This window comes from Microcaecilia unicolor, chromosome 5 (genome assembly GCF_901765095.1).
Source record: "Microcaecilia unicolor chromosome 5, aMicUni1.1, whole genome shotgun sequence".
In the NCBI taxonomy this organism is placed as follows: Eukaryota; Metazoa; Chordata; class Amphibia; order Gymnophiona; family Siphonopidae; genus Microcaecilia; species Microcaecilia unicolor.
The window spans coordinates 253,520,176-253,726,805 of record NC_044035.1 but is presented as its reverse complement, the minus strand read 5'-3'; the positions used below and the strand labels follow the sequence as shown (position 1 = coordinate 253,726,805).

General features: G+C 43.5%; 1 protein-coding gene across 1 annotated transcript; it reads left to right on the top strand.

The window, feature by feature from the left end:
- The first annotated feature begins 15,356 nt into the window (after positions 1–15,356).
- On the top strand, positions 15,357–186,741 carry MAATS1 (MYCBP associated and testis expressed 1). The gene is made up of 18 exons (XM_030203997.1): positions 15,357–15,531; positions 26,212–26,288; positions 28,727–28,881; positions 31,970–32,047; positions 47,371–47,427; positions 60,144–60,313; positions 64,234–64,411; positions 74,671–74,828; positions 82,170–82,352; positions 82,446–82,585; positions 86,004–86,120; positions 103,561–103,632; positions 109,620–109,766; positions 125,021–125,242; positions 138,674–138,822; positions 146,938–147,029; positions 157,152–157,321; positions 186,634–186,741. The coding sequence occupies exons 1-17, from the start codon at positions 15,441–15,443 to the stop codon at positions 157,289–157,291; spliced, it is 2,226 nt and encodes a 741-aa protein (XP_030059857.1). The 5' UTR covers positions 15,357–15,440; the 3' UTR covers positions 157,292–157,321; positions 186,634–186,741.
- Positions 186,742–206,630: the final 19,889 nt, after the last annotated feature.

Below are 206,630 nucleotides of genomic sequence, written 5' to 3'. Positions count from 1 at the left end.
CTATACCAGGCGAAAAAAAAATCTCTCAAATATATAACACATGCTAGATTGTAAGCTCTTTGAGCAGGGCCTGTCCTTTTATGTTAAATTGTACAGCGCTGCGTAACCCTAGTAGCGCTTTAGAAATGTTAAGTAGTAGTAGTAGGGTGTTCCTAAAACCAGCTCCTCCAAATGACACACTGATTACGATTTATAACGAATTACTTCTCTACCTATGAAAGTTATTATTATACTAACTCTGTGTACATCCGTATGCTGTACAAGCTGTCATGTTTGAAAATATAAGTGAGATTAAATTACAATGCTACCAATAAAGAACGACAATATGGGTGCAGCAGCTCTTAGGTTTGTTTTGAGTGTATGAGGATGACGGCTACGCGGGGGAGTGGAAAAAGAGACAAACCTAATTGGTTTCAACATGATGTCACTTCATCTCCTGTTGAAACCAATTAGATTAAGTTAATCTATGAGCTGCTGCATCTGTTCTCTATTGTTGGTAGCACTTCCTTCTAACCAGCCACACATAGCTGACCACCCTCTTGGCTGCCCTTTACCAGCTAGATTCTGACCGGCTACCTTCTCACTGGCTATGTGTGCATAATACCATTACTAATAAAGGTACTGGGGAGGCAGTTGGTAGTCAGTGAAGAGGTCTTTCCCTGCTGTGTTCAAAGTGTCCCTATTATCCTTTTTGTTTGGAGTTTTTTTTTTTTTGAATGATGCTCTTTTAAACTGTGCTAAACACCCAGTAGCTGAGTAAAATTTGGATTAGCTATAAACACAGTTAAACTATAGGCAAACAAGTAGAGAAACCTTGCAGAACATGGGTCACAAAATTCTTTCCAACTTCCCTGTGAGTGATTATGTATGTGTGTGTGCATCTGTAAGAAGTACTCACAAGGTAATGTAACGGAAAATGTTTGCTCACATCAACTCAATCCTTTGCTTGCGGAGAAAGATTTTGCTCATGTCAACTCAGTCCTTAGAGGGAACATTGGTACACATGCTGTCATAAGAATTTAACCATTTATACTCACAAACAGCACGAGACCAAGTCAGGCTTTAAGCATTTTATTTCTTGCAAGAGAGACAAATTCAGCATACATTCATGAAGTTGTCTGAATCTACACAAATCCTTCTGTTCTTATATATCTTTCTTACACCATTAGATCAATTCCTAGAAACTAATTCATTATCCTGCTTGTCCAATTATCTGTTCCCTTATATGGTCTTATCTGCTCAGTTTCCCACTTACATTTCTCCATGCCTTACCTCATTCTGCACCTGGGTCATTATTTTTTAAACTCCTTTTGGATGAACTTCATGACCCATACAACTAACACATTCTTGTACTTTATTTACATTTAGCTGTATCTAAGTTCAGATAACGTGTTATAGCTAGCCAAAAGCATGTCTAAGACAAACTACAGTGCTTCTTGTCTAGTAGATGTATATGAAAAATGATTAACTCATTAATTTCCCTAACACATGCCTGTTGTAGGTGTTCTGAGGTATGCATTTGGGTAGAGCTATTGTATTTTATAAAATAGGTATGTGTCCACATTAGAGTTCATGCACATAGTTGCACTTTCCTTGAAATTTGACATCATTATTGTATTGTATGGGATTATTGTAGGAGCCTCTTAAAGGCAGCTAAATGCTTTATAAAATATGTGTGAGTTGATTTTTTTTTTCTTTTTTAAATTAACCCTTTATTGTACAATTACTTCCCACATTTATTAATTTGGCTACACATGTTATGACAGTAAAAGTTATCTGTAAAGGATATTCCTCTCTTTCTTTAATGAGGGATTCTAGCTCCAAATATCTTACACATGGAGCTAGACCCTTGGCCTTGGATCACGCTTTCCATCTGGACAGAGGCAGAAGCTATAACTGGGCAACAGTGGTGATGTGTGTTTCCCAGCCATATTCCAGCTGCATATTTATTTATTTATTTATGTATGTATGTATGTATTTATTGACTGCATTTGCACTCCACATTTTCCTTCCTAGTGGTAGGTTCAATGTGGCTTACAGTTGTTAATGAGAAGAGCAGTTTGCAGGTTCAAAGGCATAGATGGAAGAGGCGTGTTTTCTTTAGGGGGATCAAGAGTTCTGAGTATCTGTTGAAGGAAAGGAAGAGAGAAAAAGCCTTATCAACGTCCTTACTTTTTTCTCAGCTGCTCTGTAAGTCAAAAGAAGCAGCCAGCTTCTTCTGTGTGAGATCTAACATTTAGAGGTTCTGGGACTTCAAATAATTCAATTAGGTCACCTCTCTTTTTGAAATGGACATTAAAAAATAAATAAATTCCTAGAGCAAGAAAGCAAACAAGTTCCTCATAAACCCATTCCTCTCTACCAAAACTAGAAAAAAAAATAAAGCAACAGTTAACCCATCAATATAAAATTAAAATGTTAAAAATAAATCAGGCAGAGCACTTGATGCAAAAAAGCTAGAAACAATGACCTCATTCTGCAGTGTTCTCCTCCTAATTAACTGAAAGGCCTATAAATCAAAGATCAGCCTTGGGGTGGGTGGAAGTTGGGGTAGGAGGGAGGGATTTAAACAAAGGCTTCCTTTAACTGCTAGCTGTGCTTCAAACTGATGTTATGATAAACTCTAAAAAGCAGCCTCCATGCTGAGCTGACACCAGTGCACATCGGTCTGCACACCCCACTCTCTCTCTCTCTTACTTTGAGCAGCTGCACTGGAGAAATTAAATCAGTGAAACATCAGAGAAAGGAGATGGGAGCCAGAAGCAATGAAATGTCTTGGATTTTGAAGGGCAAAAGCATCCTTCAATTAAGGAGCTATATGCCCCGAAGCAAGGGGCTGTTGGAGGTGGGAGCCCAACCGGAAATGTGCCAACAACAGGTAATAGTGCTCAACCCACTCCTCCAAGCAAAGTGGCGGATGACACACAGTGGTGATTGCAGAGCTGCATGCAGCCAAACTTGAAAAAGCAGAGATGGTGGGGAGCAAGTTGGGGATGAGATTGGGAGAATTTACGGAGGGTGTAGACTGTCTGAGGGCAGATTGCACAAGATGGACGTTGCTCAGGAACATGGCAGGGACATGTTGGAATCGCAGGTTAAATCACTGCAGCTGTTATCTGAAAAAGTAGAGGACCTGGAGGACAGGAACTACCAGACCTCAGAATATATGGAATTCTGGAGGGCATGGAGGTTGGACAACCTGTAGTGTTTATACAGAAAGTTCTGGGATCCTGGTTTCCAGGCTCTCATGCCGAATCCCAATTTGAGATAGAAAGAGCACACTGGGAGCTGCGACCCAGGTCCAACCCTAATCTTCCTCCAAGGGCATTTATTGTTATGCTCTTGTGTTACACAGAGGTGACGTACGTGCTAAGTATGGTTCAACAAATGAAAGTGTGTATTTGAGAATTCGGAGCTCAAAGTCTTTCCACCTTAGCGTGGAGACCATGCATAAAAGGAGAGTTGTCGAAGTATAAGCAGGCACTGGTGGCGCGAGGCATCCAAGCTGGAGTGTGGTATTTTGCCAAATTGGTTATTTTTCAAAATGGGAAGAAACACTTTTTTTTACTCTAGTAAAGACATTGACAGTTTTATTAAATCATTGGATTGTTCTCAAAAGCAAAATGCAGTTCCCTGCGAAGGTGCGGAGTAGAGAGCTGCATGGATACAGTGATACTGGGAATCCCGCAGGGAACCTCACCAGGTTCATGCGGATTTCGTGGGGATGGACCTGGGTCCATGGGGATCTTGCGGGGATGGACCCAGGTCCTGCGGAGTTCCTGTGGAACTGTGCTTTGCTTTCCCTCCCCGAGCCGCAGGTTACCCTCAAAGTATATACCTCAAGGTACCCTGGTGGTCTAATTGCTTCTTCAGGGCAGGAAAGATTCCCCCTCTTTCCTGCCCGCTGCCGCTGATCCTTGTCTTCCTGCCGCCATTTGTTTAAAATAGCCGCCAATACTTCAAGCAGTGACCTTGTGAAACTTCCGTAGAAGTCTTGTGAGGCCACCGCTTGAAGTCTCAGTGGCTGTTATAAACAAGCAGCAGCAGCAAGATGAGGATTGCATACATATTTCTTATGCATAAACATAGTGGATATCCTGATAATCTGACTGGCCGGTGCATCCTCAAGGATAGTTTTGTGAACCACTGATTTAACCAAAAGCTGTTGGCATATTCCTCTAGAGAGACTATAGCAAAAAAATGATTTTCCCATCCCAAGAGGTTATGTTACTTCACCCACATTCCATTTGGCTTATGCAGGGCAGCTGCTACATTTCCGTTCATGAAAGAGTTCTGGAACAGTATACCTCATAGAGCACTGCTTACTTAGATGCTATCATAATTCCACAGTAAAGACAAAGTCTCATTTTCTTCGCTTACACCAAGTGATAGCAGCTATTTCTGCCATTGGAAAAGTGTTCTGCTACCCGTAATGAAGTCCAATATTTGGGACATTACCAGATCAAGGAGTTGTAAAACAAGAGAGATCCAAATTCAGGAGTGTACAAAAAGTCACTATATCTAGAACAAAGAAGGTTAGATCTTTCCTTCCATTAGCAGAGTTTATGATTGATAATTATTTTTTTTCAGTGATTGTAACTCCTCTCACAAATTAACAAAAGCTTGTTATACAACCTTAAAAAGGAGAGAGAGAGAATGAATTATCTGTTGCATTGTTTTAAATTATCATTGGGGGTGAATAAGTGGTTAGGGTGGTGGACTTTGGTCCTGGGCAACTGAGGAATTGAGTTCAATTCCCACTTCAGGCACAGGCAGCTCCTTCTGACTCTGGGCAAGTCACTTAACCCTCCATTGCCCCATGTAAGCCACATTGAGCCTGCCATGAGTGGGAAAGCGCGGGGTACAAATGTAACAAAAAAAAATTGGGCTGCTCAGCTACCACTCCATACATAACTAGCACTGAGGGGTGGTCTGGAAGGGAGCATCAGATGCTTACTGGGTAGTGTTTTTAGAAGGGGGGATAGTGCTGAACGTCACATTATCTGGTTAAATTTAGCATGTTTCTCACTCTTCCCAAACTTAAACCTCATAACTTTTGCCTGGAAAAAAGTAGTGCCGCGGCGTGGTAGCCTGAGAAATTCAAACCCAGCGCCTGACTTCTGAAGTTACATGAGTAAATTGTTTTGGATTTAACACTAGAGTATTTAGTTGTTAAATGGGCTTTATAAAATTGAAGATACTATCTGATCTGAAACAAAGTTTCATCCTGGATCATCACCCTTTTTTCTTCTTAGATCAACGAAAGATAGGAATGCCAGAATAACTAGCTGATGGTTGGATAAAATAGTGTGGTTGCTCTGTAAGTCCACTTGAATGTGTAATAAATAAAGAAAAAAAGATTATAAAGTGATACCTTTTCCTTGGATTAAACTTTATACACTTCTGACTAGGAAGCTAAAACCCCTTTCCTTTCCTGTCCTGACCGGATGAAGGTGATTTTAGCTCCTGAAAGCCTATTTAGTCAAATAAAAAAAAGTATCACATTATATTCATTGCATTTATCATTGCTGGCATTTAGCACTTCAGCCACAATTTTCATTACCACATTGGCCAGGAAGTTATCATAAGCATGCAGATCGTTTAGCAAGATTTGGAACAGAAATGCAAGGAAATAAATGTGGAAGGAGAAACAACCACCTTATCTGATGAGAAAGAACATATTATGAAATGGGGCCTACATCCACTTCTAACACTGCTTGGGATTCTTTAATGCATCAGTATTGCATTTTCAAGTGTCAGGAACAGGCAAGTCCCCTGGGAGTGTTGCAGAACCCACCTGTCCCTTGTAATCAGGGTTGCCAGCTGGGAAAAATTTTCCCAGCCCGAAACAGCCGTAAACCCACCCAAAAACCGCCCGTAGCCAATCCCTGTCTTCCGCGTCACTAACCCCGTCCCCATGTCACTAACCCCACCCCACATCACCTAACCCCGCCCCCGCATCACTAACCCCACCTCCCACATCACTAGCCCCGCCCCTAAGTCATCCCTGACGTCGGCCCCACCCCGGAAAAGCTTCTATTGGACCAAATTGGACCAATAGAAGCCCCAGAAAAAACCACCGAATTCGCACAGCGGCGGCGGGAAAACTGCCCAAAAAACTGCATCCCGCGGCCGGCGAAATTTTCCCGCAACCGCTGGCGAAAACCCGCCCAATTGGGCGGTAAAACCGCCCACCTGGCAACCTTGCTTGTAATTGAAAACGCAATATTGATACAATTCCCCCTCCCCCTACTGGCAGCATGCAGACAGAGAACTCCTGCATAGCTTAGTTGGAACACTGGCCCCTACCCATAATATGTTTGTAATCCCCCATTATAATGGGGATTACTAAGTGTCATCGTGATGAGAGAATTCTCCAAAGTCTCATAGGGGAGGGTTCTGAGTGTGGGTGATAAAGGATCCAGCCCAAGGGGGGGGATCCTGAGTAATTTGCAGAGGAAAATGTTTCAGGTTGTTGAGTGACTGTGGGAGAAATTAGGAGTTAATAAATGTTGTTGATGGGGAGTGCAGAGGTATTTGGTTGCCTGCACCCCCACCAGGACACTTGGAAGAGAGGGGGAGTCCTGGATGGGTTAAAAAAACTAAGGCTGACGAAAGAGATGGTTTCTGCTAATTGTAGCATTAGCAGTGAGAAGGAGGAGTGCTCCAGGTGGGAAAAAGGAGATCCCAGCCTGGGAGCAGGAACAGTGAAGAGCTGTTCAGAGCCAAAGGTGATAGCCCGGAGAGGTACTCTTTTGGATGAGAGTAGCAGACAGAGGGGGTCTGATCCACAGGAAGATCTGCTTGATGCACAAGTGCTGCAAGCACAGCCTTAGATTGTTTCACCCAGAAAGGATGGGTATGGACAGGAAGAGCTATAAATATGTACATACTGTAGGACTATAAATTACATTTAAGAAGATATACCATATCTCTAAGTTTGCCCTGGACTTTGTGATAAACACAATGACAGCCCTACCTTGTGGTGGCCGTCAGAGGGCGCTCTCCTACAGGAAATCGGGAAAATGCCATGATACGGTCCCTAGAGGGAGCTCCAATGAGCTGGGTAATGACCTGAAGGTAAAAAACAAAAAGTGAGGAGAATGGATGAGGATACCAAAAAAATGTATTTATTCACATAAAAAATCAAAATTAAAAAATAACAAATTTGTGCATAAAATGGGTCCATTTTATGCACAAATTTGTTATTTTTTAATTTTGATTTTTTATGTGAATAAATACATTTTTTTGGTATCCTCATCCATTCTCCTCACTTTTTGTTTTTTATCTCATTGTTTTTTATCTCACGGTTTCGTGAGGGCATTTACCTCCTCTTTGTTTTTTGCTTAATGACCTGAAGGTGCCAGTAGAGGGAGCTCCAAGGTGATATTAGGGTGATTCCCCAAAGAGACAGCTAGAGGGTGCTCAAGTCATAGGACCATTTTTCCCCAAAGTAGCCACCGGGGAGGGGGGGGGGGGGGAAGATGTCAGAGCGGGGGAGGGAAAGGTAGTGAGAGTTCTAGACCCAGATCTTTCTGGAGCCAGGGGGGTGAGGTCTAAAGAGGTGGGGAGGATTATTGGCTACCCTATAAATACTCTCCATTGAGAAAAGGAAAAGGAGAGGAAATGGGGGACCTGAAGCCAGTTGAAGGAGCCTGAAGCCTAATGGAGGAGATTCCCTGGAGGATGGGGAGAGAAGGAGACTCTAAAAGCCAGGAAGGTACTTACCAGGCTATGTTATTGATGAACTTGTGTATTATTTGAAATGGACTAACAGCCTTGGGGTGGAGGACAGGACTGTGATTACAATTGTGGTGAAAGAAGAAAGTCCTGTCCAGGGGAGGAGGCTGTTGACACTGAGACCCAGGTCTCCTAAAGTAAAGGGGCTCAGTGAATGAACTTGTAAGGGAATAATAAGCTGGAAAGAAGTTGTTCCCCACCAGACTGGAGCTAAGTACTAATAAAGGGTATTTGCATCTGTGGACTGGGTCTAATTTGCATATTGTGCTGTCAAGGAGAATTTGCATCTGTGGACTGTGTCTAATTTGCATATTGGTGAGAGCTGAAGAATCAAGGTTATAGTTCCGGAAAAGGGGCGGAGAGGTATCGCAGGAGAGCCAGAGGAGTGGCCGGGGAACAGAGGATATAACGGGGGAAGGATTTTCAGCAGTCTGGAGGCAGGAGGATATGATCACCCTGAGTGAAGGAGCCCAGAACCTTGAGGTTGGTGTGTGCAGGTTGCTGAGAGAAGACTGGCCGGAGTCCTGCTCAGGAGTTAAGGGGCCAGTGAGGTCTAGAGGAGAGCGGGAGGTGCATTGTCTTTACACCTTATAGTTTGCATCTGATATCAAATCCTATATAATAATTCTCACCTCCAACGTTCAAATCTTGCTGCCTCAGACCGTGGCTCCTTGGTCTGCTACAAGGTTGCCAGGTGGGCGGTTTTACCGCCCAATTGGGTGGGTTTTCGCCAGCGGCGGCGGGAAAATTTCGCCGGCCGCGGGATGCGGTTTTTTGGGCGGTTTTCCCGTTGCCGCTGTGTGAGTTCGGCAGTTTTTTCCGGGGCTTCTACTGGTCCAATTTGGTCCAATAGAAGCTTTTCCAGGGCTTCTATTGGTCCAATTTGGTCCAATAGAAGCTTTTCCGGGGCTTTTATTGGTCCAAATTGGACCAATAGAAGCCTTTCAGGGGCGGGGCTGACATCAGGGATGATGTAGGGGGCGAGGCTAGTGACATGGGAGGCGGGTTAGTGACACAGGGGGCGGGGTTAGGTGATGCGGGGGCGGTGTTAGTGATGCGGGGGCAGGGTTCGGTGACGCGGAAGACGGGGATTGGCTACGGGCGGTTTTTGGGCGGGTTTACGGCTGTTTCGGGCTGGGAAAATTTTTCCCAGCTGGCAACCCTGGTCTGCTAGGCTCTGTAGATCAGGCTGTTCTGTGCATGCGTCGCCCCCCCCCTCCCAAGCGGATGTCGCCAGAGACAGAGGAGGAGGGGGGAAAGGGCACAGGGGCGGAGGCAGAACTTCAAAGACAAACAGAAGCTTGAGGGATGGAGTAGCCCAGCGTGTCGTGACCAATACAGGGGCCTGGGTTCCAGTGCACAGCTTAGCACAGTCGAGTTGCGTTGGGACCTGCACCTGGGAAACTCCGTGGTTGACGGAGACCGGGACCATTTCACTGAAACTGGGAGGGAGCCAATCTGAACGTCGGAGGGAGGGAGGCTGCCTGTGCCTGAACGTGGGAGGGAGGGAGGCTGCCTGTGCTGAACATGGGAGGGAGGGAACGATGGACGCTGCCTGAACGTGGGAGGGAGGGAGCCTGCCTGTGGGAGGGAGGGAGGGAGGGAGGTTGAACGTGGGTGGGAGCCTGAATGTGGGTAGGAGGGAGGGAAGAGGGGGGGCAGGGATCCTGAAAGGCGGAGGAAGGGGGGAATGACGACCCTGAAAGGCGGAGAGAGGGGTTGGACAATGACCCTGAAAGGCAGAGGGAGGGGGGACAATGAACCTCGAACGGGGAGGGGAGGGGAGGGGGGAAAGAGAGGAGGGAGGGAGGGTGGGGGGAAGAAGGGGGAGGAGAGGGGGCCCCTGCCGCACACTCTCATTCTCACACACACACACTCTCTCTCACAGACAGTCTCAATCTATGTCACACACACACACTCGCACATTCACTCTCTCTCTCACACAGTCACTCTCACACACACTCTCTCAAACATACACACACCGAGGAAAACCTTGCTAGCGCCCATTTCATTTGTGTCAGAAACGGGCCTTTTTTACTAGCTGTATTATAAATTGACTGTTGTCTCAAGAAGGATTTAAACTGCCTGTTGCAGTTTTGGTAACGTTTGGTATTGCATAAAACTACAAATCCTTGGTGTGGAGTGTATTTCTTGGAAGTGAGAAACCCTTGCTCCCAGACCGATCCAGAGTACTCAAGCAAGCCTGGATTAACATCCTCCAGCCTATGGGAGTAAGGCCGGCTCCGGCCTGCACCCAAGCTTGTGTCATTCAGAACAGATACTGAGTGAGAGAGTGTTGTGCATTTAGTGTGAGATTAGCCACGTGAGCCTTTACCGCCTACAAAATGGGTGGCAGTAAGGTCTCATGCAGCATTAATTGGGAAAGTGGAAAATTGGCTGTTTTCCAGCTGCAGTAAAAATGGCCTTAGAGTGCGGGAAAGACCTATGTAAGGGCACGTTAAGGCCACGTTTTACCGCAGCTTAGTAAAAGGATCCCTTAGTGTTACTTTGTAGAATTTGCTGCCTTAGAGGGCAATAATAAAAGCCCTTTTCATGGGCAAAATATTTTAACAGCAGACATTGTGGCTTTCATTATTGCACAGTAGCTCCATCTTGTCCACAGATAAAATTATGCCTGTTCAACAATACAGGGATTATTCACCTGCCGGGAGGTGGGACTGAGGCAGAGCAAGGGAGGGGCAAGTGGCAGGGTTTTCTCTTTCAAAACTTTGCAGTCCTAAAGCCCAGTACAGCACAATCTCGCTTATCCGACCTTCACTGATCCAACCATCCAACATATCCGACAGACCCCCGGTGACATAATGCAGCTTCTCTTTCCATTTTCCGAACCCAGGACCTTACTTTTACTGTTGTGAGCCAGGATCCTGTTTTGGCTGCCTTTGTTTCTGCATTGTTTGAGGGGTTACCATTGATTTCCATATTATCCCACCTTTCTTTTATCTGAAAATGGGTCGGTCTCCTTGAGGTCAGATAATCAAGACTACTGTATTTGTTCCCCCTCCCCCATTTCTCTCTCTCTGCCTGCCCTTTCACAACCTAATAAGGCTATCACATCAGTTATTACATACTTTTCAAGTATGTCAGAGTTAATGATGATCAAAACTGCTATTTTTTTCGTCTCTTTGTTCTAATTTTGGCAGGTTCATTTAGGTGTAGTTCCTGGTGTAGGTTATAATTGGCGATTTTAAATTCTAAAGCACAGAGCTATCTCTACCTCCAACTGCTATTCCTGAGATGCCAAGGGTAGCCCATCCTAAAGAGTGAGATTTACCACCGTAATGAGTGAGGTTTTCTAGCAGTGCATTTGGAATATAAATTTGGAATGATCTAAATGTTTTTTGGGTCCCCCACCCCCAACCCAATGCTGCTGAGGCTCTGGCACCTTTCCCTGTCTGTTAAGTGTCAATCTCCATCCCCATAAAACTTGTCTTAACTTCCAGGGGGCGGGGCAGCGAATCAAACCCACTTCCAGCAGCCAACCCGGAGTCTTCTTCCTCTGAGTCCTGCCCAATGATGTAACTTCCTATGTCCCGACTCCCGAGTCTGCACAGGCAGAGTTGCCAAAAGCCAGCTATTTTCCTTCTCAATTGGGCTAGTTTTAAAGTTGGTAGCGGGCAGTTTTCTAGTGGTTGCAGCAGTTTTATCTAACCTCCTTGAGCAGAATGCCTCAGGGAAGGCACTGGGGCTGATCGCTAATTGAGGGTCTGATTCACTGCTGCTGCTGGAGACCTCTAGCTATCAAAACAAGTTGATAGCTATTATGGCAGACCTGGGGAGGAGGGTTGAGAGAGAGAAAGGTGAAAGATGTCATCCGCGAGCGAACAGGAGGTGCTTGGGCTCGAGTGTCTCCCCCTGGCGTCACCTCTGGGCAGTGATGTGCTGGTAAATGTTTAACAGGCACCCCCCCCCCCCCCAAATTGCAGAGCTGGCTATAGCCGGGGAGGGGGGGCAATGCATTACTCCAGGAAAAAGAAAATTAAATGATCCCAGGCATAGGCGGTTGGTGGCCCAACTGTTTGGGGAGGCTAAAGGGGGCGGGGTTTGGGGTGGGGCCAGGGGTGGAGCTTAAATCCATAATTGTCTGATAACACACAGAAAAATAAATAAATAAAATAAAAGTCACAATTAATACCTTTTATTAAATTTAGATATTAGATATGTATCATATGTCAAAGAATAAAGTGGTTGCTCAAAGCATATTCTAACCACAATCGCTCAGCTGCAAAACACTATGCACAACTTTGTCCAAAAACACACTCAGAACCTTGTACCATAAATATTACACTGGGCAGACCTAATACACCAATATACCACCCAAACGGAAAATGCAGACCATCAACAATATGAAACAAGGGATCACATCATCACAATTCTCATGTAGAGCCACAAAACACCCTAATTCATGTTTAATGTGGGATAAAATGCCATAAATAAGTAAATAAATATAAACTTTTAATGTTGAGCACCTGATTCTCAAAGTGGACATATTCCAAGCACTATAATGAAAATAAAATGATCTTTTCTACCTTTGTTGTCTGGTGACTTTTTCTGATCATGTTGGCCCAGTATCCGTTCTGCTGCTATCTGTCCTCAGTGCAGGTCAGGAAGTCATCCTCCTTAAATATCTCCTTGGCAACCCAGGACACCTCCAGCCAACCCCCCTGCTTTCCCAGCAGTAAGGTAAACAAACCATAAACCAATTTCTACAACTGCTAGAGGGCTTTCGCTGCAGCTCCTGCTGTGAGGATGGAGGTAAATCAACAATTTAATCCCCTCAGAGCAGCTGGACTCCACAGCTAATCCATTCTGCTGCAGCAGGGGGGAGGCTTAGCCTCTCCAAGCCTCTTATACCGGGCGCCTATGATCCCAGGTTCCAACCTAATTCATGTTTAATGTGGGATACAATGCCATAAATAAATAAATATAAACTTTTAATGTTGAGCACCTGATTCTCAAAGTAGCCATATTCCAAACACTATAATGAAAATAAAATAAATTTTTCTTCCTTTGTTGTCTGTTGACTTTGTTTTTCTGATCATGCTGGCCCAGTATCTGATTTCTGCTGCTATCTGTCCTCTTAACTCCATTTCCAGGGTTTCCTTTCCATTTATTTCTTTACTTTCCACCTTTCTTCTTCATTTCTTGCCCTACATCCGTAAGTAAAAGCTGGGTCCTCTGCAGACTTGACTGTCCAGTGGATCCAGCTTCTGCCTATTTTCTTCATCCATGTGCATCTCTTCCTTTTCCTTCATCTCATCTCCTTCCTCACTCTTCCCTCCCCTCATCCATGTCCAGCATTTCTTCTCCCTCCCTCTCTGCCACCCATGTCCAGCAACCCTCCTCTCCCCTGCCCTCCCCTCCATACTCCCATGTCCAGCAACCCTCTCCTCCAGCCACCCATACCCAGGGATTCTTCTCGCTCCCCTGCTCCCCCAAGCCACCCATACCCAGCAATTCTCGTCTCTCTCCCCTGCCCCCCCTCCAGCCACCCCTACCCAGCGATTCTCTTCTCTCCCCTGCCCCCTCTCCAGCCGGACGCGGCCGGATGGAGGTAATAAAAAAAGATTTAACCCCCCCCCCAGGGCGGCGCAGGCAAACGAGGCTGAGATTGGAGTCACTTTTCTCGCTCTCAGGAACCTTCCAGGCTGGACACCTCCAGTTGTTTTCTCTGCGGAGGTTTGGCAGAGCAAATGTTGTGATCAGGAGTGGAGTGATAAGTACATAAGTATTGCCATACTGGGAAAGACCAAAGGTCCATCGAGCCCAGCATCCTGTTTCCAACAGTGGTCAATCCAGGTCACAAATACCCGGCAAGGTCCCAAAAATGTACAAAACATTTTATACTGCTTATCCCAGAAATAGTGGATTTTCCCCATTTAATAATGGTCTATGGATTTTTCCTTTAGGAAGCCGTCCAAACCTTTTTTAAACTCCGCTAAGCTAACCACCTTTACCACATTCTCTGGCAACGAATTCCAGAGTTTAATTATACGTTGAGTGAAGAAACATTTTCTCCGATTCGTTTTAAATTTACTACATTGTAGCTTCATCACATGCCCCCTAGTCCTAGTATTTTTGGAAAGCATGAACAGATGCTTCACATCTACCCGTTCAACTCCACTCATCATTTTATAGACCTCTATCATACCTCAGCCGCCTTTTCTCCAAGCTGAAGAGCCCTAGCCGCTTTAGCCTTTCCTCATAGGGAAGTCGTCCCATTCCCTTTATCATTTTCCTCGCCCTTCTCTGTTCTGTGATTTTTGTTTAAAGTGTGACCGACAGCTATAAAATTAGTTTCAAGTACAGAATCCTCCTACTTAAGCCTGCCAAAACTGCAGATGTGCTAATGAACTGTCAATCTGTAGAACACACTTAAAACAAGTCTTTAGCTAATGCAAGTAGATCGCTTTCAGTTCCAGGTGTAAATAATTTTGGTCAGACCATGCACTTTGTGGTAAGTGTTACTAGGCAGTGGTGAAAAAACAAGCGCGTTTTGCTTAAAGAAATAAGCCCAGAACAAGCGATCTCAGTTCAAAAACAAGTCCTCTTTTTTTTTTAACATGATGTGAAGTTTAATCATATGCTTAAATACTGTTTTCAATGTTAAACATGTTGATATGATCATAACTCAAGTACATTAATTGCACATCCTCAGCCGAGGCCAATCTGATGGTGAGGTTACCTATTTTTCATTTTAAATGCCAGCTTTTTTTTATTTGTCTGCTTTCTTGTTGATAATGTCTTCTGTTCATTCAATGTGTGTGTGTGTGTGTGTGTGTGTGTGGGGAGGGGGGGAGGAGGTTAAACTGTACACGGCCTTATTTTTACTGTTAAAGAAGAGGTGGTAGATCAAGCACAATAAACATATCAGAACGAACACACACGACACCTACCAAAAAACGTACCACCAAACCGCAGTTCCAAACAGAACCTGGCTGTCACTAGGACCTCACGGACGCCTTGCTCAAGCCGGCAATTAGAAACAGCTCCCAAAACACAACACAGCCTGACCGAGCTGCCATGGATAAGAGAAGAACACCGCACCGTCTTTGAATTATTATTATTTATTATTGCATTTGTATCCCACATTTTCCCACCTATTTGCAGGCTCAATGTGGCTTACAGAGTTTTGGTAAGACATAGTCATTCCAGGATATCAGATACAATTAGTAATGCTAAGATTAAGTAATGGAAGAGAGAAGGAAGGTGCAGGCTAGTAGAGAAGGTGGACTTTAATAACTGGGTGGGTTGGTGAATGTTCTTGTAAGTGGAGATGTTTAATAAAGATAACAACAACGAAAAATTGGTCCCTTTTTTCAGTGGTGGGAGGTGAGGTAAACGGGGTAAGCATGGCTTGTGGCGCCCTCCTGCCATGTTTACCGGAGCCGGGTCGCCCTGCAGAACAACCAGCTCGTGCGAGCCGTCTCCAGACCAGAACACATGACACCACTGCCTCTGTCTGGGCCCTCCCCTCCCACTCCCACACTCACGTGTACATATTTCTCTGCCTACCCAATACCTGACCAAGCTGCAGAACTCCGTCGCCAAGGTTACTGTAAACATCACAAGGGGGCGGAGCCGTCTGAAAACCGGGGAAGACTGTTAGCATCCTTATAAATTTAATATTAATAAATAGATTTGGTGTGCGAGGGAGCAGTGGCTTCCCAGTTACCCGAATCATGATGAGCCTTGTTCAGTCCGTACAGCGCCAGTGTCTGGAGGAGGTCAAGCAGCCCTACAAACCCGCCCGAACGTTCGACTTCCTCTACGGTGAGCAACCAGAACAGGGTTTTGTTATTTGCTGGCCCCAATGGCTTGGTTCCCTGTGTGAATAGTGACAATGGGCCTGCCGAAGGTTTTAATTTTTTCAGAATTATCTGACCTGTTCTGCTTTATGAAGTCAGCTGTAAAGAGTGCGGCGGGGGCGTTGGGGTGTTAAAATCTGGCGCCGCATAAAATGCTCCTACCTTTCCCAGAAATTGCCCTTGTCTTACCGCCCTTTATAAGAAATACAATTAGAAATACACTCACTATTGAAGAAGAAAGGCATTCCGATTAATCTTTGTTTACAGATTTGTAAAACCAAAGTTGAGTGGATGTGAATAAATCACATTTTTTTCATTGCAATTTCCAGTCTTCTCCATTTTATTCTGGCGTATATGTTCTTTTTAAAAATATTCCAGAGGTAACTAAGTCACATGCATTAGGTTTGTGACCAGTAGTGTGCTGGTCAATTTTTAACGGGTTCTCCGGGCATAGCCAGTCCTGCTGTTTGGAAGAGTGGGGAGCGGCAGCAGTAAAAGGGAGTTCAGGAGGGAGGCCCAAGCCCAAATTTTGGGAGCTAGTTGTTAAAGTAGCCACATGGGGCCTCTTTAATAATGGCTCAAAAAATTCTTAACAACCACTGTATGTGGCACACGCATTTGGCTGCCCTCATATACACTGATTACCCTTGCATGCATTCAAGAACCAGTGTCCCCCCCCCCTCTCCCTGCACTTGCCCTCCCATCTATCCTTCCCATAGTCTAGTGCAGTGATGGCGAACCTATGGCACGTGTGCCAGAGAGGGCACGTGCACCGTCGCCTCAGCCAGTTCCAGCCCCCCCACCCCGCCTTCCGAGTACCAAGGCGGCGGCAGCGGCAGCAGCAGAAGCAGCAGTAGTAGTGAAAAGCGTGCTGACTCGGCGCACCTTCAGCCTTCCCTTTTGTCTCTCAAGCTCTGGTTCCACCCTCATTTCCTGTTTCCGCAAAAGCGGGACCACAGAGCTTGAGAGACAGAAGGGAAGGCTGAAGGTGCGCCGAGTCAGCACGCTTTTCACTGTTTGGGCACTCGGTCTCTGAAAGGTTCGCCATCACTGGTCTAGTGTTTCTCCCTTTTGGCTTTGGATACCCGCCTTGTCATATTATTTTGCCACTCACAGATCGTCAGACATCCCAATGTCTCTTTTCTGGTCCATGCATATCAGCCTTTCACCTATTGTATACTGCTCCTTTGGATTTCTGCATCCCAAATGCATCACCCTACATTTCTTCACATTAAAGCTTAGCTGTTATGCATTAGCCCAAACTTATAATTTTTGTAGGTTACTTCTCATGCATTCCACATATTCCGAAGTATCCACTCTTTTCTTTCTAACTCTTTGGCAATAATGCTCGCAAATATATTGAACAGAATCAGCCCCAGGACAGATCCCTTAGGGCACTCCATTACTCATCTTTGTTCTGAATGAATTACATTTGTCACAACAAGTTGCATTAGAGGGAGGGTTCAGTGGTCAGCCACAGGCATTAGGTATGATTTGCTGCCGCTTAAACACTGTCCTGGTTGCTCACAAGTCACACATCTGGCTGCCCTAACACACTCATATGCTGAGTAACCCTCTTCACACACATTCATGAGTATATGCCCTAAGGTCTGTGCATCTTTCCTTCTACCCCCCCCCCCCCCCCACCTTAAACCTTGTATTAATTTCCAGATGCGCAGACCGTAGGGCATATACTCATGAATGTGTGTGAAGAGGGTTACTCAGCATATGAGTGTGTTAGGAAGCTCAGTCTTGGCAATGTTCTATTTCAGATAGCGGTGAGACATCCAGGCAGCAATGGCAGCAAGCAGGCTGAGACTTGGGCCTAGGTTCTTACTGAAATTTTTGGTGTGGCGAGGTAGATCTGGGAGAAATCAGTATAAAGGTGATACTGAAAACCATGAGAGGAGATCAGAACACGAAGGGAATAATTGAAATAGAGAAAAGAAGAGGTCCCAAGACAAAGCCATGAGGTACACTGACTAATAGTGAGATAGCATTGGAGGAGGATCCATCAGAACATATACTAAAAGTGTGATTGGAGAGATGAGGAAAAAAAAAAGACAAAACAGAGCCCTGAAATCCAAGTGAGGATAGTGTATCAAGGAGTGGGTGGTGATCAACAGTGTCAAAAGCAGCAGATAGATTTAGAAGGATGAGGATAGAATAGAATAGAGGCCCTTAGATCTGGCTAGGAACAGGTCACTGGAGACTTTAGCAAGGGCTGTTTCTGTTGGAATGTAAGGGTGAAAGCTGAATTGTAGTGAATCAAGAATAGCTTGAGTGAAAAAGTCAAAACAATGGCAGTGAATGGCATGTTCACATAGCTTGGATAAGAAAGGGAGATGGGGCGATAGTTGGAAGTGCAGGTAGAATAATGAAGGTTACATAACTACATAAATATTGCCACACTGGGGCAAACCAAAGGTCAAGCCTAGCATCCTGTTTCCAACAGTGGCCAATCAGGTCACAAATACCTGGCAAGATCCCGAAAAAGTTCAATACATTTTATGCTGCTTATCCCAGAAATAGCAGTGGATTTTCCCCAAGTCAATTTAATAATGGTCTATGGACTTTTCCTTTAAGAAGCCGTCCAGACCTTTTTTAAACCCAGCTAAGCTAACTGCCTTTACCACATTCTCTGGCCATGAATTCCAGAGTTTAATTACACGTTGAGTGAAGAAAAGTGTTCTCCAATTCGTATTACATTTACTACTTTGTAGCTTCATTGCATGCCCCCTAGTCCAAGTATTTTTGGAAAGAGTAAACAAACGATTCACATCTACCCGTTCTACTCCACTCATTATTTTATAAACCTCTATCAGTGCTGCATTTGGCTTCACATTCATTATGCTGCCAGTCGGTTCCTTCTTCCATTTTCTGAAGGATTTTCTTTTAACTTAATAGCTTTCTTCACCTCACTTTTTAACCATGCCAGCTGTCGTTTGGTCTTCCTCCCTCCTTTTTTAATACACGGAATATATTTGGCCTGGGCTTCCAGGATGGTATTTTTAAACAGCATCCATGCCTGATATAAATTTTTGACCCTCGCAGCTGCTCCTCTAAGTTTTGTTTTTTCACCGTTCTCATTTTATCATATTCTCCTTTTTGAAAGATAATTGCTAACATATTGTATTTCCTGTTTATATTTACTCCAAAGCTAATATCAAATCTGATCATATTATGATCACTGTTATCGAGCGGCCCCATCATCATTACCTCCTGTACCAGATCATGCGCTCCACTAAGGACTAGGTCTAGAATTTTTCCTTCTCTTGTCGGCTCCTGTACCAGCTGCTCCATAAAGCAGTCCTTGATTTTTGTCAAGGAATTTTACCTCCCTAGCATGCTCTGATATTACATTTACTCAGTCAATATCAGGGTAATTGAAATCACCCATTATTATCATGTTGCCCAGTTTGTTAGCCTCCCTAATTTCCGATAACATTTCTACATCCGTCTGTTCATCCTGGCCAGGCGGACGGTAGTACACTCCTATCACTTTCCTTTTCCCCTTTACACATGGAATCTCAATCCATAGGGATTCCAAGACATATTTTTTTCCTGCAGAATATTCAATATTTGATTCAAAGCCCTCCTTAATATACAATGCTACCCCTCCACCAATTTGATCCACCCTATCACTATGATATAATTTGTACCCCAGTATGACAGTGTCCCACTGGTTATCCTCCTTCCACCAGGTCTGAGATGCCTATTATATCTAATTTTTTATTTAGTGCAATATGTTCTCCCATCTTATTTCTTAGGCTCCTGGCATTCGCATATAGACATTTCAAACTATGTTTGTTGTTCCTATTTACATCATGCTCAGTACTTGACAGTATTAATTTGCAATCTTTTGCATGATATTTATATTTATTTAAGGACATCTGATCTTCTATGGTCTCTTTTGCAACCTCATTATCGGGATACTCTATTTTCCATGTTTTGGTGATATGTTTAAAAGATACCCTATTCCGAACCATGCGCTGTTGAGCAACTGTCGGCCTTCCCCCAGTCTCTAGTTTAAAAGCTGCTCTATCTCCTTTTTAAATGCCGATGCCAGCAGCCTGGTCCCACCCTGGTTAAGGTGGATTCCATGCTTTTGGAATAGGCTTCCCCTTCCCCAGAATGTTGCCTAGTTCCTAACAAATCTAAAACCCTCATTCGTGCACCATCGTCTCATCCACACATTGAAACTCTGGAGCTCTGCCTGTCTCTTGGGCCCTGCGCGTGGAACAGGTAGCACTTCAGAATGTTACCCTAGAGGTTCTGGATTTGAGCTTTCTACCTAAGAGCCTTTGGCTTCCAGAATCTCTCTCCCACATTTTCCTATGTCATTGGTACCCACATGTACCAAGACAGCCGGCTCCTCCCCAGCACTATCTAAAATCCTATCTAGGTGATGCATGAGGTCTGCCACCTTTGCACCAGGCAGGCAAGTGACCAGGCATTCCTCACGTCCACCAGCCACCCAGCTATCTACATGCCTAATAATTGAATAACCAACTACAACAGAGGTCCTAACCCTTCCCACCTGGGCACTAGCCCCTGGAGACACAGCCTCAGTGCGAGAGAATATTGCATTCCCTAGTGTGTTGGTCCTGTTTACAGGATTACTTCTAGCCTCACCAGGGTGATGCTCTCCTTTTAGAAGGCCTCCCTCCTCCAAGGCAGCACAGGGACTGCCAGATTGGAGATGGGACTTCTCTACATCGTTCCTAAAGGCCTCCTCTATGTACCTCTCTGTCTCCCTCAGCTCCTCCAAGTCTGCTACTCTAGCCTCAAGAGAATGAGCTCTTTGCATTGAGCACACACACATATGACACCTCACCAACTGGGAGATAATCATACACGTGACACTCAATGCAAAAGACTGGATAGCACCCCTCTCGCTGCTGGACTACTGACTGCATCTTAGTATTATAGAGTTGTTTAATTAAAACTTCTTAAGGTACTAGGGATATCAAATGAATATAATGATCATTTTGACTGTTGTAATTTATTTAGGGTTTGCTTATTAAATAAAATAAAAAAGGTATCATCTTATTTTCTTTTCCATGTTTTATTTTGTTTGATTTCTATTGATAACCTTATTAGAAACTAATTAAATGTAATTCAAACTGTAATGAAAATTGAAAATTCCCCTCTTGTTGTCTTCATTAGAATAATTGACTATAAATAAAGAGTTGAGCTAGAGATGGGTGGGAATGAGTCTCTAGAAGTCTGCCCGGAACCTCGGAGTCATCTTTGACTCCTCTCTCTCCTTCTCTGCGCATATCCAGCAGATAGCCAAGACCTGTCGCTTCTTCCTCTTTAACATCAGCAAAATTCGCCCTTTCCTCTCTGAACACACCACCCGAACTCTCGTCCACGCTCTCATTACCTCTCGCCTGGACTACTGCAACTTACTCCTCACCGGCCTCCCACTTAGCCATCTATCCCCCCTTCAGTCTGTTCAGAACTCTGCTGCACGTCTCATATTCCGCCAGAACCGATATACTCATATCACCCCTCTCCTCAGGTCACTTCACTGGCTTCCGATCAGATACCGCATTCAATTCAAGCTTCTCCTTCTTACCTACAAATGCACTCAGTCTGCTGCCCCTCACTACCTCTCTACCCTCATCTCCCCTTACGTTCCCGCCCGTAACCTCCGTTCACAGGATAAATCCCTCCTCTCAGTACCCTTCTCCACCACCGCCAACTCCAGGCTCCGCTCATTCTGCCTCGCCTCACCCTATGCTTGGAACAACCTTCCTGAACCCTTACGCCAAGCCCCCTCCCTGCCCGTCTTCAAGTCTTTACTTAAAGCCCACCTCTTCAATGCTGCGTTCGGCACCTAACCCTTACCGTTCAGTGAATCCAGAATGCCCCCAATTTGACTGCCCCTATCGGACCGACCGTTCACTTGTCTATTAGATTGTAAGCTCTTTGAGCAGGGACTGTCTCTCTTTGTTAAATTGTACAGCGCTGCGTAACCCTAGTAGCGCTCTAGAAATGTTAAGTAGTAGTAGTAGTAGTAGAAGGCACAGAAGGGCCCAGTTCAGTCCTGTCTGTTAATGCTATGGCAGAAACTTCAAGTTTTAAAACTATGGGGAAAAGGATATGGAGACTAGCTAATAAAGTTTGTTTGCTTTTTTTATTTTAAAATTATAACTGTGTTTGTCAATATCCTACAATTCCTCTTTTAAACCGTAATCTTTACGCTATGGCAGAAACCAAGTTTTAAAACTATGGGGAAAAGGGTATGGAGACTAGCTAATAAAGTTTGTTTGCTTTTTTTATTTTAAAATTATAACTGTGTTTGTCAATATCCTACAATTCCTCTTTAAAACCCTAATATTTAAGTTACCAAGCTCAGAATAAAATAATGTCACTTACCCACAGAGATGTCCTCTTCTCTCAGAACTTCTCAGAAAGAAAGTTGAGTCAGACCTTTCCTCTCTATATAGGAGAGGGTGGTGCAGTGTGTATTTTCTAGCAAAAAAGGTGCTGGTACTCAAATGATAGGCCACTCTTCAAGAGTGGGGTGATCACTGAGGGACCCACCCCATAATAGCCAGGCCCCCTGCAACCAGTCACAGAATCTATGACGAGGCAAAATTGGTGTGTAGACCAGGGGCGTATCTGCGTGGGGCCACAGGGGCCTGGGCGCCTGCAGATTTCGCCCTGGACCCCCCTACCGCCACCAACCCTCCCCCGCCGTTGCCGTGGGTACCTTTGCTGGCGGGGGACCCCAACCCCTGCTAGCCGAAAGTCTGACGTCCTGCACGTACAACGTGGAGCGACGTCAGACTCCGAAAGTGGATTGAGGTAGCAGCGCCAGCTTCTTTGAACAGCACGGAGTGACGGAGCCTAGGACGAAGAACTTAAAAGCGGCAGGAGGAAGCGGACCTCGGCTGGCGTGGATTGGGGTCCCCTGCCAGCAAAGGTAGGTGACGGCGGCAGGGGGGGTCAGCAATGGTGGCCCGGGGGGGTCGGAAATGGCGGCAGCAGGGGGGGGAGGGGCTATAATGTGCCCCCTCACTCTGGCTCCGGCCCCCGCTACCGCCAACTTTCAGATACGCCCCTGGTGTAGACCCTGAGGTCTATCATTAAAACTTGGGTTGCATGGGTCAGTTTTAGCAGACAGTGGAAAAGGTGCCGGTACTCAGTACCCTCAAGTACCCCCTCAAAAAAAGCCCTGGGGTGGTGTAATCGCAGCATGTTTCAAGACATCAGGAACAGTTGTAGTGGAAAGTGAAAGATTGAGGATATGGCAGCTAGGAGAGAGAGTGCTGAGTAGATGGGTGGAAATAGGATCAGAGGAAGAGGTAGTAAGTTTGGAGGAGGAAAAAAGATGTGCAGATTCCTCTTAAGTGATTTTAGAAAAGGAAGACATTGTGGCAGAGGTTGAAGGAAGTTGAGAGAATGTAGTGGGGGAAGGAGAGTGTGGTGAAGTGGTTGAGAACTCAAGGTTTATCCTGTGACCCTTGTCATGGATGTACTCAGCCATAGTCTTGGGAGAAAGTGAGGGAGGGGTTGGAGGTGGAGGCATTTTGAGGAGAGAGTTCAGTGTGAAAAAGAGATGGCGAGGATTGGAGCCAAGTTTGTCAAATGGATGTAGTAGTTTTGTTTGGTAAGTGAAAGAGCTAACTTGGAAGGAGGTCAGCAAGAATTTGAAATGTATGAGGTCAGCATGGGTTTGGGATTTTAGCCAAAGGCATTTAGCAGATCAGGTACAGAAACATAGGTAGCGGATTCTGTAGGTTAGTGAAGGCTGGGGTCTGGTATACATTACAAAACAACAAATGGAAAGAGTAAGAGGGTCCAGAGCAGAGGACAGAATAGTATTATTGGAAGAGAGAACCTCGTTGACAGACTTGGCTAACATAGTAGATAAGAACAGAAATGAAACAGTGGTGGACAGAGTGTAAGAGTCTAAAGCCTGAAGATTCCTAAATGTATTGGTGGAGATTGGACGAGACTGTGTGTGTGTGTGTGGGGGGGGGGGGGTGATGTGGAGGGGCATTTTCGATATGATATCTAAATTTGAATTTGGACGTTTTACACAAAATGTCCAAATTCTGAACAATAAAGAAGGTCATTTTTGAAAAAGAAAAACATCTATCTTTTTTTTTTTTTTTTCGAAAATACTATGGACGTTTTGTATTTTGGACATTTTGTGATTTTTTTTTTTTGGTCCATTTTGGAAAAAAAAAACTGTCCAAGTGTAAAACATACAAAATCAAGTCTTTGGGATATAGGAGAAGCCAGCATTTTTAGTAGACTGGTCCCCCTGACATCCCAGGACAGCAATAGGGCACCTTAGTGGGCACTGCAGTTGACTTCATAAAGTGTTCCCAGGTACACATCTCACCATTGCTCCCTTACTTGGTCTGCTGAGCCCCCCCCCAAAAAAAACCCACTACCCCTAACTGTACACCATTACCATAGCCCTTATGGATGAAGGGGGCACCTATTTGTGGGTACAGCGGGTTTCTGGTGAGTTTGGGAGGGCTCACATTTTCCTCCACAATTGTAACAGGTAGGGAGAAGTAGGAGGCTGGGTCCACCTGTCTGCAGTGCACTGCACCTACTACTAGACTACTCCAGGGACCTCCATGCTATTCTGATGGACTTGAGTATAACATCTGAGGGTGGCACAGAGACTGGCAATAATGTTTTTCATCACATTTTTGAGGGGTGAGAGGGGGTTAGTGACCATTAGGGGGAATAAGGGGAGGTCATTCCTGATTCCCTCCAGTGGTCATCTAGTCATTTAGGGCACCTTTTTGTGCCTTATTCGTAATAAAAACAGGTCTAGCTCAAAACGTCTTAGTTTTAATCCTGGACGTTTTTGTTTTGTTCCATTATGGCTGAAAAACATCTAAGGCTTAAGGAATGCCCAAGTCCCGCCCTGAACATGCTCCTGAAACGCCCCGTTGAGATCTGGACATACTTTTGTTGGACTTCATAGAAAAATGTCTAAATAGGTTTCGAAAATACTGATTTGGACATTTTTCTGAGAAAAACATCCAAAAGCAGACTTATGTCACTTTTTAGATGTTTTTCTCTTTTGAAAATGAGCTTGTAAGTGAAACAGAGAATTATGTAGGCAGAGAAAGATCATATGGCCTATCCAGTCTGCTCATCCATGCCATGCATTCTCCCCATCACTCCCTTGGGGATCATCTGGCCTATTTTTGAAAGAGAAGGGCGCCCATCTTCCGACACAAATCGGGAGATGGGTGTCCTTCTCTCAGGGTCACCCAAATTGGCATAATCGAAAGCCGATTTTGGGCGCCCTCAACTGCTTTCCAACGCGGGGACGAACAAAGTTCCCGGGAGCGTGTCGGAGGTGTACTGAAGTTGGGACTGGGACGTGTTTATCGGCCAAGGACAGATGGGCGTCCTCGGCCGATAATGGAAAAAAGAAGGCCGTCCCCAACGAGCATTTGGTTGACTTTACTTGGTCCATATTTTTTCACGACTAAACCTCAAAAAGGTGCCCGATCTGACCAGATGACCACCGGAAGGAATCGGGGATGACCTCCCCTTATTCCCGCAGTGGTCACTAATCCCCTCCCACCGTAAAAAAAAATTAAAAAATATTTTTTTGCCAGCCTCAAATGTCATACTCCGGTCCATCGTAGCAGTATGCAGGTCCCTGGAGCAGTTTTAATGGGTGCAGTGGACTTCAGGCAGGCGGACCCAGGCCCATTCCCTCCCTTACCTGTTACACTTGTGGTGGTAAAAGTGAGCCCTTCAAAACCCACCGAAACCCACTGTACCCACATCTAGGTGCCCCCCCCCTCAGCCATTAGGGCTATGGTAGTGGTGTACAGTTGTGGGGGGGGGGGGTTGGGGGGCTCAGCACCCAAGGCAAGGGAGCTATGTACCTGGGAGCAATATGTGAAGTCCACTGCAGTGCCCCCTATGGTGCCCGGTTGGTGTCCTGGCATGTGAGGGGGGACCAGTGCACTACGAATGTTGGCCCCTCCCATGACCAAATGCCTTGGATTTGGTCATTTTTGAGATGGGCATCCTCTGTTTCCATTATCGGCGAAAACCAAGGTCGTCCATCTCTTAGGTCGGCGATCTCATTTAGGTCGACCATCTCTAAGGTCGACCTAAATGTTGAGATTTGGGCGTCCCCGACCGTATTATCGAAACAAAGATGGACGCCCATCTCGTTTTGAAAATACGGGTTGCCCCGCCCCTTCACAGCGCCTTCCTCGGAGATGGGATCCCTTAGAGATGGGCATCCCTGTTCGATTATGCCCCTCCATATGTACTTGTCCCAAGCTCTGGTGAATTCAGATACTGAAGGCAAGCCTGCTCTACTGTGCTTCTTTTCCAGTCAGGACTTCAGTTGGGTGAAATTAGTTTAAAGCGCTGCCTGCGTCAACCTCAGGGGGGGGGTGCGGCGGTGACAACCTTGGGGGGGTGTGGCGTGGAGGTCAACGTTCTGAAGCTGATTTCCCAGGCAACACGGTGACGTCACCGGAAAGCTTCAACTTCCTGGGAGTCAGCTTCAGAACGTTGGAGGTGCAAATTATTATAGTAGATGAAATGTATTACTATTACTATTACTATTTTCTCAATCTGAAATGTGCCCTATTTGTGCAATAGTTTTTCTTTTGTGTTCAAATTGTAGATCCTTTATATACGTTCTCAAGTGAGAGAGACCATGCACAGGCAAACCTAAGAGCCCATCTTTCCTGTGAACAGTTGGTAAGGCATTCTCATCTCATACAACTTCAGAGCAATTTGTGCAAGCATTGCATAAGGTGGTATATAATTTACTGGGGTGGTATTTCATCATGTAGAGCAATGCTTTTCAACCCTCTTCTGAAGACACCCACCCGTTGCCAATTGGAGTTCCAGGATTACCACAATGAATATGAATGATACAGATTTGCATATACTAGTTCTCTGTTATATACAAATTTATCTCATGCCTACTCATTGTGGAAATCCTGAAACCTGACTAGCTAGGTATGCCTTCAGGAGAGGGTTGAGAAGCATTTGAGTTAATTTAGCCACATCTTGAAAAAGCTGCAGCCTGATCACAGATTCATTTTATATTTTAAGGGCTAGTATATGCATATATTATACCGGCAGATCTTATAGTTAATTTTGAAAGGGAAACAGCACAGTAGTTTCTCTTTTGAGTTCAAATCTATTTTTTTTTTAATGATGATAGATAATAAGCATATAAGAAACAACTGCAAACAGAGCTGCAGTGTTCCGATTTGTAAAGCACAGTAAGAACACAGCATAGCACGAGTTTCATACATAGAACTTAAGTATAATTAAAACTGCTACTGAGAAATCATATGCATTCAACATACCAGGGAAGGACCAGATGATAGATGTAAAAGGAGAGACTTGTAGCCAGCAAAACATGATATAACAGAGAGTAGAGACAAAGAAACAAAAAATAAGGAAGAAAGGGACACTATCGCATTGTTTTCAGTGCAAGGCCCGGGGGCCAGTGGCAGCCCCTGGAGACCTCTGGGTCTACCCCCATCTTCATTATGTTTTTTTTCTACTACTGTCTGCCCTCTACCCAAGTTCAGGACAAAAAGAGGGAAGTGAATGGTAAGAAGAGTCGGGGTCCGGCATCTGCAGTGAAGGCGAGCAGGCACAGCACTTCAACGTGCGGGTGCGTTCCCTTCTGTCTCAGCTGTGCCTCTGGTCCCGCCCTTCCGGAAACATGAAATGAGGGCGGGACCAGAGGCACAGCTGAGACAGAAGGGAACGCACCCGCATGTTGAAGCGCCGTGCCTACTCGCCTTCACTGCAGACGCCGGACCCCGATGTAAGACTTTTTAAATTGTGACCGGCACTTAGGAAGGCGAGGGGCAGGCGGAGGACAGGTCATGCTTGCACTTGGAAGGGAGAGAGAGGGGAGTGAGGCGCGGGGGTCTTGGAGGAGGGGGGGCAGGGAACTCGGAGGGAGGGGGTCGAGCGAGCCTGCAACTGGGTGTGGAGTGGAGGAGTGGCCTAGTGGTTAGGGTGGTCAACTTTGGTCCTGGGGAATTGAGGAACTGAGTTCGATTCCCACTTCAGGCACAGGCAGCTCCTTGTGACTCAGGGCAAGTCACTTAACCCTCCATTGCCCCATGTAAGCCGCATTGAGCCTGCCATGAGTGGGAAAGTGCGGGGTACAAATGTAACAAAAAAAAAAAAGGGACGCATTGCCCTTGTTTGCGGGTTGAGTCCTTGGTGCCTCGTGCTTGAGAGCATCGTGGTTTCCCAGGCAACACAGTGACATCACCGGAAGGCTTCAGACACTACGAACCGAGGCTTCAACTTCCTGGGAGCCAGCTTCAGAACGTTGGAGGTGCAAATTATTATAGTAGATATTTCCATTCTTCCAACATACTCTGTCTATGAGTTTCTTCTTCCCAGATCACTTGTACCCTTCTTGTTTACATGCATAATATATTTGTTAAAAAAAAAAGTGGCTGTCATATGACCTGAAGCATTGACAATCCTACAGAGGGTGTGTAAATCAGGCTCATGTACAAGGGTTTGGAATTGCATGGACTGTGATCATATTCAGTGCTGCAACTGTACCCATTTATAGCATTGTGAAAATGACAAAGAATATGCATGTTGTAATTCTGCAAAAGTCACAAGGTGGGAGTCAACCCTGACGTGACCAGAATTATATATATCTTTAGCTGTCCAGGTAGGCCAGAAGAAAGGCTTGCCACTGATCCTAAATGACTTATTGTTCTATATTGGAAACAGGTGTGTGTAACTCCATTTGATTACCAACATGCTATCTAACTGATGGTGAGTGCTTTACAAGAGGCTAGCAAAAGCAAATTTTGCCCCACCTGAGATGGCAAAATAGAGTATATCAGATGAGATGGAGGGGGTCATCCCTACTGAATGGCGTTTGCATTAGCTAAGTTGTAGGCAATTTGCTTTTCTCTTGTGCTTGCGTATGTGAAATTATCTGTATAAAAAACTTTGAAAACTGGCCTCCAAAAGTCTTGGATTTGGATTATAGATTTGATTACTCGGTTTTGAAATCTGAGCTCAGGCCAGATGCATATAGATCTTGTTGATGACCTATATGTTTTAGTTACAATAAAAAAAATGAATGCTTATTTTAAGAGTTAAAACGTTTTTTTTGTCTCCTCAAAAACATCCAGAAAAAGGTCCCACAATTTTTAACTATGTTTAGTAACTTGCCTCATTATCCATCTTTCACCTTGAGCGTGGTTCCGAAAGATCCTGTTCCCTCATTTATTGATCAACGGTGGAGAGGGCGGGAGGTACGTCTAACAGCTCTCCAGCATCTGGCAGGGTAAGTGTCATGTATTTTGCTTTTTTTAAAAGAAAGGGGTTCAGCCTAATTCAGATTTGAATCTCATACCCTAGTGCAATATGGAAATGTGTGTAGCTTCGAAACCATCACAGGGCCAGTGAAACAAGGATGTGTTAAATAGATTATAATAAGTAACTGGAGCCCTTGAGAAGCCATGAATATACAAAAGGATGATCTCACTTTTACACAATGGCCTTAATCAAAAGCATGCCATATAGAAACATAATTATTTGACATTACGTGGTTTTATAATCAGTGTGTGAACAGAAGGTAAGTGATACAGAATAGATAATACCTTGCTGGGAAGTTAAGCAACATAGAAGATTAGACTCCACAGTCATTTAGTGAAGTTAGAGCTTTAACATCTGTCCCAGAGGGTGTATGTTTCTGAAGTAATCATGTACACACTAATAACCTATATTACTGAGGTAACAGAAAATTTCATACCAAAGAATGCCACTCGGTGAAACTATGTAAAAACTTAGACACAACCTACAATAAAAATACTAGTTGAAGCTAAGCTTATATTTAAAGGCAGGTTTTAGAAAGAATGCTCAAATAAAAATTGAGACGTCCAGTTTGAAATACATCAATTTTGGCTCGATTTTAGGAAAGGATATGCCAAAGTAGAGCCTTTTCTAAAATACATTCAAAAATGGACATGTATATGCTGGCTACAAGCAGCGGTAGCACCAATTTGTAATTGTCAATGTCTAAAATATCAAGTGTCTACACAGCAATATATATGTGTGTTTATTGGTACTTCAGTCACCAATACTAAAAAAAAAAATTTCCCCACTTATAAGTAGCTCATCAACAATTAAACACTATAGGGTCCTTGTACCAAGCTATGGTAAAAAGAGTCCTGCGGTAGCGCCGGGGCCCGTTTTTGCTGCACGCAAGGGCCCTTTTTACTGCAGTGGGTAAAAAGTCCCTAAAAAAGACACGGCCATGCAGTAAGATTACTCTTACCATGTGGCCATGCGGGGAGGAGCACTAACCGCCACCCACTGAGGTGTCGGTAAGGGCTTCCCCAGCAACCCGGTAGTAACTGGGCAGCACCGATTACCGCGGGGTTAGCGCTGCGCTGGAAATTATGGAGGTATTTTTTATAGTGCCGGAAATGGCGCGTGCTCAAGGCGGAACTATTGCCGGCAGTTGCGTTGGGCTGGTGGTAGTTCTGGATTGCTGCAAATGAAAATTTATATTTCTAAATCCTAACAATGTGAATTTTTAGATCTGCAAGAGTAGCACTGTTTTGTGAACTGGAATTAATGTATCAAAAAGTGGACTGATGACAAATATAGGCATTGATACCAGAGTGAAAGTTTAACTCAGTATTATCCACCTTCTGAAGGTCCATATAAAAAGATAGTGTTTAATTGTTGATGAGCTACTTGTAACTGGGGAAACTTTTTTTAGTATTGGTGACTGATATCCTTTCCTAGTTAAAAAAAAAAATTGACCATATATTTTTCGCACATTTGTGTTGCTATTTCAGAACATACATGTATATTCAGTGGCATAGCTAGGACGGTATGGACCCCAGGCGGAAAAATTGAGTTGGTATAAATGGTGTTATAGGGGTCCCAAGGTAGTGGGGACCGATTTGGGGGGGGGGGGGGGGGCAAGAGGATGCATATTTCCCAAAGCTGACATATTACAATTAATAAATTCAGAAAAAAAAAATATTTTTCCTACCTTTGTTATCGGAGCACTGCTTTGTTCCTAGTATCTCTCTTCTGCTTTTCTCTGTTTTTTTCTTAATTCTCTCCAGGGTCTTTTTGACATTTCTTCTCTCTTATCCAGCATTCGTCTTTTCTGTATATCCCTATCTGTTCACCATTTCCTCTTTGTGTCCCTGTCTCTATCCTCCCCCCCATGTTCAATATCTCTTCTCTCTGCCCCTATCTTACTCTGTCCAGCATCCTCCTCTGCGTCCTTATCCCTCCCCTTATGTACAGTATTGCCCCTCTGGTCCCTGTCCCTATGTTCCCTCCACCACCAGCATCTGTTCTGTGATCCTGTTGCTCCCCATGTCCAACTTTCTTCCTATCTGTTCCCTTCCTCCTGCATTCCCCACCCTCTGTGATTTGGCATCTCTCTCTCTCTCGCCCTCTGTTGGTCCAGCATCTCTCCCCAGTCCAGTCTCTCTCTGTCTCTTCTCTCTGCTCCCCCCCCCAGTCCAGAATCTGCCCCCTCACTTCCCCCTCCCCTTTACTCCAGGTCTCTCTCTTTTTCCCTCTGCCCTCTCTAAGTCCAACTTCTCTCCCCCCTGCCATTCCACCTACTAGTTTGGCCTCTCTCCCTTCCTGTCTCCTCCTTCCCTCCACCCCTACCTCCCCACGTGGGTCCAGCATTGCTCCAGTTTCCTCCACACGCTGCAGCAGATTGTGGCAGAAAGTGCACTGAAAACTGCCTCTCTGGCTGGCAGAGCCTTTCCTCTGCCACATCTTGCCCATAGGAAGTTGCATCAAAGAGGCTGGAGAGGCAACTTTCAGTGTGCGCACTGCCGCCAACTGCTGCAGCATGTGGAGGACTGGTGGGGGGAAGGGGTGAGTAAGGCAAGGCGCTACATTGGGCGACCCTGGGTATTTTGTCGGGCTTGCTCAATAGTAGCTACATCCCAGTGTGTATTTGCCAGCACATACACTTGTATGTCTGCCATTTTAGAAACATACACATCTGTTTCCCCAGGCTGTCACAGAGCCCAGTATTATTGCCAGTATTGCTTTGGGGGGGGGGGGGGGGGGGGGGGAAGTACTGAGGAATTAAGGAGGCAACCACCCCTAATCCCTCAACAGAGCGCTACGCAAAGTGAACTCCTTAACATAGGTGCAAATCCCAATGTTGATCTCAAGGGACATGTATGTTTTAGCCCTACCCAGATCATGCCTCTTTGGAATATGCACTTATTTGCAATTTGGACATATCCTGTCTTTATAAAGTTGGGATTTAGACATGTGTGCCGTTTTATGCATGTTCAGATCATGAATAGGGCTTCTAAAATGACCACCTGTATGCTTCGGATTAATTTTATTTATTTTTTTCTGGACTCTTTTTTTAGATTTCCACCCTCATCTCAAATCCAGGATTTGCAAAAAGTTGAAATTGAAGGACGGGATCGCTATAAGTTTTTTGATCGGTAGGATAAGAACTTTGCATTCTTGGCAATATTAGCATATCATCTATGTTATTTAAATGTTCTGTTCCTATAAAGGTATTTTATTTGTATTATGGTGACATCGTGCGTATTATACATATCATATGAATGTTCTTCCATGCTGCCTGTTATGGTATCATTCATATTCTGTTTACATTTATCATATTTCTGTTATAAGATAGTACTGTTAAATGTTTGTATTTTCTGATAATGTTTCACATTAGTCATATTACTAGGATTTTCTTTGCCCTATTGTTTGTATTTATGTGTATTTTTGTTTATTTTACTATTGTTTATACTGTTAACAAAATTGTAATAAAGCCCAATAAATGTACATACTTAGCATCTCCACCAGACCAGTTCAGTGGGTTAATGTTTTCAGAGCTCGACGAGAGAGAGGGATAAGATTAAAGCTTGAAAGAGGAAGAAGCATTTCAAGGCTTTGGATACAAGAGGGAGGAGATTGTGATTTGATTTAGATGGCCAGTTTTGGCCAAGGCTGAGTGCCTAAATCTAGATGGCAAAATTTTGACCACCTTCATTAAGTGAATTTCCTTAACTTCATGCTAGACTAGTCCAGACCAGTAGGTTATACTCCCTAACAGCGATGGAGGCAGAGAATGCTTTCAGTGACACCACAGCCACTCTATAAGGATATAAAGTGAGGTGACGAAGCATTTTTCATATATATTGGGTAAAGGAGGAAGGTCAGATGTGGAATTATGAGACTCAAAGGTGCTGATGGCAGATGTCAGGAAAGTGTTGAGGGAAAAGCAGAAATGCTAAAAGAATACTTTTGTTTGGTGTTCACAGCAGAAACCCTGGAGAGGTCTGCAGATGATTGTCAAAGATGTATATGGAGCATAGGCGTAGTTTGACTGTTTCATTTGGGGGGGCAAAGAATGGGCGGAGCATATTAGCATATCATTTGCATATATACATATGCAAATGAATATGCTAATGTGGAGGAAGGAATTGAATTTACAGGCAAAATATCACAGATCACATTTCAAAAAGCTGACACATTTCAATTAATAAATTATGAATAAAATACTTTTATCTACCTTTTGTTGTCTGATCATTTAGTTTTTCTATTCGCTTTGGTCCCAGTGTCTTCTGTTTTATTCAGTGTCTTCTTTCCAGTAGGCTTCCCTCTGCTCCCCACCCCTCGCAGTCCCATCCATCTCTTGCTCCTTCCTTCTGCTCCCCACCCCTCGCAGTCCCATCCATCTCCTGCTCCTTCCCTCTGCTTCCCACCCCTCCCAGTCCCATCCATCTCCTGCTCCTTCCCTCTGCTTCCCACCCCTCCCAGTCCCATCCATCTCTTGCTCCTTCCCTCTGCTTCCCACCCCTCCCAGTCCCATTCATCTCCTGCTCCTTCCCTCTGCTCCCCACCCCTCCCAGTCCCATCCATCTCCTGCTCCTTCCCTCTGCTTCCCACCCCTCCCAGTCCCATCCATCTCTTGCTCCTTCCCTCTGCTTCCCACCCCTCCCAGTCATCTCCTGCTCCTTCCCTCTGCTTCCCACCCCTCCCAGTCCCATCCATCTCTTGCTCCTTCCCTCTGCTTCCCACCCCTCCCAGTCCCATCCATCTCCTGCTCCTTCCCTCTGCTTCCCACCCCTCCCAGTCCCATCCATCTGTTGCTCCTTCCCTCTGCTCCCCACCCCTCCCAGTCCCATCCATCTTCCCTCTGCTCCCCCCCCCCCCGCGAGGTCCAAGATGGTGACTCCGTTTACCCCCTCTCTTCCTCCCTCCCTCCCTCCGGTGCAGGCAACAGTCTTCAGCTTTTTCAGCGTTCCTGGCAGCGGTAGCGATGTACACGCTGCCTTCGGTCTGCCCCGGAAGTCTTCTCTTCAAGTTCCTGTTCCCACCTATGCGGGAACAGGAACTTGAAGAGAAGGCTTCAGGGCAGACCGAAGGCAGCGTGTACATCGCTACCGCTGCCAGGAACGCTGAAAAAGCTGAAGACTGTTGCCTGCGGCGGAGGGAGGGAGGGAGGAAGAGAGAGGGGTAGACGGACACGCTCCTCTCCGTCCGCTACTCCGCTTGGCTTCCCTGCCCTCTCTGTCTGCGTCCCGCCTTCCTCTGACGTCAGAGGAAGGCGGGACGCAGACAGAGAGCAGGGAAGCCAAGCGGACGGAGAGGAGCGCGTGCGTGCATGTGTTTTTTTTTTTTTTTTTTTTTAAACTAATGGCGCGGCGGCGCCTCATCGTCGTTTGGGGGGGCATTGCCCCCCTCGCCCCCCCCAGTCTACGCCTATGATATGGAGATGACGTAGATACAAAATTGTTCAGTGAAGATAGTATTTATGAACAACTTACAAAACTGAGGGAGCTCAGAAAGGTATTGGCAGGTCCTCTAAACGATGTGTGTAATAGATCTTTAGAAACTGGGGATATTCTGTAGGTTTGGAGAAAGGCTGATGTGGTCTGTTTTCACAAAGAGAAGAGATGAGAAACTACAGGCTGGGAAGTTTAACCTCGGTGGTGGGAAAGCTAATGGAGATGCTGCTGAAGGAAAGGATGGCGAACTTTCTATAATCCAGTAGGATGCAGGATCCAAGGCAACATGGCTTCACCAAAGGTAGCTCATGCCAAGAAAATCTGATTGATTCCTTTGACTGGGTGACAGAAGAACTGTATTGAAGACATGCACTGGATCTGTTCTACTTAGATTTCAGAAAAGTCTTTGATACTGTTCTTCATAGGAAGCTCATGGATAAGTACATAAGTAATGCCACACTGGGTAAAGACCAGGGGTCCATCGAGCCCAGCATCCTGTCCACGACAGTGGCCAATCCAGGCCAAGGGCACCTGGCAAGCTTCCCATATGTACAAACATTCTATACATGTTATTCCCGGGATTGTGGATTTTTCCCAAGTCCATCTAGTAGCGGTTTATGGACTTGTCCTTTAGGAAACAGTCTAACCCCTTTTTAAACTCTGCCAAGCTAACCGCCTTTATCACGTTCTCCGGCAACGAATTCCAGAGTTTAATTACGCGTTGGGTGAAGAAACATTTTCTCCGATTTGTTTTAAATTTACTACACTGTAGTTTCATCGCATGCCCCCTAGTCCTAGTATTTTTGGAAAGCGTGAACAGACGCTTCACATCCACCTGTTCCACTCCACTCATTATTTTATATACCTTTATCATGTCTCCCCTCAGCCGTCTCTTCTCCAAGCTGAAAAGCCCTAGTCCCCTTAGTCTTTCTTCATAGGGAAGTCGTCCCATCCCTGTTATCATTTTAGTCGCCCTTCGCTGCACCTTTTCCAATTCCACTATATCTTTCTTGAGATGCAGCGACCAGAATTGAACACAATACTCAAGGTGCGGTCGCACCATGGAGCGATATAACGGCATTATAACATCCTCACACCTGTTTTCCATACCTTTCCTAATAATACCCAACATTCTGTTCGCTTTCCAAGCCGCAGCAGCACACTGAGCAGAAGGTTTCAGTGTATTATCGACGACGACACCCAGATCCCTTTCTTGGTCTGTAACTCCTAACGTGGAACCTTGCATGACGTAGCTATAATTCGGGTTCTTTTTTCCCCATATGCATCACCTTGCACTTGCTCACATTAAACGTCATCTGCCATTTAGCCGCCCAGTCTCCCAGTCTCGTAAGGTCCTTCTGTAATTTTTCACAATCCTGTTGCGAGTTAACGACTTTGAATAACTTTGTGTCATCAGCAAATTTAATTACCTCGCTAGTTACTCCCATCTCTAAATTATTTATAAATATATTAAAAAGCAGCGGTCCTAGCACAGACCCCTGAGGAACCCCACTAACTACCCTTCTCCATTGTGAATACTGCCCATTTAACCCCACTCTCTGTTTCCTATCCTTCAACCAGTTTTTAATCCACAATAGGACGTTTCCTCCTATCCCATGACCCTCCAATTTCCTTTGTAGCCTTTCATGAGGTACCTTGGCAAACGCCTTTTGAAAATCCAGATACACAATATCAACTGGCTCCCCTTTGTCCACATGTTTGTTTACTCCTTCAAAGAATTGAAGTAAATTGGTCAGGCAGGATTGAGGATGGGATCCAAAGTGGTTAACAGGATCAAAACGTGGTTAACTGAAAGGCGACATAGGGTGGTGGTAAATGGAATTCGCTCAGAAGAAAGACATGTGAGCAGTGGAGTGTCTTAAAGATCCACCCTGGGGCTGATTATGTTCAATATTTTTGTGAGTAATATTGGTGAAGGTTTAGAAGGAAATGTATGCCTTTTTGTGGATGACACCTCAAGAGGAGTGGAAAGTATGAAAAGTGATCTTCAGAAATTAGAAATGTGGGTGAATGTTTGGCAGTTACACTTTGATGTGAAGACAGGCAAAGTGATACTGCTGGGGTGCAGAAACCCAAAAGAGCTATATTTAATAGGAGGTGAAAGGCTGATATGCACGGACCAGGAAAAGGACCTTGAGTTGATAAGTTTCTGGGGATCTCAAAGTGGTGAAGTAATGTGATAAGGGAGTGGCCAAGGCCAGAAGGATGCTTGACTGCATAGAGGGGGGCATAAACCTCAAAAAGAAGGAGGTGATAATGCTCCTCACTTGGAGTACTGTGTTCAGCTTTGGAGGCTGTATCTTGCCAAAGACATAAAAAGATTCAAAAGTGGTTCAGAAGAAAGCAGCCAAAATGACATTGGGTCTCTTCCATAAGCTGTATGAGAAGAGACTTGATTATGTATATCCTGAGGACTGGAGGGGAGAGGAGAGCTATGATACAAATTCTTAAATATTTGAAAGATATAAATGAGATATAAAAAAACTTTTCCAAAAACAGAGACTATAGTAGAGTACATGTAATGAAGCTGTGTGGAAGGATACTGAAGAGCAACATCAGGAAATATGTTTTCATGGAAAGGGTGATGGATGCCTCGAATGCTGTTCCATAGGAGGCGGTGGGGATGAAGATGGTGACAAACTTCCAAAAGTCATGGTGTACACACAGAGGATCCCTATATTGGAAGAGGATAGAAAAAAAATATTTCCACTCAAGTAAAGTATAACTGACTCTTAAAGTAATTATAGAGAGCATGGAGGAGGTAACCTGCATGGAGCAGCAAGTATAACCCTAACAACAAGGGAGGGGGAGGGCAACCATAGCCACCTTTCTGGGCAGACTGGATGGACCATACTGGTCTATATCTGCATTTACTGTGTTACTATGTTAAAGCTTGAGAAAGGAAAAAATATTTCAAGTTTCTGGGCACCAGAGCGAGGAGATTGTATCATGGTTGAGTTGGTAAAGTTTAGATGGCTATTTTCAGTCAGGCTGAGTGTCTAATTCTAGGTGGTCAAATTTTGTCCGCATACATTAATCTAAGTGATTTTCCTTATCCTCCTGCTAGACCATTCCAGAGCAGTGGGTTATGATCCAACTAGCAGATGGATCATGGAGGTAGAAAACACTGACTTTCAGCGACATCACAGCCACCCTATAAGAATTACTGCAGACCTGAAAACTCCAGTATTTCTGTGCCTCCAGGAGATGGTACATCTCCTACCTGAGGCTCCCACCTGCGGATACAGGCTTCCTCCTCTGGGTTCTTTTAGGGCCAGTTCAAGAGTTCTCTGCTCTTTCATGGAGCTCAAAAGCCCTGCAAGGGGGTGATACCTCAGCAGGGGATGGAAAGCCTTACCAGTGATGGGCAGTGGGCTCATTCTGAGGGGCTGCAGGTAGGTTGTCAGCTCACTATCTTTGCCTCAGAGTTAGACCACTGAGTTCTGGAGGTTGTACACCAGGAGTACACTCTAGAATTAGCTGAATTCCTGCCCGATGCCTTCTTAAGAACATAAGAATAGCCATACTGGGTCAGACCAATGGTCCATTTAGCCCAGTATCCTGCTTCCAACCGTGGCCAATCCAGGTCACAAGTACCTGGCAGAAACCCAAATAGCAACATTCAATGCCACCAATCCCAGGGCAAGCAGTGGTTTCCTCCATGTCTATCTCAATAACAGACTGTGGACTTTTCCTCCAGGAATTTGTCCAGACCTTTTTTTTTTAATCCAGATATGCTAACTGCTGTTACCACGTCCTCCGGTGATGAGTTCCAGAGCTTAACTATTTTTTGAGTGAAAAAATATTTCCTCTATTTGTTTTAAAAGTATTTCCATATAATTTCATTGAATGTCCCATAATCTTTATACTCTTTGAAAGATGGAAAAATTGATTCACTTTTACCCTTCATGGCCTCTCCTTGCAGCACTCTGGCCAAGAGGCAAGCCATTATTGTCACCTTGACACATCTTATACAACTCGGGGTGATAGTGCCTTTACCACTGGCTAAAGTCGGTACTCCATTTACTTCATAATTCCCAAGAAAGGGGGCATGTTTCACCTTATCCTGAACCTCCGTGGAGTGAATGCAGCCCTTTGAGTGCTGAGATTCTGCATGGAAGCCTTGTAGTTTTCAATCACCGTGGTCCATCAGGGCGAGCTTCTCACATCTCTGGACTTGACGGAAGCATACTTGCATATTCTGATTCATCTACATCATCTTAAGTAGAGAGGTGTGGTAACCGTGTTAGTCCACTCTTAAAGGTTATCAGTAGAAATCAAACAAAATAAAACATGGAAAAGAAAATAAGTTGATACCTTTTTTTATGGAAGCCTTGTAGTTTTCAATCACCGTGGTCCATCAGGGTGAGCTTCTCACATCTCTGGACTTGACGGAAGCATACTTGCATATTCTGATTCATCTACATCATCTTAAGTAGAGAGGTGTGGTAGCCGTGTTAGTCCACTCTTAAAGGTTATCAGTAGAAATCAAACAAAATAAAACATGGAAAAGAAAATAAGTTGATACCTTTTTTATTGGACATAACTTAATACATTTCTTGATTAGCTTTCGAAGGTTGCCCTTCTTCCTCAGATCGGAAATAAGCAAATGAGGTAGCAGATAGTATATATGAGAGAAACATCAAATCATTACTTTGACTGTCTGACAGAGTGGGAGGGTGGGGGTATGCATGGGGACATCAAAGCATTTCATTGATATTCTAACAGAATGGGTGTTGGTAGGTGAGAGGAGGGTAATAAACAGAGAAATAGAGAAATACAGCTTTATGTTTTATAATGAGTTAGAAACCCACCTTCGCACCAGGCAGGCAAGTCACCAGGTGATCCTCACGACCACCAGCCACCCAGCTATCTACATGCCTAATGATTGAGTCGCCAACTACAATAGCAGTCCTAACTTTTCCCCTGTGGGCTGTAATCGGAGACATATCCTCGGTGCGAGAGGATAGTACATCCTCTGGTGGGCAGGTCCTAGGTACAGGAGTACCCGGCTGGAGGTGGGACCTCTCTACCACATCCCTGTAGGTCTCATCTATGTACTGTTCTATCTCCCTCATCTCTACCAAGTCTTGAACTCTAGCCTCGAGAGAATGGACCTTCTCTCTGAGAGCTAGGAGTTCTTTGCACCGGGCACACACATATGACTTCACACCAAGTGGGAGATAATCATACCTCTGACACTCAGTGCAAAAGACTGGGTAGTACCCCTCTTGCTGCTGGATTACTGACTCCATCTCATTAATATATGAATATCTAAATATGTTAAAACAAGCTACAAAATCATCTCATCATCTCTTTCTTCACCATCTCTTTTTTTTCTCCCTCCTTCCTCTCGGCTCTCAACATTCTACATTTCCTTCCTTCCATTCACCCCGCTCCTTTTTTACCTGAGTACATCTCGCCTTCGTCGCTGTCATCATACCTCTCCTACTCTTCTCCGCACTCTCTTGCTCCTTCTCCTGCTCTCCGCTGGGGACATTAATCCCAATCCTGGTCCCCCACATCAGCTCTCATCCTATTTGCGCAGGTCACACCATGATATCTCCAATCGAATTTCTGTTCTTCTCCTCCCCCCTTCTTCTCTACCTTTCTCTTGTGCTCTATGGAACGCCCGCTCTGTCTGTAACAAACTTTCCTACATCCACGACCTCTTTATCTCTTGTACCCTCCATCTGCTCGCCCTAACTAAAACCTGGCCATACCCTGAAGACTCTGCCTCAGTCGCGGCCCTATGCCACGGAGGTTACCTTTTTTCCCCATACTCCACTCCTGGCTGGCCATGGAGTTGGTGTCGGGTTACTACTTTCTCCCTCTTGTAGATTTCAACCCCTTCTTCCACCTCAGTCTCACTGCTTCTCTTCCTTCGAAGTCCACTCCATCCGTCTATTCGCTCCTCTGCCTCTCCGAGTAGCAGTCATTTATCGACCCCCTGATAAATCCCTTTCTTCCTTTCTCACTGACTGGCTTCGATGCCTGGCTTTCCTTCTTTCTTGAACCTTCATCTCCCTCCCTCATTCTTGGGGACTTTAACATTCATGCTAATGATCCCACTGACTCCTATGCTTCTCAGTTTCTCGCCTTAACATCCTCCTTCAATCTTCAACTGTGCTCCACTGCCCCTACTCACCAGAATGGCCATTGTCTTGATCTTATCCTCCTCTCAAACTGTTCACTCTCCAGTTTCTATGCCTCAACTCTTCCCCTCTCTGACCGTCACCTGATAACCTTCACACTTAAACACCCTCCTCCCCAGCCCCGCCCAATCCTAACCAACACATTCAGGAATCTTCAGGCCATTGACCCTTCTGCTCTGTACTCCAGTGTCTCAAATCTCTTCTGTACCGCTATATCATCCAAGTCCGTCAATGAGGCTGTCTCTTCCTATAATACTATTCTCTCATCTGCTCTGGATACTCTTGCTCCTCCCATTCCCCGTTCTGTAAAACGTACCAAACCCCAGCTCTGGCTGACCTCTACAATCTGCTACCTACGCTTCTGTTCTCGCTCTGCTGAACGCCCCTGACTAAAATCTCGTGCCCATGCTGACTTCATACATTTAAAATTCTTGCTGACCTCCTTCCAGTCTGCTCTTCTACTTGCCAAACAGGACTATTACATCCAGTTGACAAATTCTCTTGGCTCAAACCCTCGACGTCTCTCTGCCACACTGAACTCTCTCCTCAAAGTGCCTTCTCCTTCAACTCCCCCTTCACTTTCTCCCCAGACTCTGGCTGAGTACTTTCATGACAAAGTTCATAAGATTAAACTTGAAATCGCATCCAGATCACCTCCACCCCTCCTTCCCCCAGACCACTCTCTCAATCCTTCAACCCCTGCCTCCTTTTCTTCCTTTTCTGAAATCACTGAAGAGGAAACTACACAGCTTCTTTCCTCCTCAAAACTAACTACCTGCTCCACTGACCCTATTCCCACTCATCTGCTCAACACTATCTCTCCCACTGTCCTCCCGTTCATCTGTCATATCCTCAATCTTTCACTCTCCACTGCGACTGTTCCTGATGCCTTCAAACATGCCATAGTCACACCACTCCTAAAAAAAACCTTCATTGGACCCTACCTGTCCCTTCACCTATCACCCCATCTCCCTCCTCCCTTTCCTATCCAAGTTACTTGAATGTGCTGTTCACCGTTGTTGCCTCGACTTTATTTCATCTCAAGCTATTCTTGATCCACTTCAGTCTGGCTTCCGCCCCCTTCATTCAACTGAAACCGCTTACTAAAGTCTCTAATGGACCTGTTCATGGCCAAATCCAAAGTGCTCTACTCTATCCTCATCCTTGTCGATCTATCTGCTGTTTTTGACACTGTCGATCATAACCTACTCCTTGGCACGTTGTCCTCACTTGGATTTCAGGGCTCTGCTCATTCCTGGTTTTCTTCTTATCTCTCACAGCGTACTTTTAGTGTATACTCTGGTGGATCCTCCTCTTCTTCTATCCCACTGTCAGTGGGTATACCTCGGCGATCCGTCCTGAGACCTCTTCTTTTCTCCATCTATACTTCCTCCCTTGGTGCTCTGATCTCATCCCATGTTTTTTAGTATCATCTTTATGCTGACAACTCCCAGCTCTACCTCTCCGCACCAGAAATCTCGGCAGGAATCCAGGCCTGTCTGACATTCCTACCTGGATGTCTCACCGCCACCTGAAACTAAACATGACCAAGACTGAGCTTCTTATCTTTCCACCTAAACCAACCTCTCCCCTTCCCCTATTCTCTATTTCTGTGGATAGCACGCTTATCCTTCCTGTCTCATCTGCTCGTAACCTTGGGGTCATCTTCGACTCCTCTCTCTCCTTCTCTGCTCATATTCAGCAGACTGCTAAAACCTGTTGTTTCTTTCTCTATAATATCACCAAAATTCGCCCCTTCCTTTCTGAACACGCTACCAGAACCCTCATCCACACTCTTATCACCTCTCGCCTGGACTACTGCAACTTGCTTCTCACAGGCCTCCCACTTAGCCATCTCTCTCCTCTTCAATCAGTTCAAAACTCTGCTGCAAGACTAATATTCCGCCAAACCCGCTATGCTCATATTAGCCCTCTCCTCAAATCGCTTCAATGGCTCCCTATCCGTTTCTGCATACAGTTCAAACTCCTCCTATTCACTTATAAATGCATTCACTCTACAGCCCCTCAGTACCTCTCCACTCTCATCTCTCCCTACAGTCCTCCCCGGGAACTGGTAAATCTCTCTTAACTGCTTAACTCCTCCACCGCTAACTCCAGACTCCGTTCCTTTTATCTTGCTGCACCATATGCCTGGAATAGACTTCTTGAGCCGGTGCGTCATGCTCCATCTCTGGCCGCCTTCAAATCCAAGCTAAAAGCCCACCTTTTTGATGCTGCTTTTAACTCCTACCCTTTTCACCTGTCCAAAACCCTTATCTTCTCTTCCCCTCTTTAATAGTCCATTATCCCTTATTTGTCCCGTCTGTCTGTCTGTCCTAATTAGATTGTAATTAGTCCAGGCGTATCATTTTCTGGGCATACCTAGAGTACCTTTTTTGATACAGCACTTGACTGACTCACTGTGAGGTAATCACTGCACAGCAGGAGGCGGGTTGGGCTCTGAATAGGGAGACACACAGACCAGGATCATTTCGGCTGTAGCATTCCATATGCTGGACCTGAACCAAAATACTGCTAAGTGATTTCTGATTATTTTATTCTAATTTCTCAACTTTTTTTGGTTATAGGTTTAGCTACCTGATATTCTCTTTAATTTAATGCTTATTGCTTAATTAATTTGTCCTGTGAATCTGTATTGTGTTGATTTCTCTGTCTTCTAACCCTGCCCCCCTCCCAAAAAGACAAAAATAAAAATAATACCCTCTTTCCTTTCCTGCCTAGCTCTGATAGAGGATAGGCTTTTCTAACTGCTTCTGGTCCTGTAGCATTCTAACTTTGTGAAAAGGTTCTTCCAGTCAGTCCTAGGCAAAGCTGCAAACTTAGTCTCCCAGCTGGTTATAAATTTGCATTTTACATTGATGAAACTGCTATAATTATTGGGAATATTTAGATTTATTTACTAAAGGAAAGTTATATTCTAGTGGAATTTGAAAGTTAAATCAACTGAAAATTATTTGATCAGACTGTATCATTTTTTGGGCATACCTAGAGAACTTTTTTTGATACAGCACTTGGCTGACTCACTGGGAATTATCGTGGCAAACGAATCTCATTGAATTCTTTGACTGGGTGACGGGAGAATTGAATCATGGACGTGCTATAGATGTAATCTACTTAGATTTCAGCAAAGATTTTGACACGGTTCCCCACAGGAGGCTCTTGAATAAACTTGACAGGCTGAAGATAGGACCCGACGTGGTGAACTGAATTAGGAATTGGTTGACGGACAGACGCCAGAGGGTGGTGGTCAATGGAATTCACTCGGATGAGGGAAAGGTGAGTAGTAGAGTGGCTCAGGGATCAGTGCTGGGGCCGATTCTGTTCAATATATTTGTGAGTGACATTGCCGAAGGGTTAGAAGGTAAAGTTTGCCTTTTTGCGGATGATATTAAGATTTGTAACAGAGTGGACACCCATGAGGGAGTGGAAAACATGAAAAAGGATCTGCAGAAGCTAGAAGAATGGTCTAAGGTTTGGCAATTAAAATTCAATGTGAAGAAATGCAAAGTAATGCACTTAAGGAGTAGAAATCCACGGGAGACGTATGTGTTAGGTGGTGAGAGTCTGATATGTACAGACGGGGAGAGGGATCTTGGGGTGATAGTATCTGAGGATCTGAAGGCGATGAAACAGTGTGACAAGGCGGTGGCCGTAGCCAGAAGGTTGCTAGGCTGTATAGAGAAAGGTTTGACCAGCAGAAGAAAGGAGGTGTTGATGCCCCTGTATAAATCGTTGGCGAGGCCCCACCTGGAGTATTGTGTTCAGTTTTGGAGGCTGTATCTTGCTAAGGATGTAAAAAGAATTGAAGCGGTGCAAAGAAAAGCTACAAAAATGGTATGGGGTTTGCGTTACAAGACGTATGAGGAGAGACTTGCTGACCTGAACATGTATACCCTGGAGGAAAGGAGAAACAGGGGTGATATTTATTTATTTAGTGCATTTTTACTCCACCTTTTCCCACAGGATGCGGACTCAAAGTGGCTTACATTAGACTGGAAAGGCGAGTGCCAGACCAGCGGAATACAAATACAATATGTAAACAAATAAGTAAACAAAGTAGGCAGAGAGAAGAAAGCAAAAAGAATAGAAATTAAGGAGTCCAAAATTAGGTCTTGACTCGCTGAGACACATGAAGGTAGATAATCAGATCTCTTCATCTGGCCACACACGTTTAAAACAGCTGATGTAATATAGACGTTCAAATATTTGAAAGGTATTAATCCGCAAACGAACCTTTTCCAGAGATGGGAAGGTGGTAGAACTAGAGGACATGAATTGAGATCGAAGGGGGGCAGACTCAAGAAAAATGTCAGGACGTATTTTTTCACGGAGAGAGTGGTGGATACTTGGAATGCCCTCCCGCGGTAGGTGGTGGAGATGAAAACGGTAACGGAATTCAAAAATGCGTGGGATAAACATAAAGGAATCCTGTTCAGAAGGAATGGATCCTCAGAAGCTTAGAGGAGATTGGGTGGCAGAGCCGGTGGTGGGGGCGGGGCTAGTGCTGGGCAGACTTCTACAGTCTGTGCCCTGAAAATGGCAGATACAAATCAAGGTCAGGTATACACATAAAGTAGCACATATGAGTTTATCTTGTTGGGCAGACTGGATGGACCATACAGGTCTTTCTCTGTCATCATCTACTGTGTTACTATGTAAGCTCTCTTGAGCAGGGACTGTCTCTTCATGTTCAACTGTAAAGTGCTGCGTATGTTTGGTGGCGCTATAGAAATGATAAGTAGTAGTAGGGACAAATGAAAGTTCTTTTTGTAAAAGATGTGTCTGTCTGCCAGTCAAAGCAATTGAGGATAAATGTATAACTCCCTCATCTAAAGAAATTAGTTTTCTGTAATTGCCTCTCCCCTGCCCTCTCCCTCACCCTCTTCCTCTTATTTGAAAGGTGGCGCTCTCTCTTTCACTTTGCTGCCCCCCTTTCAAAAGGTCTTCCATTAAAAAACTTTTGTTTCTCTCTTGAGGCGTAACAAAATCCAAAAGGGGATCAAAAACTTCTTCTGAGTTACTCCTGGCTCTTTTTGTAGTATGATTGATGTTTTCATGATGATGTGACCAAATGACATCTAAATTGTCTATTAGATTTAAATGATACTTAGGGGGTCTTTTACTAAAACTTAGCTCGAGTTATCTGCAGCAGGGCCCATTTTATTCCTATGAGCCTGCCTCATCTCTTTTGACCTTGTATTTGACTGTTTTTAATTCTTTTTAAAACGCTCCAAATTGTTGTCATAATCATTTAAAAGAATGTCAAAACAAAAATCACACCTGTTCAATTCATTTAGTTGGTGGTCTAAGTCTTATCTTGTCTGTTCCACTTTAGTCTTAGATTTATTTATCAATAAAATCATTGAATCAAGAGCACATTGTTTAATATAGCATTTCATTTAACCCTGTTGTATTTCAACAGGGTCTTATAGTGCATTTAGGGGTCCTTTTACTAAGCAGCGGGAAAAAGGACCCTGCTGTAGTGGCAGGGGCCGTTTTTCCCACATGCCAGGACCCTTTTTACCACAACGGGTAAAAAGCCCCTAAATAAAATAGCCATGCAGTAAGATAACTCTTACCATGTGGCCATGCGGTGGGGAGCACATACTGCCACCCATTGAGGTGTTGATAAGAGCTTCCACGGTAACCGGGTGCGATGCGGTGATGCCTGATTACTGCCGGGTTAGCGCTGCACTATAAAAAATATTTTTTCCAGAGCACCAGAAATGATGTGCGCTCGAGCGGGAACTACCGCTGGTGGACGCTTTGGGCGACCGGAGTTCCAGGATAGCATGCAGTAAGCCTGCATTGGGCTTACTGACGCTTTGTAAAAGAGCCCCTATGTTTTTAAATGTACATTGGAATGTATTTATCACCTGTATTACAAAGCTCATGTAAAAGGCATGTTTTATATGTGATTCACATTTTTCATTTTTGCTCACCAATATGGCTTTTTATCCTTGAGTTATTAAGTAATTGTTATGTATGTAATAAGTTTGTTTATTTCATTGTATTTTATTTTTAGAAATTATACCCCTGATGAAAGGCATCTGCCAAAATGTGGCCATGTTGGGTGTGTGAGTTTATGCTTATGGAAGATCTGGAGCCTTTCTGGCTTACAGCTCACCCCTTGAAAGGTACTGGCTAACATGCAAGGGTTACACAATAGTGGTGGTGTTCGCACTCTTGAAGGCATCCAGAGCTCCACTTCCATTTAAAATGTGAGGATTTGGAGAGCTTTTGAGGCTTGGTTTAGTTTGGAGGCTGTGGTCTTGCCAATGAGGACATTTCCTTTACTCCTTTATATTGTTTTGCTTTTTCTGCTAATGAGGACATTTCTGCCTGGTGCATTTCTGCAGGAGGGATTTGCGCATAGTCTGTTGCTCAATTCCTTGAAAATACAGCAGTCCTTCAAGCCCATTCCTGGTTGTGATTGTTCAGTTGCATGTTATTTAATATTCTCAAATATTTGTTTATGGTTTTCCATATCTAATTTGGAGAGGTTATCTGCTGCTTTGGCATTAGCATGTTGGAGTTTTCAGATCTACACCAATCCTTATAGGGTGGCTATAATGTCACTGAAAGTCAATGTTCTCTGCCTCCATCTGCTGGTTAGGAAGCATAACACACTGGTCTGGACTGGTCTAGCAGAATTCAGGGAAAGGAAATTAGCAGGTAAGACCAAATTTCACCTTGCAACCAAAAATCCTAGGCTCAGCACTCAGCTTTGGCTGAAAATTGGCCTGTTTATTTTATACATCAAAATTGTTTTATTAATTGTCTGTGTTATAAGCATTTAACTTTTGTTTTCCTTTTTTCCCCCAGGCCCTTAATCCCTTTTGTACAACAGATTCCACCATATGTTCTTCTTGATATATCCAGGTAAGTAGCAGTTAAGTGCAGGATTTTTTTTTAAATAAATCTTTTTAGTTGGTGCATAAGAGAGGACAAATATAAGTAAGACAAAGGAGCAAATGTTCTTTGTTGAAATTCAAAATATTTTCTTTGTAAGCTCTCTTTACTTCAGTCTGGCATGTGACCCAGGCTACAGAGGTACAAAAAACAGAAGAAACCAGTCTTCGCAAAAAAACACCAAAAAAGCAAAACAGCGAAGATGACTAACAAAAACAAAGATAATCCAGAATTTAAAAAAAGATCAAATTTGTATTTAAAAATACAAATACATAAAAGAATTAAAAAATGAAAAAGACGACACTTGTTTATAAAAAAATTAACACGCTTTATTAATTAAAGGATAGCAGGGAGAAAGGGACTCGACACAGCTGTGTTTCGGCCGTGCAGGCCTGCGTCAGGAGTCTTCTCACCATGTGTTGATTTTTAATTCTATCCAATTATAAAGAAAATATGTGTGTCTCTTTTTAAAGCTGTAGCATTAAATGATCCTTGTAACAAAGTGAGGCAAAGCTTGCAGAAATTTATGGCATAACTTGCCATAAATTTCTGTCTTGGTCCCCATTATACCTATTACTGGCCTTCCTTTATTTAGATATTATCATTGCAAAATAAAAATTACGGAACTGATTCATAAAGAGGTCAATATACAAAAAGCCACTGAGTGGAAACATATAGCAGGCAGCTCTATAACTGGACATTTGATAGGAGCCTGTTCTGTAAAGGAACTAGTGCCTACTTTTCTTTCTCTGAGGACAAGCAGGCTCCATATTCTTAAGTGTGGGTCATCGTCCGCGACGGCCCAGGAGACCGGAAATCCAAAAATTGAAAGAATCCTCTAGAACGCGGTGTCGTGCGGCTCAATCGCACCGCGTATGCGCAAACTGCTTCCTGCCCAAGTCAGTTTTTTTCTTGTCCACACCTTGGCAGTCACGGATTTTCCTGTATGTCGGTTTTTGGTCCAGGAGACTCACTTTTACGCCATTTTCACGTTTTTTTCCTTCCTTATCCTCTTCGATTAAAAAAAAAAATAACCTTTTTCCCAGTTTATTCTTAGTTTTTCTGTCACCTTTCAAGTTTCCTTTATTTTTGTTGCGGCTGCCTTTAGGCCACTCGGCCGGGTTTTTTCTCCCCTTCTTTTTTATTATTGTGTGCCTTTATTTGGCACCATCGAGCCATTTGATTTAGCCGGTACTCTTTTCCCGCCCATATCATTGAAGACTCCCAGTGGCTTCAAGCCTTGCTCTCGCTGCAACCGGACCATCTCGGGTACCAACCCCCACTAGTCATGTCTTCAGTGCCTTGGGCCCGATCACCTTCCAGCTAACAGTAAATTGTGCAAATTGATAAAGAAGCGGACCCAAGTGGCTCGGGAGGCTCAGCGCAAGAAACCTTTTCCTGATCGGTCTGGTCCTTCGACGTCAGCATCAACTTCGGTACCGAGGTCGCCGGCATCGGCGTTAATGTCGAAGCAGCGACACCGAGAATCCAGGTAATGGCTGCCCACGGACTGCACTGAGCTTGGAGTAGTGAGGCATCGAGTGGGTCTCCACCTATCTCGAGGCCTACTATGCAGGCCCCCTGGGACCGACCTGCGTCAGACCCAACCTGCGTCAGACCAAGCCCCGAGGAGACGTGTGGATTCCACGTCCTCTTCAGTACCGAGGAGTCTCGATGATGGGTGTCAGGCGAAGGCCAAGAAGCACCGTCATCAATCTCCTTCCATGCACGGTACCGGGAGCTCCGGGGAGCCAAGGGAGTCGGCACCCAAGAAGCATCGGCGCCGGGAGGACCGCTCACCCTCCATACAAGAGGTACTGACGCGGTGGTCATCTGGCAGCCTGGCACCGACTCCTGCATCGGCTCCACCGCCTTTTCCGACGGAAGCTCTTGACGAGCGCATCAGAGGCCTTCTCCCAGGACTCCTGGAAGACTTGCTTCGCCATTCTGCATCGGCATCGGGGGTGTTTGCGCCTTCTGTACTGACTGTGGAGGCAGCATCTGGGCCATCACCTACGAGGAGCTCCCTATCCAAGCGGTACCAGCGTCGGCTGCTACCCGGGTCGATTCACCCTCGACGTTGGTGGAGGAAGCTTCGCCGGAGTCAAGGCACGGGTCGACGTCGAGGCAGGCTCAGGTTCGGGCTGCTCTTAAAGAGCTTCTGTCCGATACCGAAGATGAGCACTCGTGGGAAGAGGAGGAAGACCCCAGGTACTTTTCGGAGGAAGAGTCTTGTGGGCTTCCCTCTGATCCTACTCCACCGATTGAGGCAAGGCTGTCTCCACTGTCTTTCCTTCTCATCCTTTGTGCGGGAAATGTCTAAGGACATTCCATTTCCTATGGAGGTTGTGGATGAGCCCAGGGCTGAGATGCTCGAGGTCCTGGATTATCCTTCTCCACCTGCTGAGGTTGCAATGTGTCCCCTGCATAACACACTCAAGGAAGTGCTTATGCGGAATTGGTCTTGCCCTCTATCTAATCCAGTGCTCCCCAAGAAGTCCGAGTCCCAGTACAGAGTCCATGGAGAGCCTATAATGGTGAAGGCCCAACTTCCTCACGTTTCCATGGTGGTGGACTCTGCTCTCAGAAGAGCCAAGAGTACTAAAGACTATGCCTCAGCGCCCCAAGGCAGAGAGTCTAGGACCTTGGATTCGTTTGGATGGTGTAGGTATCAGGCCGCTATGCTCGCCGCCAAAATCCAAACTTACCAGCTCTACATGAGCATTCACTTGCGGAACTCGGTGAGGCAACTGTCCAGTTTAGATGAAGCACTTGCTGAACCTTTTCACCAGGTGGTCAGGCAGCAGAAGGCGTGTCACAAATTCCTGGACAGGGGGTCTTACGACACTTTTGATGTAGCATCCAGAGTAGCTGCCCAAGGTATAGTGATGCACAGACTCTCATGGCTGCGTGTCTCTGACCTGGATCAGAAGACCCAGCAGCGAATGGCAGATGTTCCTTGCCGGGGGGATAATCTCTTTGGAGATAAAGTAGAAGACATGGTCGATACGATCAAAAATCATCATGATGCCATGGATTCTCTCTCCCGCCGGGCGTCTTCTGCTACCGCCTCCTCTACCAGGAGGTTTTTTGGAGGGAGGAGGAGTGCTCCCTATTCCTACAATAGGCATAGGTACACTCCTGCCTCTCGACAGCCTGTTCAGGCTCGCTCCCAGCATGGTTGCTCTCGTCAGCAACGTGCGTCTAAGGCCCCTCCAGCTCCCCAGCGAAAGCAAAGGACAGGCTTTTGACTGGCTCCAGAGCAGCATAGCCGCAGTAAAGGTGTCCGTGCCGGACGAGTTGCCTGTCGGGGGGAGTTGATATTTTTTCACCAAAGGTGGCCTCTTATAACCTCCGACAGGTGGGTTCTTCAAATTGTCCGGCTAGGATTCACACTCAATCTGGAATCCAAGCCTCCAAATTGCCCACTGGGAGCTCAGTCCTTCAGCTCCCAGCACAAGCAGGTACTTGCAGAAGAACTCTCCACTCTTCTAAAGGCCAGTGCGGTCGAACCCGTGCCACCAGGGGAAGAAGGGCTGGGATTCTATTCCAGGTACTTCCTTGTGCAAAAGAAAACAGGGGGGATGTGTCCTATCCTAGACCTAAGGGCCCTGAACAAATTCCTAGTCCGAGAAAAGTTCAGGATGGTTTCCCTGGGCACCCTTCTTCCCATGATTCAGGAAAATGATTGGCTATGCTCTCTGGACTTAAAGGACGCCTATACACACATCCCGATACTTCCAGCTCACAGGAAGTATCTTTGATTCCGCCTGGGAACACAGCACTTTCAGTATTGTGTACTGCCCTTTGACTGCTGGAGCTAATAGGGTTTGTAATCAATTATCCCAAGTCCCACCTTGTCCCGGTTCAGAAGTTGGAATTCATTGGAGCTCTGTTGGACACAAGGATGTCTCGAGCTTATCTCCCCCAGGCAAGGGCAGACAATCTTTTGGCCCTAGTGTCCTCAGCTCGAGCGTCTCAACAGATATCAGCCAGACACATGTTGAGACTCTTAGGGCACATGGCCTCCACGGTTCATGTGATTCCAGTGGCATGCCTACATATGAGATCAGCTCAATGGACCCTAGCTTCTCAGTGGTGCCAAGCCACAGGGGATCTAGAGGATGTAATCCATCTGTCCACCAATGTTTGCAGTTCCCTTCAGTGGTGGACCATTCGCTCCAATTTGACCCTGGGATGTCCGTTTCAAATTCCTCAGCCACAAAAAGTGCTGATGACGGATGCATCCCTCCTGGGGTGGGGAGCTCATGTAGATGGGCTTCACACTCAAGGACCTTGGTCCTCCCAGGAAAAACTTCTCCAGATCAACTTCCTGGAATTACGAGCGATCTGGAACGCTCTAAAGGCTTTCAGGGATCAGTTGTCCAATCAAATTGTTTTAATTCAGAAAGACAAATCAGGTTGCAATGTACTACACCAACGAGCAGGGGGGCACCGGATCTCGCACTCTGTGTCAGGAAGCTGTCAGAATGTGGCTTTGGGCTCACCACCACGGCATGTTTCTCCAAGCCACATACCTGGCAGGCGTAAACAACAGTCTGGCCAACAGGTTGAGCAGGATTATGCAACCTCACGAGCGGTCCCTGAACATGGACGTTGTCCGCAAGATCTTCCGAGCGTGGGGCACCCCCTCGGTGGATCTTTTTGGCACTCAAACCAATCACAAGGTCCCTCAGTTCTGTTCCAGACTTTGGACCCATGACAGACTAGCGTCAGATGCTTTTCTCCTCCATTGGGGGACAGGCCTTCTGTTTGCGTATCCTCCCATACCTCTAGTAGGGAAGACTTTGCTAAAACTCAAGCAAGACCGCGGAACCATGATTCTGATTGCATCCTTTTGGCCCCGTCAGATCTGGTTCCCTCTTCTTCTGGAGTTATCCTCCAAAGAACCGTGGAGATTGGAGTGTTTTCCGACTCTCATCACTCAGAGCGAAGGGGCGCTTCTGCATCCCAACCTCCGGTCTCTGGCTCTCACAGCCTGGATGTTGAGAGCTTTGAAGTAGCCTCTTTGGGTCTCTCGGAGGGTGTCTACCGAGTTTTGCTTGCTTCCAGGAAAGATTCCACAAAAATGTGTTATTCTTTTAAATGGAGGAGGTTTGCCGTCTGGTGTGACAGCAAGGACCTAGATCATAAGTACATAAGTACATAAGTAGTGCCATACTGGGAAAGACCAAAGGTCCATCTAGCCCAGCATCCTGTCACCGACAGTGGCCAATCCAGGTCAAGGGCACCTGGCACGCTCCCCAAACGTAAAAACATTCCAGACAAGTTATACCTAAAAATGAGGAATTTTTCCAGTCCATTTAATAGCGGTCTATGGACTTGTCCTTTAGGAATCTATCTAACCCCTTTTTAAACTCCGTCAAGCTAACCGCCCGTACCACGTTCTCCGGCAATGAATTCCAGAGTCTAATTACACGTTGGGTGAAGAAAAATTTTCTCCGATTCGTTTTAAATTTACCACACTGTAGCTTCAACTCATGCCCTCTAGTCCTAGTATTTTTGGATAGCGTGAACAGTCGCTTCACATCCACCCGATCCATTCCACTCATTATTTTATACACTTCTATCATATCTCCCCTCAGCCGTCTCTTCTCCAAGCTGAAAAGCCCTAGCCTTCTCAGCCTCTCTTCATAGGAAAGTTGTCCCATCCCCACTATCATTTTCGTCGCCCTTCGCTGTACCTTTTCCAATTCTACTATATCTTTTTTGAGATACGGAGACCAGTACTGAACACAATACTCCAGGTGCGGTCGCACCATGGAGCGATACAACGGCATTATAACATCCGCACACCTGGACTCCATACCCTTCCTAATAACACCCAACATTCTATTCGCTTTCCTAGCCGCAGCAGCACACTGAGCAGAAGGTTTCAGCGTATCATCGACGACGACACCCAGATCCCTTTCTTGATCCGTAACTCCTAACGCGGAACCTTGCAAGACGTAGCTATAATTCGGGTTCCTCTTACCCACATGCATCACTTTGCACTTGTCAACATTGAACTTCATCTGCCACTTGCACGCCCATTCTCCCAGTCTCGCAAGGTCCTCCTGTAATCGTTCACATTCCTCCTTTTTCTTGACCTACACGGACCCTGCTTGAATACCTTCTACACTTATCAGAGTCTGGTCTCAAGACCAACTCTGTAAGGGCTCACCTTAGTGCAATCAGTGCTTATCATCAACGTGTAGAGGGCCAACCTATCTCTGGACAGCCTTTAGTAGTTCGCTTTATGAGAGGTTTGCTTTTGTCAAAGCCCCCAGTCAAACCTCATCCAGTGTCATGGGATCTGAACGTTGTTCTCATCCAGCTGATGAAAGCTCCTTTTGAGCCACTGAATTCCTGCCATCTGAAGTACTTGACCTGGAAGGTCATTTTCTTTGTGGCTGTTACTTCAGTTTGTAGAGTCAGTGAGCTCCAAGCCCTAGTGGTCCATGCTCCTTATATCAAATTTCATCACAATAGAGTAGTCCTCCGCACTCACTCTAGGTTTCTGCCTAAGGTGGTATTAGAGTTTCATCTGAACCAGTCAATTGTCCTGCCAACATTTTTTCCCTGTCCACAAACCTGCTCTGGTGAGGACAAGTTGCACACCTTGGACTGCAAGAGAGCATTGGCCTTTTACGTGGAGCGGACAAAGCCCTATAGACAGTCCGCCCAGTTGTTTGTTTCTATCGATCCGAACAGGAGGGGAGTCGCCATCGTAAAACGCACAATCTCTAACCGGCTAGCAAATTACATATCCTTCACTTATGCCCAAGCTCGGCTGACTCTGGAGTGCCATGTCACGGCTCATAATGTCAGAGCCATGGCTGCGTCAGTGGCTCATTTGAAGTCAGCTTCTATTGAAGAGATTTGCAAGGCTGCAACGTGGTCATCAGTCCACACATTCACATCTCACTACTGCCTTCAGCAGGATACCTGACGCAACAGTCGGTTTGGGCAGTCGGTGTTGCAGAATCTGTTTGGGGTTTAGAATCCAACTCCACCCTCCTAGGCCCATTTCTTTTTTGTTCCAGGCTGCACTCTCACGTAGTTCATTTTGGTTTCAGGTCAATTTAGGTTATGTCCTTGCCGTTGCAACGCCCAATTGACCATTGTTCATTGTTTTGAGTGAGCCTGGGGGCTAGGGATACCCCACACGTAAGAATATGGAGCCTGCTTGTCCTCGGAGAAGATGGAAGATGCATACCTGTAGCAGGTATTCTCCGAGTACAGCAGGCTCAATATTCTTACAACCCTCCCTCCTCCCCGTTGGAGTTGTTACAGTTCTTACTTTGCTTTTACTCAACTGACTTGGGCACGCTCGCGTCGTGGGTGGGAAGAGGTTCGCGCATGCGCGGTGCGATTGGGCTGCGCGACGCCACGTTCTAGAGGATTCTTTCAATTTTTGGATTTCCGGTCTCCTGGGCCATCGCGGACGCTGACCCAAACGTAAGAATATTGAGCCTGCTGTACTCGGAGAATACCTGCTATAGGCATGTATCTTCATTTTATAGAATACTAGCATAACTGCTTAAATATGCATTTAAAAGTTAGAAGTGATCACTTATGCCAGCCAGAGAGATAGTGTAAGTCTTAATGATTAAATGCCACAGATTCTATAAGATAATGCATGTGTGAGTCCTGTCCAAGCTGCTCCCATGTGTACACCCCCCACACCCTGCAAGTATGTGCTATGAAAAGTGTGAAATTTTAAGGTCATGGATTTTATATATTGGCTTTCTGTGCTACAATCAAAGTGGTTTACATATATTATATTTAAGTATTTTCTCTGTCCCTAGTGGGCTCACAATCTATTTTTTTGTACCTGGGGCAATGGAGGGTTAAGTGACTTGCCCAGAGTCACAAGGAGTTTCAGTGGGAATCAAGCCCAGTTCTCTAGGTTCTCAGCCCACTGCACTAACCATTAGGCTACTCCTCCACTGGCAGTTACATGCATATTTGCACACACGCGCACACACACACCCATGCACGCCATTATTCTAAATATTTATGTGTATAATTGTCATGTAAATGTTAGTTCTTATGTTATAAAATTTACTCTAAATCGACAATTTTATCCGGTTAACTTTCCCTGGATATTTAGCCTGTATTCATGTGAACTGAATTTTCCATATAAAGATGACTGAATAAAGTTGTAAAGGTAACCTCAGGACAGCCATTTATCCACTCTGCCATCTGGCTAACTTGTTCAGTTAACACTTAATGTTGATTCTTAGCAGACAAAGTGAAACTGTATTGAAGAATGTCCCTAGCACCACCTCTTTTTATCCAGATACATTTTGTGTATGTTACAACTAGTCCATATTATGCCAGTCATCAGAGGGAAATTTCAATCATGAATATCTGTTTGACTGACTCCCAATGTTAACGGTAGAAATGTTTTTAATGTTGACCTCTGAGACTTTCCTCCTACTCTGTGTCTGTGGGAAAGAGTTTGAGGAATTAGGCCTTAGACATCTGTTTGGCAATGCAAAGTGACTAGTGAAAAAAATTCACATCTGGAGCCTACATTGTTGTAATAACAACACAGAGCTTAGTTTCCAATACTTTTTATTCTTTCACTCTTTTTTTTTTTTTTTATTCCCACTCTCAGTCCTGCAACCTATCGCATCTATAGTCATGCAGCCTTGCTTATTGCCAGTGCCACGGTGCCAGTTCAGTGCATTGAATTTAACTCTCACCATCTCATTTCTCACAACATTGTGGGGTTAATATTTAAAAGTATTTATCAAGATAACAGCACCTGCTGTCTGGATAAGTGTTACTGACTAGGGTATTCAGAAACTGTATCTGGATAGTGCCTCTAAATATCCTTACAGAAAGCCTCTGCTATTATTTGGATAGTGCCAGGTTGTAGCAGTGATGGCACTCAATATTAGAACTTATCCATATAGTGCCAATATTTAGTCTACTAAATCCAGAAAATTTAGGACAGATAGAAGACTGTCCTAAGTTATCTGGATAGCTGAGTGACTATTTCCACTATCCAGATAAGTTTTGATATTGACTGCCTTTGCTGCTACAGCTAACGATTAAGAAAATAAAATGCTGACTGCAATGACTGAATGGGACCCATGTGAATTCACTCTCAGCTTATATTCCAACTAGTAAACTTTCAACTGTTTAAGCAACAGCTTCATATTGCTGTAGTCCAGCATTTCATTCACCACACGATTGTGCATAGTTCAGCTGAGCTGGCTCAACTATTGGAGACCAGATACAGCTGGACCAATGAAACCTCAAGTGTGCCCAGGCTGTCAACCATGTGTTGACATAGCTATTTGTGCCATACTTTTCATATAGGCTTGAAAAGTGCAATCATACTTGTTTGGCAAGCAAATTGGTCCTTGCTTGCCAGAACAGGACTTGCAAGTTACCAGAAGGACATGATAATTATCAAAACATCCACAAGCAAACCTTTGTAAACACTGATAGGAGTGCAAATGAGGTGGGGATAGTTGATGGTTAGAGAGATACTATCATAGCACGAGTGATAGTCTTGGCTACCTTTTAAAATTCAAGTAGGGAATAAGGAGAAGGGAAACGCACATCCACAGTAAACTTGGACTATTTTGTGATTGGGCTGTGATAGTGTTTACAAGTATATTACAAAATTTGACATATTGACCATGAGGAATTCAGTGTTTGTATCTTGCCTATATATACAGTTTAATTTAGGAGATTCATGAGTATTGCTGTAACTTTATTAGTTACCTTCTTCCTACACCAAAAAGAGGAATTCATTTAAGTTAAGCGTGATAGGTTAATCATGGAGACAGCAATTTTCACAATCCCTTTTACTCAGGGCTTTTGTGTAATTTTATAACATCTAGGTTTAAAGAACAACTTGAGCGCTGTTTTATAAAGGCACATAGAGGGGAATAATTGAACGGCACCAGCCAAATACATGGCCGGCGATGTATTTTGGCGGTGCCGCAAACAGCTGGCCAGACCCGTATTTTTGAAAAAGATGGCCGGCCATCTTTTGTTTCGATAATATGGTTCCGGCCAGCCAAACGCCTTGGATTTGGCCGGGGTTTGAGATGGGCGGCTTCGTTTTTTAGCGATAATGGAAAGTTATGTCGGCCATCTCAAACCCTGGCCAAATCCAAGGCATTTTGCCGTGGGAGGAGCCAGCATTTTTAGTGCACTGGCCCCCCTGACATGGCAGGACACCAACCGGGCTCCCTAGGGGTCACTGCGGTGGATTTCAGAAAAGCTCCCACGTGCATAGCTCCCTTACTTTGGGAGCTGAGCTCCCCAACCCCCCCCAAAAACTCACTACCCACAAATGTACTGCACCCACTAAAACTGCTCCAGGGACCTGCATACAGCCTCTAGGACTTATTGCTGCTGTATAACTTTGGCACACCAGTTGACACCTGAAGATTAATCTCTTTGAAAAAGTCCTTTATTTGAATAAGCACGTTTACTCACAGTTAACTGCAGATCAGAGGTTGTGCCCCACTGGCAAAGAGTCCCCTGGTACTAAGATGAGCAGTAGGTCAGAGCTGGCACAATGGTGTACAATGCCCTCTTTCAGCACCATTCAAGGTAAGAACTACGTTCTCTAACGTGGGTAACACAGGAAAGGGAACTAAAACTGGCTTACAAAAATGGCCACTACCGCATGGACTACAACAGGAAACAAAACAGGGCACACTCTGACCCAGTAAGCAGGGGGAAAGCACCAGGGGAGTAGAGCCTACCAACTACCAATACCTACACCCACCACAATGCATTGCTGATGTGACTCTGCAGTGCAAATAACAGAAAAGGTGTCACACTCACCCCAGAGCCACATCACAAGCAGGAAAAGGCTGTCGGAGGACAGAACACATTCTGCTGTCATGGAGGTGGTTACGGCATTTGAGGCTGACATACAGTCTGGAAAAAAAGTGTTTAAAGTGGGGTTTTTTTGGTGGGAGGGGGTTAGTGACCACTGGGGGAGTATGGGGAGGTCTTCTCCGCTTCCTTCCAGTGGTCATGTGGTCAGTTTGGGCACCTTTTTGAGGCTTGGTCATGAAAATAAAAGGACTAAGTAAACCCAGCGAAATACTGCTTAACGCAGTATTTTTTTTCCATTATCGTCGAAAGCCGGCTATCTGGTAGCTACGCCCATACCTGCCCATGTCCCGCCTTCGCTTCGCCGCCGACACGCCCCTTTGAACTTTTGCCAGCGAGGCGACGGGAAAGCGGCGATTCTGTCAAAAAAAGCAGCTTTCGATTATACCGATTTCGCCGCTTTTCCAAGATTGCTGGCCATCTCCCGATTTGTGTTGGGAAATGGCCGGCGATCACTTTCGATTATGAGCTGGATAGGCGTCTATATGTCCTTATAAAATATTAGCGTAAACAGCAGAAATCAAGTCTGTCTTGCAGGCATGGACAGTTGCATCAGCTCTTGAGCTGGTGTAAATGTCTGCACTTCGAATATTCATATATTCGCGTAGATTAGCATATTTTATAATTTATGTGCGTACTTACGAATTGTGCCCAAACTCTGCCCCTGTACACACCTAATGGCAAAGTACATGCTGTCATATCATCTTTCATGCTTTTATGCCATTCTGTATTTTTTCAAATCCACATGGGCTATTCTGTGTGCTCCTCACAAAATAGCAAGTGCGAACATTTTTAGGATTTATTTAACACTTCTTGATTTCCAAAGAGAAACGGCACAGATAGTTTCTCTTTGAAAATTACATGTATATTTATTTCTTTTTATTTGTAGGCCACAGCTATTCAATGCACGCAATGTGGCCTACATACTATTTGAAAATTGCTCTCTAAGGTGCGCTTTTACTAAAGCTTAGCGCGGACTAACAGACATTAACATGTGCTTAGTGCCATGTGGCCCATAGGTATAAAATAGGATGTGCAGCATTTAGCGTGCGCTAATTCTGTTAGCACGTGCTAAGCATTAGTGAAAGGGCCTGTAAATGAGCACAAGGATGTAAGTAATGAACTTGGGTTGAAATATTATAAGTCTACAGCAAAATGTACCTAAGGTACTTGAAAATAAAGACATGTTTTATTTTAGATGCAGTTAAGGGGGAGATTCTGTATATGGCGCCTAAAAAATTGGTGCTGAAATCAGTGCCGACTAAGCGTATTCTATAATCGGTGCCTAGATTTAGGTGCAGTATATAGAATATACTTAGTTGATATCTTAGTGTCTAAATGTGCATGCATCCATTTACACCAACAAAAATGTGGCATAAATCCCGGCACATAGATTTACACACACTGGGCCATATTCTAAATGTATGTAAATTTCAGAATGCCCATGAAACACCCATTTCCCCGCCTATAACCATGCCCCTTTTTGCATGCACAAATTAGAAGTTTGATGCACTTCGTTACAGAATACGCTTAATGAGTTGTGTGCGTAAATTCTAATTAGTGCCAATTAGTGCTCATTATTTCTTGGAAAGTACTGTTATCAGCGCTCAATAGCTTGTTAAGCTTGTTAAGTTATGCGCATTATTATAGGATCAGCTTGGATTTTGGCGCAGATCTTTAGGCATGCTATATAGAATCTAGGGATGAGTGATTTGCATTTTAACTCATGGAGGAGGTTGATAATGTTTAATAACAATATCAACTATTCAAAAACATGTTTTAATGTACCTATATTGGCTTTCCTTTAGGGCAGAGCTAGCAGAGAATATTAAAAAATCAGCTACTTCTCGTGTGCGTTCTTTGGGTATTCAGACAGATTACCGTGATGGTGAGGTTCAAACGGACCCCTATTCTCCCTATTATGTGCTCCTGCCTGAGTCTATCCCTGAGCTACTTACACTTGCCAACCTTACGTGGGGTGAGTACATGAACAAGAAAATGCTCTAATGATAGGAATTGTAACAATTGCAGGATATTCATATTGATAACATTTTTTCCTCACAGACGAGGCCCCATAATAATCTGCAGTGCTCATTGGATGCATCAACTAATCAGATATCTCTGTTATCATTTATTTGAAATCATCTTCTTTTACTTAGGGCATCACACTTAGGGGGTAATTTTATAATGCTTTTTGGAACATGTCGTTTATAAACTTGCTTGACAATGTACTCATGTAAAAAGTATGCACATGGAAAGCATGCATCTGCTTTTATGAAATTTGCATATAGGTGTTCCCTGCAGCACAGTTTAGGTGGAATAGAGATTGTGATGAATACATTTTTTTAAAATACATATGTATTTGCACAAATTTAGACTTTTTTCAAAAAAGTATAATTTGTGCATTGTTATTTGTGCGCAATGGAAGGTTAAGTGACTTGCCCAGAGTCCCAAGGAGCTGCCTGTGCCTGAAGTGGGAATTGAACTCAGTTCCTCAGTTCCCCAGGACCAAAGTCCACCACCCTAACCACTAGGCCACTCCTCCACTCCACTTGACAAGTCACTTCACTGGCTTCCTATCCGTTTCCGCGTACAGTTCAAACTCCTCTTATTGACCTATAAGTGCATTCACTCTGCAGCTCCTCAGTACCTCTCTACTCTCCCTACATTCCACCCTGGGAACTCCGTTCACTGGGTAAATCTCTCTTATCTGCACCCTTCTCCTCCACTGCTAACTCCAGACTCCGTTCTTTTTATCTTGCTGCACCATATTCCTGGAATAGACTTCCTGAGCCGGTACGTCAAGCTCCATCTCTGGCCGTCTTCAAATCTATGCTAAAAGCCCACCGTTCTGATGCTGCTTTTAACTCCTAACCCTTATTCACTTGTTCAGAACCCTTATTTTATCATCCTCACTTTAATATTCCCTTATCTCTTGTCTGTCCTAATTAGATTGTAAGCTCTGTCGAGCAGGGACTGTCTCTTCATGGTCAAGTGTACAGCACTGCATACATCTAGTAGCTTTTTAGAAATGATAAGTAGTAGTAGTTGACTGGGGAGGGTACATGCAGTGAAAATTATGCTCTTGCCCAAGTTATATTTATTCATTGTGTTGCTCATACCTGGCCAAATTTTTCGCCAATTGAAATGGAAACGTTTTTGCATATATATGTGGAACTGTACGCCACCTAGGATGTGGGCAGATGTATTATTTCAGCCTAAATTGAAAGGAGGTATGGGAGTTCCCAACTTCTTGTTATATTTTAAAGCAGCACAACTTCGGGTGCTTGCGGAGTGGATTGCTGGCATCAAAAATCCCCGACTTCAGATTGAGTGACATTAGCTGGGATCCATGCAGTTGGGCTCTGGCTGCCACAACCGAGGCTCCTAGCGTTCCTCAAGGGAACCCCTTTGGCCGTACACTATCTCCTTCAAACTTGGTATGCCATCCGGGGTAAATGTTTTCCCGATGGACATTGTTTATGCCAAATGGTAATCTGCAATGTCCCAGGCTTTCCTTCTGGAGCAGGAGATTCAATATTTAAATTTTGAGAGCAGCAGGGCCTGACCCAGCTGGGACAAATCTGGGAGGAAGGAGAATTAGTATCGTTTGAAGACCTTCAGGAGGATTGTGACCTGCCGCAACACTACCAGTTCCATTATTGGCAGGTACGGGATTATATTTGTCGCAGGGCTAAGGGGAAACTAGCATTAGAGGAAACAGCTTTAGAATGTGCACTTTGGGGGGGGGGGAGTACCAGGGGCTGCGTCTCCCGTTTATATACTGCCTTATCATTTCAGACTCCTATCTTGCGATATACACAGCACTGGGAACAGGACCTAGGGGTCAGCCATGACCTGAATAGTTGGGAGAAGGCCTTTGGCTATTTACTAAAGGTATCTGTTTCTAGTTCCCTGGTGGAAAATGGGTACAAGTTATTATATCGTTGGTACTATACCCTCCACAGGCTGGCAAAGATATATGGTCAGGGTTTGGGCCAGTGTTGGAGGTGCTGCATGGCTGTGGGGGATATGGTGGTCCTGCCCAAAAATTAAGGGCTTCTGGACAGAATTACTTCGCATCCTTTGCTAATTTATGGAGGTGGACTACCCAGTCACAGCGGAATATTGCCTATTACATTTTCAACTGCTGGGGAGTTAAACCAGAGATCCATAGATTGGCTTCCGGAAAAATTGCACTGGTGGCTGCCTGGAAGAATTCTTTCCCGCCTCTGGTGGTGAAGGTTATTCATAAGATGGACTACCTCTACCAGATGTCTAAATTAACAGCCATGCGAACTGATCAGATTCTCTGTTTCCATAAACATTGGGACCATTATACTACTTGGAGACTTCAGTCCAGGGTCAATCTAGATGCTCCATGGTTGATTGTTTCACCGGCCTAATCTTGTACATTGAAGTGAAGGAGTGTTTAGATTCCTAAGGAAGCCATCACATGGTCCTTGTTCTGTTCTGGGGTGGGAAAGAGGATTGGGGAGGGGATAGATGGGGTCTTGTTTGCATTGTTTTGTTTCTCCATGTAGCTGTAAGTGTATCAATCTTTTTGTTCTAATAAAAAATAAAAAGTAAAAGAAAAATTCAAGGTGCTAAGCTATTGGGGAGGGGGTGTGATAAGGCTGAAGTTTTGTCTAGGGTATTGGATACCCTTGGGCTGGCCATGGGTACTTTGCATTTTTGGTTTGCAGGTCAATGCACAGTCTACAGGTAAAAATTACTGCAGCTGTCCCAATAAAGTTTGAAAGTTACCACAATTAGTGCACTTTTATCCATTAAAGAGATGAATAGTTAAGCTTGTGTTTTGGTTAGGATTTGTAAATAACAAATGTACATTACAATTTTGAATGTATGCGTGCTTTCTTTCAACCAAATTTAGTCCACACAGAAAGCAAGTATAAAAGTCCATAGCCAAGGTGTACACGGCAGTAGAGAATGACATGGGGACAAAGTTTGTCTCCGTCCCCATGTGTTCTGTCCCCATCCCCGCCTCGCCTCCGCAGGTTCTGTCTCCATCCTCCTGCCCCTTCCCCACAGGCCCTGTCTCCATGGGCTCTGTCCTCATCTGCAGAAGCCTCAAACAATTATGATTTTATATTTAAATCTTTGTATTAAAGTATAAAAAGGAACAATATGCTGTGCAACTATTGTGTATAAATTACAAATAGAAAACAATAATAACAGCAAGCAACTATAATGAACCTCCTCACCACCACCCTCTACCCTTCCAACCTCAACAGTAGCTGATTTCTACTACCCTAAGGAATCCTAATACAACCCATTCTGTATGCCCTAGAGGAGAGAAATATGCCCTATGAAGCACTGTTATGATTTTTTAATCTGTGGATGAATAAGGTCATCAATAATCTCAGGATTCAGTCTAATTTTCCTGTCTTCCACAGTTCTTCCTGCAATAGAAGATTTCTTCTTAGAAGATATTCTGGTAGCAGGATTTACAGGATTCCCCCATGCAAATTTTGCTAGTTGTGGCCAGCATGTTTGCTTGTATTTCCAAATAATCAAAACATCGTTGTCTGCATCACTCAAACATAAGTAACAGTCCAGTTCATTAATAGGCTTCAAAGTTGAAAATGGCACAGGGACAAAGTTTGTCCCTATCCTCATGAGCTCTGTCGCTGTCCCCGCCCCGTCCATGCAAGCTCTGTCCCTGTCCCCATCCCCGCGGTTACTGCGGGTCCCCATCCCCGTGTCATTCTCTACATGGCAGGTGTTTAAAATTGCTGCTTAAGTCTCCAGTTCTATTGTTTATTTCTCATAATAGAATTGACAGTGAAACTGACAGTTAATGAAATATTTTGACGTGACGATATGTGTAGATTTTCATGGGCATTTCTCAGAGCGGTTTCTCTGAATTCCCTGAAGGTCGGGGTCTCCCTGCAGGAGTGGCTGAGGTGGAGATGATAGAACGTGCCCGGGAGAAACGAATCTGGGAAGCATCTCTTCCACCTCTTCATGATACCTCACAGCATGAGAAAAGGAAAAAGATGATGCGTGACCAAGAGTTGAAGGAGTGGGCCTTCAGAGAACATGAAATAGAAAAGTGAGTATCTATTTTCAAACTGAAAAATAAAAAACAAGGACCTGCATTTGACTGTAAAGCATGAGTTGGAAATGAATCACATGCATTCTGCAGCCAGTAGTAAAAGCGGCAGTAAGTTACTGAAGCAAGACTCAATTATGGTAACATATTCTGTACACAACCATATTGAAGAAGACGAAGATCACATGGAAGATACTCAAAGTTAGAGTTCTTTATTCACAGGATGTGAATAAAGAACTCTTACTTTGAGTATCATCTGTGTGATCTTTGTCTCCTTCGCTGTGGTTGTGTGTTCTTGCTGTTTGCAAGAGATTTCCTCTGTTTTGGTCATACAACATATTTTCTGTACCATCTATGCCAGACCAGTCTAGACAACTGAATTATGTCCTTCGGTAGATGGAGAGAGAGAAAACAAATCTCAAAACTGATGTCACTCCCTTTGTAGAAGTGCAGTTTTCAGCTCTTCATTATTTCCCTGTCTCCAGCAGGTGGTGCAGAAGATATGTGGACTAGTATAGCTGTTTTGATAACAGAACTTCTGAGGTGTAAAGCCTTGAGTCTGTTCTCCCTTAGTAGTACCAGGACTGAATTTCAGGGGCTTCTTTTCTGAAGCAGCAATCAAACTACAGCTGATTTTTCCTATCACCTGCTGGGATCAGCAACCTGGATCTCTGGATTCCCATGCCAGTGATGAGAGCATATCTGGCAAACACTGCTCCCCCTACTGGGTCAGCCTCCAGATTTACAGCCTTAGCCAGATTAAGTTAAAAAAAGATTTCCAGCAACAGCACTCTCAGGGCTAGATGCTCAAAACTTAAGGAGCCAGCAACGTGGGTTTTAAACTGGTTCTAGTCAGTTTAACCTGCAAGTAGTAAACAGGGACGTGCACAAAAGGGCATTGTCCTGTCACGGTAGCAGCTAACGAAAATGGAATACAGATGAGCAAATTAGTATTATAATGTGTATAAATCGTATTGTAATGAGATGCACTACCATTTTCCGATTGCCTAACTGTGGAAAACCTAACGGGAGGTCTGCATGGGATTTATTCGCCTCTAAAGACTTCTATAAATTTAGCAAAAAAAAAAAAATTGGGGAAAAAAATGTCCAAGTGCTCATCAGAGACGTCCTTTATGGACGTCCTTCACTCAAAACAAAAAAAAAAAAGGTCGTACTTCTTAATTTTTACTCTCGCTCTTCTATCAGTTTTAAATCTTCCTTTAAAAACTCGGGATTCAAAAGCTTCGATAGACACGAGTAACCCTAAAGTGGGGATAAACGGCAGTTTGTACTGTGCAGCCGCAAAGCGTACATTTCAAGGTGCATTGGAAAGCAAGCAGCCGGAAACCTTTGCCTAGCCACGTCCAAGTGCTCTTCAGGGCTGTCCTAAAGTGCCTAACATGGACGTCTTTCACTAAAACAAAAAAAAAAAAAGGACGTCACTCGGACATTTTTTCTCCAGATTTTTTTGTGATGGGTGTCCTCAGTGCCTGTAATGACCACCGCCGGAGAGAATTGGGACGTGCGAGGACGTCCAAATCAAAAAAACTATTTGGACCTCTCTTTCAATTGTGCCCCTCCTCCAGGTCTCTCTCAGCCAATCACAGCGTGTTTAGCTGTCACCAGTGTCAGCTAAACACGCTGTGATTGGCTGAGAGACCTGGAGGAGGGGCATAATTGGAAGAGACGTGCAAATAGTCGATAATGGGGGACTGCGCGAGGCAAGGTAATTGTGTGTCGTGGGGATGGAGGAGGGGCTGAGCAAGGTGATTGTGCAACATGGGGGATGAGAGAGCTGGCAGAGAAAGCCATGGGAATGAAGAGCAGCAAGCTGAGAGTGTGCCACTGGTGTGGGGTTGATCAAGTTTGAGGAGGGAAGGAGAAAGAATGAGAGGTGGGAGTGTGTACTTGGGGGAAGTTATAGTGAGAGGAGGGTCTCACAGGGGAGGGGTTTAAAGGCACCAGCAGTTGAGGAGGGGGGGACAGCAGCACCAGCAGCTCCAAGGTGGGTGGGGGTCAGTGGTACCAGCTCTCAGGTGGGTGAGGGGTCAGCGGCACCAACAACTTTAGGGGAGGGGCAGCAGTAGCAACTCTGAAGGAAGATCAGCAGCTCTACCAGGGTCAGTGACAGGAGATGCTCCTTCTAGTATCCTTAAGAGAGTGTCAAGAGTGTGAGGCTGCAGCTTGCGCTCCGGCCCGCGGTTCTGACAAGTGCTCACCAGGGACGTCCTTTTTGGACGTCTTTGGCTTGCGCAGAGCAGCCAGCATAACGCTTGGCTGCTCTGGGCATGCTCAGCTGGCCAACTGGCTTGGAAGGAAATTGCATGCAAACGAGCTAGCAGCGAGCAGCTCATTTGCATGTGATTTCCTTGATGCATGACTGTTTCTTACCGATTCGCTAAGGAATCGGTAAGGGAAGGGCTTTAACGATTTTTTAGTGCATCTACCCCTCAGTCCTTTACCTATGCAGTGTCCAGTCTCCTTGATCCAAGCTATAGTCAGTGCAGCTTTCCTCTCTGCCTTTATAGCAAAGTCACTAGTAGGAACCTTCGGGCAGCTGCTGTGACATCTGGCTGGAGGTTAAAATTGAAAACTACCAACCAAAATTGAATTCAAAACGGCATCCAAAAGGTGGTATTTCTTGTATTTCTTTACAAAAACATTAAAGAGGTTTCTTTAGAAAAATATAGAAAATCTAATCCTCTTCGAATTCACTGAGGGAGATTAAAAGATTCTCCAGTATGAAACAGTCCTCAAAACATTCCAAGCAGGAATAGAGAAAAGAATAAGTTTCACACAAGTTAAAAGTAGAAAACTCCACAATATTTCCATATTTCAAATTGCCATAACAATCCTGTTTCAACCGGTTTCATCATCCACAAGCTTCTTTGTGGAGCATCATACTAAAACATGACAAATATAGGCAACCATCAATCAACCATTCAAAAAATCTCCAACTATTACATATATATTACATATCAGCCTCTATGACAGCTTCAGAGGCTGGTATTAGAGCAGCCTAGTGCTCAATGCAGTGCACTGTGGAGGAGACCCAGGACGGTATTACATCCTCCCAAAATCTACCAAAAACCTACTATACCCATGTATAGGTGACCTTCAGCCATAAGGGCTATTGTAGTGGTGTAGTAGGTTTTTGATGAGTTTTGGAGGACTCCCCAAACAATACAAGGGTGTAATGGTGAACTGTGTGCCTGGGAGCTTTTATGTGAAGTCCACTGCAGTGCCCTCCCTGCTCTGCTGGGTTGTCTATGTTGTCAGTCTACTAAGAATGCTGGTTCTTCCTACATCCCAATGGCTGACTGTAGTGCCAACGGAGCGACCGCCCCCACCGCCTGCGCCTTGGTACGCCACTGCTTTGCACTTGCTCAAATTAAATGTCAGCTGCCATTTGGATGCCCAGTTTTGTAAGGTCCTCTTGTAATTTTTCACAATCCTCTTGCGATTTAACAACTTTGAATAACTTTATGTCGTCAGCAAATTTATTTACCTCACTAGTTACTCCCATCTCTAGATCATTTATAAATATGTTAAAAAGCAACGGTCCCAGCAGAGACCCCTGGAGAACCCCACTATCTACCCTTCTCCATTGACAATACTGACCATTTAACCCTACTCTCTGTTTTCTGTCTCTTAACCAGTTTTTAATCCACAGAAAATTCTTACAGGTTGAACTTTATAACACAGAACCATCATCTGGGGCCTTGATCCTTAGGACCCCAAACTTCATCCAGACCAGATAATCTTAACCCCCTCCCTCTGATCCTATATGTTCAGCTGTCAACCGGTTCAGGACTACAAGCTTTGGGAGATTTCTTCTGCAAATATGCACTCCAAACAGATAGAAATCTCTTTTGTCTCTTAGGAGATATATGAACCCCCCGGAATTCCCATAATATTAACTCATGGAACTTATTCCTACAATACCATATAGATAGAGGATAATTCAACAACCAGTGATTGATAATGCATTTCTTCCCCAATATACATGACTTTCCCCAAAATAATTTTTCACCTATGATCCTCACATCTTTGCTTATAACTGAACTAAAAAGAGCTCCTTCAAGAGCGATCTTGAGGTGGTGACTTATAATAGACTGTAGGTAAGTAAACAGATTTCCCAGAATGCTTTAATTTGCCTGTATTGCCACAAGCCTTGAAGGAATGAATTCTTCTCCAAGGTATACTTCAGACAGCGGGGGGTGTCCGCACATCTCACAAAAAAACGCTTGCTTTTGAGAAAAATAAGCTCTATGAACAGTTTGAAAATGACATTCTTGCAACTCTGCACTGTATACCAGCCTAGGTATCGCATGAAAGGCATTCAGTGCTCAACTTTTATAACCCACCAAAGCACGCCAAGCAAATGGCATGAAAAACACCAGTACGGTCAATGATAATTTAAGCTGGTGTTTTAAATGCATGAGTTATGAATTATAATCATTCACCCTGTGTGATATGGATGTGATCAAATATGATTGAAGATTGACCAGCTATTTTGAATGGACTTACTCATGGTCAGAGTTTTGCTATGTGTACACAAAAGATTTTTGACTTCTACAGTTCTAACAGATGAGTATTTGTGAAATAGACTAATGAGAGGTTTCCAGCTGTCTTATATGATTCATGGATTTATGATCTATCTTATTGGAAGTTTTTTTGCTTAACCTCCAGGCTTCATGCAAGGACATGATTATATTTAGTTTTAATGCAAAATATTTTCAATAAAGTATGTATGTATATGCGAATTATTATGTTGTAATTTTTGACACTTGATCCATATTTATATTAAAAAAAACCTTTTGGGATTGGGTTTATGTATTTATCTCCCTTGGTATTTTTATCTAGTACAAAAGAAACTTGTCATTTAATTTCTGAATTCAACCCCAGGGAGTCAGGGTTTCCCCTGTATAAATTATTTTTTAAAAAAGTTCCCGCTTCAACAAGCATTTAGCCAAGCCCTCTCCTCTTTAAGGTTGTTCCAAAACACAAAATGCTAAATCTTGTACAGTATGACTCTCTTCCTCCCAATGTAAAGTGAGAGGAGCTGACTCCTTGTGACACTGAATTGCTGAACACTGTTCAATGATACAAGCCTTCACTTTTTTCTCAAAGTTTTCCCAATATATAGAAGAGGGCAAGAGCATTGAATAGTATACACAAAGCCTTCAGATTCATAATCCGTAGGCTTACTCAATTTATAGGATGTTCAAGTTCAGAAACTTCTAAGGCATGTGAACATAGTACACATTTACCACATATCTTATGGCCTCCAATAAATAAAGACTGTTCCCTACTGGGGAGTGTAGTATGTACCAAAAAATCTCTCAAATATTTTCTCCGCTAAAAGGCAAATTTAGGTACATAAGTACATAAGCACTGCCACGCTGGGAAAAGACCAAAGGTCCATCAAGCCCAGCACTCTGTCTCCCTACGTTTTCCAATGTTTACAAATCACCTTTTTTTTTATAAGCAATGCTTATCAGTAACCACTCCTGATCCTCACATTGTGTTCTGTTATAAGCTTTAGAAATAACTAATTGAGGATATCCTTTTTCCAAAAAACAGGCTTTCAACTGATCAGCCTGATCCAAAAACTCTTTTGTTGAGGATCAAATTCGTTTCAATTGCAAAAACTGCCCTACAGGAATATTATTATGTACGGATCTTGGATGAAAACTCTGATAATGCAACAAACTATTTCTATCTGCGTGCTTCTTAAATAATGTACTGTGTAACCTTGTTTTTTGAATACATACAAATCCAAAAATGAAATAATATCTGAAGAAATGTGGCATGACCTGGTAAATGGTTATTCTGATCGTGGAAGGGTACATAATAGTGCAGTGGCCTGAGAACCAGGTGCAGTTTCCACTTCAGCTCCTTGTGACTCTGGGCTAGTCATGTAACCCTCCGTTGCCCCAGGTACAAAATAAGTACCTGTATGTAATATGTAAACCGCTTTGATTGTAACCACAGAAAGCTGGTATATGAAATCCCATCAACTTTTCCTAACAAACATTCCTCAGTATCTTTCCAAATAAATGGAATGCACTCCTCACTAATATATTTAGTATAAAATATTTAGCATTACATTTAGTAAAAAGGTGTTGTGTATGTCTGCACAAACTTCATAAACTTGTAAATAATGTAGGATTGACTGTTTATATAGTATAGATATAGTGCAGCCATAGGGTGGCAGAATTCCAAAACCTTGATGTGTTTATTTTTAACTTCAAAATGGGAAAGCTACCGAAGGAGCAACTGTCACACCCATGGCTGTGCCTTGTATTTGAAAGTAAAAACAATCCATAAATGCAAAATAATTATTTTTGAAAACCAGTATCAATAAATCCCTTCAAAAAGGATATTTTCTGTACACAAAAATCCAAGTTTTTCAAATATTAGTTCAATCACTTTATATTGAGGAATGTCTAAAGATACCAAAAGCCATGAGATAGCGTGTGTAACACTGACATAGAATCCTTCACATAAGATTTAGCTGTACATACTATTGGGCATAAGAACTTATCATCAGCTAAATCGTAGACTTCTGCAGTTTTGTCCCAGTATATGGGATAAACAGTGCTACCTGTTGACATAAGTTTTCATTAGTCTGTCTAAACCTTTCTTATATATGTAATAATTGGAGATTTTTTTGTTGATTGATTGGTTGTCTATATTTGTCATGTTTTAGTATGATGCTCCCTGAAGAAACCTGTGGAGGGTGAAACTGGTTGGAGCAGGATTGTTATGGCAGTTTGAAATATAGAAATATTATGGAGTCTCCACATTTATCTTGTGTGAAACTTATCCTTTTCTCTATTCCTGTTTGGAATGTTTTGAGGAATGTTTCATACTGGAGAGTCCTTTAATCTCACCCCTCATTGAAACTTGTTTGAAAAACACCACCAAATAACGTGGTAAAAAGAATATATAATTTTTTATTTTTTATATATACCTTTATCTCTTGTTTGTGGTGTTTATATAGGTATAATGAGATATGTTAATCTCGTAGAGTGAGTTTACAATAGTGCTTTGAAATTTGGTGGGCTGTTTTTGAGAACAGGTCTTGTTGGTATCCGCAGGAATATTAACCCCCAAATACCTAATAGAATGGGAAAACCATCGGAACTGAAAGGAATTATGCAAGTATCAAGCAGGGCACTCACCTCTAGCATACCAAGGGCGGGGCGGTCCACCCCGGGTGCAGGCAGCAAGGGGGTATACTGAGCAGTCATTTGACTGTCAGCTCTGCCAGTCCCTTGCCCCTCTGACATCAACTTCCTGTTCTGGGCAGGGGACTAGCAGAGCCAACAGCTGTGTGACTGCTCATTGCACCCCCTTGCTTGGAGGAGAGGTGGAGGGTGGGGAAAACATACTAATAACAAGAATACTAATGATACCTACAGGTATGCCATTACAATTCCCTATCCGGCTAGAATTTGCCATGTCTAGTTATAAATTGCAAGGGCAAACATTCAAAGTTGCTAGAGTACATCTCAAGATTGATCGATTACTTCACATACTGTATTTACAAAGTTATGTGGAGGGGCATTTTCAATATGACATCTAAGTCCAACTTTGGACGTTTTACAAAAAACGTACAAAATCTGAATAGGAAAGAAGGTCATTTTCAAAAAAGAAAAACGTCTATCTTTTTTTTTCAAAAATACTGTTTAGAACAATGTTTTGTGATTTGGACATTTTGTTTTTGGTTTATTTAAAAAAAAAAAAGTCTAAGTGCAAAACACACAAAATCAAGCCACTGGGATGTAAGAGGAGCCAGCATTTTTAGTACACTTGTCCCCCAAACATCCAAAGAAAGCAGTAGGGCACCCTAGGGGGGGGGGGGGGGTCACTGCAGTGGACTTCATAAAAAGCTCCCAGATACACATCTCCCCATTGCTCCCTTATCTAGTCTGCTGAGCCCCCCAAAACCAACCTAAAACCCACTACCCCCAACTGTACACCACTACCATAGCCCTTACAGGTGAAAGGGGCACCTATATATTGGTACAGTGGGTTTCTGGTGAGTTTTGGAAGGCTCACAGGTTCCTCCACAAGTGTAACAGGTAGGGGGAGGGATGGGCCTGGGTCCACCTGTCTGCAGCGCACTTCACCCAGCTCTACTCCAGGGACCTGCATGCCGTTCTAATGGACCTGAGTATAACATCTGAGGCTGGTAAGTAATGTTTTAAATCGCATTTTTGGGTCATGGGAGAGGGTTAGTGACCACTGGGGGAGTAAGGAGAGGTCATCCTTGATTCCCTCCAGTGGTCATCTGTTCATTTAGTGCACCTTTTTGTGCCTTATTTGTTATAAAAACAGGTCTAGCTCAATACGGCTTAGTTTTAGTCCTGGACAGTTTTGTTCGATTATGACTGAAAAACGTCCAAGTGTTAGGAACGCCCAGATCCTGGCCTTAACACACCCCTGACATGCCTCCTTGTGATTTGAATGCACTTCTGACGGACTTCATAGAAAAACGTCTAAAAATTGGTTTTGAAAATACCAATTTGGATGTTTTGGGGAGAAAAATGTCCAAATGCAGATTTATGCCCCTTTTTGGACATTTTTCTCTTTTGAAAATGAGCTCCATAGTAACCTATGGAACTTTGTAAGTCTAAGTGCTTTGAAAATGAGACCCTCATCAACTATATGTTGGTCCTTCAGGAACTGGAATGCAAAATATTTTCTATTTTTTTCTTGAGGAATGAAAACAAAAAATATTTAAATTTAAATGTTCTTTCTAAGGACAGTAGAAATTATTTCTAATAAGGGTGTCATTTGCTAATAGCATATGTGAATATCATTAACGTGTGTTGTAAATGGCCCCCAATATATGCAATGTTAATATAATTAACATAGTTCATTCATCACAACTTGTACTATAGCTTCCTCAAGCAATACCAAGTATTTATGGTAGTTATTAATAAATTTGAACCACCTCCTCCCACAAGATCAGTTTTCAGTCACTTTTAAATGTATTTTTGCCATTTATACAGTAACATAGTAACATAGTAGATGACGGCAGAAAAAGACCTGCACGGTCCATCTAGTCTGCCCACGATAAACTCATGTGTATACCTTACCTTGATTTGTACCTGTCTTTTTCAGGGCACAGACCATATAAGTCTGTGCAGCAGTATTTCCCGCCTCCCAACCACCAGTCCCGCCTCCCATCACCGGCTCCGGCACAGACCCCGTATAAGTCTGCCCTCCCCCATCCTAGCCTCTCAACCACCAACCCCTCTTCCCCCCGCCACCCAATTTCAGCTAAGCTTCTGTGGATCCATTCCTTCTGCACAGGATTCCTTTATGCCTGTCCCACGCATGCTTGAATTCCGTTACCGTTTTCATCTCCACCACCTCCCGCGGGAGGGCATTCCAAGCGTTCACCACCCTCTCTGTGAAGAAATACTTCCTGACATCTTTCCTGAGTCTGCCCCCCTTCAATCTCATTTCATGTCCTCTCGTTCTACCGCCTTCCCCTCTCCGGAAAAGATTCGTTTGCGGATTAATACCTTTCAAATATTTGAACGTCTGTATCATATCACCCCTGTTCCTCCTTTCCTCCAGAGTATACATGTTCAGGTCAGCAAGTCTCTCTTCATACGTCTTGGAACGCAACTCCCATACCATCCTCGTAGCTTTTCTTTGTACCGCTTCCATTTTTTTAACATCCTTCGCAAGGTATGGCCTCCAAAACTGAACACAATACTCCAGGTGGGGCCTCACCAACGTCTTATACAGGGGCATTAAAACCTCCTTTTTTCTGCTGGTCACACCTCTCTCTATACAGCCTAGCAACCTTCTCGCTACGGCCACCGCCTTGTCGCACTGTTTCATAGCCTTTAGGTCCTCAGATACTATCACCCCAAGATCCCTCTCCCCGTCCGTGACTATCAGGCTCTCCCCACCTAACACATACGCCTCCCTTGGATTTCTACTCCCTAAGTGCATCACTTTGCATTTCTTCGCATTGAATTTTAATTGCCAAACGTTAGACCATTTTTCCAGCTTCTTCAGATCTTTTTTCATGTTTTCCACTCCCTCCGGGGTGTCCACTCTGTTGGAGTGTCCTTAACTAGGGACACTGACAACATGCAATAACAGGATACAGAAAAGTTACAAAAAAATGGATTATTTTAAATTTTAGAATATTATAAAAGCTAAGAGGAAATGTAAAAGAAAAATATATCTGATTCATTCTCTTTCTGGTCTTTGTTCATGTACAGGCTACAAGAAGCTCGCTTAGAAGTCTTAAAGAAAATGCTTCTGAAGCGTGAGGAGAAACAGAACAAAGCTGACATAGAGCTCCTGGATGCTCGTTGGTCTAGACTTCAGCAGGAGAAAGAGGCGAAAATAAAAAGAATCCGAAAAGAATATATTAAAGGTAACAAATGTACATGGTACTGTTGTGGAGTGAATTTGAAAATGGCAATTCTTGATCCAAGGTTTCAAAAATACAGGGGAAATCAGTTAGACTTGGAGTGTTTGGTGCAGGGAAGGGCACCCCTGCTAACTATGGGGCTCATTTTCAAAGCACTTAGACTTACAAAGTTCCATAGGTTACTATGGGGCTCATTTTCAAAAGAGAAAAATGTCTAAAAAGTGGCATAAATCTGCATTTGGATGTTTTTCTAATCAAAATGTCCAAATCAGTATTTTTGAAACCCATTTTCCAGACAGTTTTCTTTGCAGTTCGTCTGCAGTGCATCCAAATCTCAAGGGGGCATATTGGGGGTGTGTTAAGGGTGGGATTTGGGTGTTCCTAAGACCTGGACGTTCAGCCATAATGGAACAAACTGAAAACATCCAGGACTAAAACTAAGACGTTTTGAGCTAGACCTGTTTTAATAATGATTATGCCACAAAAAAGTGCCCTAAATGTCCAGATGACCACTGGGGGAAGAAATGAATGACTCCCCCCTTACTCCCCCAGTGGTTACTGACCCACTCCCACCCCCTAAAGATATAAAAGAAACAGTACATACCAGCCTCTATAACAGCCTCACATTTATAGCCGGTCCTATTAGAGCAGCAGTCAGGTCCCTGGAGTAGCCTAGTGGTCGGTACAGTGCACTATGGAGAAGGGGACCCAGGCCCATAATCCACTCTATTACACTTGTGGTGGAATGTGTGAGCCCTCCAAAACCCACCAAACTAGCATTTATATTAGCTAGTAATTAGCTCTTAGAAGTGCAATCTATTTAGGTCTAAAAGAAATACTAGCATAGCGTAGATGTAACTATCAATCTTAGGAGACATCAATTTACTTACTCCTACTCCATTTGCAACTTAATTAACAAGTCACCAATGCTAAGATGCAGGCAGCAGTCTAGCAATGAGATGGGAGCTATCCTGTCTTTTGCATTGTCACATGTTTGATTGTCTTCCAGTTGGTGAAAGATCATATATAAGCACATAAGCACCGCCATACTGGGAAAAGACCAAGAGTCCATCAAGCCCAGCATCCTATCTCCGACAGTGGCCAATCCAGGCCCTAAGAACCTGGCAGAACCCAAGAAAACTTAATAATGATCAGGAATCTGTCCAAATCCCCTTTAAACTCGGCGAGGCCAACTGCTGTCACTATATTCTCCAGCAATGAGTTCCAGAGTCCAACTACGCGCTGAGTAAAGAAAAACTTTGTTTTAAATCTACCACATTCTAGCTTCATCTTGTGTCCCCTGCTCCTATTATTATTAGAAAGTGTAAACAAATGATTCACATCTGTCCGCTCCATTCCATTCATTATTTTGTAGACTTCTATCATATCACCCCTCAACCGCCTTGTCTCCAAGCTGAAGAGCCCCAGCCGTCTAAGCCTTTCCTCATAGGGAAGTCGTCCCATCCTTTTTATCATTATCATCGCCCTTCTCTGCACCTTCTCCAATTCCTTTATATCTTTTTTGAGGTGCAGCGACCAGAATTGAACACAATATTTGAGGTGCAGTCGCACTATGGAGCGATACAACAGCATTATAACATCTTCATGTTTGTTTTCCATCCCTTTCCTAATAATACTCAACATTCTGTGCGCTTTCTTAGCCACCGCAGCACACTGAGCAGAAAATTTCAATGTCTTGTCAACGATGACTCCCAGATCCCTTTCTAGGTCCGTGACTTCTAACGCGGAACCCTGCATGACATAGCTGTAATTCGGGTTCCTCTTTCCCACATGCATCACTTTGCACTTGTCAACATTGAACTTCATCTGCCATTTTGATGCCCAATCTCCCAATCTCTTGAGGTCCTGTTGTAATTTTTCACACTCCTCCTGCGACGTGACCACCCTGCGAATTTAATTACCTCACTAGTTACTCCCATCTCCAGGTCATTTATAAATATGTTAAACAGCAGCGGTCCCAGCACAGACCCCTGAGGGACCCCACTAACTACCCTTCTCCATTGAGAATATTGACCATTCAACCTTACTCTCTGCTTCCTATCTTTCTACCAGCTATTAATACATGATAATACACTACCTCCGATCCCCTGACCCTCCAGTTTCCTCTGGAGTCTTTCATGAGGCACTTTGTCAAACGTCTTCTGAAATTCCAGATACACAATATCAACCAGCTCCCCTTTATCCACATGTTTGTTCACCCCCTCAAAAAAGTGCAGTAGATTGGTGAGGCAAGACTTCCCTTCACTAAATCTGTGCTGACTTTGTCTCATTAGCCCATGCTTTTGTATGTGCTCTGTAATTTTATTCTTAATAATAGCCTCTACCATTTTGCTCGGCACCGTCAGACTCACCGGTCTATAATTTCCCGGATCCCCTCTGGAACCTTTTTAAAAAATTGGCATTACATTGTACTCGGTGCAAAGAGCTCCTAGCACTCAGGGAATGGAGCTAATTGTAGAGGATTCTGTAGCCAAGACCTTCCTTCTTTCTAGGGATGCAATATTCTCTCACACCAAGGATGTGTCTCTGGGAACCTCTGCCCAGGAGGGAAGGGTTAGGATGACCATTTTAGTTGGAGATTCAATCATTAGGCAGACGTTTAAATACTTGAAAGGTATTAATGTAAAAAAAAATATTTTCCAGAGAAGGGGAAACAGTAAAACTAGAGGACATGAATGGAGGTTGCAGGGTGGTAGACTTAGGAGTAATGTCAGGAAATTCTTTTTCACAGAGAGTGTGGTCGATGCCTGGAATGCCCTCCCGAGGGAGGTGGTAGAGACAAAAACAGTGATGGAATTCAAAAGGGTGTGGAATGAACACAAAGGATCTCTATATAGAAAATGGATGATATTTAAAAAAAAAAAACTCTTAAATGGCTGCATGTGTGTGGATGTGTGAATGACACTTGGATGGTGACTCCAGCAGTGAAGAAAAAAGGGTGGTGCTGGGCAGACTGTAGGTCTGTGTTCTGTACATGGCAATCCAGTTTAGGATGGGCTGGAAAGGGCTTCAATGGCAACTTCAGTAGCTGGAACCAAGGACAGTGCGGGGCAGACTTTTACGATCTAAGTCCTGCAAATGACAAGACGAATTTGGAGAGGCTGGAGTGGGCTTTGGTGGCAACTCCAGTAGTTGGAACATAAGGACAGAACCAGGTGGACTTCTACGGTCTATGTCCCAGAAAGACCAAAGAAAGACCATGATCAAAACAAAACCTACATTTACCACGAGCATCAAGTTTCACTTCCAGCTGCTGGCTTCCCCAAGGCCTCTTCCTAGGCCTTGTTCTCTGCCGCAGAGACGTCACAAGAAGAGGGCCCTGATTGGTCTGTTGTGTTGGCTACATTTCCCGCCACTTCCCCAGTTAGATAGTGTGTGACAAGGGCGGGCCATTTTGTGGGGTTCAGTGTATGGCAGCAAGTGGCGGGCAATTGGCATGTTAGTGAGTGACTATTAGAGCTAAAAGATCATCATTCTAAAAATGGAAGAAGGATCTGACTGAAGATAATTGAAAACAGCATAAGGAATGGCAAATCAAATGCAAAGTGCTGATAAGAGGACAAAGAGGCAGCTGAGGGGAGGTATGATTGAGGTCTATAAAATATTGAGGGGAGTGGAACGCTAGATATGAATCGCTTGTTTACTCTTTTTCCAAAAATACAAGGACTAGGCAGCACATAATGAAGCTACTAAGTAGCAAATTTAAAACATATCAGAGAAAATATTTTTTCACGCAACGTATAATTAAACTCTGGAATTGATTGCCAGAGAATGTGGTAAAAGCAGCTAGCTTAGCAGTGTTTAAAAAAGGTTTGGAAAGTTCCTACAAGAAAAATTCATAAGCCATTATTAAGATGGATTTGGGAAAATCCACTGCTTATTCCTGGAATAAGCAGCATAAAATCTGTTTTTATTCTTTTTGGGATCTTGCCAGTTACTTGTGATGTGAATTGGCCACTGTTGGAAACAGGATACTGGACTTGATAGACCTTCGGTCTAACCTAGTATGGCAATGTTTATGTTCTTATGAACTTATGCCTGACAGTGTGTCACAAGTCTTGCTGGTTTGTTTGCCATCTGGTGTGATGGAAGGGCTGTAGATTCATTTTCCTGTCCCGTGTAAAAATTACTTGAATACCTATACATTTGTCTGAATTAGGTTTGAAAACCAACTCCGTTAGGGTACACCTTAGTGTAATTGAACCTTATCAGGAGCATGTAAAAGGGAAACTCATCTCTGTACAGCCGTGAGTTGTTTGAGTCATGTGGGGCTTCTTTTGAAATCTCCTGCAGTATTGTGGGACCTCAATATGGTATTTACCCAGCTGATGAGAGCTCCCTTTGAGTTGCTGAATACCTGTGAACTTAAAGTGCCTGATCTGGAAGATCTTATTTTTGGTGGCCATGACTTCAGCCTGCTGAGTGCCTAACTTCTTCAACAGCAGGGTGGTTTTGTGCACTCAGTCTAATTTTCTTCCTAAGGTAGTGTCAAATTTCCATCTTAAAAAGTCTGTCATCTTGCCAACATATTTTCCCAGGCATTCTGTTCACAAAGGTGATACTGCAGTGCTTGTATTGGACTACAAAAAAGCCTTGGCTTTCTCTTTGGAATGGACTAAAACTCTAAGAAATTCCATTCAGTTTTTTGTTTCTTTTGACCCAGATAGGGTAGGAGTCATGGTCAACAAACACACACTAATTGGTTAGCAGACTACATTTGATTATACCCAGGCAGGTTTGACTCTAGTCTAGTCATGTCACAGCTCACAATGTCAGCTATGATGGCATTGGTAGCTCACTTGAGATCAGCTTCCATGGAGGAAATTTGTAAGGCTGCATCATGGACATCTGTTCATACATTCATAGCCCTCTACCATTTGGAAAATGGAACTCCCGACACGACAGTAGGTTTGGCCAGTTAATCCTCCAGAATTTTTTTGAGGATTAGATTTCAGCTCCAGCCCTCTGGTTCATTTTTTTTCTGTATCTGGTGACCTTAAAAAAATAAAATCAAAAGACTAGTTGCCACAAAAATTATTTGTGGTGTTGTCCACCTGTTACAGCGCCTTGCTATTGTTTTTCCTTTTTTTCTGTTGAAGGCAGCCTTTAGCTAGGGAGTCCATGCTGTGAGGACTTGTATCTTACTGTCCATGGAGGACACCTGTAACTTGGTTTTCTCTGAGGCCAAGCAGGATAGTCAGTCCTCACATACCTAACCACCTCCCCAAGGAGTTGTATTCTACTCAAGCTAAGCATTTAGACTGAGATCCAATGCAACACAAGCAGGTGGAAGTGGCGCATGTGTGCATGGAATGACTCAAAAGCTTTGCGCACATTCTAAACTGGAGAAGATTACTGCTTGAGCTCCGTTGGTGATGTTACCCATGCTGTGAGGGCTTGTGTCCTACTGTCCATAGAGAACACCTGCTACAGGTAACTAACAGTTTTTTCACAAAATTAAAAAAAAAAACGTTTGAGAAGTGCACACTTATACTATGACAGAATGGCACAGTTCCCATTTCTTCCATTAGCAGACTAAGGTATGTCTGTTTGGTGACACAGTTGAAACAACCATGATAAAATGTTTCTCAGTAGGCTATCAGGAGATGTGGAAGTGAGTGGGTGGGAATAGTGTTGACGGTGAATGATAGGTGATATGTGCTGCAAATGTTCCTGTGAATCAGTGGTATGATGTGCATATCTGTTTCAGTGGATAAAGTTTAACTGTTTGTGGTGATGTGAGGGTAGGAGATATATGCATGTTGGCAGTGTGGTACAGAGTCTGTTTGCCATGGATGTGTATGTGTGTTTTGGTTGTGTGCGTGTTGACTGTATTTGTCAGGGGGCTATATGTGGCTGTGGGTATATATAAGTTTCTCTCTTCCTGGCATTCATTTCCTGTTCCTCCCACCCTCGTGCACTATTTCCCCTCCCTACCCTTCACCACCCACCCTCCTAAATAAATAATCTCCTTCCACCCATCCGTGCATTACCCTGCCACACAACTTTGCACTCTCTCCATCTCTTCTTCTGTAACACCACCCATTTCCTTATGCTGCATCCCCCTCCTCTTTTCTTCCTTTCTAACCCCGCCCCTTCCCCTTCTAACTCTTGCCGCTTCCCCTGTACTCCATCTTCCTCCTCTGAAACCTCGCAGTACTTTGGATCTTGGACTCCCTGCAGCACCCTCTGTCCATATTCGTCACAGCTGAAGCAGGCCGTCTTCTCTGGTACTGCAAGGCTTGCGCTCTCAAGCACACACATCCCCACTATAAACTAGTCATAGTAAGCTGCATCATCTTGTGTTACAGGGTTTGGGATCTCCATGGCACTGACCCTTCTTTTTTTTTTTCTGCTGTAAGCAGCACATAGGTTTGCTTACACAAGCACTAACAAAATTATGAATACAGACAGCCAAATGGACAACACCCCCCCCCCCAGAAAGATGGACCCTCCCTAATATGCCCTATGGCTCAGCAAAATGCACCTAATAAAAGAAGTTCTGTGTCATAGCCCCAATACCTGTTGGCCTTTTAGGCTAAGATCAAACGTAAGACTGAGCTATGAGCTGAGGATGTTCACTTTTTAGCAGAGTTTGTGAACCTCAGTAACACAGGAGGGGATTAACATCCTGCCACTCAAGCCCACTGATGATAAAACCATTTATTTATTTTATTTATTAGGATTTATTTACCGCCTTTTTGAAGGAATTCAGTCAAGGCAGTGTACAATAAGAGTAGGTCAAACATGAGCAATAGGCAATTACAGCAATAAAAATATTCAAATAATACAAAGTATGGTATGGTATACTACTTACAATGTCAACACAATACGTAATACAGCATTATAATTGATAGGGAAGGACACTGCCTAAACCAGGAAGATTAAACCTATCAAATATCTAGTAATAATATAAAATATCTAATAATAATAATGGTCACATGTTAAGATGATGTTCAATAGTGTTGTTGCCCATATATGGTTTGTGATGATCTGAAGTATTTGCACTTTTCTTGAAGACGTACCTCACCGACACTGCAACCATCTTTTGAGCGTAGGTTACAGCTGACTGTTTAAACAGATTTTTGCGGCATTATACTCCTAATGCAAACCTGTTGATCAAAACACGGCCCGTGTCGAGTCGTGTCTTGTTTATATTAAAGTTACTGGTCAGCCCCATTTTTACAACGTTACCTGTGTTATTTTGTTATTTTTGCTGTGCTTTTCAGTGACTCTCATATGTGTGCACCAGACCTTGTAAATGCTATAATTCCATTCAGTTACTGAAATGTGGAAGATTACATTTTTATTCTTTGCTTGCAGCTCTCAGAAAGCTGACCAAAAGCATGAGGAATGTGGAAGGCAAACTTGAGAGACGAGACATCATTAATGACTATAGCAACTATGGATCCCAGCCCTTTGCACCTCTGACTCGGATTGGTCGCTTTCCCGACTGGAATTCTGAGCAGTATGTGGTGAGGAGTCCTTTTTTGGAGACTTTTGAGGGTAAGTCAGTACACTTACCTTCAGTGCTTAAGAAATTCTTCAGTAAGATAAATTTTAAAATTCAAGTGTTCAATAGAATTCTCTCTTCTTTAGGATTACTGGAACTGGAAGCATGCCTTCCAGATTTTGTTACACAACCCCGAATCAGAGCTCCAAAATACAAAGTCAGAACTAAGGATGGGTATGTTAAGAGAGCAGCCAGGCTAGAACTGCAACTGGAACAGGTTCACAAGGTAAGGAGTAGTAACCAAACACTGGTGAACAATTCTTCTCCTTAGACTTTGTTTGCATGGATTTTTTTAAAATTCTGAGACAAGGATTAGGCAAAACTCCTGTAAGATCTGATCCACCCAGAAATTTTGAGTTGCAAGGGGGTCCCTTAAATGTGTTTAAGCCTTGAATTAAGGGGATGGACCAGTGGTTCCAATGAAGGATATTTTTTAAAAAATACAGTAAAATGAAAAAGATTTGATGCAGTCTGTGTTTCAACGCTACAATACGCCTGCATCAGGAATCAAAACAATTTCAATGAACGTTATGAGTCCAAAAAAGCTGAGCACGATGAGGGGCATTTTTGATATGACGTCTAAGTCCGACTTTGGACGTTTTGCAAAAAACGTCCAAAATCCGAATAGGAAAGAAGGCCATTTTCAAACAAGAAAAACGTCTATCTTTTGTTTTCAAAAATACTGTTTTGAACAAGGTTTTGTGATTTGGACATTTTGTTTTTTGGTCCATTTTCAAACAAAAAACGTCCAAGTGCAAAATGCACAAAATCAAGCCATTGGAATGTAGGAGGAGCTAGAATTTATAGCAGACTGGTCCCCCAGACGTCCCAGGAAAGCAGCAGGGCACCCTAGTGGGGCACTACAGTGGACTTGATAAAATGCACCCAAGTACACATCTCACCATTGCTCCCTTATGTTGTCTGCTGAGCCCCCCACAATCCACTACCCCAACTGTACACCACTACCATAGCCTTTTCGGATAAAGGGGGCACATATATGTGGGTACATTGGGTTTCTGGTGAGTTTTGGAGGGCTTACAGTTTCCTCCACAAGTGTAACAGGTAGGGAGAGGTATGGGCTTGGGTCCACATGTCTGCAGTACACTGCACCAACCACTAGACTATTCCAGGGACCTACCTGCTGTTCTAATGGACCTGAGTATAATATCTGAGGTTGGCATAGAGGCTGGCAAGTAATGTTTTTAATTACATTTTTGGGGGTGGGAGGGAGTTAGTGACCACTGGGGGGGAGTAAGGGGAAGTCACCCCCTGATTCCCTCCAGTGGTCATCTGGGCATTTAGGGCACCTTTTTGTGCCTTATTCGTTATAAAAACAGGTCTAGCTCAAAATATCTTAGTGTTAGTTGTGGACGGTTTTGTTCAGTTCCATTATGACTGAAAAACGTCTAAGTGTTAGGAATGCCCAAATCTCACCCTTAACACACCCCCTTGTGATTTGAACGCACTTCTTATGGACTTCGTAGAAAAACGTCTAACAATTGGTTTTGAAAATGCCAATTTGGATGTTTTTGTGAGAAAAACGTCTAAATGCAGATTTATGCCACTTTTTGGACATTTTTCTCTTTTGAAAATGAGTCCAAATGTCCAGTAAAGAAATAATACTGCATCAAGAAAACCACCAAAGTGAGGTTAAAGAAAAGCACAAGTCAAGCCTCGTCAGTGACGAAACAATGTTTGGCTTGTGCTTTGCTTGCACCTCATTTTGGTGTTTTTTTTAATGCAGTAGTATTTGTTTACTGGACATTGTGCTCAGCATACATTCATCAAAATTGTTTTGACTCCTGATGTAGGCACATTGTGGTGCCGAAATGCAGACTGCGTCGAGTCTTTGTCATTGTACTGTGTCTTTTAATAAATATCCTTCGTTGGAACCACTGGTCCACCCCCTTCTTTTTGGTTGTGTTTTGATTTTGCCTTTTTGACTGGGGGGGGGGGGGGGGGTTGTTTTCGCTTTCTTTTGGATTCTAAGCCTTGAATTTATCTGTCAGCAGTGCAGAATTTGCATGCAGCCAGTTAAGGCTTTAATGCTGTAAGAGATTTTGATAGTCTGCATGTCTGCACTAATGCTAAGTAAATAGTGAAAAGTTAGATCTACACAAGGCAGATACTAGCCCCCCCCCCCCCCACCATGCCAACACACACACACTCATACACACTCTTGGCAGCAACTATGTCGCACATCCTCTGACAGTGGTCCTCAATCCAGTCCTAGGGATACACCAAGCCAGTCAGGTTTTCAAGATATCCACAATGAATATGCATGAATATGCATGTACTGCCTCCTTGGTATGCCAGTCTATCTTATGCATATTCATTGTGGATATGCTGAAAACCTGACTGGCTAAGTGTGCCCTGAGGACTTGTTTGAGAAGCGCTGCTCTATAAGTTAGACAGTGGTGTGAGTAACGTCACTTGCAACTTCTCTCTTTTCTAAACATGGGAGATCGTTAAATAATTCCTAAATTGACATAAAAGTACAATGTATATTCACACAGGGAGAAACTAATACCCCTGTTCCCCAACAGAATTACAGAGCCATCTTTTTCAGCAGAATGACTAGATCTATATGTTAAAACAGGATCCAGTTTGGCAAGAACTTTAGCTTGCTTGGATGCTTTATCACTGTTTAAATTGAATCATGTGCACATCTATTAAACATTAAAACAGAAAAGAAAGTAGCAAATGTCTGATTGCTTGTTTTAGTAAAGCGGCCTTTAAACTTCTATGACACTTTTTCATGTGGGATAAATATTAAAATCTGATACTAGGGTTTCATTTTGTATATAATTACATGATTAGGGTGCATTTTCAAAACTCCATATGTTATTTTCACACAAAACTTATTTGCAGAAAAAGCATGTGCAGATGTCTGAAGATACTGGGGCCAATATTCAGACCATAGAAGTTAGCCTGGCTAATTCCTGTGGTCACCACTATACCCGGATATTCAATGTCAGACTGTTTTCGGTGACCAGCATTGAATATCTGGTTTATTTTTAGCCGGTTAGAAGATAGCCAGCTATGTTGATATTCAGACTTAGCCGGTTATCGTCTAACCCCACATATTCAAGTAGCCAAATATAGTTGTTAAAGTGGGGCCAGTTATATCAGCTGACATAACAGACTATCTGCTAGCCACTAACCGGTGATATTCAGCAGGAGATAGTCTGCTTTCCCCCACTGATTATCACTGGATAGCCAGTTGTGGGGCATTTAACCGGCCAGGTGCCAATCCTAGCCAGTTAAATGCTTTTGAATATCAGGGAGAGTATATCCACATAGCAGTTTTTCAATGTGAAAATATATGCATACTTTCACATTGAAAATAGGTGTGAATACCACAAGTACTACTACTACTATTTAGCATTAGCAAAGTACTTATGGACTTTTATTTATTTATTTGTTACATTTGTATCCCACATTTTCCCACCTATTTGTAGGTTCAATGTGGCTGTGTTGCAGTGCAGGCAGTTTTGAAAATTACCCCAATATCTCACTAATTTTATAACTAATTTCCTTATAATCCCTGTTTGTCAGTTTAAGTAATAGGTTATGCATAACCTTCAGATCAATGAAACTAAAGTTGACAAGAACAAATAGTACAGTTTCCAATTGCCTTGCAGGCCCTAAAAGAGAAAAGGACAAAAATTCAGCCACCAAAGAAACCCCTTACCTTGCTTCAGATGATTGAAAAACCTATTCCTCGACCTCCAACACCTACTATAGAGAAGCCATCAGAGGTGAGCTGGAAATCACCATTAGTGCTGGGAATCTGGGTCGTTGATTTTTATACCACTTCTTTTCTTTTGAAAAACAGATAAAAATCAAACAAAAAAGAAATCTGAATGCACATGGTAATAGTACATGGAACATTAGAGACTAGCATGCATGTTCTTTCCCAAGCCTACCTGAAGCCCCCTCCCAAATTCCTGTCCAGGGCCCTAGCTTGTCATACACTGACCCTGGCTAAGGACAAGATGGTATGAAAAATGTATATGGTGTTGCAAAACAAGCATTAGCATTTCAACTAGATCTAGAGATTGACATACATATTGTAACAACAGGTCTGCATCACTCCCTACTACCCACCAGTTCCATGGATAAATCCTTCTTGTCTGTTCCCTTCTCCACTACTGCCAACTCCGGGCTTCGCTCCTTCTGTCTTGCTGCACCCTATGCCTGGAATAGACTTCCTGAGCCCCTATGTCTTACCTCATCCTTGACCATCTTTAAATGTGGTTTAAAAGCCCACCTCTTTGATATTGCTTTTGACTTGTAACCACTTGCCTCCACCTACCCTCCTCTCCTCTTTTCTCTACAAATTAATTGCTTTGCTTGCTTTATTTTTGTCTATTAGATTGTAAGCTCTTTGAGCAGGGACTGTCTTTCTTATATGTTTGTGCAGCGCTGCGTACGCTTTGTAGCGCTATATAAATGCTAAATAGTAGTAGTAGTAGTAGTAGTGTTGAGCCTTTGGCTACCAGAGGGTTTCAGCAAGCACTGTGCAGACCTGCACTTGCACACATGCTCCTACTCTACAACCTTATACCCAAAAACTGGGTTTTGCACTTGTTCTGGGAATGTTCTCAGCCCACAAGCTGTTCCCTAAGGGTTTCTGGAGAAACTGAGACCTCACTATAATTTGAGGACAAGAGTTGTTAAAATACTCACAGATAATTTGCTCAAAGAAATAGTGAGATGGTATCATATGTATTACTTGCCTAGACCACTAATTAGCCTCAAACAGAGGGCTAATAAACTAAAAAGTTCATTTTTAAAAAGAATGAACAATTAACATTAAATACTGCGACAAGTGGCACATAAAAGAAATTGGATTTCACACTAAACCTAACATGTTACATTAGCTTATTTACAGAAGTAAGTCCCGTGGATTAGTGGAACGTTTTTTTGCGATGAAGTCAAACCTGTCCGTTCCGCTCCCTCCCTCTGTCTCCCTAATTGTTGATGCTGAATGAGGCAATAAATTGGTAGGAAAATGGAAATGATAAAAGTAGATCTGTGATAGATATATATAGACTTTTATTCGTGCAAATAGCAAACTCCTTGCATCACCCAACACTGGCCGTGTTTCACCCAAAAAGGGCTGCCTCAGGGGCTACAAAACAGTAAATTAAATGAAAAACAATGAATTAATTAAAAAATAAAAACAGACATAATATAGAAAAAATAATAAAAACAATAATATTATTATTTCTATTACTTATTCTATATTGAGCTTGTTTCAATTGTTTATTGATTTTATATCATGGTTTAAAGGCAACCAGAAAACACAGAGATCAAATTAAGCTATGTAGATTTAATCTTTGATTGGCTGAGCTTATAAGTTTGAGATTGAAAACTATAGAACAGTTTTACCTTATATGGAGGTTTTTCTGGCCGATGATGAGGAAGTCCAACCCCACATTGACCTGTTTTTAAGTGTCAAGGGATTTCTTGAGGCCTTTTCCTCTGTTAAGACTGATAAGTGTATTTGCTACAAATATTGAGAACCCTATATATTCACACACACTAATGTTGCCATTATTAAAAACTAGTACATGTGCCCTTACCAATACCTATTTTGTAGGCGGTAAAAGCTCACGCTGTAATCAAAGCAGGGGCGTATCTGCGTGGGGCCACAGGGGCCTGGGCCCCCGCAGATTTCGCCCTGGACCCCCCTACCACCGACCCTCTCCACCTCCCCCTCCCTCCCTCCCGCCCGCCACCAACCCGTCGCCGATCTTTGCTGGCGGGGGACACCAAGCCCCCGCCAGCCGGTCCTCTCTTCCGTGCAGGATGCAAGTTGCAACGCTTCCTGTTCTTCTGAGTCTGACGTCCTGCACGTACAACGTGCAGGACGTCAGACTCAGAATTTGGAACTCAGTCTGACGTCCTGCGCGTTGTACGTGCAGGACGTCAGACTCAGAAGAACAGGAAGCATTGCAACTTGCAGCCTGCATGGAAGAGAGGACCTTGGCTGGCGGGGGGTTGGGGTCCCCCGCCAGCAAAGGTAAGTGACAGCAGCGAGGGAGGGTTGGCGGCGGCGGGAGGGGGTGGAGAGTGTCATTGGTGGCGAGGGGGGGGGGGTCTGGCAATGGCGGGGGGGGATTGGTGGCGCTGGGGGGGGGGGCTAAAATGTGCCCCCTCCTTCTGGCTCTGGCCCCCCCTACCGCCAGAGTCCCGATACGCCCCTGAATCAAAGTTCAGCAAACACCCACTGTCTGCCCACCCCCCAGACACACCCTTTCGGCCAAAAAAAAAATGTATTTATTTAGTGTGTGTGTAACACGCACATCTTTGGAATTTACCGTGGAACACCTGAGTGTGCCCCGCAGTAAGCCCTTTTAAGTTGCAATAAGCACATGCTAGTGCTTACCGCAGCTTAGTAAAAGCACCCCAGGGTAACTAGGTAGCTTCTCCTTGAAAATGCACCTGGGGGTAATTTTATAACTAGTATAGGTTAGGAGTGAGCCTAATTGTTTTTATGAAATGCTAGACTGAAGCTACAAACAGTTGTACCAGCTTGGGAGTTGATGTAAATGTTTGTACATGTTTTATAAAGAGCATGTGTTCTTTGTGTCTTCACCAGCTCTCTGCCCAAACTCCAACGAAGAACATGCCTACACATGTGTTAGTTAAAGTATTCACTGTTTTGTTGTTGCACATTGGAATAATTATATAAAAGCTCTTTTACATGTTTTAAGACCTGGTTTTATATATGAAAACAGTTTATAATATTACCCCTTTAACATTCAGGTACAAACGTGTCTATGTACTTTGCATATTCTTTTTAAATGGGGGCAAGCGATGAATGTACATTTTGAAAATATACTTCTAGATGTTCAGTTTCCTCACCTGATCTAAATATGCCTCCTTCCAAAACTACCTTGTTTTTGTGTGTCTAGAAGTATGTATATTGTGCAAATATATAACATTTTTAGCTACCCTGAAGAGTGCAGTTTTCTTCCTGGGAGATCTAGCTGGGTAACTTGGTATTCTCCGAGGACAAGCAGGCTGCTTGCTCTCACATGTGGGGTCGACGTCCGCGTCGACCCAGGAAATGGCAAATTTTCACCAGCAAAATTAAAAAGTTTTGCCAGAGTCTTCTGTTGCATGTGCAGCGCACATGTGCGGACAACTTCCCGCCCATTGCGCAAGCGTGCCTCCTCAGTTCTTTTTTGTCCGCAACGAGGTGACAGGATTTTTTCTGCTTTCCTCGTTCTTGGCCCAGGAACAGAGTCTGACAACTATTTCTTTTATTATTTTAGTCATTTAAAAAATATATATATATTATTCCTGTAGTTACTTTTACTATTTTTTCTCTATTTTAAGTTTACTTTCTTTTCAACATGGCCAGTCTTTAGGCAACGCGGTCGGGTTTTCTCCCTTTTTGAGCCCTTCTCTTTTTTGGCACAATCGCGTTGTTTGATTTCGCCGAAGCCGTTTTTCCTTCCATGTCATCGAAGACACTCAGCGGCTTCAAACGTACTCGGTGCAACTGGACCATCTCAGGTGCCGATACCCACGCCTGGTGTATCCAGTGCCTTGGGCCCGACCATAGCCCAGCTGCTTGTAGTCTGTGTCTTTGTATGAAGAAACAGACCCAAGCATCTCGAAAAACCTGAGAAAAGCTTTTTGAGGCTCGGTCCAGTCCTTCGACATCGAAAGTAGCATCGATGTTGGGAAGAGAGGTAATGGCTGCTGAGAGACCAACTTGCACTGGGAGCAGTGAGGCATCGAGTGGGTCTCCACCTGCCTCGAGGCCTCCTGTTATGCAGGCCCCCTGGAACCGACCTTCGTCAGACCTGGCCCCGAGGAGATGTGAGGATCCCACGTCCTCATCAGTACTGACGAGTCTCGATGACGGGCGTCGAGCGAAGGCGAAGAAGCACCGTCATTGTTCTCCTTCGACACACGGTACCGGGAGCTCTGGGCGGCGAGAGAGTCCGCACCTGAGAAGCATCAGTGCCAAGAGGATCGCTCCCCCTCGATACAGGAGGTGTCAATGCGTTGGTCTCCTAGCAGCCCAGTACCTGCTCCCAAGCCTCCACAGATTCTGACACCATCTGTTCCACTAACCCCGCAGCCTTCTCCGATGGCGGCTCTCGACAAGTGCATCTGGGCCTTGTTTCCAGAACTTCTGGAGGGACTGCTATGACAGTCAGCTTCGGTGTAGGGGGTGCTTGTGTCTTCTGTACCATCTGCTGCAACTGTGTCTGGCCCTTCGCATGCGGTGAGGTCCCCGACTGCGGTGCCGTCTGCGGCGTCAGCATCGGCTGCCACCCAGGTTGACTCTCCTTCGATGTCGGTGGAGGGAACTTCGCCGCAGTCGGACCGGGTGTTGGCCTTTCGACATCGCCTTAGAGGACATTGTTCCTCGGTGTCGAGGCAGGTTCAGTATCGAAGTACCTTAACACAGGTTTTATCTGACACTGAGCAGGAGCGTTTGTGGGAGTCAGAGGAAGATCCCAGGTACTTTTCTTCTGATGAGTCCTTTGGAATTCCCTCTGATCCTTCCCCTCCACCAGAGAGGAGACTATCTCACCGGAGAGTCTGACTTTTTCCTCTTTTGTCCGGGAAATGGCTACGGCTATTCCCTTCCCTGTGGAGGTTGAGGATGAGCCCAGGACTGAGATGCTCGAGGTCCTGGATTATTCTTCTTCACCTAAAGAGTCCGTGACAGTTCCTCTGCATAAAGTACTGAAGGAAGTCCTTATGCGAAACTGGTTGGCCCCTCTCTCTGGCCCTATGGTCCCGAAGAAAGCTGAATCCTAGTATAGGATCCATGGTGAACCTGGATTGATGAGGTCTCAAGTTACCCCACAATTCCATGGTGGTGGACGCTGCCCTCAAGAGAGCCAGGAGTTCTAGAGACTATGCTTCGGCGCCCCCAGGCAGAAAGGCTAGAACTCTTGATTCTTTTGGGAGGAAAACGTATCAGGCTGCTATGCTCGTCACCAAGATTGTCATACCAGCTCTTCAAGAGCGTGCACTTGCGGAACTCGATACAACTGTCGAGTTTGGTTGATGCACTCCTTATGGAGCTGGCCAAGCCTTTTCGCCAGGTGATCAGGCAGCAGAAGGTGTGTCGAAAGTTCCTGGCCAGGGGTACATTTGACACTTTTGATGTAGCATCCAGGATCGCTGCTCAGGGTATAGTGATACGCAGACTCTCATGGCTGCGTGTCTCTGACCTGGATCATTCTGTCCAGCAGCGAATGGCGGATGTTCCTTGCCGGGGGGGGGGGGGGGCAACCTTTTTGTTGAAAAAGTTGAGGATCTTGTTGATCAGATCAAGAAGCATAATGATGCTATGGATTCTCTCCCACTGGTGCCTTCTGCAACTGCCTCCTCATCTAGGAGGTATTTTGGAGGGAAGAGAAGTGCTCTCTATTCCTATTCTAGGCGTAGGTACACTCCTGCTTCTCAGCAGCCTGCCCAGGCTTAGCCCCAGCGTGCTCGTTTTCGTCAACAGCGTGTGTCTAAGGCCCATGCTGCTCCCCAGCAAAAGCAAGGGACGGGTTTTTGACTGGCTCCAGTCAAACATAGCCTCAATAAAAGGTGGCCTCTCATAACCTCCGACCGGTGGGTTCTTCAAATAGTCCGGTTAGGATACACCCTCAATCTCGAATCCAAACCTCCAAATTGCCCACCGGGAGCTCAATCTTACAGCTCCTAGCACAAACAGGTACTTGAAGAGGAACTCTTCACCCTTCTAAAGGCTCAAGCGGTCGAACCCATTCCACCAGGGGAAGAAGGGTTGGGATTCTATTCCAGGTACTTCCTTGTGCAGAAAAGACGGGGGATGCATCCCTTCCTAGACCTAAGGGGCCTGAATTTCTGGTTCAAGAAAAGTTCAGGATGGTTTCCCTGGGCACCCTTCTTCCCATGATTCAGGAGACCGATTGGCTATACTCTCTGGACTTAAAGGATGCTTACACACATATCTCGATTCTTCCAGCTCACAGGAATTATCTTCGGTTTCGGCTGGGAGCTCAGCACTTTCAGTACAGTGTATTGCCTTTTGATCTGGCATCTGCGCCCAAAGTGTTTACAAACTGTCTGGCGGTAGTAGCAGTGTTGCTATGCAGACTGGGAGACGATTGGCTGGTGAAGAGCACCTCGGAAGCAGGCGCTCTGCAGTCCATTCGAATGACTATTCAGATGCTAGAGCTACTGGATTTCGTGATCAATTACTCCAAGTCCCATCTCAACCCAGTACAGAAGTTGGAATTCATTGGGGCTCTGTTGAACACAAAGATAGCTCGAGCTTATCTTCCCGACGCAAGGGCAGACAACCTCCTGTCCCTTGTGTCCATGGTTCAAGCATCTCAACAGATCACGGCTCGGCAGATGTTGAGACTTCTGGGGCACATGGCCTCCACAATTCATGTAACTCCCATGGCACGTCTACATATGAGATCAGCTCAATGGACCTAGCTTCCTAGTGGTATCAAACTGCGGGGGATCTAGAGGCTGTAATCCAACTGCCCACTGACTTACGGAACATGGGCATAGTCCGCAAGATCTTCCGAGCGTGGGGCACCCCCTCGGTGGATCTTTTTGCCACTCAGATCAATCACAAAGTCCCTCAGTTTTGTTTCCGGTTTCAGGCCCATGACAGACTAGCATCAGTTGCCATTCTCCTACATTGGGGAACAGGCCTTCTGTATGCGTATCCTCCCATACCTTTAGTAGGGAAGACTTTGCTGAAACTCAAGCAAGACCGCGGAACCATGATTCTGATTGCGCCTTCTTGGGCCCGTCAGATTTGGTTCCCTCTTCTTCTGGAGTTGTCCTCCGAGAAACTGTGGAGATTGGACTGTTTTCCGACCCTCATCACCCAGAACGAAGGGTCGCTTCTACATCCCAACCTCCAATCTCTGGCTCTCACAGCCTGGATGTTGAGAGCTTAGAAATTGCCTCTTTAGGTCTTTCAGAGGGTGTCTTTCGAGTCTTGCTTGCTTCCAGGAAAGATTCCATGAAAAAGTGTTATTCTTTCAAATGGAGGAGGTTTGCCATGTGGTGTGACAGCAAGGCCCTAGATCCTTTTTCCTGTCGTACACGGACCCTGCTTGAATACCTTCTACACTTATCAGAGTCTGGTCTCAAGACCAACTCTGTAAGGGTTCACCTTAGTGCAATTAGTGCTTATCATCGCCGTGTAGAGGGTAAGCCTATCTCTGGACAGCCTTTAGTAGTTCGCTTCATGAGAGGTTTGCTTTTTGCAAAGCCCCCAGTTAAACCTCCACCAGTGTCATGGGATCTCAACGTCGTTCTCACCCAGCTGATGAAAGCTCCTTTTGAGCCACTGAATTCCTGCCATCTGAAATACTTGACCTGGAAGATCAATTTCTTGGTGGCTGTTATTTCAGCTCGTAGGGTCAGTGAGCTTCAGGCGTTAGTAGTGCATGCACCTTATATTAAGTTTCATCACAACAGAGTAGTCCTCTGCACGCACCCTAATTTCCTGCCGAAGGTGATGTCTGAGTGTGGAGGAGTGGCCTAGTGGTTAGGGTGGTGGACTTTGGTCCTGGGGAACTGAGGAACTGAGTTCAATTCCCACTTCAGGCACAGGCAGCTCCTTGTGACTCTGGGCAAGTCACTTAACCCTCCATTGCCCCATGTAAGCCGCATTGAGCCTGCCATGAGTGGGAAAGCGCGGGGTACAAATGTAACAAAAAAAAAAATCTGAACCAGTCGATTGTCTTGCCAACATTTTTTCCCCTGCCCTGGCGAAAGCAGTTTGCATACCCTGTACTGCAAGAGAGCATTGGCCTTTTACATGGAGCGGATGAAGCCCTTCAGACAGTCCGCCCAGTTGTTTGTTTCTTTCGACACCAACAGGAGGGAAGTCGCCATCGGAAAACGCACAGTCTCCAGTTGGCTAGCAGATTGCATTTCCTTCACTTATGCCCAAGCTGGGCTGACTCTGGAGGGCCATGTCACGGCTCACAATGTTAGAGCCATGGCTGCATCAGTGGCTCACTTAAAGTCAGCTTCCATTGAAGAGATTTGCAAGGCTGCAACGTGGTCATCAGTGCACACATTCACATCTCATTACTGCCTTCAGCAGGATACCCGACGCGACAGTCGGTTTGGGCAGTCGGTGCTGCAGAATCTGTTTGGGGTTTAGAATCCAACTCCACCCCCCTAGACCCATTTTTGTTCTGTTCCAGGCTGCACTCTTATGTTATGTCATCGCCATTGCGAGGCCTAATTGACCATTGTTTTGAGCGAGCCTGGTTGCTAGGGATACCCCACATGTGAGAACAAGCAGCCTGCTTGTCCTCGGAGAAAGCGAAGATACTTACCTGTAGTAGGTATTCTCCGAGGACAGCAGGCTGATTGTTCTCACAAACCCACCCACCTCCACTTTGGAGTTGTTGTTTATTTGTATTTATGCTTTTTGATTAAATTGAGGAGGCACGCTTGCGCGTTGGGCGGGAACTCGTCCGCGTCCACGCTAGAAGACTCTGGCAAAACTTTTAAATTTTGCTGGTGAAAATTTGCTATTTCCTGGGCCGACATGGACGTCGACCCCACATGTGAGGACAATCAGCCTGCTGTCCTCGAAGAATACCTGCTACAGGTAAGTATCTTCGCTATCTGGATAGATCGCTTTGAAAACTGGCCGTCTCTGAGGTCAATATTCAGAAGATTTATGTGGATAAAAGCAGGTTTTATCTTTGTAAATTCAGGCTTTTGAGAAATAATTTTATAAAAAATATTCTGCATGTAAAGTAGAAAAGAGTTTTTATAAAAGTGCACAACCTCATGCTCGCATAAAAATTACATGCATGAAAAGTGTATATGTGTTTTTATTTGACCTGTGTATGGGTGTTTGGGTGGAGCAGAAGTAGAGCTGGGGTTGTAATATATACACACATTTTAGAAAATACACTTCTTCATCCTCCTGATAGACCTGTCCAGATGAACGTGTTATGCCCACCTACCAGCAGATGGAGGAAGAGTATACTGAGTTTCAGTGACATTACTCTAAGGATTGGTGTAGCTCTGGAATCTCCAGTATTCTCTGTCTCCAGCAGATGATTGCAGCTGAATTAGTGTAGCAACAGGATCTGAAGCAGCTTCTTGAGGCCTTGGGCGAGGTCCTTGCCTCAGCTGGAGGGGCCCTTGAGGCTATGTTCCAGATTTGGTCAGCAGAACGCCATCTAGTTGAGCAGAGGACTGGTGCCCAAAATGGAGTCAGTCTATGGACCACCTTGGGGAGGCAGAGCACTGTGGCTCCATAAGTCCTGCAGGCCCACGGCCGCAGTAGAGGGGTAGTAAGTCAGATGCTCCCCTGTGGGAATGCTCCCTGTGTGTGTGTTTCTCTCATGACTCAATACCCTACTTTCCTCCGATTTTGGGAAATTAAAAAAAATATATATAGTGAGAGAGAACAGCCTAAAGAGCACACAGACATTGTGGTGATCCCTTGCAGCAAATCGTGGTCTCAGTGGCACTGCTGGAGGAGGAGGAGAATTTCGAAGGCTATTGGACTTCTAGTTTTAAGTTCTGACTGTGGCCACGTTGAGTGCAGGCAGGCTGGCTGGAACAGAAGTGAGCCTGTGTCCTGCTGGCCACATAAACCACTTGCCTGGATTGGTCTAGCAGGAGTCGAGGAAAGGAGATTGGCAGGTGAAAACAAACTTCACTGTACACATAGAGTGCATGCATATATTTACACCTTCAGAGCAGGTGTAAAGTTGTGCACTGTTGGGGCTGGATCCATTTTATAAAGCTGCCTAAGTTGCCTTTATAAAATGGGCACCATTGTGGACTTCTTGCATAGGAGTCCTGAAATAAAATCAGGCCCTTAAAATATACCCACTTTCGGTAATTTTGGAGTGGAGCTGGAAGTGTGGCAACAGCAGGCTATCAGATCTAGTAAGATAGGCCCCTTTTACAAAGCGACCTTACTGCTCGCTAAGAAGGAAGTACCATCAGGCTACCTCAGCAGCCTGGCAGTACTTCCCATCCCCAGCACGCCATCATATCTGGTGCTACAAAAATATATTTATTTTTGTAGCGCCGGTGTATACCTGGCGGTAATCAGGCATTGCTGTGCTCTGCCCGTTTACCGCTGGGTTAGTGCTGGAACCCTTACCAGCACCTCAATGGGTGGCAGTAAGGGCTCCCCCCCCCCTAAATGGCCACGCAGCAAGTGCTTCACTTGCCACACTGCCATTTCTTTAAAAAAAAAAAAAAAGAAAGACCTTTCCTTTTACACGCTGCGGTAAAAGGGGGCCTCAGTGTGCGTCAAAAACATTTTGCCACAATTTGGCTCCATGAGCCTTATGAGCTGTTTTCCATTCAGTAAGGCCAAGTTCATCTTAGAACCAAGTTGAAACTGTAACTTTGGAAACCAGGACCCAGCTTGGTTCAGTTGTGCTGAACATTGAATGACAGAACTTTAACTCTTGGACTCCAGACAAGCTGTTTGTGTTGCCTTTTGAGAGGAGTCATGAATATGCTGTGGCCCTGCAAGAGCAGTCCACAAGAGAGAACTCTTGCATCCAAGAACCGGTTTTGTATTTTATTTCTCCCCACCTCTTAAAGAAACTGGTTATCCCTTTTTCTGCAAACTTAATACATTGTTTTGTTTCACCTAGGGGAACAGAATAAGTTTTAAAATAAAAGAGTAAAATAGCAACACATCAGCAGAGTAGAAGGGAAGGAAGAGAGTGAAATAGAAATAAGAAAAAGAATGGGAAGAGAAAGGGAGAAACGATTAGGCAGGGATATGAGAAGGAAGACTCTAGAAATGTGGGAGCCACACAGACGCAATTAACCAACGGTCCCTCAATCAGAATCCAACATGCCAAAAGCTAGCTGAGAAAACTGTCCCTTGATAGCGTTCTTGTACTTGATGCATGTGTAAGGGGCAAGGGAATTCCATAATTGAGGTCCAAGATAGGAGAAGGCAGTGTCTTGGGTAAGATCCAAGACAGAGTGTTGAAGGGGGTGGCAGGACAGGTAGGTTGGTATGAGCAGATCAGAGACTATGGTCTGGAGTATATGAAGTGATAAGATTAGATAGATAACTTGGGGAATCAGTGAAATAAGCCTTGTGTACTAATGTAAGAATTTTGAACTTTATGTGAAGGAGCCAATGCTCCTTTGTCAACAAAGGTGAAATATGATTAAACTTTCTAGAATAATTAAGTAACTTAACCACTATGGACTGGATGAACTGAATGCACTTGATAGAACTAAGTGGTAGGCTGCTGTATAGGGAATTACAATAGTTCATACGTGACATGACCAAGGACAAAAAAAAAAAAAAAAAAGAGTACAAATGGAGGGTATATTTAACATCTGTTATACTTTGCAAGACAAAGAAAGAAGTGCAAACAAAGTTGTCAGTCTGGGGCCTAAATGTTACCTTAATGTCAAAAATGACCTTGAGATTCATACATTGCCCTGAAAGGTTAAGGGTGAAACCACTGATGTAGACAGGGGAGGACAGGGAGAATGAGGATTGGGAAAGAGTAGAGATTAATATTTTGCAAAATTTTTAAAGATGGAATTTAAGTCAATCAGATACAGCATCCAGACACAAATTAAGGGAAAAGATATCAGTAAAAACATAAGAATAGCCATACTGGGTCAGACCAATGTCCATCTAGCCCAGTATCGTGCTTCCAACAGTGGCCAATCCAGGTCACAAGTACCTAGCAGAAACCCAATTGGTAGCAACAGTCCATGCTACCAATCCCAGGGCCAGCAGTGGCTTCCCCCAAGTCCATCTTAATATCAGAATATGGACATATCTTCCAGGAAGTTGTCCAAACCTTTTTTAAACCCAGATGTGCTAACCACTGTTACCACATCCTCTGGCAACGAGTTCCAGAGCTTAACTATACTTTGAGTGAAAAAATATTTCCTCCTATAAAAGTATTCCCATGTAATTTCATTGCATGTCCCCTGGTCTTAGTACTTTTTTGAAAGAGTGAAAAATCAATTTACTTCTACCCATTCTACACCATTCGGGATTTTATAGACCTCAGTCATATTCCCTCTCAGCCGTTTCTTTTCCAAGCTAAAGAGCCCTAACCTCTTTAGCCTTTTCTCATATGGGAGGAGTTCTATCCCCTTTATCATTGTGGTCGCTCTTCTTTGAGCCTTTTCTAATTCTGGCATATCCTTTTTGAGATACGGCAACCAGAATTGAATGCAATACTCAAGGTGAGGTTGCACCATAGAGCAATACAGAAGCATTATAATATTCTTGGTCTTATTTTGCATCCCGTTCCTAATAATTTCTAGCATCCTGTTTGCTTTTTTGGCTGCTGCCGCACACTGGGAAGAAGATTTCAGCGTATTGTCTACAATGACACCTAGATCATTTTCTTGAGTGCTGACTCCTAAGGTGGACCCTAGCATCAAGTATTCAGATCATTCTTCTCAATGTGCATCACTTTGCATTTGTCCACATTAAATTTCATCTGCCATTTGGATGCCCAGTCTTCCAATTTGCTAAGGTCTTCCTGCAATTTTCACAATCCACATGTATTTTGACAACTTTGAATAGTTTTGTGTCATCTTCAAATTTAATCACCTCACTTGTCATCCCATTTTCCAGATCATTTATAAATGTTAAATTGCACCTTGCACCTGTCCTAGTACAGGTCCCTGCGGCCCTTCACTATTCACCCTTCTCCATTGAGACCTACCCTCTGTTCTCTGTCCAATAACCAATTCCTAATCCATAGAAGGACATTGCCTCCTATCCCCTTTTTAATTTTCTCATGAGGATCTTTGTCAAAAGCATTCTGAAAATCAAGATTACACTACATCAACCAGCTCACTTTTATCCACATGTTTATGCCTTCAAAGAAATGAATGAAATTGGTGAGGCAAGACTTCCCTTGCTGAACCCATGCTAACTCTGTCCCATTAAACTATGTTTGTCTATATCTTCCGTAATTTTATTCTTTGTAATAGTTTCCACTATTTTCTCTGGCACTGAAGTCAGGCTTAGTGGTCTAATTTCCCGGATCACCCCAGAACTCTTTTTATAAATCAGTGTTCAATTGGCCACCCTCCAATCTTCAGGTACTATGGATAATTTTAACGACAGGTTACAGATCACTAACAACAGATCAGCAATTTCATGTTTGCGTTCTTTCTTTACCCTGGGGTGTATGCCATCCGGTCCAGGTCATTTATCACTCTTTAACTTGTCAGTTTAACTCAGTACGTCTTCCAGTTTCACTGAGATTTTGTTCGGTTCCTCCACATCACCCTTGAAAACCATGTCTAGTACAAGTAGATCTCTTACATCTTCTTCTGTAAAGGCAGAAGCAAGTAATTCATTCAATCTCTCTGCTATGGCCTTGTCCTCCCTGAGTGCCCCTTTTGCTCCTTCATGATCTAACAGTCCCACGGATTCCCTCACAGGCTTTTTACCTCTCATGTCCCTTAAAAAGTTGTTAGTATGAGTTTTTGTCTCCATGGCAAGTTTTTCTTTATATTCTCTTTTAGCCTCCTTTATCAGTACTTTGCGTCTAGCTTGACACTGCTTATGTTGCTTCTTATTTTCTTCAATTGGATCCTTTTTCCATTCTTTGAAGGATGCTCTTTTGGTTCTAATAACCTCTTTCACTTCACATTTTAAGCACACGTTTGCTGTTCCTTCAACATTTGTTAATACATGAAATACATCTGGTCTGGGCTTCCACTATGGTATTTTTAAACAACAGTGCCTGATTTAAAGACCTAATCTTTGTGGCAACCTTTCTGCTTCTTTTTAACTACTTTCCTCATTTTGTCATAGTCACCCTTTTGAAAATTGAATGTTGCTACAGTAGATTTCTTTAATGACTTCACTCCAGATATCAGCTCAAATTTGATCATGTTGTGATCACTGTTTCCCAGTGGATCCAACACAGTTACCTCTTGTACCATGCCATTCATTCCACTAAGGACTAGATCAAAAATATCTCCTCATTTTGTTGATTCTTGGACCAATTGCTCCTAGAAGCAGTCATTTATTACGTCTACAAATTTTACCTCCCTAGCGCTCCCTGATGTAGCATTTATCCAGTCAATATTGGGGTAATTGAAATTACCCTTTATTGTAATGTTGCCCAATTTGCCAGCTTTCCTAATTTCTGTAAACATGTGTTCATCTGTCCATTTTGTCCTGGCAGATGGTAGTACAGCCCTACCAGTAGAAGAGCCCGATACTGTAAAGAGAATCTGTATATTGTCTAGATAGCAGTAAGGACTACAAACCATACTATAGATTGAACAAGCAGGATGAATGGGGCAAGAAATATATTAAACAGAGGTGGTGCTAAAGTAGAGCCCTGTAGTACCCTGTATGCAGAACTAAAGACTAGCCAGATGAACCTTGAATTTATGTGTGGTTGGAAACATAAGAGGAGAAACAGTCCAATACAGAATCCCTTAAACATAAGTCCTGTAGCTATATGAGAAGGAGAGTGGTCAATAAGATCAAAAGCAGAAGAGAGATCAAGTGACACCAAGATGACAGACTGATATTGATCATTTGCTGTCCTGGTCTCATTGTACATAGCTGTAAGAAAACTTTTGATACTATGGCCAGCTCTGAAACCTACCTGTCTGGGATATAATGTGAGTGTTTTATCAAGAAAAAGGGTGAGCTGAACAAGAACTATGTTTTCCATGAATTTCTCAAGATTGGAAAATTGGAAATTGGATTGAAACTAGCAGGATCTGAGGGATGAAGATGGGGCACTTGAGTGTTGGAATAATGATAGCATGTTTCCATGCTGCAGGAACATACCCTTGGTTGTGGCTTCCCTGCAGTAAAGACAGAATTAAAGGGAGAAAATGAGAACCTACCTTCTTAACGAGAGTGGGTGGCCAAGAATCAAATAGAAAAGAAGTAGAATTAAGTGAGGAAGCAAGTTTGATTATGGAAAATGAAGTGGACTAGTGGAATGATACTCTATGCTGAAGTAGGAACAGCTGAGGGATTCAAAACAAACTTTGGAAGGATAAATCAAAACGTAGCAGCACTAATATTTCCAAGGTTGAGATAAAGGGCTCTGATTTTTTCCAGCTAGAGAATCTGGAGGGAGAAGTGTGGGGGAGTAAGATGGCCAGCATTTCTCCCCCTTTCACCAGAATCTCCTCCCTCGCTGTCCTGCATCCAGAATCTTCCCATGCTTGCTCTCTCTCTCCCTCTGTCCAGTGTTCCCCCTTCTTTCTCCCTATCCCCCATGCCTAGCATCCTTGTCTGTCTGTCTCTGTCTCTGTCCTTTCCATGTTCAACATCTCTATCCCTTCCCTGTGTCCAATATTTCTCCCTTTCTTCCTATCCCTTTCCTTGTATCCACCATCTCCTTATCTTCGCCATATCCAACATCTCTTTTTCTTTCTCTCTATAGCCCTCTCTCCTGTGTGTGTCCAGCATCTCCACCTCCTGCATTTGCCTTCCATCTCCCTATTGCTCCCTGTCCAGCATCTTCTCTGAATCTCAAATCCCACCTCTAGTATCTAGTATCTGCATTCTTTCCCTATATCTCCCCATGTCCAGCATCTCCTATCCATTTTCTTATGTTCCCGTGTTTAGCATTTCCCTTCCATCTCTTTATGTTCCCCTCCATATCAGCATCTCTCCTGAGTCTACCTATATCCCCCTGTCTCCATATGTTTCCAATGTCCAGTATCTCATCTCCCTATGTATCCCTATTTTACCCTCCGTGTTCAGTCTCCCTATGCTCCCGTGCCCAGCATCTCCTCTTCATCTTCATATGCCCCCTTCCATGTCCAGTATCTTCCCTCCATCTTCTCATGTACAGAATCTCCTCTCCATCTGCTTCCAATCTTTCCTCATATCTAGCATCTGCACCCTCTCCCCATATCTTACTATGTCCTGCTTCTGGACTCTCCTCTCTTATCGGGTATCTGCATTATTTTCCTATGTCTCTCCATGTTCAGCATGTGTTGCTGTACAATTTCCTCCTTCCCCCCCCCCACCCCACCTCTTCTGCAGTTGCCTTTCCCCTCGTCCTCTTCCCAAGTTTGATGCTCACCTCTTCCAGAGCTGCCACTACCTCCTCTCATCTCCCCAGGTCTGCTGCTCATCTGGAGCCGCCTCTGCCCTCACCCCTGGTCTCCTCAAGTCTTCTGCTCACCTACAAAAGAAACAGTAAACATGGGGCCTTCAACAAGCTTCCAACACCATGCCGGTCCCACCCTCTGTGAAAGTGTACATTTAGAGTGGGCAGGACCAGCAGGGTCCTAGAAGTGTGCCAGAATCTGAAAGGCCTGCACCTAACTGTTTCTTTTGTAAGTGAACAGCAGACTTAGGAAGATGCAAGGGGGAGTGGGTGGAGGTGGCCCCCTCAGAGGTAAGCAGCAGATTTAGGAGACATGGAGGGGGGATGGCATGCCAGCTGGAACTGGTGGTTGAGTGATGCAGCTGCAGAAGCAGTTCAGGGGGTAAAGATTTTGTCACTCACCAGGAGAACAGAGATGGTCACTGCAGGGAAGCTGGTGAATTGGGCTTTTAGCACCCTTGAGGCAGTGCTCACTTGGTCTGTTTCTTGAACCAGCCCTGATCTTTATTTTGATGATTTCCAGATCTACAGTACCTCTCTACACCAGACATTTCACCAAGAATCCAGTCCCAAATCTTAGGCTTCTTGGTTGACGTGCTATCTGGATTTCCCACTGCCATTTAAAACTTAAAATGCGTAAGACAAAGCTTCTTATCTGTCCCCCTTTTTCTGTTTCTGTAGAAAATACTGTCTTTGTTCCACTCCTTTCAGCTTGGGGTTATCTTTGACTCCTTGCTGTCTCTATCTCTTTCTCTTCACGTGTTCAACACACTGCTAAAACTAGTCATCTCTTTCTGTATAACAGCACCAAAATCCGTCCCTTCTTTTCTCAACACACAACGAAAACTCTTAGCAATACTCTTTATCACCTCCCACTTAGATTACTACAATGTGGGAGATTTTTCATCAGCAGGGGTAATTTAGAATGAATCTTTTGCATCTGCATATCTCCTGAAAATATACATATATGAAACTAGAAAAACAATTGAAAAAAAATGTGTTTTTCATTTAGAATTAAGTGTTAGCCTACTGCGTAGCAGAATTCATTCTTTTTCTCACTAGCTGCTAATCAGTTCCTACTTCTTACAGATATTTTTTTGTTCTGTTTTCTTGGCAGAAAGAAGAAGAAAGAGAGCTGGCAATCATTTATTTGCAGAAATTAATACGAGGCAGAGCTATTCAGAACATGGTATGTCCCTTGGGCCTTTGAACCTGACAGTAATGACAAAAATTGTCAAACATGGTAATCATGAGTCATGACAAGTTATATTGGAAAAGGAACAACACAGCCACAAAAAAAGTGAACATCAAATATTTTACCAGATTTCTATGTTTACTGTAGAGTAAGCACCACAAGCATAGAAGAACAATCTTCCATGGATACAGTACAGCAAACGCACAATAGTGGAGGAGACCAAAGAAGAGGATCCTTACAACAATGGTGTCCAGAAAAGTATTTTATTGAAATCTTCAAAGACTCGACATAACTCGTGTTTCGGCCAAAATGGCCTGCCTCAGGAGTCTAGATAATGAGTTGTGCAGTTATGATACCTTGCCAAACACTCATAAGTGAAACCCGACATCAGCGGCGTAGCGAGGCCGGCTGACACCGGGGCGGGTCGCCGCTGCGCACCCCCCCCCCCCCCGGGTGCAGCACAGCGCTCTGCCCCGCCGAGTGCACGTTGTGTCTGGGAGCTGCATCAGCTCCGTTGGTTCCCTGCTTTCTCTGCCCTGGAACAGGAAGTAACCTGTTCCGGGGCAGAGAGAGCAGGTAACCAGCGGCGCCGACACCCCCCCAGCGCGTGCACCCGGGGCGGACCGCCCCACCGCCCCCCCTTCCTACGCCACTGCCCGACATAATAGCATCTATAACAATATAACTGCTCCGCCAACACTGCATGACAGGAAAAGAAGAAATCACACCGCTCTATAGCAAATCTTGTCTCTCTACAGAGCGGTGTGATTTCTTTTTTTCCTGTCATGCAGTGTTGGTGGAGCAGTTATAGATGCTACTCTGTCGGATTTCACTTATTAGCATTTGGAAAAGGTATCATTTCTGCACAACTCATTATTTTGGCCAAAACACGAGTCGTGTCGGGGCTTTGTGAAGATTTCAATAAAATACTTTTCTGGACGCCATTGTTGTAAGCACTCTCTTTTTTTGGGGCTCCTCCACTGTTGTGCGTTTGCTTTACCTTAGAGTAGCCTGATGATATTGAGCCTTTACTGGCTGTTTTGGTGCTTTGGTTTATAACCATTTTTCTTGGCCCTCTATTTATACATGTCTCTACCTCTATTCTTCCTTCTCTGTTTCTCTCTTTTCATTCGCATCTTCTCCCTCCTTTTCTCTTCCTTCATGCATTCTTTCTCATTAACTCCTCCTCTGCATCTCCATTTTTTCATCCCTTCCCTTCATCAGCAACTCCAATAAACTTCTACAGTCTTTCACCTGCAAATGACAGATTTTATTTTATTTGTTTATTACACTTATAGCCTGCTTATTACCTAAATGGGTAACATGTTAACATACCCAATTTAAAAATACATAATCAAACACACATAAAATACTGATCTCAGGTCTTAGTCCCAGTATGAAATCAAGTATATGCCTTACACAAACAGTATTTTCAGTCTCTTTCTATATTCAGTTATTGATGATAACATACAAACATTGCCAGGCAACTTTTTCTATAAAAGAGATCCAATTATGGACAATGCGCTTTCACAGGTGTCAGAATAACATACCCTTGCTAAAGAAGGCTGCACCAATTGTCGAGTTCATGCTGCTCTCAGGGAGCAAGCTGGCTCATAGAGTCTCAAAACTTGTTTAAAATATTCAGGAGATACATCATTCAAAGTCTTAGAAGTAAGCATCAGTGCAAGGCCTTCATTGAACCCAACACATGGTCAGTTCTTTGTAATTCCACATGCTGTACCACCTGTAATGCTTTACATTAGGTAAACCAAAGTATAGACAATTACAGTTGTCTAATAGTCTGAGTTTCAATAGGAATACTGCAGTCTTGAAATTTTACTGGATCCAGAATCTCATCGTTAACACATTTAAACATTATTTTGGTTTTCACTAAGTTCAAAGATAATCTGTTATCACTCATCCATAGTTGGATGGACTCTGTAGAATGCTGTAATTTCACATGACCAGTCACAAAATCATCATCCACAGGGAAAAAAAAATTAACATCTGCATATATTCTAAAATCTACAGTCAAGTTTCTTAATATATCACTTAATAGTTTCATATACAAATTCAAGGTAATAAATAGAGGGAGGCACTACCTAAAGGTTTTTAAGTGACAGTACACTATGGCAGTGTCCACACTGGCTCCACGGATGTCATCACCTACATGTCAGAATATATGCCTGCTGTCAAAAAGTATTGCTATAAAATTTCATAGTGTATCCTTTAGTGTTTGTACTTTTTGAGAGAGTAAACAATCAATTTGTGTCTTCCCATTCCACTGCACTCGGGATTTTGTAGATCTCTATCATATCCCACTTCAGCCATCTTTTCTACAGGCTGAAGATGCCTAATCTCTTTAGCCTTTCCTCATATGAGAATTGTTCCATCCACTTGATCATTTTGGTTGCCTTTCTCTGTGCATCTTCTAATTCTTTTTTGAGGTGCAGTGACCAGAATTGTACACGATATTCAAGGTGCAGTCACATCATGGAGCAATACAGAAACATTAAGATATTTTTAGTTTTCTATTCCTATCCTAATAAATCTTAACATTCTGTTTTCCTTCTTGGCCGCCACCACTCACTGAGCAGAAGATTTCAACATATTGTCCATGCTGACACTCGGATCTTTTTCCTGAGTGGTGACTCCTAATATTAGCATCATGTAGCCATAATCTGGGTTATTCTTTGCACTTGTCCATATTAAATTTCATGTGCCATTTGGATGCCCAGTCATAAGATCCTTCTGCAAGTTCTCACAGTCTGCATGCGATTTAATAACTTTGAATAATTTTGTGTCATCTGCACATTTGACCATATCACTTGTCATTCCTATTTCTAGATAAATATGTTGAAAAGCACCAATCCCTTTGGCACTCCACTATCACCTTTCTTCATTGAGAGAATTGTCCATTTAACCCTACTCTCTGTTTTCTATTTTGAAACTAGTTCCCAACAAAACTAACTCCTCTTTATTTCCTCTACAGTACCTAGCTCCTCTTTATTCACACGTTTATTCATGCCTTTAAAAAGAAATTGGAGCATGTGACTCTTAAGGACCTATCTCATGCCACTGGTCAATGTTTTCAATCCATCTGGGAACCATTTTGGGGAACCTTAACCCCAAGGGCACACAGTTATCTCTTTAACATATAATGTGGATGGTTGTATTCTGTATTGAGGAACAGTATGTACTGGGTTCAGGAACTGGGGAAGGGAGGGCTCAGGGGAGTTGAAATTCTATTAGCCATGTCCTAAACTTTTTCTGTTCATTGTTATATATTTTTGGCTATTAATAAAAATCATTTAAACATTGTAAAGGGGGGTCCGCTTCCTCTTCTTGGGTGGAGCCAGGAAGCCTGCGGGGCTCCCAAGGTTCCAGGACTGAATACTGCTGATACTGGGATTCAGGGCCAAAGTATTTTATTATCAAGGCAATTTCATACCAAAAATCATAATTATATTCTTCAAAACAAAAGGTACAGCCCTCTTAAGATAGTCTTCAAAAGAAAAAGGTACAGTCCTCATAAGATAATCTTGAAAAGGAAAAAGGTACAGTCTAGGTCTCAAAATCCCTCAGCAAACGCTCAGCTCCTCAGGTCTTCTATTAGGGCATTAGCTTTCCCTTCTCCCTCCTTCAGAAGGGTTTAGAAAGAGTTCAGCACACTTCCAGTATAGCACAACAGTTCAGAACAAATCTTCATGGACAGTCATTGCACGTCAAACCAATACAACAAATCACCTGCCTTTTCACAACACAGAGGGAACCCTGTAAGGAGCAGGGTTGGCAGTTTCTCCCACCTCTCAGCACCACGCCCGGTGTGGCCTCCTCCACTGCCTTCAAATGCTGGGCAGGGCAACCTTTGAATTCTCCCACTCCATGGTAGCTGGCTCCTCTCCCTTGGGTAGCTCTAGTGGCAGGCTACTTCCTTCCTCCACATACTCCATGGAATCTCTCTCTCTCTCTCTCTCTCTCTCCATTTGTCTCCCCTCTCTCCTGATGACTGAGAGCCTCCAGGAAATCTGCTCTGCCCTTCTCACAGCTGGGGGGACTGATGGCGAAGCCAGGGAAACTGAGCTTCATCCTTCCCTCTTCCTCTAGTGGGGAAGGAAGTAACAGGCTCACCCTGCCTCGAGCCATTGCTCCCCCTGCTGGGGCTGGGAATCCATTCCATCTTTTTAGGACTACTCTCTTCTCTCATTCTTGCAAGGACTTCTGGGACCCGTAGTTCTGGGCTCAACTGCTTCACTGGGGAATCTCTGGGGCTTGCCTTGTCACAACATTAAAAAATGTAGCAGATTGGTGAGGTAAGACTTCTCTTGGCTAAATCCTTGTTGACTCTGTCCCAGTAACTGTGTTTGTCTAGAAATTTTGTTCTTTATAATAATTTCTTACCATTTTGCCCAGCACTGACTTCAGGCTCACCGGTCTGTATTTTCTCTGATTAACCCTGGAACCCTTTATAAAATATTGGTGTTACATTGATTGCTTTTCCAATCTTCAGGTACCAGGGATGATTTTAATGACAAGTTAATGATATCTGCCATTTCATTTTTTAATTCTTTTGTTACTTTGGAGTGTATACTATCTAGTCCAGGTGATTTACTGCTCTTTAGGTTGTCGATTTGGCTGCTTATATCTTCCAGGTCAGGGGCAGACTGACCATTCGGGCAACCAGGCAGTGCCTAAGAGCCTAGAGGCTGTCAAGACCTGTGAGACTTCCGTAGGAAGTCTCAGCCACCATTTTGAAAACACAGTGGCACCGGCAGGTGAGGGAATAGCAGCAGCGCAGTGGGTAGGAAAGAACATGCCCCCCCCTAGAGACCACCAGGGTTCTTCAGGTAGGATCTGAGCAGCGGGGGTGTCAGCAGTATGGGGGTGTCAGGTAGCGGCCGGACGGGGGGCCCAGACCACTCTTAGTCCGCTGCTGTTCCAGGTTCACTGAGATTTGTTTCAGTTACTCCATATCTTCACCTTTTAAATACCGTTTGTGGCATGGGTAGCTCCCTTACATCCTCTTCAGTAAAAACTGAAGCAAATAATTCCATTTAATCTTACACTCTGGCCTTATCTTCCCTTGATGACCTAATGGTCCAACTGACTCTCTTGCAGAATTTCTGCTTCTAATGTACCTGAAAAAGATTTTACTTTGAGGTTTTGCTTCTACAGCAAGTTTCTTTTCAAATTCTCTTCTAGCCTTCCTTATCAGTGCTTTGTATCTAACTTGCCAGTTCTTATGCTGCTTTCTCTTTTCATCATTTGGACCCTTTTTCCATTTTTTGTAAGATGTTCTTTTGGATATAATAGTCCCTTTCACCTACCTTTTTAATCATAATGGCTGTCATTTGACTTCCTTTTTTAATATATGGAATACATCTAGTTTGGACTTCCAAGATGGTATTTTTAAACAGTGTCCATGCCTTATTTAAACTCCTAACCTTTGCAACTGTTCCTTTTTCTCATCATATTTTCCTTCTCTTTCAATTTCATTTTTTTTTCTCATGCACCATTTGTTTTCTAAGCATACTAAGCAACATATTCAAAAACTTGCTGAGCCATTTTAAGACAGCATTTTCTCTGTCCTGAACTACATATGTATGGACACCAACTAGCTAAAGATTAACTGTGCTCTGCCCCAGAAACCTCTAGCCCTATTTTTTTATCAAGGTAAATTTTGTGAGCTACGGTTTGAATAATTTGCCCACTGAATGGAGGGGAGGGGTGATAAAGGATGAATATAAACCTCAAAGATTTATAACTCCCAAATTTAGCTGGACAAATCTTTTATATATTAATCTCTCTTCTTCTGTCCCTGGTCACTCTCACTCTGTTTCTTTATTAATGCATAACATTTCTCATAAGCTTCTGCTGATCTTTCAGTTCCCTACGTACCTTGTTCAGACCTTATTGTCACTTTTGGTACTACTGTTGTATTTTTTTTGTTAACTTGTGCAAATGTTATTTTATTCTGTAAGATGTTTGAAGGAAAAGAGAAGCGACTGGAACTTATTCAAGAACTGCGAATCACACATGCTCTTCAAGAAGATGGGCAACTGTTGAAGAAGACAGAGAAACAAGCAACATTGGCCTTACAGCGCCAGCGGAATTTACGAGAACACAAGGTACTAGTTTCCTGCTGTTAGTAATCTATTGTGACAAGAGAGAAAACTTAAGTTATGGAGCCAATATTGTGCCTAATGCAAGAAAACAAAACAAAAATAAAAACTGAGCTGTGTAGCATTACAAATGCACATTAAGCAACTTATGAATAATTAAAACAGAGCAAATCAGTAGTAGCTCGATTAGCCAAATCACCAGAACTGCAAAAACGTAACTGCGCTGCTATTAGTCTTGGAATTAGACTCCGATTCCCACCCTACCTGAGCCATAGGTCAACGGATCTTGACGGCCCAATTCCCCTCCTCCCTAACATCCAGATCAAGGTGGCATCTTAAGCTCACTTTTGTGCCCTCTCCACCCCCCCCCAATCAAAATTATCAGAGATCTGACTTTGAAATAGCCTTATCCACATCAAAGGCCATTGAGAAAATTGAACAATTAGCCATACTCTCTGTTTACTATCTTTTAACCAGTTCCAAATCCACAACAGGACATTGCCTCTTATTCCATGGCTTTTAATTTCCTCAGGAGTCTTTCATTAGGTACTTTATCAAATACTGTCAAAAAATCCAGATACGCTCTCTCAACTGGCTCACCATTGTCCACATGTCTTCAAAAAATGTGGCAGATTGGTGAGGAAAGGATTCTCTTGGCCAAATCTAGGTTGACATTGTCCCATTAAAACATGCCTATCTATATGTTCAATAATTTTGAGCTTTATAATAATTTTAACCATTTTGCCTAGCATTGACATCAGGCTCACCAGTCTATTTTTTCCCAAATCACCCTGGAACCCTTATGAAAAGTTGGCTTATGGACTTTTCTTTAAGGAAATTATCCAAACCTTTTTTTAAACTCTGCTAAGCCAAACTGCTTTTACCACATTCTCTAGCAATGAATTCCAGAGTTTAATTAATTACATGTTGAATGAAGAAATATTTTCTCTGGTTTGTTTAAAATTTACTTCTTAGTAGCTTCATTGCATGTCCCCTAGTCCTTGTATTTTTGGCAAGAATAAACAAGGAATTCATGTCTACCCATTCTACTCCACTCAGTTTTAGACTTCTATCATATCTACTTCTACTACTTATCATTTCTATAGCGCTACTAGACGTACACAGCGCTGTACACTAAACATGCAAGAGACAGTCACTGCTCAATACAGCTTATAATCTAATCAAGACAGAGCAACAGGACAAGTAAGGGATAAGGGAATTACTTAAGGTGGGAATGATAAAACAGGCATGGGTACTGAACAAGTGAATAGGAGTTAAAAGCAGCCTCAAAAAGGTGGGCTTTTAGCCTATATTTGAAGATGGCCAGAGATGGAGCTTGACGTACTGACTCAGGAAGAATATTCCAGACGTATGGTGCAGCAAGATAAAAGGAACGGAGCGTGGAGTTGGCAGTGGAGGAGAAGTAATCCTGTAGCCAGGACCAGCACACCAAGGGATGCAATGTCCTGTTGCACCGAGGATGTGTCTCCAGGAGCTACTGCCCAGGAGGGAAGGGTTGGGATGGCTGTTGTAGTTGGTGATTTGATTGTTAGGCATGTAGATAGCTGGGTGGCTGGTGGACATGAGGATCGCCTGGTCACATGCCTGCCTGGTGCAAAGGTGGAGGACCTCATGCGTCACCTAGATAGGATTTTAGATAGTGCTGGGGAGGAGCCGTGTCACGTTTTCAAAGCAGGAACCTAGGTTTGTGAGACAGGCAAAGCTCCGGAGTCTCAATGCGTGGATGAGGCGATGGTGCAGAGAGGAGAGTGTTAGATTTGTTAGGAACTGGGCAATATTCTTGGGAAGAAGAAGCCTATTCCGGAAGGATGGGCTCCACCTTAACCAGGGTAGGACCAGGCTGCTGGCATCGGTATTTAAAAAGGAAATAGAGCAGCTTTTAAACTAGATCGTGGGGGAAGGCCAAAAGTCATTCAAAAACGCATGGTTCAGAACAAGGTATCTTTCAAAGATATCACCAAAACAGGGAAGATCGGGTATCCCGATAGCGAGGTTGCAAAGGAGACCATAGTAGATCAGTTGGCCTTAAATAAAAATCAGACAAAAGATTGCAAATTAACACTGTCAACTAATGAGCAAGGTGTAAATAGGAACAACAAACATAGTTTGAAATGTCTATATGCAAATACCAGAAGCCTAAAAATAAGATGGGAGAGTTAGAATATATTGCACTAAATGAAAAATTAGATATGATAGGCATCTCTGAGACCTGGTGGAAGGAGGATAACCAGTGGGACACTGTCATACCAGAGTATAAATTATATCATAGTGATAGGGTGGATCAAATTGGTGGAGGGGTAGCTTTGTATGTTAAGAAGGGCCTTGAATCAAATAGATTGAAAATCTGCAGGAAACAAAACACGTCTTGGAATCTCAATGGATTGAAATTCAGTGTGTAAATGGAAAAAGGGATAGTGATAGGAGTGTACTACCGTCCACCTGGCCAGAATGAACAGATGGATGTATAAATGTTATCAGAAATTAGGGAGGCTAACAAACTGGGCAACACAATAATGGGTGATTTCAATTACCCCAATATTGACTGGGTAAATGTAACCTCAGGGCGAAAATCAAGGACTGCTTTATCGAGCAGCTGGCACAGGATCCAACAAGTGCTTAGTGGAGCGCATGATCTGGTGCAGGAGGTAATGGTGCTGGGGCTGCTTGTTAACATTGATAATAATATGATCAGATTTGATATTGGCTTTGGAGTAAGTACACACAGGAAATCCAATATGTTAGCATTTAACTTTCAAAAAGAAGACTATGATAAAATGAGAAGAATGGTGAAAAAAAACTTGGAGGAGTAGCTGCAAAGGTCAAAATTTAACAACAGGCGTGGATGCTGTTCAAAAATACCATCCTGGAAGCTCAGGCCAAATATATTCCGTGTATTAAAAAAGGAGGAAGACCAAACGACAACCGGCATAGTTAAAAAGTGAGGTGAAGGAAGCTAGTAGAGCTAAAAGAAAAATCCTTCAGAAAATGGAAGAAGGACGTGACTGAAAATAATAAGAAACAGCATAAGGAATGGCAAGTCAAATTCAAAGCACTGATAAGGAAGGCAAAGAGAGCCTTTGAAAAAAAGATTGCATTGGAGGCAAAAACATACAGTAAAAATTTTTTCAGGTACATTAAAAGCAAGAAACCGGCAAAAGAATCTGTTGGACTGCTAGATGACCGAGGGATAAAAGGGGCAATCAGGAAAGACAAAGCCTTAGCGGAGAGATTAAATTAATTCTCTGCTTCAGTCTTAACTGAGGAAGATTTGGGAGAGATACCAGTGCCAGAAATGATATTCAAAGCTGACGAGTCAGAGAAACTGAATGACATTTCTATAAACCTGGAGGATATAATGGTGCAATTTGACAAATTGAAGAGTAGCAAATCTCCTGGACCGGATGGTATTCATCCCAGAGTACTGATAGAATTGAAAAATGAACTTGCAGAATTATTGTTAGTAATATGTAATTTATCTTTAAAATCAAGCATGGCTCCAGAAGATTAGAGGGTGGCCAATGTTACGCCAATTTTTAAAAAAGGTTCCAGAGGTGAGCCTGACGTCAGTGCAGGGAAAAATGGTAGGGACTATTATAAAGGACAATATTACAGAGCATATTGAAAAGCATGGCTTAATGAGACAAAGCTAACATGGATTTAGTGAAGGGAAATCTTGCCTCACCTATCTATTACATTTCTTTGAAGGGGTGATCAAACGTGGATAAAGGTTAGCTGGTCGATATTGTGTATCTGGATTTTCATAAGGCGTTTGACAAAGTACCTCATGAAAGACTCCAGAAGAAACTGGAGAGTCATGGGATAGGAGGTAGTGTCCTATTGTGGATTAAAAACTGGTTAAAAGATAGAAAACAGAGTAGGGTTAAATGGTCAGTATTCTCAATGGAGAAGGGTAGATAGTGGGTTTTCCCAAGGGTCTGTGCTGGGACTGCTGCTTTTTAACATACTTATAAATGATCTAGAGATAGGAATAACTAGTGAGGTAATTCAATTTGCTGACAACACAAAGTTATTCAAAGTTGTTAAATCGCAAGAGGATTGTGAAAAATTACAAGAGGACCTTACAAGACTGGGAATCTAAATGGCAGATGATGTTTAATGTGAGCAAGTGCAAAGTGATGCATGTGGGAAAGAGGAACCCAAATTATAGTATGTACTGCAAGGTTCCATATTAGTAGTCACCGATGATACGTTGAAACCCTCTGCTTAGTATACGGTGGCGGCTAATATAGCAAATAGAATGTTAGATATTTTTAGGAAAGTCATGGAAAACAAAAATGAGGATGTTATAATGCCTTTGTATCGCTCCATCGAGTGTGACCACACCTTGAATACTGTACTCAGTTCTGGTCACCGCATCTCAAAAAATACATAGTGGAATTAGAAAAGATACAGAGAAGGGCGACGAAAATGATAAAGGGGATGGGACAACTTCCTTATGAGGAAAAGCTAAAGCGGCTAGGGCTCTTCAGCTTGGAGAAAAGACGGCTGAGGAGAGATATGATAGAGGTCTATAAAATGATGAGTGGAGTGGAACGGGTAGACGTGAATCGTTTGTTTACTCTTTCCACAAATACTAGGACTAGGGGACATGCGATGAAGCTAGAAAGTAGTACATTTAAAACAAATCGGAGAAACTATTTCTTCACCCAACATGTAATTAAACTCTGGAATGTAGCAAAATTGGTTGGCTTAGCGGGATTTAAAAAAAAGGTTTGGATGGCTTCCTAAAGGAAAAGTCCATAGACCATTATTAAATGGACTTGGGGAAAATCCATTGCTTATTTCTAGAATAAGCAGCATAAAAATGTATTGTACTGTTTTGGGATCTTGCCAGGTATTTGTGACCTGGATTGGCCACTGTTGGAAACAGGATGCTGGGCTTGATGGACCTTCAGTCTGTCCTAATATGGCAGGATAAGTGTAGGGAGAGATAGGAGTGGAGAGGTAGTGAGGAGCTACAGAGTGAATGCACTTGTTTGTAAGTCAATAAGAGAAGTTTGAACTATATGCGGAAACAGATAAGGAGTCCATGAAGTGATCTGAGAACAGGGCTAATATGAGCGTAGTGACACTGGCGGACTATAAGTCGTGCAGCAGAATTTGAACAGATTGAAGGGGAGAGAGAAGGCTTAGTGGGAGACCTGTGAGAAGCAAGTTGCAGTATTCTAAGCGTGAGTGTGAATAAGGGTTTTGGTAGTATGCTCAGATAGGAAGGGATGAATTTTGTTGATATTATAGAGAAAGCAGTCTGTTGAATATGTGCAGAAGCTGAAGACTGTAGCCACTTTAGCCTTTCCTCCTAGGGAAGTCATCCCATCTCCTTTATCATTTTCATCACTTTCTCTGTACCTTTTGTAATTCTGTTATACCTTTTTTGAGATGCAGTGACCAGAATTGCACCCAGTATTCAAGGTGCGGTTGCACCATGAAGCAATACAGCGAATGCTACATACCTGTAGAAGGTATTCTCCGAGGACAGCAGGCTGATTGTTCTCACTGATGGGTGACGTCCACGGCAGCCCCTCCAATCGGAAAACTTCACTAGCAAAGTCCTTTGCTAGTCCTCGCGCGCCCGCGCGCACCGCGCATGCGCGGCCGTCTTCCCGCCCGAAACCGGCTCGAGCCGGCCAGTCCAGTATGTAGCAAGACAATACACTTCAAGGGAAGACACAACTCCAAAGGGGAGGCGGGCGGGTTTGTGAGAACAATCAGCCTGCTGTCCTCGGAGAATACCTTCTACAGGTATGTAGCATTCGCTTTCTCCGAGGACAAGCAGGCTGCTTGTTCTCACTGATGGGGTATCCCTAGCCCCCAGGCTCACTCAAAACAACAACCATGGTCAATTGGGCCTCGCAACGGCGAGGACATAACTGAGATTGACCTAAAAAATTTACCAACTAACTGAGAGTGCAGCCTGGAACAGAACAAACAGGGCCCTCGGGGGGTGGAGTTGGATCCTAAAGCCCAAACAGGTTCTGAAGAACTGACTGCCCGAACCGACTGTCGCGTCGGGTATCCTGCTGCAGGCAGTAATGAGATGTGAATGTGTGGACAGATGACCACGTCGCAGCTTTGCAAATTTCTTCAATGGAGGCTGACTTCAAGTGGGCTACCGACGCAGCCATGGCTCGAACATTATGAGCCGTGACATGACCCTCAAGAGCCAGCCCCGCCTGGGCGTAAGTGAAGGAAATGCAATCTGCTAGCCAATTGGATATGGTGCGTTTTCCTACAGCCACTCCCCTCCTATTGGGATCAAAAGAAACAAACAATTGGGCGGACTGTCTGTGGGGCTGTGTCCGCTCCAGATAGAAGGCCAATGCTCTCTTGCAGTCCAATGTGTGCAGCTGACGCTCAGCAGGGCAGGAATGAGGACGGGGAAAGAATGTTGGCAAGACAATTGACTGGTTCAGATGGAACTCCGACACGACCTTTGGCAGAAACTTAGGGTGAGTGCGGAGGACTACTCTGTTGTGATGAAATTTGGTGTAAGGGGCCTGGGCTACCAGGGCCTGAAGCTCACTGACTCTACGAGCCGAAGTAACTGCCACCAAGAAAATGACCTTCCAGGTCAAGTACTTCGGATGGCAGGAATTCAGTGGCTCAAAAGGAGGTTTCATCAGCTGGGTGAGAACGACATTGAGATCCCATGACACTGTAGGAGGCTTGACAGGGGGCTTTGACAAAAGCAAACCTCTCATGAAGCGAACAACTAAAGGCTGTCCTGAGATCGGCTTACCTGCCACACGGTAATGGTATGCACTAATCGCACTAAGGTGAACCCTTACGGAGTTGGTCTTGAGACCAGACTCAGACAAGTGCAGAAGGTAATCAAGCAGGGTCTGTGTAGGACAAGAGCGAGGATCTAAGGCCTTGCTGTCACACCAGACGGCAAACCTCCTCCATTGAAAGAAGTAACTCCTCTTAGTGGAATCTTTCCTGGAAGCAAGCAAGATGCGGGAGACACCCTCTGACAGACCCAAAGAGGCAAAGTCTACGCCCTCAACATCCAGGCCGTAAGAGCCAGCGACTGGAGGTTGGGATGCAGAAGAGCCCCTTCGTCCTGTGTGATGAGGGTCGGAAAACACTCCAATCTCCACGGTTCTTCGGAGGACAACTCCAGAAGAAGAGGGAACCAGATCTGACGCGGCCAAAAGGGAGCAATCAGAATCATGGTGCCTCGGTCTTGCTTGAGTTTCAACAAAGTCTTCCCCACCAGAGGGATGGGAGGATAAGCATACAGCAGGCCCTCCCCCCAATCCAGGAGGAAGGCATCCGATGCCAGTCTGCCGTGGGCCTGAAGCCTGGAACAGAACTGAGGGACTTTGTGGTTCACTCGAGATGCGAAGAGATCTACCAAGGGGGTGCCCCACGCTTGGAAGACCTGGCGCACCACTCGGGAGTTGAGCGACCACTCGTGAGGTTGCATAATCCTGCTCAACCTGTCGGCCAGACTGTTGTTTACGCCTGCCAGATATGTGGCTTGGAGCACCATGCCTTGACGGCGAGCCCAGAGCCACATGCTGACGTCTTCCTGACACAGGGGGCGAGATCCGGTGCCCCCCTGCTTGTTGACATAGTACATGGCAACCTGGTTGTCTGTCTGAATTTGGATAATTTGGTGGGACAGCCGATCTCTGAAAGCCTTCAGAGCGTTCCAGATCGCTCGTAACTCCAGAAGATTGATCTGCAGATCGCGTTCCTGGAGGGACCAGCTTCCTTGGGTGTGGAGCCCATCGACATGAGCTCCCCATCCCAGGAGGGACGCATCCGTGGTCAGCACTTTTTGTGGCTGAGGAATTTGGAAGGGACGTCCCAGAGTCAAATTGGAGCAAATCGTCCACCAATACAGGGATTCGAGAAAACTCGTGGACAGGTGGATCACGTCCTCTAGACCTCCGGCGGCCTGATACCACTGAGAGGCCAGGGTCCATTGAGCAGATCTCATGTGAAGGCGGGCCATGGGAGTCACATGAACTGTGGAGGCCATGTGGCCCAGCAAACTCAACATCTGCCGAGCTGTGATCTGCTGGGACGCTCGCACCCGCGAGACGAGGGACAACAAGTTGTTGGCTCTCGTCTCTGGGAGATAGGCGCGAGCCGTCCGAGAATCCAGCAGAGCTCCTATGAATTCGAGTCTCTGCGCTGGGAGAAGGTGGGACTTTGGATAATTTATCACAAACCCCAGTAGCTCCAGTAGGCGAATAGTCATCTGCATGGACTGCAGGGCTCCTGCCTCTGATGTGTTCTTTACCAGCCAATCGTCGAGATATGGGAACACGTGCACCCCCAGCCTGCGGAGTGCCGCTGCTACCACAGCTAGGCACTTTGTGAACACCCTGGGCGCAGAGGCGAGCCCAAAGGGTAGCACACAGTACTGGAAGTGGCGTGTGCCCACCTGAAATCGCAGATACTGTCTGTGAGCTGGCAGTATCGGGATGTGCGTGTAGGCGTCCTTCAAGTCCAGAGAGCATAGCCAATCGTTTTGCTGAATCATGGGGAGAAGGGTGCCCAGGGAAAGCATCCTGAACTTTTCTTTTTCGAGATATTTGTTCAGGGCCCTTAGGTCTAGGATGGGACGCATCCCCCCTGTTTTCTTTTCCACAAGGAAGTACCTGGAATAGAATCCCAGCCCTTCTTGCCCGGATGGCACGGGCTCGACCGCATTGGCGCTGAGAAGGGCGGAGAGTTCCTCTGCAAGTACCTTCTTGTGTTGGAAGCTGTAAGACTGAGCTCCCGGTGGACAATTTGGAGGTTTTGATGTCAAATTGAGGGTGTATCCCTGCCGGACTATTTGCAGAACCCACTGATCGGAGGTTATGAGAGGCCACCTTTGGTGAAAAGCTTTCAACCTCCCTCCGACTGGCAGGTCGCCCGGCACGGACACTTGGATGTCGGCTATGCTCTGCTGGAGCCAGTCAAAAGCTCGCCCCTTGCTTTTGCTGGGGAGCCGCGGGGCCTTGCTGAGTCGCACGCTGCTGACGAGAGCGCGCGCTGGGGCTTAGCCTGGGCCGCAGGCTGTCGGGAAGGAGGATTGTACCTACGCTTGCCAGAAGAGTAGGGAACAGTCTTCCTTCCCCCGAAAAATCGTCTACCTGTAGAGGTAGAGGCTGAAGGCTGCCGGCGGGCGAATTTGTCGAATGCGGTGTCCCGCTGGTGGAGAGACTCTACCACCTGTTCAACTTTTTCGCCAAAAATATTGTCTGCACGGCAAGGCGAGTCCGCAATCCGCTGCTGGAGTCTATTCTCCAGGTCGGCGGCACGCAGCCATGAGAGCCTGCGCATCACCACACCTTGAGCAGCGGCCCTGGACGCAACATCAAAAGTGTCATAAACTCCTCTGGCCAGGAATTTTCTGCACGCCTTCAGCTGCCTGACCACCTCCTGAAAAGGCTTGGCTTGCTCGGGGGGAAGAGCATCAACCAAGCCCGCCAACTGCCGCACATTGTTCCGCATGTGTATGCTCGTGTAGAGCTGGTAAGACTGGATCTTGGACACGAGCATAGAGGAATGGTAGGCCTTCCTCCCAAAGGAGTCTAAGGTTCTAGCGTCCTTGCCCGGGGGCGCCGAAGCATGTTCCCTAGAACTCTTAGCCTTCTTTAGGGCCAAATCCACAACTCCAGAGTCATGAGGCAACTGAGTGCGCATCAGCTCTGGGTCCCCATGGATCCGGTACTGGGACTCGATCTTCTTGGGAATGTGGGGATTAGTTAAGGGTTTTGTCCAGTTCGCAAGCAATGTCTTTTTTAGGACATGGTGCAAGGGAACAGTGGACGCTTCCTTAGGTGGAGAAGGATAGTCCAGGAGCTCAAACATTTCAGCCCTGGGCTCGTCCTCCACAACCACCGGGAAGGGGATGGCCGTAGACATCTCCCGGACAAAGGAAGCGAAAGACAGGCTCTCAGGAGGAGAAAGCTGCCTTTCAGGAGAGGGAGTGGGATCAGACGGAAGACCCTCAGACTCCTCGTCAGAGAAATATCTGGGGTCTTCCTCTTCCTCCCACGAGGCCTCACCCTCGGTGTCAGACACAAGTTCCCGAACCTGTGTCTGCAACCTCGCCCTGCTCGACTCAGTGGAACCACGTCCACGACGGGGGCGTCGAGAGGAAGACTCCCTGGCCCGCATCGGCGAAGCCCCCTCCGCCGACGTAGTCGGGGAGCCCTCCTGGGAGGTGGCCGCGGTCGGTACCGCACGCGGTACCGACGTCGGGGACCTCAACCTGGGCGATGGGCCAGCCGGCGCCACGCTCGACGGTACCGGAGGCGCAAGCACCGCCGGTACCGGAGGGGTAGGGCGCAACAGCTCTCCCAGAATCTCTGGGAGAACGGCCCGGAGGCTCTCGTTCAGAGTGGCTGCAGAAAAAGGCTGAGAGGTCGATGCAGGCGTCGACGTCAGAACCTGTTCCGGGCGAGGAGGCTGTTCCGGGCTGTCCAGAGTGGAGCGCATCGACACCTCTTGAACAGAGGGTGAGCGGTCCTCTCGGTGCCGATGCCTGCTGGGTGCCGAATCCCTCGGCGACCCAGAGCTCTCGGTGCCGACACGGGGAGGAGACCGGTGTCGATGCTTCTTCGATTTCTTCCGAAGCATGTCACCGGAGCTCCCCGGCACCGACGAGGAGGACGTAGAATCCATCCGTCGCTTCCTCGGGGCCGAGACCGAAGAGGGTCGATCTCGGGGGGGCTGTACCGCAGGAGCCCTCAGGGTAGGAGGAGACCCACCCGAGGGCTCACCGCCACCAGCAGGGGAATGGACAGCCCTCACCTGCACTCCACTCGATGCACCACCGTCCGACGACATCAGGAGACGAGGTCCCGGTACCACCGACGTCGATGCAGCTATCCGATGTCTCGGCGCCGATGCAGAGGTCCGATGCCTCGATGCACTCGATGCAAGGGCGGCCGAGGAAGATGGTCTGGACGCTGACGACGTCGATGCACTCGAAGATCCCGGTGCCGATGCCGACGAAGAGCCCGAGAACAACACGTTCCACTGGGCTAGTCTCGCTACCTGAGTCCGCCTTTGAAGCAGGGAACACAGACTGCAGTTCTGAGGGCGGTGCTCAGCCCCCAGACACTGAAGACACGACGAGTGTCGATCAGTGAGCGAGATAACCCGGGCGCACTGGGTGCACTTCTTGAAGCCGCTGGAAGGCTTCGATGTCATGGGCGGAAAAATCACGCCGGCGAAATCAAAAGCCGAAATGGCGAAAATTGAAGCACCAAAAATTTAGAGGGAGAAAAATCTCGACCGAGGCCGAAAGAGGCCTACCCCGACGACGAAAGAAAACTTATCGGGGCAAAAAGCTGGAAGTACGGGGAGGATTGACACGAAACCCGGGGAGGGTTTCCGGAGCACTTCCCGCACTAGAACAAAGCTTTTCCGAAGAAAAAACACGCTCAAAAAAACTTTGGACGCGCGAGGTCGACTTTCCGGGGCTCGACACGGCGAAAAAACGACCGTACCGAGTGCGGACAAAAGAAGACTGGCCGGCTCGAGCCGGTTTCGGGCGGGAAGACGGCCGCGCATGCGCGGTGCGCGCGGGCGCGCGAGGACTAGCAAAGGACTTTGCTAGTGAAGTTTTCCGATTGGAGGGGCTGCCGTGGACGTCACCCATCAGTGAGAACAAGCAGCCTGCTTGTCCTCGGAGAAAAAGACATTATAATCTCATTTTTGTTTTACATTCTATTCCTTTCCTAATAATTCCTAACATTTCTAAGCCACCACTTCACACAGAGAAGAGGGTTTCAACATACTATCAACAATGACACCTAGAGCCTTTTCCTGGGCATGACTCCTAATGTGAAACCGTGCATCATGTAACTAAAGTTCAGGTTCCTCTTTCTCAAACATACTTTGCAATTGCTCACATTAAACATCATCTGCCATTTGGATGTCCAGTCTCCCAGTCTTGTAAGGTCATCTTGCAATTTTTCACAAGCCTCTTTGAATAACTTTGTGTAGTCAGCAAATTTAATTACCACACGCTAATCCCATCTCTAGATCATTTATAAATATGTTAAAAAGCAACAATCCCAGCACAGACCCAAGGGGAACCCCACTATCTACTCTTGTCCATTGAAAATACTGACTATTTAACCATACGCTCTGCTTTCTATCTTTTAACCAGTTCTTAATCCTCAATAGGACATTACCTCCTATCCCATGACTTTCTGATTTCCTCAGAAGTCTTTTGATAATCCAGATACACAATATCGACCATCTCACCTTTATCCACATGTTTATTCGAAGCAATGTTCAGACAACAAGGTAGAAAAAAAGGTTTTTTTCCCTGAATTTATTAATTGTAATATATCAGCTTTGGGAAATGTGCATCCTCCCCCACCCCCCCAGTCACCAATACCCAGGACCCATTCAGTCCTAGCTACCCCATTGCACCACACCAATTATAAAAATTGCATGCACGTATACATGCACGGAAAGGTGCACCGCAAGATTGCAACTACTTTTGTGTGATCTGTGCATTGGTGGTGTAGTTGGAGCAGAGATGGTGTAGAGGTGGGATGTACATACGTATTTATAAAATTTGCATGGACACATATAGGGGATAACTTAGATTTAGGCATCAAGAATGTGCATAAATACCAGTATGTTTGTCAATTACGTGCATATGCAAACACATGCATGTAAATGATTATTTTCTGACTAAGCGCTGTTCTGTAAAAGAACACCTAGATGCGGTAACATGTACTTTAGAGATGGCATTCATATGTTCTGAGTTTGGCCAGACTGTGGGCAGGGGCACACATTTACACACAGCAGTGGCATAGCCAAGGGTGGACCCGGGTGGTCCCAGGCCCAACCAGTAGCAGCACACCTATGATGTGGCTGGTAGGGATTCCCAAGCCCCAACAGCTGAAAACTTCCAACATCTGTCCCTTCTGCATACCTTGTAAATAGCACATTTTCATCTGCAGCAAGCAGCGACTGATGCATACCGCTCACTCCGGCCCCACAGCCTTATTCCCACCTATGCGGTGTTACGTCTGTGCTCACCTCGCCCTCTGGTGGCCAGAACCAGTGGCTGCTGTGGACCATCACCCATTCCAGATTTCAGGCCAGTCCGGTCTGGATCTTCCGGGCTGCCAGACTTGCTTGCTTGGATTGAACCTACACAGCACCCGTAGTTTCCTGGTGATTGTTGCAGCTGAGCTCCAGGTGCTGCTGGGCTTATTAGCCATTCTGAAACCTTGCTGCTTTGCCTTTGCATTGCGTCTAAGGCCCTGGTATGTTGGTGCTTTTGCACTTCAACCTGAGTTTGTTTCCTTGCTCTAGTTCTTGCCTGAAGTCTTGCCTGTTCTAGTTAGTCTATGTTTAGTTTAGGGTATTGCTTGTTTATTGTATTGCTTGTTTCCCAGTCTTGTGTCTTGTTTGTATGTCTTTGTCTAGTTCTGGGTTTATCTGTGTTTGTTCCCTGCTTCAGTGGCTGCTCGCAGCTTTCAGTCCTGTCCTTTAGCCTATCCGTTCCCTGCCTTGCTGTCCCTGTGCTGCCTAGCTGTTAGCCAGTCCTGCCCTGTCCAGTAAGTCCCGCCGGCCACCTGAAGCCTTGAGCTCAACTCTTGGTGGAAAGTGGCCAGGTGCAGGTGAAACCTGTTTGTCAGAGATCTGCCCTGTCTCTAGCATGGGGTGGTTTTGCCTGCCACTGCCACTCCTCAGCAGTGGCCCAAGGGCTCACAATCCCAGTGTCCAGCTTTGAAAACGTGACGTGAGGAAACAGAAGTTGCATCAGTGGGAAGGCTATGTGGCCAACATGAGCAGTGTGTATTAGTTGCTGCTCGCTGCCAGTGAAAGTCTGCTATTTAAATGGTATGTGGGAGAGGGGAGATGTTTGAGAGAATATATGACATGCAGGCGAGAGAAAGAGAGACCAAATCACCTGTGGGACGGTGTGGGTTCTTTTGCCCACCCATCTTGGGCCCAGGCCCACCTAAAATTGGGTGTCTGGCTATGCCCCTGACACACAGAGATTATAAAATACTATAATCTACACATGTTCTTTAACAATCTAGGCACTAGCATTTATGCCATGGTTAATGTAGTGCTCTTGCCTAAAATATAGACATATATTTGTCCTGCCACGCTAATATTCTAAAGGGAAAGTAGTTGTCTTCCTTTCTTCATAGAATAGGCTCCAACTAGGTGTGCTCTTAACACTTAAATAGATGTTACTTTATAAAATTGCATTCGGTTCTGATTTCTGTATCTCAAAAAAGATATAGTGGAATTAGAAAAGGTTCAAAGAAGAGCGACCAAAATGATAAAGAGAATGGAAAAAGGCTAAAGAGGTTAGGGCTCTTCAGCTTGGACAAGAGACGGATGAGGGAAGATTATGATTGCGGTCTACAAACTCCTGAGTGGTGTAGAACAAGTAGAAGTGAATCGATATTTTTACTCGTTCCAAAAGAACAAAGACTAGGGGACCTTCAAGGAAGTTACATGGAAATACTTTTAAAACAGGAAGAAATATTTTTTCATTCAACGACTAGCTAAGCTCTGGAACTCTTTGCCGGAGCTTAGTGTATCTGGATTTAAAAAAGGTTTGGACAAATTCCTGGAGGAAAACTCCACAGTCTGTTATTGAGATGGAAATGGGGAAGCCACTGCTTGCCCTGGGATTGGTAGCATGGAATGTTGCTACTGTTTAAGTTTCTGCCAGGTACTTGTGACCTGACTTGGCCACTGTTGGAAACAGGATACTGGGCTAGATTGACCATTGGTCTGACCCAGTATAGCTATTCTTGTGTTCTTATGTATCCTCATAGGGGTAAATTTTCTCAAATAATTTTTCTATGTAAACCCTGTTTTAAAGGGGATGGGATTTGATATATTTCTGTAGTTACAATCAAAACATTTTACATATTATATACAGGTACTTATTTTGTACCTGAGGCAATGGAGGGTTAAATGACTTGCCCAGGGTCACAATGAGCTGCAGTGGGAATCAAACCCAGTTCTCATAGTTCTAAAGCCATTGCAATAACCACTAGTCTACTCCTAGGAGGTTCCTTTAGTATAAAATACTATCACCGTAAATTTGGAGTAAAGCAAAAAAAAAAAACAAAACAGTGGATTTTATGGGCAATGGATTATCTTGCATATATTTATGTCAGAAAACATAAGCAGTGTAGCTTTTCATAGCAAAATGGTTACACCATCTGTGCATATTTACTGAAAATTTTCTGTTTCTATTTTTAATCAAGATATCAATGATGGATGATCACTTATCTGAGCTGGAAGGGGGAGTCTTATCGGACATGTTTGATTTCCTTTCCAAAGAGTTGGTGCGACTACAGGAGGAGAGAAGAATTCATGCCTTTGTCATGCTGGCAGAAAGACATCGGCGTATCCGAGAAGCAGAGGAGAGTGGTCGGCGCCAAGTAGAAGAAAGACGGCGTCGAGAAGAGGACGAAATCTTCAGACAGGTAAGTGAAGGAAAAGCTGGAACCTATCAAAGGTGGCCAACTGAACTTATAACAAGTGACCTAATAATTCAAGTAAAAAATCTGGAGTTAGAGGAAATTCCAAGATCCTTATTTTCAAGACCATAGCAAGAGATGGGCAAAGACAAGTGCCTGTCTGAGGTATTAGACCAGGGGATGGGATGTGCTATACTGTTTGCTGCCCCACCCTCCTTTCACAAGATGCTGGCCTATCTTCCCACTGTAGTGGTGGTTGGTGAAGGCCCCCTTCTTTATTCAAACATCCTTTGAAGTACTAGCCTTTATGTAGTACTTTTTGTGCCAGAAATTGAACACACAAAGTCTTCCTCTGCTCCATTCCCTATCTAAAGATTTTAGACTTTGTCACAGTGTGGGAGTATAATTCCAGGTGGTTTCAACTTTTATGGACATATTTTTGCTGTCCTGGTTTTACCCCACTGAGAAGACAATTTTCAAAGCCACTTAGTCAAATAAGTAGCAATTTACTTAGTTAAAATGACTTGTCTAAAAATTGCCTTCTAGCCAGTAAAAAGCATATGTGGTCCTCCATAGTTCACATACTTTTAAATCGAGCAGCGTGGAGGCATTCTCAAAGGCACATTTAGATCAGGGGTACAAAATAACGTGCATGTATGTCGTGTTTATTTTCCTTTTTTTTTTTTAGTCGGAACACAGGGAAATAACATGATAAGAAAAAGAAGTAGTCAACAAAAAGGCAGATATAAATTACCTTCCAGCTGAACCAATATCTAAGTGAACTAACATTTTTCTATTTAATTTGAGAAACAGGTTACATTTTCTTCTCCATACCCAACTAAGTCCCTTCCCACTTTATCATGCAAAAAAATCTCTTAGGACCTAAAAGTGACAACAATCATAGTACCTCCAAAATGACAATATTGCATTAAATCCCAAAACCAAGAGAATGTAGCGTTCTTACAATAAGCATGTACATTATTATTGCAAGTATATATGTATTTTCCTCTCTCAGCTGATTGCATAAAACAGCAAGTACAAAGTACAGTAGAGTCTCGATTATCCAATGTAAACAGGACCGGCCTGGTGTTGAATAAGTGGAAAGTCGGATAATATGGAAAACAATGGGAACCCCTTAAGAATGCATCAACAAAGGCATAGAGTTTCCAATTTTGAAAAATTCTTTCTGCATCATGATTGGAGCACTAAAACATACTGTACCATACCATAATATAAGACCAATACAGAACTTTAACAAACAGAATCAGAAAGAATACGTACTATACTGTGTACCTAGTAGCAATGCAACTGGTAAACATAAATTATAAAACTGTTTTGTAAAATTTTTGTGATTAATGTTTGTTCCCATTTTACTTCTCTTCCTCACTGCAAGGTCAGGCCAGCGTTTCTAATTCCACTATATCTTTTTTGAGATTAAGTGACCAGAATTAAACACAATATTCGAGGTGCGGTCGCACCATGGAGTGATACAAAGGCATTATAAAGTCCTCATTTTTGTTTTCCATTCCTTTCCTAATAATACCTAACATTCTATTTGCTTTCTTAGCTGCCGTAGCACACTGAGCAGAAGGTTTCAACATATCATCAACGACTACACCTAGATCCCTTTCTTGGTCGGTGACTCCTAACGTGGAACCTTGCATTACATAGCTATAATTCGGGCTCCTCTTTCCCACATGCATCACTTTGCACTTGCTCACATTAAACGTCAATTGCCATTTAGACGTCCAGTCTCCCAGTCTCGTAAGGTCCTCTTGTAATTTTTCACAATCCTCTCGCTATTTAACAACTTTGAATAACTTTTTGTCGTCAGCAAATATAATTACCTCACTAGTTACTCCCATCTGTAGGTCATTTATAAATATGTTAAAAAGCAGTGGTCCCAGCACAGACCCCTGGAGATCCCCACTGATTACCCTTCTCCATTGAGAATACTAACCTGTATCCCTTCTCTCCTGACAAATTGGAAAAGTTGCAGTTGCCCAAAGTGGACACCTTGGTGGTGGTTGTTATCAAGAAGACCACGCTTCCCGTGGAGGGTGGCATTTCTCTTAAGGATGCCCAAGATAGGAAGCTGGAGTCTTCTTTAAAGCTGTTCTTTGAGATATCTGCCCTTTCTCTGCAAGCGTCCGTTTATGGTTCTTAATGTGACTAGGGCCTGCTTATCTTGGGTTCAGAAGGTGACGGATTCCCTGGGAGATTCAATCTCCCTTGCTCCCTGGGGGAATCGGGTCTGCCCTATGTAGCTGATTCCCTTTATGACTTGGTCAGGGCATCCACTAAAGTTTCAAGTTTATTCAACATATACCACTTAGGGAAGACCATCAAAGCGGTTTACAATTCCATATATATCAAAATAGATAAAAGAAACAGATCAACAATAAACAAATGGCCAGATGCTTGTTGTGGCTTCACCACTGGGCGATGAATGCCACGCCCAAAAAGCGCCTAAGCTTCCATTTAAAACTTCTGTTTGGGGAAGACTTGGAGAAGTTGATGAAGGACTTGGGTGACTTGAAGTCTTAGTGTGTTCCCGGGGACAAGCCTAAAGGCTCATTTCAGTCTTCCCAGGCTCGTTCGCACTTTAAGGACTCCAAGAGGTATAGGCCTGGTTGCTCCCAGGCCTACTAAAAGCCAAGATTCCAATAGAAGCGATCCTTTCATGCAGATAAGCACAGGTCTTCTCAGTCCGGTCAACCCTGTTCAGTCCCCCATTCTTCACAATGACGTGGTTCCGGTCCACTCTTCCCTCCTGTTGGTCAGGGAACAGCTTGGCAGTTTTTACAAATAGTGGGCGAAGATCACGTCAGACCAGTATGTCATGGATATTATCAGAGAGGGCTACTGATTAGAGTTCTCTGCTTCAATCACCGATTTTTTTTTTTTCTTGGAGTCACTGTACAAGTCTTTGCTGAAGCGACTTGCGGTGCTTTCCACCATACAGGTGTTGCAAGAGTTGGGGGTGGTAGTTCTGATTCCCGTGGGCGGCCAAATCGGTATAATCGAAAGCCGATTTTGGTCGTCTTCAACTGCACTCTGTCGCGGGAACAAATAAAGTTGATGGGGGCGTGTCGGAGGCGTGGTGAAGGCAGGACTGGGGCGTGGTTATCGGCCGAGCAGAGATGGGCGCGCTCGGCTGATAATGAAAAAAAGAAAGGCGTTTTTAGCGAGAATTTAGGACACTTTTTCTGGACCCTTTTTTTCTCATGAACAGGTCCCAAAAAAGTGCCCTAAATGACCAGATGACCACCGGAGGGAATCGGGAATCACCTCCCCTGACTCCCCCAGTGGTCACTAACCCCCTCCCACCAAAAAAAAAACCCACTTGCAAACACCTTATTTCCCAGCCTCTATGCTACCCTCAAATTCCGTACCCACCTCCATGACAGCAGAATGTGTTCGATCCTCTCATAGCCTTTCCCTGGGTCAGATGTGGCTCTCGGGTGCACTGCAGGGTCACATCAGCATTGCATTGTGGTGGGTGTAGGGTATTGGGCTCCGTGATTTCACTAGCTTGTGTTACAGTCTCACGATGTTGGTAGTTAGTAGGCTCTTCTCCCATGGTGCTTTTCCCCCTGCCTACTGGGTCAGAGTGTGCCCTGTTTTGTTTCCTGTAGTCCACGAGGTAGTGGCTATTTTTGTAAGTCCGTTATAGATCCCTTTCGTGTGTTAGCCACATTACAGAACTTACCTTGAATGTTGCTGAAAGAGGGCATTGTACACCATTCTGCCAGCTCTGAGCTACTGCTAATCTTAGTACCAGGGAGACTCGTTGCCAGTGGGGCACAACCTCTGATCTGCAGTTATTGAAATAAAGGACGTTTTCAGCGAGATTAGTCTTACGGTGTGAACTGCTGTGCCAAGGTTATACAGCAGCAACAAGTCCTGTCCCTGGAGCAATTTTAGTGGGTAATGCAGTGCACTTCAGGCAGGTGGACCCACGCCCATCCCCCCCTACCTGTACCACTTGTGGTGGTAAATGGAAGCCCTCTAATCCCACCCCCCCAAAACCCACTGTACCCACATGTAGGTGCCCCCCTTCACCATTAAGTGCTATGGCAATGGTGTTGAGTTATGGGAAGTGGGTTTTGGGGGGGGATTTGGGGTTCTCAGCACCCAAGGTAAAGGAGCTATGCACCTGGGACGTAATTTAATGTTTTTTCCTATTTTTTAAAAATGCCCCCTAGGGTGCCCGGTTGGTGTCCTGGCATGTGAGGGGGACCAGTGCACTACGAATCCTGGCCCCTCCCACGACCCAAAGCCTTGGATTTGGTCATTTTTGAGCTGGGACTCTTCGGTTTCGATTATCGCTGAAAAACGAAAACGCCCAGCTCAAACAAACGCCCACATCTCAAAAAAAGCCCACATCCAATGCATTTGCCTGGCACAAACCATTTTTTTGAAACTAAAGATAAATGTCCATCTTTTTTGAAAATACGATTCGGCCCACTCCTTCACGGACCCGTTCTCGGAGATGGACGTTCTTACACATGGGCGTTTGCGTTTGATTATGCCCCTCCACGAATAACTTCTCAGGTGATTACTCTGCTGCAGTTCCTAGGTTGGATTATCAATTTTGCCAAGAGTCAGGTGTTGCCATCCTGGAATCTGGAGTTTCTAGGGGTGTGTTTAGGCACTTGCCAAGGCAGAGTGTTCCTTCCAGATCTCTGAAGGGAAAAACTCCAGTCTCAGGTTTGCCTGTTGCTCTCTGTTTTAAATCTACAGGCATGGGACTATGCCCGCATACTGGGGTCAGTGGAGGAGATGTTGGGTGTGGTTCCTTGGGCCAGGGCACATATGAGGCCTCTGCAGTTCTCTCTTCTGTCCCAGGATTACCAGCATCATCTTCCCTGGCTTCTGCAGGTGAGTACAGTCCACAAAAGCAGAATACACATCTTCTAATAGTTAAAAAGGCTTTTATGCTTGCTACTTTAAAACACAACCCAAATACGTGGGGTATCTATTGGGAAAATGGAGTTTAAAATATCGGCTTTTGGTGATGCTTACAAATCCCCGGGCCTCTTTTGATGCTCTTTTGGAGCTTTTTTGGGAATTTGGAAATTTCTCAGGATTTAAGTTAAACTTAGACAAATCGGAGGCGCTAGCCATAACGCAGGACACCCGGTTGCTTTGGTCAGGGAATTTTCCATTGAGGTGGACGGAAAATTTGTTTCGATATACTACTACTACTACTACTTAACATTTCTAAAGCGCTACTAGGGTTACGCAACGCTGTACAATTTAACGTAGAAGGACAGTCCCTGCTCAAGGAGCTTACAGTCTAAAGGACAAATGTACAGTCAGTCAAGTAGGGGCAGTCAAATTGGGGCAGTCTAGATTTCCTGAAAGGTATAAAGGTTAGGTGCCGAAAGCAACATTGAAGAGGTGGGCTTTGAGCAAGGATTTGAATAAGGGCAAGGAGGGGGCTTGGCGTAAGGGCTCAGGAAGTTTATTCCAAGCATAGGGTGAGGCGAGGCAGAATGGGCGGAGCCTGGAGTTGGCGGTGGTGGAGAAGGGTACTGAGAGGAGGGATTTGTCCTGTGAGCAGAGGTTTCTGGCGGGAACGTAAGGGGAGATGAGGGTAGAGAGGTAATGAGGGGCTGCAGACTGAGTGCATTTGTAGGTAAGAAGGAGAAGCTTGAACTGTATACGGTATCTGATCGGAAGCCAGTGAAGTGACCTGAGGAGAGGGGTGATATGAGTATATTGGTTCAGGCGGAATATAAGACGTGCAGCAGAGTTCTGAATGGATTGAAGGGGGGATAGATGGTTAAGTGGGAGGCCAGTGAGGAGTAGGTTGCAGTAGTCAAGGCGAGAGGTAATGAGAGCGTGGGTGAGAGTTCGGGTGGTGTGCTCAGAGAGGAAAGGGCGAATTTTGCTGATGTTAAAGAGAAAGAAGCGACAGGTCTTGGCTGTCTGCTGGATATGCGCAGAGAAGGAGAGGGAGGAGTCGAAGATGACTCCGAGGTTGCGGGCGGATGAGATGGGGAGGAAGAGGGTGTTATCAACTGAGAACGAGAGTGGAGGAAGAGGAGAAGTGGGTTTTGGTGGAAAGACGATAAGCTTAGTCTTGGCCATGTTTAGTTTCAGGTGGCGGTTGGACATCCATGCAGCAATGTTGGATAAGCAGGCCGATACCTTGGCCTGGGTCTCCGTGGTGATGTCAGGTGTGGAGAGATACAGCTGGGTGTCATCAGCATAAAGATGATACTGGAAACCATGAGATGAGATCAGTGAGCCCAGGGAAGAGGTGTAGATTGAAAAAAGAAGGGGTCCAAGGACAGATCCCTGGGGAACTCCAACAGAGAGCGGGATAGGAGTGGAGGAAGATCCATGAGAGTGTACTCTGAAGGTGCGGTGGGAGAGATAGGAGGCGAACCAGGAGAGGACAGAGCCCTGGAACCCAAATGAGGACAGTGTGGCAAGAAGTAAATTGTGATTGACAGTGTCAAAAGTGGCAGATAGATCGAGGAGGATGAGGATGGAGTAGTGGCCTCTGGATTTGGCAAGGAACAGGTGATTACAGACTTTAGAGAGTGCTGTTTCTGTCGAGTGTAGAGGGCGAAAACCGGATTGAAGCGGATCGAGGATGGCATGAGAGGAGAGAAAATCAAGGCAGCGGCTGTGAACGGTGCGCTCAAGTATTTTGGAGAGGAAGGGTAGGAGGGAGATGGGGCGGTAGTTGGAGGGACAGGTAGGGTCAAGTGATGGTTTTTTGAGGAGAGGTGTGACTACAGCGTGCTTGAAGGTGTCAGGGACAGTTGCAGTGGAGAGAGAGAGGTTGAGGATATGACAGATGGAGGGGGTGACAGTATGAGAGATGGTGTCAAGATGGTGGGGATGGGATCAGAGGAACAAGTGGTGCATTTCGAGGAGGAAAGAAGGCGGGCAGTTTCCTCCTCGGTGATATCAGGAAAGGAGGAGAAAGAGGCCAGGGTTGGTTGGTTGAGGGAGAGGGTTGAAGGGTGAAGAGGAGGAGGTGGCTTGGTAGTGAACTCAAGGTTGATCTTTTGCACCTTGTCGTGGAAGTAGTCAGCCAGTGATTGAAGAGAGAGTGGGGGGGGGGGGGGGGAGCGGAGGGCACTTTGAGGAGGGAGTTAAGGGTGGCGAAGAGATGATGAGGGTTGGAGCTGAGAGAATTGGTCAATTGGGTGTAGTAGTCCTGTTTGGCAAGGAATAGGGAGGACTGGAAGGAGGATAGCATGAATTTGTAATGAAGGAAATCTGAATGGGTGCGAGATTTCCTCCAGAGGCGTTCAGCAGATCAGGCACAGGAGCGAAGGTAACGGATGCAAGGATGCAGCTCGAACGGAAGACCTATATAGATTAAATGTTGATAGGCTGCTAGCTCAAACAGAGAGGCAATTAGAATCTTGGAGTGTGTTAACAGTGCCATTAATAGGTTGTCTTTGCTTGGTTAGAATGGTAATTTTACCACGATAGTTATATGCATTCCAGATCTTGCCGCTGAGATTACTACAGAAAGACATTAGACGTTTTTATCGTCTAGTGATGAAATTTTGTTGGACAAAGAAGAGGGCCAAGATCTAATTAAAATTTCTAATGGGGGATGGTGCCAGGGGGGGATGGGGTTACCTAACTTAAATTATTATAACCTGGCATGCCTCTTGAGGCAAGTGAGAGACTGTTTTTTTTTTTCGTCAAGCTTTCACACTCCCCTTAAGTTAGAAGAAACTTTTTTTTAGCCCTTATAAGCTATGGGCTTTGCTGCCAACAGATAGTGCTAGGTTGACTCAGCAATTCAGGTGTTGTGTGCTTTTGTACCCACTGAGGGCAGCATGGAAACTTTTAGGGGGTGACCCGAGAACAACAGAATTATTAACCATTAAGGGTAATCCGCTGTTTCTACCAGGGTTGGAGAATTCAGCCTTTACACGCTGGGAGCAGTTGGGCTTATGTTGTCTGGAGGATGTATTGGGAACAGATGGGGATCTTCAACCTTTAGATAAGCTCCTGCACCCTAATACTATTTGCTGGGGGGACACCTTTGCTTACTGTCAGATGAAGCATTACATTCAATCCCTAGATAAAGAGGCGTTAAAATCTAAGTTCGGAGGGAAGATTATTGCGTTTTTGATGAGCTTTCAGATGAGGCTCCAACTATTTCAGGCATTCAGAAGAAATTATGGGTTTTGGCGCCTGGAGAGGAGCTGGCTCAGCTGAGACGGAGATGGGAGGCTGATGTGAGAATTGAACTGTCTTCCTGGGATATTGTATCGCATCTTAAAAGTATTCCCAGACTAATAAGTGGAGCGGGGTATAGGTAATGTGCATTTAGAGTAATACATAGAAGATATTTTACCCAAGTTCAATTGTTCAGAGCAGGAGGGATTACTGCGCCCACATGTTTGAAATGTAAACTGTCAGATAATACATTTTTTCATGCATTTGGGGAATATAGGATTGTACAATGTTTTTGGAAATGGGTGGTGGCCTTTCTTCCCTAATGTCTTGTAGGATCGTCGATACGCCACGCCACGCCACGCCAGCTGGTGTTGGACTGTCCCGGCTCATTTGGGGATCTCAATGCTGACGGGATATTGTTGGGTCGTAAACTTTGCTTGCAAGGAAATGCATTCTGCAATCTTGGACTTCAGAGACGAGCCCTGAGTTTTGGCATTGGCGCAACCAGATACATCAATTGATGGCCTGGGAGGCAAGAGAAGCAAGAGGCTCACGTCGACGTAAAGCAAGTTTTCTTAAAACTTGGGGTTATTTTCTGGATATCTTGACTCAAAGAAGTAGAAGTCTTATTCTCAATGTTTTGTTAGTAGGGGAATCTACTGGAGAATGAGCCCTTAGGAGTGTCTGTAACCTTGAGGGGGAGGAGGGGGGTATGGGATGGGTTGGGGAGGGGAGGGGAGGAGAGGGAGAAAAGGTTTAAATTTTGATGATGAGATGAGAGTATTATTTTGTTCAGATTCAGATGTTATTGTTTTGTTCTCAATTTCATGTAAATGGAATCTGTTGACTGTTTATTATGTGGAATCATCAATAAAAACGTTGAAACATAGAACACAACCCAATGTGGCCACATTTTGTCTCTCTAGACAGACAAAGGAGACACTGTCTTTATCCTGCTGCTAGCTGCTGAACTGTTTTTATTGTTACATCCACCAACTATTAGGTGATTGTGCCCTTTGGGACCCTAATAATTCATAATTCCTGTAGCAGCCTCTAGAGAGGCAAAGCGTGGCCACATCGGGTTGTGTTTTAAAGTGGCAAGAATAAAAGCCTTTTTAATTATTAGAAGTCGTGTATTCTGCTTTTGTGGACCGTTTGCTCTTTCTGCAGAACTTTTGTTTTCCTGTTCTGGATTTCCTTTCTGCAGGTGAGTTCCTGCATGATCAGGTGGCTACAGGCTGCCCATCTTCGCCAGGGATCTCCCTTGGGGTCCCCACAATGGATGGTGGTGGTCACAGATGCCAGCCTCTTGGGCTGGGGAGTGCATTGCCAGCAGTGCTATGCTCAGGGCCTCTGGTTGAAGGTGGAAGCATGATGGATGATTGATTGGCTGGAACTCAGAGCTTCTCGGAAGGTTCTGTGAGCCTTTCAGGATGTTCTGTAGGGACTCCTGGTCTGAGTTTTGTCAGGTAATATGACAACGGTATCTTACATCAATAGACAAAGGGGGGACTCGCAGCATTCAGCTGGCAACAGAAGCCTTCTTCTTCGATGTACTCCTTCAGTCCTGGCCAGAATCAGACCTCCTCTGCCCCCCCCCCCCCCCCACCCTGCCAATGATTGGCAGGGTACTTCTCCATCCCAGGCAGGTCATCTTGGTAGCTCCAGACTGGCCATGCAGGCCATGGTATGCGGATCTTATGCAAGTGCTGGTGGATCAGTCATTTCGGCTTCCACTACCCCCGAACCTTCTCTTGCAAGGTCTAGTTCTCATGGACAATCTCTCTCAGTTTGGTCTTACGGCCTGGCTCTTGAGCAGTCGCAGCTATGGAAGAAAGGTTAATGTGGAGGATGTGATCACCACCATGTTGCAGATGTGGATGGTGTATGCTCAAGTTAAGACAAAGCCTGAAGCTCCGAAATCCACCAGCTGAGAAGACTGCCACAAGAAACACCATTTTCAATATAGCATGCTTAACAGTAGCCCTCCTCAAGGGCTCAAAAGGAGCCTTTTGGAGCACCCTGAGCACCAAATTAAGATTCCAAGGAGGCCACACCGGGCACACAGAAGGTTTAAGATGAACGACCCCTTAAGAAAACGGACTACATCTGGATGAGTGGCCAAAGAGGAATGTCCCACTTGTCACCGATAGAAGGCCAAGGTGGCTGCTTGCACCTGCAAGGAATTGTATTATGCCACCCTTTTTTGAAACCATCCTGCAAAAAGGCTAAGATGTGGGGCACAGTAGACTTCAAAGGGGAAAGTGCCCATTTGTCTCTGCCTTTCATGTTAATCAGCCATTGTTCCAGCCATCCTTTAAATGGGAGAACTGGGTGGTGGATTTTGCTTTGGTGCGTCTCCATGATATTTGGCGGGTGCTGTCGCACTATCTGGAGATTATTAATGAGTTTTGCCATTCAGATAATCTCTTTTGTTCTGTTTGGGGGCCTAAAGAAAGGAGATGCAGCCTCTAAGGTGACGGTTGCATAGTGGATCAGGGAAGCCAGTTCAAGTGCCTATGTTCTTGCTGGCAGACAGCCTCCTGCTTTGCTGAAGGCATACTCAACCAGGGTTCACTTTACCTTTTGGGCTGAGTCACAGGGGTTTCATTAGAGGAGATCTGTAGATGCCGCCACATGGTCTTCCCTTCATTCCTTTGTGAAGCATTACTGCCTAGATGTGGCTGCTAGGTCAGACTTGTCCTTTGGAGCATGGGCTGTAGAGAGAAGATAATCAAGAGAATTCAGACTTTACTAAATACAACAGCTTATCTGAGTTTCAAAGTACCAAAATTTGGGAGGGCTACGCCATTGTTAGGACAACTACACTGGTTACTGATGAGTTCATATGTGGTGTTTAAACTGTGTTCCTTGTTTGATTTTCATTTTGCATGGGTTAGCTCCTCAGTGTATGTTGTCTCTTATCCTTCTGTCTCTCAGGAATTCTAACCCTGAGTCTAGAGTTTTTATTGCTCCATTATCCTAACACCAAAAGGATTAAATATAAAAATTATTTAGTCAGTACTTTTGCATATCAGACTGCCTCATATTGGAATAGGCTCCTTTGTAATATTAGAGGTCAGGCTAATTAGAAATTACTGAAATTTTATTTAGAGATTACTTGATTCAATGATTGTTATGCTCAGTCTTGATTTTTGATTTTTAATGTGATTTTTTTTGTATTTTATTTATGTTTTTCTATTGTAATGATATCCCTGGGTATGCCCAGACTTTTTGACATGTAAGCCACACTGAACTCAGGAGCTCTGTGTGTGTGTTCAGAGGAGGGGGGTATAAGTGTCCTGTAATGTAATGTAATCTGTTGCTTTGATTATCTACCCTCATTGAAGATTGCTTTGCTAGATCTCACTTGTCTCTGGATTCATCTGCTTTGATGAAAAGGAAGGAAAAATTATGTCTTATCTGATAATTTTATTTCCTTGAATCATAGCAGATGAATCTAGGGTTCCGCCCTCAGTGTGAGTTCTGTGTACTGTTCTCAGTTTGTATCTCTTTTAGGATTGTTGCTGAAGGTTTGCATTTGTTTGGGAAGTTCTATTCTGTTTCAGTCATGCTCCTGTGAGGAGAGAGTGAATTCCTGTTGGCATGTTATCCTTCTGATTTGTTATCTAAAAAACTATTGTCTGACCAGACTGCTTACTGCCCTCTATCTCCATCTGCTGGTAGACAATCATAACCCACTTGTCTCTGGATTCATCTACTGTGATTCAAAGAAAGAAAATTATCAGGTAAGAAATAATTTTTCCATACTCTGCATGCTTTCACCATTTTTTTAAAACTTTATTTGGTTCAGCCTTCCTTGCAGCTCTTAAGCCCATAGCCAAACTGCTCCCAGCCACAGAGCTCTGGGATCTACCAGAAATCAACCCCATAGGGATTGCCCTTCTCCATCATAGAAACACAGGAAATCAATCACTTAGGACTATTGCCCAGAAGCCCTACTGCCTCAACCCAGAGTTAGAAGGGGAAAATAAGTCAAAATCCACTGCCCCTCTGCTCCAGTTCCACTGTCACTGCATCAGAGCAGTCTAGTCATCTGCACAGTCTGATGGAGACAAAAGAATACTGGTCAGAGAGCTCTCAGGTACCAGTTTTATAGAAGAGAAGGGTTACTTGGCATGTTTTTTTTCCTGTCTCCATCTGCTGGAAGGAGACAACCCACTTGTCCAGACTGCCTGGTAAGACTTTACGATAGGAAATTAATAATAATAAATTCAAATTTTATCATGTAATAAAATGGCATTGCGAAGTGGCTCTTGTTCTCATAGTTCTTTGGACTTGTCCTTCAATGTATCATCTTTGGGCTAAGATTTATGCATACACAATAATGTTGATCAAGAGTGATATCTAGGTTTTGGACAAATTTTGTCTTTTTGGAGGGTTTCTTTTAGATTTTATATATAGCTATTACAGAAATAATTTCAAAATGTGTTCTTATTAACTAAAAAAGTTATACTTCTACACTGGGTATCTGATGAGGATCCTACATTGATTTAATGGAAGATCACCTTTTATAAGTAGTAGACATGGAACTAAGGATGGCAAAAGTCTTGTCTTCTGAAAAAGTTGACTTTTTTGTGATCATCTCTGGAAAAAAGGTGACTAAAGCCACCAGAAACAAATTTAAAAAAGAAGTTTAATGAATGCTGTTAGAGAAAACAATTTGTAATACAGTAGTCCAAACCACATGTGAAATAATTAAAAAGTTACAGACGTTCATACATGTAATATTTGTAGACTTCTTATGGACCCATGACATGAAAAATTGGCCATTTTCAACATTTTGGATCCACTACTTTTAGTCACCTTTTCCTAGATACGGTCACATATATGTATTGTTTGCCACTAAATATATTAATCTGTTTATATATCCAGATGACTATTATGCTTGTTACTGGAGAAGAAGAGTTGGGGATGGAGGAAGGGAAGGCTTTTATCTTTAAAGGTATATCTATTGTTGACCAAGAATGACGTATAAGGACAATCACAGCCACGAGGCTGCCTATTTTTTTTTTTCAAATACAATAAACAGATTTAAACTAAATTATATTTAAAGTTTTGAATATCTGGCTTGAAAAATACTTTGAGAGTTAGAAGCAGTTGTTTTCTTTAGGGACATCTTTTTGAGTTTCAAAACATTATTCATCAATTGGAGACCAGAACTTCATTGTGAAGAAAATATGCTGCCTTATAATTAACTCTGTATATAGATAAAAATTTCACTGAAAATGTATCTAATGGTTGTTCTAGGTTGTTAAAGTGCACCAGAGTACAGTAGATACTTACCTGGAGGATATTATCTTAAATGCTACCAAGAGCACAGCAGATGAACAGGCCAGAGAAGAAATCCAGAAGAAGGCTGTACAAATTAATGATATTGCATATGAGATGGAAGCCCGGTAAATTATTCTGAGTAGGGTTGGTTCTGATTTCATACACAATTGACATATTTATGGATTATGACAGAGTTCATATTGCTGGCTCCATTGTTTTCGATGGCAACTAGCAAACCACTGTAACAGCCCACAAGTTTTAGTCCATCTTTCAAGGGCAACATACAGATTCTACTTGTGCTGAGATGTATCAGCCTAGTACTGTTCTGATTTCTATTGTGATTAATATTATATTGGAGTGATATTGATATCTATAATTTGTTATAGACGTGGATGCTGCCCATCCTTTTGGTAGCCCCAGTAAAATAAAAATATGTGCTTGGACCCATATACAAAATATGAATTTTGTGTTGGTATGCAAACAATTTACAATGTGCTAACATACAGTTTAACAGACAGTGCACTAAATTTGCATCTGCAAAAAAAAAAAAAGGCCCCATACAACATATCCACCATTAATTAGCACGTATGTACTTGATCACAAAATCTCACAAGCTAATTGGCCTAAAGTAAAAGATTTCTCTGATACCATACACTTTCCCATCATCAAGGGCCTAGATCTGAAGGCGATTGGTGCCTTTATTAAGGAGAGTAGAAGGTTGGGGTCTGCCTCAATGAAAAAGGAACTTGGCCAGTCTTAATGTGGAGGGAGCTTGGATGAATAAAATCTCTTTGCAATCCGGCCCCTTCATTTAGGACAGTTGCATGTAAAATTTTGAGATGGAGTGTGTATTATAAAGTTAGCACCTGGTCCAAGGCAGGTGCTATATTTTAAGCTTCCCTACATGGAGAAGTGCATATAAGGGGTTATTTTATAAAAGGGTGCCCATGTCAAAGTTCCAAAAAGGTGGCTAATTTTATGTATTTTTTTAATGCTGCTCACCACTAGCTAATTTAGACCCAGATATTCAGTGCCGGGTCATATCCAGGCACCAGCAATGAATATCCAGGTCAGCGACAGTACCGGGAATTTATACGGAACAACTAGTATTCAGTGCCATACCTGCATAGCTAACCAGACAAAGATAGTATCTGAGGATCTGAAGGCGACAAAACAGTGTGACAAGGCGGTGGCCATAAGTAGAATGTTGCTAGGCTGTATAGAGAGGGGAGTGACCAGCAGAAGAAAAGAGGTTTTAATGCCCCTGTATAAGTCGTTGGTGAGGCCCCACCTGGAGTATTGTGTTCAGTTCTGGAGGTCGTATATTGCTAAGGATGTAAAAAGAATTTAAGCGGTGCAAAGAAAAGCTACGAGAATGGTATGGGATTTGCGTTACAAGACGTATGAGGAGAGACTTGCTGACCTGAACATGTATACCCTGGAGGAAAGGAGAAACAGGGGTGATATGATACAGACGTTCAAATATTTGAAAGGTATTAATCCGACCCTTTTCTGGAGATGGGAAGAAGGTAGAACTAGAGAGCATGAAATTAGATTGAAAGGGGGCAGACTCAAGAAAAATGTCAGGAAGTATTTTTTCACGGAGAGATTGGTGGATGCTTGGAATGCACCACAGGAGGTGGTGGAGAGGAAAACGATAACGGAATTCAAACATGCGTGGGATAAATATAAAAGAATCCTGTTCCGAGGGAATGGATCCTGAGAAGCTTAGCTGAAATTGGGTGGCATAGCCGGTGGTGGGAGGCGGGGCTGGTGGTTGGGAGGCGGGGATAGTGCTGGGCAGACTTCTACGGTCTGTGCCCTGAAAATGAGAGATACAAATCAAGGTAAGGTATACACAAAAAGTAGCACATATGAGTTTATCTTGTTGGGCAGACTGGATGGACCATGCAGGTCTTTTTCTGCCGTCATCTACTATGTTACTATGCTTTTAATTTGGCTCAGTATGTCTTCCAGGTTTACTGAGATTTCTTTCAGTTCCTCCTCATCACCCTTGGAAACCATCTGGTATAGGTAGATCTCTTACATCATCTTCCGTAAAGATCAAAGCAAAGAATTCATTGTCCTCCCTGAGTGCTCCTTTTGCCCCTTCATGATCTAACAGTCCCACGGATTCCCTCACGGGCTTTCTGTTTCTGATGTACCTTAAAAGTTGTTACTCTGAGTTTTTGCCTTAGCAGCAAGTTTCTCTTCCTATTCTCTTTTAGCTTTCTTTATCAGTGCTTTACATCTAACTTGCCAGTACTTATGTTGCTTCTTATTTTCTTCATTTGGGTCCTTTTTCCATCCTTTGAAAGTCATTCTTTTGGCTCTAATAACTTCTTTCACGTCACCTTTTAATCATGCCAGCTGTTGTTTTCTCTTCTTTCAACCTTTGTAATTGCATAGAATGCTTCTGGTCTAGGCTTCCAAGATGGAATTTTAAAACAACACCCATGTATGATTTAATGTCCTAACCTTTGCTGCTGATCCTTTTAGCTTCTCTTTAACCATTTTTCTCATTTTATCATAGTTGCCCTTTGGAAAATTAAATGCTGCTACAGTAGATTTTCTTTGTGATTTCACTCCAGATAGTAGCTCAAACTTGATCACTTTATAATCACTGTTTCCCAGAGGATCTAAAACAGTTACTTCTCGTACCATACCCTGTATTCCACTAAGGGCTAGATCTAAAGTGGCTCCACCTCTTGTTGGTTCCTGGACCAGTTGCTCCAAGAAGCAGTCATTTATTACATCTAGGAATTTTATCTCCCTGGCGCTCCCTTATGTAACATTTATTCAGTCAATATTGAGGTAATTGAAGTGACCCATTATTATACTGTTGCCCAATTTGACAGCATTCCTAATTTCTGTAAACATTTCTTCATCTCTCTGTTTGTTCTGGTCTGCATTCCATGCTGCTGTCTGTTTCATGTAGAATGTTTATTTTATTTGACTCAGTTCCCCCACACACAATTTGATCCCCTCTATCATTGCAATATAATGTGTACCCTGCTAACACAGTGTCCCATTGATTGTCCTTCTTCAACCAAGTCTCTGAGATGTCTATTCTATCTACCTCATCATTTAGTGCTATATACGCTAACTTTCCCATCTTATTTTATAGGCTTCTAGCATTTGTATACAAGCACTTCAAATTGTGTTTTTTCCTTGCCATCTACAAGCTGCTTAGAAGTTGATGGGGATAATGTGCATCTTTTATCTTGCTCTCTCCTTAGTTAGTTTAAAAGGTGCTCTATCTCCATTTTAAAAGTTAGCACCAGCAGCCTGCTTCCATCCCATTTTAAGGTGGAGTTCATTCTTTTGGAATAAGCTCCTCCTTTCCCAAAATGTTGCCCAGTTCCTAACAAATCTAAATCCCTGCACCATTGTCTCAACCACATATTGGAACAGGGAGCATTTCCGAAAATTCTACCCTAGAGGATCTAGTCTTCAACTTTCTACCTAAGAGCCTAAATGTGGCTTCCACAACCTCCCTCCCACATTTTCCTATATCATTGGTACCCACATGTACCAAAACAGCCAACTCCTCCCCAGCACAAAAAAAGACCAAACACATTGTTTTCATACATCAGAATATATGTGTATATATAATGTACTAGGCTGTGTATTTGTTTGCTATTCTCTAAACATATTACAAAATATTATAGAAAAATTGGACAGAGAATTAAAAGTCTTTTGTTCTTACTCACCAGCACAGCATCAGATATTAGTTTCAAGTCATGGAAAAATAATCACACACTCACAGAATCTAATATCAGTACCTCTGGTAATTATAAGTAATCAGACTAATTATATAAAGAAGAGAAAAAGGAAGAAGAAAAGTTTATTTCTCATACAAAGGTCACAGAACAGAGAGAATGAAAGAAAGTTTCTTAGATATAGAGAATTAGTTTCTACGAAGGAGGGAGAGCACCCCCTTCAGGAAAAAATAGGCCATTGGATGGATCTAAAACTCTTTCCAAGCATGCCTAGTTTTTTCAGAGTTTCTTTGTCTGCAGCGTGGTTTTATAGGCTGTGGTGAGCATCCACCTCTCCTCTACTCTGGACCAATCGTAGGTGCTGCATATGTGCTGAAGACTTGTAATTGGGTCTTTCGTATGTGCTGGAGGCTTGCAATTGGTGTCCTTGCCATACCTCTTCTCAGTAAATTACATTTGTAACAAGTCATACCAGGTAGCTGAGTTGCCCTAGCAATGGGAGGCACCATCAGAGCCTGTGTGACTAGCCATAAATTCCTGCATGTGGCTGACAGCAAAGAAAGATGGGGGGTGGGAAATAGTGCAGCATACCTGAAGTAGAACTTTATAGCTAAACAATTATAGACATATATATATATATATATATATATGTACACATACACATATATGTGTACGAAAGACTAAAATAATATAATATGTGTGTTCCTATAACAACATGTAAACTAGCTCTAGTGATAAATGGTAAGATTTCATCTTGATCATTCTGTTGGTCTTACCAATGTATAATAAATGACCCGGGCATTGGATGATGTACGAAACTCTTCAGGAATTAAGAGACTCTCTGGACATTGTATGAACTCTAAATTTTCTTTTTTAGCCCAACAGATACAGAAGATCATATGCCATTATTGGCATGTCCTGGAGAACCACGAGTGTTTTAAGAGGAAAAGACTTGTAGTGGCATACACTAGAGAAAAAATTTAAAAGAGAAGCTGGTCCCTTCAACACTTCTTGAAATAAGAAGTGGATCAACCAGCATCTCATTGGGACATCTAAAATGTGGGCATTGTAGTGTACGTAGACATGTCTGGGAGACATCTGTCTTTATGCATTCAACTACGGAAAAAAAACATATAAACTACAACACACATCTAACTGTAATTCCTCAAGAGCTTTGTACAACATTCAATGCCCATGCCATTTATTTATATATTGGTAAGACCAACAGAATGATCAAGACTCACATCATAGAACACTGTAGTTGCAATGTTGAGAGCACACCCATTGTGACACGTTGGCTCACAGCCAATCATTCAATAGGTGATCTTAACTTTTTGGTATATAAGATTTTCACACCCAACTGGAGAAAAGGTAATTTGGATAATATACTACTCAAAGAAGAACAGAAACTCATATACAAATTCAATACAGTGGTTCCATTTGGACTTAACGCAGTTAGATCTCATCTCTTCTTTTTACACACATCATATCTTATACATGCTTTCCAAACCGGTCGTCAAGAAGGTTTTTTTTTCTATAGCTTATCAATGCAAGATAGATTTCAATATCCTAGAGCTCATTTACATGTTGTTCTTTTTTTCAATAAGCACACACATCATTATATTTTTTTAGTCTTGTGTACATGTGTACTCTGCTGTATGAAAACAATGTGTTTGGTCTTTCTTGTTTGTACACATATATTATACATTTGCTTGTTCTGTAATATATATATATACTATGCTGTACAACAACAATGTGTTCATCCAGTTTTTGCTTTGGACTATACAGCAATGATGTTTTTACTTCTTTTGTTTGTACACATATATTATCATACATTTGCTTGTTCTCTTTTTTTATATATATATATATATATATATATATACATACATACACACACACATACTTTTGTTTTGAGCTGTATAACAAGATGCTTTTACATCTTTTACATATTTATGTTTTTGCATCTCCTGCATTTTCATTGATAATGTCTATTTTTATGGTAGCATGCACTTTCATTTCATATCTTATACAGTATTCAACATATTTGCATTTCAAATCATTGTTTCAACAATCTTGAAATATTATGTGTAAGCATTCATTGGTTATCTTTATTTATTGTTATTTCATTCATACACAGTGCCACAGGATATGAAATACATTTCCAGAGTTTTTACTTGTTCGTAGTCTCACTCTGTATTGTATATAATCTATGTATTAGAACACTGTTGTTTATGTACATTCTACTGTACTTGCTTTCCACTTCCTTTGTATAGGTTGGTATTTTGTCAAATAGAGTTTTATTGCATCATACTTCTTTTTATTAATTTGTACAATTATGCCCTCTAGTGGATCAGTCGAAGATTCACATTTCTATCACTGTCTTTCCAGCACATAGCCGTAGCTCTCATGCTATTATTTTTATTCATTACAGTTTTTCATATCTTCAGAAATAGTTCTGTTTTCAGGTCCATCCATTTGCTCTCTAACAATTTACAAACTTCATTTAGTGATATACATTTACAGCTCCGCTTTCAACTCATGTTATTTGTCAAGTAGTTACTATTCATATATAGACAGCATTTGTTTCAGCAATATATACCCATAGCTCTATTTCCTTTTTGCACTAGATGTCTGGTAACATGATTATTATTCACACACACTTCAGTGTGGTTTACCTTTTCAGCTTTGTTACAATGCACACTACCTTTGTGCTGTCTTCCAATGGTTTACTAGTGTGCATGCATCCGCCCTTTCTTTTGGCGCCTTTTCAAGTCCTTTTAAACCCATTCAGTACACAGTATGCTTTATTCCAGCCCCTTAGCAGCGTCCAGAAGCAAAATTACTTGCAATACCTATGGACGGTCTTTTAAAAGGTAAATCAGACCTCCTTTTTGTCTTCAGTCTAGAGCAATATAGATAGTACTTATTTTTTCTCGCTGCCTATCACTGATTCCCGTACCACTTCTGATCGCAAAGTTTTAGTTCTTTGGCACTTCATGCACTCACAGTTCCTTTCTTTTATAAATATTTTTTACATGGTTACACATATTCAACTGTGTTTTTTTGTTTTTGAGTTTGTTGTTTTATATTACCTGTTTCAAGCAAGCATGATGCACTTGCATCTAATATGACCTTGAATCATATTGTATTCCAGATGATTTTATATATTTTTTCCTTCATTTTTTCATCATTTTATGTTGTCTTACAATAAGTTTGTATGTGCCTTCCAACATATGCATTTTCAATACTGTGCACCCTAAGCCTCACTCAAATCTATGTCATAGTTTGCTATATCTTCTGCACTACTCTCTCTAGTCCTAGACATATAGTTTCTGTATTCTTTTTACTGTGTAAGCCGCATTGAACCTGCTTTGAGTGGGAAAGCGCGGGATACAAATGTAAGAAATAATAATAGTGCACCTACACAGCCAAAGTGTTTCAGTCATTATTTACTCGAGTCTCCTTGCAGTTTTCCCTTTTTGACACATTTCTGTCTATTCCCTGCAAGTTCCACTGCATCCACATTTTAGTTTCACAATTTCTTTTTTTGAGCACAACATTTTACATTTTAAAGATCCATCTCTGAAGACAAAACAATAAGGATTGTCAGACACATTCACCAAGGTTGGTTCCTATTTCAGGACTATGTATACATATATACATATGTTTTTTTTAACAGACTGCTTCACACTTTTGTTATATTATTCTTCAGAAGTACCTCAATCTGTGTGCATTGGCTCCTGAAGAATAGAGTTTTTCCTTGACCACCTTCACTTGTTTTACCTTTTATATTAAAAAAAGTTGCAATTCCTTTTGTTCTTTTTTAAGCAATGTTTTACATTTTGCTTGTCCTCCGCCATGCTTTTTAAATTGTATTTTACATATTGGTCTGATTTGTAGCTCGTTTTTAATTTTAGAAGTTTTTTTTAGCCCTTTACTAAATATTTTACAAATAGTAACAAATATAAACATCTTGAATGTATACAAAAAATATCGATTCAAGATGTTTATATTTGTTACTATTTGCATTTGTGCAGACTCCTGAAGAAGGCATTTTCAGTTCTGAAACATGGTACCTTGCTGAGTCATCCTTAATTAAAGTTTACAATCTATAATGAGTGTCTTTGGTCTGTTTTGAAGAGCTTGATTCTGTTCCCACTCTTCGTCTTATCGTACATACTCAAGATCACACAGAAATCAATATTAGCATGCATGGATTTCTAGCTTGCATTTCCACCCATAGTTTTACTCCTTCCTTTTTGACAAGAGGGCTTTTCTTTTCTTCATTAGCCATCATTATACATGTCAGCTGCTGGTTTGCCACATGAACTTTGGCTTCAAGGCTATGGTCCCACAAAAACAGTATATTCAGCTTCTGAATCCAGGAATAATCAGCCAAATAAGCATGCAATTATGAATTATGCAAGATCAGTTGTTTCAGGTAGCAGCCTGTAAAGGAAGTGGGAAGGATGAAATGCATTAAGAATATTAATTCTCTGATTCTTGTTTTACTCTTAGTCGTTCTCATCTTCAGTCTGAAGAAATTGTAGCAGAACTGGTGTATAGTTTCATGATCCCAGAAGTACATAAAACTTCTGTAAAGGAAAAAAGTGAGTATTGGGGAAAAAAGTGAGCTAATGTCTTTAAACTTAGGAAACTGTGGCCCTTATTGTGGAAGCTCTATTTGTGGTTTGAACGTCTGGAAACCAGCCTTTAGACATCCATTTTGTATGGATGTACAAATCCCAATTTTATAAAGCTGGGATATGAATGTCTAACACAGCAGTATACCCTTATGGTAAGGGGCCATAGTCTGGATGTGTTTTGGATGGGACTAGGGAGGGACCAAAATATGGATGTCCAACTCCAATTTCAGTAGAGGTAGGGACCAGTAGCATAGCCAAGAATTTTCAAAAGGGAGTGTATCTGCATTTCCCTCCCCTCTCACTCCTGCCACATCTATCCCTTCCCAGGCCTGCAAAGATCTGAGATTTCCCTTCCTCCCTCTGCCACCACCATACCTTTACATCACCTCCAATCTGCACTCATAGGCTGGGGTTTTCTCTCTAAACTGGCCCTCCCTTCAGAAAACAGGAAGTTGTGTCAGAAAGGGCGGGATGGTTCAGAGAGAAAGCCCCATGCATGCCACAGACAACCTATGAGTCCACTGGTACTGATGCTGCCCAGGCGAAGACTGGAAGTGATTTTAAGGTGCAGGGGGAGGGAGGGAATTGAAGATCTTTGCTGGGAAGGGAGGGATTGACGGGGGTGCGCCACTGGTAGGGATGTTGAATCTATGTCCAAAAGGATGGATGTTGGTATTTAGACCTGTTACCTGGCACGCACAGGTTACAGAAAGGTACTCAGATTGAGCAGCTCTGCACTGGAGGGATTCATTGAAGTCACCCACTTAATCCTCAGTGGCTGTTCTCCCCCTCCCACCTCCATGTGAAACAGGCAAAGGATACTGGGTTCTGCGAAAGTTTCAGGAACTATGGACATTCATGGTATGAAATTTTTGTTTTTTCAAATTACTTCCTATATACCACCTGTAACTCAAAGGCTGGAACACGGATGTTTATGCTGGACGTAACCAACTCATGGATGACTATTTCTCATGGATTTTAGAACAGGCTGTACATTGGCAGATCCTATTCTAAAATTCTAGCACCACCAGCAACATACCTGAACCTGGATGTGCTTTCTAAAATACCATTCTATAGTGTTACTATTTCTTTAAAAAATTGGCAAGATTCACCATATTCTTCCATGTCCAGTGGCTTTCGCATTCCTCCTGTAGTGCTCCCTGCCTACCAGTGCTGTAAACTACACCCTTTAAATCCTCAGTTTATTAATTCAGAACTAATCCACCTGTTTTGCTTTGCCAGTCATTATTCTAAGTTGTCCCTTCCTTTGTATAACTATTGCCTTCTAGGAATAGATTTTATTATGTAACTGTAGAAGACTGCATTGACTTAGAAACAAACCAGTCAATTTTTCAATAAGCAGTTATATGTTCAGTGCCCTGATGAACGTGAACTACTTGTAAAAAAAATTCAGGGGCATATTACATGTGGAGGGACATTTTCAATATGTAAGTACCATTTTTCGGGGGGAAAAAAAGCTCCAGTGAAAAGCTTAGAAAAACAAGCCACAGGGACGTCTGTCTGGCAGCATTCCTAGTGAACTGGCCACACAGACATCCCAACAGTGCAGAGAAGCAACCTAGTGGGCTGTGAGATCTTCACGTAAAAGGACCCAGGTGCAAATCCCACCTAAACACCTTCATACTATATGGTGAGCCCTTCAGGAACAGAGAAAACCTACTGTACCTAAAGGTCCACCACTACAATAGCCCTCAGGCTTGCATCTCACTTATATATTTAGGTGCAGGGGGTATTTCTGTGTTCTAGGAGGGCTCACATATTTGTGCTGAAATGAGAGTTATGTGGAATTGAACTTGGTTCCCACTGACTGTCCATTGCACTGACCACTAGGCTACTCCATCCACTTACTTGCTGCTTTCTTAGGAATGGCCATAATATCTGGAGTTGTCATAGAACCTGGTATCTACCGTCACTGTCATTTCTTTGGAAGGTGGAGGGGGTTAGGGACTTCTGGGGGATTAAGAGGGGTCATGTGTTCATCCATCCAGTGGTCAGCTGGTAAGTTAGGTCACCGTTTTCAGACTTAGCTGTAATTGAAACAGGTCTAGATAAAAATGTACTTCTTTTCTGCCCCAGACCTTTTTTCTGTTCCATTATTGCTGAAAAATGTCCAGATTGTAAACCCACCCAAAACACGCCCGCTTACTATTTGGATGCACTCAGGGTGTCTTTTACAAAGCAATGGTAAACCCAACATGGTTTTACCGCATTCTAAATTGGAACTACTGTCGGCCAAACATGGCCACCAGTGGTACTTCCAGCTGGAGCATGCTCCATTTCCAGTGCTCCAGAAAAAAAAAATGTCTCTAGCATGGCACTAACCCGTCGGTAATTGGGCATCACCATGCACTGCCCAGTTACTGCCAGGTTACCATGGGAGCCTTTACCGCCACCTCAATGAATGGCGGTAAGTGCTCCCTGCCGCATGGCCACGCAGTGTTATCTTACCACATGGCCATTTTTTTTGGGGGGGGAGGGGCTTTTTACTTGCTGCGGTAAAAAGGGCCATGGCGTGCAGGAAAAACAGTCCCCGCCTCTACCGCAGGGCCCTTTTTGCCGCAGCATAGTAAAAGGACCCCTCAGTGAAAAATTCCCAATTCTGCCTTTAGATGTTTTGGTGGGAAAAACGTCCATCTGCCACTTTGTGCCACTTTTGAGATGTTTTTCTCTTTTGGAAATGAGTGCCATAGTGTTTATAAGTATTTTCAGATATATGTATAACTCTATATGTAGAATGGGGAAGGAGGGGTTGGAAAGTTCCAATATTTGGCCCCTATAGGTCTAGATTATATTTGGTTTGGACATGGAGAAACCAGGTAAAACGACCATCCAAGTCGAACGTTTGGAGCAGCATTTTAGAAAGCACTTTAAAATGACTTGAGATATCCAGGTCTGAACATCTCAAGTTGTTCTGGTATTTTAGAACAGGATGTCTCCATTTATTTTAGAACATGTTCTACATCAAAAATGGACATTTATAAGTGCTAGTTAACGTGTGGCATGAACATCTATTTTAGAAAAATAAGCATCTAAAATACCAGTGGGTCAGAATGGACATGCAAATGTTTGTTGCGGAATAGCAAGATTTGTACTTGAACATAACTGTTTATCTTATCCATTTTAGAAATGTAAACATTTATTTTTCCTGAACTGTCTGAGTATAGTATCCTTTGCCAGTTTGGTTATGGGGGAGAGGGGGAAATGAAGCCCTGGGGATTAAAGATGTGACTTGCCCTAATCTCTGTAGAGGAGCACTTTTCTGAAGCCTACACATCCTAGGTAGCAGGTGTAAATCCCATCTTCGATATGTTAGGACATAGATGTTCATTCCATTCTGAAATGGGGAAGAAAAATTAATTTTGTAGGCTTGCCTTAGTGCACTCAGAACACTCCCAGACCACGACCCCTTGCTATTTGCACACACTAAAGTTTTGGATATATGTATCCTTGCTTTGTAAAATCAGAACTTAGACGTTTATGCTCTAACTCTTCCTACTTTCTTACCTATTTATATGTTGCTTTTTTGCAGTACCCTTCACTATCAATTATAATGCTCTATTATGTATTGACATTGTAAGTTGTATACCATGCCATACTTTGTATTGTTTGTGAATATTTTTACTGCTGTAATTGCCTATTCCTTAGCGTCCCTCCGGACCGGCCCAGGATTGGACTGATGGGTTGTGTACGCCTTCCAGCAGGTGGAGACTGAGAAAAGTTTGACTCTAGAGAGCCAATAAGAGCCCTGGCCATGTGATCCTAGCCTCAGTATTTTCTCAGTCTCCAGCAGGCAGGAGGTGAGCCCTTTAGTGTGTGTGTGTGTGTGTGTGTCTCTCTCTCTCTCTCTCTCTCTCTCTCTCTCTCTCTCTCTCTCTCTTTTTAAGAAATAATTATAATAATAGTTCTTCTGTGCCTGGGGAATTTCAGTTTAGAGGCTTGGCAGGTAGGGATGTATTTTCTTTTCCAGCCTCTGGGTTGTTAAACTCGGGTGTCCCTGAGTCCCTCCCCATCTCCCTTACTTAGTTGGGAAGGGCTACCCTTTCGGTGGAAAGGTGTATTGCCTTTGGGAGAGGCAGCCACGCTTACTTTAAAAGAAAATAAAAGAAATGAAGGAAATTAAAAGGAAAAGCCTTTTCTTTCCCCAGAGTGCTAACGTGCAGGCAGCTCCATTGTGCTCTATTGCTCTTGTGGAGTTTTTTCTTTGCTAGATCAGCTGTTTAAAAAAAAATTGAATAATACAGTGCTCGTGGCCTTAACGAGCAATTTTCTTACTTAGATTTTTCTTCCTCCGTTTCCTCACGTTTTGGCAGCGGCGGTTAAAAAAAAAAAAAGAGGCATGAAGTGTTGTTTTCAAGGGCAGAGAGAGCTCAGCTATGGCGGACAGGCTACAGCGTTTGTCAGAATCAGGGTGTAAGTGCTCTCGGCTTGTGCAAGTCCTCTGTCGGCGTCAGCGTTTACCTGCTTCTTCGTTTGTCGGTCCTTCACGTCTGCCTCAGTGCTCTCCGTTTCTGCTTCGGACCTCCATGATTCTTTAGATTTGGCGCAGAAGGCCGCCATCTTGCCTGCAGTTGCAGGGTTTTTTTCTCAGCACGGGAGCTCTTCTCTGATTCTCAGTTTGCTGGAGGACAGAAGGAAACAGAGGTAGTGTTTCTGGTGCAGTCTGGAGGACCTCAGGAGGGGGGATTTTCCCCTGAGTTTGTCCTCCAGATGTACCAGTCGTTCTTGATGAACAAAACTGGTCTTGGGGCTGAAGTTCCAGAGGAATCATCCAGATTTTTCCTCCTTCAAGAGACCTACTGGTTGAGATCCATAAGTGGGTTCATTGTTAGCCCAGGATCAAATCACTGGGCTGTTAGGCTACTTCTGTATGGTGTAGAGGCTTTACATGTAGGCTTTACATGAAATGCTTACTTGCTTGCGCCTTATGCATTTAAAGTCGTGTCACTCCTTCATGGGACGCCTGTATGTCCTTGTACCAATATATACAGCATTTGGACAGTCTGTTTGATGCTTGTTTCTCTATAATCTAGGGTGACTTTTGCCTGTGTGTAAGTAATGCACAGTTGTGGCTTCTGTTTTAGTAACTTTGAGAATGTTTTTTCAAATGCCATATCACCACCCATTTGGTTAGGTATGCGCATTCCTTCCACAGGCATGGTTACAGTTAGGCATTGTTTTCACTGCAGCATCTGCAAAAAAAAAAACCCAGGTATGCTTAATTCAGTTCTTCATCCACTCATGTGGCTTCATTTCTAGCAGTCACAAGCTTAGCCTCAAGGACAAAAGCCTCTGCTGATCTCCTGGCAGGGGCAGCAGCTACAGGCGTTTTACTGCCTAATAGGAATTGCACTCTGGGACTTGTTTTCTTCTGATAACATAGGTGCCTCAATAGTATATTGTGCAACTGCAGCGGCTGGCAATTTATCTGGGACTACAGCCAATTCTGCAACTGGGACTTCTATACCTTCTTCTCGTGTATGAGTTTTCTCTTATTTATCTCTACTGTTGTTCTCACCTCTGTAGCTAACCAATGCGGTCAACAGATCCCGTATCACTGTGCATGTTTCATCAATATTAAGAACATTATGCTACTGAAAACCTGTACTCATTGTTTAAAAATATAAAGCCACAAACAATTTATCATAAAATCCTTTTTTACTGACAACTTGAAAGCAGTCACGGCATTTCACATTTAGCGTACTTGTCAGGCAAGTTATGTTGTCAAGATGACGCCTCTCTTCTGAAACGCCTAGGTTTGATCTTGTGTATACCACAGCAAATTGCTATCCTTCTAATACAATTTTTGTGCATTGTTTTGCACCATTTCTCTAACAGGGGCCCTTTTACTAAGGCGCGTAGGCTGCACATCAAATTAGAACTACCGCCCAGCTACCGTGGTAATTCTAATTTTGACAGATTTCTATTTTCTACCAGATGGCGCTAACCGGGCGGTAATCGGCAGTGTACGCATTCTGATGATTACCACCCGGTTAACAAGTGAGACCTTACCAGTAAGTCAGTGGGTGGCAGTAAGGTCTCAGGCCCAAAATGGACGCACACTGATTTTTATTTTGTCGCACATCCATTTTCAACAAAAATAGGCCTGTTTTGCAGACATGCTGAAAAATGGACCTGCACGCATCCAATACACATGTCTACACCAGCGCAGGCCATTTTTCAGCGTACCTTAGTAAAGGGCCCCATAGTGCTTGCCCACATAATGTAAAACATTTTTATACAATAGAAACATTCTATCAAGTGATCATTGAATGTATACATGCTAAGTGGGTAATTCTATATAACGTGCTATCTCGATTTAGGAAAAAAAACAGTGGGAATGACCAAACAGTAGGTGATCCCACACAAAATAGTTTGCTCTTGTGGTATCATGTAGATCTCTGATTGGGTATATGTGGACTCGACATGGGCCATTTTGCACACTAACACCTGTATCAGGAGTCCGTGAAAGCTAAACGACATAGCAATGAGATCAGCATAGCAATGAAAATGAAATTATATAATAAGTTTGCATAACAAAGATTACATATAAAAAATATATGAAGTAAATATATATATATATATATATATATAATATAATATTTTATTTTTATTACATTTGTACCCCGCACTTTCCCACTCATGGCAGGCTCAATGCGGCGGGCAATGGAGGGTTAAGTGACTTGCCCAGAGTCACAAGGAGCTGCCTGTGCCGGGAATCGAACTCAGTTCCTCAGTTCCCCAGGACCAAAGTCCACCACCCTAACCACTAGGCTACTCCTCCACACAATGCAATATAAAACATGTAGTATAAAAACAAAGGATTATGTATAAAGACATACATATAAAATCTTTAAATGAGTCTGTCAACCTTAAGTCAATAGGGGAAAATATATGAAGATATAAAAGTCAGTAATATAAAACAATTCATTTGTAAATGTATGTTTAAGATATTTGTAATGTATCAAACTGACCTAATTTTAAAATATATGGCAAATCAATAAATGTATTTATTTATTGATTGGGATTTATTAACCACCTTTATGAAGAGATTCACCCAAGGCAATAAATGTAAACATACCTGAAAAATGTATAATTTTCCTATGGGTAATTCCAGGAAAATAGCACAAAGAGTGTTGTTTTGAAATGAAAAAACTTATTAGTCTTTTGATCATATGGGAAAGAAGGGTAGGTTTATAATGAAAATGCTTTATGAATAAAAAACCTGTAAAGTGTATTGAATGTGCATTGCAACGGAATGAAGTATAAGTACCACTAGTGTATGTGATAATATGTAAAAATAGATGACAGTTATATACTGCATGTAATTTGACATTAGATGTGAAAGGCATTAATAGCTTATAAGATACAAAAACATTTATATAAAATAATCAAAAGCTAAAAACCATGCTGCTAAAAAAATGTCTAAGGAAGTGAAGATGAGCATCATAAGATGCTGCCTTCTGAATAATACTTTTTGAATAGTTTATTGTACTATGTTGGTGAATGACATGTAGATTTTTCATCTCATTTCGTTTATTCATTCTTTTATCCCACATTTTCCAAAACATGTTCAGTTCAGTGTGGCTTACATCCTAACAAAATTTACAGTAACAGTGAGTTGTAACAATGAGTTTACAGATAACAATAAACAAAGTAGCAAATAAACAATAATTAAAAGTAACAAAAGTAAACAGTTTACCGTAGACAAAGCAACCAGTAGACAGTTAACAATTAACAATAGCAACAGTGGCAGCGTGTGAAGCTTACATTGTAACAATGGTTTAAATGAGATAGCAGTGGCCAAGTTGTGTATGTCTTAATATTGTACAGTATACTTACAATGGCCAAGAAGTATCAGTGACCAACAGTATAACAATGAACAACAATAGGCCGTTTTTGGTGTGGTATACAGTGGGATGGGTAAGTTAAGAGCTACTGATCCAGCCTGTAACAAGACAGATGAGCAAGCTAGGAGGTGCTATAGAAATGTGTAGTAGTAGTAGTGCTAATCTGGGTGATAGATGCTAATGTTTAATATGTCGGGGCATATATGTGAGAAAAAGTTGTAGATGACAAAATATATACTGCAGATATCATTTAAAATTGAATGTGAAGAACAAGAATGGCTCATGGTGTGTGAAAGCATTTATATAAAATTTACTAAGATTATAACAACATGTAAGTGTAAAGAAAATACGATGCAACAGTACTTTGAAGATAAGAAAAAAACATGTAATGATTTACTAGTGCAACATGAATGATGTGTCTCAGGAAGTCTAATGGTGATGTGCCAGAAAATAGACAAAGATTTATATATATTTTGAGAATTAAGATTATGGGAGAATCTGTGATGTACTTTTTAAAAAGGGTCTTAAGCAATAAAATTGCAGCTGAGATGAAATACTCAAAGCATTAAAAAATGACTTACAAATAAATTCCATTTGTAATGCATAGAAAGGTATATCTCTCGTGATGATTTAATCATAGTCATATGGAATGCTTAAAATCCAAAATAGTAAAAATATCCAATCTCCTCGATAGCTTCCATGTTCAATGTAATGGTGTATACGTGGTATGTGACAGTTGCCACATTTACACCTTGAGAGATATGATAAACTTATTTGAAGCCTTCTGGATGGTTGGGCTCTTCCCACATGGCCATTTCTTTTAGGGGCTTTTTACCCGCTGTGGTAAAAAGGGCCCTGGCACACTGGAAGAACGGTCCCTGCCGCTACCACAGGGCCCTTTTTCCTGCAGCTTAGTAAAAGGACCCCTTAAAACTGTATTGTTTAGGTAAACTGTGGGTTAATTTGCAGTTTAGTATGTTAGGCTGATTAATGTATATTCCCAGTTAAATGTGCTGGTCTTCTTGTTGCTTTGTGATTCGCATGAAACTGTAGAGGTTGTTACAGAATGCAAGACTAAGTGTAATGTAATAAATAAAAACATAGAATTTGTCAATAAATCTATAATTCTCTTCTATCACAAAATAGTCACCAAATTTCCCTGCAAACCAGTGTTCACTACCCACAGAAGCTCCATCCACTCCAGGTATCTAAGGGGTCCTTTTACTAAGCCACAGTTCCTAATCTGTGTATGGAAACTGCGCGCTAAGAAAAATGTTTAAATATTTCTGCAGAGGGGTTGTGTCTGGGGGCAAAGACGGTATTTCTGAGCTAATCGGTTAGTACATCTGCATTACCACACACTAGCTGATTAGCGCAAGATTAGCACATGAGCCCTTACCGCCAGGGGCATAGCTAGACCTCGAAGTGGGGGGGGGGCCAGAGGCCAAAGTGGGGGGCACATTTTGGCCCACCTCCCCACCGCTCCCCCCCTCAAGCTGAAGCATTTTGCCAGCGCTTCTTTCCTTAAATTGCCCGTCCTTCTTCCCCTCACATTGCACGTGCTCAATTTTAATGAAATGGAATATGCGCAAAGTGTCATGCATGCTCAGTTTCACTAAATCCAAACATGGACGCGACGAGAGGTAAGCAGGGCAGGCAATGTAAGGAGAGCAGTGCTGGAGAAACACTTCAGCTGGTGGAGGTTGGGGACCCCCGCCAGCCAAACCGGGGGCCCTGGATCCATTTTGGGGGGGGGGCCTAGGCCCCCATAGCTATGCCACTGCTTACTGCCTACAAAATAGGTGTCAGTAAGTGCTCACATGCTACATTTTTTAATGGCCACATGATAAAAGCCACTTTCTAAAGTCACATTAAGGCCACTTTCTACAGTAGCTTAGTAAAAGGAGCCCTAAGTTAGATAGAAAGGTTGCAGTATAGGCAGCAGTAGCTCAGATATCTTTTAGTAAAATCCTGGAATTAGAAACTCAAAAGAGAAAAAGGAAACTGTTGTGTCTAAAGTTTAAAAGATTTGTATTGCTTTATATGTTTTTCCCCAACCATTCTATTTTATGGCAAATTTGTATTTATTCATAATGCTTTCCCAACTGTCGGTAACAAAGCTAAAATGGTACTAATCAATTTTTGATGGCATATAAACCATGAAACTAACTCTACAAAATTACTACTAACATTATGATGTTGTTGTCCACTCTAACAGTAAGGCAGTCCCAAACGAAGCACATTTATGCGGCACATCGTATCATCCATGATGAGACTGAGGCAGTACTAAAAGAGACCTGTGCTGTAGAGAGGGCAAGTAAACCTTCAGAGGCCACTGGGAACATGGACAAATCATGAAATAGATCAGATAAGAGCTACATTAGGATGGTGAGTCCTGAGATCATTCACATGTTATCATAAAAAAGAGCAGTAAATGATATACCTTCAACATTTTATATCTTTAATAGAGAGTGATATGCAAATTATACTGATATTATAATTAAATACTAGGAGGAAACAGAGAAAAATTGTTCATTATATATTTTGTTGTTTTTTTTTTTATTTCTGTCTCCTTCCTCCATGCTGTGTGCTATGGAGCTTTCTACAGACTTCTCATAATAACTTGCTTAGATGCATTAAGTTTTGTGATCAATTATGCCAGATTTCATCTCATCCCAGCACCCAATTTGGAGTACAGTTTTTAAACAGATTTAGCCAGATTAACTAACTACCCAGCTAGAATATCATGACTGAAAATTGTCCCCTTAGAGTGGCTAAAAATATGCACAGGTTTCTCAGTAGCAGTGGTAAAGGCATGGAACAGCTTGCCAGGAATATAAGACATGAAAGTGGATTGTAAAACCTTCCATAAGCCATTAAAAACATGGCTGTTTCTTTGTGTGGATAATAGTTGAGTAGGAAAGTGAAGGAGTAGAAGAGAAGGGAGTATTAGTTTGCTGCTGTCTGTGTATGTTTTAATATACATAAAGGCTCATTTTATATAGAATGTAGAGACTGGAATTGAGGTGTTGGGTCAGCAGATACTCAGTTCAGAAGTTCTCCTAATAAAAAAAACCTTTTCTAAACTACCTGCTGGACTGCACATATTTGCCAGCATATACAACAGAAGCAGCAATTTTAGAACTATTGAAATGGATAAAATGAATGGCATGACCATGGCAGCTTCCACATGGATGTGGCAATTTCACAGCTTCAACATGTAGCTATCCTTTTTACAAACCTACACATGTGTGCCACCTATAAGAATATCAATATCTAAATCCTTTGATCTCTCTATTTGGTGTATTGTTGCTAGATGTTTTTAAAAAATGGAGAAAAAGCCTCAAATATACATAAGTAGCTCCATTAATAACAGCACAATGGCTTTCAACTTCATGGAGTACTCCCTCTCATCATTGGCATTATGTTTGAGACGAGCACCGGACAGAGGAGGAGTTTGCAGGAGTGAAACAGTCGAGTGAACCGCGGACCCTGAAGTAGAACCCGAAACCTTGGCCATTGTTGGCCTTGGGGAGACAAAAGAGATTGTGCAACTGCAAAGTTAAGTTCTTGTTTAAAAATTAAAAATGATTAGGAGGTCACGTGGTGCCATGGAGGAGTGAAGACGCTGGAAAGCGGAGCTCCCACATTTCCTCCCTAAAACCTTGCTATAATCAGCCTTATCAGAGGATTTTTTATCAGAAGAGAGAGGGGGAATAAGCGATAAGCAAGCAGAGTAAATTATATTTACAGAGAGTGTTGCGATGGCCACGAAATCACAAAAGAAAGAGAAGGAGAAGATCAAGGTACCTGACTCTAAAATGGCGGAGATATCGGGGCAGCCGACCAGCACGGGGTGTTCAGCATGGACGGCTGAAATAACGGCGGAAGTCACAGCGGCGGTGGAAGCCGCTTTAGATAAAAAATTACAGGCTCTGTATGATAGGGCTGAAGCTGCACACGAACGACTCGATGGGTTCCATTTAGACCTTGATCAGATGCAACAGCGGATTAGCGATCTTGAAGACCGCATGACGGAGGCCGTGGAACCAGCGGAAGCCATGCGCTCTAAAGTGAGTGATCTGGAGCAAAAACTTGACGACCTAGAAAATAGGTCGAGACGCAACAATCTTAGACTTATTGGCCTCCCGGAACACCTTAAGGACTCGGAGCTTGTGGATTACTTGGAGCGTTGGCTGCCTAAAGAGTTGCAGCTCAACAATTTGCAAGAACCGCTGAGGGCCGAGGAGAGTTGTGGGAGATAGGCCGCGAGCTGTGATTTTGCGAGTCCTACACTATGGCCATAAGCAGGCAATTGTGAAGGCGCTTAGATCTGGACTGCAGCTGCAACATGATGGAAAGCGCATCTTATGCTTTCAAGATTATTCATCGAAAGTGGCAGCGGCAAGACGAGCTTTTGCACCTGTGTGTACAGAACTCCATACTCGGAAGATAAAATTTGCTTTACTTTATCCAGCCACGCTGAAAGTTTTTCAGAATGGTACAGAAAAAACCCTGGAGACGGTGGAAGCGGCTAAAGAGTTGCTTAAAAACATATCATCTGCCACAACGGAGTGACGAGCTGTTTGCAGAGCGTGAAGGCGGGAAACGTCAGGTTTGATGTCGGACAGGCATAGGAAATATAAAACATCACCAGTACTTTGCTACAGAATAATATGATATGCTGCCGAATAGTTAATAGAAGTGTTTAATATGGCAGCCATCCTGTTAGTTTATTAAGCACCTGAGAGACACGGATAATTGAATAACGGTGGGTTTTGATGGGTAATACTTTATAAGTACGATTAGGAAGGTCTGCACATGCACTGATAAAGCAAATGTGTAAGGACTTCACTTTCGTAAAGGGAGTCCTGATACTCCGTCTCACAATGGTCAGCATATGAGTGAGACTTAACAAGTAAGATTTCTAACTACAGTTGGGGTAATGTTATGATGTTAATATTATAATGTTAATGTTATGTTCCAATTTCAACCACAGTAAAGCGGCCTGCGCTACTCGGGCAGCCTGAGTTTTATGGTCATGGATTGATCTTTTGAACTGATTATTTCACATACAATTAATCAAATATGTACAGGTTAGCCAAGGAGAGTAAATGTTTCATATATGTTATATGTTCATAAAGAACCTGGTGAACACAAGAAGCATTTTTTTTTTTTCTTCCTTTTCTCTTTTTCATTATCACACAAAAATCACCTTCTCATACCTCAATAGTTCTCTGCAGAAGGCAGAAATGAGACATTATTTGGTTCTAATGGACTAACTGTATTGTTAGATTCACTGATATAACCAGTGCTTGCACTCTTTGTGGAGAAACCCCGTGACTAGTAAGAGTACCACTGGTATGAGTAACGAGCTTGGGTCATAATGTCACGGGGGATCCAAGTTAGAATATATTATTTGGCTGAACTGAGTCTTATGGATTTCTGAAGGGAGGGAATGAGGTGCCAACGCGTGACGAGCTTGATTAGGAGCTCAAATGGGAAGATGGGAGAGGGGAAGGGGGGGATGGATAGGGGAGAGCAAAGGGGATGGGGAAAGGGGGGGAATTCTTCCAGGCAGCGGGCTATTTGGACAAATGGAAACTGGAGAATCCAATGGGATAACTAGGCAGGATAAGGAGGAGGGGGAGGTGAGCTGGGACACTTCCCCCAAAGGTCCAACATATCAGCACAATAGCGAAAACATTAGTGGTTTGATGCAATGGTTAAAATAATATCGTGGAATGTTGGTGGCATATCATCGCCAATTAAACGTGCTAAGCTACTACAGGCATTAAATAGGCAAAAAGCTAATATTGTTATGTTACAAGAAACCCACTTAACTGCAACTGAGCATCAGAAATTACGTAAGTGGTGGGTGCAGGAACTGGTGGACAGTCCTGCACACAATAAGAAGGCAGGAGTAGCTATACTGTTCAGGAAAGGGTTGCAATATGTTTTACATGATAGAATTGTGGATAATAAGGGCAGGTACATAATTCAGCACATTACTTTAAATAACAAACCGCTATTGCTGGTCAACCTGTACGCGCCTAACCAATATGATAAACAATTCTTCCAGAGACTTCTTAAACAGATACACGTCTTTGATCAGACCCCAATTATAGTAGGAGGGGACTTTAATCTGGTAGCGGATCCTTTGATGGACAGTACTGGATCCATAAGGGCCTCTCCGGTGAACCTTACTAGAGGAGTTCCTTGGGTTTGTTCTGAACTGGAGTTGGTGGATTCATGGCGCTTGCTACACCCTAGTACACGGGACTTTACGCATTTATCTAGAGCACACGGCACACAGTCCCGCATAGATTATTTACTAATATCAGAGAAGATTTCGTCTAATCTACAACAGGCAGAGATTGGTGCTACTGAAGTGTCTGATCACGCGATGATTTGGGTGGTACTGGATTGGAGTAGGGAGGAAAAGACAGGGTTCCAATGGAAATTTCCCAGAGCATTATATCACGATCCTAAATTCTTTCTGTTTATGAAGGAAAAATGGGGAGAATATGTAGACTGCAATCAAGAAAGTTACATTAGGGACCCGATTCTATTTTGGGAGGCAGCAAAGGCGGTTTTGCGGGGACATATTATCTCATACTCGGTGTATCAAAAGAGAGCAAAAGATGCAGAATTGGCACGGCTTGAGCTCCAAGTGAGACGGGATAGACAGCAATATGGGCGTGTACCGACAGTAGGGAATAAGACCAAACTTTTGGCCTCGCAAGTGGAATTAAACCAATTGATCCAGGCAAAAACACAAAAATCACTGACTTATTTTCGCTTTCAGCTGTATAAACACGCTAATAAACAGGGTCGAATGTTGGCACGACTAGTTAATCAGGTGGGAGGGCGCAGATGTGTAGTCAGAATAGTGACGGAACAGGGTTCTTATTCCCACACTAACGCAGATATTAACACAGTGTTCAAAAACTTTTATGCCCAGCTATATGCAGCACCGGCTGACACCGGGCTTGAGGCGGCTTCTTACCTGGCAGGTCAGGAGCTACCTCAAATACAAGAAACGCAAAGAGAAATGCTGAATGCTGAGATTAATGAGGAGGAAGTGAGATGGTGTATTAGAAATAGCCCTTTATGCAAATCACCGGGGGCAGATGGATATACGTCCGAATTCTACAAACTGATGATAAATGACATAGTCCCCTGCCTAACTGTGGTGTTTAACACCATAATACAGAGAGGAACATTGCCGGACACTTTGAGGAAAGCGCAAATAATTGTGCTGCTTAAGCCAGGTCGAGATCCAGATAGAGCGGGCTCCTATCGACCTATTTCCTTATTACCGTTCGAAACAAAGCTGATTGCTAAAATCATGGCGAATCGGCTGGCTAGAGTTCTGCCATCCCTGATAGTGGAGCCGCAGGTTGGGTTCGTTCGAGAGAGATCAGTAGCATGTAATATGAGGAAGATTCTATTAGCTCTAGAGGCCATACATAGGGACCCCAGGCCAGCACTGTTGGTGAGTTTCGATGCTGAAAAAGCATTTGATCAGGTCAATTGGTCCTTTATGTATGAGACATTGGAGGCCTATGGGATAAGAGGTTATTTAGTGGAAGCCATTAAGGCTTTATATCAGGCGCCTGTGGCAGAAGTAGTGGTTAATGGTATAGTTTCCGACTTGTTTCCAATAGAGAGAGGTACACGACAGGGCTGCCCCCTTTCCCCCCTTCTATTTGTTTTGGTTATGGATCCCCTGGTTAGAGATATTGTGAATATGGCGGAGGTGAGGGGGGTAGAGGTGGGCCGGGAACAATTTAAACTGGCAGCCTTTGCAGATGATTTATTGGTGGTATTGCAGGAGCCTCGGACGTCCTTGACAGCGCTTTTGGAGATATTTGTAGAGTTTGGGGAATATTCAGGCTTTCGTCTTAATCTGGATAAGTCCGAGGCTCAGACCTTATATATGTCTGATGCAGAGTGGTCGCAGCTTAATTGTCCATTGAAAAGAACAGAAGAAGTATTTAAATATCTAGGTATACAAATGCCGGGTGATCCGAGGAGACTGTATCAATTGAACATCAGCAAGTTGTTTTCAGCTACCAAGCTACTTCTGGGTCGATGGGGAGGGCTGCCGGTGTCGCTTTTGGGTAGAATTGCATTGTTCAATATGATCATTTTTCCCAAGTGGCTTTATTATTTTCAGACTCTGCCACTAAGCCTCACAAAAGGTGATTGGAAAAAACTGCTTGGCCTGCTATCAAAATTTTTTTGGAATAAGAAAAGGCCGCAGATTAGTATGAGCAGTATGATGGATGGATGGAATACAGGAGGTTTTGGAATTTTGAACTTATGGTGGTATAATAGAGCCTGCATGGTAAGACACCTGGGAGACTGGTTGAAGGGAGATTCGCGTCACACTCCGCTGCAGATGGAGGCAGATTGGATGCGTCCTTTGCATTTTAACTATGTCTTACAGGCTGAAGCTTCGGATCTGCCTACTTATATACGTAGAAGTATCTTGATAAAACCGCTGCGGCTGATGTGGGGAGAGATAGCGAGGCTTTGGTCCTTTGATGCACATGTTAGTAGACTTTTGCCCATAAGAGGTAACGGAGCCTTTAAACCAGGGCTAGAGAATAAGCGTCTCAGGGGATGGGGGGATAAAGGGCTTCATATGGTAGATGATTTTGTAGACAGGGAGGGGCGCCTTAAGTCCATGGACTCCTTGAACCTAGACTCTAATACATGGGCAGAGATATATGCCTTTAAACAGGTTTCCCACTACATTCGCGCACTGCCTACACACCTTTTGGAAGTTGATGTGGCCTCCAAATTCAATGAACTATTCGAAGTGCCAACAACAGATCCAATTTCTATTTCAATGTTATACAAAAGGCTGCTAGTAAGTCGACCAAAAAAGAACCTTGAAAAGCTGGCCAGAAAGTGGACAGTAGACATACAGAAACAAATTAGTATCAGCTTATTGCTGAGTAGTATGAGGCAAATAAAAGAAAAAATTAGTAGTGCGGAACTGAGGGAGTGTCAGGGACGCAGTATATACAGGGCGTACACCTCACTGTCGAGATTATATCACATGGGCAGTGCGGATTCGTCTACTTGTTGCAGATGTGGGGCGCCCCTTTATAATTATTATCATGCAATGTGGGCTTGCCCAGAGATATCCAAATACTGGGAGCAAATAGCGAAGTTCTTAGGGGATGTCCTGGGGCGGAGGGTGACATTAACGCCGGAGACGGCCCTTCTGGGGGTCGACCTACTGAGGGGAAACAGTACTGTCTATTATAATCTGCTAATTTATAAAGCATGTGTAGTGGGGAAGAAATGCATTTTAGTTAACTGGACACAGTTAGAAGCGCCATCGTTTTGGCAATGGCGCAATAGGTGGCACCCGCTGTTACTATTAGAGTTGAGAGATTCCTACTACAAACCTAAAACACAACGTAAATTTTACCTGACTTGGGAACCGTATATTAATATTCTGGCCCCTAGGGCCCGAAGTTCCATTTTAAACCGACTAAGCCTGGATCCAGCCAAGATAGCTAAGAGACTTGGTTAATACAGTATCAATTTCCATGGGTTAATGGAGACATGTTGCTGCCTGGAATGGGGTAGAGAAGGGGGGGGTATGGGGGGAGGGGGGAGAACTTTAGAGGGGTAAGGCGGGGTTGGGAGGGAGGATGGGGGTAAGGGGGAGGCAGGGTGGGAGTTATTGAGGGGAAAAATGTGACGATCAATGTTTTTGTCATGGTGATCGATCATGTATCTGTTCAGGTTGTGTTTTGTATATGACTTACGCATATTGTATTGTTTATACTGAGTCATTAATAAAATTGTTAAAAAGTAAAAATTAAAAATGATTAATTAACAAGACTTTTGTCTCAAGATTTATTTATTTGTTACATTTATACCCCACATTTCCCACCTATTTGCAGAATACATAGAGGTTTTTATGCCAGTGATGAGAGGGAGTATTCCATGATGTTGAAAGCCGTTGTGCTATTATTAATGGAGTTACATGTAAAGAATACATGGAGGTTTTTATGCCAATGATGAGAGGGAGTACTCCATGAAGTTGAAAGCTGTTGTGCTGTTATTAATGGAGTTACTTATGTATATTTGAGGCTTTTCCTCCATTTTTTTAAAACATCTAGCAACAATACGCCAAATAGAGATCAAAGGATTTAGATATTGATAGGCTTAGGTAGTATTTTGATCCTTTGCTTGGCTCTGGTATTTGATTGTAGTAACCACCTATAAGAATAGCCATACTGGGTCAGACCAGTGGTCCATCTGGCCCAGTATCCTGCTTCCAACAGTGGCCAATCCAAGTCATTAAGTAGAAAGACCACAATTTTAATTTGGTTTCATTTTAGAGGAGGAATAAACAATGTGACTCTAGGCAAGTCACTTAATCCTCCATTGCCCCATGTAAGCTGCATTGAGCCTGCCATGAGTGGGAAAAACGCGGGGTACAAATGTAACAAAAAAAATGAGGTATTAAGGAAAACGACTACCGTAACCCCTTGTGTAAAGCTATTACTGAAAGGATCTCTTTTTAAAACCTTGTGCATGGCTCTGAGCTGGTGTAAAACTCAACAAGAATATTTTTCCCCCCAAAGACATGTATTCCTTTTGTGCATGGGGAATACCCAGGTCGACTGCACTTCGACATCAGTGGAAGAAGCTTCACCGCAGTCCAGGCAGGCGTCGACTTCTCAGCACCACCATCAAGGACGTCGCTTCTTCTCGGCGTCAAGGCAGGTTCAGTTTCCGACTGCTCTGAGGGATGTCTTGTCCGATACTGAAGATGAGCGTTCATGGGAGGAAGAGGGAGATCTCAGGTACTTTTCTTCTGACGAGTCCTATGGCATTCCCTCTGATCCTTCCCCTCCACCAGCTCGCTGCCAAGATCCAGACTTACCAGCTCTTCACGAGTGTCCACTTGTGGAACTCGGTGAGGCAACTGTCCAGCTTGGTCGATGTACTCCCTCCGGAGCAGGCCTAGCCTTTTCCCCAGGTGGCCAGACAGCAGAAGGCGTATCGAAAATTCCTGGCCAGGGGTACATTCGACACTTTTGATGTAGCATCCAGGATCGCTGCCCAAGCTATAGTGATGTGCAGACTCTCATGGCTGTGTGTCTCTGACCTGGATCATTCAGTCCAGCAGCGGATGGCGGCTGTTCCTTGTCGGGGGAGATAACCTTTTTGGTGAGAAAGTAGAGGATCTAGTTGACCAGAAGCATAATGATGCTATGGATTCTCTCTCCCATCGGGCGTCTTCTGCTACTACCTCCTCATCCAGAAGGTTTTTTGGAGGGAAGAGGAGTGCTCCCTACTCCTTTGCTAGATGTAGGTATATTCCTGCTTCTCGGAAGCCTGCCCAGGCTTAGTCCCAGCACGCTCGTTCTCATCAACAGCATGTGGCTGACCACTGTGGCTCCCCAGCAAAAGGGACGGGCTTTTAACTGGATCCAGTTCACCATAGCCTCAGTAAACGTGTCCATACCGGACGACTTGCTGGTTGGGGGGAGGTTAATGTTTTTTCACCACAGGTGGCCTCTTATAACCTCTGACCGGTAGGTTCTTCAAATTGTCCGGTTAGGATACACCCTCAATCTGGAATCCAAGCATCCAAATTGCCCACCGGGAGCTCAGTCCTACAGCTCCCAGCACAAGCAGGTACTTGCAGAGGAACTCTCCGCCCTTCTACAGGCCCAAGCGGTCGAACCGGTTCCACCAGGGGAAGAAGGGCTGGGATTCTATTCCAGGTACTTCCTTGTGCAAAAGAAAACAGGGGAAATGTGTCCCATCCTAGACCTAAGGGTCCTGAACAAATCTCTTTTCCGAGAAAAGTTCAGGATGGTTTCCCTGGGCACCCTTTTTCCCATGATTCAGGAAAACGATTGGCTATGCTCTCTGGGCTTGAAGGAGGCTTACATGCACATCTCGATACTTCCAGCTCACAGGAGTATCTTCGATTTCGGCTGGGAACACAGCACTTTCAGTACCGTGTACTGCCCTTTTGCCTAGAGTCTGTGCCCAGAGTGTTTACAAAATGCCTAGCAGTAGTCTCAGCATCTCTATGCAAACTAGGAGTGCATGTGTTTTCTTATCTCGAAGGAAGATGCTCTGGAGTCCATTTGAATGACTATTCAGGTGCTGGAGCTACTGGGGTTCGTCATAAATTATCCCAAGTCCCATCTCACCCCTGTCCAAAAATTGGAATTCATTGGAGCTCTCCTGAACACTCAAACAGTTTGAGCTTATCTCCCCGAGGCAAGGGCGGACAAACTTCTGTCCCTGGTGTCCATGGTTCGAGTGTCTCAGAAGGTCACGGCTCATCAGATGTTGAGACTTCTGGGACACATGGGGCCTCCACAGTTCATGTAACTCCCATGGCACGTCTACATATGAGATCAGCTCAATGGACCCTAGCTTCCCAGTGGTTTCAAGCTGTGGGGGATCTAGAGGATGTAATCCAACTGTCCACTGACTTTCGGAATTCTCTTCAGTGGTGGACGATTCAATCCAATTTGACTTTGGGGTGACTATTCCAAGTTCCTTAACCACAAAAAGTGCTCATGATGGATGCATCTCTCCTGGTGTGGGGAGCTCATGTAGATGGGCTCCACACTCAGGGAGCCTGGTCCTTTCAGGAAAAAGGTCTGCAGATCAACCTCCTGGAATTGAGTGATCTGGAACGCTCTAAAGGCTTTCAGAGATCGACTGTCCAACCAAATCATTTTGATTCAGACAGACAATCAGGTTGCCATGTATTACACCAACAAGCAGGGGGGCATCGGATCTCGCCCTCTGTGTCAGGAAGCCGTTCAGATGTGGCTTTGGGCACGCCGTCACGACATGTTTCTCTAAGCCACTTATCTGGCAGGCGCAAACAACAGTCTGGCCGACAGGTTGAGCAGGATTATGCAACCTCACGAGTGGTCACTGAACATGGGCGAGGTCCGCAAGATCTTCCGAGCGTGGGGCACCCTCTCGGTGGATCTTATTGCCACTCAGATCAATCACAAGGTCCCTCAGTTCTGTTCCAGGCTTCAGGCCCACGACAGACTAGCGGCAGATGCCTTTCTCCTGGATTGGGGGACAGGCCTTCTGTATGCTTATCCTCCCATACCTCTGGTGGGAGGACTTTGCTGAAACTCAAGCAAGACTGCGGAACTATGATCCTGATTGCACCCTTCTGGCCACGTCAGATTTGGTTCCCTCATCTTCTGGAGTTATCCTCAGAGGAACTGTGGAGATTGGAATGTTTTCAAACCTTCATCTCCCAGAACGAGGGGTCGCTTCTACATCCCAACCTCCAGTCTCTTGCTCTCACGGCCTGGATGTTGAGAGCTTAGAATTCGCCTCCTTGGGTCTTTCAGAGGGTGTCTCCCGAGTCTTGCTTGCTTCCAGGAAAGATTCCACAAAGAAGTGTTACTCTTTCAAATGGAGGAGGTTTGCCATCTGGTGTGACAGCAAGGCCCTAGATCCTCTTTCTTGTCCTACACAGACCCTGCTTGAATACCTTACACTTGTCAGAGTCTGGTCTCAAGAGCAACTCTGTGCTATTAGTGCTTTTCATTGTCTTGTAGAGGGTAAGCCTATCTCTGGACAGTCTTTAGTTGTTCGCTTTATGAGAGGCTTGCTTTTGTCAAAGCCCCCTTTCAAACCTCCACCAGTGTCATGGGATCTCAACGTCATTCTCACTCAGCTGATGAAAGCTCCTTTTGAGCCACTGAATACCTGCCATCTGAAGTACTTGACCTGTAAGGTCATTTTCTTGGTGGCTGTTACTTCAGCTCATAGGGTCAGTGAGCTTCAGGCCTTGGTAGTACATGCACCTTATATCAAATTTCATCACAACAGAGTAGTCCTCCGCAAGCACCCTAAGTTCCTGCCAAAGGTGGTGTCAGAGTTCCACCTAAACCAGTCAATTGTCTTGCCAACTTTCTTTCCCCGTCCTCATACCCGCCCAGGCGAAAGCAGTTTGTATACCTTGGACTGCAAGAGAGCATTGGCCTTTTACGTGGCGCGGTCAAAGTCCTTTAGACAGTCTGCCCAGTTATTTGTTTGTTTCTTGTGATCCCAACAGGAGGGGGAGTCGCCATCGGAAAACGCACTATCTCAAATTGGCTAGCAGATTGCTTTTCCTTCACTTATGCCCAAGCTGGTCTGACTCTGGCGGGCCATGTCACGGCTCATAATGTTAGAGCCATGGCTGCGTCAGTGGCTCACTTAAAGTCAGCCTCCATTGAGGAGATTTGCAAGGCTGCGGATGTGGTCATCAGTCCGCACTTTCACATCTCACTACTGCCTTCGACAGGATACCCGGCGCGACAGTCGGTTTGGGCAGTCAGTGCTGCAGAATCTGTTCAGGGTTTAGAATCCAACTCCACCCCCCTAGACCCATTTTTGTTCTGTATCAGGCTGCACTCTCAGTTGTTTATGGTTTCAGGTCAATCTATGTTATGTCCTCGCCGTTGTGATGTCCAATTGACCAATGTTCATTGTTTTGAGTGAGCCTGGTTGCTAGGGATACCCCACATGTGAGAACAAGCAGCCTGCTTGTCCTCAGAGAAAGCGAAGATACTTACCTGTAGCAGGTATTCTCCGAGGACAGCAGGCTGATTGTTCTCACAAACCCGCCCACCTCCCCTTTGGAGTTAGTTCTTTATTTGCTTTTAGATTAAACTGAGGAGGCGCACATGCACGGTGTGCGCTGCACGCGCGCCAGAAGACTCTGGCAAAACTTTGTTTATATTTTGCTTGCAAAATGCCGATTCCTTGGCCAACGCGGTCGTCGACCCACATGTGAGAACAATAAGCCTGCTGTTCTCGGAGAATACCTGCTACAGGTAAATATCTTCGTTTTACTGCTAGCCCTAGTTATTAGTAACTAGGTTTCATTACATAAAATGGGACCTGTGCTAAAATAGCACAAGTTAGTGGTAAAATAACATGCCTTAACAGAAGCCCAGCTATGCCCCTGAATGCTGCTATTTACACGTGAAGATGCTTTTAAAATAGAGGGCATGTGCTGTGCATATTTTTAACTTTGTAAATTGCTTTGGGCATATTTCAATATGGGAAACTGGTTATTAAGGGCCCCTTTTATTAAACTGTGCTAGTGATTCCTGGCAAGGCAAATGGAATGTAACACTAGCACGGTTTAGTAAAAGGGGCCTTAAATCTGTAAAATAAATAATAATAGATAATATTTTAAAATAAAAAAGACATTTATTAGGATGCATTTAAGTTGGGCAAGTAAACAATGCATGTAACATTTGGATTTTCAAATGCATGCATAGTATTTTGTCCCGTTGCTGCCGTTCATAAAAATAGGTATAAAATATATGGATATTTTTGTGCCTGCGCACCTTATAGGCAGTTTTCAATGGGAAGGTAACCATATTGTCTTCCTTTGCAAATTTTCTACAATACTTGCAAGTAAGAAAGTATCGTTTTACTACAACATGGGCTAGTGAAAATTGCCTCCTTGAAATTCATAGGGGCTCTAGGATGTAGTGCAGCAGCCTGAGAACCAGGGGAACTGGGTTCAATTCCCACTACAGCTCTGGGCAAGTCACTTAACTTTCCATTGCCCTAGGTACAAACTAAGAACCCCTAATTCTATAAAAGTGCTAAGAAATTTGCATGCAAACTTGGGTGTGCACCCAATTTGTGTGTGCATTTTAATTGAATAACAATTTAATTGAATAACAATAGGCTTTTAAAAAAGCAATCAGCACTGATTAGATTCAATTAACATGTATGCACGTAAATTTTACATGTGGAAATGGGAGGATTACGGGTGGATTGGGGTTGTGACTTTTAGTTATGTAATTATAAAATAATGGTGTTCTGCATCTAAATATAGGCATGGGCATTTGCACCACATTTTGGTTGGTGCAAACGGCCATGCCTAAATGTAGGCATGGTCCCTGGGCTTAAGCGCTATTCTATAAATCGCACTTACTAGGCACGGTTTATAGAATACCATTATGTGCTTTTTATTTTTAGTGCTGATTTTTTAGGGGCTATTTATAGACTTCCCCCCAATATGTAAACCACTTTGACACTGAAGGGTGGTATATCAAATCCCATCCCCTTTTCCTTTCACTCTATCAGACATGATGAATGATGCTGGGGCAGATAAAAGGGGTAAAAAGAGCACAGGTACCATGACACTTGGCACCAGCAATGGAGACGGAGGTGTGTAATTTTGTTTGTACATTTAGAGGCTATTGCCTGTATTTTTGTTTTGAATCTGACTCTGTGCTGACAAAAACTGTTAATTAAAAACAAAAAAGACAGGATGTGAGAGCCCAGGATATTAGTCATTGTAGATAAGGCAATTCAAAGTTAACAGACATAAATCAGACCTGGCAGTAACATGGAAGTATAAGTCATTCCTGTGCCTTTCTCCATATAGGACAAGTCTAATGGTCTCTTAGGTTTCAGAGGTCATTGGACAGCTGAAGTCCACACAATCAAATCAGACTCAGGGGCCGATGCTCAAAGCTTACTATGCTAGCAATGTCTGATTTAAACTGGTTCTAGCCAGTCTAGCGATCACACTATTCAGCATCTATTACACAAAAGGGTTCTGCATGGTTTTTAAGGTTTGGGGTAGCAGCTAGTGATAATCCTATGCTAATGTATTACAAAGAGCTGATTGTAATACATGAGCATTTCAAGCTATGTGCAGATATTGCCAAGTGATGCACAGAAAGGACCACCTACCTTTAATGTTTAAAATTGCCCCTCAGGTCTGGAGCTGTCATTGTGTGAAGGAGACTTCTAGGAGGAGCAGTCTGCTTGCATTTTTCAATAACAAAACTTGTCAGAGAGCAGCTTAGAGGGGCAGAGAAACAGCTGGGGGAGGGGGCTTTCAGCAAGAAGGAGATTTTTTTCAATAGCAAATAGTGTCAGAGAGCAGAGAAGAGCTTAGTGGTAGAGAAACAAGCAGCCAGCCAGTCAGCTGAGGAATTCCCCTGTGATGTCAGCTATGATGTCAGCTGGGGAGGAGGCGGCGGAGAAACAAGCAGACAACCAATCAGCTGAGGAAAGCCCCTATGATGACAGCTGGGGGGGTGGGGAGCTTTCAGCAAGAAGGAGATTCCCAAGCAAATTCATGGAGGGCAGAGGGAAGACAAGTAAGCTGCAGGAGAAAGGTGAAAACAGCACCAGAGCACTGCAAGGGAAAGGAGTCAGGGGGACAGTGGCATGAGCAAGTATTGCAGGGGAAAGAGTACACCAGCTCAAGCACATGCGCAGAACAGGTACACTTACCAAGAGACTGTTCTACACATGTGCTAGGCTCTTTCCCTACCGAGCTGCTTGCTGAAATTGCGTCAGCTCATTTGCATGCGATTTCCTTTGAGCATCGCTCGCTATTTCCAAATCGGTAAGTTTTACCAAGGATATAAACACATACGGTTTTTAATGGGGACTTTTGTGCATATGGCCCTCAGTCTCTTACAATCAAGGCAGGCTGCTTCATCTGAATCACAGATACCTAGTTGTATTTATTTATTTATTACATTGGTACCCCACATTTTCCGAACTATTTGCAGGCTCAATGTGGCTTACATAGTACCGTAAAGGCATTCACCAAGTCGGTTAATAACAAATACAAGGTTATATTGTGGTCGAATGAGATAGGTGTGTATCAGGCACCATGAGGGTCGAAGGAAATGAAGATTGTATATTGTCCTGTATGATCATTGGTTATGCGGTGTTGCGGGTGTGGGGGATTATGGTGGATCGGTGGGGTAAGCCTTTTTTAAGAGATTGGTTTTTAGTGATTTCCTGAAGCTTAGGTGGTCATGGATTGATTTCTCAGCTTTTGGGAGTCCATTCCATAGTTGTGCGCTTATGTAGGAGAAGCAGAATGCATAAGTTGTTTTGTATTGAAGTCCTTTGCAATTTGGGTAATGTAGGTTTAGGTATGATCGTGATGGTCCAATTCTGTTTCTGGTTGGTAGGTCTATGAAGTCTGTCATGTAGCCTGGGACTATGCCGTAGATAATTTTGTGGACCAGGGTACAAATTTTGAAGATGATCCGTTCTTTGATTGGGAGCCAGTGCCGCTTTTCTCGGAGGGGTTTAGCACTTTCGAATCATGTTTTACCAAATATCAGACTGGCAGCTATGTTTTGGGCGGTCTGGAGTTTTTTTGCGAGTTGTTCTTTGCATCGTGCATAGATTCCATTGCAGTAATCTGCATGGCTTAGGACCATTGATTGTATTAGGTTTCGAAAAATTTCTCTCGAGAAGAAAGGTTAAGTTTCCACATTGAATAGAACATTTTCTTAATTACAGAGTTTACTTGGCTCTCAAGGGTAAGGTTGCGGTTGAGTGTGACACCAAGTATTTTTAGGCTGTCTGAGGTAGAGAGGGTGTGTCCTGGGGTGTTTATGGATGTGGGTTTGTACTTGTTATGTTGAGATAAGAGGATGAGGCAGTGTGTTTTTTCATTGTTCAGTTTCAGTTGGAATGAATTTGCCCAAGAGTCCATGATGTTCAGGCCGTCATTAATTTCATTGGTTATTTCTGTTAAGTCATGTCTGAAGGGAATGTAGATTGTAACGTCATCTGCATAGATGAACGGGTTGAGGCCTCGATTGGATAGGGACTTTGCCAGTGGGATCATCATTATGTTGAAGAGTATTGGTGATAATGGTGATCCATGGGGTAATCCACAGGCTGCTTTCCATGGTGGTGATATGATTGAGTTTGATTCTACTTGGCATGTTCTGGTGGTTAGAAAGCCCTTGATCCAGTTAAGTGGCCATCAATCCCAAAGTGGCCAAGGAGTCTTAGTAGTATATTGTGGTTTACCATGTCGAATGGGCTCGACATGTCGAATTGGAGGAGAAGAATGCTTTTGCCTGTGGCTATTTCCTGCTTGAATTTGGCCAGGAGAGTGACTAGGACAGTTTCAGTACTATGGTGGGGGCAGAATCCTGATTGTGAGTCGTGTAGTATTGAAAACTTATTCATGTATTCCATAAGCTGTTTGGTCACCAAGCTTTCAATCAATTTGACTACTAGTGGGATAGATGCAACTGGGCGGTAGTTGGTAAGATCGTTTGTGTTTTTCTTAGTGTCTTTTGGTATTGGGTTGAGTAGGATGTTACCATATTCTTCAGGGAAGAGGCCCTGTTGTAGCATGAAGTTTAGGTGGGATGTGAAGTCTGCTATGAAGCGGCCGGGGGCGGATTTAAGTAGATGACTGGGATATATATCCAGTTTGCAGTGGGTGTTGGTGAACCTATGAGTCGCTTGTGTGACTGATTCAGTGGTGAGGAGGGTAAATGTTGATCAGAAGCGGTCAGCTGGGTATTCACCAGGTATTAGGTCCAGGTCGTTGAAGAAGTTTTTGATGTCAGTGTTGTGCTGAGGAAGTGTGCTGCATAATTTTATTATTTTTTTGTTAGTTAGCCAGTTTTTCTGCGGATGGGATGTCTGTGTTGATTGTGGTGATAGGGGAAAGGCTAGTGAAAAAGGATTTGGGAGAAAAAAAAATCAATTTTCAATAGCCTGTGCAGTTGCAAAGTATGTATACACGTGCACTGTGCATGCTTTGTAGCTAATTTTAATGGATGTACCCCAGATAGTTTTGTTTAAATTGCCTGCCCGGAGCCAATCGGGCATTTTCAGTGGCACTTAACTGGATAGTACCACCAAAAATGCCCGGTTAGCACTCAAGACAAAACTGGCTATTTTGGAGGCAGAGTCAGTATTTAGCTGGTTAATGGCCAATATTTGGCACTTAACTAGTTAAGATAACGACATAAAATGCAGTCCTATCTTTATGCAGTTCTTCATAGCCAGTTAAGTACCAAATATCAGCACTTAACCAGCTATGTTGTAGCTGGCTCTTTATACCTGGAAATTCAATGCTGGTGCCCAGACCCAGCATTGAATTTCCAGGTTTAACACCAGCGGCGGTCAGCAAAACGCTGATCGCCACTGGCTGAATATTGGGTGCATAGTCTCTTCTTAGAATGGCACAATGGAAATGCAGAAAATGAAGCTTTGCTGCTTTAGACTCTGTTCTCACAATATTTGTAGGGAGAAGTGCTGGACTCTGACTAACTTTGTGCTGTGTATGCAAAAACAATGTTCTCTGTAGATCAGGCCAGGGGAATGCGGGCATACTCTAGGTAGATAGACCTCTCTCTCTCTCTCTCTCTCTCTCTCTCTCTCTATATATATATATATATATATATATATATATATATATCTATATCTATATCTATATCTATTAAAATGTTCTATTACATATAGTGTTGACATTGTAAGTAGTATACTATGACATTCTTGTTTGAATATTTTTACTGCTATAATTGTCTTTTTGTTTGATTTATTCTTACTGTACACCACCTTCAGTAGATTCTTTCAAAAAGGCGGTAAATAAATCCTAATAAATAAAAATAACGTCAAATTGGAGCCTTGTATACCAGAGTACTCCTTCAGCTCAGAGAAGTGTGAAATAGACTCGGTCTTTACCATCTGCCAAAAGTTATTTTATTTCTCAGGACGGACTTGTCACTTACTACTACTACTTATCACTTCTATAGTGCTACAAGGCATATGCAGCGCTGTACACCATACATGAAAAGACAGTCCCTGCTCAAAGAGCTCACAATCTAAATAGGACAGACAAACAGACAGAACAACTAAGAGGTAAGGGAATTAAAGAGGTGGGGATAAAGGGGTGCAGGGCAAGTGAGTAGTGGTTTGGAGTCAAAAGCAGCGTTAAAGAGGTGGGCTTTTAGCCTGGATTTGAAAATGGCCAAAGACGGGGCTAGATGTACAAGCTTGGGAAGTCTATTCCAGGCGTGAGGTGCAGCGAGATAAAAGGAATGGAGTCTGGAATTAGCAGTAGAGGAGAAGGGGACATTCATTGTGGTACTGCTCATAAATTTATTTTCTGCTGACAACCTGTCATACAGTGCATTGGCTTTCTCTTTCTCAGGGGCTTACACAGGTAGAAAACAGCAGGAATAATTAAGACAGCTGCACAGAAAGCAACTATCTTGCATCCTGCAGCTGGGGGCTCTGGAGTGCAAGGCCTGCAGAATCAGAACTTTTACTCTTCCCATTCCTCCATCTCCCCATGTCACTACAGACTGCTTGTCTCAAAACTCACGATCTAACAATACTGTAAGTAAACCAGCATTGAAACATAATGAGAAAAAGGAGCACTATTTCCACAAATTAGGCAGCCACCGTCCTGATCAAGGAAAATTGGTCAGGCCTTCAGCATCCCGTAAGAAGGAAAACACCTCTGCTAAAACACCTAAATCCCCCCCATTCTTCCTACAAGAGAGGGGTAGATGCTCCTCTTAAGCAGCAAAAATCAAGTCAGAGTGTTATGCTTTTCTTCAGTCCAGTGGTCCCCAGCACCTCCTGTTCTCCTCCATCTGACCCTGCCAATTCATCCCTCTTAGAACGTCTTGGGAAGTTTGTGCAAGACAGTGCTACCATATTATAATCAAAAGAAACTCCACCAGTCCTGCTACAGCACTCATCTAGCATAGACATCATATAGGGACAGGGTAGTCTGCATTGTTCTACTTGCTCCTTTCAACCTACCTGGTATGCTCAGTAATTTCCTTTAGCTCCAGACCAGATCTACTCACTAGAGCCCCTTATATTCTCACCAATGACACTTCCCAGTGGTTGTAGTGGTGCCTAGTCCAAACACTTCTCCTCCTGCAGAAAAGGATGAAGACTGATCTTCTGAAGAGTTTGCATACCCAAAGTTTCTACTAAAATTTTCAAAATCCCTCTTGGATAAAATCCAACCACCAGGTAATAAGACTTTAGGCCTAGTCTTGTTCTGCATCTAAAGAAGTGATAGCTGTACCTATCCATGAACGTCTGCAGGAACTCCAGTTGTCCCTATCCATGAACGTCTGCAGGAACTCCAATTGTCCAAATGGAAAATTCCATATTCCATGCCATCTACAGTGGGGGAAATAAGTATTTGATCCCTTGCTGATTTTGTAAGTTTGCCCACTGACAAAGACATGAGCAGCCCATAATTGAAGGGTAGGTTATTGGTAACAGTGAGAGATAGCACATCACAAATTAAATCCGGAAAATCACATTGTGGAAAGTATATGAATTTATTTGCATTCTGCAGAGGGAAATAAGTATTTGATCCCCCACCAACCAGTAAGAGATCTGGCCCCTACAGACCAGGTAGATGCTCCAAATCAACTCGTTACCTGCATGACAGACAGCTGTCGGCAATGGTCACCTGTATGAAAGACACCTGTCCACAGACTCAGTGAATCAGTCAGACTCTAACCTCTACAAAATGGCCAAGAGCAAGGAGCTGTCTAAGGATGTCAGGGACAAGATCATACACCTGCACAAGGCTGGAATGGGCTACAAAACCATCAGTAAGACGCTGGGCGAGAAGGAGACAACTGTTGGTGCCATAGTAAGAAAATGGAAGAAGTACAAAATGACTGTCAATCGACAAAGATCTGAGGCTCCACGCAAAATCTCACCTCGTGGGGTATCCTTGATCATGAGGAAGGTTAGAAATCAGCCTACAACTACAAGGGGGGAACTTGTCAATGATCTCAAGGCAGCTGGGACCACTGTCACCACGAAAACCATTGGTAACACATTACGACATAACGGATTGCAATCCTGCAGTGCCCGCAAGGTCCCCCTGCTCCGGAAGGCACATGTGACGGCCCGTCTGAAGTTTGCCAGTGAACACCTGGATGATGCCGAGAGTGATTGGGAGAAGGTGCTGTGGTCAGATGAGACAAAAATTGAGCTCTTTGGCATGAACTCAACTCGCCGTGTTTGGAGGAAGAGAAATGCTGCCTATGACCCAAAGAACACCGTCCCCACTGTCAAGCATGGAGGTGGAAATGTTATGTTTTGGGGGTGTTTCTCTGCTAAGGGCACAGGACTACTTCACCGCATCAATGGGAGAATGGATGGGGCCATGTACCGTACAATTCTGAGTGACAACCTCCTTCCCTCCGCCAGGGCCTTAAAAATGGGTCGTGGCTGGGTCTTCCAGCACGACAATGACCCAAAACATACAGCCAAGGCAACAAAGGAGTGGCTCAGGAAGAAGCACATTAGGGTCATGGAGTGGCCTAGCCAGTCACCAGACCTTAATCCCATTGAAAACTTATGGAGGGAGCTGAAGCTGCGAGTTGCCAAGCGACAGCCCAGAACTCTTAATGATTTAGAGATGATCTGCAAAGAGGAGTGGACCAAAATTCCTCCTGACATGTGTGCAAACCTCATCATCAACTACAGAAGACGTCTGACCGCTGTGCTTGCCAACAAGGGTTTTGCCACCAAGTATTAGGTCTTGTTTGCCAGAGGGATTAAATACTTATTTCCCTCTGCAGAATGCAAATAAATTCATATACTTTCCACAATGTGATTTTCCGGATTTAATTTGTGATGTGCTATCTCTCACTGTTACCAATAACCTACCCTTCAATTATGGGCTGCTCATGTCTTTGTCAGTGGGCAAACTTACAAAATCAGCAAGGGATCAAATACTTATTTCCCCCACTGTACATCCAGATGACTAGATTTTCAGTACAAAAATCCTTCTAGGCCCAAGAAATGATGGATATCTGCTTTTATACCAACATCTTGAATCCCTCAGCAAGAGTGCCACTATCAACCACTTCACACCTTTTGCTCCAATGTTGGCTTCAGCAATCCAGTCTCATCGTAGGATGCCCCCCTTTTCAGCCTCCATAACTTCATCTAACCTTAATGACAGATGCAAGTACAGTTGGTTGGGGAGCCCACCTTTGCCACTGGAGCACTCGGGGATCCTGGAGCCCCTACAAATGGACATTACACATAAATCTGCTAGAACTCAGGCTTGTTTTCAGTGCCCTTCAGACATTCTCACCCTGAATTCGTTCTCAAATTGTCTAAAAAGCCAAGAGTTCTAGAACCCATTTCTTAGTGTCCCCAGGAATGAATGCTCATACTTTGCACCTGCTTGGGAGAAAGATTTTTCAGAGTTCTATGCTTTCTTCTCATTTATTATATTACTATATATTTAACATCTTACCATTTCCTCATGAATCAGTACATGTATTACCCTTACTCTTACCTTGCATGCAAGATACTCTCTGTAAGATTCAAATGTTCACAGATTGTTGCTTTCAGGAGAAATCCGTAGAACTTAAGTCACTAGTGGAAAGGAAGGCTTTTGTGGAAAGCACATTGTCAGGCTGACTGTTATGCTTTCAAGATGACATTGAAAGCATCTGGGTATAGGAGCTAGCAGACTTTCATGGTTATATAAGCACCTGACCTCATTATGATGTCCAAGAATAGCTCACTGATGTGCCATGCAGAGGGAAGAATCTGTTGGTAGAGAAAATAAAAGAGGTAATTACTGAGATTAAGGAGCACTGCAAAACTCGGATCTCTCTACCGAGAAATCTCTGACACCCTCCCTACCATATTCCAGGAGGCATTTGATTGAAGTGCCAAAAAGACGATGCTACACTCGGAAGAGGAGGTACCCTTCTACCTCTTCATTCCTGATATGAACAGCAGAGACTTCACTCACATTCTAGATCGAGGAAGGCCCAGAAACCACAACTATCTGTTCAGCCAAAACCAGTGACGTTTTGACTGAATCCAAACTGAAACATAGTCAGTGTCCCAATCTCTGTTCAAGACAATCTATTAGTGGAAGGGAGGCTGAGGTTTTATGCCAGGGTTGTCTAACCTCGGTCCTCGAGGGCCGCAATCCAGTCGGATTTTCAGAATTTCCTCAATTCATACGTATGAGATCTATTTGCATGCACTTCCTCCATCGTATGCAAATAGATCTCATGCACATTTATTGGGGAAATCCTGAAAACCCGACCTGGCAAGGGCTGAGATTGGACATCCCTGTTTTAGGCAATATAATCTCTGACACTGGCGTTCTCAGAAATTCCAAGGCAAGGCGGTTACAGTCTTCATCTATTTAAAATACCAACAAATTGCCCACCAAGGCTATTTTGGTCAGATTCTCCTCTCACTTGAAAACCAACACAGTCAAATCCATTCTACCAGGGGAACAGATCACAAACAAATTAGGGGGATTCTGTGCCATCCTAGACCTAAAGGCCTTAAATAAATATCTAGTCCAAGGAGAGTTTAAGATGATTTCCCTGATCACTTTGATTTACATTCTTCAAAAAGAGGGCTGGTTATGTTCTATTAACTTACACTGTGATAAGGCTAGCACCCATGGCCCCAAAGAGAAGCAGCTAATCCCTGAACTACAATCCCCAGAATCCCTTGCAAGAAGGAAAGAGAAGGGCAGACCTAAAAGGGTGGAAGGGATTTCTAACCCCAGCAGGGGGAGAACTGGCTCAGTGCAAGGTGAGCCAGTTACTCCCATCCCCACTAGAGGGAGAAGAAGAGAGGAAGCCCAGTTCCCTTGTCTGCATAGGCTGTGAGAAGGGAGGGTCAGATTTCCTGGAAGCTCCCAGCAACCAGAAGAGAGAGGAGTCTTATTCAAGGAAGGAATCCATAGAGTACGTGTAGCAGGGAAAGAGCCTGCCACTAGAGCTTCCCTGCCTGGAAGAGCAAACTACCATGGAGTGGGAGAATACAAACGCAGCCCTTTCCAGCACATAAAGGCAGGGTTGGGAGGCCACAGACATTGAGGTGCTGTGAAGTGGGAGGTGAACTGCCAGCCCTGCTCACTGCATCATCCGTGCTAAGAAGAGGAAAGGTGAATTAAGTATTGTTTTCCTTTGTGGAGATTTTTCTATGAGAGTTTGTTGGAACTGTGCTGTTATAGAGAAAAGCAGGTGGAACTGTTAAAGCACCCTTCTTAGGGGGGGGGAAAGGTCCTCTCGTGGACAGAAGAGGGCAACCCCCACCCGGCCTTTGGGGTATGGGGGGGGGGGGGGGGGGAGCGAGGCAACTGAATTAGGCCAGTGTTTTGTTTTTTTTAACCAGGCCTGAACTTTTTGGAACTGCATTGTTATTCTGTGTGTGGAACTGAACTTGCAATAAAACTTTTTGCCCTAACTCCTAATTGCAGTATTGTACCTTACCGGAAACCTGTGCGTGGAACAGGACTTCCAACTACACCGCAGAGTGGAAGAAGAGGACGCCTTTACAACACCTACACAAAGATATAACCCTAGTCACAAAAGTATCTCAGATTTGTAATAGGGAAACTCCATTACATCTATTATATTATACCATTTGTCATCAGCTCCACAGGTTTTCACAAAATGCTTAGCAGTGCACCTGTGGAAACTGGGCATGTATGTGCTAACCTGGCTGGACAAGAGCTCAAAGCAAAACCATTCAAGTGCTGGAGTCACTAGGGTTTGACATCAGTTGCCCAGAGTCCTACCTGAGCCCTTCATCTCAACTGCAATTCATAAGAACTCTGCTAGAAACAACTCAGTCAGAGCTTTCCTCTCACTGGAAAGGATTACCATGTTTGTGTCCATAGTGCAGAGGTGCAGACATCAGCATTCAGCATGTTGAAATTGTTGTGTTCTATGACTTCACAACTCCTTGACACATCTCAGAATGAGGCAGACCCAATGGACCTTATGCTTGTGGTGGACTCGAGCCATTAACAGTTTACAGGATGTTGTCCAAGTCACTACGCAATCGAGGCATTCCCTGTCTTGATGGTTGACCCAATTAAATCTGGAAAAAAGAGTTCCCTTCCAGATTTTTACAATTCAAATTGTCCTAACATCAGATGTATCTAAACTGGACTTTACACTCAGAGACTTTAGTATGTTAAAAGTATATATATTTCATCATGTAAACTTCCTGGAGCTAAGGGCAATCTGAAATATTCTAAAGGCCTTCAGAGATTGTTTGGCCAATAAAATTATCCTCATCTGGACAGACAATCAGATAGCCATGTACTACATCAGCAAACTGTATTGGAAAACTGTCAGGATGTGGAAATGGACAGAGTGGAGGACTCGCCTAGTGGTTAGTGCAGTGGCCTGAAAACCAGGGGAACTGGGTTAGATTCCCACTGCAGCTCCCTGGGATTCTGGGCAAGTCGCTTAATCCTCCATTGCCCCAGGTACAAAATAAGTACTGTATATAACATGTAAACTGCTAGGGAATGATGACATCCTGTCAAACAGGCTGATTTGAGTCCTACAACAACATGAATGGTCCTTGAAAAGGATATTTCACAAGTGAGAAACACCTATGATCTTTTTGAATTCAGGATAGAGACTCATGCTAGACTTGGGTACTTCCTTCATAGATTAGAGGAAGGGACATCTGTATGTGTATCCTCTGAGCCTGCAAAGTGCTCATAACACTCAGGTAGGACTGAGGGACTGTGATGCACATAACTCCCTATAGGCAAAGACAGATCTGTGTTCACTTTCTTCAGGAATTGTCCATCAGTGAATCAATCACAGATTGGAAATGCTTCTATATTAATCACGCAGGCACAAAGAACTGTGTTGCATGTCAGGTCCTGAGCCCTCAGATCCTGGATATTGAGAGGGTAACCATAGCTTCCCTGAATTTGCCTGTCTCAGGGCCTTCTGGCTTTTAGAAGATCCTCTACTAGGAAATCTTAGTTTCAGATGGAGATGGTTTGCTGTTTGATGTGATGAATATGTCTTGAGATACTTTTTCCTGACCCTGTCCCATACAAAAACTGCTTGAATACTTTCTACATCTTTCAGGACTAAAACCCAACTCTGTTAGTGAAATTGGCATATATCACCACTATGTAGAAGATAACTAACGGCTTTGTAGAGATAGTTTGTTTTATTTGGTGCGTGCTCTTTTGAAGCCTCCCATCAAGTCTTTCCCAGTGTCTTGGAACTTCAACGTGGTGCCAACCCAACAGATGAATGTTCCCTTTGAGCCACTAGACTTATGTGAGCAAAAATATCAGAACTACAATGTCCTTTCCTTTGTGACGGATACCTCATATCCAGCCAGTAAGTGCCAAGCCTTAATAACTGATCTACCCTATATGAAGTTTTTCAACAATAGAGTGCTTCAGAATTCCTGTCAGATTTCCACCTTAATTAGTCAATCATCCTGCCAACATTTTCCCAAGGGCAAATAACTACAACAGTGAGCCTGCCTTGCACACTTTTTGGACTGCAAAAGAGCTTTGCCTTTCTATTTTAAGTGGACTAAAGACCTTAGGAAGTCCACCAGTCTTTTTGTTCCTTTTGATCCCAATAAGCCAGATACTGCTGATGCCAAATGCACACTAACTTGCTAGAAGACTGCACCTCTTTCACTAATGCCAAAACAAGTCTAAATCTAGTGGGCCATGGCAGTGTCTATAGGCAGCTGAAGGTCAGCCTCTATGGAAGACATTTGCAGGGTTGAGAAATGGCCTTCAGTCCATACATTCATATCTTATTATTATTTGGAAAGGAATTCTTGATGAGACAGTCAGTTTGGTCTATGGAATCTCCTTTGAGGTTTAAAATCCAAATCATCCCCTAGTCCCCATTTCTATGATTTCTATGTTGCAGTGTTCTAGTATGCTGTTAAAGAAAGTTCAACTGATTCAAAATGCAGCAGCTTGGTTGATCTTCTTGGCCTCCTAAGTTTGATTTGATAACCTCATTGCTTGTGGAGTTGTATTGGCTTCCAATCGAGCCAAGGTCCCAATTTAAATTGTGTACCATCATTTTTAAGATCTTGCCTAGTTCAGCCCCCTCTTAACTGACTGGGTGATTCTTCTTCATAAAAAGCTCTATTGGTAAAACTAGAAATCAGATATTGCTGCTCTTTCCAACAGTTAAAGGGGTGAAATCACGTAGAATCTTTATCTATTACCAAGCATCAACAATTTGGAGTTCACTGCCAGTATATATTCAAACAACCACAGACTACATGATTTTTTTGTCACCATCTTAAAATTTGTTTTTTTTTAAAGACATACCGTTTATAGATACCTGGTCATTTTGTTTTTTTTTGTTTGCTTTATCTACTATTGTAATTCTTGGATGTATTGTATTTTTAACCTCTTAAAATTGTAATCTCCACTGAACTAAATAGGTTGTTGCAGAATAGAAATAATGTATAACAGTAACATTTTTAAGAAATACAAAGAAAAAATGAAAATGGTTGTTGTCAACAAAAGCATGTTTGTTGTCTGCCAATGAGTTTTCTCTTTTTCCCCTTTTTATGTTGAAGGCAAACAGTTGACAAGTGAGGACTTACTATCCTTATTTATCCTTGGAGCAAAACCTGTTAACAGGTATTCTCTGTGGACAGCGGGATAAATGTCCTCACATAAAACCTCCCACCTCCGCTTGGGTTTGTATTCCATATTGAGCTACATTTGGAACTGAGATGGCCTTGTGCAATTACACAGTATGGAAAGTGTTACATATGCACAGTTAAAGACAAAAGTTCTTCACAGAATCACAACTAAGGAAAGCTTTCCTATGCCAAACTCCACTGGATGACATCAGCCACATCAGAGAACTTCAATCCTGGTGTCCAAGGAAAACACCTGTTAAGTGTCATTCACTAAAGCGTGTCGCACAACCCACCTACCATGGGATGCTGGCTCTAAAGCCACCTTATTGCAAATGAGTTTTGAGACTGTTCCTGAGCTTGCAAGAAGGTGCTCTTCTAACTATATTGGGATTATATATGTAATTATTCTTCTCTGAAGACAAGTAATTTTCTTTTGCAGTCGCATCTTCCCAGAAAGATCTCATGTACCCTTTTTTTTTTGCACATTGAATAGTTTTATATTGCCTCTCATGAGTAGCAGTAAGCAAATTTATTTGTTGAATATCAGTCCAGTTCATTTGTGTTCTGTTTGAAAATCCTTGTAGGCCAACACCCTTTGAAAAGTTTACAGCATAATTGGACTCCAAAATTACTAGATTCCTATTACTTGAACTATTCAACTCTAGAGAAAGAAATAGTGATGATGTATTAACTGTTATACCCACACTAGCCCGCTCCTCAAGTCACTTCACTGGCTCCCTGTCCGCTTCCGCATTCAGTTTAAACTTCTCGTACTGACCTTTAAATGCATCCACTCTGCAGCCCCCCCATTACCTCTCCGCTCTTATCTCTCCCTACATTCCTCCCCGTGAACTCCGCTCACTGGACAAGTCTCTCTTGTCATCCTCCTTCTCCTCCACTGCTAACTCCAGGCTTCGCTCCTTTTCTCTCGCGGCACCTTATGCCTGGAATAGACTTCCTGGACCTATACGTCTAGCTCCATCTCTACCTGTTTTCAAACCTATGCTGAAAACCCACCTTTTCACTGCTGCTTTTAACTCGTAGCCACAATTGCCCTCCCTTTGTCCCTTCTCACCCATTACTTCCCTCACCCGTAACTGTCTTGTCTGTCTGTATTATTTAGATGCAAGCTCTTTTGAGCAGGGACTGTCTCTTTGTATCAGGTGTTCAGCGCTGCGTGCGTCTGGTAGCGCTATACAAATGCTAAAAATAATAATAATAACTGTGAGAAAACTAATTTGACAGATGATAGTTTGGTAGGAAATATAGACGAATGTGGTTGACAACTGGTTAGGTAAAGAAAATATGAGGGCAGCTGGCCAGTGGTCATGCTGATCACTGCCATGCAGAGGGACCCAGGTTTGATTTCCAACTCCAGTCTTTTACACTGTGGGTTGGAAAGGGCTGGGGGGTGTTGTTGAGACCACTTTCACATCCATGGTTTGGGAAAGAAAACCCATTTATTTTACAGTGGTGACATGTAGTGGTTAGATTTAGGGCCTATAAGTGCAGGTTTCTGAAAGACACCCTGGTGCATGGTCCCTAACCAAGGCTCAGGACCGGCCTAGCCTTAGGAATTGCTGGGCCCTGTGCAGACCAGTTTGGAGAGCCCTCCCACCCCCAGGCCTTAAGAAGTAAGAGGAAGGAGATGTAAATGCTGACTGGCAATACAGTGTTAGGAATACAGAGCATTAGTGCTGAGGAGCACAATACTGAGGGAGAGAAAGCTGAAGATGGAAAGGGAAAAGAAGCTTTAACTTTTGATCAGCCACCAGTTAAAAAGCTGACTCAGTTAAGCACGGGGCCCTTAGGAGCACAGGGCCTTGTGCAATTTCCCTTGCTTAAGGCCAGCCTTGCCAAGGCTATCACTATAATTGGACTAAAGTAAGTTGACAAAAAAGAGAAGAAAAATCCCTAGAGGATTGCAATGAAGGCTCATGGTCAGGTCTCAGCCGTAGTATGTATTTCAGCTGGAAGCCCAAATGAGCAGATGTGTTACTTAAAAAAATTGAAGGTTTAAGGGTAAACAGTTAAAATGTGCTTACTGTTTCATAAGATGAGTGCCATGGATGGGGGGCCATAAAAGAAATTCAGGGTCACCCTTAAAACACATTTGTTCAGATTAGCTTTTGGAAATATTGGAAGATAATGTGAGCACTGGATGGTAGTGCACTATGTTCTGTACTGGATGATTGAGTAGAATTTTAGCCTTTTATCTATGTTAACGATATTTGTATGGTTTAAATGCTCATTCTTTTGGAGTTGTTTTTCAGTTTGTTTTTATTTTTGATTAGTAAACACTGTGTGTTATATTAGGAACAGCAGTATATCAAATAAATTTAAACCTAAATAGCATGTGATTAGAACAAACAAAAACTGTAATAGAGGGAATATTATTTAAAAAGTGCTGAGGAATATCAATGCTTTCTTTTCAGAGTTCATGTTCCATTTCACAGAAGATATGGTATATGATCAATGAGAAGAGTAACAGTCTTCATGATCTCTTGATGAGATGAGCACGTGGCTACCCCATAAAAAGAGAAAATGTCCTGAATCTGTATCTTGTATATAAAAATAAATATTAATAAATTCAGTTGTTTTTAAGGAACTAATGTAGACAATTTATTGAAAATTAGAGTTATTTCCTTAACCTTTTTTTTCCTGATATGCCCTCCTTTGACAGAGCATGGTAAGCACAGCAACCCAAATCACCTTCTTTTTGCTAGAACAATAATAAGTTTCTGCAAGGAACAGAAATTGATATTTTCTATCTCTTAAGTTAGGAAGCACTCTACCCTTGCTACATCAGCAGTTTCCCCATCAGGAAGGTCTATGAGACCACTTTTCAAAGGATCTAAGTGCCTTATTTATTTGAGTTAGGGGCCCTTTTACTAAAGGGCACGTGGCAACGGACTTGCTGCACGCTAGTCCGGACCTACTGCTGGGCACTGGAGCCTGGCAGTAGTTCCCACCCCAGCATGCACCATTGTAGCACCAGAACTTAACTGGCGGTAATTGGTGCAGCCTACCACTGGTTTAGCGTGGGAGCCCTCACTGCCATCTTAATGGTTCACTTACTGCATAGCCATTTCTTTTCCCCCAAAATGGGCAGCCTTTTACTGTGGTAAAAGGGGGGCCTCAGCACATGTCAAAAACATTTTACTGCAGCTTAGTAAAAGGACCCCTTAATTTCTTATATAGTGCCTAAAGCTATAGAAGAATTACACTAAATAAATGTTCTCCACTGTTGAGTGCTTTTTTGTAAGGGTCATTCTCTAAAATATGCGCTAACATTTACATGTCGAACACATGTGTAAATGATTAGAATAATGGCACATACACGTGTATGTGTGGACATGTGCATGTAAATGCCAAATATCTGCCTAAGTGCTATTCTCGAAATACATGCATATCTTACATAGTGTGTTTTTGACAGGTAGGTGTACTGGGTGGAGCACAGGAGGTACTTACATTCACATAACTTACAGATACTATAAGTTATACATGTATCTCTGGTATTTTGGTGCACACTGTATTGCTGTTGTGAGTGCTCAGGCATGTATTTCATCTGTTAAGCTAGTATTCTATAAAGGAAAATAGGCGCAATCTCTGCACTTAAATATAGACGCACAATTATTGAATTATTCCCTAACCCCTAGATTCTATATATGGTTCCTAAAGTGACCACTAACAAGCAATTACTGGCACTAATTGGGGTGATTATTAGGACTGCTCTGTCCTTTAGCCCTCAGATTTCTGATGCTGCAAAGAAATCATTTTATTTTCTTCGACAGTTACGTTCAATCAGAAATACAATCGATCTAGACTATGTACTTTATCATATGGTTACATTATTACATGATGTAATTACTGTAACATTATTTATAACGGTATTACCAAAGCTAATTTAAAATTATTACAAACCATTCAGAAATCTGTGACTCGCATCATCTATCCAGCCTCCAGATTTGATAGAGCAACTCCACTTCTGCACTGTCTTCACTGTATTCCCATTACATACAGAATAAAATTCAAGATCTTACCTTTGAACATAAAGCTCTCCATACTTCTACTTCATCCTAACTTGCCACCCTAATTATTCCATATACACTTGCCCTCACTCTTCATTTGCTTATTGATAACAGACTGGTCCTACCCCCACCATCTAGGGTGAGGTGGGAATCCACACGGACAACAGCTTTCTACTTTCTTTCACCAGCATTATGGAATTCATTACCTCAACCAATTAGATTAGAAAAATCATAGTCTCTCTTCCGTACAGCACTAAAAACGTATTTCAAATAGCTTTTGACATTCAGGGGCCCTTTTACAAAGGCCTGCGGTAGTGTAGATGTGTTTTGGACACATGCAGAATCATTTTTTAACACACCTGTAAAAAAAATGCCTTTTTAAATTTTTTCTGAAAATGGACGTGCAGCAGTAAAGTCGGGCAGTAATGACCTACGCATGTCAAATGCCACTTGGTGTGTGCCCAATAACGCATGTCCAAAAATAAAAATTATTTTTCAGATGCGCACCAAAAATGAAATTACCGCAAGAGCCACGCTGTAGCCAGGCGGTAACTCCATTTTGGCGAGCATTGGTACCTTCAGCTACAACCAGCTAAGTCATTCTGTTGATACTGTACTACTAATATTTGTCCTCTGAAGGGATCCATTACTACATAGAATGCAAAATTGAAATCCCTGCCCCCAAAGTACTTTAGGTTAAAGAAATCAAGTAGATTTGTTCAGGATCACACAGAGTCAATAGCAGAGTCAAGATTAGAACTTCTAGACCTCAATCTATTGCTGTAATCACTCACCCCATTACTTAAAATCAGTGATTCTCAACCAATCCAGTACTTGAGTTCTGCTCTTCTAGACTAGTTATGAGGATATCTACAATGATTATGCATAAATGATATTTGCATATACTGCTTTTATTCTATGCAAATATATCTCACACAGGATCTAAGGACTGAGTTGGAAACATTTATTCTAAATCACACAAGCCACATTCAGCTGTCAGCACATAAAACCATATTCTGTTAAATTCCTGACTCTTGTAGTCGCTGAATTAATTGTATTGTGATTTGTTTTCTGATACATTTATGAAACCACCGGCTGATATTCAAAGCAAATTAAACAGCTGCCTAGTGGTTAACTTGCTTGTTTATGGTTATCTGGCCATCTTCAGTGGCACTTAACTGGTTATTACCTCTGAAAATGACTGGTTAGCGCCAAACTTGGTTTGCCATGAACAACACAATAAAACATTCCTAACAGTGCACTTTCCCACTCTAGGGCAGTTTTATAACTAACAGGGAGGTAAATAGCTTCCTATTTTCTAAACCAAGTACCTTATCACTGTTTTCTGAGAGCTATATCTCTGGGTGTGGTGGAAAACTGTTTAGGGATGATAATTGCATTACAACAAAAACTTAATGTGTCCCATGCACAGTGTTGAATTACAAGTTGAGCAGAAACTAATTTCATATGACTTAGAAAAAATGCTATAGTTCAAGCATTTGTCTACAGGCAGAAATAACTCTTCAAACAAAACTATGGGGCTTATTTTCAAAAGAGAAAAAAAAATCTCAAAAACGGCATAAAGTGGCTTTAGATGTTTTTCAAAACTCAGGTTTGAGAGGTTTTTCTCTGCAAATCACAAGGCGGTATGTTTGGGTAGGATTTAGGCATTCCCAAAACGTGAACATTTTTCTGCCATAATGGACAAAGCAAAAATATCCAGGGCTAAAAGTTAAGATGTTTTGGTGTAGAACTATTTCAATCATGCCTAAGTCACAAAAAGGTGCCCTAAAAGACCAGATGACTACTAGAGGGATTAAGGCATAACCCCCCTTACTTCCCCAGTGGTCACTGACCCCCCCCCCCCTCCCACCCTCGAAAGATGTGAAAGAAACAGTGCATACCAGCCTGTATAATAGCTTTAGATGTTCTGGCTAGTCCTATTAGAGCAGCAAGCAGGTCCCTAGCATAGTCTAGTGATCGGTGCAGTGGACTGTAGAGAAGGGGATCCAGACCTGCATTCCAATCTAACCGGTACACTTGTGATGGAATGTGTGAGCCCTCCAAAACCTACTGTCACGAAACCCCTAGCCACCCAGGCTACCCCGCAGCCACTTAGAAGGTCTATCCCCAGCACAACTCAGGTCCGCTTCCACCTGCCGCTTGTGCTGTAAACTAGCACCCTTCTCCCACCGACTGGGTCACAACTGCCTGTGGGTGTAGATCTATTTCAATCATGCCTAAGTCCTTGCCCCATCCTGGCCACCTTTAAATCTAGACTGAAAGCTCACCTCTTTAACATTGCTTTTGACTCATAACCACTTGTAACCACTCGCTTCCACCTACCCTCCTCTCCTCCTTCCTGTACACATTAATTGATTTGATTTGCTTACTTTATTTTTTGTCTATTAGATTGTAAGCTCTTTCAGCAGGGACTCTCTTTCTTCTATGTTTGTGCAGCACTGCGTACGCCTTGTAGCGCTATAGAAATGCTAAATAGTAGTAGTAGTAGGGTGAGTCGCCCACTCTCAATTATCCCACAGTTCCCAGAAAACACAGACCTAACTCACAAACCACAAGGATTCTTTATCAGTCCAGACAGGCAGAGTCAATAAACAATTGTTTATTGTCTTAAAAAATATATTGAACAATGAACAAAAAATGTGCAATCAGCAAACATTAACAGGTAACTGAAATATAGATCAATTATAACACTAACTAAACATTTGTTTACTTCCTAAAAAGTACATGGGGAGATCAGGACATATAGCTGCTCACCATAGACGAATGTGGTTGACAACTGGTTAGGTAAAGAAAATATGAGGGCAGCTGGCCAGTGGTCATGCTGATCACTGCCATGCAGAGGGACCCAGGTTTGATTTCCAACTCCAGTCTTTTACACTGTGGGTTGGAAAGGGCTGGGGGGTGTTGTTGAGACCACTTTCACATCCATGGTTTGGGAAAGAAAACCCATTTATTTTACAGTGGTGACATGTAGTGGTTAGATTTAGGGCCTATAAGTGCAGGTTTCTGAAAGACACCCTGGTGCATGGTCCCTAACCAAGGCTCAGGACCGGCCTAGCCTTAGGAATTGCTGGGCCCTGTGCAGACCAGTTTGGAGAGCCCTCCCACCCCCAGGCCTTAAGAAGTAAGAGGAAGGAGATGTAAATGCTGACTGGCAATACAGTGTTAGGAATACAGAGCATTAGTGCTGAGGAGCACAATACTGAGGGAGAGAAAGCTGAAGATGGAAAGGGAAAAGAAGCTTTAACTTTTGATCAGCCACCAGTTAAAAAGCTGACTCAGTTAAGCACGGGGCCCTTAGGAGCACAGGGCCTTGTGCAATTTCCCTTGCTTAAGGCCAGCCTTGCCAAGGCTATCACTATAATTGGACTAAAGTAAGTTGACAAAAAAGAGAAGAAAAATCCCTAGAGGATTGCAATGAAGGCTCATGGTCAGGTCTCAGCCGTAGTATGTATTTCAGCTGGAAGCCCAAATGAGCAGATGTGTTACTTAAAAAAATTGAAGGTTTAAGGGTAAACAGTTAAAATGTGCTTACTGTTTCATAAGATGAGTGCCATGGATGGGGGGCCATAAAGAAATTCAGGGTCACCCTTAAAACACATTTGTTCAGATTAGCTTTTGGAAATATTGGAAGATAATGTGAGCACTGGATGGTAGTGCACTATGTTCTGTACTGGATGATTGAGTAGAATTTTAGCCTTTTATCTATGTTAACGATATTTGTATGGTTTAAATGCTCATTCTTTTGGAGTTGTTTTTCAGTTTGTTTTTATTTTTGATTAGTAAACACTGTGTGTTATATTAGGAACAGCAGTATATCAAATAAATTTAAACCTAAATAGCATGTGATTAGAACAAACAAAAACTGTAATAGAGGGAATATTATTTAAAAAGTGCTGAGGAATATCAATGCTTTCTTTTCAGAGTTCATGTTCCATTTCACAGAAGATATGGTATATGATCAATGAGAAGAGTAACAGTCTTCATGATCTCTTGATGAGATGAGCACGTGGCTACCCCATAAAAAGAGAAAATGTCCTGAATCTGTATCTTGTATATAAAAATAAATATTAATAAATTCAGTTGTTTTTAAGGAACTAATGTAGACAATTTATTGAAAATTAGAGTTATTTCCTTAACCTTTTTTTTCCTGATATGCCCTCCTTTGACAGAGCATGGTAAGCACAGCAACCCAAATCACCTTCTTTTTGCTAGAACAATAATAAGTTTCTGCAAGGAACAGAAATTGATATTTTCTATCTCTTAAGTTAGGAAGCACTCTACCCTTGCTACATCAGCAGTTTCCCCATCAGGAAGGTCTATGAGACCACTTTTCAAAGGATCTAAGTGCCTTATTTATTTGAGTTAGGGGCCCTTTTACTAAAGGGCACGTGGCAACGGACTTGCTGCACGCTAGTCCGGACCTACTGCTGGGCACTGGAGCCTGGCAGTAGTTCCCACCCCAGCATGCACCATTGTAGCACCAGAACTTAACTGGCGGTAATTGGTGCAGCCTACCACTGGTTTAGCGTGGGAGCCCTCACTGCCATCTTAATGGTTCACTTACTGCATAGCCATTTCTTTTCCCCCAAAATGGGCAGCCTTTTACTGTGGTAAAAGGGGGGCCTCAGCACATGTCAAAAACATTTTACTGCAGCTTAGTAAAAGGACCCCTTAATTTCTTATATAGTGCCTAAAGCTATAGAAGAATTACACTAAATAAATGTTCTCCACTGTTGAGTGCTTTTTTGTAAGGGTCATTCTCTAAAATATGCGCTAACATTTACATGTCGAACACATGTGTAAATGATTAGAATAATGGCACATACACGTGTATGTGTGGACATGTGCATGTAAATGCCAAATATCTGCCTAAGTGCTATTCTCGAAATACATGCATATCTTACATAGTGTGTTTTTGACAGGTAGGTGTACTGGGTGGAGCACAGGAGGTACTTACATTCACATAACTTACAGATACTATAAGTTATACATGTATCTCTGGTATTTTGGTGCACACTGTATTGCTGTTGTGAGTGCTCAGGCATGTATTTCATCTGTTAAGCTAGTATTCTATAAAGGAAAATAGGCGCAATCTCTGCACTTAAATATAGACGCACAATTATTGAATTATTCCCTAACCCCTAGATTCTATATATGGTTCCTAAAGTGACCACTAACAAGCAATTACTGGCACTAATTGGGGTGATTATTAGGACTGCTCTGTCCTTTAGCCCTCAGATTTCTGATGCTGCAAAGAAATCATTTTATTTTCTTCGACAGTTACGTTCAATCAGAAATACAATCGATCTAGACTATGTACTTTATCATATGGTTACATTATTACATGATGTAATTACTGTAACATTATTTATAACGGTATTACCAAAGCTAATTTAAAATTATTACAAACCATTCAGAAATCTGTGACTCGCATCATCTATCCAGCCTCCAGATTTGATAGAGCAACTCCACTTCTGCACTGTCTTCACTGTATTCCCATTACATACAGAATAAAATTCAAGATCTTACCTTTGAACATAAAGCTCTCCATACTTCTACTTCATCCTAACTTGCCACCCTAATTATTCCATATACACTTGCCCTCACTCTTCATTTGCTTATTGATAACAGACTGGTCCTACCCCCACCATCTAGGGTGAGGTGGGAATCCACACGGACAACAGCTTTCTACTTTCTTTCACCAGCATTATGGAATTCATTACCTCAACCAATTAGATTAGAAAAATCATAGTCTCTCTTCCGTACAGCACTAAAAACGTATTTCAAATAGCTTTTGACATTCAGGGGCCCTTTTACAAAGGCCTGCGGTAGTGTAGATGTGTTTTGGACACATGCAGAATCATTTTTAACACACCTGTAAAAAAAATGCCTTTTTAAATTTTTTCTGAAAATGGACGTGCAGCAGTAAAGTCGGGCAGTAATGACCTACGCATGTCAAATGCCACTTGGTGTGTGCCCAATAACGCATGTCCAAAAATAAAAATTATTTTTCAGATGCGCACCAAAAATGAAATTACCGCAAGAGCCACGCTGTAGCCAGGCGGTAACTCCATTTTGGCGAGCATTGGTACCTTCAGCTACAACCAGCTAAGTCATTCTGTTGATACTGTACTACTAATATTTGTCCTCTGAAGGGATCCATTACTACATAGAATGCAAAATTGAAATCCCTGCCCCCAAAGTACTTTAGGTTAAAGAAATCAAGTAGATTTGTTCAGGATCACACAGAGTCAATAGCAGAGTCAAGATTAGAACTTCTAGACCTCAATCTATTGCTGTAATCACTCACCCCATTACTTAAAATCAGTGATTCTCAACCAATCCAGTACTTGAGTTCTGCTCTTCTAGACTAGTTATGAGGATATCTACAATGATTATGCATAAATGATATTTGCATATACTGCTTTTATTCTATGCAAATATATCTCACACAGGATCTAAGGACTGAGTTGGAAACATTTATTCTAAATCACACAAGCCACATTCAGCTGTCAGCACATAAAACCATATTCTGTTAAATTCCTGACTCTTGTAGTCGCTGAATTAATTGTATTGTGATTTGTTTTCTGATACATTTATGAAACCACCGGCTGATATTCAAAGCAAATTAAACAGCTGCCTAGTGGTTAACTTGCTTGTTTATGGTTATCTGGCCATCTTCAGTGGCACTTAACTGGTTATTACCTCTGAAAATGACTGGTTAGCGCCAAACTTGGTTTGCCATGAACAACACAATAAAACATTCCTAACAGTGCACTTTCCCACTCTAGGGCAGTTTTATAACTAACAGGGAGGTAAATAGCTTCCTATTTTCTAAACCAAGTACCTTATCACTGTTTTCTGAGAGCTATATCTCTGGGTGTGGTGGAAAACTGTTTAGGGATGATAATTGCATTACAACAAAAACTTAATGTGTCCCATGCACAGTGTTGAATTACAAGTTGAGCAGAAACTAATTTCATATGACTTAGAAAAAATGCTATAGTTCAAGCATTTGTCTACAGGCAGAAATAACTCTTCAAACAAAACTATGGGGCTTATTTTCAAAAGAGAAAAAAAAATCTCAAAAACGGCATAAAGTGGCTTTAGATGTTTTTCAAAACTCAGGTTTGAGAGGTTTTTCTCTGCAAATCACAAGGCGGTATGTTTGGGTAGGATTTAGGCATTCCCAAAACGTGAACATTTTTCTGCCATAATGGACAAAGCAAAAATATCCAGGGCTAAAAGTTAAGATGTTTTGGTGTAGAACTATTTCAATCATGCCTAAGTCACAAAAAGGTGCCCTAAAAGACCAGATGACTACTAGAGGGATTAAGGCATAACCCCCCTTACTTCCCCAGTGGTCACTGACCCCCCCCCCCCTCCCACCCTCGAAAGATGTGAAAGAAACAGTGCATACCAGCCTGTATAATAGCTTTAGATGTTCTGGCTAGTCCTATTAGAGCAGCAAGCAGGTCCCTAGCATAGTCTAGTGATCGGTGCAGTGGACTGTAGAGAAGGGGATCCAGACCTGCATTCCAATCTAACCGGTACACTTGTGATGGAATGTGTGAGCCCTCCAAAACCTACTGTCACGAAACCCCTAGCCACCCAGGCTACCCCGCAGCCACTTAGAAGGTCTATCCCCAGCACAACTCAGGTCCGCTTCCACCTGCCGCTTGTGCTGTAAACTAGCACCCTTCTCCCACCGACTGGGTCACAACTGCCTGTGGGTGTAGATCTATTTCAATCATGCCTAAGTCCTTGCCCCATCCTGGCCACCTTTAAATCTAGACTGAAAGCTCACCTCTTTAACATTGCTTTTGACTCATAACCACTTGTAACCACTCGCTTCCACCTACCCTCCTCTCCTCCTTCCTGTACACATTAATTGATTTGATTTGCTTACTTTATTTTTTGTCTATTAGATTGTAAGCTCTTTCAGCAGGGACTCTCTTTCTTCTATGTTTGTGCAGCACTGCGTACGCCTTGTAGCGCTATAGAAATGCTAAATAGTAGTAGTAGTAGGGTGAGTCGCCCACTCTCAATTATCCCACAGTTCCCAGAAAACACAGACCTAACTCACAAACCACAAGGATTCTTTATCAGTCCAGACAGGCAGAGTCAATAAACAATTGTTTATTGTCTTAAAAAATATATTGAACAATGAACAAAAAATGTGCAATCAGCAAACATTAACAGGTAACTGAAATATAGATCAATTATAACACTAACTAAACATTTGTTTACTTCCTAAAAAGTACATGGGGAGATCAGGACATATAGCTGCTCACCAGTTATCAAATATAACTGTTTTTTTTTTACAGGGTTTCAGCAAAGAGCTTTATCTCTGTCTTCTCCCAGGCTGAAACCGGAGCCAAAAAAACTGTACCTTCTGCTTAGCTTTAAACTCCAGGCCAATCAAAGCTCAAAACAACAACATTTGAAAATACACTGTAAAGGTTACTTCCTGTCTGAAAAGAAAGAGCAGTCATTTCTCTGTAACAGCTTTAAAACAAAATAGGAGAAATACACTTCAAGACATGATTAAAGCAGGAAAATATCCAATACATTTTACAGGCTTAAAACAATACTGTTTCTTCACAACTACATATAGGTCATGCCTGCAGCCATAAGGGCTATTGTAATGGTGTACAGTTGGGTACAGTAGGTTTTTGGTGGGTTTTGGAGGGCTTCCCATACAATATAAGAGGGCAATGGTGAAATGTGTACCCTGGGACCTTTTATGTGAAGTCCACTGCAGTGCCCCACTGCTTTGCTGGGATGTCTGTGTGGCTAGTCTACTAAAAATGCTAGCCCCTCAATGGATTATTTTTGTATATTTTTCCTTTAGATGCTCCCCCCCCCCCCCCCCCCCCCACACACACACACAAAAAATGGTCCTAAAAGATAGACACATTGAACACAGAAACATCTAGTAAATGGCCATTTGTGGAAAAAGAGAGATATGAATCCTGGCTATCTTACCTTTCAAGCAATGAAGTCCAGTAGAGCTTACTCTGCAGGACACAGAAGATGCTTTACTTTTCTTGATGTTGGCAGGAGAAGACATTTGTGGATAGTGTTGTTCTGACTCTGTTCTTATTGGTAGGGATGTTGCATTGTATTTTTGAAATTCCAGAACCCTGACGCAGCCCTTGGAGCCGAAACACAGTCTGTGTCAGGCCGTTTTAATTGAATAAAGATCTTCTGCCTACCATTGTTTGCTGTTTTTTTTTTAATGCATATCCTTGCTGTCAGCCTTCAGCTCAAACTATTAGGCTACTCCTGTGCCCTAGATGTGGCTGAAGAGCCATTGCATGCAGATGCTTGGGACACCTGGTCTTGATCATGGAGCAGAGATAGCAAGGGTGGACCATCCCAAAGAGTGAGGCTGTAGGGTGGAGAGTGAGATTTTTTTCAGACGGTATCTTTGGAGTATAAATTTAGGGATATAGTTGGGGAAGGCAAAGTGCACAGGTATATGTGCTCATATTTCTTTCTACTGTTTACGCTGCTTGACTTCTCTCCTGATAGGCTAGCCTCTTATGAAAGTAGTAATCAGGATCAGTACACTAGCCCTGAGGTTCTAATGAGTCAGAGAAAGGGTTCAGTGTGTGTGCGTGAACAAGCCTTCAAATAAGTGACACACTCCTGATGAGTAAGACCTGCTATCTATGGGTGTCCTCAGTTCCAGCCTGTTTTCTCTTGCCACCCAGGAGGAACTGACTCCTCTCCATCTCCCAGTAAGGTAATCAGAACTGATTTTTGTTTTTCTTTTTGTTTTTTAGAGGGGGGGGGGGGCTCAGAGTCAATATAGGTGGCCACTAGGCAGAGGCGCTTCTTTTAACAAATAATGGCTTAGCGCCACAAGGTTTGTTTTTACCTGTCTGCAGCAGAGGAGAAGCAGCAATGGTATTAGTGGCATGATGGAGGAACCTACAAGGTGGTAAGAAGAACCAGTAGACCTTGGTGTGGGGAAGAAGGAAAATGCTGAGTAATTCCTACTTAGGTCAGGCTTGAGCCACCAGTACTGTTCTCTGCTCTGTCTCTCTGTGCATGAAAGAAAATGCTACAGAAACTGCAGGACTCAAGAGCTCAGTCAAGATGCAGAGATGGATCAAGGCCTTCATCTAGCCAAACTGCCAGTGGAGGGATCTACTTGGACAGAAAAAAGGCCACAGAAGCAGCACTAAAGCAGGATGCAGGAACTCAATAGCTGTGAAGACAGAGCAGGGCCCTTCAGAGATACAGTAACACAAGTGGAAAGACTGAGGGTAGGCTGCTGGCTCTGGTGCTTTGCAATCATCCCTGATGGCAGATGTGCAGAGCTAACAGGGCAGGCCCTCACAGTCACACTGCCAGTGCCATGATAACTTAACACAACAGTTAGCATTTGGCAGGTTGGCAGAAACAGTAGTACATGAGTGGTGGAGTCCTGGGACTGGGTGGATATGCACATGGGCAGGTCCCGCCAGCTGTGCTGCTGTGGTAATATGGTAAGACAGCTGGTATTGCGGTAGAGGGACTGAGGCCTGAGAGAGATCTGCTGGTTAGACCTGAAAAAAAAAAAAAATAGCACATCAGATGCCTTAGCACACACACACCACCTCAGCAGCGCCTCCACTTCCTAAAGATAAGAAAATCAAGCACCCCATACCATCAATCCCAACCTGTCCTACCCTGCAAAGTGTGCTGATTGGAGTGTACATGGCTGATTGTGTGGTTAGGAAGGACTTGGAGGAGAGGGCACTGAGGCCAGAAGCAGTGCCTTAGAGGGTTGTGAGGAATGGAGGCAGCCCAAGATGGTGAGAAAAGGTGGCAAAATCAATAGCAGGCGCTATTGGCCCCTTACTACTATTATGTGGGCTACTGGCAGTGACACAGGGTGAACCATAGCAGCAGCAACAGCAGCTCCTAGTTCTATACACTCTCCTTCCAATGCACCCTGCCTTAATCCACTCCAAGAGCATGAATGTACTGCACATTTGGCTGGAGAGCCAGAGTATAAGGATGCTTGCAGCAAGCCTGCATGTAGGAAAGATGTCCTGGTGCTCAAAGTGCATGAGAGGAGGGGGGTCTGGCCCTGTGAGCTTGAGAACTAGGCCAAATGCATGTGTCACGTGCTTAATGCAAGTGACTTGGTACATATGACAAGAGAAGTTTAATGATAATAAGGAATATAAATAAAAGCAAGCTGTTGGGGAGTCCAGGAAGAGAGAAAACCATCACAAACTCTTTATCCAGAATCATCTGAAAGGTCATTTTGTAAGATCTTGCGGTTACATCTGTTCAGTGAGTCACTTCTCTACATTCAGATTCTCTGCAGTGCAAATTTAGTATATTACAATATAATTAAGCTGTGTTTTTGGAGGTAATTATCTAAACTTATGCTAGTGTAACCCCTTCTTGCCCAGATCATTATTATGTGGAGTACTTATATCACATATATTTTTGTAGTCCAGTCAGGACCAGTATTCACTGGGGGGGTGGAGGGATATCAAAATAATCTATACTCCACTGGCACACAGTAACTCAGTACAGGCCAGAAGAGTTTACTTAAAAATTAACCCCTAGATATATATCCCACATAAAGTCAGTGAATTTAAAATCACTGAAAACCATGGGCTGAATTTGACTCGGATATTCACAGCTGGGCCTAACACATCTTGGATAAAATAGAATGATTGCTGTTTGGTCCACTTTAAAGGTAATAATGGAAATTAAATCAAAAAAGATGATACCTTTTTTGTTGGACTAACAATGCATTTTTTATTAGCTTTCCACTCCCCCAACTTTTTTTCCAGCCTATAAAAACTAGTTGAAAATGTATTGTTAGTCCTTTAAAAAAAGGTATGATTTTTTTAAATTTACATTTATTACCTTTAGGGCCTAATCCAAGCAGCAGCGCTGGATATCTGGATTACGACTGGCCACCAGAATTTATTCAGCAAAGGGACATAAATCTCAACAATAACAGTTAATAAAGGCAGAGGCAGAAAACAAAAATAGTATGAAACACTTAAGGGGTCTTTTTACTAAGGTGAACTAGCATAACTTAGTAAAAGACCCCCTTAGTCTCGTGTTTCTTCAGGACTCACAACTATGAGACATCCCTTTATTTTTTACTTCTGTATTCGTTCAGAGTTGGTTTACCCCCAGATAGAACCATCACTGTTAGAGGGGTTTTTTTGTTTGTTTTTTTGGTAGATTCTAGGGATGTCCTCAGGACCAGGATCCTGTTCTGTTTCTCCCATTCCTTTCTCTTTCTCCTCAGAAGTGGCGGTGGGGTGGTTTCCCATTCCAGCTTATGCCTTGAGGCAAGTGCAAAAGGCTTAGCAGCCCTGTCACTGGCTAGCCAAGGATCCTCTTCCTCTTGCTATAGAGCATATCTGGGGAAGTAGGAGTCTATGCCAAAAAAATGTCGTCTATCACTTTCTACTGCAACAGTTTCCCCTCCACAAGGGTTCTCCTCCCACTATTATTTCACTGATCAGGAGAGCCCTCCCCTTGTTCTGGAGCTGTGGGGGCATTCACAAGTCAAAGTCCATATTTTTGTAGAGTCACTGGCAGTGGCATCTCTAGACAAATATTTGGGATGGCAACAAGGAGGCAAGCCAGGTATTGGGGGGGGGGGGGGAACAGTGAGCCAAAGTGATATTTCCATACAACATAATTATCCCCCTCTACAATTTTACAAAAACTGCAACACAAAGTCCCAAGAGACTTCTATGCATTAAAAAAAATTCCACCAGCTAGTTTCAATCACCCAGAAATCTGCCATTGTAAATGAGAGAATTTTTTCCACATATTCTTCTATGTGGGAGTGAAATCTTGTTGTTTCAATTCCTTATGATATGTATCTCTTTACTTTGGAGATTGTCATATGAAAGACCGTTTCTAGACTCCTGAGGCAGGCCTGTGGCCAAAACACAGTACTGTGTCGTGTCTCTTGTCAATAAACTCTACTTAAGTATCCGAAGTTTCCTTGTCCATCTCTGGATTGCTTGGTCTATTTCCCATTGTTTGTGTGTTCCAGTGAAATCTGCATTCCATACCAGACAAACAAGAATCCAGATATGCCAGGTTACCTAGTTCCAGGAGGGAGACATGGCCAATCCTGGTTTTTAAGGTACACATCAAAGCAGTTATAGTCCCTGATTCTACTCACTGAAATCCATGCTGCAAGTCTCATAGTTCATCGGTATAGGATTGTCAGAAAGCCGGAAACAGCCTAAAATCTACTTGTTGGGACTAGATTACGTGGCAGTGCTGAGAATCTCAGTATAAAACCTGAACCTCCATATTTGTAATACACATCACAGTCCCCAACAATGGAGGTAGGACCTTTCCCCATACAACTCGCCATACAAAAATATTATTCAGATTATAAAATTTAAAGAAAACAGATGTAAATTCCTATTGTAAAATTGACAGTTTCCATTTGTTAAATTAAAATAATATTCTTCATTCTTACCTTGTCAGGCCTTTTTAATAATGTTTAATATAGGCTACAGCAGTGGTTCCCAAACCTGGTCCTGGAGGCACCCCAGCCAGTCAGGTTTTCAGAATACCCATAATGAATATTCATGAGACAGATTTGCATGCAATGGAGGCAATGCATGCAAATGTCTCTCATGAATATTCATTGTGGGTATCCTGAAAACCTGACTGGCTGGGGTGCCTCCAGGACCAGGTTTGGGAACCACTGGGCTACAGTGTTTGCTTTCCCCAGTCTTTTTTAAACTCTCTTTGCAGGGTCTACATTCCATATGCCACTTCTTATTTCTCTCCTTTTCTTCTTCATTTCCTCTCTTACATCCTTCTCCGATTTCAATCTTTTCCTTTCAGCTTTCTTCCCTTTAATTTTCTATCTGCTCTGATTTCATTCATTCTTACTATTCAGTCTTTAATCTTTCTCTTTTTACTGCATCTACTTACAGCTTTCCATCTCCCTCATCTCAGCCTTCCCATCCCTCATCCTATGATTCCCCAGTTTTTTCTAACACTCCCTTCTCTTCCACTCCTTCTTCCTGCATCTCCTCTCTCTCTCTCTCTCTCTCTCCTCCTCCTCGCCATCCAGCACCTCCCTTTCTGTCCCTTTCTGTCCCTTCCCCTCCCCCCTGTCACCCTCCCTTTGGAATAGCCTTCCAAAGGAGATCAGATTAGAGAAATCTTATCTCCATTACCGAAAACTTCTGAAAACCTTTCTCTTTATAAGCTACGTAGAACAGAACTTAGCATAATGAGATAAGGTCAAAAAGACAAAGAAAAATGGATAGCTTAACTGGATATTAGATTTTTAACTTGTATTGATTTATTATGTAGTTTATCTTGATTGCTGTGCTTTCCTGTCATGAATGGAATTCCTATGTCTGTTTATCTGTATATACCAATTTTTTTATATATATGTAAACCGTTCTGTTTTGCAGATGCAATAAGATACGGTATATAAATTAACATAAATAAAAATAAAAATAAATAAATATACAGCACCCCTCTCTCTCTTCCCCACCCCTGTCCAGCATCTCCTCTGTCCCACTTCTATCTAACATCTTAAATCTCTCTCTTTCCACTTCCATTCAGCATTTCTCCATCACCCCACTTCCTCCCCACATGTCCAGCATCTCCCTCTGTTTCTCCATCTCTCTGTCAGCATCTTATCCTCCCACATCCAGCATATCCCCCTTCTCTGTCCCTATCCCCCTCTAGTGTCCAGCATATCCCCTTTGTCTTCTGACTCCCCCATGTCCAGCATCCTTTTTTCTCCCTGCCCAATCCAGCATCTCTCTCTTCCCCCTCTTATAAGCCTTCATCTTATTCCAGTACCATCCTGTCTTCTCCCCATTGCAGGCCAGCATCTCCCTTCTGTCCCCCTTCTCCCCCTGAGCAAGCATATTCCCTTTCTTTGCATTCTTTCATGATCCAACATATCCTTTTCCCCCAACTTTTGTCCATCATCACTCTCTCCCCACCCCTCCATCCAGTGTTTTCCTTTTGTCTCCCTACTCCCCCTTCCTGTGTTCAGAATCTTGCCTCTGTCTTCCTAACCCCATCCCATCATTTCCCCTCTATCTTTCTACTCCTTACAGGGTCCAGCATCCTACTTTGTGTCCATATTCTCTCTCCACTCCCACATCCACAAATCCTTCCCTCATCCCACCCTATCCAAGATCTCCTTTCTCTGTTTCTCTTCCCTAAGCCAATATCTTTCTTCCCCATGTTAATCCATCATCTCCCTTCTGTCAGCTTATTGCCCAGCCCATGTCCCATGCAAGTAAGCATATCTGCTTTCTTTCCTCCCCCCTCTCTCGATCCAGCATCTCCACTTTTCTGCCGTAGCCCTGATTCAGCATCACACCTCTCATCTCCCTGCTACCATCTCCACTGCTTCTGTTCCCTGCAATGTGTAGGAGCAGCAATAAAATGAGTGAAGCCATGAGGCCTTTATTACTGCTCCTGCGTATCAAAGGAAACAGAAATGGTGGAGAAGCTATATCCATTTTTCTGGGATTGCATTTGTCACCCCCTGCTACCCTGTAGTGATGCGTTGGCTCTTCTATTCTAATGATGTCTCTTCTGGTAACTTCTGGAATCGATCTTCTTCCTCACTATAGGTTCCCTGAATTCACTCTGACATTTTAAAGTCATGGAACCTGTTAGGATTCTGTGTAGATAAAAAATCCTTTCATTAACATGTCAGGAAAGAACTTCTTTCATTTGTCTGTTGAGCACCTTGTCCAAAGGAATTCAAAGATCTGTGCCCGAGATGGCCATGTTTTGCCTGAGATACCTGCTGCATCAGGGGCAAGATTACTAGAAGGACAAACATAAAAACATTCAGATTTTTTTGCAAATAGTCTTAAAATAGGAACTCCTTCATATAAGAGCCATAAGAAGAGGTAAGCAAGATGGGTGGCTGCCTGAGGCCGCAAGAGAAGTGGGGCACCATGTAGCTCTTTTCAGTCCATGTCTGGGATCCTGAAGGAGAGGGAATGTGTCAAAGCAACCATTGTCCAGGGCACGTTTATGGCCAGCAAATACCCTGGTACCATAGTTCATACATCAGAGGAATAGTCGATAAGTCCTATAAAGGAACTATAGCCTCCGTATACAACGACGTCATTTTCTTAAATATGCAATGCAGATATAAGGCTGAACAAACAAGTTGTAGGCTAAAGAGGTTAGGGCTCTTCTGATTGAAAAAGAGATGGCTGAGGGGGGATATGATTGAGGCTTATAAAATCCTGAGTGGTGTAGAATGGGTTGAAGTGAATCAATTTTTCACTCTTTCAAAAAGTACAAAGACCAGGGTACACTCAATTAGAGCCAGGTTTACACAGGCTGGGGTCCAGGACAGAAATTAAGGAAGGGGCCCCCACCCACCATTGCTGCCACAAATAAAACAACTTCAAATGACATATTCACACACAAAACACAGATAGGTCTTCACCAAATATAGAACAAGGGAAATTAGAAATATGAACACCAAAATTGAAACATGGCAAGTACGGCAACACTGAAGAAATAAAACAGAAGTACACTTCCTTTTTGTATTGAACACAATTGCTAGCATCACCACTTTGGGCTCAGACCCCCCCCCCCCCCCCCCCAAAAAAAAAAAAAATTAGCCATCACCCTTGCTGTGACTTGCAGGAATTCCTAAGCTGTGCCAGCTGAAGACCACCTCATCTGGTAAGGCAGCCAGAGCTCTCCAAGCTCTGCAGCTGATGACTGTGTCCTCAAGCTGCTGCTGCCGCCATTGCTGAGTCCCCCCCCCCCCCCACAATGCATGCTCAGTTTGCATGTATGCAGAAAACCCAAGCATTTATGAGTGTGGGTCAGCAGTGGTGGCAGCAGCTCGGAGACACTGCCACTGGCTGCAGACCTTGGAAGAGTTTTGGCTGTCAGAGCAGCAAAGGAAGAGAAAGTCAATAAATTCAAAATAAAACACTTTTTTCTACCTTTGTTGTTGGACATTTTATTTTTCCATCATGGTGGTCCCAGTTTCTCCATCTGTCTTCTGCTAATTCTCTTTCCAGTGACTTTTGTCCATTTGTCTTTTCTTCTGTCTTGTTCTATTCCTTCACTATACCTATCTCTCTGACATATTGATCCTTCCCTTATCTGTCTTATCTCCCTTTTTTCTTTTCAGACTCTCTAGCCACACAAATTTTATCTTCTTTCTCACCCTTCTTCTTTAGCTTTTCAGCTACCCATTAACTTTCCATATTCTTCTCTCATTCCCTAGCTGTCCCATTTCCCATTACTCCTTCCCCAGCTGCTATTCCCTTCCATGTTTCTTCTACCCCTCAGTTACTACATTTCTACCTCTGTATTCACTATCCTCTTCTCACTCATTACCTTGCCACCCCTTCTTGGCCTGTCCCACACGATTCTGCCATTTCCACTATTTCTCCTCCCTCCTTCCCTCCACTGTTGTAGCCCAGTACTTCCTCTCCTTATTTCCCCCCCCCCCCATAGCCTAACATCTCCCTGTCCTTTTTTCTCCATCCTATCCCACATGAGCCAGCATCTCTCCCTACCTCCTCCGTTTCCATTGTTCAACACCTGCCTCTCCCTCACTCCCAACTATGTCCAACATCTTTCTCATTCTTCCCAATTAGCCTCCCATCCAGCTTCTCTCCCTCTCTCCCCATCACTCCCGAGTCCAATATCTTTCTCTCTCTTCCTTCCTTCCACTCCATTACCATCTCTCTCTCCTCCTCCCCCTATTCCTGTGCCCATAATTTCTTCCTCTACATCCCCTCCTCCGGTCTACTTAAAAATAGCTCCAGGGGGCCCCCTGCAGTCCCCCATTTCTTTCCCCTTCTTTCCACCCTGATCCGAGGTTTCTCTCCCTTCCCCGTCTACCTTAACATAGTGTTTTTTGTTGACAGGGGTTTGTCGGTGCAGCAGCAATTCTGAGAAGCTACCTGTGACTGCCCCAGCACTGTTTCTCTGCCGCCGCTAACGTGTTACAAACAGGAAAGGGGTGAAACACAGCAGAGGAACAGCAACGGGGTAGACATAGGCAGGCATTAGAATTGCTGCTGCGCAGATAATCCCCTGTTAACAAACACACGATATAAGGTAGGTAGAGAAGGGAGGAAGACCTCAGATCAGGATGGCAAGAAGGGGGAAGAGATGGTGGACCACTGGGAGTCCAGGGCAGCTGCCCTGACCCCCCTCCCCCAACACCAGCCTTGCACTAATGAAATAAAATGGAAATACTTTTAAAACAAACATGAAAAATATTTTCTCACTCAAAGAATAGTTAAGCTCTGGAACTTGCTGCCAGAGGATGTGGTAACAGCATATCTGTGTTTAAAAAAGGTTTGCACAAGTTCCTGGAGGAAAAGTCCATAGTCTGT

What these genes read in the sequence shown, in the direction of transcription:
- MAATS1 (XM_030203997.1), top strand. Translation starts at nt 15,441, where the DNA reads ATGATGAGCCTTGTTCAGTCCGTACAGCGCCAGTGTCTGGAGGAGGTC. An exon ending in GCAGAGCTATTCAGAACATG is followed by an intron (nt 103,633 to 109,619) that starts GTATGTCCCTTG and finishes TTATTCTGTAAG; the next exon opens with ATGTTTGAAGGAAAAGAGAA. An exon ending in GGAATTTACGAGAACACAAG is followed by an intron (nt 109,767 to 125,020) that starts GTACTAGTTTCC and finishes TTTTTAATCAAG; the next exon opens with ATATCAATGATGGATGATCA.